Genomic DNA, 288,358 nt, shown 5'->3' with positions numbered 1-288,358 from the left:
ATGGTAGCATCAGGCTGGTTGACCCTCTGAGCCAGGGCCTGGACCTGTAGGGAGAGACCCTGCATTTGCTGAGCCAGGGTCTCAAGGGGGTCCATAGTAGTGTCAGGGACCAGGGTAGACTAGGTATATGGGCTTGTGAATATGTAATGATGGGGGTAGGGAAAGAGACAAGTGAGCCCTAATCTACCCGCCACTCAGTCCCTGCCTACTTGCAACGACCCTCCCTAGGCGACGGGGTACAACTGGGCGACGGTCCCTACACTCAATAAGTGAACGACAGACAAACAGACAAGGGAACACAGAACCTAAGGGAAACGGGGCAGTTGCTCACGGCAACACCGTGAGCAACAAGAGTAGTAAACGAGCCGAGTCAAACCAGGAGAGTACGAGGTGCCAAACGCAGAGCAGGAGAGTAGTGAACAAGCCGAGTAAAACCAGGAGAGCACGAGGTACCAAACGCAGAGCAGGAGAGTAGTTAACAAGCCAGGGTCAATACGAAGCAGGGACAAATAGTACAAGAAGCTGCAGCAGGGCCAGGAAACCAAAAGAGAAGATTCACAAGCAAGGAGGATCAGGAAAGGCAGGTATAAATAGACAGAGGGCGGGAGCTAGCTCCGTCTGGCCAGGCTGCGATAGGCTCTCCCACTCCTAAGCCTGCCATCCTGAGTGGTGGAAGATGGAGTCAGTCTCACAGACCTAGAAGCAGGTGGAGATAGATTACCTATGGGCGTTGATAAAGAAGCTGTGCCTGGCAGATCCTTTACAGCTATATGATAAATTTAGCACATCATGCTAGACAGTTTAGACACTTTTCTTACACCACCTCTTGGTTTGCTTAGTTCATGGTACTTTGGCAAACTGTAAGCCACACCCCTATTTCAATAAGCCACACCTTTTTTTGAGACACTTTTGAAAAGTGTCTAGAGAAACGCAAACACCTGTTCTACTTGGCGTATTTACTTCAATAATAGGTCTAAAACTTGATGTGACATTATGCGTCAGGAATGCCCCACATTTTGCTGCATTTTACAACAAAATCTAGGCCTGATCACATTACTAAATCTGTCCCATTGCTATTTAATCAGTGTGTATATTTCAGTGATCCCCTGATGATTTAGCAGTACATAATACTACCACTAATTAGTACATAATATGGCCAGGAGATGACCTGGTGAGATTTACTATTTCTAATTGTTGGTAGACTAATCAGGGCCGCCATCAGGGGGGTATTAGGGGTACTGGTGTGAGGGGCCTGCCAAACCTAATTGAAAGGGGGGCCCGGCAACTGCCGCGACTTGCCTTTGGTAGAAAAAAACGGGCCCCTACAATGGGGACTGTTTTTTTCACCACAGAATGTCGTGAGCTGCGGGCCCACCCTCTCGTCATGGGGGTCGTCGAACCGCACGCGACCGATCGTGCACACAAGGAAACTCCCGCGCGTGCGCACTCGCGAGCGCGCACCCACGAACGCCCGCACTCGAGACCGCCCGCGGGCGCACCCGCGAAAGCCCGGAAGCGCGCACCCGCGAAAGCGCGGAAGCGCGCACCCGCGACATCCCGGGCGCTCCCAGATGCGACAGCCCGGGCGCTCCCAGATGCGACAGCCCGGGCGCTTGCAGCCGCGACTGCACGCGCGAACGAAGCGCGCGCAGCCGCGGACACACATGGACAGAACTTACCTGGAGCCTGGCTGGAGGTAAAGGACTGGACGTCTGGACCGAAGACATCGCCTGGAAGACATCGCCTGAAGAGGACTGGAGTGGGAGCCAGCAGCTCTTGTGACACAGTGAGTAAAATGTTTTAAAGTGCTGTTTAAGTATGGCCCTGTTCACACTGAGTATTTTGCAGGCAGAAAAAAAATCTGCCTCAAAATTCCTTAAAGAATTTTGAGGCTGATTTTGACCTGCCCACACTATCTTGCCGCGTTTTTTTGCTGCGTTTTTTGCCCGCGGCGATTGAGGACAGCAGACAAAAAACGCAGGGAAAAATGCATTTTCTGCCTCCCATTGATTTCGATGGGAGGTCAGAGGCAGAGCCGCGGCAAGAAAGGACATGCTGCTTTTTCTTTTTTCCGCGACTGGCTCCCATTGATTTCAGATTAAATCAATGGGAGGCGGTTTTGGAAGTTTTTTGGTGCTGATTCTGACGCAGTGTCCGAGTCAATATCAAAGCCCAAAAACTCTGTGAACTGGGCCTTATTGTTAGGGCTTATTCAGACGAACGTGTAATACGTCCGTGCAACGTGCGTGATTTTCACGCGCCTCGCACGGACCTATGTTACTCTATGGGGCCGTGCAGACTGTCCGTGAGTTTCATGCAGCGTGTGTCCGCTGCGTAAAACTCACGACATGTCCTATATTTGTGCATTGTTCGCGCATCACGCACCCATTGAAGTCAATGGGTACATGAAAATCACGCCCAGCACTTCTGCAGCAGTATAAACTATGAATGAAAACAGAAAAGCACCACGTGCTACAAACATACAAACAGTGTGATAATGATGGCGGCTGCGCGAAAATAACGAAGCCGCGCATCATACGCTGCTGACACACAGAGCTGTTATGGACCTTTTGCATGCGCAAAACGCCACGTTTTTTGCGCGCACAAAAAGCACACGCTCGTGTGAATCCGGCCTTAGGGTAGGAACACACTAGGCATGAACACTGCGGATTTTATGCAACACATTTTATTGTGGAAAATCCGCAGCGTATCACAGTCGTGGCAGAGTGGATGAGATTTGAACAAATCTCATTCACACGCTGCAAAAAAAATTGACCTGCAGTGTGGCTTTTTAAGCCGCAGCAGGTCAATGTATTCTGTGGAATCGCTGCTCCTCTGTTGCGGAAATGCTGCGGTTCTGCCGCAAAAATCACAAATGAGAAAAAAAAAAGGTACTTTTTTAAATTTATAAAAAAGTTTAGACTTGCGCCAGCCGTAGTCCTGGTGACGCGATCCTCTATTCTTAGCGCAGCCCGGCCTCCTGTCATGACGTTTCATCCCATGTGACTGCTGCAGCGGTCACATGGTCTACAGCGTCATCCCAGGAGGCGGGGCTACGTTCAGAAGAGAGAGATGCGTCACCTAAACTACGGCCAGGGCAAGTCTAAACTTTTTTTTCCCTGCATGATTCCCGCAGCGGACATGCCTCACGAAACCTGCGCCACTATTTGGTGCGGTTTTGCTGGCAGAATTCCCTGCGGCTACCGGGGCGGATAAGCTGTGTAGTTTTACTCAGCATATCCGCCTAGTGTGTCCCTTATGATGTCGCTCCTGGAGCTGCTGCCTGTCTCTAAATAGGCAGTTGGTCCAGTAGAATTTGGAATTATTTTTTTTGTGAACCAGCTTAAAAAAATACAAAACTTTTGTGTTAGGGCCTGTTCACATCACCGTTCGCTTCCGTTCCGGGGTTCCGTCTGAGGTTTCCGTCGGGTGAACCCTGCAACGGAAAGTGAAAGTGACAACACAGCTTCCGTGACTGCGCTAATGGTGACAGAAACGGAAGCTGTGCTGTCACTTTCACTTTCCATTGCGGGGTTCACCCGACGGAAACCTCAGACGGAACCCCGGAACGGAAGCAAACGGTGATGTGAACAGGCCCTAACACAAAAGTTTTGTATTTTTTTAAGCTGGTTCACAAAAAAAATAATTCCAAATTCTGCCTATTTAGAGACAGGCAGCAGCTCCAGGAGCGACATCATAAGGAACACACTAGGCGGATATGCTGAGTAAAACTACACAGCTTATCCGCCCCGGTAGCCGCAGGGAATTCTGCCAGCAAAACCGCACCAAATAGTGGTGCAGGTTTCGTGAGGCATGTCCGCTGCGGGAATCATGCAGGGAAAAAAAAGTTTAGACATGCCCTGGCCGTAGTTTAGGTGACGCATCTCTCTCTTCTGAACGTAGCCCCGCCTCCTGGGATGACGCTGTAGACCATGTGACCGCTGCAGCAGTCACATGGGATGAAACGTCATGACAGGAGGCCGAGCTGCGCTAAGAATAGAGGATCGCGTCACCAGGACTACGGCCGGGGTAAGTCTAAACATTTTTATAAATTTAAAAAGGTGCCTTTTTGGTTTTTTTCTCATGTGTGATTTTTGCGTCAGAACCGCAGCATTTCCGCAACAGAGGAGCAGCGATTCCACAGAATACATTGACCTGCTGCGGCTTAAAAAGCCACACTGCAGGTCAATTTTTTTTGCAGCGTGTGAATGAGATTTGTTCAAATCTCATCCACTCTGCTGCGACTGTGATACGCTGCGGATTTTCCACAATAAAATGTGTTGCATAAAATCCGCAGTGTTCATGCCTAGTGTGTTCCTACCCTAAGGCCGGATTTACACGAGCGTGTGCTTTTTGCGCGCGCAAAAACGTGGCATTTTGCGCATGCAAAAGGTCCATAACAGCTCCGTGTGTCAGCAGCGTATGATGCGTGGCTGAGTGATTTTCGCGCAGCCGCCATCATTATGACACTCTGTATGTTTGTAGCACTTGGTGCTTTTCTGTTTTCATTCATAGTTTATACTGCTGCAGAAGTGCTGGGCGTGATTTTAACGCACCCATTGAATTCAATGGGTGCGTGATGCGCGAACAATGCACAAATATAGGACATGTCGTGAGTTTTACGCAGCGGACACACGCTGCATGAAACTCACGGATAGTCTGCACGGCCCCATAGAGTAACATAAGTCTGTGCAAGGGGCGTGAAAATCACGCACGTTGCACGGATGTATTACACGTTCGTCTGAAAAAGCCCTAACAATAAGGCCCAGTTCACAGAGTTTTTGGGCCTTGATATTGACTCGGACACTGCGTCAGAATCAGCACCAAAAAACTTCCAAAACTGCCTCCCATTGATTTAATCTGAAATCAATGGGAGCCAGTCGCAGAAAAAAGAAAAAGCAGCACGTCCTTTCTTGCCGCGGTTCTGCCTCTGACCTCCCATCGAAATCAATGGGAGGCAGAAAATGCATTTTTCCCTGCGTTTTTTGTCTGCTGTCCTCAATCGGCGCGGGCAAAAAACGCGGCAAGATAGTGTGGGCAGGTCAAAATCAGCCTCAAAATTCGGTGAGCGGTTCCAGGCGGTCGCGGGTGCGCATGCGCGGGAGTTTGCGGGTGCGCGCGATCGGTCGCACGGGCGGCGGTGTTTGACGGCCCCCTTGACGACCCCCATGCTACCCAGGGCCGCCATCAGGGGGGTATTAGGGGTACTGATGTGAGAGGCCCGGCCAAACCTAATTGAAAGGGGGGCCCGCAGCTCACAACATTCTATTGGTGGAAAAAACGGGCCCCATTGCAGGGGCCTGTTATTTTTTCTACCAAAGGCAAGTCGCGGCAGTTTGCCAAGCCCCCCTTTCAATAAGGTTTGGCCGGGCCTCTCACATTAGTACCCCTAATACCCCCCTGATGGCGGCCCTGGGTACCATAATATAGTGCTGGACGGAGTACCGTTAACAGGCGGTGCGTGCCACGGTAGGGGGGCCCAGAAAATTTAGCTGTAGGGGGCCCTGAAATTCCTGATGGCGGCCCTGTATACCATTATATGTGTGTGTGTGTGTGTATATATATATATATATATATATATATATACATACACACACATATAAATATATATATATATATATATATATATATATATATATATATATATATATATATAATATATAATAACAATAATACTAATCTACTGTATATTTAGCACTTTACAATTCAGAGGGAACATGTACAGACAAAATCAGACATTACATAGTGACAAAACTACTTTACAATTCAAACAAGAAAAGTGAGGACCCTGATCGCAAGAGCTTACAATCTATGAGGAATTAGGGGGGACACAAAATGTAAATAGTGCTTGTTTAGTACAATGGTCCAGCCATCTTTTATACATATGGTTGTACACATAAAGCTGCATGAGCTAGTCAACCAGAGGGTATCTTGGTATGACAGATATGAAGTGCATTAGGGTGCAAGAAGCATGGGGGATATTGTTGACTGAAGGCATCAGGTTTTGATGACTAATGTAATGGGGGGGTAAAGGAAAGGAGTTACATTAGGGAATGTGTTTTCAGGGCACGCTTAAAACTGTGGATGTTGGGAACGAATCTGATTGTACGGGGTATCAAATTCCAAAAGACTGCTGCAGCATGACAAAAGTCTTGGAGACAGAAATGGAAGGTTCAGATTATGAAGGACATTAATTTTAGATCGTTGGCAGAACATAGAGCGCAGGTAGGTTAATAGACAGAGGTGAGGGAGGAGATGTAAGAAGGTGCAGCACTGTGGAGAGCATTGTGGGTTAGACATAAGTTTAAGATTTATTCTAAAGTGTATGGGCAACGAGTGCAGTAACTGGCACAGGGTAGAGGCGTTGGGGTAGCAGTTGGTCAGAAAGATAAGCCTTGCTGCTGCATTAGGGATAGATTGGAGAGGGGAGAGTTTAGTGAGGGGGAGTTAATGTAGTCAAGATGAGAATGAATCAGAGCAACAATAGGAATTTTGGCTTTTTCCACTGTAAGAAAAGGGTGAATTATGAGGTGCAGGAGACATGAGCGTGCAAATGATTAAAGCGTACCTATCTTTTCAGATTAAGCTGTTATATGTGTGTACATGAGAAATAACACTATTGCTGGCCATTATATGACTTGTATTCAGAATTTTTAGCCGTTTTCCCCTCTGCAGCCTCTATACCTTATTCTCAGTTCTCTCTGAGCTAGTGGGACGAGCCTAATGGCTATCATGTCTTCTGTACACTGCCCACAGAGAAGAGGAGAACCCTGCTCTCCTATCCCTATCTATCAGATATATAGAAGTTGCAACAGCATGGAGGACATTATACAGCAGTACTGAGTAGTGTAGCTGAGAATCCAGCATTGGGTGACATAGAAATCATACCAGGACCTCTGTGTCTTTCTCACTCTGCTCCTGCTTCCTTCTCCTACTCCCCCTGTTCTCTTCATAGACTGCTGGCGCACGCGCTTGCTCGGCCTTAAAGGGCCAGTACGCGCACATGCAGAATATCTGCAAATTAGCACAGAATGCCTCTAGGACTATAAAAAGGGCTATGCCCTTCAATTCATTGCATGAGCGTTGTTGTGTTACCCTAAGTCTGTCTTTGCAAATGGTCCCTTTGTGTTTCCCAGTTCCCAGTGTTCCGTTCCTGCTTCCAGTACCCCATATCCGGTGCTACCGTGCCCCTGTGCCTTAAAGTGTTGGAGTCGTGTTGTGCTCTCTGCTGCATCTGCTGTGTTGCACCCCGTCTGGTGCCTGCCTACTGCTGGAGCCTCATCTCAGCCTGAAACCACCAGTACTGTCTACATTTCCTCAGGTACCCTTTCCAGAACTATATCATTGCCTATACCTGTTTGGCCAGCTGCTATCCCGCTACGCGTTACGGCCCAGTAGGTCCACACCCCGCGTCGTGACACTAATAGATTAGCATAAATTTTTTGAAAATGTAACGTCCATTTAAATGTAAGAAGTACAGGAAAGATGCGAGTCCAACATTACCCCAGGACTGCTGTCATGCTGCCTAGGAGTTATGGTAGTACCACACACTGAATTGGAAACATCAGGTTTAGGTAGTTGGCTTCGTGGACTCACTGGGCCGTACTGCCTTGGCGGTATGGCAGCTTGCCAACAGGGCGAAGGTTACAGTCTATAGTTCTTATAGGGTACCTGTGGCAGCTCGGACAGTAGCAAGGCAGGCTCGGCTAGGACTAGGCAACAGGTAGACATCAGGCGTGGTGTAGCAGGACAGGTGGGGTATACAGCACAGCACAACTTCAGCTCAGCACGGCACTTGACCTGGATAGCACGGGATACAGGATACAGAATCAGGGAACACTGGGAACTGGGAAACACTAGGAGACCCTTTGCATAGACAAACTAGGGTACGACAACAACGCTCAGGCGTGAGAGGAAGGGGCTGGGCCCTTCTTATAGTCCAGGGTGCTATGGGCTAATTAAACATGAAAGTCACCCTATGGGACCCGGCCGAGGTGAGCAGAAGTGAGCGCTGGCGTCTCCTGAGGAGGAGACTGGGACCAGCGCTCGCAGATCCATGGCTGCGGGCGTCAGGAGGTGAGTGAGCCTGATGGCCCGCGGCAATGGGCATGACAGTCAGCAGATGGTGAAAACACAAGGAGCTCAATTTTTTAAAGACTTTGTTTCTGAGAGAGGGAGGATATGCTGTTAGAGACAGCTGACAGACAAGGACTGGTGTTTTATATCAGAGTCGGGGTGATGTCACAGGAAGAGATATACAATTGGGTGTCATCAGCATAAAGATGGTATTGGAAGTCACAACTGCTGATAGTTTGTCCAATAGGGCTGTGCAGAGAGAAAAGGGCAAAGGACCTCGGACTGATCCCAGAGGGACCCAGACATCAAAGGGAGGAGGAGAAGTTGTAGAGCCAGCAACTGATACAGTGAACGAGCAGTCAGAGAGGTAGGAAGAAAATCAAGAGAGAGCAGTGTTCTTAAAGGGATTTTCCCACAATAGACATTTATTACCTACTCACAGAATAGGTGATAAATGTATTACTAGGACCCCCACCGTTCACTAGAACAAGGGTCCCAACCTCATACCTCCTCATTGCATGATCGAGGTAAGCAGGATTGTGAATGGAGTTGCGGTCACGAAGGTGCGCTGCCGCTCCATTCATTATCTAAGTACATTGCTCGGCTGTTTCCATCGGCCCCTTAGACACTAGTGACTGGCTCTCATTGGTCCCTATACTAAAATATTTAATTTCTTTCTTCTGGGATCTTTCCATTCTCTTTTAAACATGTTGTCATACCCCATTACTGATAAAAACAAAATCTCTTGATCTGTCTTGGCATCCTAGGTGGCATCCTATTACAGTACCATGTCTGATTTCAGTGAGCTCTTTAGAAAATGTCAATCTTTGGATAGATCTATTAACCTTGCCAACTGTTTTTACTCTAAAGTAGTATCCCTAATGTGATGATTGCATATTGAGGTGGTAATGGGTGTTCCTTATGTTTTTTGAGTGATTCTGTAAGTGTCTTTTGACGATCTAGACGCTTGGCTATCGAGATTAAACCATGGGCTAGTAATTTCATCATATATTAATATAGGGTCTTTATGACAATAATAGGGTGTAATGTGACCTTATCTACTATAGGAGTTACGCAGGGTAGATTTATCGTTTTGATGGGTTGAGTAACTTGTCAATTCTGATGTATACCCTGTATGTCAACTGAGCACTCCTTTTGATTGAGCATTGTAGGTGATGCATTTGTTTGTTGTGGTTAAAGACGCAGGTTGCCATGACGATCGAGACGCATTTATATTTAGAGTTAACGAGGGGTTAATGCTAACCAACTTAGTAATTTCATATAATATCATCTAATATTGTCATATACTGTACGAGGTTTTAAGAGCAGTATTAGTCCATCTGTGGATTGCTGAAAATGCACAAGTATTGTATCCCCGAGATGTTGATGTATCCGCTTCGTGGATCTCTAAAGTTACTAGGGACGCATCGCGTCCTAACGATACCTGATTGGCTGCCGTGATAAGGAGGCTCGCCGCAGTCCTGACAGGTCATGAGTGACTTGTTGTATCTGGATTGGCGGTGGGCCGGGGGCATGTCATCGAAGGAGGAGGGCTTAGGTATGTTAAAAGACCGGCACCTCTCTGGCTCGTGCGCGACCATTGTATCTCAGTCGTGCACGGGCTGAGAGGCTTATGAAGCACAGAATCGTGCAAGCCGGCAACAATTTACAATTTAACACAATCTAACAAATAAATAATCCCTGATGATGCACCATAGATATCGGTGGTGCAGAAACGCGTTGGATTAGCGCGGTTTAGCGCAAGACTGATTCAGCTAGGTGGGATCAGCGAGTATTGAAAATTATAGGAGAGACGAGTCTAGGGGTGAATGCTATCTATCACTATAGTAGCTCTGTCTCTGCTGCTGACCACCTGACTGAGCCTGTTGTATTTGGCTTTGGATTAGCGCAGTGTAGCGCAAGACTTATTCAGCTAGTTGGGATCAGCTAATATATAATAAGAGGAGAGACGAGTTGAGTGGTTAAGGCTATCTATCACTATAATAGCTCTGTCTCTGCTGCTGACCACGTGACTGAGCCTGTTGTATTTGGCTATAAGAGCCCATTTTTAATGAATATTTATTAAAATTTATTTTAATCGTTCTATCCAGGCAGTAAACCCCTATTACTAGGACCCCCACCGTTCACTAGAACAAGGGTCCCAACCTCATACCTCCTCATTGCATGATCGAGGTAAGCAGGATTGTGAATGGAGCTGCGGTCACGAAGGTGCGCTGCCGCTCCATTCATCATCTAAGTGCATTGCTCGGCTGTTTCCATCGGCCCCTTAGACACTAGTGACTGGCTCTCATTGGTCCCTATACTAAAATATTTAATTACTTTCTTCTGGGATCTTTCCATTCTCTTTTAAACATGTTGTCATACCCCATTACTGATAAAAACAAAATCTCTTGATCTGTCTTGGCATCCTAGGTGGCATCCTATTACAGTACCATGTCTGATTTCAGTGAGCTCTTTAGAAAATGTCAATCTTTGGATAGATCTATTAACCTTGCCAACTGTTTGTACTCTAAAGTAGTATCCCTAATGTGATGATTGCATATTGAGGTGGTAATGGGTGTTCCTTATGTTTTTTGAGTGATTCTGTAAGTGTCTTTTGACGATCTAGACGCTTGGCTATCGAGATTAAACCATGGGCTAGTAATTTCATCATATATTAATATAGGGTCTTTATGACAATAATAGGGTGTAATGTGACCTTATCTACTATAGGAGTTACGCAGGGTAGATTTATCGTTTTGATGGGTTGAGTAACTTGTCAATTCTGATGTATACCCTGTATGTCAACTGAGCACTCCTTTTGATTGAGCATTGTAGGTGATGCATTTGTTTATTGTGGTTAAAGACGCAGGTTGCCATGACGATCGAGACGCATTTATATTTAGAGTTAACGAGGGGTTAATGCTAACCAACTTAGTAATTTCATATAATATCATCTAATATTGTCATATACTGTACGAGGTTTTAAGAGCAGTATTAGTCCATCTGTGGATTGCTGAAAATGCACAAGTATTGTATCCCCGAGATGTTGATGTATCCGCTTCGTGGATCTCTAAAGTTACTAGGGACGCATCGCGTCCTAACGATACCTGATTGGCTGCCGTGATAAGGAGGCTCGCCGCAGTCCTGACAGGTCATGAGTGACGTGTTGTATCTGGATTGGCGGTGGGCCGGGGGCATGTCATCGAAGGAGGAGGGCTTTGGTATGTTAAAAGACCGGCACCTCTCTGGCTCGTGCGCGACCATTGTATCTCAGTCGTGCACGGGCTGAGAGGCTTATGAAGCACAGAATCGTGCAAGCCGGCAACAATTTACAATTTAACACAATCTAACAAATAAATAATCCCTGATGATGCACCATAGATATCGGTGGTGCAGAAACGCGTTGGATTAGCGCGGTTTAGCGCAAGACTGATTCAGCTAGGTGGGATCACCGAGTATTGAAAATTATAGGAGAGACGAGTCTAGGGGTGAATGCTATCTATCACTATAGTAGCTCTGTCTCTGCTGCTGACCACCTGACTGAGCCTGTTGTATTTGGCTTTGGATTAGCGCAGTGTAGCGCAAGACTTATTCAGCTAGTTGGGATCAGCTAATATATAATAAGAGGAGAGACGAGTTGAGTGGTTAAGGCTATCTATCACTATAATAGCTCTGTCTCTGCTGCTGACCACGTGACTGAGCCTGTTGTATTTGGCTATAAGAGCCCATTTTTAATGAATATTTATAAAAATTTATTTTAATCGTTCTATCCAGGCAGTAAACCCCTATTACTAGGACCCCCACCGTTCACTAGAACAAGGGTCCCAACCTCATACCTCCTCATTGGATGATCGAGGTAAGCAGGATTGTGAATGGAGTTGCGGTCACGAAGATGCGCTGCCGCTCCATTCATCATCTAAGTACATTGCTCTGCTGTTTCCATCGGCTCCTTAGACACTAGTGACTGGCTCTCATTGGTCCCTATACTAAAATATTTAATTTCTTTCTTCTGGGATCTTTCCATTCTCTTTTAAACATGTTGTTATACCCCATTACTGATAAAAACAAAATCTCTTGATCTGTCTTGGCATCCTAGGTGGCATCCTATTACAGTACCATGTCTGATTTCAGTGAGCTCTTTAGAACAACCCATTATTTCACAAATGTTTGTACGGGTAGACTGCATGGCTAGATGCTGGATTTTATACAACTGTGGCAATGGGACTGAATGAAACACCTGAATTCAATGATAAAGAGGTGTGTGTCAATACTTTTGTCCATATAGTGTATAACTGCTGGGACACTTTGACAATATGACAATTAGACAAAGATTACTTCTGCCCTAGTGCCACCCCTATAATATATTATATACCATTGAATATTATATGCTCATTAATTTTTGACTTGTTTGCATATATTGTGATCATTTCATTATGTTTAACTGGATAATGCAATAATCCTTCATGTTTTTACAGTGAAAAAAATGCTATTCAAAAAGTCCCCTGGGTATTTGATTTGCAGATTGCAATAATGTTCTCAGAGAAGACTATGTCCTCTGTAGTATAAAGTTATATCACTCTGAGAAATAAAGATGCTATCAATATATACAAGTTCAGCCTTTTATATGGGCTTCATGTGCTTCCATTATTGTCTGCAACAAGTTAGTTTAATTGCATGAACTGAAAAGCCGCCTTCCAAAAGTGACAAAAGAAGGCACTTCTTGGTTCTGTGGAGTCCCATGATCCCTCTCCGCTTATCAGCAGATCTAAAAATAATCACATGACATACACTCCCTGAGGCCCCATGCACACGACCGTAGTTTTCATCCATAATTACGGATCAGGTAATCACGGATGAAATTGCGGACCCTTTCATTTCTATAGGTCACGGACACCTTTCCGTATATGTTTACGGATGTGTGTCCGGGCCGTATAAATGATCCACAAAATATAGAACATGTCCTATTCTTGTCCGCAATTGTGGCACGGACTCGCCTATAGAAGTCTGTGGGCGCTTCCGCAATTTGCGGACGTCTACGGATGTGTATCCATATTTGTGTACAGTAAGAACCCTTACGGCCGTGTGTATGAGGCCTGACTCCTCAGAAATAGGAATTACGGACTATATCACATGATCCTTTTCAGAGTTGCTGAATGGTTGAGAGGAATCATGTGATACACCAACTAACTATATAGAACCTGGAGGTGGTTTATCTTGAGCCCTTCTAGTAGGCACTTTTTGGTGTAATTGTACACCCTAGTTTAACTCTATTAGGGTATCATATTGATTTCCTTTTTTTTAGGTCTGTCATAGTGACCGATTCTCTTGAAGTACTTCATGGATAATGTTTGTTAATCTGGGTCTTCAATAAGTTATCTACTGCCTATTGTTTGATAGTCTTAAAAATCTTAAAGTGAATGTCCACCCTTGCACAACATTTTTTTTTTCATCTAAATAGGTACAACATTCTTTGTTGATTAATTTCATAACACATATAGTGGCCATGGGCAAAATGCTCTGGTAGAAAGCTCCTAATTCCCTACATAGTAATAGCATTGAAATATGAAACACTGACTCTCTGTACTCACTTCTAGAGGGAGATGTAGCGATCTTTTAACTTTAAATACACAGCGACAAGAAATTTTGATTGCTATATAGATACTTTTTTTGTTGCAACTTTTGTCACTTTTTATGTAAAAATTATAGTAAAAAATTAAAAAAAAATGCAAAAAAAAGGAATTTGCAAAATAGGTTGTGAACAAAGCCTTTAAAAAAAAAAAAAAGTGTATCAGATTAGTATTAAATAAAAATTGGTCTAGTACAGCCACTTCCTGGTTTGAAAAATACACCTCTTTGGGTACTGAATTTCGTAAAGCGAATTAATTTCTGTATGCCGCGGTAAATTGTCAGGATCCTAGAATCCTGTTTCTCTCACCCTTTAAGTAGGAGGAATGTTTCACTGGAATGTCAGTTTTATCTCATGTTGTCTTTCAATGTCTGTAATTAATGACACTTCTGTGTATGGTAAAGTAACATAATACTAATTTTTGACCCAATTGTTTTGCGGTCTATTAAAAACATATTGCAGAACAAATAGTTTAAGAAGTCATCAATAAAAATCTGGTTAATACGTACAAATGGGAACCAGCTCAGTGCACTTTTATTTGCAGATCTGTTTCCCTTTCTTCATTACTAAGATTTTTCTGAGACAGTTGTGACATTATGACATGCAAGCCTTTCTCACTGTTCTAAAGGTCTGGTATTTGCAGGTATTCATTTCTTTCTGGCTTGGCTCTCTGCCTACTTCTCAAAGTTGTCAAGCAGCCGGGAGCAAGACAAAGGCTGCCTAGTTGTGTATGAGAAAGAGCCTGTGAGAGCACTGATTAAAAACAAATCTAATTTTCTCATTATTCTCCAAGATCTTAGGTTACTTATATTCTCCCTGCACTTTCCTCCCAACCTCCAGAGATTCTCCAGTGGTTCCGTATTTCCATATTCGCACTGTGATTGAGTCTTTGTCTCAAATGCCATTCTCCCACACCTCCTCTCTTTATGTAACAAGAAGAGAAGCCGAGCGTATTTTTTCTGCTCTATGAGAACTAAGAAAACTTTTGAACAATACTATTTGTATTATGAGTAGAAGTATGTAAGGAATTCGAAAGGTGTGCTAATGCGGTGTGAATGAGAATGCAGCTTTTCATGGAGAACAAATCGAAAACAAGAGCATTGAAGTTTACACTTAGAATAATTCTGAAATTCCATTCGTGACTGTTCAAAAAAATTCCATGCTTGTGTCTACATATTACTGGAAAACATACTTAGAGACAATTGTCCTAATCCAAAAATAATCTTATGTATATTTCTCCTTTTACAAGGAGTGAGCACCTGTACCCTTCTATAGGACTTAAATATGGTATAAGTCATATTGGTAATACTTTATAAATATTTTTTATCCAGGACATTCCCACTTTTAAAGGGCACAGCACTCCTGCGTCCAGGCTTAGCCACCTTGGTCTGGTCCACATCCCTCCACAGGCACAGCACCACAGAAACAGAGACCACGACAGCACCGAAACCATGTGGAAAGCTCAAAAAGCTCACCTCCCAATGTGGTCTCAGTGGACAAACTAAGAGCAAATAGGTAGAAACCCTTAGGCAGTCTATTGCTAATTAAAAACACCTGATGCTGTGGTTATGTGCCTGTGGGTAATGTGGCCCAGAGCCAAAGTGGCTTAGCCTGGCAGCAGGGGTGAAGTTGGGCTTCTGGGCTGCAGGTGCTATGTTGCGGCAGTCGCCATGCAGTGCTGCACCTAATAGAGTAAAGATCCACTTAAAAGAGGTCGCTGTGAAATAGCAAGCGGTCTTATAAAATGTAATCAAAATGTTATCAATTTCGCTTAGCAACAATATATCAATGAATACAAAGTGGATGTACGGTCCATGTCTTTTTCTTCCTTGCTGGATATTTGTAAAAACAAAAATATTAAAGGGTTGTGATTTGTTTTTTCTTTTTCCATGACCCATAACAATATTTAAAAAAGCATTACATTGACCACTGAGCCTTGTTTGGTCCGTGATATATGGTCCATATGTCGGACGCATTTCCCGGACCAAACACACTGCAGGGAGCCGGGCTCCTAGCATCATAGTTATCTATGACACTAGGTGTCACTGCCTCGCTGCGGGAAAACTGTCCTGTACTGTAATCATGTTTTCAGTATGGGACAGTAGTTCCGCGAAGAGGCTGGGACACCTAGGATCGTACATAACTATGATGCTAGGAGCCCGGCTCTCTGCAGTGTGTTCGGTCCGGGAAATGCGGCCAACATACGGACCGTATATCATGGACCGAATACGCTCGTGTGAATCCAGCCTTACAATAGAATGACCCTTCCTATTCTGTAGAGATCACATCTCAGCAGACATCTCATTATCATCACAGTCAGGATTACAATGAAAGGTAACACGTCTATATAGATAACATCGGATCCACCATTCGTAATAGACTGACCCTTCCTGTTCTGTAGAGATCACTTCTCAGTATCATCTCATTGTCATCACAGTCAGGATTACACTAAAAGGTAACACCCCTATATGGATAACATCGGATTCACCTTTCATAATAGACTGACCCTTCCTGTTCTGTAGAGATCACTTCTCAGCAGTCATCCCATTATCATCACAGGCCGGATTACACTGAAATGCTGGAGGCAGATAACACAGGATCATACCATGAGCTTTCCTATGTCTAAGTGCTTTCTGTAAAGCCAGGATCACATATACAGTTTTGATGCAGGTTTTGGCACTGTTTTGGATCCAAAAGGATCCAAAGCCAGAAGTGGATCCAAAAGGAAGGAAACGTAGAAAGAAAAGACTCATGTATCTGATTTTGTGTCTACTTCTGAGATTGGCTAAAAAGACAGACAAAAACTGCCACTAAAAGTGCATCCAAACTTTGTGTGATTCTGGCCTAAAGCAAATTCCTGCACTTCTGTTGACAGCTCAGAACAGCAGCTGATGCAAGATGTCTCTCCCATATTCATTTAAATTGAAAAAAAAAATTACAATAAGAAAATAAACAGATTTTCACTTTTCTGTATTGATTTTTAATTAGTGAAAAAAATAAGCTTACACATTGCCTTTAACCAATGAAAAAACTCTGCACTCTTTTGTGTAGAATCAGGAATGATGACGCGCCAAAATAACTATTAACCATTCCTATTAATGTTACCCTTATTCTCTACAAAACTGATGATCACACTGGCAAACTTCCCAGAAGCCTCTTCTTTCTGTATCCACATATGGTGGCAATGTTTAAAAATCCATATATATCCCTTGACCAATTCAGTTACTCATATTACATTTGCATTGTGCCCCAGCCCATACACTCTTGCACAATCCTACTCAACATATGTGCATGGAGATAAACAGATTAAAGCTCTATACAGTACTATGGAGTTAGGGTCTGCTTACACAGCCTGACAAAGGCCATGTAAGTCAGTGCCGATCAATGAGACAGCTCGATGATCTGCGCTCGTTTGCTCCTTTCACAAGGAGCTATGTTTGGGGACGAGCAACCGTTACTGCGATCACTCGTCCCCATACATTTCTATCGTGTCGGCAGCACATCTCCGTTTACACAGGGAGATGTGCTGCCGACAACGATAATATTTCTTGCAGCATAAACGATACAATCAGCCAATGAATGAGCGTTTGCTTGTTCATCGGCTGACTGTTGCCCTGTTTACACAGGGCAATGATCGGGAACGAGCATTCACGTGAACGCTTGTTTGCATAATTGGCCCATGTAAAAGTCAACCTACCCTGGATAATTATCAATGATAAATTGACTAATATTCCCAGTGACAAGAAAGTTCAATCTACAATCATCGGTTCACACCCCTTGTGCTTATACGATTATTCATTTAGGCTTATGCTAGGGAAAAGTAAGCTTTTTCACATGCAGGATTGAAAATGGATGGTCCTATTGTCCTCTCTACAGCCTTGGGTTGTTCAATTATTAATAAAATCCAGGATAATGGCATCATTAGGCTTACCATTATAATGTTAAAGGGAGAAGAGTTGACGGTCAATAGACCACGATGTTAACAGTAAAGATCACAACTTCTGTTGATCTCTGCTGTTAGATGGCTGTATATAACAGCTGAACTTCTTGTATGGGCATGAGTAGTGTCCATGCCAACACAGAGATTACCTGTGTGTCCTGTTGCAGTACCAACTTTCAAATCGGGTATTACACGTATGCTCATTTTCTGAAGTATTTCAGTATAGGGCTTTTTGGTTGCATTCCTTATACTACACCATATTTTTACTGGTTACACTGTCTAGTTGCTCCCCAAACCATACTCCATATTGTCACGGTCTTCAGTTCTTGCACTGATCAGGATTAAAAAGTAAAAAAAAAAACAATAACAACCTATAGATGTATGCAAGTTGGAATACATGGCTTCAGAATTCTAGAATGCCAAGTTATATTTGTGCTGTTCACCAATATTTCTGAATGTCTAGTTAATCACAGGGGCAAACTGAAAGATTTGAATGGTGCGGCCACAAGCTGGCTTAAATTTCCACTATAATTTATGCCAATTTTTGACGTATACTATAGTCAATTTGCAAGGCTGTGGGTGTCCCTGCACCTTCCCCTAAGCCCCATCCACTTTAAGTCCAAGAGCGGCATAAAACAGTAAAAAGCCGCCAAATGTTGTGCTAAACAGGCGTTAGCCTCTTGTTTCAGTATGGTAAAAAAGTGTCTGCTTGGCATACATTTGGCCAGTATAGCAATTTGTGGCCATACGCGTGGGGCAGACAGTCCCCTTTTCTCCTCTTCATATATTATGGTAACATGTTGGATTGATGCAATATTTGCATGCGTTTACATTGGGATTGCATATTTAGGGGACTAGGAGGTATTGTGGGGGCTTGCATTCTTTTGCTACTTATCAGGGTGGCTAATTCCCCCCCCCCCCAGAGATTTCTTGTAGCATGTTTATGCTTGTGGTGTAATTAGTTCTAATAAAAACTTATATTTATAATATACACAGTTATTCCATGGTATATTCTTTCTTGCCATACATACATACCCGTTTGTGTCTTGTGTTCAGATTGTGTTTTTCAGGGTATGTGGCAATATTTATGCGGTGCCCGCCGGTGATTTAAATGGTATAACTTTGTTTTAACTGTATTGAAAGCATAGGCAAATAATTATTTGATGAAGCCAGTCTGCTTGGTGAAACGCGCGTCGAGGCGCTATTCATCCTTCCGTTCTGGGTTGTTGGCTCCGCTCTCCATTATGTCTCAGGGTATGTGCTGGCATCGGGTTTCTGAATGATACATTTATTTTTGTCTTTTTTATCTGTCACTTCAGTCTTACCTTGCCAGACCAGTCTTGCCCAGGTATTTTGTTGGGATTCTCCCTAGCCTGTTCGTACATATTATATGTGTAGATAGGCTGTATTTCTATACACATCCGGGCATAGTGAGTGCTATTTAGCATTCCTTATGCACTCCTCTTTCCCTGTGGGTTACCTGAGCGGTTCCTGACTTCCCTTGGTTGGCTGACTCTGCATGTTAATGGTCTTTTACATCTGACCGCACTGTTTCTATCTCCATATGTGGTTCATTCGTTTTTATATTCCGTGTTACCTGTTGTATCATTTCTAATAAAGATTGTGTACTTTTGTATATTTCATAGTTTATTATTATTATTATCTTCAGGGCTATGTCCCTTTTTTGTTCGCTTTAGGTTGTCTACTTGTATTAAGTGACCCCTTTCTATGCCATTGTTTTGGTCAGAGGTTTTGTAGGTTGTTCAAATAATTATTTCAGTACAACTGTATGGAAAAAAAAACATATATTTACAATGGTAGTCAATGGTAAACGTACATTTGTAAAAGTGTGAACCTAGCCTAATATATACGCTATGTCTTCAAGATTAATGATGTCCAATTTGTATTTATCATAGCTTTATTGGTTAAAGATAAATAGAATATCAGATTGAAAGGCCCTTCTTGAATGAACCAAATGATGAAACACAAATTTATAATTAAAAATGGTAAATTAAAAAAACAACAGCACATAAAACATTAGATTTAACTTGTAAATGCAGTAATTTCTACTTAATTTGGCAAAAACAATGAATGAACGTACATTATAAAATGCAGAATATAGAGCGGATACATTGTAAAAGAGAAGGAACGAGAAGCTCAAAGTGAAAATACAAACGGCAATCCATGTCATAAGACAGTATATAGAACATATTTTCTGTTGCATTCATTTATGTCTAAGGCTGGGTTCACACGACCTATTTTCAGGCGTAAACGAGGCGTATTATGCCTCGATTTACGCCTGAAAATAGGGCTACAATACGTCGGCAAACACCTGCCCATTCATTTGAATGGGTTTGCTAACGTACTGTGCAGACGACCTGTCAAACGACGACGCATAAATTGACTGCCTCGGCAAAGAAGTGCAGGACACTTCTTTGCAAAGTAATTTGAGCCGTTCTTCATTGAACTCAATGAAGAGCAGCTCAAGATTTACGAGCATTACAGACGCCTCGCATAATACGAGGAGGAGCTTTTACGTCTGAAACGAGGCAGCTGTTTTCTCCTGAAAACAGTCTGTCTTTTCAGACGTAAAAGCCTCTCATCGTGTGCACATACCCTAAAAGTGATAGACAAACAACGGATAGCGGAGGAAAGTAGTGATGAGGGGTAAGAGGAAGAATTCTCATCCTAGTAAACCCATTTTTGGCAATAATCCAGCATAATGTGATTTAGAGAGATTGGCTTTGATCGCTTTGAGCACCATGGCCAGCCTAAGCGATGTGAGATTAATGAGGTCTCACAGGGCGCTGGCCGCCAGATTGTAGTTAGGGACTTCAGCACCTGCTACTTACCATGTGCACCCTCAGCTCAGCCCTGCGGCCACTGCTCACCACGGCTTCACAAAGGAATAGGAGGCCTTTCACGCAGCTCTCAGTCTTGGGTCTTATTTCCTCACTAGACACAGATTGGTGCAATTGCAACATCACAACAGATTGTTTTAGCATTTAGGAGTCCGAACATAAGACTGAGCACAGAGGCGTAACTAGGTTCTCCAGCACCCGGGACAAAGATTCAGTTTGGCGCCCCCCAACCTCTTTCCCGACAGCTCCTTCCCCCTTGCCATGTTTGTTTTCTCTACCAATCAATGATGTGTAATTTATTTTCCACATTTTTTTATGTCACTCGAGCATAAAAACATCTGTACATTTTACAAGCAATATAGTTATATACACAACTCCAAAACCAAGGTCATTACATATATGGAGCACCAGAACCAAGCTCAATACACATATACAGCGCCAAAACCAAGCTCAGTACATATATACAGCACCAGAACCAACCTCATTACATATATACAGCACCAGAACACAGCTCAGTACATGAATACAACACCAGAACAAAGCTCAGTACAAATACATTTCAGTACAGAGATCATTTGCAAAGTCAGGTTAGCAGCTTCCAGTATGACCTGAATAATGGTAATCATATACTGGGAGTTGCTTATACCCCAAAAAATAGTACCCTCCACCATCTGTAAAGATCACACAGTAATAATTAGGCTTCGTTCTCAACTGCGTCGTGGTTCCATTCATAGGTTCCATAAGACTTTTCCGTCAGGGGAGCCCACAAACGAAACCAAACGGAAACCATAGCTTTCCGTTACCATTTCAATGGTAACGCTTCCGTTGCTAATGGTTTCTGTTTGTCTCCGTTTCACAAGGTTTCCGTTTTATTGGCGGTATCAATAGAGTAGTCGACTGTATCCACCTGTAATCTATCACATCTAACGTAGATGTGATGTATTACAGGTGGACCCAGCGTGTCAGAGAAACACAGGACCCGCTGAGGGTATGTTCACACGGCCTATTTACGGACGTAATTCGGCCGTTTTTGCCCCGAATTACGTCTGAAAATAGCGCCTCAATAGCGCTGACAAACATCTGCCCATTGAAAGCAATGGGCAGACGTTTGTCTGTTCACACGAGGCGTAATTTACGCGCCGCTGTCAAAAGACGGCGCGTAAATAGACGCCCGCGTCAAAGAAGTGACCTGTCACTTCTTTGGCCGTAATTGGAGCCGTTATTCATTGACTCCAATGAATAGCAGCGCTAATTACGGCCGTAATGGACGCGGCGTTCAAGCGCCTGCACATGCCGTTACGGCTGAAATTACGGGGATGTTTTCAGGCTGAAACATCCCCGTAATTTCATCCGTTACGGACGCCCTCGTGTGAACATACCCTGACACTGAACCGATCAGTCCCACAGACCTGACAAGTTCAGGATTCAGCTGCTCTGTATACAGGATACAGAGCAGCTGTATCTCAAAAAGTAAAGATTTTTTAATAAAAACTACTTATAAAGTTGCACAAAACACACTGACTAACATTTAAAAAAAAATCCCTTCAAAGGTGTACATAACCTTTAATGCAAACAATCAGATCGTAACAACCATTGTCCAGTAAAACACGCAGCACGTGCAGTTTTACCAAAAGTCGGTGCAGTTTTTAAATGATTGTTAATGTCTGCAAAAAACTCCATGGACATTAACAATCTTGAAAACTGCGCTGACTCGTGGGAATGCAGCATGTTGACGTGGTTTGCAGCTGTATCATTGTAAGACAGCAGCTACTATATGTATATACTGTATGGGTATGTCCACCCAGGGCAGATATGCTGTGTAAATCACTGCCCTATGATGCAGTTTTTCGGTCAGGAATGGCCGCTGCGGAAAACGGAGCAGAAAAATATGGATACTTACCATGGCGACGCTTCCCTTCTACATCCTGCAGCCCTGGGATGATGTTTCATCCCATGTGACCGCTGCAGCCTGCGATTGTAGCAGTGACATGGGATGAAACGTCGCCCCAGGAGGCTGGCCCGGAAAGAGAAACAGAATTCTAGGTAAGTATAAGATTAAAATTTTTCCTGAGTTGCGTTTTTTGCAGCGGAATCACTGCATTTCCGCCGCAAAAAAACACATCTGCTATTTGTTGCGAGTTTTACTTCCCCATTGAATTAAATGGGGGAAAACCCAAAACAAATAAGCAGCATTTACGCAAATACAATTAACATGCTGCGTATTAAAAAAACGGACCGCAGGTCAATTACTGAGCCTTTTTCCCGCTCATCCTGTGGGTGAGATTTGTTCAAATCTCATCCACTCTGTTGCTACTGCATTTGGGCTTGTCCACACGTAATGGAATTGCTGCGTATTTAAATACGCAGCAAAATAGAGTAACAGCAAAGTGGGTGATACTTATCAAATCCCATCCACATGCTGCGTAAAATTTCTGACCAGAAATTGACCTGGGATACGTATTTTTCGTACCGCAGCATGTCAATTCCTGCAGAGGAAAGTGGACTGAATTGCCGCATTTTTCAGAGATGCCACCATCCCCCAACATTGTGAAAAACGTAGCAAAATCCACACAATTTTATGCAACAAAAAATGCAAGAAATTGTGCTGTTTTTCCACAGCAGAATTTCTGCTAGTTGCTGCAGAAATTTTCTGTAGCAATTCCAATACGTGTGGAGAAGACCTTATACTGCGGATTTAGGGTTTGTCCACACACACAACAGAATTGCTGCAGAAAATTTCTGCAGCAATTCCGTTGAAAGTCATAGGCACATATGAACACGTACACATCACACACTGTATATACACACACACATGAACACATCACACACTATATATACACACATGAACACATCACACACTATATAAACACATATACACATCACATACACTATATATACACACACATGAACACATCACACACTATATATACACATCACACACTATACATACACATGTACACATCACATACACTATATATACACATGTACACATCACATACACTATATATACACACATGAACACATCACACACTATATATACACACATGTACACATCACACACTATATATACATACATATTATATATATATATATATATATATATATATATATATACACACACACACACACACACACACACACACACATGAACACATCACATACACTATATATACACATGTACACATCACATACACTATATATACAGACATAAACACATCACACACTATATATACACATGTACACATCACATACACTATATATACACATGTACACATCACATACACTATATATACAGACATGAACACATCACACACTATATATACACATGTACACATCACACACTATATATACACACATGAACACATCACACACTATATAAACACATATACACATCACATACACTATATATACACACACATGAACACATCACACACTATATATACACATCACACACTATACATACACATGTACACATCACATACACTATATATACACATGTACACATCACATACACTATATATACACACATGAACACATCACACACTATATATACACACATGAACACATCACACACTATATATACACACATGTACACATCACACACTATATATACATACATATTATATATATATATATATATATATATATATACACACACACACACACACACACACACACATGAACACATCACATACACTATATATACACATGTACACATCACATACACTATATATACACATGTACACATCACATACACTATATATACAGACATGAACACATCACACACTATATATACACATGTACACATCACACACTATATATACACATGTACACATCACATACACTATATATATATATATATATATATATATATACACACACACACATGAACACAGTATATACACACATGAACACATCACACACTATATATACACATGTACACATCACACACTATATATACACATGTACACATCACATACACAATATATACAGACCTGAACACATCACATACACTATATATATATACACACACACACACACACACGTACGTACACATCACAAATATGCACATTACATGCACACATTATACATATATAAAGTATACATTGTAAACACACATGCACTTACCTGTTATGTAGGATAATTGTGAAGGGAGTTCTGCAGCTTGATGGCCCGACACAGTGACGCAGACTGTCTCCCCTCCCCCAAGTCCCGAATGATAATATAAGCAGGCCCAGGAGAGGTGTAAAGAGTAGGGAGGGGGCTGGAGGGGGAGATTTGTTAGCAGCACAGACTACAGCTGCTGTTTCAGTCGGGCGGCAGTTCTTAGCTGCTGTGCCCTGCGCCTGAGGCAAGAAGCTCACCTAGAAGGCAGGCTGCCGACACTGATCGTTGGCGCCCCCCCTCTAAGTTGCGCCCGGGGCACATGCCCTGCCTGCCCCCCTAGCTACGCCCCTGCGGAGCACAGCGCAAAAGGCCCTCTCCTCCTCTGTGATTCCTCGATAAATAGAAGCTGCAAGGAAAAGAGGCCACACAGGTCATTGTGGGCTTTAGGTGCTTAAAGATAGACACCCAGGCACTGAACGAAACTAAAGGGGGCAAAAAATAGCAGAACTAAAGGGGCAATAATTGGCGAATGGGCAATGAATGTAGTGCCTAATTGCCATTTATTGCCTCTTTAGTGCCTTTGTGTCACAGAAGGGTACTAAAGGGGCAATTTAGGTCAGAGGTACCAAGAGGGCACTGAACAGAAGGCTACTAAAGGGGCAATGAATGAAAATTTGGCAGAAAGGGGGCACTGAACAGAAGGACATTAAAGGAGCAATTAATGGCAAATGGGCACAGCATTCAGTACCCTCGTAGTGTTCTTTTGCAATTTATTGCCCCTCTAGTTTCCTTCTGTTCAGTGTTAATACATTTTCCTAGAATATGCAAGACAGCCTCTTGTCCACACATCTGTCCTGGGGAAACGGTGTAAAAAAAAGCAACATTTGAAATAACATATAAATAAAAGTACCAAATAGCAACAATACATAACGAAGATAAATGAGATGGTAGATATACTGTAGATCCGGAAGCAGCTGCATTTTGGACACTCCCACCAGGTGTGGAATATGGTTCCCTGTACACTGAAGTTGTTGCAGGGTAGATTTAGCATTTACTTTTAATTTAAACATGATTTAATCAATGCTAAGAATATTGTGCGTATTTGGAACAAGAGTTAGGAAAAACCGAGAGGGGAAATTATTAGGACTGGCATTTCATATGCCAGTCTTAATCCTATTAATCCATGCGCTGGAGTAAGATGCACTTTATTAGGAGGCCCATGGCTCTTAATAAATGCAGCACATCTTTGGCCATCCGTTTGCCAGAAAGGAAGATCTAAGCCAGCTATGAGCTGGCGTAGATTTGAACTATAATTCATGCATATTTCTGGTGTCAATTATAGAAAAATTATCATGCTGCTTGTGCCCTGCCCACTATTTGACATCTGATTTGAGTGGCTTAATAAAGAAAGTCACATTTTTTTTCCACAAAATATGAGCTTTTGTGCAAATTTTGCATTTTTACTCTAAAGTCAGATTCAAAAGATTCTACTATTGCACAATTATATACAGTATGACCCCCCGTTTGCATTTCATTGGTAACATTGACTTGTGATGCTCTAAAAGCCCTTTTACACAGGCCAATGATCGGGCAAACGAGAATTCATATGAACGCTCGCTCCTGATCATTGCCCTATGTAAACACTCGTTCATCAGCTGATCATATAGTTTATGCAGCACAAAATATAATCATTGTCGGCAGATGTGCTGCCAACATGATGGAAATGCATGGGGACGAGAGATTGAAGTAACGATCCCTCATCCCCATTTATTACTGATTGTAGCTCCTTGTCAAAGGAGCAAACGAGCGCCGATTAACGAGCTGTCTCGTTGATCAGCGCTCGTTGTTACGGCTAAAATTTGCTGCTGTAAAAGGACCCTTAGGCCCAATTCACACGACAGGGATTCTCGGCCACACATTAAACCAGGCCGTTAGAGGATAATCCGAGTGACGGCCGTGCTTTTTGCCGCTCGCTCTCTTCTCCTCCTCCTCGCAGTGCGAAGTGCATGTGAGGAGGAGATTTTTTTGCTCCATGTAGGAGCGGAATCCCTAATCCCCGGCCACAGCGTTGCCGAAGCTGTGGCCAGGAATTCCACTCTAGGAGAAGTCCCTGACTTCACTGTCAAAATATGGACAGTAATGTCAGGGACGTGAAGCGGAATCCCTGGTCACAGCGGGCGACGCTATGTCCGGTGATTCCGCTCCAGGAGAAGTCCCTGACTTCACTGTCCATATATGAACAGTGATGTCAGGGACTTCTCCTGAAGCAGAATCCCCGGTCACAGTCGTCCCTGACACAGCTGTGGCTGGTGATTCCGCTCCAGGAGAAGTCATTGTCCATATATGGACAGCGAAGTCAAGGACTTCTCCTGGAGCTTAATCACCGGCCGACGGGCTGCTGTGGCCGGGGATTCCACTTCAGAAGCAGGGGACCGCTCTAGAAGAAGTCCATGACCTCACGGTCCATATATGGACAGCAAAGTCAGGGACTTCTCCTGTAGCAGTCCCCTACAGTGGCGCTATCTACAAGGAGGGGGGGTGTGCCATCTATTGGCAGGGCATCGCTATGTACAAGGGGGTTGTGTGGTACCTAGAGGGGGGCTGTGTGGCACTACCTACAGGGGGGCTGTGTGGCAGTATCTACAGGGGGCTGTGTGGCATTATCTACAAGGGGGGCTGTGGCAGTATCTACAGGGGGGTATGTGGCATTATCTACAGAGGGCAGTGTGTGGCATTATCTACAGAGGGCAGTGTGTGGCATTATCTACAGAGGGCAGTGTGTGGCATTATCTACAGGGGGTCTGTGGCAATAAATTGACAAATTAAATCCATCCTCTTTTAAAACGGACAGGGAAAAAAACTGATGCAAAACGGGTCAAAATCGGCCGTCAAAAACTGAAACACGGCCCGGAACGGTAACGGAATGGATGCAAAACAGATGCAGAACGGCCGAGAAAAACGGACCAAAACTGAAGTTTTTATCAGCCGACACTCGGACCTTGTCGTGTGAATAGAGCCCTAGCCCTTATGCACATGACAGGGTTTCCCGGCCGTGTGATGGCCGTTCAAAAAACGTCCGTCACACGGCTGCAGTAGGAACAATAGACCCCTAATGGGGCTATTCCCACGACCGATTTTTTGACGGCCCGGGAAACCCGGCCGTCAAAAAATGGGACTTGCCCTATTTTCGGCCATTCTCCCGGCCGCCCGGCTCCCATAGAATTCTATGGGGCCAGGTAATACACGGCCATCACTTGAATGTGCTCCAAGTGACGGCCGTGTCTTCCGACGCTTGCGCTCTCTCCTTCTCCTCCCCACAGTACGAATTGCATGTGAGGAGGAGGAGGAGGAAGGCATGTTTTTTGCTCCCTGTAGGAGCTTCGGCAACGCTGTGGCCGGGGATTGGGGATTTCGCTCCAGCAGAAGTCCCTGACTTCACTGTGTCCATATATGGACACAGTAAAGTCAGGGACTTCTGAAGTGGAATCCCCGGCGATGTGGCCGGGGATTCCGCTCCAGGAGAAGTCCCTGGCTTCACTGTCTATATATGGACACAGTGACGTCAGCGACTTCTGAAGCAGAATCCCCGGCGATGTGGCCGGGGATTCTGCTCCAGGAGAAGTCCCTGACTTCACTGTCCATATATGGACATTGAAGTCAGGGACTTCTCCTGGAATGGTGGCGCTATCTACAGACAGGTAGGGGGGTGCCATCTATGGGAGGGGTTGCTGTTTAGAACTACCTGCAGGGGGCTGTGTGGGATTACCTATGGGGGGGCTGTGTGGCATTACCTACAAGGGGCTGTGTAGCATTACCTACAGAGGGCTGTGTGGCATTACTTACAGGGGGCTGTGTGGCATTACCTACAAGGGGCTGTGTGCCTCTACCTACAGGGGGCTGTGTGCCTCTACCTACAGGGGGCTGTGTGCCACTACCTACAGGGGGCTGTGTGGCATTACCTACAGGGGGCTGTGTGGCATTACCTACAGGGGGCTGTGTGGCACTACCTACTGGGAGCTGTGTGGCACTACCTACAGGGAGCTGTGTGGCACTACCTACAGGGGCTGTGTGGCACTACCTAGAGGGGAACTGTGGCAGTATCTACAGAGGGCAGTGTGTGGCATTATCTACAGAGGGAAGTGTGTGGCAAAAATGTACAAATGAAATTCATCCGATTTTAAAACGGACAGGGAAAAAAACGGATGCAAAATGGGTAAAAATTGGCCGTTAAAAATGGCAACACGGCCTGGAACGGAATCGGAACGGATGCAAACCGGCCTGGAAAAATGGCTCAAAACGGCTGATTTTTTTTGTCCGACACTCGGACCCTGTCGTGTGAATAAGGCCTTAGTCATCTACGATAGTTGCAACTTGTGGTTTTTAGGTTGTAACATGCATACATAGTATTATGTCTCATGCACTCGACCGTTGTGCCACTCGGGCCGTTTTTTGACGGCATCCGATAGTCTTCACGGACCCATTCACTTAAGCGGGTGAATCGGGTCCATGAAAAATTGTCCGAGTCTCCGATCCGAGGAAAGATAGAACATGTCCTATCTTTCCTCGGATCGCTGACGGGACTCGGACGGCACACTCGGTCGTGTGCATGAGGCGTTAGTTCTTTAAAGGGGTTATCTCAAACACAGCCCTTTTTTAAATAAAGCTAGCCTGGTGTTTAGTTGATCGCTGGAGTTCCAGCTTCTGAAGATGGATTAGGAACAACACCGAAAAGAAAATATACTTCTGACTAGTAAGATGAAATAGCAATTGATTTTTACGAAATTTGTGGTGGAAAGACAAAGGATTGAGTAGTGCAGACCAGCACTAGACCTTGACAACAATGTATTTTGTGTTGCAGTAACCACACATAGTAGAGGTGGCTGTGCATGTGGCTGGCCTTCTTTACTGGAGTCTATTGGAGTTACGGAGACAGCTGAGCCAGCAACTCTGTAAGGCTGCATTCACACACAGAGTTTACCAGCATTTTCGGTGGTGTTTTTTGCCAATTTTTTTTTGTTTTGTTTTTTAAAAATGATGCAGCCAAACGGCGCTTTAAAGTCTAAAGTAAAATATTGTAAAGTCTACATACACAGCATTTAAATTTTTTAGTGTTTTTGTAGCAAATTTTAGGTCAGTGGAGCTTTTAGCAAAATGCAGCATTATATAGACATGGCATTTAAAACAATGTCACCATAAAAAAAAACTTGAAATGCATGGCGTTCTTTACATGCGTTTTAAAACGCTGAAAGATAAGTGTGTGAATGAGGCCTTCAATGGAGAATGCCACACGCATGCCTGGCCGCTCCTCCACCTCTTCTTAGCTGTATAGGATCATTGGGGCCCATCAGGGGACCCCGGTTTTATAGAGAGGTGGGGGTCCCAGAGATGAGCAGTGAATTCACTAAGATGAATGATCAGTCTGAGTGGAAAGAGGATGCTTGGTCGTCTGCAAGCTAGAATTAGCCCGCAGACTACGTGTATGGCAAGACAGAGAGCCAACGACATCGTTCTCTTGATCCAGCTGGTATTTTAATAAATGGTTAGCAAAAACTGGTCTGGGCAGGGAAGGTGGGTGGTGAAGGATGCCACAATGCCCAAGGTGGTCGAGGCCCTGGGGCACATGCCCCTTGTGCACTCCCGATAATCCAGTCCTGCTTAGCATGCATAGAATTGTAGAATACGGTTAGGTCTAGTCTGAATAGTTTTTTAGGTGGTGCATTGAAATTTAAACAATGAAAGTGCCCACTCACTCACAACACCGATTTTGCAAATGGTGAGAAACTGAAAAAACAAAGTATATTAGGCTCTGTTCACACCTCGGTTCTGCTGTTCCATTGTTCTTCTCCGGCAGGGGAGCAGAACAAGAGAATAATGGAACCAATGGTTCCGTTGCATAACAGAGACCGCCGGTTGCCGATGGAACCCATTGACTTTGATAGGTACCATTCGGCTTTCCGTCGGGGTGTCCGTGATTTTACCAGACACAATAGCGCAGCAGGCTGCGCTATTGTGTCTGGTAAACCCTGCCGGATCTCCGATGGAGGCCCCTAACGGAGCCTCCGACGCAGATTTAAACTTAGCCTTAGAAAGTTGTAAAATTGGAATGATTTAGTCAATTTTGTAAGGACAGTATAACAGTTCATGAAGTTTTACTATAAAAAATTAGGAAAAAGTCTAGAAATATGTCACTCTCTGTAAAGATGAATGATGATGAAAGGTAAAGTCCACCATACAGACTTAATATATATATAAAAAGAAAAGTAGATTCTGAGTTTTGTATATAAAATATAACTTTTACTTGTTTTTCTTAAAAAGTTGCTCTAGAAAAGACATACATGTACAGACAATATATATATATATATATATATATATATATATATATATGTATATATATATATATAAAGTAGCAAGTGCACTGAATTTTTGGTGCTCATTCATAGCCTATATCCAGTATCGTGAGGTAATACGACATTAACAGCAGTTCATGCATGTGTATAATGAATAGAGAGTGTTCATCAATTTATATGTCTAGAGATCCTTTCTTGTAGGTAACCAACAGGTGCTTGTAAATGACCAACAGGTACAAGAGTACGGGGCTCAATGCCCCCCTACCCGTATGGATGTCATCCGTTTTCTCTGACAACCTTTAAGACTTGCTGTCCAGTGGATCAGGAAAACCTCTCTTGGTATATATAAAGGATCTCCTCTGTGAACTCTCATAATATAGATCAAGTCTCCCCAAGAGAGGTTTTCCTGATCCACTGGACAGCAAGTCTTAAAGGTTGTCAGAGAAAACGGATGACATCCATACGGGTAGGGGGGCATTGAGCCCCGTACTCTTGCACCTGTTGGTTACCTACAAGAAAGGATCTCTAGACATATAAATTGATGAACACTCTCCATTCATTATACACATGCATGAACTGCTGTTAATGTCGTATTACCTCACGATACTGGATATAGGCTATGAATGAGCACCAAAAATTCAGTGCACTTGCTACTTATATATATATATATATTGTCTGTACATGTATGTTTTTTTCTAGAGCAACTTTTTAAGAGAAACAAGTAAAAGTTATATTTTATATACAAAACTCCAGATCTACTTTGCTTTTCTTCCTCTTTTCACTCTCTGTAAAGGCGAAGTATAAAGAAAACAGATAATAGTGCAGTGTTTATAATTTATTATAAAATTCACATTTTAGACAAGTAGCAAAATGCGAAGATGACTTTTATTATTATGTTGCATTTATTTCACTTGGGAGAATATCTCAAATAGTTCAAATGTCTAATATTAAAAGATAATTGGGTGGTTTCTGGATATTTTCAGTTTTACACTCGGTCAGCAGGTATACATTACCCAGTGTCACCAAATCTGTTCATCTGTCTGTCAGCTAGTGGAATCACATCTGTAGCTAATGCTTAACTGGTTTTAAAACCTTTTAAGAACAAGTTATTTTAAATCCTGGAGCTCCATCTTGTGGCCTTGACATTTTTCTCATCCATTTTCATAGATTTTGCTAAGGATCACTCTGCATGTGGTTCACAACAGACTTTCACAATGTTCTGGTTTATCTTGCTTTCTGGTAGGAACAATCTATAGAAAATTATGGTAATTGCAGCTAATAGTTGGCTGGTTTAGAAATGCAAATTTTCAAATACCCGAATAGGGAATTCTGAATTATAGTGGGGGTCCCCTGTTTAGGACCCCTCTCTATTAACCATAGTTGAGAGTGCCTATAAAAGAGCATCTCTCACTTTAGAAGAACCTGCACCGACAGCCAATTGATTTAAGTCGGAACTGTGTATTTCTTAATTTTAATTAAATGTTTGTTTGGGCTTCTCCGCAGATTATAGCTGATTGCTTAAGGGTTTCAGCAGTGTAGCACCCTATAATCAGCTTATTTTCGGGAGACCCTTATAAAAAAAAAGGATTTTACAAAGTGGACAACCCTTTAAATATAAAATATTTTAAAAACCATATAAAAATAACAAACACAATCTATCAAAAACCAAAAGAGATGGAGGTAAAAAAAAATTGCTTGCTTAAAGCGTAAATCATTCTGCACAGCTGAATAGAGCCTTTCACTACAATTCCGACGATACCTATATTGTGGAGATAGCTTCTTCCTTGACCGAGATTCAGGCGTTATACACAGGGCTGCCATCAGGAATTTCTGGGCCCCATAAAGCCAAGGAGTCTGGGCCCCCCTCCATTACCGAGGGTTGGGCAACAGAAAGTGATGCGCTCACGTTTGTACGTTATATGCGTTTACTGTAATTGACATCCGTACCAAAATCAGTTAACGAAACCATGGGTCAGGCACATGACCGGTTAATGCCCTGGATTTTGTTAAATTCAGCCAAAACGTATTCCACTATATGGCATACAGTGAGATACGTCGCCCGGGGAATGGCCCTGGGGAAACTCCTGAAGTCACTGTCCATAAACGGATACTGATGTTAGTAGCTTTCCCAGGGCTGGTGTCCCCGGAGCTTCTACTCTGCCCAGTTACTCCGGCGCTGTTCCTGATGTCCATATTTGGACAGTGTTGTCAGGAACTTCCCCAGGGCCAAAGTCCAAGGGCAGAGCGATTGCGATGCTCTGCCTGGGGACTCCGGCATTGGGAAGCACCGGACATTACTGTATATAAAATGTTGTCAAGTGCGGTATACGTTTTTATTGCGGGATCTCTCAGGAAGAGCATAGTCTACTACAGGGGCGTTGCTAGGGTCTTAAAAGATCAGGGGCACCAGCCCCGAGCCATATGTTTACCCCTTTCCAAAAAAAAAAAAAAAAAAGATATATATCTCTGAGATATCTAAGACTATGGCCCCTATAGTTACCCCACCCCTGTATAAAGTGCTATGCACACACATACACCCTGTATATAGTGCTACACACTGCCCCTGTAGATGGTGCCACACAATTCCCCCTTTGTAGATGGTGCCACACGCCGAGACAGGACCCTTGCGTAGGCCGGCGTGATCCAGTGACGTCATCATGCCTGCGCAGGGATCCCGTCCCAGCGTCTTATAGGCAGGGGCCGACTGGCAAATTTTTGGCAGATGTGCAAGCATACTGCACTGGCCCATAAGTAGCGGCCTATCGTTAATCTGTTTACCTCCACCTGCCGTATAAAAGTGGCAGGGGTAACTGGGCTTTGAGTACAGTTGTCATCAAAAGATGAAGGCGGCTAGTGGTCTAAAATCACACGTTTTATTTTTTAAAGAACATATTAACAGAACATGAAAACATAAGACACACTATGTCATATAATTGCGTTGCTGTTTCTTGGCTGTTCCACCACTGTTTCTGTGTTCTCTGATGCTTCTTTTCTTTTATAACCTAGTGCCATTGAGTATCATCCATAACAACCTCACATTACCACAGCGTGATGCGACATTGTTATAGATAACAGACATGACCCCAGTTTATAAATAAAGGTGCATCAGCGGACCCAGAAAACCATCAGTGGTGGAACAGCCAAGAAACAGCAATCTAGGTGTATTATATGACAAGATTTATAAAAAAAAAAATACAGAATCTCCTTCAACTATTGCATTTCTCTAGGGTCCTTTTACACGGCCACGAAACAGCTCGTCGATTGCGCCTTTTTGCTCCTATCACAAGGGGCTATGATTGGTTATGTATGGGGACGAGCGCTCGTTACTACGATCGCTCGCCCCCATACATTATCATCATGTCTGCAGCACATCTCCCTGTGTACACAGGGAGATGTGCTGCCGACTAGCAACCATTTTATTGGCTGCGTAATCAAGTCGATTAGCCAATGAACGAGCGCTTGCTCATTCATCGGCTGATCGTTGCCCTGATTACACAGGTAAATGATTGGAAAGAATGATGTTATTATCGATCACATCTAAGTTCATGAACTTAGATGTGATCGATATTAGCTGGATCCTGCATATCAGAGACACAGAGGACCAGCGTTCGTATAAAGGGGTTTTCCAGCCAGTAAAAATGTATGGCCTATTCTCAGAATAGGCCATATATAGCTGAAGGGTCGGTGTCCCCCGCCGATCAGCTGTTTTGAAAGGGTGCAGCACTCATACGAGTGCTGTTTCCCCTTAATTTCTTCTTGTTCACTGTGAATCGTCGACACGCAGCAGTGATTCACAGGTATTGCAGCCTTTTCTACGATTCACTTCAATTGGAATCAATTATTACAGTCAAGTCCCCTTTCCCCAAAACAAATTAATGTCCAAGCCCAACCTCCACCACAAAAACGTTTTACACAGAATCCCCTCCCTACACACATATTTACAGTAAAGTCCCCCCTCCCTCACAAAAGCTTTTACACAGAATCCCCTCCCCCACACATATTACAGTTCCCTCTTACCTGTCCTGAGCTGGGTGGAGGAATCTTGATCAGCTACCTGGTACAAGTTGCAGGCAGGAGGGAAGGAGAGCTGTGTGTCAATGCTCCTCTCCAACCCTTTCTTCTTCCTCTGTCCTCCCTGCTTGGGCACTAGATAGGGCTGTGCAGTCCAGCAACTTGCAGGGCCCCATATTTTATTGCAGCCTGGTCCGGACCTGTGATCCTCCTGTACAGTGTGTGACCCGGGGCAGCTGCATTATACATCAGAAGTGACATTATATAATGCAGCCACCCAGGCGGAGGTCTCATGTTCTGTGCAGGAGAATCACAGAGATTCTGTCCACTGCTCCCCTGCGCTACTCTTATCTCCCCGAGGCCCTAAACTACTACAGAACCGGCTCGGGGGCACATGCCTCTCTGCTTCTAGTGAATCGCAGAGCAGGCCGCTCAGCTGATAGCTCCCTGCTCTGCCATAGAAATTAATTGTATCTGCGTCCTGAGGAAACATATACAATTACGTGTGGCAGTCCCCGGGGATGCGGGGCACTGGGCCAAAAATTCGGGGCTTGGGCCACAGAACCAGTGATAGCGACGCCACTGGTCTACTACTCTATTCCATCCTTCAAAAAAAGGTAAACCCATTCACATGAGTTATATTGTAACTGGTAGTGAATTTTGAGTGCGCAATCCGCACCGAATAGAGGAGAGTTTTAGCCATGTGCCAATTTAAAAGCAAATTGTTGTTCCATTACTCTTCCAACCTACATGTATTTGGTCTTGTTTTTTTTGGTCTCTATCTATCTACAATATCTATCTATCAGTCCACCATCCAGCAGCACCAGTGTTTTAAAATATGGGAGTGTGCACGCCTCAGGGATCTGACTAAAGTTCCCTATCCAATATACAAAAATATACAAAAGTAGGCAGCACTCCAAGTAATGGTGAAAAAAGTGTGTTTATTAGGCACCAGGGTGAATAAAGAAACTCACTTTTTTTCAACATTACTTGGAGTGTTGCCTACTTTTGTATATTTTTGGATATCTATCTATCTATCTATCTCATATATATTGATATATAGTATAGTTCTAGGCTGGGGCTACACGACGACTTTGGCCACGACAGGTCCCATGGCCAAAAATCGCTTTGTCCAGTAGCCTACATGGAAAGTAATGACAGTGAATGTGGTATGAACGGAGGTCAGAGCAGTTCCCTTATTTCCCATGATGCTGAACTTTCATCTCATGAACTAGCACAGCAGTTTAACCAATCAGGTCACAGAATCTCCTGCTGCAATCTCTCCCCAGAATATAGTATCTCTACAGACATCTTCTGCAAGGCAATGGTGAAGACAGACAAGTGCTAAGAGCTACCATCAATGCATACACACACATACATTTATCAGAGTTGCAAAAAGGGATGATTATTGGCTTTCGGGCCAAGGGTGGCAGTATTTCTCAAACAGCGCAGTTTGTGGACTGTTCGCGTGCAGCTATGGTGAAAGTGTATCGTGAGTGGACAAATGGCACCATTGGGAATAACCGACATGGAAACTGCGGAGCACCACGTGGCATTCATGTGAGAGGTGAACGTCGGTTAAGAAGGTGCGCGAGGACAACAGTGGAGCAGCTCACCGTGAAAATTAACCGGGGGGCTACCAGACGTGTGTCTAAAGCAACAGTTCAGAGAACCCTACTGCGTATGGCGCAACGAAGCAGACGGATGGTCACTGCTACCAGCGCCTTATTGAGTCACTCTCAGCCTGTCTAGCTGCTGTCCGTGCTGCACATGGCGGGTACTCTGGATATTAGCTGGTGGTCATAATAATGTGACTTGACTGTGCGTATATACACACACATGTACATATATAGATGTACATGCATATACATACACCTGTACATATATTTAACTATATGACCTGACTGACTAGCGGACAGGTGGCGCTATAAACATCATCACGCCGCCTGCGTCGTTCGGTTGGAACAGCACTGGTCAGAAGAGACCAGGTCTGCATCACTAGATTAGAGGACAGCGCAAGAACGGCAACAAGATAAATGATCGCTAGTAACCGGGTTACTAGCGATAATTTACCTACTTTCGAAAGTAGGTGAATGACCACTAATAACTCCTAGTGCAGGGACTCCTTTGTATCTGAAGTAGTCCACGCAATAGGTTCATTTAGTGGCACATGCACCCGAGATGCTCCAAAATTCTGGCGCATCTCGGGTGATCCTGCACCACTTACAAGCCTCAGTAAACTAAGCAGTGACAGCTCTAAGTTGTCATTAAGGTGTTTGTATCACGTGATGCCCGGTTACCTCAGTTCATTGGCCTACTTTTAAGAGTAGGTCAATTACCCGGGGATAACCTGGGACCACGTGATGTAAACTAACCAATGACAGCTTAGAGCGGTGACTGCTTAGTTTGCTGTCGCTGACCCAGAGAAGGTAAGTATAATAATTGTTTTGTTTTTTTATGTGTTACTAATGTTTTGTTTTTTTGTGCTTGTGTTTTTTACAGGTTTGGTTGTTGAACTACTTCGGATGCGAGGACTACTTCGATTACTTTTTAAGAAAATGGTTAATGAGTGTTGTGGGGGGGGGGGTTTAGTTCAATTTAAAAAAAAAAATTCTGTGTCTGTGTTTTATTTATACCTTTATTACTACTGCCTTACTTCTGGCCGCTGTCTGATTGACAGTTTCCATTACTAAGGTGGGGCTTAGTCTCAGTCGGTGAAAAGGCTAGCACTAACCGCCCATTATTACTCCAATACCCACTGCCACCAGGGGTACAGGGAAGAGAAGGGTACGATCCAGTACTCGACCATCTGCAGTGATGGCCGGGCACTGGGGCAGCCGCAGGCTGGTATTATTAGGCCGGGAAAGCCCAAAAACCGTGAGCTTTCCCACCATAGTAATGCTACGCTGCTGTGCTGTATCTGGCTGGTTAGGAAAAATGGGGGGGGACGGGACTCCAAGTAGTTTTTTTAAAACAAATAAATTACAACATGGGGTCCCCCCAATTTTAAGGCCCCGTGCACATTATTAGCCTATGTTTATCGTGTATATTGGAAAAGCTCTGCTCCGGGACTCCGGCTCTGGGGAAGCCCCAGACATCACTGTCCATATATAGACCGTGATGTCAGGAGCAGAGCTGGAGTCCCAGGCAGAGCGCTAGCAGAGGCTCTGCTCCAGTACTCTGGCTCTGGGGAAGTCCCTGACATCACTGTCCATATATGTCAGGAGCAGAGCTTGAGTCCCAGGCAGAGCGCTAGCAGAGGCTCTGCTCCAGTACTCCGGCTGTGGGGAAGCCCCTGACATCACTATCCCTACATTTACATTGATGTCAGGGGCTTCCCCAGAGCCGGAGTCCCGGAGCAGAGCCTATACTAGCGCTTTCCCGGGACTCCAGCCCTGCTGCTGACATCACTATCCATATATGGCAGGGATATCAGGGGCTTCCCCAGAGACGGAATCCCCGGGCACAGCGCTAATCTAGGCTCTGCCCAGGACTCTGGTCCTGGTGTCACTGTCCATATATGGACAGTGAAGACAGAAGTTGTGCTGTGAATGGGGACTTAACCCCTATCCGCACAAGTCAGTAACTATACGTCGTCGCGGGAGGTTACTTCCACGAGGGGGTATAGTTACTGAGTTGTTTCCGGTGCACACTGTCTGTGACAGTGTGCACCGGGAGGTCAGCTGTCGCCGACAGCTGACACTCCACTCTTGCCGGCCAGCGGTCCTTTGCCGCTGATTTTGGCAATTAACCCCTTAAATGCGGCGATCAGTTGCGGTCGCCGCATTTTAGGGATTTCTAGAATATCGGCAGACCCCGGTGTGAAATCGCGGGGTTTGCCGATTGTTAGCATGGCAAACGGAAGCCAAACAATGGCCTCCGTGTCTGCCATGGATGGAAGCCCATCAGGACCAACATCTGGCTGGTCCTGATAGGCTTCCTGTCAGAGTGACAGGAAGTCACTGTGTCGTTCCCAATTCACACTGTCGGCGACAAGGTGTGCATCAGGAACTGGGAGGTCAGCTGTCCCCGACAGCTGACACTCCAGTGTTGCCGATCAGCGGATCATCGCCGCTGATTTTGGCAATTAACACCTTAAATGCGGCGATCGATTGCGATTGCCGCATTTAGGGGATTTGTAGCACATCGGCAGCACCCATGAAATTGTGGGGGTTGCTGATGCTTGTAATGGCATCCGGAGGCCAGACAACGGCCTCCGGGTTTGCAATGTATGGAAGCCTATGAGGACCACGTAAACTTACTGTCAGAGTGACTGACGTCACACTGACAGTTGGAATACATTACACTACTAGGTAGTGTAATGTCAATATGTGCACTCCAAAACGCATTAGTACTAAGGGCTAGGTCAAGGTCATAGGCCGACCTCCCATATATAATCAGATAGGCAACTCTATTTAAATATTGAAACCACAGAGAGAAAACAGCTTGTAGCCAGGAAATTATGTTAAACATTAAAGATTTTTATTAACATATACACAAGTACATTCATATAAAATATATATAGAATACAATATATAAAAAAGGACAAGTCTCTAGAAAAAGTTTCAAGGAGCACACATCGAAAATGTCAATATGCAAAAATAGGTTTGGCTATATTATCCATTAACACAGAATTTAGTGACTATCGTGGAAAGGTACCTCTTGTGGGGCAGGGTCACATTACAAACAACCCCATATAAACAGAGATATTGTATAGGGATCTAGATACCAAGTGTTGCATCAAGATAAGCTACCTTAACTTTGTTACTGAAAGATAAGAGGTGTTGGATAAGGCTTACGTATATTGAATAGCAGTAATAGTACGATGTGTGCTCCAGCACAAAAGCCCCAACGCGCATTTCGCTATGGTATTGCTTCCTCAGGGGGAGATGTGTAACTGTGTCCTGTGTCAAGGAACCCTTTTATACTATATAAAATAACAAGAAGTCTCCGATGATTATCGGCGCATGCCCAGAACAAAAGCCAGAAGCGAGGGCTGCCCCACTTCCGCCTCCACATGCTGGAGCGCACATCCGGATACCCGACGCGTAGCGGGATTTCCGGACATGCGCAGTGCATCTACAGAGACGGAGCAGGACAGCATCGCGAATCAGGCCGGATCCGAGCATGCGCACACATCGCAATATCAGAGTCAGCGTAAGTGAAGTGATGTAAGGTGTGTTGTGTCATTTGTGTATGTCAGTAACCCTTCCTTGTCCGTTATTGTAGATAGCGGAAAAAGTATCGTCATGTGTTGCATTGAAGGTAAAAATACGACAGAAAAGAGGAAAGATTGTGTAATAGTGATTGTGTGACAATATACTTCACAGGGATAGTGTATTGTTAAAAAGCAGTAATGAAGATGAAAAATATATAAATTACTCTACTCAGGAAATATGTGTAAAGTGAAAATGTGTATAAATGAAGTTTTTACTGTGTATATAATTAGTATGGGCAAGAAAAAAAGAGCCTTGTTGTATTTGATGCTTGATTTGCAAACAAAAGATATTGAATGCTACATTAACGGGCAAATCACTCAGATTAATAATAATATACAAACAGTACAGAACTGAAAACAGCACTAAAGAGTAAGTGTAAAAAAATAAAAAATAAAAAAATAACAAATAAAAATTAAAAAAATAAAGAAATAAAAAATTAAGACAATAGCGAAAACTATTGATGTAAAGGTGATCATATTACATAGTACCGTTATATAATATATAACAGATCAAAATAAATTCGGCGTAAGCCAGTGCATTAGTCCAAAGATACGTGTTCAGTGTTGACAAATATACATATATTAAAACAAATCCATACAAACATGGCAGATAGTACATATAAAAATGACAGTTTACGTCAATGTCAAACGGAATTATAATTGACAAGAGACCATTATATAGGGTTTAAGACATATATCAACCACTCCAAGTGATGAGAATTAAGCTGAAAGATATTAGGAGATCATCTAGATCCTCACATATAGGGGAGACCTATCAAGAGCAGTTGTAATCGTTACAAAACAAATATATAGGATTGAAGAAATATATCCACCACATATAGTGATAGAATTTGAATATGAAAAATATATACATTTATGCTACATCTTCATGTCATAGTCATACAAATAAGGTCAGACTAAACAATATACTGGATATAATCATCAAGATAAAGTGTCACTCTATTACGCCATCATATCATGCGATACAGTAAGTGGGCATTCTTGTTATTCAGGTCTTCTAGATAAAGAAAAAGGATTGAGGGCATCAATCAAAGTCTTCAGGCAAAAAGACACAGGAGCAATTTTAGAAACCTAGATTAAAAGCAAAGAGTTAGAAACTAGTACACAAACAAAATTAAAAGGATTTAAAAAAACTCAATAGAGGCAGAGACTACAGAAATGGGGCGAAGCTCAGATTTTCATTAAGGCCATGGGGTTTCATGGATCCGATCATTACGATCCATTTACATTCCCTTTGTGCCAGAATTTTCTTCACGTTGCCCCCTCTGATGCCACAGTGTATTTTGTCAATGCCGCGTATCGACAGAGATTTGGGGTTGCAATTATGGTACTTTTAAAGTGCCTAGGTAAAGTTTTTAGACTCAACAGATCATCGATTTCAGCTGCTTTCGCAATATCACGTATATTTTCTCTAGTCCGGGTTCTAAGTTCCCTGGATGTGAGTCCGATGTAAATTTTCCGACAGCCACATGTTGCGTAATACACCACGTGTGTGCTGCTGCACGAGATATATTCCCTGATCTCAAATTGCTTGAGTCCATCAGCTGACACAAAGTTGGTCGCTCGACAAATGTTACTGCAAGCCCTGCAGTCTCCACAGGGATAACAGCCCTTTTTGGGTCCACGGGAACCAAATGGGCATATCTGACGCGGTATGTAATGACTTGTGACCAAAAAATCCCTCAAATTCTTAGCCCTCTTTGCCGTCATCATTGGCCTTCTGGTAGGGTCCAGGCTAGTGCTGGCTCAGATCTTAAGATTGGCCAGTGTTTATCCAGTATTGCCCTCATCTGACTCCATTGTCTATTATATGTGGAGATAAATCTAATTTCGGGATCGCTGGGTTGGTAACATTTGGGTCTCAAGAGCTCATTTCATGGTGTTTTCCTTGCTCTTCCATATCCTGCTTTAATCACTCTATTACTGTACCCTCTTTCCCTAATAGAGTGACACTTTATCTTGATGATTATATCCAGTATATTGTTTAGTCTGACCTTATTTGTATGACTATGACATGAAGATGTAGCATAAATGTATATATTTTTCATATTCAAATTCTATCACAATATGTGGTGGATATATTTCTTCAATCCTATATATTTGTTTTGTAACGATTACAACTGCTCGATAGGTCTCCCCTATATGTGAGGATCTAGATGATCTCCAAATATCTTTCAGCTTAATTCTCATCACTTGGAGTGGTTGATATATGTCTTAAACCCTATATAATGGTCTCTTGTCAATTATAATTCCGTTTGACATTGACGTAAACTGTCATTTTTATATGTACTATCTGCCATGTTTGTATGGATTTGTTTTAATATATGTATATTTGTCAACACTGAACACGTATCTTTGGACTAATGCACTGGCTTACGCCGAATTTATTTTGATCTGTTATATATTATATAACGGTACTATGTAATAAGATCACCTTTACATCAATAGTTTTCGCTATTGTCTTAATTTTTTATTTCTTTATTTTTTTTATTTTTATTTGTTATTATTTTTTTATTTTTTATTTTTTTACACTTACTCTTTAGTGCTGTTTTCAGTTCTGTACTATGTTTGTATATTATTATTAATCTGAGTGATTTGCCCGTTAATGTAGCATTCAATATCTTTTGTTTGCAAATCAAGCATCAAATACAACAAGGCTCTTTTTTTCTTGCCCATACTAATTATATACACAGTAAAAACTTCATTTATACACATTTTCACTTTCCACATATTTTCTGAGTAGAGTAATTTATATATTTTTCATCTTCATTACTGCTTTTTAACAATACACTATCCCTGTGAAGTATATTGTCACGCAATCACCATTACACAATCTTTCCTCTTTTCTGTCGTATTTTTACCTTCAATGCAACACATGACGATACTTTTTCCGCTATCTACAATAACGGACAAGGAAGGGTTACTGACATACACATATGACACAACACACCTTACATCACTTCACTTACGCTGACTCTGATATTGCGATGTGTGCGCATGCTCGGATCCGGCCTGATTCGCGATGCTGTCCTGCTCCGTCTCTGTAGATGCACTGCGCATGTCCGGAAATCCCGCTACGCGTCGGGTATCCGGATGTGCGCTCCAGCATGTGGAGGCGGAAGTGGGGCAGCCCTCGCTTGCGGCTTTTGTTCTGGGCATGCGCCGATAATCATCGGCGACTTCTTTTTATTTTATGTAGTATAAAAGGGTTCCTTGACACAGGACACAGTTACACATCTCCCCCTGAGGAAGCAATACCATAGCGAAACGCGCATTGGGGCTTTTGTGCTGGAGCACACATCGTACTATTACTGCTATTCAATATACGTAAGCCTTATCCAACACCTCTTATCTTTCAGTAACAAAGTTAAGGTAGCTTATCTTGATGCAACACTTGGTATCTAGATCCCTATACAATATCTCTGTTTATATGGGGTTGTTTGTAATGTGACCCTGCCCCACAAGAGGTACCTTTCCACGATAGTCACTAAATTCTGTGTTAATGGATAATATAGCCAAACCTATTTTTGCATATTGACATTTTCGATGTGTGCTCCTTGAAACTTTTTCTAGAGTCTTGTCCTTTTTTATATATTGTATTCTATATATATTTTATATGAATGTACTTGTGTATATGTTAATAAAAATCTTTCATGTTTAACATAATTTCCTGGCTACAAGCTCTTTTCTCTCTGTGGTTTCAATAGGTAGTGTAATGTGTTCTAGGTAGCGATCAGAGCTGCAGGTCAAAACAAAGTGTAAAAAGTAAAAAAAAAGTTAATAAAAATGTTTTATAAAAGTGTAAAAATAAAAGTTGGTTTTTTTCCTATGATAAGTCATTTATTAAAGGAAAAAAATGAAAACGACCCAAACTATAAAACTATAATGTTATTTTTCCCGCACGGTGAACGCCACAAACAAAATAAATGAAAAACTATGCCAGCATCACTATTTTTTGGTCACCACGCCTCCCAAGATACAGAATAAAGTGATCAAAAAGTCGCATGCACCCTAAAATAGTACCAATAAAAACTACAAACCGTCCCGCAAAAAAACATGACCTCCCACAGCTTTTTTGACTAAAAAATAAAAAAAGTTATGGCTCTCAGAATATGGTGACACAGAAAATAAATTATTTTCTAGAAAAGTAATTTTATTGTGCAAACGCTGCAAAACATAAAAAAGAAACTATATACATATGGTATCGCCGTAATCGTACCGACCCGCAGAATAAAGTAAAACTTAATTTATTGCGTACGGTGAAAGCCGTAAGAAATAAAGAATTGAAAACGTCAAAATCGCTGTTTTTTGGTCACCTTAGCTCTAAAAAATGGAAGAAAAAGTGATCAAGAAGTTGTATGTACCATAAAATAGTACCCAGAAAAGCTACAGCTCGTACCGCCAAAAATAAGCCCCCAGACAGCTCAATTGGCCAAAAAAAACAAAAACTTATGCCTCTCAGAATGTGATGATTAAATTTTTTTATTTTTTTTAACAAATAGTATTTTCTTTGTAAAAGTAGTAAAATATAAAAAACCTATATAAATTTGGTATCACTGTAATCGTATTGAGACACAGAATAAAACTAATGTCGTTTTTACCGCACGGTGAAAGACTTAAAACCAAAACCCCAAAAACAATGGAGAAATCAGTTTTTTCCAATTTCAGCCCGCAAATAATTTTTGTTCAGTTTCCTAGTACATTATGTAGTACTTTAAACAGTGTCATTAGAAACTACAACTCCTCCCGCAAAAAATAAATGTTGATATTCATTTTCACAGCATAACTCCACTAAATTGTACAAAAAAATATGTGGGGTCAAAATGCTAACTATATCCCTAGGAAAATTCCCTGAGGGGTGTTTCCAAAATGGGATCACTTTTGGGGAGTTTCCACTGTTTTGGTCCCTCCAGGGCGTTGTAAACGCGATATGGCACTGAAAACCAATCCAGCAAAATCTGCGCTCCAAAATCCAAAAGGCGTTCCTTCCCTTCTGAGCCCTGCAGTGGGACCAAACAGCAGTTTATTACCACATATGGTGTATTGCCGTAATCGGGAGAAACTGCTTTACAAATCTTGGGGTGCCTTTTCTCCTTTATTCCTTGTAAAAATGAAAAATTCTAGGTTTTCACAGAAAAAAAGGTGATTTTCATCTTCACGGACTAATTCCACTAAACTGTACAAAAAATGTGGGGTCAAAATGCTAACTATACCACTAGAAAAACGCCTTGAGGGGTGTAGTTTCCAAAATAGGGTCACTTTTGGGGGGGTTTCGACAGTTTAGGCACCACAAGATCTCTTCAAACCTGACATGGTGCCTAAAATATATTCCTAATAAAAAGGAGGCCCCAAAATCCACTAGGTGCTCCTTTGCTTCTTACCTGTGCTTGAGTCTACTAGGACACTAGGGCCATAAGTTGGATATTTCTAAAAACTGCAGAATCTGGGCAATAAATATTGACTTGCGTTTCTCTGGTAAAATCTTCTGTGTTACAGAAAATAATGTATTATAAATGAATTTCAGCAAAAAAAAATTAATTTGTAAATTTCACCTCTACTTTGCTTTAATTTCTGTGAAAAGCCTAAAGGGGTTCAAATACTTTCTGAATGCTGTTTTGAATACTTTGAGGGGTGCAGTTTTCAAAATGGGGTGATTTATGGGGACTTTCTAATATATAAGACCCAGAAAGCCACTTCAGAGGTAAACTGGTCCCTGAAAAAATAGATTTTTTAAACTTTCTTGAAAATATGAGAAAATGCTGCTAAAGTTCTAAGCCTTGTAACGTCCTAGAAAAATAAAAGGACGTTCAAAAAACTATGCAAACATAAAGTAGACATATGGGAAATGTTAACTGGTAACTATTTTGTGTGGTATTACTATCTGTTTTACAAGTAGATACATTTAAATTTAGAAAAATGCTAATTTTTGCACATTTTCGCTAAAATGTAACGTTTTTCACAATCAAATATTGAATTTATCGACCAAATTTTTTCGCTAACATAAAGTAGAATATGTCACGAGAAAAAAATCTCATTCACTCTCAAAACAGGCTATGTCTTGAAGGGGTTAAGAGTGAGGAGTGACAACGTGGTGCCTCCCTCTCACCAACCATTCTTCATACAATCTGTAGCCGATGTTGCTGGCTATGGATTCCAACTGACAATGACCTGGGACTGCCGAAATAAGAGAAACAGAGGAGCAGGAAGAGAGGGAAGAAGACTACAGAATAGCAGGCTAACGCTTGCAGTAAGGTAAGTATTATATATTTAAAAGTTTTTTATTGTGTTAAAAGGAACTCATAAAAAAGTTTTTATCTTTACAGGTACACCTTAAAAATATACAGTAGCATATAAGTAAAATTCATACAGAGGGCATAGCACTATTACAAATACAATTAATGTACAACATCTTTATCTAACATGATTTTAGATTGTTTTTTTCATATACATGTTTTCTTTCCTTTCTATGGCATACAAAAGTATATATTTCCAAGTAACCTCTCTAAAACCACATAAAAGGTGGAAATAAAAACTTTTAAGGGTGTGTTCACACGCTGCGTAAGGACCGTGGATTTTCCACAACGGATTTCATTGCGGAAAATCTGCAGAGTAATACAGTAGCAGCAGAGTGGATGAGATTTAAACATATCCCCTCCACAAGCTGAATAAAAAAAATCAGCTGAAAAGTTGTTAACAAATTGACCTGAAGTGCCTTTTTTTTTCAAAATCCGCAGCATGTCAATTTATGCTTCGGAATCGCTGCTTTTCTGTTGCCGGTTTTTCCCATTGAATTCAATGGGGAGGTAAAACCCGCAACAAACAGCAAATGTTGCTATTTTTGCGGCCTGAAAGCGGCGAAAAGGTTTATACTTACCATCTGGGCATTGTCATAGCGATGGGTTCTTCTGTTGTTCGTCCAGGCCGGCCTCCCGGGATGACGTTTCATCCCATGTGACTGCTGCAGCCAATCCCAGATTGCAGCAGTCACATGGGCTACAGCGTCATCTCAGGAGGTTGGACTGCAAGAACAACAGAGGGACACATCACCATGACTACGGAGAACGGGGAAAGTATAAGCTTTTTCTATTTTCAACCGCTGTTTTGTGCAGCGGACATTCCACAAAAAAAACTACACCAGAATTTGGAGAGGTTTTTTTTGGGCCATAATTACCTGCGGACACGCTGTGTAGTTTTACGTAGCGTATCCGCCCTACGTAAACATGGCCTAACAGTTTTACTGTTTAAACTAATAGACCCTCATTTTACTTGTATACAGTAAGTGAAAAAATATTGCAAATTTGTAGTTTGTAGTACCAGATTTGCATTATTTTTTAGATCAAGGCTAATACTTCTGACATTTTTTAGACAGGCCTATCACATTCCCTAAACCGACTCCTTTCCTTTGCCCCACTTTTACATTAGTCATAAGAACTTAACCCCCTCATTCATTAGTATCCCACACACTCCTTGCACTCTAGTGCACTTTATATCTGTCATGCACAGATACTGGCTGGTGACTGGCTCATGCAGCTTTATGTGTACTACCCCATGTGTATAAAAGAAGGCCGGACCATTGTCCTTTTTCAAGCACTTTTTACATTTAGTCTCCCCTATTTCCTCATAGACTGTAAGCTCTTCGAGCAGGGTCCTCACTCCTCTTATTTGAATTACTAATTAGGATTTGTCACTATGTAATGTCTGATATTGTCTGTTCATGTTCCTTCTAAATTGTAAAGTGCTTCGGAATATGTTGGCGCTATAATAAATAAAGATTATAATTATCATCAACTTTATTTGAAATGAATGTCTATCTACTGCGCTAAAGCAGTAGTACTGTATGTCCTGTACCATCAGTCCTACATGTGCATGGCATACGTGTTGTGTATGGTATCTGTGTTGGATGCACATTAAACTTTAGGTATGCATTGTTCGGACTACACTATTGAATCAAGAAAACACGCCGAATAAAAAAAGGCGATGAGAGCAGACCCTTGATAATTGTTCTCTTTTACACAGTATGGGTGGAAGCACACTGAAGATGCAGATACCTACCCAAATCTGCACTGTTCAGTCTCAGTGATTCAATACTTTGCAATAAAAAAAAAATAATAAATAAATAAAAAAAAGAGATCTGGTTTAAATTTTCTTATATTCAATTACTGATTGAGATATCTGCTTTCTCTTTAGTGAAAATACTAGCTTAATATATTCCTATACCAGCTCTTCTTAAACCAAGCCTATGTTGTTGACAAGGTGCAGGTAGAGTGATGATCAATGCCTGATTTACATGTCATGAGCCTAGAGGAACCGAATGCTTGGCGGCTTAAGCCACGGCCCATATTCTTAAAGGGGAAAAAAACATTTACACTACCGTTCAAAAGTTTGGGGTCACCCAGACAATTTTGTGTTTTCCATGAAAACTCACACTTATATTTATCAAATGAGTTGCAAAATGACTAGAAAATATAGTCAAGACATTGACAAGGTTAGAAATAATGATTTTTATTTGAAATAATAATTTTCTCCTTCAAACTTTGCTTTCGTCAAAGAATGCTCCATTTGCAGCAATTACAGAATTGCAGACCTTTGGCATTCTAGCTGTTATTTGCGGAGGTAAATCGGGAGAAATTTCACCCCATGATTCTAGAAGCCCCTCCCACAAGTTGGATTGGCTTGATGGACACTTCTTGCGTACCATACGGTCAAGCTGCTCCCACAACAGCTCTATGGGGTTGAGATCTGGTGACTGCGCTGGCCACTCCATTACAGATAGAATACCAGCTGTCTGCTTCTTCCCTAAATAGTTCTTGCATCTTTTGGAGGTGTGCTTTGGGTCACTGTCCTGTTGTAGGATGAAATTGGCTCCAATCAAGCGCTGTCCACAGGGTATGGCATGGCGTTGCAAAATGGAGTGATAGCCTTCCTTATTCAAAATCCCTTTTACCTTGTACAAATCTCCCACTTTACCAGCACCAAAGCAACCCCAGACCATCACATTACCTCCACCATGCTTGACAGATGGCGTCAGGCACTCTTCCAGCATCTTTTCAGTTGTTCTGCGTCTCACAAATGTTCTTCTGTGTGATAACTTCGATTCGTCTGTCCATAACACTTTTTTTCCAATCTTCCTCTTTCCAATGTCTGTGTGCTTTTGCCCATATTAATCTTTTCCTTTTATTAGCCAGTCTCAGATATGGCTTTTTCTTTGCCATTCTGCCCTGAAGGCCAGCATCCCGGAGTCGCCTCTTCACTGTAGACATTGACACTGGCGTTTTGCGGGTACTATTTAATGAAGCTGCCAGTTGAGGACCTGTGAGGCGTCTATTTCTCAAACTAGAGACTCTAATGTACTTGTCTTGTTGCTCAGTTGTGCAGCGGGGCCTCCCACTTCTCTTTCTACTCTGGTTAGAGCCTGTTTGTGCTGTCCTCTGAAGGGAGTAGTACACACCGTTGTAGGAAATCTTCAGTTTCTTGGCAATTTCTCGCATGGAATAGCCTTCATTTCTAAGAACAAGAATAGACTGTCGAGTTTCACATGAAAGCTCTCTTTTTCTAGCCATTTGGAGAGTTTAATCGAACCCACAAATGTAATGCTCCAGATTCTAAACTAGCTCAAAGGTAGGTCAGTTTTATAGCTCCTCTAAACAGCAAAACTGTTTACAGCGGTGCAAACATAATTGCACAAGGGTTTTCAAGTGTTTTCTAATCATCCATTAGCCTTCTAACACAGTTAGCAAACACAATGTACCATTAGAACACTGGAGTGATGGTTGCTGGAAATGGGCCTCTATACACCTATGTAGATATTGCATCAAAAACCAGACGTTTGCAGCTAGAATAGTCATTTAGCACATTAACAATGTATAGAGTGTATTTCTGATTAATTTAATGTTATCTTCATTGAAAAAAACTGTGCTTTTCTTTCAAAAATAAGGAAATTTCTAAGTGACCCTAAACTTTTGAACGGTAGTGTATTTTTAGTATAAACTTTAAAAAAAAAGTTTACTCCCTGCAATTGCTTAAAAAATGCACCATGACCAGATTTGTAAGTATGGTATTTCGCATCACTTGCAGTCCACCCCAGAATGTAGACACAGCACAGCCGTGCTCACCCTTAACACTTGGTGCAGCTGTACCCCATTATTAGTAATTAAAGCTGTGTCTACCCGGTTCTCCAAGCTGTACAGCAAAATTCCCCTATCTCCCCTCCAGCAGTCATAGCAGTGTTCCCCCCCTAATTTCCAGTATTCACAGTTCTCCCAAAAGCAGTCAATGTAGTGTCCGCCTAACTATAAAACCACAATTCCCCCATATCCCTACGGTAATTACAGCAGTGTCTCCTCTCTCTCCCCAGTACCCAATGCCCTCCTTTCAACTAGTGGACCCAACAGGGCCTCACCCCTCTTTCCCATGAGCCAAAGTAGGGCCTCCCCCTTTCCCCCAGTTGTCAGATCTATATCTTTCGTCCTTTCCACAGTAGTCACAGCTGTGCTTCCCTTTACCCATCCCTCACTGGTCACACATGTGTTTCTGCACTCTTTCTCCCAGTAGTCATAGCAGTGCCAACCTTCCCAAAAGTAGTCACAGCAGAACTCCACTCCCCTTTTCCTCGGTAGCCACTGCAGGGCAACCTTCCCTCAGTAGCCACAGCAGAGACCTTCTAATTCCCCTAGTCATCACAGACATGCCTGCCTTTCCCCAGTACTAATGCGTGGCTCCCAAACCTTCTTTCCCCAGAGGTCTCAGCAGGACCTCCCCCCTCCCCTCACTTACCTGCCACATAATCCCATGGTACACCCTCTGCTGGCAGCAAGCTTCATGTGAGCAGCCTCCGCCTGGCTTATACATGAAGCATCCGACTCCTGCATTGATCTCTGCTAACAGAGACCAATCACTAACAGCCTTTGTCTGTGCCTTTAGTCACAGCAGGACTTACCCACTTCCCCCAGTGTTCACAGCAGGGCCCTCACTTTTCCCAGCAATAACAGCAGAATACACGCTCTTCCTTTCCCCCTTGGTCAAAGCAGAGTTCTACCCCTTCCTTTCCCCAGTGGTCACAGCAGAGCTTTCTATACATTTTCTCCATTGGCCACAGCAGGACCCCCTTTATTTCAGTAGAGATTTCCTTTCCCCAGGATCTCCCTTTTCCTCATAATAACCTCCAATATGCACCCTCTGCAGGCAGGAAGCTTAATATAGGCATCCTATCTCCAGCTACTGCATCAAGCTCTTCCTTCAGAGATTGGAGAAGGACTAGAACACAGCAGCTGTCATTATTTTATAGTCACGGTGTACTCGCTCTGCAGAAGAAGTTACAGACCGCCTCTGCCGGGGCCCTATTTGCAAGCCCACCCATAGGCATAAGTCTTAGGCTAAGTTCACACATAAATCCGCAACAAAATCCGCAATTTATTGACACGTGTAACTTGTATAATTAGAAAAGCCATAAAACTGTATCCAAAAGCCATAAAACTGTATCAAATGGGTAACAGTCTGCTCAACTGTTTGTGCTTCTCTCATTCCGCTCTATGAGAATGGACTTTGTATGTGAAAAGACAGTACAAAAAAAAAAAAAAAAAGATTCAAAACACACCAAAACCAACATATTTAGAAGAAAAAAAATGAAAACTTTATTGGGCATACGTCTCTATTATAAAAATAAAGCCACAAGGAGATAGATTTAGGGTATGTTCATACACGGAGTCAAAAACTGCTGAAAATTACGGAGCTGTTTTCAGAGAAAACAGCCTCTGATTTTCAGCGATTTTTGAAGCTGAAAACTTTTTTCCAGCCGTTTTTTTGAGCCGTTTTTCTTTTGACACAATGAAAAACAGCTCCAAAAACGGTCCTCCACACTCTGACACAGTCCAATAAGTGATGACTGTGTAGTGACACACCATATTGACAGGGGGGATGATATAGTTCTAAGAAAAGATACTCCTGCATTATTTTATAGGGTTTACAAGTATTTACTAAAAAAGACATGTCAGGAGAGCTTACAGGCCCTCTTTATGAGGCTACTGAAACTTGACTGATGTTGATTGCTAAATGACTACAAATAGTGAGTCACTATGCTTTTTTTTAATTCAAATATGAATTGACTAAGTTTGTGCGTATCTAAATGTTGAAAATGTTTTATTTTGGCATTGACGTCAACCTCTAGTAAGGCCCAGATTTCATCATAGTTTAGTTAGTGAAACCCAAACAGAAACACCAACAAAATCCACAGAACTCATGTATTATAAATCTGTGTTCATGTTGATCCATAAAACAGCACGTTTCGTACGGGTTACACAGAGGATTTTTTTCTTACAGATCCATATAAAATCTGCTGGGGAAAAAAATACTGGAATGTTTCATTACTTGCCGTATTACACCAGTATTGTCCCCTGAAGGCATTGCTTCTGGAGGAGTATACGGTGCTCTACAGAGCTATGGCCCATAATACGGAACCACAGGGACTGTGTCACTGTACAGGTCATGTGCACATAGCTTTGCCGTGTACACAAGGCCTTATTTTAACATATTAGACATGCCTAGCGGAAAGGGAATAGATTGCCACTGGGCAATAAAAACAAAAACATGTGAAGAAGGGGAGATTAGAATTACCCCTGATCAACATCTTTTAGTTTACGTCCTTGTAGCATTTCACATGTATGTATAACTACATATGCACACACGAATACATACCTTGCCTCAAGTCTCTAGCTGCATCCAACATAAATAACACATACAACTTTGTTTTAGCACAGTTTATTGTTCAATGTTAATGCTTTCTATGATATACTTTTTTTTTTTTTTTACACATGAAGCATTAAGCTTTGCCTTCATGTTACTCAATCCTGTACTGTACTGGCACATCCGAAGCAGCACAAAAATTTTCCAAAAAAGAACAATCTGTACACTTTAGATAAATAGACCTCTGGATAACCCAACTAAAAGACTGTGACATTGTTTTACAAAATAATAATGCTAGGTACAGTACTTTACACACAGAATGAAGGTGAAGAAAACAACCAAACCAAAGGAATTGTATATACAGTCACAAGTCTTAATTGCCCAGCTTACCTATCAAATATAATTATAGTCCTCATTGAGGGCAGAAAGCATGCACCAAAAATATATGTTTAAGGCTGTGTTCACATCTGCGTTGGAGGCTCTGCTCAGAGCATTTGTCGCAGATTCCGTCACATTTGACAGAAGAGATAGCACAACATGCATAGCTATTTTTTCTGGCAAAATGACGGAACCCGATAGACCCCATTATTAGGCAATGGGATCTGTCGGGCGCCATCGGGATCCATCCTGTAACGGACCGGTCACAGCTTGAATTCACGAAGATGTGCACTCAGCCTTATATAAGCTACTTTTGTGGTTCTTGTGTGAGTATTGGGAGTGTGTAATGACTGAATCACAATTGGGATCTTATGGTTAAAAAAAAAAACCCTCAAAAGCTTACTTACTTAAGTGATCTCAGCCGCAAAAGTGCTTATTCCATTAAAGTGGAGTGATCTTGAACCCCCACAATTTGTATTTTGACAAGTTTTCTCAGATCTGCTGTTTTGAGGAATTGGCAGGCTGGGAACACCAAACTAGAGGGAAAAAAATTGGCTATATGTAAGCTCTGGTTTGATTTTGCACATAAGACCCCTTTATCAGCTACTGCAAAGCCACAAGGATAGATAGATTTAGGGTATGTTCACACACGGAGTCAAAAACGTTTGAAAATTACGGATCTGTTTTCAGAGAAAACAGCCTCTGATTTTCAGCCATTTTTGAAGCTGAAAACTTTTTTCCAGCCTTTTTTTGAGCCGTTTTTGGAGCTGTTTTTCTATTGACACAATGAAAAACAGCTAAAAAAACGTCCCTAGATGTGACATGCTACTTCTTTTTACGGGGCGTTTTTTATGCCCGGTTTTTTAAAAGTTCAATGGGCAGATGTTTGTAGGCATTCGCTACCATTTTTTTGGGCGTATTTCGGGGTGTTTATGCCCCGAAATACGCCTGAAAACACAGCGTGTGAACTTATTCTGACTATTCAGCATATTATTCTTTAAAAGATAGGATGGGATGACCATTTGATTTCTGGTATTGTTATTACGTTTGACAAATTGTCATGACTCTTTTGCAGTCTGTGCGTCACGGATTCTGCATTATCACTTGTAATGATTTTTTGGTATTTGAAAGTGTCCTTCATTGTGGACCTGTGAGTCCTACTCAAATGCTTTACCACTTTCATTTGTTTGACACAGTAATATGCAGACTTTTAAATAACAAGAGATTTGACAAAAAACTAAATTATTAAAAAAATACAATAAACACTTACACGTGCAAGGGCAAATGGTGTATATCACATTTGAATAAATGCATCTAAGGCCACTTGCACGTCACGTTTCCTCTCTCTTGTATGTATTTATGTGCCGAGATCGGATTCTTCTTTGGAGCAAAAAAGAAAGTACGGGAGAGATGTCTCAAAAATTAAACTCAATATTTCATTGTCTCCTAAACAAAGAGTCTATAGGGTGTTAGCATCCCCGTTTTCCCACAAAACAAAATAGCAGATCTTTAAGGTAAAAAAAAAATTATATTTGATATATGATTGATTAATTCTTCAGAAGTCAAGAAATATATTCACTGGTGACCACAAGTTGTTTTTTTTCCTTCATAAATGGAGCTTCCTTCCAAAAATGGAAAGCATTTATTGTTAAAAATAAGTTTTGAAGTTGACTTATTAAAAAAATAATGCAGTGTCACTTCTGCACCTCCTATATATCACAGTGGATCACACTTTGACTTGATCAGAACGAAGTTTAGTAAATCACTCAGGAGCACACAGGAGCCGCTGTCAGCCGAGCAGTTAGTGCAGCTCACTGGCAGATTCCACTCAGAAAGGCTTTCTGCAGCTTCTATGTACTGTGATACATACAAGCTGCAGACGTGAAACTGCAATTTATTTTAAATATAACTCAAATACAAAAATAGTTTTTATCACTAAATAAATGCTTTACAATAAATAAATAAAAATACCCCAAAATAGCTTTTAAAGGGTTTCAATCAAGGACTAAATAAATAAAGGTATATTTTCTTTACATCCCCTACAGAAGTACAACACATAGGTTTCTACCTGATAGGACAGATGGCCTCTAATTCAGCTGTATTACATCTTATTCTGGGAGAACCCCTTTATCATTTATTGACTATTGGCCCCTAAAATATCTGTTTACATTCCAAATCTTTTATAAAACAGAATTCTAAGGAGCTACTAAAATTAAAATGTTACCACAGACTGACACCACAAGTCAGAAACAGATAATAAGCAGACTTATACAGTCAGTTTGTTTTATGGATAAATTATTTTCAGCCCTCTTCTGCAGCATGCTATATTTTATTTTAGTAGATGGCTTAACAGATTTAAAATAATGTGGCCATCCGATTTCATAAGTACAGAAAAAATGGATGCCTTTTTTTAATGGGTAGGGTTACTTTTAGGAATGTCGACATGTGACATTTTGAAAGCATTTTGTCATTTTTATGCGTTATTACAAAATCCACTAGAGAAGAAGAAAATTAATGTGAAAATCACTGAGGAAATTACATGAAATTGCACTTGCGAACCGCAAGTAATGTCCAATTTGGGTGGAGATGGCTATCCTAATTGGTTTACTGATCATATTTGCTGGACTTGTGGGAATAGTTGGACAGACATGCAACAGTGGGTTTGTGTTAAAACACAGCAGCCAATCTGCAAAAGCAGAGCTGCGTTTTGAAGCATTGGACGGACAAAAGAAAGGAGTGCTCCTGAGACAAATTACTCACCTGATAAAATCCCCATAATTTCAGAGCAGTTCTGTGTGCTGCTCTTAGTTTACAGTGCTACAGCTGCAGCGATGACATGCCCGTATACCCATGATATCACTACAGCCAATCACTGGCCTCAGCGGTTTTGTGCCATATACCAATGAGGCCAGTGATTGGCTGCAGTGATCACGTGGGTAAATGGGAATGTCATCGATGCAGCACTGTAAATAAATAGTGGCAGTTGCCAGATTTTTTACAATCTCAAAAAAACCTTTTAAAACTTTCATCTTAAATTACATGGTTTACTAAATCTCCATCCTATTTGGATTCGTAAAAAACATTCTTGCAGAATACCAGCGATGATTGGGCTTGAAAATGTATAACGGAAATGTTTAACTGCCTTAATTTTTTTTATTTTATTTAGATCACATGATCATCTTTTCTAACTGCCATATTTACCCTCAGAAGAACTTATGCGCACCTTACATAGATAGTCAAAGTGTAGAGACTGACACAGATTTACTGGTGTTTGCAATTGTGTCATGGGATAATAGCCACAAGCTGATATAATTTAGGAACCATACTGTAACATAAAATACAGGGAGCACAAATAAACAATTTAAGAACATATACAAACACTGTGATTATGGAAATCGCAAATAAAAATTCTAATAATTCAGGTTCAGATTGTGCATTATTACAGAGTAGGCCTTTTCCCAATCCCATCAAAGTCTAAGAAAAAAAAAAAAAAAAAACGTTTGTTCTGCAACATTTAATTAACAAAATAAATAAATTGGACCAATTAATTTATTCACAGAAAATAATGTAATTAAGAAAATTTGAAAAAAAAATTACATAAAAGCTAGGCATTCCTAACAAGTTCTTGATACTATAGGTCACAACCTGTGCACCAACAGCCATATACAGGCTCCAAGAATTATTATTTGTCCTCGACATCCATAAAACCTCTTTTATGCCAATTCTATGACAGTTTTTTCTATTATTTTGCCACCATTACACCACTGACATAAATACGAAAAAAAACATTTGTAGAATTACTTGGACAGCACTTGTAACAGGCTCAGGCCCTATCTAATAGGACTGCTATTGCCGAGAGTACTGGTTCTAGAATATAATGGAAAAACTTGCCATGGCAATAGGAGAAAGGCAGGAATGTAACTTTGTGTGTTTGTCATCTAAAGCTGGATGACAACCACCATGGGTTAAAACTGTAATGGATGCTATTAGTGACGGTCATCTTTGGAAATCCAGCATCCATATAGAACACAGAAAAACTGAATAAAATATTAACTTTGTAGAAGAGGACAACTGAGGGACTATTTCTAGACATTATTTTTAAGATGAAAGGCTCTTTATTTGACACACTTTATTATGGCTCTACTCAAAAAAAGAACAATTAGTTTGTTGTATTTTTTATTTAAGTATATAACATATATAGTATACATAATGGATTGTGGAAATGTAAAAATTTAGTGAAGTTAGGGGGCAAATCCTCTTCCATTTATAAAAAAAAAAAAAAATACTACATTTTACATTGACATAATTTATAACACTCAAAAAAATAAAAAAATTGGTTTCCGTGTGGCTCATGTCCTGTCTTTCTTATACCATGATTGATTGACAATACAAGAGAATAAAATTTGCTATAATACATTTCATTAAACCTAAGCAAAAGCCATTTCGGCTAAAATCCCCGCACAGTTATATCTCTGTAAACATTTATTTCTGGAAACATACAGTAAGCAAAGCTGGCATAAAAATAACACTATATCGCATGGGCATGTTAAGACTATTGTGCACTGTATCGTGGAAGTAAGGATGCCACAACAAGTACTTTTTATTCCTGCATTCATTATAGAGAACACTAAGACTGAAAAAAGAATCCAATAACAGAATACCATAGTAGAAGAAAGAACACATATAAACAAATAAAATAAAGACAAATTAAATTGAAATGACCATGGAATGTAACAGATTGAACACCACTGCACTTGTACTTGTCATCTGGAGTAAGCAGCATTTAAAAGCAGTGGTACAAACTGGATTATTGTTTATATCAGACATCTTAGTGTGGCAGTGGGACCAGAATATCAACATAATTGATTGGGAAGAAGCCTGACTGGCCATGCAGCATCCCTTCATACCAATTTTCATCAATCTGGTTGGTGAGAGTAATGATGTCACCCTCTTTGAAGCCAAGTTCTCCTTCATTCTCTGGATCAAAGTCATATAGGGATCGACAGCATGGCTGATCCATGGGAGCACCTGCATCACACAAAGTAAATACACAGTTGTAATTAATTTTTAGTTTATTTTAATTTTTTTAGGCTATAAAACAAGTAGGGCCTTATATTTTATCTTTGGTTTGTGCTGTGGTTTTACAGCAAACATGCAGAAATGGTAAACCAAAGCTTCTACCCACTCTACTGGGTGTCCAGCTATCTTCAACAGCCGCAAAACTGGTGCTATGGTTTGACAAAAAGATGGCTCAAATAACAGTATTCCTTTGCATCAACTGTGCTAAAATTGAGTTTGAGGCGCTGATATTAGAAGGTGGGGCACACTTTTGCTTTTTTACACACATCTGTACAGCTTAGCTCTATTGGCAGGATAACATCCATTGCGTTCTTTGGAGGTATCCTACATACTGTGTCCTTTAAGAGTGCCTCTATGGATGACTGTATATAGTTAATCCACCTTTAATTACTTATGAGCATTTGCCTAGCACAGATGCCAGTATACAGGTACTGCTCCCTCTAGGTATAACCTTTGAAGTACAAAAAAAATCTATGTATGAAAAATAAAACATTGTGTGACATTATTTTTGACAGAAGAGCATTATTTTCATAGTAGTAAATCCAAAAATACACACTTTAAGGCCCCATGCACACGAACGTAAAAACGCCCGTAATCACGGGCCGGAATTACGGGCCCATAGACTTCTATTGGCCACGGGTACCTCCCCGTATGCTTACGTTGAAAAATATAGAACATGTCCTATTTCAGGCCGTAATTACGGCACGGGCAGGCCCATAGAAGTCTATGGGGCTCCCGTAATTACGGGTGACTACGTGTGTGCACTCGTAATTACGGGAGCGTTGCTAGGCGACGTCAGTAAATAGTCACTGTCCAGGGTGCTGAAATAGTTAAATGATCGGCAGTAACCCTATCCGCACCAGGGACAGTGGCTATCGATCACAATATAAATAAAGCTGTGAAAAAAAAGACGACGTTCATACTTACCCAGAACTCCCTGATTCTTCCTCCAGTCCGGCCTCCTGGGATGACGTTACAGCCCATGTGACCGCTGCAGCCAATCACAGGCCAATCACTGGCTGCAGCGGTCACAAGGACTGCGCGTCATCCAGGGAGGTCGGACTGGATGTCAATAGAGGGACGCGTCACCAAGACAACGGCCGGGTAAGTATGAATTTCTTTTACTTTTATTACGGAAAGGGCTGTCCCTTCTCTCTATCCTGCACTGATAGAGAGAAGGGCTGCCGATTACTGCAGTGTAATTTTGCAGCGAAAACGTGCCCGTAAATACGTGTCGAATACGTGTGACTAAGGACCCGTATTTATGCCAGTATTTACGGGTGGACAAAAATACGGTCGTCGTGTGCATGGGGACAACTTTTTAGATAGAAAAATAAGTGGTCACCTATCCCCTGTGGGTCCCAGCAGCAGGACAGCACTCTGCCTTTTGGTACTTTAAGCAATTCACAGTTTACACTTTACATTTTGGTGTAATTTATTCTTTAAAGGGGTTTTCCCGAGTTAAACTTTTATCTCTGGTCTATATCTAGCTTCCCCACCACAATAAATTAGTACTTTACTTACATTTTCCAAAGTGCCTCGTTCCTCCGCTCCTGCCGTTTGTCACGTGACCTCTGACGTCACAATTCCTGCTCCCTCTAGTGACGTGCCGTATACCGATCACATAGGCTAGGAGTCGACAGTCCTACCCTAGTATACGGCAATTCACTAGTGACATTGAGTTTCTGGGAAATGTGTTTTTTCACATCGGGGGAACGCACATGCGCAGTCCCCTTGGACTCTCAATGTACGCATGCATGGTTTATGCACTAATGCTTACCCTGCTGTCTAACACCGATTGCTCAGCGCTTGCGCTGATCTGTTTAGTCATTGCAAGAGGCCGACAGCCAAATGCAAAGATTGCTTACATGTTTTCTTAAAGATCAAAAAACATAACAAAAAAAGGAAAAAAGTCTAAAGATTTCGATCATACTTTTCTGCCATCTAATCTCCACTCCTGGTTTTGACTAAAACTATTCATAGAGAAATTGCATAATTGGCGAAAGATAACAAACAAATTCCCTACGGTCCCCTTTTAAAAGTACATCTACCTAAACAAAGCATAAATGTGGCAATATCCATAAGCATACCTGATGGTTTCGGAGTGGAAGCAAGAGAAATACCTCCATTATGCTGATTGTTTTCACTGGGTAATGTAAGTTCCAAGCTCATACGAGGTTTTGGCTGGTATTCTCGCCGTGGCTGTACTGCAGCATCTCTAACTCTGCAAAATGAAAAGTATTTTGTTTGGTTATCTCTATGTTCTGTAACTGTAACTTTTTTTTCCTAATATTTGGGTTTTACAGTTTGTGAGAAATTGATCTGTGGGTTGAAGGACATCTTTTATGAGTTGTGACCAAAATTATAGATGAGATTCTATTTTTCTCATATAACACAATTTCCTTTGGACTAAGCTGAAACAGACCAAAATATTTGGTATCCACTATTCTTTATTTCACATGAAGTAGAAAAAAAACATTGAAAAAAATTAAAACAAAAAAATAGCATCGACAAAAATATTGGAACCTTTAAGGTCTAGCTCACATCGAAATTTTGCTCTACATTTAGCGGGTACGTCTGGAAAGTTCCCACCATACACGCTAAACGTGTCTATAAGGCATTAGCTCAACGGAGGCCAAAAGTGTCCTTTTGGCCTCTGTCGGGCTAGTTTACATCAGTATACTTTTTTTTATGCAATAGCGTAAAAAAGGCGAGCGGTATACATTTTTTTCAACATAGGGGCCTATGGGTGACGGATGCTTCTGTATGCATCCATCACAGGCCTCTGTTAAATGTATGTATCCGAAAGCTCCGGTTACGTTACTGTCCATATATGGAAAGTTATCGCTGGATCTTCCCTAAACAGCAGAGGCTGTGCTGCCCACTGGCGATATCCCCCGACTGCAAGACCTTGACAACCAGTCCCTGGTTGCTTTGAAATCTTGAGATTGCCCCAGTAACATAACTGGTTAGTTACATCACTGGGGCTATCCCAGGGAAGCTCCAGTGACGTAGCTTCCCTGGGCAGAGATAGCACCTTGGGACACCGGCTGCTTTAAAGTTCTTGTGGTCGCAGGGGATATGGGGCTGCCATGCGGGTGATGCTTGAAGTCCCCGGCCAGAGAGCTGCCGTTGCTTTAGCTCGGAACCTGGGATTATGATGCTCCAGACGTCAGGGACTTCTCCAGGGCCGGAGTCCCTGGCCAGAGCGCTTCTGACTCTCTGGCTGGGTACTCAGGCATCGCAAAGATCCAGACATCACTGTCCATATATGGACAGGTTGCACTCTGCCTGTGGGTTCAGGCGATGTATGCCACTGAATACCTATACAATGGGATACATTGCAGCCTTCTGTTGGAGTCCTCCCGACATATACCTTTGATGAAAGAAAAAAAAAAGCAGGATGTGAACTAGGCCTTATCTAACATTTCATAGCCCAGCCTTTTAAGACAATGCCTCTATTTTGAATGAGATTACTCCATTTTTTGACTGCCAGTTTATCTGACTTTTCCTGGTCTTCTCTGAGGTTTCTTCTCTGAAATGTGAGTAAAATAAAAGACCAAGAGCAAGACACTTCAGGATAGTCTAACATTTTTTTCTTCAATTTTTGGGTGCCTTTTGAAGTATATTTTGGGTCATTATCCTGCTGGAGGCTCTTTGACCAACAAAAGTTTATGATATTGGGCAGTACTAGGAAGATTTTAATGACATTAACTGACAAATTTTCACATGCCAAATTAGAGTAATTTTTGTAAAAAATTGGGCCAAAAACTGATCATGTAAGCAGGACTGGTATTGTAGAAAATGGTCAACAAGCAAACGAACATTTTAAGAGACAGTTGTTCTTGTAATCTCAAAATGCATATATAACGGACAGATACATATGCACATTTTGCCAAATGTTCATACCAGAATACGGCCATAAAATGCCAAATAATACTTCCACAGAATATCTACACAAAACTTCCGAAAAAAATACTGCCAAATAATGCCTGAATAATAATACATACAGTATCCAAATAAAACTACCATAAAGTGCCCACCTAAAGGCTCTGTTCACATAGTGTTATTACCTTCCGTCTGAGGTATATGTCGGTAAGATTTTCCCCGATGTAAGGCTGGAACATATGCCACGGTATAGACATACAGCAATATACACTATATAGACTAAAGTATTTTAGACGCACCTCTTATTCATTGAATTCATGTATTTCATTCAGTCCCATTGCCACAGGTGTATAAAATCAAGCACCTAGCCATGCAGTCTACCTGTATAAACATTTGTGAAAGAATGGGTTGTTTTAAAGAGTTTACTGAATTCCACAGTGGCTTGCTGCATTATATTACAGTACCAGTTTGTGAAATTTCTTCCCTCTTAGATATTTATGATCAACTTAGTGACATTATTGTAAAGTGAAAGAATTTAGGAACCACAGCAACTCAGCCATGATGTGGCAGACCACATAAAGTTACAAGACGGGGGCGCTGTGTGCCGAGGCACATTGTGCATAAGAGTTGCCAACGCGCTGTTGACTCAATAGCTGCAGAGACCTCCCCTGGCATTATCAGCACAAAAACTGTGCCCCGGGAGCTTCATGACATGTCTTTCCATTGATGAGCAGCTGCACACAAGCCTTACATCACCAAGAATAATGCCAAGCATCAGATAGAGTGGTGTAAAGTGTGGTACCACTGGACTCTGGAGAGGTGGAAACGAGTTTTGCAGAGTGACAAATCACCCTTCTCTATCTGGCAGTCTGGTGGATGAGTCTGAGTTTGTCGGGTGCCAGGGGAACGTTCCCTGCCTGACTGCATTGTGCCAACTGTAAAGTTGGTAGAGGAGAGATAATGCTATGGGGTCATTTTTCAGTGGTAGGCCTAGGCCACTTAGTATGCTGAAGCATTAAGATATCCCTTCATTGAAACTAACACAATTTGGACAATTGTATGCTTCCAACTGGGAACAGTTTGGGGGAAGGCCTTTTCTGTTCCAGCATGTCTGTGCCGAGTGCACAAACAAGGTCCATAAAGAAATGGTTGAGTGAGTTTGTTGTGGAAGAACTTGACTGGCCCGCACAGAGCCCTAGTTCACCCCATTGAACACCTTTGGGATGAACTAGAACAGAAAATGTGAACCAGGCACTCTCGTCCATCAGTGTCTGACCTCACAAATGCTCAAAATCTTGTAGAAAGCCTTTCCAGAACAGTTAAAAGCTGTTTTAGCTGCAATGGGGGAGGGACACCAACTCCATATTAATGACTATGGATTTACAATGGGATGTCATAAAGTCTTCTGTAGATGTCCCAATACTTTTGTCCATATATTGTACGTCGCTAATAGGCTGTCGTAGTAAAAGAAAAAAAAAAAAAGCAAATACCTCATGGTATACACTTTTTACAGTATCACTCTGTATAGAATAGCGTAGTCTACTGTGTTAATCTTCACAGAAAAAAAAGTATGCCAACATATACCGTCCCCACGTATGCTAAAAGGACACTCTTTTGGCATAGGCCGGGTGAATGGGGGCCCTAACGTTATGTGAACAGAGCCTACACTACCATATATTTCCTACAATACTGCCAATCCATGCCCAAATAAAACTGCTTTTAGTGTTCAAATAATACCACCATATAATCCCCAAATAGTCAAGGGTTTAATGATAGTCCATGGTCGTCTCAGGCAGTAAAGGTTTACATGCCCAAGTCTCATGGTGCTCATGGGAATCCAGTCCTTTGAGCTACCTATGAAACGGTGGCCATGTACAATTTCCTTGTTTGCCAACCCCTAAAATTGGCAACCCCTGTTCTGGAGATAGGTGTGGGTCCCAGAGCTGAGACATGCATCTGTCACACCTATTGCACACGACCGAGATCTGGCCATGAAAAATGGTCCGAGTATCGGCTGGATTTCCTGGCCCGACCACGGTACAGGTGAACGGGACTCTTGTCATCATAGACATTTTATGATGCTAAGAGTCCCTGCCTTCCCGCGGAATTGCTGTTCCGTACTGTATCATTTTGTTCAGTACGAAACAGCAGTTCCATGAGGAGGCAGGGACTCCTAGCATCATAAAATGTCTATGATGCCAGAAGTCATCTTCACCTGTACAGCGGTCAAGCGGGGGAAATCCGTCCGACACACGGATCATTTTTCACGGCCCGAACTCGGTCATGTGCAAGAGGTGTCAGACATTTGAGGCATATCCCCTAGATTTGGCATACATGTCTAAGATGGGAGTAACCCTTTAACTATGAGTAAAAGTTAGCCAGTAAGTGTGTATAATGAAAACAATTTTTTCACATTTTGCATCTATAATGTGGATTACCTTGTGGTCCAAAGCATCTTAAAAATCAAACAATGTCATCAGAGTTGTTTAAGGGACCATGAAAATAGTAGTTGATGAATCTAAAAAATTATAATATGTACACATAAGAAGAAAAATAAATTAGGGATTCTCTGTATAAGGATCAAGTAGAAATTAAATTCTCATGGAAATGTATGGTTTAAGCATAAAGGATAATGTCAGTCCTTTCCGGATTGTGGCAAAAAACTGGGCAGCGATATTAGTAGCAGATCTGCTTGACTGCCCAGGGCAAATAGATATCAGTCAAGGGTCCAGGTTCTGCCCAATTTAACATCAATACTTTTAGCATAACAAAGTCAAGGTTTTCAATTAAATAGGCAAGTTCATCTGTTGTTAGATATGAAAATGATCAATATTTAGTGTCAAATAGTAAGTGCTCTGGGCAAATGACTCCTGTACCACCCGTGGTGGCTTCCAATTCTAGGTGACACCTGTTCTAGGGATCTACACCGTTTAGTGAAGTAGAAAGCTGAAGTTATGCCAACAGTCATTTTAAATTATAGGCCATTATTGATTTGTACAGAATGTAACATGGCATGACAACACAGCGTGATAAACCTTCACCAGCTTAAGTTGTCAAAGCATTTTTATCAGGCTTTACGATTACAAAGCTCTTATTAATGTGACATTTCACCAAGTGTGCACTATCTCAACATTCTATCAATTTCTGATGCTGTACGATTCCATGTTAACATTACGCTGAGTTGTTTTAACGAGTTCCAATCATACGGAGCTACCGCCGCTGCGCCATTTTATCAAGCCGCATTATCCAAGCATTTTATCAGGCTGAATTATGAGCCAGGTAATTCATAACAATATATCAGATTGATTCTAAATGTTTCAGTCATGCTACTGAAACATTCACTAGGCTGCTATATAATAAAATAACCTTGAAGACCTGCAAGTAAAGTAAGCGGATTTAAGAATTATCCAGGTTTGTAACAATACTGCATGAGAAATGAATTCATAGAAATTGTTTTACTCTATTATAGCTCATCATTTGACGATAACACAGATTGAGACGCATTTCTACTACTGTAGTTATGCTAGAACAGCTGTCTTTCTACCCCTACGCTTACACTCCCACACACATATGCACTGTTGCTTCTTGGAGAAAAGATGGCCCAAAGTCAAAATGGTATGATGCCACAAAGATAAGGACAAAGTCTTGTACAGCACATTAAGAGATAGACTATTAAATGTTAGACAGCTCAGAATTGCAGAAGCATTCTCCATTGTAGATTGAAAAGACATTAACCCATTGCCACCGCCATTTTTTGTTTTATCAATTTAGTTTTTTTCTCTGCCTGTCATTATCCTTAAACATTTTTATTTTCTGTCAACATAGCCATATGAGAGCTTCATTTTTAAAGGACAAGTATTAGGCTTTAAAAACCCCTACCCACACCATGACATAATAGCACATCCTGGTGCGGGGATTGATGTATGGAGCGGGCTCACTCGCTGAGCCCGCTCCATGTGCTGCGGGTGTCAGCTGTGTATTACATCTGACACCCGGGACTAACGGCCAGGATCAGCAATCGCGCTTGTTCCTGGCTGTTTAACCCCTTAAATGCTGCGGTCAACCACAGCATCTAAGGTTCATAGGCCCCCCTGTGAGGCGATTGTTTGTTGTGCCGATGATTGTCATGGCAGCCCAGGGACCTAATGAAGGCCCCCAGGTCTGCCTTCTCCCTGCCTCTGTTAAGCAATGCCTCTGGCAGGGCTTAACAGAATTCTGTAAAAATGACAATATACTGCAATACAATAGTATTGCAGTGTTATGGTACCATCGATCTAACTATTGCTGGTTCAAGTTCCCTAGGAGGACTAATAAAATATGTAAAAACAAGTTTTTAGTAGTGTAAAAAAATGTAAAAAAGCTTTAAAAACTCCCCTTTTCCCTCTAAAGTAATGTAAAAAATAAAACGCTTATACAAAATTGGTATCGCAGCTTACTATCAAACTATAACATTATTTAGGCTGCACGATGAACGCCGTAAAAAAAAAAAAAATAATGAAAACAATGTTTTTTTGGTCACATCATCCCCTCACAAAAAAAACGAAAAGAAAAATGATAAAAAAGTCTCATGTACCCCAAAATAATACCAATAGAAACTACAGCTCACCCCACAAAAAATAAGCCCTCATACCACTCAATCACCAGAAAAAAAACAAAAAGATATGACTCTCAAATGTGGCGACAAAACTCAAATTTTATTTTTAACAATTAGTTTCTTCCTTGTTAAAGTAGTAAAACATAAAAAAAACTATATAAATTTGTTATCGCCGTAATCATATTGACCCGCAGAATAAACTTAACATGCTGTTTTTACCGTAGGGTGAATGACGTGAAATTGAAACCCCCTAAAATTTAGTGGAATCGCTGTTTTTATCCTGTTTTTTCCAGTTTTCTAATACATTATATGGTACAATAGATGGTGCCGTAAAAAAACAAGTCCTCATATGGCTTTATCGACAAAAAAATTAAAAAAGTTAGGGCTTTTGGAAGGTGGGGAGGAAAAAGTAAAAATGAAAACCCAAAAATGGCTGGGGAAGGAAAGGGTTAATGGCACAATTAAATATACCTTATAAAGTACTGGGAAATGGAAAAAAATATCTTTGTGGGGTGGAATGGGAAAACAAAAGCCTGTGATTCCTACATTGTTTTTTGGGTTTTGTTTCTATGGCGTTCACTGTACGGTACATACCTGTTAACTTTAATCTGTGGGTCAATATGATTATGCCGAAACAAAATGTATATATTTTTTTTTATGTTGAAAAAAATATATTTTTTTGAGATGCTATATTCTGAAAGCCATAACTTTTGATTTTTCTGTTGATGAAGCAGTGTGAGTGCTTGTTTTTTGCGGGTCAAGATGTAGATTTTTATTGGTAGATAAAAAAAAAACAGCAACTCTATTCTATTTCTAGTATTATATTAGAATAGTTTGGACTTTTATGTAATAGCAAATATTTTTTTTTTTTTTTACTTTTTACATTACTTTAGGACGGAGAATGGGAAAAGGTATTTTTTTTAACGTTTAATAATCTTTTGTAGTTTGCTAAAACCTTTAAATGTTTTTAAAAAAATTTAGTGTGATCGCTGGTAAAATACATTACAATATTTATGTTTTGCAGTGTATAGTAATTTTTACCGGCTCCTATAAATTTTTTCTTTCTACTTAGAGGATCTGTCAGTAGTTTATTAATTAGACAACCTAAAGGCAAACCATAAGAGAATATAGCACCCAAAGAGAAATATACAAAAAATGGACCATACAAGAAGATAGAAACAGTGAGGTCAGATGTTGAAAACCTGGTGGCCTACAGAAAGAACCAACCATCAGTAGCCAAGAACCACTCAAATAACCCACAACAATCGGACCATACTCAATGAACAATAGCGATAAACGTGCCAACATATGAAAATTTATATATATAGTAATGCTGACTGGGGGTTTAGCAAGTATTGGATCAAACTAAATGTGTAGCATAAAAATTTATTATGAGCTCCAAATAATGATGAAATGACACACCAGAAATACAAGCTGAGGAGCCACAATGATGTAGTGCAAAAATGTAGCATAGCAGAAATTTAACACATATCCTGAGACATGGTGGGGAGTGGGACAGGCAACGTCAGGTGCTGGCAAAAAAATAATAAACGCCTCGACGCGCGTTTCGCCCTAGAGACCGGCTTCGCTGACGAAGCTACTGATGGTTGGTTGTGTCATGCCCATGGCCGTGGGCCGTCAGGCTCACTCACCTCCTGACGCCCGTAGCCATGGAACTGTGAGCGCTGGTCATCGGCTCCTCCTCAGGAGACGCCAGCGCTCACTTCCGCATCATCCCTGCCAACCCTCTGCAAGTTAGAGACATTCCCCCGGGGAGGACTTTTGTGCGTCTGGCTGACAGAAGAAGAATCCTCCGCTGGGGACACAATTCCAAATTGGCAGGTCACGCGGGTGTCCTTAAGACCCGACGACAGATTGCCAATAGGCAAGAAACCCTATTTCCCAACTAGCATAATAGTAAAATAAATTATTTATTGTGCTATATATAGCAAAGAGACAGATCACACATAGAGATTAAAATTGTCACTGCTTGGTACCGGACAAAAGTGTAAAGAGTTACTGCATATGAAGCAGTGTAAGACACCTAACGGCCGGTATAGGGACCACTATTTCTGACAGTTAATTGGTTAATTTTGTCCAACAGCAGGTCCGGCATGAAGCAGGAATTAAAATATAAGAAGCCCCCCCCCCCCCCCCCCCCGACATGTTTCGCTAATGCTGTAGCATCCTCAGGGGTAAATGGGGCTTAGTATAGCACAATAAAGAATTTATTTTACTATTATGGTAGTTGGGAAATAGGGCTTCTTGCCTATTGGCAATCTGTCGTTAGTTGCTTATAATGCCCGCCAACTACCCAGGGTCTCTAATATTTTTTCGTTAGTATCCTTAAGACCCGAGACCTAATTGCCGTCAGTTCTGGTGACCCACACTGCCCAAAGACGTCATGGACTTTGTCTCCTCCTGTACGGTGTGCGCAGCAAATAAAGTTGAAACTGTGTCCCCAGCGGAGGATTCTTCTTCTGTCAGCCAGACGCACAAAAGTCCTCCCTGGGGGAATGTCTCTAACAGAGGGTTGACAGGGATTATGCAGGACGGGCTAATGATACTCTGTAGAGACTCCATAGTATCCTCTGTCTCGAATGACCTGGACAAGGCATCGGCCCTCACATTCTTGTCGACAGGATGGTAGTGGAGCTCAAACTAGAACCGGGAAAAGAACAGCGACCACCTGGCCTGATGGGGATTCAGTCGTTGGGCCATCTGGAGATAAGTGAGGTTCTTGTGGTCCGTGAAGACCATGATTGGATGAACTGCACCTTCTAGTAGGTGTCTCCGCTCCTGCAGGGCCAGCTTGATGGCCAGTAACTCCCGATCTCCAATCGAGTAGTTGTGCTCTGCGGGAGAAAAAAGCTTCGCGTAGTAGCCACATACCACAGTCTTGCCTTTGGAACCTCTCTGGAACAAAGTGCGCCAGCACCAACAGAGGAGGCATCCACCTCCAACGAAAACTGTAGGGACACATCAGGATGATGAAGAATTGAGGCTGACGTCAAGGCCTTCTTTAAGCTCTTGAACGCGGCCTCTGCTTCTGGAGTCCACACCTTGGTATTCATGCCCTTTTTGGTGAGGGTAGAGATGGGAGCTGTCAATGAGGAGAAGTTGGGAATGAACAGCGGGTAGAAGTTGGTGAATCCCAGGCAGCGCTGTATGACCCTTAAGCCTTGAGGGCGTGGGCATTCCAGGACAGCCTTTACCTTCTCAGGATCCATTTTGAGGCCCTGATCGGAGATGATATAGCCCAGGAAGGGTAGAGACTTTCTTTCGAACATGAACTTCTCCAGCTTGACATATAGGTTATTCTCCCTTAATCTAAGCAAAACTTGGCGGACATGTCTCTGATGAGTTACTGGATCTGGGAAAAAAAATCAAAATGTCATCGAGATACACCACAATACAGACATAGAGGAGGTCACGGAAAAGGTCATTGACGAGTTCTTGAAAAACGGCGGGGGCGTTACACAGGCCGAATGGCGTAACCAGGAATTCGTAGTGCCCATCACGTGAATTAAATGCAGTCTTCCACTCGTCACCCTGACGAATCCGGATTAGATTGTAGGCCCCCCGCAGGTCTAGTTTAGAAATAAAAATTGCCCCCCGTATGCGATCAAACAGTTCAGAGATTTAAGGCAATGGGTATCTGTTCTTTACCGTGATCTGGTTGAGGCCCCGGTAGTCAATGCAGGGTCGGAGGGATCTGTCTTTTTTTTTTACAAAGAATGGGGGTGAGGATTTGCGTATGAAGCCCCTCTCTAGATTCTACGTAATATAGGCAGACATTGACTGGGTTTCGGGTACGGAAAGAGGGTATACGCTACCGCGAGGAGGGGACGAATCAGGAACCAAGTCAATAGGACAATCATACGCTCGATGTGGTGGCAATGTCTTTGCCTCCTTCTTGTCGAAGACATCCGAGAACTGAGAGTAGCAAGAGGGCAGCCCTGCCAATGACTGATGCGGAGGAGGCTGAAGCGGATGGATATGCCCCAAACAGCAGTTGAGGCATTTGGGACCCCACTGGAGAACCCCTCCGGAGTTCCAATCCAGGACTGGGGCGTGTAGACGGAGCCAAGGCAAACCCAGCAGCACGGGGTTGACGGCCTTGGGCAGGACAAACAGGGAGATGAGCTCAGAATGAAGGGCTCCCAATTGAAGCCTCAGCGGCTTGGTCACAGACAATATTGTGTCGGGCAGCGGAAGTCCATCTACTGAGGCAACGATCAACGGCTTCTCCAAAAGGGTAGTATGCAAGTGAAGAAGAGCCACAAGGTCTTTGCGTATAAAAATGGCTGCAGAGCCAGAGTCCAGATAGGCAGAGACTAGATGGGGCCTCTCGCCAGCGACAATGGTCACAAGGATGAACAGCTTGGAGGAGAGTTCTCTATCAAATGATGTGTCGCCCTGGGTTGTCTCTCCAACCAATCCTAGGCGTTGGAGTTTTTTGGCTTCTGGGGATAAAGACGCACGACATGGCCAGTGAGGCCGCAATACAGACAGAGTCCAGAAGTGTGCCTGCGCGGTTTCTCCTTAACCTATAGCTTGAGCCGATCCACTTGCATCAGGATTTCGGGTGGGGCAGCAGATGAAGACAAGAGGGGTTGCTGGAAGTTGGGGGCCAACCTCGAAAGTCTTCACTCTTGACGAACTTCTTGGGATCTTTCTCTGAGCCTCATGTCCACTCGGGTGGCGAGTAAAATGAGGTCGTCCAAGGTAGGTGGTAGATCGCGAGCAGCTAGTTAGTCTTTAATCTCGGATGACAGACCGTGCCAGAAGGAAGCTACTAACGCCCCGTTGTTCCAGGACAGTTCTCCTGCCAGGGTCCGATACTGGATGGTGTACTCGCCCACGGAGGTGTCCTCCTGGCAAAGGTTTAGCATAGAAGTGACTGCTGACAAGACTCGTCCAGGCTCCTCGAACACAGTGCGAAATAACCACCCGAACCCTTGGAAGTCTCGGGTCCCTGTCGTTCCCAGATTGGGTTCGCCCACTCCAGGGCCTTGCCGACAAGTAAAGAAATAATGAAGGCAATCCTGGCTCCGTCTGAAGGAAATGCTCTGGCGTGTAGGGTGAAGTGGATATGACACTGGTTAAGAAATCCCCTGCACGCGCTTGCGTCTCCATGGAAACGAGGTGGCAGTGAGAAACGAGGATCAGAACCGGTGCTGCCAGGAGATGTAGCAGGAGGATCAGTCGAAGAAGCTGGAATAGGAGCAGAGAAGGAAGCAGCTAGCGTCCCTAGCTGCTGTGCCATGTAGTCTACTGCCACAAGAAGTTGATCCTGTCGTGCTCGTAGGTCCTGCAGGTCCGCCTGCATGGCTTGGGAGGGTGACAGGCCCTTGGAGCGACCAGCGGAGTAAATGGCCTGAGCGTACTGTCACGGCGCGAGGTGTGGACCCATTGGGCCGTACCGCGTAGCGGGATAGCAGCTGGCCAAACAGGTACAATGCAAAGTCTATAGTCCAGAAAGGGTACCTGAGGCAATGTAGACAGTAGCGGTGGATTCAGGCTAAGATAAGTCTCCGACAGTAGACAGACACCCGGCGGGATGCGACACAGTACATGCAGCGGAGGACACAACATGACTAACTCTTGAAGGCACAGAGGCATGGTAGCACGGGATACAGGGTACATTCAGCAGGAACTGGTAACACTGGGAACTGGAAAACACTAGGAGAGCATTTGCAATGACAAACTTAGGTAACACAACAACGCTCAGGCAAAGATCAAGAGGGCAGAGCCCTTTTTATAGTCCAGCAGCATTCTGGGCTAATTGCAGATATTCTGCAACTGTGCGCGCACTGGCCCTTTAAGGCCGTGCGCGCGCCCTGCGGGAGACAGTGTCCGGACCAGGAAGTGAGTGCCGGCGTTTCTAAGGAGGGAGATGCCGCCGGGAACTCACTCGTTCATGGCCGCGGCTGTTAGAAGGTAAGTAACGACGACGTTCCGCGGTCATAGACGTTACAGCTTGCCTCTACATATTGTGTCGGATCAGGGGGTTCAGTTCACCTCAAAGTTCTGGAGAGCCCTCTGCGTACTCCACGGTGTGAAGTTGGACTTTTCCTCTGCCTACCATCCCCTGTCCAATGGTCATGTCGAGAGAATAAACCAGATTATGGAGAACTATCTACGACACTTTATCTCCAGGCAGCATGATGACTGGGTGCAGCGGCTTCCTTGGGCTGAGTTCTCCTACAACAACCACACTAGTGACTCCACCGCTAAGAGTCCATTCTTCATTGTCTATGGCTAACACCCTCGAATACCTCTGCCTGTTTCCACTACGTCCCAGGTGCCTGCAGCGGACTCTGAATTAAGGGACTTTCTACAGATCTAGCAGCAGACTCGATCTTCTATTCTGCTGGCGGTCGACCGCATGAAGAGAAAGGCAAACACAAGAAGATGAGAGCCTCCCCAGTTCCTTCCAGGCACTAAGGTCTGGCTGTCCTCTTGGAATATCCCCATCTCCTCCTCAGGAGACGCCAGTGCTCACTTCCGCTTCTCCCGGCCAGGTCCCGTAGACACCCTGAACTATAAGAGGGGCCCAGCCCCTTCCTGCCTTGCCTAAGCCTTGTTGTTGTTACCCTAGCCTGTCTATGCAAATGGTCTCCTAAGTGAATTCCAGTTCCTAGTGTTTCCCGTTCCTGCTACCTGTAACCTGTATCCCGTGCTATCCTGGTCAAGTGCCGTGTTGAGCTAAAGTCGTGCTGTGCGGTTTACCATGCCTGTCCTGCTACACCATGCCTGACGCCTACCAGCTGCGTAGTCCCAGCCGAGCCTGCCTTGCTACTGTCTGAGCTACCACAGGTACACTATACGAACTATAGACGGTGACCTGTGTCCTGTTGGCCAGCTGCCATACCGTCAAGGCGGTATGGTCCAGTGGGTCCACGTACCCAACGTGACAATAGGTTTCCATGGCTGAGCATCTGCATGCAAGCCTTACATCACCAAGCACTATGCCAAACATCGGATGGGGTTTTGTAAAACCACTGGACTCTGGAGCAGTGGAAACATGTTCTGTGAAGAGACAAATCCCCCTTCTCTATCTGGCAGTTTGAGGGACGAGTCTGGGATTGGCAAATGCTAGGAGAATGCTACCTGCCTGACTGCATTGAGCCAACTGTAGTTGAAGTTTGGTGAAGTAGGGATAATGGGGTAGTCTTATGCCCCTTAGTTCCAGTAAAGTAAAATCTTAAAGTGGTTATCTGGATTTTTAAAAAACTATTCGAATTATAGACTGTGACCCGTGTCCTGTTGGCCAGCTGCCATACCGTCAAGGCGGTATGGCCCAGTGGGTCCACGTACCCAACGTGACAGGTTGTTTCTGTAGGCCACCAGGTTTTTGACATCTGACCTCACTGTTTCTATCTACTTGTATGGTCCATCCTTTTCCTCTGTATTATGCCATTGTATATTGTATTTAATAAAGATTTTCCATTTTTTGCATATTTCTCTTTGAGTGCTATGTTCCCTTATGGTTCGCGTTTAGGTTGTCTACTTGCATTTTAGGGACCCCCTCTTTATGCCTTTGGTCTGATTTGAGGTCTTTGTAGGTTATTCAGTAGTTTATTAATTCCCTATGTCCTAACTAATCTAATAGGCGAATTACTGCTGATAACTACAGTGTGATTTGTTTTCAAAAACATTTATTATTTGTAAAGTTATGAGCATTTTTAGAAATATGCTAATTTGGTTCTAATAGCCAAATGGGAGGTGACACTTTCTTTTCAGTCTGGGCAGTGTAATCATTTTTTGTATGACGCTGTCCAATCATCATACAGCTTCTCCCCCTTCCCTGCCCAGCAACACAGCCATATAGTATACAGCTTCCATTCCCGACTGTTTTAAACTGGTGATATATCCGGTTGTTTCACAGCTTGATCCTGGTGCCATATAAAAGATTAGAATCTCATCTTTCACATGCCACCAGAACCGCTGTGCTAGATGGTCCACAGCCGGAGATATGGCTGTTTCAAGTGATCCCTCTTCCCTCCAGTCTCAGTCTCCCACACTGTGGGAAGCAGCTTCCTGCTGATAGGACAGAGGCTGTGAGGTAGCTCCACCTCAGGTCAGAGGCTGTGAGGTAGCTCCACCTAAGTAGAACCGCTGGTGTTGACACCCATTTGTCAAGTATAGTTCCATTTGCATACTTAGAAAAAGCTCATAACTTTTAAAACAATAAACGTTTTGGGACACAATTTTCACTAGCATTATCACGGAACTTATTAGATTAGCTAGGGGATTGGGCATTACTAAACTAGTGACAGAGCCTCTTTAACAGGAGGACAAAGATGGTAGACTTCAAGGTCTTCATTAGGCTGCTATGACAACCACCGACAACCCAGAATCATGTCGTGCAGGAGTCAATGGGATGATGGAGGCCCCCTCCTCTTTCTAATGGCTTAGATGCTGCGGTCGCTATTGACCGCGGCATCTAAGTGGTTAAACGGCTGGGAATGAAGTTATCTACATACAGCCAACAAACACTGGGTATAGAGTGGGCCCAGCCCGTGAGTCTGCTCCATACTACCCCTTTCCGCTCATGATGTACAGTTACGTCAAATGTCGGGAATGGGTTAAAGAGGATTTTCACTCACAGCGTAAAGAAATGGCCATATATTAGTAAATATTGAGGTAGAACAGTGATCCCCAACCAGTGGCTCGGGAGTCACGTGTCTCGCAACCCGCTGCTGTGTGGCTCAAGGAAGCTTGAGTTATAACCATATGCTCTTGCTACAATATGGTATCCACATTAACAATATTACAGATATATCCCATCCTTTCTGGGTATTCCACCACCCAGAAAGTGCCAATCTGGGTGGTGGAATACCAGTGTGCTAAATTTGAAACTGAAATATTCACCTGCAAATTGAAATTTCATGATTATGTTTTTCTCTACGTTTAAGATGTTACATTTTTTTATTTAACTGGGCTCCCGGCCATTACTCAAAATTGCATGTGGCTCACAAGTATAAAAGGTTGGGACCACTGAGGTAGAGAGTAGAGGGTTAAGGCAAAACTTGGTAATTCAGTTTTTTTTTTCATTTACACAGATACTGCCGTCTTTTTACTCAGTTGCGACAGCAATATTAGACTGCAGGTGCATCCATGTTGCTCTAGCTTTTGAGTAACTTTGAAGATTAAATAGTAACTCCTTAGAAATAACCTTATCAGAAATTTTCCCTTTCGAAAAACCGTCAGTCAATTTCAAATTCTCACTTTTAACCTGCAAATTTATCAACATCAAAAAGAAGGGAAGCTCTAGTTTGTCAACGGACTAGTAGGACAGTAAGTAACCATTTCGACAAGCTTACAATTTAGTCATGAAAAATAACAAAGATCTGACAAGGTTCTGAAACTGTACAGTCTTTCAGATACACATTACCAAGAAGGCATCTTAAAATCTAATCCAAGGATTCAAACAAAAACATTTAGAGTAGATGTTAATACAATAAGGGCATGGCCCCACGTGGCTGTTTTCTTCCGCAACTGTCAACATCAATGCCGCACAGAATCTGCGTTGCAGATTCTGTGGCGGATCTGCCCAAAATGTGCAGTAAATTGATGCGGACTAGCTGCTGCGTATTGCGGTGAAAGTACTTCCCTTCTCTCTATCAGTGCAGGATAGAGAGAAGGGACAGCACTTTCCCTAGTGAAAGTAAAAGAATTTCATACTTACCGGCCGTTGTCTTGGTGACGCGTTCCTCTTTCGGCATCCAGCCCGACCTCCCTGGATGACGCGGCAGTCCATGTGACCGCTGCAGCCTGTGATTGGCTGCAGCCGTCACTTAGACTGAAACGTCATCCTGGGAAGCCGGACTGGAGAAAGAAGCAGGGAGTTCTGGGTAAGTATGAACTTCTATTTTTTTTACATGTTGCTGTATATTGGGATCGGTAGTCACTGTCCAGGGTGCTGAAACAGTTACTGCCGATCGCTTAACTCTTTCAGCACCCTGGACAGTGACTATTTACTGACGTCGCCTAGCAGCGCTCCCGTAATTACGGGTGCACACACATAGTCACCCGTAATTACGGGAGCCCCATTGACTTCCTCAGTCTGGCTGTAGACCTAGAAATACATAGGTCCAGCCAGAATGAAGAAATGTCATGTTAAAAAAGCAATACGTATCCGCAGCACACATAACATGTACATGACATCTGCGGACTTCATTGCGGAATTTAGAATCTCCATTGAAGTCAATGGAGAACTTCCGCAATGAGTCCGCAACCAGTCCGCCACTGGTCCGCAACATCCATTGTATGCTGCGGACACCAAATTCGGCTCCGCAGCCTATGCTCCGCAGCAGAATTTTCCACCTCGTCTAAACGAAGCCTACTAAAAAGAAGTGGAAGGCAATGGAGAAACGGGTCCGCTGCGGATTAACGCTGCGAAGTGTCCGCAGCGGAATTCCAGAGCAATTCCGGCACGTGTGGCTTTGCCCTAAGGTAGAGCCAGAGACACTTCTCGGAGACATGTATTCATCTATATATGATGATCAAAGCAAAATAAGGACAAAGGTCTAGAACCTAGGAATGGCTTCTATATCCAGATTCTATCAGGAATCATGCGCAGATCCTGAATAACAAAGTTAATTTTTCCTGGTAGCAATCAGAAATAAAACTGTCTGCACGGACATATCTTCTCTGGCACATATTCAGATGGGACATCTTAAATTATATCTAAATGCTCCATAGACAAGATGCATTTGGCTGCAGCCACCGATCATAGCTTCATCCCAAAGTAGCAGAGCCATAATATGTAAGTATTAGACGAAGGTCTGGTTCACACCACATTTGGGCTCTCTGTTCAGTGTATACTCTAGGAAAATTTCCTTATGGTATATGCCAGTCCAGTATACATCTCAACTGTATTGAAAAGAATAGTGGACTACATTTTTTCATATAAGTGTATAAAAGAAAGCATATACAGTATAAACCTAGCCTGATATATAAACCTTTGGATGACATCATGTACAAAATTCAAGCTACAATAATCTTTTTAGTTTGGCATCAAAAAGACACAACAAGCGACAGAGTATAAATTATTATTAAGTAAAATAAAACAGCTGTTATGGTAAAAATACCTCAGGAAGACACACACCCAATTAAAATAGGTGTGCAGCTAAACAGTGTGTTGTCTTTTAACCCCTTAAGGACACGGCCAATTTTAGCCTTGAGGACAGAGCAATTTTTTACATTTCCCTCTTTGCATCCCGACGCTCATAACGCTTTTATTTTTTGTACGACGTAGTTGTATGAGACTTTGTTTTTTGCGGGACGAGTTGTACTTTATGTACGTACCATTTTTTGGTACAAATACATTATCGTTTAATTTCTATAAATTTTTAATTAGATTAAAATGCAGAAAAAAAGCAGTTGTGCAGCAGTTTTAATATTTTTTTTTTTACACCATACACCGATCATCATAAATAATGTTATACATTTGTTGTACAGGTTGTTACAGTCGTGGCGATACCAAATATGTCTATATTATTTCATGTTTTGGGACTTATATTTTAAAAAGTTGATTTATTATAAAAAATGTGTGTTTCTGTGTATTTTATTTATTTACCATTATTTTTTTTTTACATTCATTTAACTTTTTTTTTTAATCCCATAAAGGGATTTATCATTTTGATTTTTATTTTGTAACTGTAACACACTGGCATATATCTATATGCCAGTACATTAGCCTGTTACTGATTGTACACAGGCAGTTGTTAGGGAATACCTCAGTATGCCCTAACAACAGGAAATATGTTCAGACAGCCCTGGGGTCCTTCACTGGACCCTGGGCTGTCTGGCCATACGAGTTGTTGGCTTTGATCGCTTCACAGTTATTTTCTGTGACGCGATCAATGTGCAGTCCCCTCTCCTTGAACGCCGCGATCAGCTGTCATCGCGGCGTTCAAAGGGTTAACAGCGGAGAGAAGATGTTTCTCTCCTCTCCGCTGTCAGAGCGGGGCCGTGGCTGTGTATTACAGCCGTTGCCCCGCTCTCGATCGCGCACACAGACGCGCGCAGGGACGGCTGTCACACAGGACGAGTATGCTCGTCCTAATTCGCGAAGTGCTCGCTGCTCAGGACGAGCATACTCGTCCTGTGTCGGCAACCAGTTAAGTCTTTAGTATATTTTTTAATGTACAGGCAAAAGTATCGGACCCCTGTCCAACCGCTCTGATTTGTAGTAAAAATGCATGTCGTTGCAGCTTTTGCCCGCATTGCTGCTGCACCTCGGCCAGTCAGCGGTTGTTATGTGTGTATATACTTTAAGGGTGCAGTCACCCGTTCCATTCTGTTCATCTGAATGAAACTTGTAGAAATCCATGCACCTGTTACAAAAACAACCATTTTCAAATGAATGAAACGGATTTTCAGTGCAAGAAATTTCTGCAACAAAATCTGCCACGTGTGACTGCACCCTAATGGTTAGAGTCTAATTGCTAAATGTTTACTACTTCTATAGAGTCTTCCACTTCCATTAAAGAAATGTAATATATACTGTACATGTATAATCTATCTATATGGAGCTTACCTTTGTTCCATTTTCACAGAAACTACTTGTAAAATCTGTACTGCCTGCTTGTGATACTCCAGTTGTGCTTGTACGAGAGCAGAGAGTTGGCTCACTTGTTCAATCTAAGAAAAAACAGATCAGTAAGTTATTGATCAGACAAGGTATGAAATGCAAATACAATCTAATTTCCCGTGGAGGCCCATCTTGTGAAATTTATCTCCAAACGTAAAACAAAACAGAAAACAAAATATAGATTTGTTGACTAAAGCACTGTATCCCTTCCAATAAATAGCCAAAAAAAAACACTAATCGAAATCTACGGTTGAATCTATGTCCTCCTGCCCATTCACTGTGACACAAAAAGCCACTTCTATTTTATAATGAAAATTGTTACTATGCAGTGTCAATAAGTTTAGCAGTATGTGACACCACATTTATTTATATAGCTGTACGATAACTTGTAAAATAAAAATTCCAGCTGAACTGTATACCTAAGCTTATCGGGAGAAATGTTGTGTCAGTGACAACAGGTAGCTTCTTTTATTCTCTAAAGGGCCTCTGAAAAATGGGAGGTGAAATCTGATTGGTGCCATGAGTAACTATAGTACTCCACATATCCTCTGCATCATATACATATCCCCCTCTGAATAACATACAGACAAATAAGGATTTCTTGTCTAGTTGGTCAACACCAATACCATGGAACAAATCCTGAAAACCAGTAATAGTTTTCCACTATGGTACAAACAGATTTGGAGAAGTCTAACCATAAAGAGGTGACAATTTTCCTTCTACTTTAATTTACACACACATTATTGAATTTTAAACTTGTTCTATTAGAAAAATACTATTAGACCAGGTTCACACAGGATTATTATTTTTTTCTTGCCTATAAACCGCATCCAGAAACACTGACATAAAAACATCCGATTTTTTGTATGGCCTTTTTTAATGGTGTTTTAAAGCATTTTTAAGGCATTTTATAAAAGCCTATTGAAGTCTATGTAGAAAATTGCCATGAGATACGCCACACCTAGAGCATCAGTAAATGCCACTGGCCACACAAACGCCAAAAAAGGGCCATATACCAAAACAATTTAGGGGGGGATGTATTAAGACTGGCATATGAAATGCCAGTCTTAATATGAAGAGGGCTGGAGTAAAAAGCACCGAATTTATTAAGAGGCACATACCTCTTAATAAATTAGGTGCATTTCTGGCTTGCTGTCCGTGCACCAAAAAGTCATATCTACTCCAAATACAAGCTGGTGTAGATTTGCGCTATAATTTACACCAGTTTCTAGTCTAAATTATACCAAATGTGTCGGGCCATGGGTAGCCCTACCCCTTCTGCTAAGCCTAACCCGATTTAAAAAAAAGTAGCGGAGGCAGTGTAAAAATGCAAAAGTCGAAACATTTTTGTGGAGCGATATTCATATATTCCTATAGACCAGGACTTCTTAAGAGTCGTTCACATCAGCATTCGCTTTCCGTTGACGGGTTCTGTTGGACCTTCCCGTCGGTATACTGACCAACACAGTGACAAAATGAGGGGTTAAACTTAGACTAATACAGTAAATGCCCATAGAGTGCTCCGTTGGTAAATCCAGGTCTAGTACTACATGACGGTTGTGAAAACACCTATCATTTAGCAGCCCAGAAATTCTAATCCTGAACATTGGATTAACAAACAATTTTCATATTATGGAGCTGTATTTCCCACAAACAGTTCCATAGTTCAACCTCAGTCTTATTTGGGGAAATACGCCCCTATAATAGGAAATATGTTCAGGGTAAATCTGATCTCATCTCTATTCAGAATCTCTCAAGATTTAGAAGTAGATTTCTTAGCTAATAAAAAAAAAAAAACATTTACAAGACTATTGCTCATTTTTATGTGATCAACAGGGGGTTTCTCATGCTACCTAATATCTGTACCGAATACATAGCCAACATGATTTAGTACAATACTATAAATTCAGCCTTCTATACTTTAACAGGTTCCCGACCGCTGGCTGTATTTATACGGCCAGCGGTCAGGGTCTCTGAAGTCCGCCGTATAGACCAATTACGGCGGCACTTCAGAGACTGTGCATGCGCGATCGCTTGCACAGAGCTCTATGCCCTGGCTGTTGCTAACAGCCATGGGCACTGGGCAGAATGTCAGGGGCCAATCTTTTGGCCCCTGAACATGTGATCGCTGTGACAACCAATCACAGCGATCACATGCATTTGTACGTATAAAACAGTGTGCACGCGATCGCGTGCACACAGCCCTGTGCCCACGCTGTTACCAACAGCTCTGGGCACTGGGCAGAGTATCAGGGACCAATCTGATGGTCCCTGAACATGTGGTCGCTGTGAAAACCTATCACAGCGACCACATTTGTTTTATTTTGACTTTTCTGGCAGCAAATCTCCTGCCTCTTTTCTTCTCCTCAAACATTGTTTCAGTGTGAGGAGAAGAAGAGACTCGAGAGAATTGCTGCCAGAAGATTACAGTGAAAAAAAATACAGTTACACTCAAACATTCTCTGTATAGATAGATAGATTTCTATCTATCTATACAATCTATCTATCCATCTATCTTTTTTTCTATCTATCTACCTTTCTTTCTTTTATTCTATTAGAATAGGCAGGTAGGGAGTATATAATTATATATATATCCACATATATATAATATATATAGCAATAGCGGTTTATTTTTTTGTTAGCGGTAGTGTAGATATATATACCAGTTAGTTTGTGTGTTTTATAAAAAAAAAAAAAATTTGTTTAGTTAGTGTTAGTGACGTTATGGTGAGGAAGTTGTTAAGCGCCGTGGAGGCATACGCCATGCTGTGGTCTGAGTCGGAGACCGCATCAGAGATGGCGTCAGAGATGGAACCTGTTTTGGGCAGTGACGATGATAGCGTCACTTCAGGTTCATCTTCAGGGGACGTTGTCCCTGATGCAGTTGAAACTGCAGAACATGAAAGCGCAGGGCCAAGTAGCGCTGTAGCACGGGACAGCCTGGTCCCTCCAGTCCAGGCTCTTGTATGGGCACCTGCCCCATCTTTTAGGCCTAGAATCCACGGATTTACTGCCACTCCTGGCATAACCGGGGACAATACAAATTTTGTCCAAATGGATTACTTCCATTTATTTATAACGGATGACATCCTAAATCAGATTGTCCACGAAACAAATTTATATGCCACTCAATATATAAGGCAGAAACCTTCATCCACCCATGCCAGAGATTGGACGCCCACCAATTTGCAGGAATTAAAAAAAAAATTGGGGCTCACCCAAAATATGGGTATTGTCAAAAAGCCCTCCATTAGGTCTTACTGGTCAACAAGACCCACCCAAGCCACCCCAGTATATTCTGCAGTAATGCCCAGGTCTCGTTATGAGACAATAATGAGGTTCCTCCACTTCAACGACAACGCACAGGCCCCCCCAAGTACCGATGCAAACCGGGATCGGTTGTTCAAAATTAGACCACTGATAAATTCCCTGAATAATTTATTTCTGCAACTCTACACCCCCTGAGCAGAATGTAAGCGTGGACGAATCCCTCCTCAACTTTCATGGAAGACTTAGCTTTCGCCAATATCTACCTTCCAAAAGGGCAAGATATGGCGTTAAGCTTTATAAACTGTGCGAAAGCGGGTCAGGATATGCCACCGTTTTCAGGATTTATGAAGGGCGGTACCGCTCAATAAATGTTCCTGGATGCCCCCTGATCTTTCCACCAGCAGCAAAATTGTGTGGGAGATAATGCAGCCTCTGCTTCACAAGGGGTACCACCTGTACTGCGACAATTTTTATTCCAGTGTGCCCCTGTTTAGGCATTTGCATGCTGCAAGGACTGGGGCATGTGGTACCATGCGCAAAAACCGAATTGGTTTTCCACAGCAATTAGTGGGGAAGCGCATGGTAAAGGGGGACTCCTGCGCTTATGCATCCGAAGAATTGCTGGCGGTCAAGACGTGTATGTGCTAAGCACGATTCATACCGCAGGAACAGTGGCAGTGAGGGAAATAGGGGCAACATCGGACAAGCACAAACCAGTGAGCGTGTCCGAATATAACAAGTACATGGGGGGGGGGGGGGTGGATTTAAGCGACCAGGTTTTACAGCCCTATTTATTAAAGCGAAAAACAAAAACCTGGTACAAAGAAGTGGCCATTTATTTGTTACAGGTGGCCATCCACAATTCATTTGTGCTCTACAAAAAAAACAGAGGCAGAGACACATACCTGGATTTCCAGGTGAAAATTATTGAAGGCCTCATATTTGATGTTCAGGACACCCGAGAATGCCCCCAGTCTGAGGATGTCACGCAACTGACTGAAAGACACTTCATCAGTCGGATTCCCCCAACACCAACCAGAAGCAACCCCCAGAAAAAGTGCCGCATCTGCAGAAAAGACGGGCACCGCAAAGATTCCCGATATTTCTGTCCATCATGTCCCTCGCAACCAGGCCTGTGCATTGAGCCATGTTTTAAAAAATACCACACTGTTCTGCATTATTAGATTTTAGTTAATTCGTTGAAAATATATTTGCCCTACATTACTTTTTTATTTTTCCCCTGATTTTACTCCAAGGGCGAGGGAGGGAATGGGTGGGGGGTGGATGTCATGTTTGCATATTTTCTTAAGTTCATCTGCTGGAGAGCTCCATTTGCATAAACCTGCAATTTCATATTTTAGAAAACCCCAAAAAATAAATTCCCATTATACCCCTAGATGAATATTTTGGGATTTCTGCTTCAAGAGCAGATATTTTGGAAGTGTTATAGAAACTCTGTTGAGTTTTGTAAAACCAGCTTTGAAAAAAAGCGATTTGTGAAATAAGCTTCTTCTATCGTCCGCCCTCCTACATCTCTATGTGATAATAAGGCCCACATATTTGGTATCCCCATGCTCAGGAGATGTGGAAGAATGTGAAAGGAGATTAATTTTGTCCGTGGTCCATAATGTGTGAAAAATGCAAGCATAAACTGACGCATTTGCCAAAAAAATGCTAATTTTATTTTGTTCCATTTTCAAGAAACTTTCAGAAGAAAACTGGACTGTCTAAAAATATGATAAACCCCTTGAAGAAAACCTTGTGGGGTCTACTTGTGTGAATGAAGTCATTAATGGGGTGTTTCTAATGTTTCAGCAGCATTACACCCCCCAGAAAACAGTATGTGGCTATAAAATCAAGTGCAGAATTCCTGGACCGAAAAAGCCTCCTTTTATGCCAAGCCCTGGCACATGCCCGTGAATAAAGCACACATATTTGGTATCCCCATGCACGGGAAAAGTGGAAGAATGTGAAAGGAGATTAATTTTGTCCGTGGTCCATACTGTGTGTGAAAAATGCTAGCCTAAACTGACGCAATTGCAAAATTCTTGCATTTTTTTCCAATTTTGCCCACTTTAGAGAAAAAAATAAAAAAGATATATACTGACAAATGCAGCTAAAACAAAGCCCTATCTGTCCTTTAAAAAGAGTGTAAAATTCAAAGATGAACTTTATTCACCTGCAGAGTTATAGTCATCTAAAGAAGCGCATAGCTCTGGTCATTTAGCTGTAAAACAGCCTAGTCCTTAACTGGTTAAAATAAAGCAATGTATACGCCCAGCATTTTTCCTAGGAAGGCTAAACCTATTTCCAATATAATAAATTTGCAAAATTGGTACTCTAAATTTATTAATAAAGCAAACTATAGACTTTAATAAACAACAGCACTTGTGTTTTCCCTACAGATATTTTTCCCTTGATCGATCATATTCTTGACAGGGATGAAGTGAGCTAAGGAAAATTAGCTGCTAAGTAAAATAAACAAAGCTGTAGTAAGAACCATGAAAATGCAATATTCTATTAATAAAAACGTAAAATGAATTTAAAATTTCTCTAACCCTTTCATATTTTATGAACAAAAGCTTTTAGAGTAACTTATAAAGTTACAAAATAATATAAACTACCTAAACATAAATCTTTCAGTTACTAAAAAAAAAAGTAAAGAGTAGCCTCCATAGATGAGGTTCTAAAATTTTAAGCAGGGCTGGATTTATCTATAGACACAGTAGGCATGTGCCTATAGGTACTGTAAATATCAGCTTTTGTGTGCTGTCATTTTCCAACTACAATCCCAAATCTTAACTGGTTCCGACCACCTAGAAAAGTTTATACGGTATCATATATGGCTTTAAATAGCTCACATAGGATTTAAGGAGCCTGTTGAAATCCATCTTCAATTTGCTTCCCTATGTGGAGAACAGCAAGCTCGGATGTTTCCGTAACAACCAAAGAACTGAACTGAATGGAGAGAGCCACACGCATCCACGGCCCCATCTCTGTTCATTCTCCTCCTTGATGCAGCTACCAACCGACGGGTCACGGGGTAGGTCTGGGAACCCATGTTTCTACATAAGTGCAGGACCCACACCTATCACTCATTTTTGGTATATCCTGTGGATATGCCAAAAAATGTGCGAGATGTGAATAACCCCGAAAACTCTTACGGGAATCATGTAGGGGACCCTATTTAAAGTGCATCTATCTAATGAGTAAATTGTATAACACTCATCCAGTAACATATCTTTTCAGTACACCCTGCTCTTCACAGGAAATATTGCAAAAAGGCAAGAGTTGTCAACTATCCTTAAAGAGTACCAAGCCTTTCAAGGTGACTTTTCAGAATAAGCTCTCATATGTGTGGACATGAGAAATAACACTATTTCTGGCCATCATATGACTTGTATTTGGAATTTTTTAGATGTTTTTCCCTCTGCGGGCTCTCTCTCTAATTCTCAGTTTTCCCTGAACTAATGGGTGGAGCCTTACTGCCATCGTGTCTTCCATATATTGCACGCAGAGGAGACGAATTCTGCTCTCCTATCTTTATCTATCACATATATAATGAGCAGTGTAGCTGTGTATCCAGCACTGGGGTGAGATAAAACACTTACTAGAAAGCTGTTGCCGAGTCTCTGCATCTCTCTCTCTGCCTCTTTCTCACTCTGCTCCTGTTTCCTTCTCTCCATCCCCATAGACTGCTTTTAAATGTTGTAGCAATTGTTTAGGCTTGTTTCACATCGCTTAAATGGGACTCTAAAAATCTCCTGGTATATGAACCGTATGTAAAGCTCTAACGTGTGCCACTGTATGGTATAGGTCGAAGTCAAGTGCATAGGATCTAGGAGATCTTTTATTGAGAAGACGACGCGTTTCTGGACCGGACTGGTGCAACTATTGTATACTGACCTGACGAAGGGACCAGTCCGGTCCAGAAACGCGTCGTCTTCTCAATAAAAGATCTCCTAGATCCTATGCACTTGACTCCGTTCCTGATCCTCTTCAGCCTGGCATCGATACCCGTAATTACACTGCATTTTTTTCTCTTCACCTTCTGACTCTCACCTTGTCCCAGGTACTAAGGATTTAGCACCAAGGGACTGCAGTGGGTGGCAGCCGGCTATCTACACTTCACCACCTCATAAGAGTCTCGGAGGAGCGCCACCATCCCCTCACCTTTTTGCTGTACTAACTCACTGTATGGTATAGACCCCATTAAAAAAATAAAAAAACGGTATACCCAAACAGGATTTATAAAAATATATAGGGTTCTGCAGGAGTATCTCTCAGTGCATACACTGAACCGATTCACCAAACAAGGTGTGAAAATAGCCTTATTTTTAAAAGCTTCCTTGGTGGCAGCTATAATAGAGGCACACACGTCCTTCCTGTATTGCCTATAAAGACCATACAGCAGGATGTGTGTACTTTATGGCAGCTGAATTGTATGGGAGAAATGTCAGATTATTACATGCTCTAGGCAGTGATAGAGTACACCACCTCAGAGACCAGGCAGTAGCAGGGAAGCTGAAGACAGAGCTTTGTCTGTGTGTATAGTGCAGTCCTGCCTTATTTAGGCCTTCAGACATAAAATAGAGAGCTCATTCAAGGGTAACGGTCATTTAATTTTTAGGAACGGACTGAAACAGCAGGCAGCATTAAGTGTTCCCCACACAGAGTAGGTGTACTTAGTGTGTACGGCCATGAATATGGATTTTCCTAGCAACGGCCAGTAGCGGAGGATAGGGGCAGAAGTTCAGCAACAGTTTTACAATGAAAGGAGGCTGAATTGGTTGATAAAGTATAATGCAATATTTCTTGGAATCGCCTGTACTATACATTATTAAAAAAAATATCCTCCAGTGGTAACACAACTTTCCATGCCTGCATTCCCCACCTGATTGTATATAACATTCTGCACTTTTATAATGTATACTGTACTTACTTTATGAACTGCTGCCTTCTTTGTCCATAGAAAAAGCCTCCATCTTGATTCTTGGATTTCCCCAGCTTTCTCTTCCTCTCTGCTTTGCTATCAAACCCATGATGCTTCAGCACAGTATCACATGACCAGCTAGGGGGACTGCATGCTGGGGGACACTGATTATTATTTTCTCTATATTCTGCTAAATAAGCGGAGTATAAACCTGAAGTATACAGCCAGGGAGGCTGCACTATATTGTTCTACATTATACCTGTGTGATAGGAACCTGTCTAAGTATCAGTGGTAGCTGATGATAGAAGTTTCTGCCCCCCCCCCCCCTGTGCAAAACTAGCGTGGTGCAGGAACTGCTGAAGCCTATGATGGGTGACACATAGATCTGCATAGACTCAAGTAGAGAAAGCGTGTCACCTAAGCAACCATCCCAGTCTGATATATAGAGATAGAAGCAGCAAGAAAAATAACAGGTGAGATACTGACATATGGAATACCATAATGGTACACATAAGAAAGTTTGGGTTTGGCCAGAGTGTCCCTTTAACTCGCTTACCCTCTAATGATAATGAGACGACTGCGCATCCTCTCTCAATTTGTGCAGCAACGCGGACAAGTGAGTTACAGAAAACAGGAAGGGACAACTTTTTGCGTCTGCTCTAGTTGCCAGTGTGAAAACAGGACTATTTTATGATTTTTTTTTGTAGATACGTAGTAACAAAACAAAAAAAAGCACCAAAAAAGGAAAATAAAAGCCTAAACTTATTGATGATAAAACATTCCCTTTAAAATGAGTGGAAAGCAAACAAATAATTCTTACATCCATTTCCAGAAGGTTAAACATGCTGGATTCGGCAATTTCTTTGGACTCATCAAACTTCTCAAGTGCCTGACGAATCTCATCATCTGTAATCTTGCCTTGCCTTTTCTTCTTGTAATCAAAGTCCAGGCGTCTGCCCTCCAGCTTTTTTAAGTGATGCTGAAAAATATACAGTATGCATGTAACAAAGTTCTGGCAATACACAAACCCAAACTTTTTTTTACATACTGAAATAATATAACTTATTGAAAATAGAATTTTATATATATATATATATATATATATATATATATAAAATAGAAATAGGCAGCGCTCCATAGTATTCAGTTGCAAAAATCAAGGGTACTTTATTGCCCTTTGTGCAACGATTCAGCTCTGTCCCCTAGAGCCTTTCTCAGGCCCTGTACAGTGTTTCAATTTTGCCTGGAGTGTTCCTTTAACCCCTTAACGCTCAGTGATGTACTATTCCGTCATGGAAACCGCCCCGTTCGCGCTCCATGACGGAATAGTACGTCACGGGAGTAACGGCCATTTCGGCCGTCCTCCCGACACATACAGGAGCTGTGACAGCTGCTGTCTCGTACAGCAGTTGCAGCAGCTCCTACAGCGGGGACCGATCGCTGTGTACCCGCTGATTAACCCCTTAAAAGTCGCGTTCAATAATGATCGCAGATTTTTAGGGGTTAAGCTACCATCGCCGGCCTGCTACACGATAGTGGCCGGCGATGGTGACTATGGCAACCGGACACCTAAAAATGGCGTCCGGCTATGCCATCGACGGAAGCCTAGTGGGTCCTAACAGGACCCACTATGCTTGCTGTCAGTGAGTAGCTGACAGATCTAAGACACTGCACTACGCATGTAGTGCAGTGTATTAGAATAGTGATCAGGGCCTTCTGCCCTCAAGTCCCCTAGTGGGACAAAGTAATAAAGTAAAAAAAAAGTAAAAAAAAGATGTGTAAAAATAAGAAAATAAAAGTTTTAAAAGTATTAAAAGTAAAAATCCCCCCTTTTCCCTTATCAGTCCTTTATTATTAATAAAAATATATAAACAAACAAATAAACTATACATAATTGGTATCGCCACGTCCGTAACGGCCTGAACTACAAAATTATTTCATTATTTATCCCGCGCAGTGAATGCCGTAAAAGAAAATAATAATAAACTGTACCAGAATCACAATTGTTTGGTCACTTCAACTCCCAAAAAATGGAATAAAATGAGATCAAAATGTCGCATGTACCTAAAAATGGTCCTGATCGAAACTAAAGTTCGTTACGCAAAAAATAAGTCCTCGCACGGCTTTATTGATGGAAAAAATAAATAAGTTATGGCTCTTAGAATAAGGTAACACAAAAAGTAAATAATTTTTTACAAAATGTATTTTATTGTGCAAACGCCATAAGACACAAAAAAAATGTAAACATCTGGTATCGCCGTAATCGTATCGCCCCGCAGAATAAAGTGAATGTGTCATTTATAGCGCACGGTGAACGCTGTAAAAAAAATAGAATAAAAAAACAATAGTAGAATTGCTGTTTTTTAGTCACCACGCGACTTAAAAATAAAATGAAAACTGATCAAAAAGTCGCATGCACCCCATGAAAACGGCAATGAATTTCTCAAGGGGTCTAGTTTCCAAACTGGGGTCACTTTTTTGGCACCACAAGACCTCTTCAAACCGGACATGGTGCCTAATAAAAAGGAGGTCTCATAATCCTCTAGGTGCTCCTTTGCTTCGGAGGCCGGTGCTTCAGTCCATTACCGCACTAGGGCCACATGTGGGATATTTCTCAAAACTGCAGAACCTGGGCAATAAATATTGAGTTGCATTTCTCTGGTAAAACCTTTTGTGTTATAGAAAAAAATTGCATAAAAAGGATTTTCTGACAAAAAATAAATAAAAATGTAAATTTCACCTCTACTTTGCTCTAAATTCCTGTGAAACACCTAAAGGGTTAATAAACTTTCTAAATGCTGTTGTGAATACTTTGAGGGGTCTAGTTTCTAAAATGGGGTGTTTCATAGGGGTGTCTAATATATAGGCCCCTCAAAGCAACTTCAGAACTGAACTGGAACCTAAAAAGCATAAATTAGGCAATACTTCGCTTCTTACATTATACTGATAATGAGCAGCGCCCACCTTGAGATGGCCCCAGTTTTGACCGTTTGTATAAACGGAGACCCCTATCAGACCGTTTCAGTGCCCGGTTTTCCCAAGCATACACCCCAAGAAGTGTTTTTCTATTGATGAGTCCTTGGTAGATTTTAAAGGGAGGATTCAATTCCGCCAGTACCTGCCGAGTAAGAGGGCAAGGTATGGCGTGAAGATGTATAAGCTGTGCGAGAGTGCATCAGGGTATACCTACAAATTTAGGATATATGAAGGGAAGGACAGCAGTATTCAGCCCCCTAAATGCCCCCCCTTACTGGGAGTTTATGCAAAAATTGTGTGGGATTTGGTGCACCCACTGCTGGACCAGGGTTACCACCTCTACCTGGATAATTTTTATACCAGCATCCCACTCTTCAAGTGCCTCGCTTCCAGAAGTACTGTGGCATGCGGCACTGCTAGAAGAAATCTGAGAGGCCTCCCTAAGACTCTGCTTGGGCAAACACTCAGAAGGGGTGAGAGCAGGGCACAATCTAGCAACAACATATTGTGTGTCAAGTACAAGGACAAGAGAGATGTTCTTGTATTGACAATACATGGCCACACATGTACCTGTACGAGGTACCAGTACAGAGACCCCCAAACCAGACTGCATCCTCGACTACAATAGGTACATGGGAGGGGTGGACTTGTCAGATCAAGTCCTGAAGCCCTACAGCGCCATGCTGGGTGGTATAAGATGCTGGCCGTGCACATCCTTATCAAGAACCTAATCTTTAGGGACCAAGAAGGGGGCACCCAGTACTTCTGGAAGCGAGGCCACACACATTGTACCAGGGCAACACTTTCCAGAAGAAGGGAAAAAGTCAAAAGAGGTGCAAAGTCTGCTATAATAGGGGGATAAGGGAGGACACAATATATCAATGTGACACATGTCCTGAAAAACCAGGGCTCTGTATGAAAGTGTTTTAAAATTTATCATAGATCCCTTAGATTTTTCATCTACCCTGACACACTCCGCACAGCTTATCCCCTCATCTTTCCCTTCTGAGCCCTGCTGTGTGCCCAGGCAGCTGATAACAGCCACATGTAGGGTATTGCCGTACCCGGGAGAATCCACATTACAGTTTATGGGGTGTATATCTCCGGTGGCATATGCTGGGCACACTATATCGGACACTGAAATGGCATAGATATATAGTAAATTGCAAATCTCACACTGCACTATCTGCTGCGCATTATCTTTTACACAATACCTGTAGGGTCAAAATGCTCACTACACCTCTAGATGAATGTCTTAAGGGGTGTAGTTTTTAAAATGGGGTCACTTCTCGGGAGTTTCAACTGTACTGGTACCTCAGGGGCTTCTGCAATACATGACTTAGCACCAGAAAAGCTCCAGTAGACCAAATGGTGGTTCTTTCCTTCTGAGCCCTCCCATGGGCCCAAACTGCAGTTTATCACCACAAATGGGATATTGCTGCACTCAGGAGAAATTGGGCAACAAAATGGGGTATTTTGTTCCCTGTGAAAATAAGAAATTTTTGATCAAAAATGACATTTTATTGGAAAAAATGAATTTTTTTTAATTTCACAGCCCAAGTAAAATACGTGCTATGAAAAAACTGTGCGGTCAAAATGGTCACAGCAAACATAAATCAATTCCTTGAGGGGTGTAGTTTCCAAAATGGGGTCACTATTGGGGAATTCCTACTGTTTTGCCACCACAACACCTCTTCAAACCTGGCATGCTGCCTAAAATATATTCTAATAAAAAAGAGGCCTCAAAATGCACTAGGTACTTCTTTGCTTCTAGGGCTTGTGTTTTAGTCCACGAGCAGACTAGAGCCACATGTGGGACATTTCTAAAAACTGCAGAATCTGGACAATACATATTTAGTAGTGTTTATCTGGTAAAACCTTCTGTGTTACAGAAAAAAATGGAATAAAATTGAAATTCAGCAAGAAAAATGAAATTTGCAAATTTCACCTCCACTCTACTAAAATATAATACACTGAAGACATCATAAAACATCTTGCAATGCATTTGAAGCCTTTTGGGGTCTCTATTTTCTGAATTGCTATTACACTTTGCAGTACCTGGATTTCCTTCAAATCTTTGTCGTGCAGATTTTGTAGCGGATCTATGAAGTTTTGCTTCACATCAATGTCTAACGAGTCTTTTATGTCAGAAAGTTCTCTCATAGATTCTCCTAGATCAACAAGAGCTGGACCTGGTAATAATGAATAATAAAGTTATATGAGGTATATACCATACATTGTAACCCGAAGTATAATGAATATTCTCCTTACAATAGCCTCAAAGGCAGTTTGAGACTGTCAAAACTTTCATGTAATAACATACGAGACATCACTGCTTCAAAATGTTAGGTATGTCTACCTTAAAAAAATAACAAAAAGCATTAGTTTGTTGTCAAAAAGCTGCATACAACTAGAGAGTTATTAGGAACAATCTTTCCTTATAGCAGCAAATATGAAATAGAGCTGTATGAGGGTAAAGCAATAGGAGAAGTATACATTATATTTTTGACTTAAGTGGTTGGCTGGCCTGCATGTAAACAGTTATTGTAGATAAAACATGGACAAGTTTTAATGTCAGGTCTATTGGATAAACCTTCTTGGTCGAGATGCCCCTGCTTATTCATATACTTACAGCTACTAGCACAAATAAGTAAATGTGCTGTGGTTTTTGCAGGACGTGTCTCGTGTGAGTTTTATTCAAGAGCATCTTAACCTCGAGCATCTTAGAGAAATAAGTTAACGGTTGTTACTGCCTCCACTGATCAGTGTCCCAAACTCCCGTTCAAGTCATTAGTAGTGGCTGAACGATATATGCAAAATAGAAGTCCCCCAAGCCTGAATGGCCAAAAACAAACCACATGGATTACTCTTGGCCAATCATGCCAATAGCGGGCTATATATTGCATAGTTGTGGAACCACAAACAATTGCTTGAATAGGCGTTTGTGGCGCTGATCAGTGGGTGGAGTTGAGAACATACACGTACAGCGTACATATTTTGCGAAGAGCATCTTATGGATGGTCTTAAAGGAACACTCTAGGCAAAATGGATACACAGTGTTATGCCTAGTACAGAGTGGTAGATGACACAGTCATTTTTACTTTGGTTAAATACTTTGAATCAAGCACCACCCTAAGGCATAGGCATAACACAATGTACCACTTTTGCCCTTTATGCCCTGTATTTAAAAGGGTATGACCTAGTGTCAGATTTAATTTAACCTCTCAAATATATAGTAGGGAGTAAAAAAAAAAAAAAAAAAAAAACTTAGACAAATACTACCAACTTCTCTCTAAAGGCATATTCTACTGTTCATGTTATATAGTCGACTATTTATTCTCTAAATTTCCTTTTCCTCATATTGTCATAATGAATTTTAATATGAGTTCACAATGTTCTTCTGGTATAATAACACAATGTGAAGAGACAGGAAAAGAAAATGTATGTTTTTAGACAAATTAAAGTACTATTAGAACTATATTAATGGAACCAACTCTTAAAACCACCTGCTGTTTAAAACAAGGTGAAAGCATATCTGTAAATAAGAACACCGCATTTCAATACCAGTTGAATAGCCTTGGTGAGCCTAGTGGGGCTCACAGATTTATTTCTTATATCTACTACAGAACATATCACTTTAATAGTACATTATTAGAGGTTTTGACTCAGGAACCTACTATGAAATAATGAAAATTAAAAATAAAAAGCGCCACTATTGTCCATAAGCTGTGTTACTTGAAAGGGGCTAAGCTGCAATATTAGACAGCCCATGTACAAGAGTGACGCGGTTTCTGAAAGAAAGTAGCCGGGTTTTTCCTATCTCATACAATCCCTTTAAAAGCATTTTCCAACCCTAGTAGAAGTGAAGTCAGCCACAAATTTATAAGATATATACATAGGTTTAACTCGTATTCTTTTTATTAAAAAAAAATAATGGCTGGGAAAACCCATTAAATTAAATTTCTAGTTTTGACTATACAGTGAATCAATAATTTATTATAAAAAGGCAACATATATGATGCCAGAGCAAGTGACAGTACTATGTAACATGAAAACAAAAATAACTTACCAAAATTGGAATCATCTCCAATTTCTCTCCCATACTTCATCATTGCTTCCGCTAGCAAAGCTTCAGCTTGAGGGTACCCAGGTCCCTTTTCCTGACCCCGAATCTTTGACATTGTATTAATCATATTGAGTTTAGCTCGAGAAGCTGTATATCAAGAAATAAAGGAAGAAAACCATCCAAAGTTGATTAATTTTAAAATTAACCCATCAAAAACAGTTCTCAGAGAAGGTATTAGGTAAGTATTTTCTTTATACCTTTAGTGAACATGAATTTTCAGGAATAACCCATGAACAGTCCTTTAGTTGATAATTTTGAAACATCTTAATAGCATGGTTAGAACAGATTTACCTGGATTAGGCTGAAGATACTCTACTGACTTGGTCATTATTTCCATGACCGCTCTACTGGTCACGTCAACTTTCTAGAATAAAAACAGGAAAGAAGATGATTTTTACTTTTTTGAAAAAAGGGCAACTAACATATACATTATATGGCCAAAAGTATGGGGACACGAACATCACACCTATATGAGCTTGTTTAATATCCCATTTTAAAACCATAGGCGTTAATATTGAGTTGGCCCCTATTTTGCCTATAGCAGCCTCCACTCTTCTGGGAAAACCTTCCACAAGATTTTGGAGCGTGTCTGTAGAAAGTGGACTCATTCAGATAAAGGAGCATTTGTGAGGTCAGGCACTGATGTTAGACGAGAAGGTTTGGCTCGCAATCGGTGTTCCAATTCAACTTAAGAAGTTTGATGAGGTTGAGGTCAAAGCTCTGTGTAGGCCACTTAAGTTCTACCTCACAAAACGTCACACCATGTCTTTATGGACCTTGCTTTGTAAACAGGGTGACAGTCATGCTGGAACAGGCAAGGGCCTTCCCCAAACTGTTGCCACAAAGTTGTAAGCATACAATTGTCTAAAATGTCTTTGTATGCTGTAGAGAACCCAGAAAAACAGCCCCAGACCATTATTCCTGCTGCACCAAATTTTACAGTAGGAAATGTGGGTTTGGTGGATGCCAGGAAAAGGCTATAAATGCAGATTCATCCATTAGACTGCCAGAAAGTGAAACTTGATTCAAAACTGCAGAGAACACGTCTCCACTGCTCCATAGTCCAGTGGCGACATGTTTTTCACCGTTCCAGACGACTCTTGGCATTGTGCATGGTGATCTTCGGCATGTGTGCAGCTCCTCGACCATGGAAACTCATATCATGAAGCTCCCAATGCAGAGATTTTGTGCCAATGCCGCTTCCAGGGTCAGGTTGAAACTCTATAGTGGAGATAAGCACTCTGAGTTTATGAGGTCTACTGCTTAGTGGTTGAGCGGTTAGTCCTAGACGCTTCCACTTTACAATAATAGCAGTTACAATTGACCAAGGCAGATCAAGAATTTCACAAATTGACTTATGGTAAAGGTGGCATCCTATGACAGTGCCACGTTTAATGTCACAGAGTTCTTCAGTACGGCACACACTACAACCATAGTTTGTCTATGTAGATTATATGGCTGTGTGCTTTATTTTATGCACCTGTTTGCAAAAAGTGTGGCTGAAACACATGAACTCAAAAATTAGGAGGGTATCCACTTTCTTTCGAATTTTACATACATTTATATGATTATTACAAAATCCAGCATATTTGGTAATGAGACACCTATGAGGCTCCATTGGCAGAGCAAACAAATTTTACTGTACAAGTTTTATGTTTTAACCCCTTAATGACCGCCGATTAGCCTTTTCACGGCGGTCATTAATGGGCTTTATTCTACAGCGCCGCTATTCCATGGCGCTGCTGTAGAATAAAGTAAACAGAGCAGGGAGCCGTCAAATCTCCGTGCTCTCAGCTGCCAGAGGCAGCTGAGGGCTGGGGGCGTCCCTGCTCTGCCGGGTGAGATCAATATTAGTATCGATCTCACCCGTTTAACCCTTCAGATGCGGTGCACAATAGCGTGCACCGCATCTGAGTGGTTTTGGAGAGAGGGAGGGAGCTCCCTCTCATCCCATCGACACCCGGCGATAAAATCGCTGAGTGTCTGTGTCTTCTATTGCAGCAGCCGGGGGTCTAATAAAGGCCCCCAGGTCTGCCTGGAGCGAATGCCTGCTAGATCATGCCGCAGGATTGCAGTGTATTATAATAGCGATCGGAGGATAGTTAAGTCCCCTAGTGGGACTAGTATAAAAGTAAATTTTTTTTAATAAAGTTAATAAAAAAAAAGTGAAAAAAAAAAATGAAAAACCCACTTTTTCCCCTTACAAAATGCTTTACTATTAAAAAAAACTACAATAAAGCAAAAAATGTACACATATTTGGTATTGCCGCGTCCGTAACGACCCCGACTATAAAGCTGTTACATTATTTAACCCGCACTGTGAACGCCGTAAAAAATAAAATAAAAAACAATGAAAAAATTGCTGTTTTCTGTTAATCCTGACTTAAAAAAAATGTGATAAAAAGTGATCAAAAAGTCGCATCTACTCTCAAATGGTACCAATAAAAACTGCAAGTCGTCCCGCAAAAAACAGAAGGGGGAAGGGGGCAGGGGTTAAACATAGTGACAAAATTCTAAAGTAAACAAAATACTTCTACTTTACATACAGAATTATCTAAATGCATTTTTGTTTTGTAAATAATTATTAATAATAATAATACTCTTTTTAGGAAGCAAATTACCTATAGCCTATGGGATGGAATGGTTGCTTATAAAAGACACCATGAGCATCATAAGTATCTGTGGTTAAAAAGGTGCACATGAACAATATGTGAAAAGCCAAAGTGTATGTAAAATGTATGTGAACTGTTTTTATTAGCTTATAGGTATCCGTATTCCACGGTCTGTTTTGATTTATGTTAAGTTAAAGATAAATTGAAGCAAACTTAAAATAAACAACAATTCATTTTTGTGTCTAATTTGCATCTGTGAAATAGAGTCAATATTTTATCGCAGTAGAAATTGAAATTACCATGAGTTTTTTAACTTGTTAAAAGGCAACTGTCTGTAGTCCAGGGTACAGACTGAAAATCAGTCTGTGGCTTATTTAGGCCGGGTTTACATTGGTCGGATATGTTGCGTAAAAGTACGCAGCGTATCCGACCAAGCAGTACATTCCGTCCGAAAAACCGCACCAAAAAAAAAAAAAAGGTTCCTTACCCTGGCCGTAAGCATGGTGAAACATCCCTCTGACATACTGCGGGCCGGCCTCCCGGGATGATGTTTCATCCCTTGTGACCGCTGTAGCCCTGGAGGCTGTGATGGACGCAGGAGCAGAGAGATCTGGGTAAGTATGACTTTTGAGTTGGGATTTTTGCAGCAGAATCACAGCTTTTTCACTTTAAAAATCGCAACATCTGCTATTTGTTGCGGGTTTTACCGCCCCATTGAATTCAATGGGGAAAACCCGTGAAAGAAAAGCAGCGATTCCGCAGCATAAATTGAAATTAAACAACACAGATCAATTTATGAACGTTTTTTAGGCTGGTTTTTTACACAACGCGTGGATGAGATTTGTTCAAAAACAGTGTCAGGAAAAACATAGGGAATTCATTACAAATTGAAGCCAACAGAGTATCTGGTTATTTATTCACCTCCTAGGGCCTTATTCACATCCCATATTATGGCTCTCACACACGTTTAGCACCAAATATTAGAATAAGGGTATGTTCACATGCTTAGCAAAATACGTCTGAAAATCCGGAGCTGTTTTCAAGCGAAAACAGCTCCTGATTTTCAGACGTTTTTGTAACAACTCACGTTTTTCGCAGCATATTTTACGGCCGTTATTGGAGCTGTTTTTCAATGGAGTCAATGGAAAAACGCCTCCAAAAACGTTCCAAGTAGTGACATGCACTTCTTTTTCGCGGACGTCTTTTTACGAGCCGTATTTTGACAGCGACGCATAAAATTAAGCCTCGTGGGAACAGAAGACCGTAAATCCCATTACAAGCAATGGGCAGATGTTTGGAGGCGTAATGGTGCCGTGTTTTAAGGCGTAATTCGAGGCGTAAACGGCCCGAATTACGTCTGAAACCACTGCACGTGAACATACCCTAAATCCCATTAGAGAAATGCAGAAATAACATTCCCAAAACATTTTCACATCGTGGTCAATTTGAGTTTTTTATGGCGAATTTGACTGATGTGTGAACAAGATCTTAGGCTTTATGCATGTGGTGGAGCTCTGTGCACGAAGCTTGTACGGCACTGGAGGTTTTTTAGAGACATGCAATACAGCCTGCCACAATTTTTTCATACTCGAAGGGTATGTGCACACGATAACTGCATTTACGTCTGAAATTACGGAGCTGTTTTTAGGAGAAAACAGCTCCTGAATTTCAGACGTAATTGCATGTACTGGCGTTTTTCGCCGCGTCTTTTACGGACGTAATTTGGAGCTGTTCTTCATTGGAGTCAATGAAAAACGGCTCCAATTACGTCCCAAAAAGTGTTCTGCGCTTATACATAGTTACATAGTTACATAGTTAGTACGGCTGAAAAAAAGACACGTCCATCAAGTTCAACCAAGGGACGGGAAAAGGGAAGGAAAAATTTCTACACATAGCAGTTAATATTTTTTTGCTCTAGGAAATTATCTAAGCCTTTTTTAAAGCCATCTACTGTCCCTGCTGTGACCAGCTCCTGCGGTAGACTATTCCATAGATTCACAGTTCTCACGGTAAAGAAGCCTTGTCGCCTCTGCAGATTGAACCTTTTTTTCTCCAGACGGAGGGAGTGCCCCCTTGTTTTTTGAGGGTGTTTTACAAGGAACAGGATTTCACCATATTTTTTGTATGTGCCAGTAATATATTTATATAAGTTAATCATGTCCCCCCTTAGTCGTCTTTTTTCAAGGCTAAATAGGTTTAATTCTTTCAATCTTTCCTCATAACTTAAATTCTCCATGCCCCTAATTAGTTTCGTTGCTCTTCTTTGTATTTTTTCCAACTCCAGGGCATCCTTTCTATGAACTGGAGCTCAGAACTGAACTGCATATTCTAGATGAGGGCTCACTAATGCTTTGTAAAGTGGCAATATTACATCCCTGTCCCGTGAGTCCATGCCTCTTTTAATACACGACAATATCCTGCTGGCCTTTGAAGCAGCTGATTGACACTGCATGCTGTTATTGAGTTTATGATTTACAAGTACACCCAGATCCTTCTCAACAAGTGACTCCCCCAGTGTAGCTCCCCCTAGGACATATGATGCATGCAAGTTGTTGGTACCCAGATGCATAACTTTACATTTATCTACATTAAACTTCATCTGCCAAGTGGACGCCCAAACACTTAGTTTGTTTAAATCTGCCTGCAATTCATGAACATCTTCCATTGACTGAACTATATTACATAGCTTGGTGTCATCTGCAAAAATAGAAATAGTGCTATTAATCCCATCCTCTATATCATTAATAAATAAGTTGAATAATAGTGGTCCCAGCACTGAACCCTGGGGTACACCACTTATTACCGGGGACCATTCAGAGTAGGTCTTTGACGAAGCTGTTATTTTACGCACCGTCTTTTGACAGCGACGCGAAAAATGACAGGTCATCAGCACAGTACATGGTAAGACCCATTGAAAGTAATGGGCAGATGTTTGCCGACGTATTGGAGGCGTTTTTCAGACGTAATTCAAGGCGTAAATAAGGTTGTGTGCGTATAGCCTTAGCTTTGTGGGATCTGATCCTGTTGCTTAATATATGGCTCCCTCACCCAGCTGAAATACTATTAGGGCTATATCCATATGTAGCTGCAGAAATTTAGCAGAAGATGAAATCATTGAAATGTGGGACCATTAAATATAGCAATTTGATCGATTGAAGTTCCAGTAGCCTGGATACAACATACTGAATGTAGTGTAGCGTTAAAGAGCTGCTAACAATGTATAAATACAGATCCCCAGTGCAGCAAGATAACAACCTATATCTTCTCATAACAATATGATCCATTTAAATGTCAGTGCAGACATCAAGCTATACATCATATTGAAGATAAGAAGAAATTCACTGTTATTGTGCCTGCGGCACATTGTGTTTCTCCTCAAGGCTTATACGTGAAAGATGTGAGGGAAAGTCAGCGAGAGTTTTGAAGACCCACTACAGGGCAGAATTACAGTGGAAACGTAGAGAAGTAAAAAAGGTGTTAATTAAGATGAACCCGCATTGTGTATGTCACAGCAATGGGAATAGGTGCAATAGGGGACTGTAGAAGCCGCTTTGTGGTGGGGATAATTATATTCCTGGGTTATGAAATAAAGAATTACACATCTCAGGAATCCTCACATCCCGCTGTTAATGCGCTGTTCCCCACATTTCCTCTCCGCTGCCTGTTTGTGATCGTCATTTCGCTCCATAATTAAGTCGCACATTAGATCGCTAACTCTATAGCAAACCTTTGTTGTTTCCTTATTACGTTTAAAGCCGTAATAGCTGTAATTTTCTTCCTTAGCTTTCTTTCAGCCGTGTTTTGCAAGTGTTCACATATGAAATGGAGAAATTGGCTGCTACAGAATCCCGCTCATAAGAAAGCATCATGATATATCTGTGCTAACAAAATCACAACTTTATTAAGACAGAGGACAAGATAATGGAAAAGCTTCAAACAGATTACATTTTTTGTCTTAAAATGTTGCCTTATGAGTTCTGTGCTATGAATAGTAAAATACTGGACCTTTCTTCAAGAATAAAATTCCTCATTCATATAAGGAAAGGAATACTGTAGGTGGAAATCTACTTTGCATTGTGGGTTAAACACTCACAAAGTATTTTGCGTTACTTAGTCATGAAAGCTCTTTTTTCTGAATTCCGAGATAAATAGTAAGAACTAAAAATTCCTATATACAAAAAAATCATAGCGTTTAGAAGCCTTATCTTCTTGGACTATGGAAGCCTCCAGTAGGAAACTGGTAACATCAGAGAGGGCACCTGATCACGTGAAATGGCCCCATATTCACTAGCAAGGATACTTTGGGACCATGAAAAACAAAAAATAGTCATCATCCAATTTAACAGTTAACATTGTGGGTTAGGGCCCTTTTACACAGAAAGATAAACAATACAGCATGTCAATATGCGCTCGTATGCTCCATTTAGACACAGCAATGATCGGACTGCAATGGAACAAATGATCGCTAATACGATTGTTCGTCCCCATATATTTGCATCTTATCAGCAGCACACGCTACCCTTTTTTTGGTCGAACAAAAGATCAGATCAGCCAACAGACAACGGCTTTTTTGTTTGCCGGCTGATTTCTGCCCTGTTTACACAGGACAATGATAGGGAATAAGCGTTTCTTTGTCCAATCATTGGCCTGCGTAAAAGGGCCTTAAGAAGAAGGCTAGTTCACACTTTTTGCAGTACTTCTGGTTAAAAAAAAACTAATGATGATAGATCAGTTGCGAGATCTTGGGCTCTGCTCACACAAGCGTTATGGCTTCCATTTATAATAGAAGCCATGACATTGTGACGGATCAATTATACAATGGATCCAAATGGTGACTGACAGCCCATTAACTTTAATGGGGTCTGTCATGGTTCTGAGTTTATATTATTCTGATGCCAAGAATATCATCTTTATGCTGCGCTACTCTTGGCGTCAAAAAGTTTTTACCGCCAAAAGTGAACAGAGCATTATTCATTTCTATGAGACTGAAACTCATGCCAAAGTGCATCAATTTATACCAGCCCTCATCACTTCTAGGAATGCACGATGCATCGAAACTTCGATACTGTGCACCCTCAAACAGTTTGATACCGTTATTTCATGTATTTCGATACTAAGCTGTGCGGGCGCACAGCTTAGCATTGTAACACATGAATGTATGAGTGCGGGGCTGCGGCTGTGTAATACAGCCATTGCCCCGGTCCTGAGTCCTGACAAGTGTGCGTGTGTGGTCAGTGTGCGTGTGTGGTCAGTATGATGTGATGTGGCCAGCGCTGCAGACAGAACATGGCGGGCACACCGCAAAACACCCTCATGTTCTGTCTTCAGTGCCTCATTAGTGCAGCACCCGTCCGCATAACATCATGCTGACCGCGCACGCACTTCTTGTCAGGAGCGGGGCAATGGCTGTATTAAACAGCCACAGCCCCGCTCGAACGGCGGAGATGAGAGAAACCTCTGACCTCCGCCGCTATTCCCCTAAATGCTGCAATCAAAGCTGACCGCAGCATTCAGGGCAAAATGAGAATGGGGGATGCCCCTTGGATCGCATTTTACAGGAATCCGTGATGCGATTGAGGGACATACCATATATGGGCAGACAGCCCAGGATCCATTGAAGGACCCCAGGGTGGTCTTACCATATTTCCTGTTGTTAGGGCATACTGAGGTATGTCCTAACAACTGCCTGTGTACTATCCGTACACAGGCTAATATACTGGCATATAGATGTATGCCAGTACATTAAAGTTTAAAAATAAAGTAAAAACATAAAAGTAATGTTAAATTTACCTAATGTACCTCACACATTAACCCATTATGACTGAGAAACATGATGGGGTTAATTACTATTAATGTGAGCCAGATTCAAAATTCATCACACCTCGTGCCTCACATCAGAAAATGGAAGAACTTTTTTTATTATTATTACTGTTGGCAAAGTATCGTTTTGGTATCGAAATTGCAATACTACACAATGCATCGGTATCGAAGTCCAAATTATGATATCGTGACATCCCTAATCACTTCTGTCAAAATAATTTTTTTTATTATCGAGGTCTATGGATTGCAAATTGAAAAACAGATGCACACTTACAAGAACTAGAGGCGTTCGGAATAGCAGCCACTGGGATTCCACCTTTCATTTTTTCAAAGTAGGTCTCAAAATTAAATCAGTGATCTGCTTGACTGTTATGGGTTACAATACTTCTTCTTGCCTGCACTACTTTTTTGCCCCACTTACAAGCAGTTTCCGATTACCAGTCCATTTCCTTCAGGTTTGCAATATGTACTAATCTTTTTTATTAATTACCATCGGCTGATTTATTGCAGAAATTGCTGTGACTGTTCCATACATCTGAATGGCACTTGCAGAAATCCATGCATATGCTGCAGAAACAACTCTATTCACATGTATGGAATAGATTTTCGATTTTTCAGTTGCGATGAATCTGCCACGTGTAAACATACCTTTACTGGACCGATTAAACTGATCTGTTATTGGACTTTATTTTAAAAGTGTTACATGAAGAATCTAGATTTGTTCTAAATATGCCCCTTATAAATTGCAGGTAATATGTGCAGTCAAGTTGGAATAATAAATCACACATAAAAAGCAATCTCAAACTTCACATACAGGTTGTAAATCCTAATAGGAGCATTTATTACACCACTTTGCAAACATAAGAAAAATTATTTATGTAACGTTACATTAAAAGAGAAATTAATGATAAAAAAGGGAAATGGAGTGGATGGACAAAGACAGATGGGCATGGGACATTAACCTATACACTTACCCTTTCCATTTCTTTAAAGTCCTCATCTAGCTTGGTGCCTTCAGCTCCTCCAACCTTCTCACTTACTTTCTGTAAGAAAAATCGAATAAATTAATAAAACTCGCTAAAACCAAATAGTTTGCGTTAAAATTAAATATTTATACGGGATAATGGACTTTGCAACATTAAATACATTAACATAGCATCTGATCACGTAGGCTATCGGGTTCACTTCCTGTGAGGTCCTAGATGGAGAGGACCACCTCACATTCTAAGGCGGAGTATACTTTGTCTATTTTGTCAGACTATAAGCCAAATACACAGTTAGCTTTCTGCTCCACTGGAGAAGATGGGAAAGGTTTGTTAAGAGGCGGATGCCTCTTAAAAATTCTGTTGCATCTACCTGCTGGCCGTGCGACACAATTGTGGCGTAATGACCGCGGCTGTGCTCCGTCCCCCAACGGACATAAAATAAAAAGAATTGTATACTCACCTCACCAGTCCTCTTTGCTTCTCCCCACCGGGTCCCTTCAGGCTCTCACTACAGTCCGCGGCTCCAGAGTGCTGGGTCATATACAACGTCCTGACACCAGGACCTTATATGATCATCCTGACGGAGTCTGAGGGGACACCGTGCAGAAAAGCAGAGTGGTGAAGTGAGTATACAAGTCGTTCTACCAAAGAATGGTTAAAGAAGAATAAAGTTAAAGTTTTGGAATGGCCAAGTCAAAGTCCTGAGCAGTTCATAAGGCTGGGTTCACACGACCTATTTTCAGGCGTAAACGAGGCGTATTATGCCTCGTTTTACGCCTGAAAATAGGGCTACAATACGTCAGCAAACATCTGCCCATTCATTTGAATGGGTTTGCCGACGTACTGTGGAGACAACCTGTAATTTACGCGTCGTCGTTTGACAGCTGTAAATTGACTGCCTCGGCAAAGAAGTGCAGGGCACTTCTTTGCCACGTAGTTTGAGCCGTTCATTGTGAATTCAAGCTCAAGCACAGCTCAAGATTTACGAGCGTCTCAGACGGCTCGCAAAATGCGAGGAGGAGCATTTACGTGTGAAACGAGGCAGCTGTTAACAGTCTGTCTGTTGACACATAAATGCCTCTCATCGTGTGAACATACCCTAAGAGGAAACCCACCAACATAACAGAGTTGAAGCCATTTTGTACAGAGGAATGGGCTAAAATTCACCCAAGTCGATGTGCAGGACAAATTAACAATTACCGGAAACAACTAGATGAAGTTATTGCTGCACAAGGGTCACACCAGATACTGAAAGAAAAGGTTCACATACTTTTACCACTCACTGTTATGTGATACTGGATCATTTTCCTCAATAAATAAATGACAAAGTCTAATAGTTTTACTCATTTGTTTGATTTAGTTCTCTTTATCTACTTTTAGGACTTGTGTGAAAATCTGATGTAGTTTTAGATCAAATTTATGCAGAAATATAGAAAATTCTGGAGGGTTCACAAGTACCACTGTAATTGTAGATAAAATGTGTTTTGCATTGTATTTCATTGTGATCGAGTAAGGGTGGCTTCACATGAAGTGTTTTTAGAAAAAATGTCACTTTTCTGTAGCATTTTTCTGCCGCGTTTAGTGCTGCAAAAAACTCTGCAGCTAGATGTTAGCTGGAAGTCCATGGGGAAATACGCACTACAAACATTGCAGTTTTTTTAGGCGGCATTTCTTCTTTTGTTTTGAGTGTTTTTTGGCTCAGTGGCGTTTTTACAAAATAGCTGCAAGGCTGGCTTTGGTATTTTTTCTAGCATTTAGTGTCGTTTTATCCCATATACCTACATTGTTGTTTTTTTTGCCACTTCAAAAAAACCAAAAACAGTGGCAATGTGTGTTGCGTTTTTTTGTGGCGCTTCTCAGTATATATCAGGTGTTGCAAGAGGAATCTTTGCATCACATAATCATTGAATCACATAATTAACAATGTGAAAAACGCTAGTTAGAAAAAAAAAAAAAACAGCAGTACAACTATTAGCAAATAACACACCACCAGAAAAGCCTTAAAAACACATGTAGCATCTGATCACTCAGGCGAAGATTTCCCCAAAAACTTTTTAATGTATGTGTTTTTTGGCCAAAAAAAGCCACACAAAGTGTATGTGAAGGATGCCTAAGACCCTGTTCCCACAGTGTTTTTTACGCTAATTTTGATGCGGAAACCTCGTTGCAATCAGCACCAAAAACACCCCAAATCTCCCTCCATTAAATTATTAATTTTTTTGGCATTTGCTAGAAAATGCTTAAAAAAAAAAAAAAAGAAAAGTGTACAGACAAGCCTAAACATTTTTAGATTTTAAATCCGCCGCATTTTAATTTATTGCGATTTTCCCCATTGAATTTAATGGGGGTGTAAAACCCACAACAGATAGCCAAGCGTTGCGACTTTTGTGGGGGAATCACAGAGAATCTTATGCTTACAACCCGGGCGTAGTCATATCGACGCTTTCTTCTGTTCTTCCAGGACGCTTTCTTCGGTTTTATCCCATATGACTGCTGCAACCAATCACAGGTCACATGGACTGGAGCGTCATCCCGCGAGGCCAGACTACACGTCAGTGGAGGGACGTGTTGCCGTAACTATGGCCGGGGTAAGTATGAACTTTTTTTTTTTTATAGCGCTGCTTTCCACAGCGGAAATTCCGCCTTGGAAAACTGCACCACAATGTGGTCCGGTTTTTCCGGCAGAATGTGCTGTGGGATCTAGGTTGGATAGTTGGATACGTTACGGAGTTTTACGCAGCGTATCCGACCTGTGGGAACCCGGCCTAAGGAGATTTTCTCTGCTTGGAAAAAAACACCATGTGCATATACCCTACTTTAATATTTTGTATGCCAGTGTTGTAGGTTATTCCTGGTGATATCAAAGGATAGCTATATTGTGAGGCTGGATTCAAACGAGCATTTTCCGTCCGTAATGGATGGAATGTATTTCGTCCGCAAGTCCCGGACCGAACACACTGCAGGGAGCCGGGCATCATAGTTATGTACGGCGCTAGGAGTCCCTGCCTCTCCGTGGAACTACTGTCCCGTACTGAAAACATGATTACAGTACGGGACAGTTGTCCCGCAGCGAGGCAGGGACTCCTAGCGTCGTACATAACTATGATGCCGGCTCCCTGCAGTGTGTTCGGTCCGGGACTTGCGGCCGAAATACGTTCCGTCCTTTACGGACGTAACATGCTCGTGTGAATCCAGCCTGACCGGTGCAAAGATCGATCTATGAGCAAGGGAATATAAACCATTATTATTTACTAGTCCTTCTCAAGGAATTAGAATATCATCAAAAAGTTAATTTATTTCAGTAATTCAATTTAAAAAGTGAAACTCATATATTATACAGATTCATTACACACAGAGTGATCTATTTCCAGCATTTTTTTCTTTTAATGTTGATTATTATGGCGAACAGTTAATGAAAACCCAAAATTTAGTCTCTCAGAAAATGAGACTATAAATAAGCCCAATTTCAAAAATTATTTTTAATACTGAAATGTTGGCCTACTGAAAAGTATGTACAGTATATGCCCTCAATACTTGGTCGGGGCTCCTTTTGCATGAATTACTGCATCAATGCGGCGTGGCATGGGGGCGATCAGCCTGTGGCACTGCTCTGGTGTTATGGAAGCCCAGGTTGCTTTGATAGCGGTCTTCAGCTCGTCTGCATTGTTGGGTCTGGTGTCTCTCATCTTCCTCTTGGCAATACCCCATAGATTCTGGGTTTAGTTTGCTGGCCAATCAAGCATAGTGATACTGTGGTTAATAAACCAGGTATTGGTACTTTTGGCAGTGTCGGCAGGAACCAAGTCCTGCTGAAAAATGAAATCATCATCTCCATAAAGCTTGTCAGCAGAGGGAAGCATGAAGTACTGAAAATTTCCTGGTAGATGGCTGCGTTGACTCTGGACTTGATATAACACAGTGGACCAACACCAGCAGATGACATGGCTCCCCAAACCATCACTGACAGACAATGTAAACTTCACACTGGACTGCAAGCAACTTGCATGGATGCCTCTCCACTCTTCCTCCAGACTCTGGGACCTTGATTTCCAAATTAAATGCCAAATTTACTTTCATCTGAAAACAGGACTTTGGACCACTAAGCAACAGACCAGTCCTTTTAGAGGCTTAGGAAACCTTTGCAGGTGTTTTGTGTTGATTCGCTGATTAGAGTGACATCATGAGTCTACAATCTGCAACTTTTACCCAATATTCAAATTTTCTGAGAGACTAAATATTGGGTTTTCATTAACTTTTAGCCATAATCATCAACATTAAAAGAAAAAAATGCTGGAAATAGATCACTAATGAATAATAATAATGTGTAATGAATCTATAGAATATATGAGTTTCACTTTTTGAATTGAATTACTGAAATAAATTAACTTTTTGATGATATTCTAATTCATTGAGAAGGACTAGTATATTATCACTATTATATCAAGATATTCTGCTATTTCACAAACCACCATTATAATCATAAAGTCACATGTGCTACTGCAAAAACTGTAACGATAACATGTGTAACGATCACGTGTTACATGCTAAAAATTATAACGATAAGTACGCTTTAAGTGTAAGGGCTTGTCCACACGCAACGGATTTGCTGCAGAAAATTTCTGCAGCATTTCCGCTGAAACTAGCATTCCACTGCGGAAAAACTGCACCATTTCCTGCGTTTTGTACTGCAAAAAATAGTGGGGATTTTGCTGCGATTTTTTCAAGTCTGTGAGATGGGGATGTCACCCCTGACAAACGCAGGAATTCAGTTCACTTTCTGCAGCAGAAATGGACATATGCGGAACAAAAAACGCACCGCAGGTGAATTTCTGAACTGAAATTTTAGCAGTGTGTGGATGACATTTGTTCATTCACATCCACTTTGCTGCTGCTGTATTCCGCTGCATATTTTCGTTGCGCAATTCCGGGACAGAAAATGCGCAGCAATTCCGTTACGTGTGGACAAACCCAGCTTATCCACACGTAACGTAATTGCTGCAGAAAATTTCTGCAGCAATTCCGTAGAGACTATTAGAAATTCCGCTGCGGAAAAACTTCACCATTTCCTGCAGTTTTTACTGCAGAAAATGGTGCATATTTTGCCGCGTTTTTCACAATGGTAGGAGATGGTGACATCTCCTCTGAAAAACGCAGCAATTCAGTTCACTTTCCGCAGCAGGAATTTCTGCATGGATACTTTAAGCAGCGTATGGATGAGATTTGGGAAATCTCAGCCACTTTGCTGCTACTGTATTCTGCTGTGTATTTTCCGTCCACAATTCTGGACGGAAAATACGCACCAATTCCGTTATGTGTGGACAAGCCCTAAGACTCTACTAAACAATTGATCTATGAGGGTTAATCATTTTCCCACTATATACAATTATAAAATACGCCATTGCCACATCATTCATTCTCTGAAAGTTTATAAAATAATGAAAGAGTTTTATATAAAATTTTAATTTAAATAGATTGGAGAGATAAACGCATATATCCAAAGAGAATAAAAAAAAACTGTTCAGAGTGTAAACGATACATTGATGTTAAAACATTCTATATCTTATATTCCCTTTCATGATGTTATGTCCCAGCTATATCAATCTCTATTGTAACTTCATGCAGGAGGAAAAGCTATTTACCTCCTCCCTGATGTATACCAGCACTGAACTACAGTTTCCAGCATGCCTTCCTTTTTATTTATTTTTATTTTAACAATGCCCTACAGGGTGAAAGTTCTGGACTGTCCGACTCATGACTCTTACAATAGAAACTCACAAGAGAAATCCAATGAATGGTTACTGTACATACAAATTTAGAAGAGCTGGGGTAGGGGTTACACTTTAATGTCTACTTGATTATTGTATCCATCAAGTCACATATTATTTTGATGCTTACCTATATATATTAAACATGGTTCTTGATCAAGCTCAGAATGAGTAAATAGTTCAGTGAGCTTAAAAGGGTAACTAAACGTTTGACAATCTTCTGACATGTCATAGTGACTTGTCAGAAGTTTTGATCGCTGGGGGTCTGAGCACAGAGACCCCCACCAATCGCTAAAACGAAGCAGCTGAAGTGGTTGTGTGAGCGCTCAACCGCTTTGTTTCTGTTCAGCTTTTTCCGGAAAGCCGATGTATCAGAGTACTGGCTTAAAGACATTCTATTGAGTCCGTACTCCGATACATTGATTTCTGGAAAGAGCCGAACAGAAACGAAGCGGCTGAGCGATCACACGAGTGCTTCTGCTGCTTTGTTTTAGCAATTGGTGGGGGTCTTCGTGCTCGGACCACCACCAATCAAAACTACTCACATATCACTAGGACATGTCAGAAGTTTGTTAAACGTTTAGTTAACCTTTAAAATTGTAAAAACATCAATCTTTATTATTTCTCGAGAAACATTATTTTTTTTTCCTCATAATTGCATTGGCAAGTCCTATCAACATGTTTTAGTCAAATGATCTACACAGGTTCTTTAGTAAATGTCTGAATTACATTCATTTCAGAATTATCATCTTATATGTGCATGACTAAAATCCTAGCTTATATTTATAATAGATCCTCCAAGCAAAATTTTAGAAGCATTGAGACTACTAAATGATTGTTCCGTGGTTAGCATATATTATATATTAGAACATTTAAATTGGTAGAAATACATTTTTGACATGATTTACTCTCTCCTTTAATAAAATACATATGGAATTTTATATTCAAGCGACAATGAAACAGCAGGAAAATAATACACAAAAAAATAAAAAAATGAGCAGCCATAGTTACCATAAAGGGTTTCGGTGGTTTTGTATGCCCAAAATTATGTGATAAATTCTGTTTTGACGGTTCCCATACTTGATCTGTATGGTAGTGATGATATGAAGTTATGGTGTAACACTAGAACTGGGATCCCCACTGATTACTAAAGTGGAGAGATCGAGGCGACTTTGATATTTTTACTGCACAGCGCAATTTCAGAGCAGAAGCTGTGCAGAGAACTAAAATGTAGCCCAATTTAAGGGGACCATATCACAAATTTTTTTATTTTTTTTTACAAATTAGAAACATATACTAAAACATATTTTTTACCTAATCTTTTGTATTTTCTGATTGTATATTTTTTATTCTATTTCCTGCAGAAGAATTTGATGGCAGCCATATTTTCTAAATTTTCAGAGATATGCTTTACCGCAGCCACATGGAAATAGGAAACAATAGTCTGGAAGATGACCCACTGACCTACTATGGGAGATTGTTCTAGGCATGCTCTGTGACTTAAAAAAAAAATGGAAACGGTAGACAGCACTCAGTTAATGTGTAGATGAATCACCAGTGGTTTATTCCAGTATTGCTACCTTTTTTCTGTACTATTGGGGATGCTAGGACCATGCCCCTGGTTTGGCGTGCACCACTAATCGACCAGGTTATATAAGGAGTTCTGTTCTCATCTCTGCTTCGAATACTCTGTGACCTGTGCAGATACCACTGTGCAGGGAGGGGGAGTGGTATCAGTCACCTATTGTCCATGGTGGATCCTGCGTTATCTGCCTTCAGCTTTATAATAGAGGTGATACTTTTCTTTGTAATACAGCCTCTGATGATAATTAGCGTATTTTTCAGACTATAAGACGTAGTTTTTAGCAAGAATAAATCTTGCTAAAAAGTCCCTGCGCCTTATAGTCCGCAGTCAAGGGACCCGGCAGCGCCGGGCGCCATGACTGCTTCATTACTTAACCCCTTCGCGACCCATGACGTGCCGGCACATCATGGAGCTGGAGGGGGATGATGTATGGAGCGGGCTCACGCGCTGAGCCCGCTCTATACACTGCAGGTGTCCGCTTCTGACACGCTGCTCTAACGGCCAGGGACAGCAATTTCGCTGTTCCTGGCAGTTTAAAGGGCTTGTGCCATAAAACACATGTATCCCCTATACACAGGATAGGGGATACATGTGTGATCGATAAGGAGCACAGGGACCGAAAGTTACCAGGAGCGCTGCATGAGAAGCTGTGACTTCCGCGTTCTGTGTCCGGCAGCTTCATAGAGATCAATGGATTCTTCTGCGCATGCGTGAGCGGCTCTCCATTGATCTCTATGGAGCTGCGGAACAGATAAGCCGGACACAGAACCCGGAAGTTCAGGCTTCTCATGTAGCGCTCTTGGTAATTTTCGGTCCCCTTTTCTCCTCATCGCTGGGGGTCCCAGCGGTCGGACCCCCAGCGATCTTACATGTAGCCCCCATCCTGTGGATAAGTGATAAGTGTTTTATGGCAAACCCCTTTAACTAGTTAAATGCTGCGGCCAATAGCAACCGCGGCATTTATAGGGGTTTTTCTATGAAGGACATTTATGACATATCCACAGGATATTTCAAAAGAAGTAGTAGGACAACAGCACATGTCTTCAAATCTTCAAAGTGGTTTTTATTGTCAAGACATCCACAATCGACAGGCAACGTTTCGACCCATAGTGAGTGAGGGGTCTTTGTCAAGCCTCACTCACTATGGGTCGAAACGTTGCCTGTCGATTGTGGATGTCTTGACAATAAAAACCACTTTGAAGATTTGAAGACGTGTGCTGTTGTCCTACTACTTCTTTTGAAATTTACATCATGCCGGAGTGGGTTTGCCTGGCTTGACAGCGTGCACCGCAACAGATTCGGGATTAGTGCTGCTTCAAAAAAAAATTTTCTCTTGATATCCACAGGATATGTCATAAATGTCAGGTAGATGCAGTTCCCACCTCTGGGACCCGCACCTATCTCTAGAACGGGGCCCCTCTAAACCCTGTTCTAGCTTTCTGTGCTCTCCCGGCCACTTTATTACATGTGGAGTTATTGAAACAGCGTAACTCGCGGAGCTGCGCTGTTTCCCTAACTCCCATAGAACTGAACAGTAGTTACGGAAACAGCGCAGCTCGCATGCTACACTGCTTCCGTAACGGTCATTCACTACTATGGGATTTAGAGAAACAGAGTAGAAACACTGTTTCAGTAACTCCACATGTAGCCAAGTGGCCGCTGGTTCAAGTCCCCTAGGGGAACTAATAAAATGTGTAAAAAAAAAAAAAAAAATGTTAGATACATTTTCAGGAGTGTAAAAAAAATAAATATTAAGAGTTAAAAAAAACAAAACCTTTTCCCATTTTTCCCCAAGCACATGTAAAAAAATACAATAATATGGTATCGCTGTGTCCCTAAAAGTCCGATCTATTACAATATACCATTATTTCACTCGCACGGTGAGTTTAAGAATGTAAAACATCAAAATAGTTTTTTGGTCACCTTAGTGCTTAAAATATGAAATAAAAAAAAAGTGATTAAAAAAATAGTATGTACCAAAAAATGGTGCCAATAAAACTACCAGCTTGTCCCGCAAAAAGTAAGCCCTCACACCGCTCAATCGATGAAAAAAATATAAAAAAAATGTGGTAAAACAGAATAAATTATTTTTTAACAAATAATTTTTTTCCTATTCTCGGTTGTCTAAAACCTGGGTGCGTCTTATGGTCAGGTGCATATTATAGTCCGAAAAATACGGTATAGGTCACTCCATTGTGAGGGTTGGTTGCCAATGTTACATTTCTTTAAAATCTTCCCGTTTTCAATTATAGATAGTGACATAGAAAATTAAGAAAATAAATGACCAAATATTTTGTAAAAAAAAGTTTTACATAAAATCTTGATTTAAACAATAGGTCATTTTCTATTGATACATTGCATGTGGTCAGAATTGGAGGTGTGCAGGGAGAAATCCAAGATCTATTTTACTAGCACTTACACCACTTTGTAGAAATAATCCTTTAGAGGTTCCAGCGGTTGGATCCCCACCAATTATGATGTAGTGATACCAGAGTACATTTCTGTTCTTGACTTTCCACAGGTTTTTTGTTCTTACGTTGACATAACTGTCTTGTTTTTCCAAAGATGAGTAATCGCTAACTTTGCCATACACGCTAGAATTTTATTTTATTAAGGAAAATGCAGAATAGAAAGAAGATTTTCCCATTTAGCCATCACCATAAATAATGTGATATTGTACAGATTGTTATAGTTATGGGAATACCAAATATGTCTATGTTATTTACTATTTTGTGATGAGTTTTAAAAAAGAAATTTTCTGGATTTAGTTTTTTTCACCTATATATTTTTTTTATTTACAAAACACTAACTTTACTGAAAACAACTTTTTTTTTTAGTCCTATTAGGGCAATTTTACATTCCATTTTTTTTTTTATCTATAATGTCCTGGCACCTATCAATATATCTCTATATACCAGTACAGTGTGTCTGAATAATAACACTAGGGCATTTAGGCAAAGAAAATCCTTATCAAATTGCATATTTGAATACATTGGGGAGATACTGTAGTATATACATATAGTATTGGGACACACCTCCTAATCATTGAATTTAGGCGTTTCATTCAGTCCCATTGCCACAGGTGTATAAAATAAAAGCACCTAGCCATGCAGTCTACCTTTAGAATGACCCATTCTTTCACTTATACTACCGTTCAAAAGTTTGGGGTCACCCAGACAATTTTGTGTTTTCCATGAAAACTCACACTTATCAAATGAGTTGCAAAATGACTAGAAAATATAGTCAAGACATTGACAAGGTTAGAAATAATGATTTTCTCCTTCAAACTTTGCTTTCGTCAAAGAATGCTCCATTTGCAGCAATTACAGCATTGCAGACCTTTGGCATTCTAGCTGTTAATTTGTTGAGGTAATCGGGAGAAATTTCACCCCATGCTTCCAGAAGGCCCTCTCACAAGTTGGATTGGCTTGATGGGCACTTCTTGTGTACCATACGGTCAAGCTGCTCCCACAACAGCTCTATGGGGTTGAGATCTGGTGACTGCGCTGGCCACTCCATTACAGATAGAATACCAGCTGCCTGCTTCTTCCCTAAATAGTTCTTGCATAATTTGGAGGTGTGCTTTGGGCCATTGTCCTGTTGTAGGATGAAATTGGCTCCAATCAAGTGCTGTCCACAGGGTATGGCATGGCGTTGCAAAATGGAGTGATAGCCTTCCTTATTCAAAATCCCTTTTACCTTGTACAAAGCTCCCACTTTACCAGCACCAAAGCAACCCCAGACCATCACATTACCTCCACCATGCTTGACAGATGGTGTCAGGCGCTCTTCCAGCATCTTTTCAGTTGTTCTGCGTCTCACAAATGTTCTTCTGTGTGATCCAAACACCTCAAACTTCGATTCGTCTGTCCATAACACTTTTTTCCAATCTTCCTCTGTCCAATGTCTGTGTGCTTTTGCCCATATTAATCTTTTCCTTTTATTAGCCAGTCTCAGATATGGCTTTTTCTTTGCCACTCTGCCCTGAAGGCCAGCATCCCGGAGTCGCCTCTTCACTGTAGACGTTGACACTGGCATTTTGCGGGTACTATTTAATGAAGCTGCCAGTTGAGGACCTGTGCGGCGTCTATTTCTCAAACTAGAGACTCTAATGTACTTGTCTTGTTGCTCAGTTGTGCAGCGGGGCCACCAACATGAAATTGCTTCCCTCCTAAATATTCCACGATCAACTGTTAGTGGTATTATTGCAAAGTGGAAGCGTTTAGGAACTACAGCAACTCAGCCACGAAGTGGCAGCCCACCTAGAGTTATAGAGCGGGGTCGCCAGTGCGGAGGCACACAGCGACCCGGAGTGCCTCAGCAAACGCTCTGCTGACTCAATAATTGCAGAGTTCCATAACTTCTCTGGCATTAACATCCACACAAAATCTGTGTGGCGGGAGCTTCATGACATAGGTGTCATGCCCATGGTCGCGAGCCGTCAGACTCACTCACCTCCTGACGCCCGCAGCCATGGAACTGTGAGCGCTGGTCCCCATCTCATCCTCAGGAGACACCAGCACTCACTTCCGCTTCTCCCAGCCGGGTCCCGTAGGTTGAGTGTGCACGCTCGTGCCCGCTCTTAAAGGGCCAGTGCGCGCACCTGAAATTAAGTACAGAATTAGCCCATGAGCCCTGGACTATAAGAGGGGTCCAGCCCCTTCCTGCCTTGCCTGAGCCTTTTTGTCGTTCTCCTAGTCTGTCTAAGCAAATGGTCTCCTAAGTGTTTTCCAGTTCCCAGTGTTTCCCGCTCCTGCTACCTGTATCCTGTGCTATCCTGGTCAAGTACCGTGTCGAGCTGTGCTGTATACCACGCCTGTCTTGCTACACCACGCCTGGCGCCTGCCTGCTGCCTAGTCCCAGCCGAGCCTGTTTTGCTACTGTCTGAGCTACCACAGGTACACTATACGAACTATAGACTGAGTCCTGTTGGCCAGCTGCCATACCGTCAAGGCGGTATGGTCCAGTGGGTCCACGTACCCAACGTGACAATAGGTTTCCATGGCTGAGCATCTGCATGCAAGCCTTACATCACCAAGCACTATGCCAAACATCGGATGGAGTTTTGTAAAACCACTTGACTCTGGAGAGGTGGAAACATGTTCTGTGAAGAGACAAATCACCCTTCTCTATCTGGCATTATGAGTGGTTATCTGGATTTTTAAAATTGATTGCCTATCCTTATGGGGGTCCGCATACCAAGACATTTTGGACAATTGTATGCTTCCAACCTTGTGAAAGTAGTTTCGGGAAGGCCCTTTTCTCTTTCAGCATGACTGTGCCCAAGTGCACAAAGCAAAGTCCATAAAGGCATGGTTGGGTGAATGTGGTGTGGAAGATCTTGAATGGTCCGTACAGAGCCCTGACCTCAACCCCATCAAATACCTTTGGGATGAAATAGAAAGGAGATTGCTTGTCAGGACCTCTCGTCCAACATCAGTGTCCGACCTCACAAATGCTCTTCTGGACAAATGGGTAAAAATTCCCACAGACACACTCTGAAATCTTGTAGACAGCCTTTCCAGAAGAGTGGAACCTATTCTACATGCAAAGAGGGTCATAAAAGCTCCTGTAGTTGTAATGTGTAGGTGTCCCAATTAGGGTTGTCACGATACCAGAATTTGGACTTCTATTCCGATACTTCGTGTAGTATTGCGATTCTCGATACCAAAACGATGCCTTGCCAACCATGAGAGGAAAAAAAACACAAAAATATAAACACCTTCAATTTTCTGAACATAAAATTTTTATTGGATTGAATCTAGTAGGGGATACGTGTGATTGCTGGGTGTCAGCCACTGGGACCCACAGCGATGACGAGAATGGAGACCGAAAGTCCCCCGAAGTGCTCCATGAGAATGAGTGTGTGAGCATGCTCGGCCAGCGCTCCATTTATTTTGATGGGTCTTCTTGGACCACTGTCTCCATCAATGGAGCTCTGGCTGAACATGCTCACAATCCTCCATTCTCATGGAGCACTTTGGGGGGACTTTCAGGTCTCGGTTCTCCTCATCGCTGAGGGTGCCAGTGGCCGACACCCAACAATCAAACGTATCCCCTACCTTGTGAAAAGGGGATTAATGTGATTTGTGGGAAAACCCCTTTAATAGTAATGGCAACATTAGAGTCAATGTGGGTCACATTAACCCCAATGTTCCTCAATGCTGGCTGAAACCAATACTAGTGCCTTTATTTTAGGCTTTTGTTCTGCTCAAATACCTGCCTGGGGCTTTCCTCTGTGACTACACTGCAGTGCAGTCCTGATTCAAAACTTAGGATGCGAGCGACACAGGCACATCAACAGGAATCCACTGCCTGTGCCGCTCGCGTCATTCTCCTCCCTCCCTGCCCCTACAAACAGAAGCAGATCATCATTGGTGGCAGTGGAAACAGGAGGGAGGACTCAGCACATCATTCGTGGCAATGGGAAAGAAGGGAGGAGAGTTCCTCGCTCCTACTGTGACGCGCTCAGGACTAATGATGAGCGGGTTGGTCACTGAAAGAAGAGAACATTGCTGGGGCCCTATACAGTGTGCGCACCCTGTTCTGTTCTCTTCATGCATTGCAATAGTAAGCTGTGCGGACGCACAGCTTAGTATCGAAATACGTAAATTGACGATATCGAACAGTTTCCCAGCCCACAGCATGGAAATGGTATCGAAATTTTGATGCATCGTGCATCCCTAGTCCCAATACATTTGTCCATATTTATATTATACACACACACACACACACACACACAGTTAAGAAGTTCAGATGAAGTGGAGCAGAAAAAAATAATAAGGTTACTTTAGCTCATTTGGAAGCAATCAATTCTAATCTAAACAGAATTTAATGTGTCTGTCATCTCTATTAATAAGGAATAAATAGCTGTCACATAGCTTTGCTAGACTGTAATTTCTATGAAAAATAATGGAGCACAGTCTGACTGATTCAGGGAAGCTTATCATTTTCTACATTACCACAAGATTTACTATTAGGGTATGTTTCCACGGCTTGGCAAAATACGTCTGAAAATACGGAGGTGGCGAAAACAGCTCCTGATTTTCAGACATTTTTGTAGCAACTCGCGTTTTTCATGGCGTATTTTACGGACATTATTCGAGCTGTTTTTCAATGGAGTCAATGAAACACGGCTCCAAAAACGTCCCAAGAATTGACATGATCTTTTTTGCGGGCGTCTTTTTACGCGCCATATTTTGACAGCGACGCGTAAAATAACACCTCGTGGTAACACAACACCGTAAAACCCATTGAAAGCAATGGGCAGATGTTTGTAGGCGTAATGGAGCCGTTTTTTTCAGGCATAATTCGAGTCGTAAAACGCCCGAATTACGTCTGAAAACAGTGCATGTGAACATACCCTTATTCTAGCAAAACCATTTTTTTCTTACTTTAAAAAAATACAATTTAAAAAAAAAGTGGTCTAGTGCGAAGTGGGGCTTTTCTATCTGGGACCAGAAAAGGAATATATTTAGGAATGTCAATGCAGGTATTAAAATGAGTTTTTTAATGCTATGGCCAGGCTCACAAAAACCATCTCTATAGAAAGATATTGTTACATGTTTGTGAATTTATAAATTCCTACGCACACACAGAAGGAATACACTATGGGGAACATTTAGGCCTCGTGCACACTTACATCACCGTTTTCACGGCCGCTGTTGACAGGTCCGTGAACCAGTTTTAGCGGCAGTCTTATTTCCGTGTGCACTCCGTGTTTCCGTTTCCGTGCGCCGAGAATGGTACTGTCCAGGGTGCTGAAAGAGTTAATGGGCTGCACTGATCGGCGGTAAATCTTTCAGCAACCTTGACAGTACCATGCTCGGCGCGCGGAAAATACAATTTTAACCCCTTAGTGTCTAAGCCTTTTTTTGGCCTTGTGGACACAGCCGATTTTTGCAAATCTGACGTGTCACTTTATGTGGTAACAACTCCAGAATGCTTTTGCCTATCCAAGCGATTCTGAGACTGTTTTCTCGTGACATGTTGTACTTTATGATACTGAAAAAATGTCGTCGTTAAATTCAATATTTATTTGTAAAAAACACCAAAATTTAGAGAAAATTTTCAAAAATCTAAATTTTTCTAAATTGTAATGTATCTGCTTGTAAAACAGATCGTAATACCACACAAAATATTTACTAGTTAACATTTCCTATATGTCTACTTTATGTTTGCATGTTTTTTGAACGTCCTTTTATTTTTCTAGGACGTTACAAGGCTTAGAACTTTAGCTGCAATTTCTCGCATTTTCAAGAAAATTTCAAAAGGCTATTTTTTCAGGGACCAGTTCAGTTCTGAAGTGGCTTTGAGGGCCATATATATATTAGAAAGTCCCCATAATTCACCCCATTTTAAAAACAGCTCACCTCAAAGTATTCAAAACAGCATTCAGAAATTATTTTAACCCTTTAGGCATTTCACAGGAAATAAAGCAAAGTAGAGGTGAAATTTACAAATGTAAATTTTTTTTTTACGAAATTCCTTTGTAATACAGTTTTTTCTGTAACACAGAAGGTTTTACGAGAGAAACACAATTGAATACTTATTGCCCAGATTCTGCAATTTTTAGAAATATCCCACATGTGGCCCTAGTACCTCTATTTTATTAGACTATATTTTAGCCACCATGTCAGGTTTGAAGAGGTCTTGTGGTGCCAAAACAGTGGAAACCCCCCAAAAGTGACCCCATTTTGGAAACTACACCCCTCAAGGAATTTTTTAAGAGGTATAGTTAGCATTTTGACCCACAGGTTTTTTGCTAAATTTATTGGAACTGGTCTGTGAAAATGAAAACTTTTTTTCTGAAAAAAACATACGATATTTTAGTTTTTACAAGGAATAAAGGAGAAAAAGCACCCCAACATTTGTAAAGCAATGTCTCCGGATTACGGCAATACCCCATATGTGGTAATAAACTACTGTTTGGAACCACGGCAGGGCTCAGAAGGGAACGAGGGCCATTTGGATTTTGGAGCGCAGATTTTGCTGGAATGGTTTTCGGTGCCATGTCGTGTTTGCAAAGCCGTGGAGGGACCATAACAGTGGAAACTCCCCAAAAGTGACATCCATTTTGGAAACTACACCCCTCAAGGAATTCTTCTAGGGGTAAAGTTAGCATTTTGACCCTACACGGTTTTTGCTGAATTTATGGGAAATATGCCGTAAAATGTAAAATAGTTTTAGCTCAGATTTTTTCATTTTTACAATAGATAAAGGAGAAAATACACCCCAATATTGGTAAATCAAACTCTTCCGAGCACAGCAATACCCCATATGTGGTAATAAACTGCTGTTTGGACACATGGCGGAAGTTAGAAAGGACGGAGCGCCATTTGACTTTGAGCTCAAGTTTTGCTGGAATGGTTTGCGGCCCCATGTCACATTTGCAAAGCCACTGAGGGGCCAAAATAGTGCAAACCCAGCATAAGTGACCCCATTTGGGAAACTATACCCCTCGTGGAATTTATCTAGCGGTACAGTGAGCATTTTGACCCCACAGTTTTTTTGCTGAATTATTGGGATTATGCAGTGAAAACGAAAATCTACATTCTTTACACTAAAATGTTGAATTGTTTTCATTTTCACAAGGAATAAAGGAGAAAAAGCGCCCCAACAATTGTAAAGCAATTTCTCCCGAGTACGGCAATACCCCATATGTGGTCATAAACTGCTGCTTGGATACACCGCAGGGCTCAGAATGGCAGGAGTGCTACATCTAGATTTTGGTTGATTGTTTTTTGGGCGCCATGTCGCATTTGCAGAGCCCCTGAGGTACCCATACAGCAGAAACCCCTGAGAAGTGACTCCATTTTGGAAACTTTACCCCTCAGGGTAATCATCTAGGGGTGTACTGAGCATTTTGATCCCACAGGTGTTTCATAGATTGTATTAGAATGAGGCAGTGAAAATGAAAAAAAAATTTTTTCCCAAAAATATGTCGTTTTGCACCGAATTTTTTTCCCCACAAGGGGTAATAGGAGAAAAAACAACACATAATTTCTTACCCAATTTCTCCAGAGTACGGCAATACCCCATGTGTGGCCGTAAACTGCTGTTTGGGCACATGGCAGAGCTCAAAATGGAAGGAGTGCCATGTGGCTTTTAGAGCGCAGATTTTGCTGGACTGGTGTACAGGCGCCATGTCGCATTTGCAGAGCTCCCTTAGGTACCAGAGTAGAGTACAAAATGGGGTCACTACTCATGGTTTTAAAAACTACACCCCTCAAGACATTTAACATTTATCATTTGCCTGGACATATGACAGGGCTTAGGAGTGAAAGGCGCATGTGAGACCTATTTTGGTGATTTTCGCAGCATTTAGCCCACAATGGCAGGGCTCCGGGGTCAAATAGTAAAACAAAGCCGCAAGTAGTGACCCCCATTTTGGAAACTGCACCCCTGAAGGCATTTTGACCACACAGGTTTTTTTTTTCTATTAGAAATGAATGCTCAGTGGATGGTGCAAAGTGAAAATTGCAAATTTCCACAGGTATGTGCCATTTTAGTGCACAATATTTCGTGCCCAGTTCGTGCCACTGAAGACCTAATACCTTAAACTGTTAAGCGGGTTCTCCCGGGTATAGTGATGCCATATATGTGGACGTACACTGCTGCTTGGGCACGCTGCAGGGCTCAGAAGGGAGGGAGCGCCATTTGGCTTTTGGAGCGTGGATTTTGCTCGCTAGTTGTTTTGTTTGGGGTTTTGCTGGTATTTCAGTTATGATGTGGGGGCATATGTAAACTGTGAGGAGTACAACAGGGTATAATAAGAGGGTATAATAATTGGGTAAATAAATAATTATCCACAGATGTGTGGCCAGTGTCGCACTGATAAATGGTGCCCAATCTTATCTGCTTTTGGACACTCTGCACATTTTGCATCGCCATATTCTGAGAGCCAAAACTTCTTTATTTTTTCTCCTCCGGAGCTGTGTGAGGGCTTATTTGTTGCGGGACAATCTGTAGATTTCATTGGTACCATTTTGCGGTACATGCGATTTTTTGATCACTTTGTATTTCATTTTTTTGGCAAGCAAGGTGACCAAAAACCTGCAATTCTGATGTTTTTTATTATTCTTTTTTTTTTTACGGCGTTCGCCATGCGCTATGAATGACAATTTTACTTTATTCTGTGGGTCGGTATGATTACGGCGATACCATATTTATATAGTTTTTCTTATGCTTTGCAGCGTCTGCACGATAAAATCACTTTTGTTTCAAATAATTTATTTTTTGTGTCACCATATTCTGGGAGCCATAACTTTTTTATTTTTCCGTCAAAAAAGCTGTGGGAGGGCTTGTTTTTTGCGGGACGGGCTGCAGTTTTTAGTGGTATGATTTTGGGGTACATGCAACTTTTATGCGTTTTGGTTTTTCCTATAATAAAAGTCTTATTATAGGAAAAAGGCTGTTATAGTGTTTAACATGAAACTTGTTTTTTTTTACTTTTTTACAACATTTTTATTAACTTGTTTTAACTTTTTTTTGTCACACTAGGGAACTTGAAGGCATGAAGCCCTGATCGCTATTCTAATACACTGCACTACCTACATAGTTCAGTGTATTAGAGCTGTCAGCTATTCACTGACAGCAAGCCTATTAGGCTTCGCCTCCCGGTGCGGCCTAATAGGCTTTCGTACTAGGAAGCGATTGTTAGGCTACGGTTGCCATAGCAACCATCGGAACACCCGTTGGTGCCGATGGTTGTCATTAGCAACCATAGGGTACGATCTAATCACTTAGATGCAGCGATAGCTGCATCTAAGGGGTTAATCGGCCGGATCGGAGCCTAGCTCCGGTCCTGGCCATTAGGGCACGATGTCAGCTGTGACAAACAGCTGAAACCCGCGCCCGTGGCAACCATCGTGGTTGCCGACAGGCTACAAGACACTTCGATCGCGTTGATCGATGCATCGAAGGAGTTAATCGGCCGGATCGGAGCCTAGCTCCGGTCCTGGCCGTTGCAGAGGGGTGTCGGACAACTGATACCAGCGTTGATAGCGCTGGCTCAGCTTCTGAGCCAGAGCCAACACATACATCACGTCATGGAGCTGTGATTGGTCAGTCTGCTTTGACTGACCAATCACAGCGATCGCCGGCAGGAGACCGCTGTGATCGGTCCCCTGCCGTCTTACTGTGCCGATCAACTGTCATAAACAGTTGACGGCACAGTTCTGTCACATTGTCCTTTTGACAGGGTGACAGTTTTTAGCCAGGACGCACCGGTACGCCCTGGTGCCTTGAAGCACTTCAATGCAGGACGTACCGGTGCGGTAAGGGGTTAATGTAATAAAAAATAAAATAAAAATAAGTTCATATTTACATTCCTCCTCTCCGGCCTCCAGCGATGACGTTTCATCCATGTCGCCGCTGCAGCCAATCACAGGCTGTAGTGGCGGTCACGCACGTCAGGATGACGTCAGAAGGCCGGCCTCCAGGGATGACGCTTCATCCCACGTGACCGCCTCTGCAGCCAACTCGTCACCAAGACAACGACCGGGAACGCATGTAATGCTTTTTATTTTATTTTTAATCAGCAGCCTCTTTTCTCTATCAGTGATTGATAGAGACAAGTGGCTGCCGATTAGTGTAATATTTTTCTGCCCACCCGGCGGTTGCTAGGCAACGGCTCCGTCACACACGGACATGCTCTACTTTGGGTCGGAACGGAGCAACGGACCGTCAAAAAAACTGAAGTGTGCATGGCCCCATTTAAATAAATTGGTCCAGGGTGCTATCCGTGACAAAAACGGATAGCACCCTGAAGGAAAAATCTGAAGTGGGCATGGGGCCTAATAAGGCTCTGTTCATTTTTACACTATGTTGGCATAAGCAGTTGCATATAAATCAGCCATTGACTCATATTGCAAAAAATGATACTGTGTGACATACTTTTTTATGTGGGGTCCCCTATTGAGAAGCGTAGCTGTATTGAGAAGCATAGTTGCAGAGGCATACAGCCTAAATGTATGCCGAAAGAACATTTTGTTATACGTGGGGTCTTTAAAGGCTATAGATAAATTCAGCAAGGGTAGATAGCAGGAAACATAGTGGCACAGCACTTTCCTAGCACCACTGCCACTGCATTCTGGCGATCAGCAGGGGCCACAGCAAGAGGACTCCACCGGTCGGACATTTATGGCATATCCTTGTGAAATACCATCAATGTCTGTCATAAGACAGACCTTTTTAAGGGGAAAATACCTAATATCCCTAGTGGTTGAGGTGGTGAAGAAATGAAAAGTAACATTCCTGATGGTGTAGACTGGTGAAAAGTTTATTTCTTCATACTCTATGTCAAGTTGGTCACCGATTCCTCCACGAGGACTGTGAGACTCTGTAGTCGACAGCACTGTTGCGTTGCATAACTGGGGAACAGGAGTAAGATATGAATGATATTTGTATGTTCTACCCATGTTAGCAGTTTCCTCCCACAATCCAAAAATATACTGATAGGTTAATTGACTTCTTATGTAATGGGCCCCAGTGTGTGTCTGAGATAGGAAATTAACATTATAACCCCCATTGGGGACAGGGACTTATGTGAATAGTGACATATTCCACAGGGTTGTACAAAGATTTAAGTATAGGAGAAATAATAAATTTATTGTGGCATCTTAACGAAGTCCAAAAGCTACTGCCGTTCAGTCCCTACTCTCATCATTGGCTGAACTGAAGTAAGTGTTGTATACAGTAACACGCCAATTGTTGATGTAGAAAATGTTCGTTGCTTTATTTCTTCTGAAAACATACATGTATTAATATTACAAAAGAAAATCCTTGTACTAACAGAGTTCACAAATTTTTGTTTAGCAATTTTGAAAAAAATTATATAAAAGATGTTTGACTTGAATTAGAATTGTGCTGCATAGAGAGAAAGGAGTAAGAGACAGGACTGCATTAGTGATGAAGAGAAAATAAAAGGAATAGCCACCTCTTTCAGCAGCAAAGGTTATATAACATGACATGTCCTAATCTAGCAGGGCCAGGATGTGTTATAAACCCGTCCATTAACATCAAAATGAAAACCAAATAGCTGTTGCCATGGACTGAGTGAACAGAAGAATAAAAAGCACAAACAAAGCAAATATATAATAAGAAAAATAATAAGTCTGATGGAGCTGTGAAGCAGACCCAGAATGCCCGCTAGGTTTTATGCTTTATGACTAATCCCAAATTAAGGAATTGCCAGAGGTTCTAAAAAGACGTGTGCTTAAGCATGCTGTCTCGGACAGGCTCAGGGATTTGTGTATTTTTAATATAAGATGTGCTATTGATTCCTGTGAAGAAAGTGGTTTGTTGGGTGGAGGATAAGGAGATAATAAGTTATTCTATTTTTGAAGTAAGGGCTCTTGCCAAATAAAGGATCTGTTTCCATAGAGTAGTCTGTTATGGACTCTTGGTCTTCTGATCAACAATAAAACTGACCAGCACTATGATAAACAATGTTCTTTACTGGTTCTGTAATGGCGGGGTAGGGAGACAGACAGGTGAGCCCTAATCTACCCGCCACTCAGTCCCTGCCTACTTGCAACGGCCCGTCCTAAGCGACGGCGTACAACTGGGCGACGGTCCCTACGCTCACTAAGTGCACGACAGACAAACAGACAAGGGTACACAGAAGCTAAGGGAAATGGGGCTGTTGCCCACGGCAACCCCGTGAGCAACAAGAATAGTGAACGAGCCGAGTCAAACCAGGAGTGGACGAGGTACAAAACACAGAGCAGGAGAATAGTCAGTCAAGCCAGGGTCAATATGAAGCAGAAGGTAAGTAGCAGAGCAGAGCCAGGAAACAGACTGAAAGAATCACAGGCAAAGGAGGAGCAGGAAGTGATGGTATAAATAGACTGAGGGCGGGAGCTAGCTCCGTCTGGCCAGGCTGTGATAGGCTCCCCCACTCCTCAGCCTCCCAGGCTGATTGGTGGAAGAAGGAGTCACTCGACCAGACTTAGGAGCAGGTGCAGAGTGAGTAACCACGGGCGTCGACACAGAAGCTATGTCACGCAGATCCTTTACAGGTTCATCATACTGTATCAAAAGCTGTATCTGCTGGAATGACATAACGATTTTCAAAAAAACAAAGTCGTTTTTAGATACATCCTCAGATAGTTCTCCAAGGTAGTGTGCACCTTCACATAACCTTAGTATTGAAAATGTAGTCCATTAAACACCATCTCCATGAAGGTGCAAAAAAAATTCCAAAACTGAGGGGTATTTACCATCAGTTGTTTCTTCCCATAGGAGTTTTATCAGTAAAGGAAAGACACTAAGCATTGGTACAAGCCAATGGCATCACAAACAGAAGGTAGCTGTTGTATGTGCACCTACTACACAGCTTCCCGTGAGGGTGGAGAGGGCCAAAACGTTTAGGAGACATATAAATAGCTAAGCTGAGTCTTTTCAAGCAGTCATATGCAGCAAAAAGCTCACTTAGGTCTACACAGGGTGAAGTAGCCGCCACCTGACATCTGATTTCCAGAGAAGGCTTAGGCTAACTAACTAGTGGAAGGTGACCGGATCAGTATATCCGTATATCAGTATATTTGCTACGACCCATTTTTCACATACAAGTTATGATAAAAATAAGGGCCTGTTCACATCAGCGTTCGGTTCCGTTGATGGGTTTAGTCAGACCTTTCCGTCAGAGCAACCCATCAACGGAAAGGCAAACGAAAACCATAGCTTTCCGTTAGCATTACCATTGATTTCAATGGTAATGCTTCCGTTCCGTAAGGTTTCCTTTTTCTTGGCGGAAACAATAGTGCAGTCGACTGCGCTATTGATTGCGGCAAAAAAAACGGAAACCTTACAGAACAGAGACAAAAGGAAACCATTTGCAACTGAAGCATTACCACTGAAATCAGTGGTAATGCAAAAGGAAGCTATGGTTTCCGTTTACATTTCTGTTGATGGGTTCCTCTGACGAAAAGGTCTGACGGAACCCATCAATGGAAACCAATGCTGATGTGAACACATAGAACTATTTCAATGATTGATAAATATAGTTGGTGAAAATTAATCTTTCATAAATCAACATTATTGTCAGCTTTTGTCTAATTGTGTTAGGTCGTCCTCCGACTTTCCTACCGAAGTACATTGCTAGTATGATTGAATATGCATTTCAAAATCGGTCCTACTACATGGTGGTCCTTTGTTCAAAACAATGATCACTGATCGGTGGTTTGGTCCTAAACATCACTGTATATGTATGATGATACAGCTATTTTAACCCCTTCCCGACATGGAAACATCATGGAAAGCTAGTGCTTCCCGAAATTTGCCGTATCCATACGCCAAATGCTTGACACCGGCTCAGAAGCTGAGCCGGCGCCATCATCGCTGGATGTCAGGGATATCTTACAGCTGAAATCCGGCTGTAATGACGGGGACCGAATTTAGCTTTGATCCCCGCCATTAACCCCTTAAATGCAGCGCTCAAACGCGATCGCTGCATTTAAGGTGTTTGCAGCTCATCGGAACCCCAGCAATAAAATTGCTGGGGTTCCGGTGGCTGCAACGGCCACCAAGGCATATTACTGGCCTCCCGCTCTGCCTAGCATGGAAGCCGTTCAGGACCTGCCCGGCTGTGGAGCCTGAACGGCTTCCGTAGCCGCCGGCAAGATGGCGCCGGCTTAGGAGCTGAGCCTGCGTCATCAGCGGTGGATGTCAGCTGTATGTTACAGCTGACATCTACCTGTAACGGCAGGAACCGGAGCTATTAACCCCTTCAATGCAGCGAAAAATTTTATTGAATTCTTAATGAAGAAAAAGTATTGTTTTTATTTTCACTGCCCAATTCTAATAAAATCTATGAAACACCTGTGGGGTCAAAATGCTCACTACATCCCTAGATGAATTCCTCAAGGGGTGTAGTTTCCTAAATGGAGTCACTTTTTGGGCGTTTTTATTGTTTTGTCCCCTCAGGTGATTTGTAAATGTGACATGGCAGATAGAACGAGGCTCCCATAGGAATGCATTGAGAGCCTGACTTCCGGTTTTCTGAAAAGCAGTGATTCCAGACCAGGTCAGAGTGAAGATCACGTGGGCAGCGCTAGACCCGAAAACTACACGATGTTGGGATCGGTAAGTATTTCTGCACACAGCACCCCACTGAAAACACCAATGTACAAATGGAGGGGGCAATAAAATAAAAAAGTGGAGTGCTTCTTTAACTACATACCGTACTTTTAGTAATCTGCTTACAGCAAAACACATTATTTCAGAACTAGATTTAAAATTTCAAAGCAAAAATGCATAGGTCCGAACTGGAGATGGTATCATTATACAAATTACAGCTAATGAAAGGCAGAGAAATGCAGAGGTTTATCCAGAAAACACATTCTTATATCAATCTCAGAGCTTTTACCGAACAAAGGAACCAGTCAGGATGATGGTGCAGTATATCAAAAAAGCAAACACTTCACAATCTCCAAGGAATAAAGTTCTTGTATAAATAAAAGCTTGAAAAATGTTTTCACTACAGAAGAAAGAGTAGGCAAAGAAACTGTGCAGTACCATGGATTTACTACAACCAGAATAGAAAATAAAGTGTCTTATGCATAATGCACACTATGGATCCCTGCTGTCACAACTTCACACATTTTATTGATAGTTTTAATACAGTATGCTTTGAAGATGTTCCAAATGAGGAAACCGAGGACTGGTAGGAATGGAGGATACATGGGGAGAGGTGAATTATGCTAGGGCTGAATTGATAGCAAAGTGTGAATTGAAAAGCACAACACGCAAAAAATAAATATTATATCTGTGGACCCTTTGGCAGACTGAAATAGATGTGCAAGTTGCTTTATAAATACACATAGCGCTGAGAATAATAAAAAGAAAATGCAAATATTCCTTCTTTGGGGAAAAAAGTTAACAAGACGTGTTTTTTACATGAGGGTTTAAAATGATAGTTCTGCCTTTTTTTTTGTTCTGGGGCACTGTGGCTGGTACTTCTAGTGGGGCCCTGTTAATTAATCTGTTAGGCCCCATGCACACGAACGTAAAAACGTCCGTAATTATGGGCCGTAAATTACGGCACGTTTTTAAGGGCCCATGGACTTCTATTGACCACGGGTACCTCCCCGTATGCTTACGGGAAGGTGCCCGTGCCGTTGAAAAATATAGAACATGTCCTATTTCAGGCCGTAATTACGACACGGCAGGCCCATAGAAGTCTATGGTGCTCCCGTAATTACAGGTGACTACGTGTGTGCACCCGTAATTACGAAAAGAACTAAGTGTACCAAGGCACACTGAAAGCCAATTTCCCAACTGCTGACTGGTATTATTTAAAAAGTAACTTTTATTGATTTTGCCACTAAGAATGTCCAGGTGGACATAAACAATAAATACAAACAGTTAAAAGTTATAGCCGATGTTGCTGCCAAGTAATTACGGGAGCGTTGCTAGGCGACTTCAGTAAATAGTCACTGTCCAGGGTGCTGAAAGAGTTAAACAATCGGCAGTAACTGTTTCAGCACCCTGGACAGTGACTTCCGATCACAATATATATCAACTTGTAAAAAAAAAGAAAACGTTCATACTTACCCAGAACTCCCTGCTTCTTCCTCCAGTCCAGCCTCCTGGGATGACGTTTCAGCCCATGTGACTGCTGCAGCCAATCACAGGCCAATCACAGGCTGCAGCGGTCACATGGACTGCCGCGTCATCCAGGGAGGTCAGACTGGATGTCAAGAGAGGGACGCGTCACCAAGACAACGGCCGGGTAAGTATGAATTTCTTTTACTTTTTCTGCAGAAAGGGCTGTCCCTTCCCTCTATCCTGCACTGATAGAGAGAAGGGCTGCCGATTACTGCAGTGTAATTTTGCAGCGAAAACGTGCCCGTAAATACGGGTGGAATACGGGTGATACCGGACTCGTAAATACTGGTGCAATACGGGTCGAATACGTGTGACCAAGGACCCGTATTTACGCCAGTATTTACGGGAGGACAAAAATACGTTCGTGTGCATGAGGCCTTAGGCTGGTTTCACACGACCTATTTTCAGACGTAAACGAGGCGTATTATGCCTCGTTTTACGTCTGAAAATAGGGCTACAATACGTCGGCAAACATCTGCCCATTCATTTGAATGGGTTTGCCGACGTACTGTGCAGACGACCTGTTATTTACGCGTCGTCGTTTGACAGCTGTCAAACGACGACGCGTAAAAATACAGCCTCGTCAAAAGAAGTGCAGGACACTTCTTTGGACGTTTTTGGAGCTGTTTTCTCATAGACTCCAATGAAAACAGCTCCAAAAACGGACATAAAAAACGCAGCGAAAACGGCGCGAAAAACGCAGCGAAAAATGCGAGTTGGTCAAAAAACGTCTGAAAAGCAGGGTCTGTTTTCCCTTGAAAACAGCTATGGATTTTCAGACGTTTTTGGTCACTACGTGTGCACATAATTAAGAGACAATTTTTCCACTTTACTCAAAGCTTCTATAAGGCCCCCTGGGGCACATGGCTGTGCCCGTAATCACGGCAGGCCGCGGACAATCACACGTATATTGGGAGCAGGGCCTGTAAAATAAAAAAACTGTCCTAATTTTTGTGGGTCATTTCTACGGCCGGACACCTTCCCGTAAATATACGGGAAGGTGTCCATGGATAATAATAATGAATGGGTCCTACGGTAGGGCAATTAATTGAAAAAAAAAAAGCGAGATTCAGCTGCTTCTGTAACTGCCATTCACTACTATGGGAGTAACGGAAACATCGTAGCTCAGCGAGTAATGCTGTTTCCGTAACTCATCCATGTTTTGCAGCATATTATACCAGCAATCTAATGATCGCTGGTTCAAGTCCCCTAGGGAAACTAATAAAATGTGTAAAAAAAAAAAAAAAAGTTAGATACATTTAAACGTTTAAAAAAACAAACCCCTTTTCCATATTTCCCCAAGCACAATGTAAAAATAAAAAAAAAATATTACAAAAATTGATATCGATGCGTCCGTAAAAGTAAAAAACTATTACAATGACGCACAGTGGACGGGGTAAAAAAAACTTAATTTACAACCCCAGAATCGTTGTCTTTTGGTCACCGTAGCGCTAAAAAGAATTAAATAAAAAAAGTGATACAAAAAAATTTGTATGTACCAAAAAATGGTGCTAAGAAAAACTACAGCTCGTCCCGCAAGAAATAAGCCCTTACACTGCTCAAACGATGGAAAAATATAAGTTATGGCTCTAAGAATGTGGTGAAACTGAACAAATTATTTTTTTTAACCAATAGTTTTTTCTTTGTAATTTTTTCCTATTTTCTGTTGTCTAAAACCTGGGTGTGTCTTATGTTCACACGACAGCGCAAAATACGTCTGAAATTACGGAGCGGATTTCAGGAGAAAACAGCTCCTGAATTTCAGACGTTTTTACATGTACTCGCGTTTTTTGCGGCGGTTTTTACGGACGTAATTGGAGCTGGTTTTCATTGGAGTCAATGAAAAACATCTCCAATTACGTCCCAAGGAGTGTCCTGCACTTTGACGCAGGCGTAATTTTACGCGCCGTCTTTTGACAGCGACGCGTAAAATTACACCTCGTCTGCACAGAACATCGTAAAACCCATTTCAGGCAATGGGCAGATGTTTGCAGACGTATTGGAGCCGTCTTTTCAGGCGTAATTCGAGGCGTAAAACGCCTCCATTACGTCTGAAAATAGGTCGTGTGCACATACCCTTATAGTGAGGTGCGTCGTATAGTCAGAAAAATACGGTATTTGCTTTTGCATCGCCGCTTTCCAAGAGCCGTAACTTTTTTAGTCGATGTAGCCTTAGGAGGACTTTTTTTTTGCAGAACGTGAGGTAGATTTAATTGGTACTATTTTGGAGTACATGGGACTTATTTATTAACTTATCTTATTTTTTTGGTGGGGGGGAATAGAAAACAAAAGAATTTTCAACCGTTGTTTTTGTGTGTTTTTTGTATGGCGTTCACCCAGCGGTTTAATGTGTTAACGTTATTGTTCGGGCCGTTACGATCTAGGCGATACCATATATGTGTTTTTTTGTTGTTTTTTTATACTTCTAGTAAATAAAAACACTTTTTATGGAAAAAAGTGGTTTATTTTTTAATAAACTTTATTTAACGGTTTTAATTTTTTTTATTTTTAGTCCCACCAGGGGACTTTGCAATGCGATCTTCTGATCGCAAATATAATGCTCTGGTATATTTAGTATACTTAGTATACCAAAGCATTATTAACTGTCAGTGTAAGGGTTTGTCCACGCGTAATGGAATTGCTGCGTATTTTCCGTCCGGAATTGCGGACGGAAAATACGCATCATAATACAGTAGCAGCAAAGTGGGTGAGATTCACCAAATCTCATCCACACGCTGCGTAAAATTTCCATCCAGAAAGTCACCTGCGGTGCGTATTTTTCGTACCGCAGCATATCAATTCCTGCTGCGAAAAGTGGACTGAATTGCTGCATTTCTTAGGAGGAGATGTCTCCATCTTCCAGCATTGAAAAAAAAAATGCTGAAAAATCCGCACCATTCTCTGCAGTAAAAAAAATTAAGTAAATGGTGCGGTTTTTCCGCAGCAGATTGTCTGCTAGTTTCAACGAAAATACTGCAGAAATTTTCTGCAGCAATTCCGTTACGTGTGGACAAGCCCTAAAACTGACAGGCAATTAGGCCATGCTTCCAGCAAGGCTTAATAGGCATATAGCCCGGGCAGGCCTGGGGGCCTTTATCAGGCCCCCGGCTGCCTTGGCAACCAGTCGGTGGTCGGCGATCGTGGGCCGCCAAATTGGTGACAGAGGGAGCCCCCTCCCTCTGCCAAACCACTTAAATGCCGAGGCCCACACGATCACAATCACGTACATGCACAGCGGAATGTGCAAATGGTTGCCTTTCCATGACATGCATGTACGTGATTATGTGCCCAGGTGTTAAACAATGCAAACCAAACAAACATCCACCTGAGTTTCCCTTTGGCCTCCTTCACACACACTATTTTTCAGCGCTTTTAAACGCTTGTAAAAAACATTTATATTTTTTAAAAAAACAACAATTTTCAACAGTTTTTTTGGGCGTTTTTCAAAGTCCTAAAAATAAGTTTGTGGCAAAACATAAGAAACTCCATAACCTGCTCTGTTTTGAAAACCACTGAACCCAAAAACGCAACCCAAAACACAACAAACCAGAATGCTGTGTATGTAGATTTTTCTACATTTCACAGACAGTAAAATCTGGCCAAAACATTTGGGAACTAAAGAAAAAACCACGATATAAAAAACGCAGCTAAACACTTTTTGTAAATTCAGCCCTAAGGCTGGGTTCACACGACCATGTTACGTCCGTAATGTACGGAACGTAATTCGGCCGGAAGACCCGGACCGAACACAGTGCAGGGAGCCGGGCTCCTAGCATCATAGTTATGTATGATGCTAGGAGTCCCTGCCTCTGCGTGGAACTACTGTCCCGTACTGAAATCATGATTACAGTACGGGACAGTTGTCCTGCAGCGAGGCAGGGACTCCTAGCATCGTACATCACTATGATGCTAGGAGCCCGGCTCCCAGCACTGTGTTCGGTCCGGGTCTTCCGGCCGAATTACGTTCCGTACATTACGGACGTAACATGGTCGTGTGAACCCAGCCTTAGGTCTTTTACTAAACACAAAACTCATCATCTATGCATACACACTGTGCACGCCAAGCTGAGAAACTAGATACAGAATGAGGACTTGCTACAGACGAACCCAATTTTTATTCAAATTAAGTCATAATTATGTATTTGTAATCTATAAAATACACTAAAAACAGCACATAAAAATACGGTCCATGGCAATATAGACAAAATACTTATTTATTACATTTAAAATAATGTGTTTGATGGATTTAACAAAAGTGTCTGATGCTTATGAATTCTTAAACAAGTGAAATGTACACTAAATTATTTAACGTGCAGACTGTTGGAATGTCATCTGCATTACAAAAATTGATATTTATTTCACCGACAGGTAAGGATACACTCCTTTAGCCCTATTTCACACTGTGCAGATTTGGTCAGTATTTTGCATCCATGTTTAAAACCAAAATCAAGAGTGGATCGCAAGCACTGAAAAATGTATAATGAAGATAAATACTTTTTTTTTTGCATACACTCCTGCACTTGTCTAAAAAACATAAAATGCAAAATATGGACCAACCCAAACCGTGTGAAATACATAATATTTTAGTCTTCTCAATCACAATATTTCAGATTACATTAACGGGTATGTCCACTTTTGCAAACATTTTATTACATATGAAACAACAAATTAAGCAAATTTGCAAACAGTCGTGATTGAACTATTCTACAATTTTTTGTCTACAGCTTCTATGCAGGTCTACGTGTCTACATGGTTATAGACTACAAATAAACCCTGTATAGTCTATACATTATATGGCCAAACGTATGTGGATACCCCTCTAAATTATTGCGTTCAGGTGTTTCAGCCACACCTATTACAAACAGGTGCATAAAATCAAGCACACAGCCATGTAACCTCCATAGACAAACATTGGTAGTAGTAGAGTGCTGAATAGTATACAAATCCGCTATCCTCCGTTACATCATTCACTACAGAATTCCAAATTACCTCTGGAAGTAACATCAGCACAAGAACTGTACATCAGGAGCTTCATGAAATGGGTTTCCATGGTCGAGTAGCTGCACACAAGTCTAAGCTCACCATACACTATGTCAAGCGTTGGCTGGCGAGGTGTAAAACTCGCCGGCATTGGACTCTGGAGTAGTGGAAATGTGTTCTCTGGAAAGATGGCTCATGTTTCATAATTGCAAGTCTGTGTGGTTTTCGACTGCTTTGCGGCCACACCTTGGTCGAACAGGGGTCACTACGTGCCAGGATCCGGACATAGATGGCCAGCTCTAACAATGCCTGACTGCTTACACATAAAGAAGACAAAATCGATTTCACTTATTACAGTAAAACTTCGCACCAATTTATTAACAATTAGTACTGATCACTTTCAGATGTTTCTAGAAAGTAAAAGACAATGAAAGTAAAGTGGTCAGTTTTACTAGGAAAGCCATGTATTTACTTAGAACTACAATCTCTTTCATAAGTAGCTTTACAAAAGTACAAAGCATACAGTAATAACACAGTGTTACCGGGCCATCTGTAAGCAAACTGGCTGTAGTAAAGAGACAATCGAAGGATTACATGGAATCATAGATTAATATTGCATCTCTGCTAGGTTGGATTCGCAAATGCGGTTTCTGGTGCAGTTTTCTTTGTCAAATATAGGAGTGAATCCAAAACAGAGAAGTAAGGGTCAGATTTATTAATACTGCAATCACGATCACTACACTACAATGGGGTATTTATCAGTATTTTGTAGGACAGCCTTTATTTTTTTTAAAACATCATTACAGCGATGTCTCATTGTGCCAAAAAGTGTCCTTCGTAATTACATAGTCAAAACCGTTAGACGATTGTGGGGTGCTGGTGGTTGTTATAGCAATCTGGGGGCCTAACAAAGGCCATCTTGGTGTTACTATTGAGCCCTTATTAGGAACAGGCAGAAAGTACAAAACACTGCAAAACAACAATCGCTTTCTCAAGTCCCCTAGTGGAACGCAAACAAATATAAATAATAAGTTAAATAGAGTATTATCTCAACTACAGGTACCAAATAGAAAAAAAAAATATTCATAAATTGATAATCATGTAAAATTACAGATAGCCTATGCATATCAGTGAAGATCCCAATTACTCAGGTAATTTGCCATTTGATGATAAATTATACATAATTAGGACTCATGTTTCTCTATTGGGGTAATGTTATCAGGCCTTATAATGGAATGGAATTGATTTAAAAACAGAATTTTTTTTTCTATCAGCACTCCGACGTGCCTGGTTTCCCTGAGGAGCTCTAGCCGTTGTACATGGGCATTAAATACACCAAATGCCAACCTGTGTCTAGTGTTAGCACACCCATCATCACAGTTGGGTGTATTACCAATGATCAGTGGATTTTGTTCTCCATTGATTGATTGATTGATTGATTGTTTTACAGACCAAGTACAGTATGCTATATTAAGAAAGCATATAAATCCAGAAAATAAAAGGTCTATGCTGACATACAGGTCTCATATAGTGGCATTTCCTTTGCTGTTAAACACTTTTATTGCCACAAAAAATGTCTAGCAAGAACTAGAGTCTTTGCTGCTGTTCACACCTATTATCTGAATTCATCCTAACAAAATGAATGCAGTGCATATTAGTCAAAGGTTTAATTTAAAGAAAATATAAACTTGTCTTGTAAGTAGAATACAGTACATTTCACAAATGTAATTTTGCCCCTATATAAAACCACAGTTAAAGCAGGTGTCAGGGCTCATTGGGGCCCATTTTTCAATATGGTGCCTTAAGACCCTTGTGCACGAACCAATGACTGGGCAAATGAGCGTTCATATGAACGCTTGCTCCTGATCATTGCCCTGTGTAAACAAGGCAACGATCAGCCAATGAATGAGCAAACACTCGTTCATCAGCTGATTGGATCGTTTATGCAGCACTCAATATTATCGTTGTCGGCAGCACATCTCCCAGTGTAAACAGGGAGATGTGCTGCAGAAAATGAAGCACAAAATGATGGAAATGCATGGGGACGAGCGATCGTAGTAAAAGAAGCAAACGAGCGCCGATTAACAAGCTGTCTCGTTGATCGGCACTCATTTTTATGGCCCATGTAAAAGGACCCTTAGAGCTGCACAGCGATTGCTGGAGAACCACCCACTGACTGGCTGAATGTTTACTTCAAATAAGTGTTCTGTTAACTTATAAAAAGAGTAAAACACAAAAATTGCGCACAACCCGACACAAACAAACAATTTTCTTTTTTTTGTTGAGCAGTTTATTTAGCAGCAGCTCGAAGTTACTTTGGTGCTGCAATTCCCTATGGGTATTAATACATGCCACCAGCACTTCATGTTCCCAGAGTCAGAATTTCTAGTTATGAAATTAATATTTCCATGGAGAAAATACACCTTAGGGGTGATCTTGTGAACATGTATATATATATGTGTGTGTGTGTGTGTGTGTGTGTGTGTGTGTGTGTGTGTGTGTGTGTGTGTGTGTGTCGGCAATACAGCACTTGCACATAATCTGTACCTTCCAAGGACTCTACAAAGGACATTCATCGCGTGTGGAGAAGACATTTCAGACTAGGAAATCAGTATAGGAAAGGGTTCTTTACAGTAAGGCTGTGTTCACACGACCTATTTTCAGGCGGAAACGAGGCGTATTATGCCTCGATTTACGCCTGAAAATATGGCTCCAATACGTCGGCAAACATCTGCCCATTCATTTGAATGGGTTTGCCGACGTACTGTGCCGACGACCTGTAATTTACGCGTCGTCGTTTGACAGCTGTCAAAAGACGACGCGTAAAATTACAGCCTCGTCAAAAGAAGTGCAGGACACTTCTTGGGACGTTTTTGGAGCCGTTTTCTCATGGACTCTATTGAAAACAGCTCCAAAAACGGCCGAAAAAACGGCGTGAAATCGCAGCGGAAAACGTGAGTTGCTCAAAAAACTTCTGAAAATCAGGTGCTGTTTTCCCTTGAAAACAGCTCCGTATTTTCAGACGTTTTTGGCTCAGCGTGTGAACATACCCTTAACCCCTTAAGGACGCAGCCTAGTTTGGGCCTTAAGGCTCAGAGCCCATTTTTCAAATCTGACATATTTCACTTTATATGGTAATAACGTCGGAATGCTTAAACCTATCCAAGCGATTCTGAGATTGTTTTCTCGTGACACTTTGGGCTTCATGTTTGTGGTAAAATTTGGTCGATATATTCAGTCTTTATTTGTGAAAAATTGCAAAATTTAGAGAAAATTTACAAAAAATAGCATTTTTCAGAATTTAAATGTATCTGCTTGAAAAACAGACGGTTATACCACCAAAAATAGTTACTAGTTCACATTTCCCATATGTCTACTTTAGATTGGCATCGTTTTTTGAACATTATTTTATTTTTCTTGGACGTTACAAGGCTTAGAACATAAACAGCAATTTCTCAAATTCTTAAGAAAATTTCAAAAGCCTTTTTTTGAAGGTGCCAGTTCAGTTCTGAAGTGGATTTGAGGGGCCTATGTATTAGAAACCCCCATAAAACACCCCATTTTAAAAACTAGACCCCTCAAAGTATTCAAAACAGCATATAGAAAGTTTTTTAACCCTTCAGGCATTTCACAGGAATTAAAGCAAAGTGGAAATGAAATTTGCAAATTTCATTTTTTCTGCTGAATTTCAATTTTATTCAATTTTTTTTTAGTAACAGAGAAGGTTTTACCAGAGAAATACTACTAAATATGTATTGTCCAGATTCTGCAGTTTTTAGAAATGTCCCACATGTGCCTCTAGTGCGCTCGTGGACTAAAACACAAGCCCTAGAAGCAAAGAAGCACCTAGTGCATTTTGAGGCCTCTTTTTTATTAGAATATATTTTAGGCAGCATGCCAGGTTTGAAGAGGTGTTGAGGTATCAAAACAATGGAAACCCACCAGAAGTGACCCCATTTTGGAAATTACACCCCTCAAGGAATTCATTTATGGTTTTTGTTATCATTTTGACCGCACAGTTTTTTCACAGCACCTATTTGAATTGGGCTGTGAAATGAAAAAAATGATATTTTTTCCAATAAGATGTCATTTTTGATCAAAATTTCTTATTTTCACAGGGAACAACATACCCCATTTTGTTGCCCAATTTGTCCTTAGTGCGGCAATACCCCATTTGTGGTGATAAACTGCCGTTTGGGCCCATGGGAGGGCTCAGACGGAAAGGAGCGCTATGTGTTTGTTGGAGTCCAGATTTTGCTGGATTGGTTTTCGGGTGCCATGTTGCATTTGCAGAGCCCCAGAGGTATCAAAGCAATGGAAACCCACCAGAAGTGACCCCATTTTGGAAACTACACCCCTCAAGGAATTCATTTATGGTTTTTGTTATCATTTTGACCGCACAGTTTTTTCACAGCACCTATTTGAATTGGGCTGTGAAATGAAAAAAATGATATTTTTTCCAATAAGATGTCATTTTTGATCAAAATTTCTTATTTTCACAAGGAACAACATACCCCATTTTGTTGCCCAATTTGTCCTTAGTGCGGCAATACCCCATTTGTGGTGATAAACTGCCGTTTGGGCCCATGGGAGGGCTCAGAAGAAAAGGACCACCATTTGGCCTACTGGAGCTTTTCTGGTGCTAAGTCATGTATGCAGAAGCCCCTGAGGTACCAGTACAGTTGAAACCCCCGAGAAGTGACCCCATTTTAAAAACTACACCCCTTAAGACATTCATCTAGAGGTGTAGTAAGCATTTTGACCCCACAGGTACTGTGTAAAAGATAATGCGCAGCAGATGGTGCAGTGTGAGATTTGCAATTTTATATATATATATGCCATTTCAGTGTCCAATATAGTGTGCCCAGCATGCGCCACCGGAGATATACACCCCTTAAATTGTAATGTGGGTTCTCCTGGGTACGGCAATACCCTACATGTGGCTGTTATCAGCTGCCTGGGCATACGGCAGGGCTCAGAAGGGAAAGATGAGGGGGGTAAGCTGTGCGGAGTGCATCAGGGTAAATTAAAAATCAAGGGATGTATGATACATTTTAAAACAATCTTTTATACAGAGCCCTGGTTTTTCGGGACACGTGTCACATTGGTATATTGTGTTCTTCCTTATCCCCCTCTTATAGCAGACTCTGCACCTCTTTTGACTCTTTCCCTTTCCACCGGTTTGGGGAACTTCTCCTGGAAAGTGTTGCCCTGGTACGATGCGTGTGGCCTCGCTTCCAGAAGTACTGGGTGCCCCCCCTTCCTGGTCCCTAAAGATTAGATCTTGAAATTCCAGGAAAGTTCCCCTCTGGCCTGAACATCGACGTAGCACGTACACATTGTACAAAGCCATCTGTATGATGTGCCCGGCCAGCTTCTTATACCACACCGCATGGCGCTGTAGGGCTTCAGGACTTGATTTGACAAGTCCATCCCTCCCATGTACCTATTGTAGTCCAGGATGCAGTCTGGTTTGCGGGTGGCCTTTCCTTCATATATCCTAAATCTGTAGGTATACCCTGATGCCCTCTCGCAGCTTATACATCTTCACGCCATACCTTGCCCTCTTACCCGGCAGGTACTGGCGGAATTGAACCCTCCCTTTAAAATGTACCAGGGACTCATCAATAGAAAAACACTTCTCGGGGGTGTATGCTTGGGAAAACCGGGCACTGGAACGGTCTAATAGGGGTCTCCGTTTATCCAAACGGTCAAAACTGGGGTCATCTCGGGGTGGGCACGGCTCATTATCAGTATAATGTAAGAAGCGAAGTATTGCCTCATTTATTTATTTTTTTAGGTTCCAGTTCATTTCTGAAGTTGCTTTGAGGGGCCCATATATTAGAAACCCCTATCAAACACCCCATTTTAGAAACTAGACCCCTCAAAGTTTTCACAACAGCATTTAGAAAGTTTATGAACCCTTTAGGTGTTTCACAGAAATTTAGAGCAAAGTAGAGGTGAAATTTACTCTTTTTATACCATTTTTTTTATAACACAAAAGGATTTATCAGAGAAACACAACTCAATACTTATTGCCCAGATTCTGCAGTTTTGAGAAATATCCCACATGTGGCCCTCGGGCGGTAATGGACTGAAGCACCGGCCTCAGAAGCAAAGGAGCACCTAGTGGATTTTGAGGCCTCTTTTTTATTAGGCACCATGTCCGGTTTGAAGAGGTCTTGTGGTGCCAAAACATTGGAAACCCCCCAAAAGTGACCCCAATTTGGAAACTAGACCCCTTGAGGAATCCATTGTAGTTTTCTTGGGGTGCATGCGGCTTTTTGATCAGTTTTTATTCCATTTTTAGGTGGCGTGGTGACTAATAAACAGCAATTCTACTATTGTTTTTTTATTCTTTTTTTTTTACAGCGTGCACCGTGCGCTATAAATGACATATTCACTTTATTCTGCGGGGCGATACGATTACGGCGATACCAGATGTTTATAGTTTTTTTTTATGTCTTATGGCGTTTGCACAATAAAATACGTTTTGTAAACAATCATTCACTTTTTGTGTTGCCTTATTCTAAGAGCCAGAACGTTTTTATTTTTCAATCAATAAAGCCGTGCGAGGACTTATTTTTTGCGTAACGAACTGTAGTTTCGATCAGGACCATTTTTCGGTACATGCGACTTTTTGATCTCTTTTTATTCCATTTTTTGGGAGGTGAAGTGACCAAACAATTGTGATTGTGGTACGGTTTATCAATATATTTTTTTACGGCGTTCACCGTGCGGGATAAATAACAAAATAATTTTGTAGTTCAGGCCGTTACGGACGCGGCGATACCAATTATGTATAGTTTATTTGTTTGTTTATATATTTAAATTAATTATAAATGACTGATAAGGGAAAAAGTGGGACTTTTACTTTTATTACTTTTAAAACTTTTATTTTCTTATTTTTACACATCTTTTTTTTACTTTTTTTTTACTTTATTACTTTGTCCCACTAGGGGACATGAGGGCAGGAGGCTCTGATCGCTATTCTAATACACTGCACTACATGCGTAGTGCAGTGTATTAGAGCTGTCAGCTACTCACTGACAGCAAGCATAGTGGGTCCTGACGTTGTCAGGACCCACTAGGCTTCCGTCTATGGCATAGCCGGACGCCATTGTTTGGTGTCCGGTTGCCATAGTCACCATCGCCGGCCGCTATCGTGTAGCAGGCCGGCGATGGCGGATTAACCCCTAAGAAGCCGCGATCGCTATTGAACGCGGCTTCTGAGGGGTTAATCGGCGGGGGAGCTCCGCGATCGGTCCCGGCACATTGAGCAGTGATAGTCTGCTGTCGGAAACAGCAGCTATCACAGCTCATGAACGCGCCCCGCGCGAACGGCGCCGTGTTTACTCCATGACCTACTATTAGGTCACTGAGCGCGAACGCTACAGTTAGCATGACCTAATAGTAGGTCATGGAGCGTTAAGGGGTTAAAGTAGTCAAACTATGGAATTCCCTAGCCCAGGATTCAAAAAAAGCTAGATGTTTATTCACTGCTGAATATTTTTTTCTGAAATAACATAGACATTTTTAATATTTACAAGGAATAAAGAAGAAAATTCACCCCAACATTTGTAAAGCATCTTCTCCCGATTACGGAAATACCCCATATGTGGTAATAAACTGCTGTTTGGACCCACGGCAGCGCTCAGAAAGGAGGAAGCGCCATTTGGATTTTGGAGCGCAGATTTTGCTGGATTGGTTTTTAGTGCCATGTCGCGATTTCAACGCCCTGGAGGGACCTAAACAGTGGAAACACCCCAAAGGTGACCCCATTTTGGAAACTAGACCCCTCAAGGAATATTTCTAGGGGTTTAGTAAGCATTTATACCACACAGGTCTTTTGCAGAATTTAGTAGAATTAGGCCGTGAAAATGAATATAAATATTTTTGTCCACTAAAATATTGAATTTTTTTCATTTTCACAAGGGATAAAGGAGAAAAAGTCGCCCTAAATTTGTAACGCAATCTCTCCCGAGTACGACAATACCCCACATGTGGTAATAATTTATTTTTTGAATAGAAATTAATTAACCTTTGCAGGACTGATCCTTTTTTGCTTTTCCATTTTAGTTTTTCACTCCCCGCCTTCCAAACGCCATAACTTTTTTTATTTTCCCATGAATAGAGCGGCGTGAGGGCTTATTTTTTGCAGGACGAGCTGTAGTTTTATTGGTACCATTTTTTGTTAGATGAACATTTTTGATCACTTTTTATTACATTTTATTTAGAGCTTTGGTGGCCAAAAACAGTGATTTTGGCGGTTTAAATGATGGCAAGTTGCATGATCGAGAACCCAACATTTGATTTTGCAGGCTTCAGAGCTAAAATCAAGCATTCCCTGCTTGTTTACTGTATATTTGTATTCGACTACGCTATTGCTTTCGGCAAAACTACGGGTCCGGTGCACAACAGACACAAAGAACCAAGGGCACCGGATCCGTCATCATTGAAATCAATGGTGATGGAAACAGAAACCTCTGGTTTCCGTCGGTATCAGTTTGTGTCTGCTCAGGGTCCCGTTCTGACGGAAACCTCCGACGGAACGTAATAACAGGACCTCAACGCAGATGTGAACGAAGCCTTAAAGCTACATAAAAACGGTAAAATGCTTCTCAAATGTGAACATACCCTTTAATGTAGCATGAATAAAAAATAGAATAGTAGTACTTATTGAATCTATACATTACTAGATGTGCCTATCATGAAGATATTGTTCTAATATACTATGAACTATGATATTTATGCGCTGGGACTTACGACTACAGATACACTCGAGTATGGCTTATGCCACTGCAGCAGAAATACAGCCCAGGAGCTGTAAGAGGTTAAAATGATTCACTCCCCAAAGCCCAGTGCCTTGTGCTCCGGTTACTATGGTAACAAGAGACACGGGAGGTTCACAAAATATTGATGGTGTTTAACAATTAAAACATTTTCATTTTGCTTGGACACTGAATGCCCTATATACAAGTTGAATTGCTGAATACAGGGGAACACTGTATGGACGGAAACACATTCATAATTTTGGATGCAGGTATCGAGAGATATTAAAATGCAATGAAAAGTAAATGGTTTTATGTAACCGGCCAACTATAACCAAGCGTTTGAAAAATGACACGAATACAAATGTCTTTAGAAAAAATACAACTCTTTACAGATTTTTTTTTACCAATACCTTTAACCCCTTCAGGACCAGCCCCATTTTCCAAATCTAACATGTGTCTCTTTATGTGGTAATAACTCTGGAATGGTTTTACTTATCCAAGTGATTCTGAGATTGTTTTTTTGTAACACATTGTACTTTATGTTAGTAGTAAATTTTGGTCGATGTGTTGACATTTATTTTTTTTATAAACAAAGAGTAAAGAAAATTTTGAAAAATTTGCATTTTCCTACATTTGAAATACTCAACTTCTAAAATGGATAATGATACCACACAAATTAGTAAATACATAAGGTTTACTATAGGTTTGTTTTATGTAGGCATCATTTTTTTAATTTAATTTATTTTAAAGAACATTATAAGGTTTAGAAGTTTACTAGCAGTTTTTCAAATATTCAACAAAAGTTGAAAAACATTTTTTTAGGCACCACTTAAATTTTGAACTGGCTATGAGGCGTCTATATATTAGAAACCCCTCAAGTCACCCCATTTTAAAAACTGCACCCCTCAACATATTCAAAACATCATTTAGGAAGTTTGTTAACCCTTTAGGTGTTTCACAGAAATTAAAGCAAAATTGAGGTAAAATTTACAAATTTCATTTTTTCTGGCACATTTTCAATTTAATCTATTTATTTCAGTAACACAGCAAGCGATAACAAAAAAAAACACAAATCAATATTTATTACACAGATTTTGCAGTTTTCAAAAATATATATCACATGTGGCCCTAGTGTGCTACTGGACTCAAACACAGGCCTCACAAATGAAAGAGTACTGTGTGGATTTTTCAAGGCACCATGTCAAGTTTGAAAAGGCACTGAGGTGCCAAAACATTAGCTACACCACAAAAGACACCCCATTTTGGAATCAACACCCCTAAAGAAATGTATCTAGTGGTGTAGTATGCATTCTGACCTCACAGGTTTTTCCATAGAATTTATTAGAATTGGGCTGTGAAAATTAAAAAACAATATTGTTTTTCAATAATATGTAGTTTTAAATTTCCACAAGGAGTTCAAAAGGAAAAAAGCACCCCAAAGATTGTTAGGCAATTTCTCACGAGCATGGCAATACCCCATAAGTGGTCAAACTGCAGTTTGGACACACGGTAGTGCTCAGAAGAAAAGGCGTGCCTTTTAGCTTTTGGAGCACAGATCTTGGTGTAATGGTTTTCTGATGCCATGTCCCATTTTCAAAGCCCCTGAGGTACCAGTACAGTCGAAGCCCCCACAAAGTGACTCCATTCAGGAAACTACCCTCCTTAAGGAATTAATCTGGGGTGTGGTGAGAATTTTGACCCACACAGGGGTTTCAGAGAGTTTATTAGGATTGGGCTGAAAAATAATAATTTTTTTTTGCCAATAATATGTAATTTTAGCTCAAATGTTTTCCTTTTCACAAGAACTATAGGAGAAAAAGCACCCCAATGATTGTAGAGCATTTTCTCCTGAGTACAGCAATTACCCATATGTAGTCAAACTGCTTTTTGGACACACGGCCGGGCTCAGAAGGGAAGGAGCGTCATTTGGCTTTTGAAGCGCAGATTATGCTGAATTGGTTTCTGGGGGCCATGTCAGATTTGCAGAGCCCCTGAAGTACCAGTACAGTAGAATTTCCCCAGGTGTGATCCCATTTTGGAGACTATACCCCTCAAAGAATTAAATTAGGGGTGTAGTGAGCATTATGATCCCTCCTCAGGTGTTTTATAGATTTTATCAGAATTGGGACGTGAAACTGAAATTCTTTTGTTTCCCCATATTATAAAGATTTAGCTCATAATTTTTCATTTCCACAAGGAATACAGGAGAAAAGACACCCCAAAATGTGTTGAACAATTTCACCTGAGTAAGGAAATACCCCATATGTAGTTGTAAACTGCTGTTGGCCGGCAAGGGTCTAAAAGGGAAAAAGCGCAATTTTGTTTTTGGAGTGAAGATTTTACAAAATTGTTTTTTGACACCATGTTGCATGGCGCTAAGGTACCAGTACAGTGAATCCCCCCGAGAAGTGACCCCATTTGGGAAACTACACCCCTTTAAGGAATTTATCATGAGGTGTAGTTAGCATTTTGACCCCACATATTTTGCAGAAATTAGTACACAATAGATGTTGCTGATTGCGGACTTCCACAGATATGCCATTTCACTGCCCAATATGTTGTGCTCAGCTTGTGCCACTGGAGACACCCAGCCCATAAATTGTTAAGCAGGTCCTCCGGAGTACAATAATACCCCATATGTGGTCATAAACTGCTGTTTGGGCAGAATGCCAGGCTCAGAAGGAGCGCCATTTGGCTTTTGGAGAGCAGATTTTGCTTGGTAGCAGCTTTGTTTAGTGTTTTACTGGTGTTGCAGTTTATAATGTGGGGGCATATGTAAGCTGTGCGGAGTACATCAGATTATAATAGGGTAGTGTAATAATGGGGTAAATTAATAATAAAATGAATTATCCATGGATAGTGACGTACGCTTTGAACCAATCCTTTATGCACAGGCCAGTTTTTTGGGGGGCAGGAGTCGCACTACCAGTTAGGTCCAGAATTATTTGGACAGTGAAACAATCCTCATGATTTGGGCTCTTCCTGCCTCCACATTGGATTTGAAATGAAACAACTGAGATGCAATTGAATTGTAGACTGTCAGGTTTAATTCAAGTGATTGAACAACAAGATCCTGTGAAGCGTTTGGGAATTGCAACCATTTTTCTACACAGCCTCCTCATTTCAGGGGCTCAAAAGTAATTGGACAAATTAACATTACCATAAATAAAAAATTTTTTTTTTAATACTTTGTAGAGAATCCTTTGCAGGAAATGACGGCCTGAAGTCTGAAACCCATGGACATCACCACGCGCTGGGTTTCCTCCTTTGTGATGCTGCCTTTACTGCAGCTGTCTTCAGTTGTTGCTTGTTTGTGGGTCTTTCTGCCTTAAGTTCTGTTTTAAGCAGGTGAAATGCATGCGCGATCGGGTTGAGATCTGGTGATCGTCTTGGCCATTGCAGAATATTCCACTTCTTTGCCATAAAAATTTCCTGGGTTGCTTTCGTAGTATGTTTTGGGTCATTGTCTATCTGTACTGTGAAGCGACGTCCAATCAACCTTGCTGCATTTGGTTGTATAGGAGCAGAAAGTCTATCCCTGAACACTAGTGACCCAGTGCCTTTGGCAGCCATGCATGCCCATGCCATCACACTGCCTCCCCCATGTTTCACAGAGGATGTGGTGTGCTTTGGATCATGAGCCATTCCAAGCCTTCCCTATACTTTCTTCCTCCCATCAATCTGGTACAGGTTGATCTTAGTTTCATGCTGTCCAAGAACTGGGCTGGCTTCTTTAGATGTTGTTTGGCAAAGTCTAATCTGTCCTTACTATTTTTGAGGCTGATTAATGGTTTGCACCTTGTGGTGAACCCTCTGTATTTGCTCTCATGAAGTCTTCTCTTTATGGTAGACTTAATACTGATACACCTACTTCTAGGAGAGTTTTCTTCACTTGGGTAGATGTTGTGAAGGGGTTTTTCTTCACCATGGATAGGATTCTGCTATTATCCACCACTGTTGTCTTCCGTGGACGCCCAGGCCTTTTGGAGTTCACGAGATCACCAGTGCGCTCTTTTCTTTCAAGAATGTACCAAACTGTTGATTTGGCCACTCCTAACATTTGTGCTATCTATGGATTTTTTCAGCCTAACGATGGTCTGTTTCACTTGCATTGAGAGCTTCTTTGACCTCATGTAGGTTTACAGCAACAGCTTCCAAATGCAAATGCCACACGTGGAAGAAAACTCCAGACCTTTTACCTGCTTAATTGATGATGGATTAACGAGGGAATAGCCCATGCAGCCCATTAAATAGCTTTTGAGAATTGTCCAATTACCTTTGGTCTCTTGAAGAAAAGGCAGCTGCATATTAAAGAGCTGTAATTCCTAAACCCTTCCTCAAGTTAGGATGTGAATACCCTCAAATTAAAGCTGAGAGTCTGAACTTTAAGCCCATATAGATTATATAAACTGTATATTCAATATGTTTTGGTAAACCGCTAAAATGCCGAAACTGGTCACTGTCCAAATAATTCTGGACCTAACTGTATAAATGGGGTCCGTGGTATTGTACAAAATATCCGCACTCCAGCATTGCCTAATCTTTGACTTCTTCACTAGCCCCAGATTTAGCACAGACCCCAAAATGTCATAGTTTCCGCTGCATTTACAGGGTCTACCAGTGGGGACTAGGAAATGATGACGTGGGGTTTTAGGTGAAGAACTGCTGCACATATAAATTATTCTGGGCCGTCGGTTTGCATTATTGCATTCCGAGAGTCATAACTTTTTATTTTTCCATTGACGAGCTGTGCGAGTGCTTGCTTTTCATGGGACGAGCTGTACTTTTTATTAGTATCATTTTGGGGTACATGCGATTTATTTTTTATTTTTTTCTATTTTTTTTTTGATCAGTTTTTATTTCATTTTATGTGAGGTGAGGAGACCAAAAAAAAGAAATTCTCAACTTTTTTTTTTATAAATTTTTACGGCGTTCTCTGTGCAGTATAAACAACATGTTTACTTTATTCTGCGGTTCAATACGATTTTGGCAATACCAAATTTATATTGTTTTTATATGTTTTACTACTGTTACACAATAAAAACACTTTTTTCTAAATAAAATGTTTTAGTGTCACCATATCCTGAGAGCCATAACTTTTTTATTTTTTTTGTGGACGGAGCTGTGTGAGGTATTCACAAATCATTGAGGACATAGTTTCTATCAATTTGGTCCAAGAGGGTAACACATGGCTGCCATTTGGATTTGAAATGACTACTGCTTGCTTGGGTAGTAAAATATGTTTTTTCATAAAGTATGGTCTTATATAACGGATTTTTTCGTACAAGAAAAAGCGGGGAATTACCTGAAATCCATTTTTAAAGAATTTCCAAACGTACTAAAAATAAGAACTGAAGAATGTCGATTCCAGTGGAATCACCCAACAGGATCAAAGTCACGTCATTATCTGTCCAAAGAGGTGTGATCCCTTTAATATAATCGAATACCCGAGTCCAATATCAGTTTCGTTTTGGACATCTCCAAAGTAAATGAGTCAGGTCAGCAGACGGAGAGCCACACTTTGGACAACAAACAGCGGATCTATAGCCCATTTTAACCAGTTTTTTAAGGGTATAGTGCAATTTATTGATCACCATAAAGTGAGAAAAATCTATGTGTCATATTAAGTGAAACATATTCCAAATGACTGTAAATCGACTCCCATTGAGGCTCATCAATTGGCCCCAAATCCCTTATCCACTTATTTATATTGGTAAATTCCGTATTATTTTTGAGGCCTAAACTCAATTGTTTATAACAAAGTGAAATTACCCCTTTACAGCATAGTTACATAGTTAGTACGGCTGAAAAAAGACACATGTCCATCAAGTTCAACCAAGGGAAGGGAAAAGGGAAGGAAACATTTCTACACATAGGAGATAATATTTTTTTGTTCTAGGAAATTATCTAACCCTTTTTTAAAGCCATCTACTGTCCCTGCTGTGACCAGCTCCTGCGGTAGGCTATTCCATAAATTCACCGTTCTTACTGTAAAGAAGCCTTGTCGCCTCTGCAGCTTGAACCTTTTTTTCTCCAGACGGAGGGAGTGCCCCCTTGTTTTTTGAGCGGGTTTTACAAGGAACAGGATATCACCATATTTTTTGTATGTGCCATTAATATATTTATATAAGTTAATCATGTCCCCCCTTAGTCGTCTTTTTTCAAGGCTAAATAGGTTTAATTCTTTCAATCTTTCCTCATAACTTAAATTCTCCATGCCCCTTATTAGCTTCGTTGCTCTTCTTTGTATTTTTTCCAACTCCATGGCATCCTTTCTATGAACTGGAGCCCAGAACTGAACTGCATATTCTAGATGAGGCCTCACTAATGCTTTGTAAAGTGGTAATATTACATCCCTGTCCCGCGAGTCCATGCCTCTTTTAATACACGACAATATCCTGCTGGCCTTTGAAGCAGCTGATTGACACTGCATGCTGTTATTGAGTTTATGATTTACAAGTACACCCAGATCCTTCTCAACAAGTGAATCCGCCAGTGTAGCGCCCCCTAGGACATATGATGCATGCAGGTTGTTGGTACCCAGATGCATAACTTTACATTTATCTACATTAAACTTCATTTGCCAAGTGGACGCCTAAACACTTAGTTTGTTTAAATCTGCCTGTAATTCATGAACATCTTCCATAGTCTGAACTATATTACATAGCTTGGTGTCATCTGCAAAAATAGAAATAGTGCTATTAATCCCTTCCTCTATATCATTAATAAATAAGTTGAATAATAGTGGTCCCAGCACTGAACCCTGGGGTACACCACTTATAACCGGTGACCATTCAGAGAAGGAATCATTGACCACAACTCTCTGGATACGGTCCTTGAGCCAATTCTCAATCCAATTACAAACTATATTTTCTAAACCTATAGTCCTTAATTTACCCATTAGGCGTCTATGGGGGACAGTGTCAAATGCCTTTGCAAAGTCCAAAAACACTAAATCCACAGCGGCCCCTCTGTCTAGACTTCTGCTCACCTCTTCATAAAAACAGATTAGGTTAGTTTGACAACTTCTGTCCTTAGTAAAACCGTGCTGGCTGTCACTTATAATGCTATTTATTGTCACATAATCCTGTATATAGTCCCTCAATAGCCCCTCAAACATTTTCCCCACGATGTATGTTAAGCTTACTGGTCTATAATTACCCGGGGAAGACCTAGAGCCCTTTTTGAAAATAGGCACCACATTTGCCCTGCGCCAGTCCCTTGGCACTATACCAGTCACTAGAGATTCTCTGAATATTATGAAAAGGGGGACAGAAATAACTGAACTAAGCTCTTTAAGAATTCTAGGGTGTAACCCATCTGGTCCCGGAGCCTTGTGCACATTTATTTTATTTAATTTAGCTTGGACCATCTCTACATTCATCCAATTCAGTATATCAACTGATATATTAACAGCACTGGCACCGGCTACATCAGCTGCTCTTTCTTCTGTTGTATATACAGAGCTAAAGAACCCATTTAGTAACTCTGCCTTCTCTTGATCCCCTGTGATCAACTCCCCATTACCATTATCTAGGGGTCCTACATGTTCAGACCTTGGCTTTTTTGCATTTATATGCTTGAAGAATTTTTTAGGATTTGTTTTACTATCCTTGGCCACCTGCCTTTCATTTTGTATTTTTGCTAATTTTATTACATTTTTACAGATTTTATTAAGCTCTTTATATTTTACAAAGGCTGCAGCTGTACCCTCAGATTTGTATTTTTTAAATGCCCTTTTTTTGTCATGTATTGCCCCTTTCACAGAAGGTGTAAGCCATGTGGGGTTTAATTTGAGTCGTTTATACTTATTACCTGTAGGAATAAATTTTGCACTATAATAACTCAAAGTAGATTTGAAAATCTCCCATTTATCATTTGTTCCATTATTTGACATTAGTTCTTCCCAGTCTATATCCTGAATTGCAGCCCTCATCCTGGGGAAATTGGCTTTCTTAAAATTAAATGTTTTTGCCCTCCCAGCCTGCGTTTGTTTTTTACAGTATAGGTAAAATGTAACTATATTGTGATCACTGTTACCGAGGTTTTCACGAACATTGACATTCCCAACAAGATCTGCATTATTAGAAATGACCAGATCCAACAGAGCTTCACCTCTAGTCGGGTCTTCCACAAACTGGCCCATAAAATTTTCCTGCAACAGGTTGAGGAAATGTCTCCCCTTTGCAGTTGAAGCCGAACCATGACACCAATTAATATCCCGGAAATTAAAATCTCCCATTATCACTACAGTACCCGCCTGTGCAGCCCGCTCCATCTGTTTATATAGCTGAACTTCCATCTCCTCAGTTATATTGGGGGGTCTATAGATTACACCAAAAGTAATTTTTTCAGTGTTTACCTCCCTTTCTAGTTCCACCCACAAGGTTTCAACCTCCTCACAGTCTTCACCCACTATTGTCTCTTTCACACTCGCCTTCATATCACTTCTCACATACAGACATACACCACCACCTTTCCTATTTGTCCTGTCTTTACGAAAAAGTGTAAAACCCTGTAGATTTACAGCCCAGTCATGTGAAGAGTCCAGCCATGTTTCAGCAACACCAACTAGATCTATATTTTCTTCCAGTATCAAGGCCTCCAGCTCCCCCATTTTCAGCGAATGTTTATTTAACAAAATATCATCAAAAGGAAATGCTTTCATTTTATATTTGTGCTCATCTTTAGTGAAGTTTCACACGTGACATAATTGAAGATAGGATAACCAACCAACACTTGGTAACTCAAATTCCAGCTGAGGAGCCTGGAAGGATTTTAGCCTACCATTTTCAAATAAGTAAGAAAGTAGAATTATCCCATGCTTAAAGTGTAGCTAATCGTTTGACAAACTACTGACATGTCATAGTGACATGTCAGAAGTTTGGATTGGTGGGGGTCCGAGCACTGCCACCAATCGCTAGAACGAAGCAGCTGAAGTGCTCATGTGAGCGCTCAGCCGCTTCGTGTCTGTTCGGCTATTTCCGGAAATAAATGTATCGGTGTACGGACTCAATAGAAAGTCTATGAGCCCGTACTCCGATACATCTGCTTTCCGGAAAAAGCAGAACAGACACGAAGCGGCTGAGCGCTCACATGAGCACTTCAGCCGCTTCGTTCTAGAGATTGGTGGGGGTCTCAGTGCTCGGACCCCCACCAATCCAAACTTCTGACATGTCTCTATGACATGTCAGAAGTTTGTCAACGTTTAGATACACTTTAACCCAAACCTGTGAATACTGGAATTTAACCCATTGGTGACCGCCAATACGCCTTTTCACGGCGGCCACTAATGGGCTTTATTCTGATGCCTAAGCCTTTTTACGGCGCTGCATCAGAATAAATAAACAGAGCTTCCTGCTCTCAGCTGCCAGAGGTAGCTGAGGGCTGGGGGCATCCTTGCTCGAACGTGTGAGATCGATATAAGTATCCATCTCACCCGTTTAACCCCTCAGATACGGTGCTCAATAGCGTGCACCGCATCGGAGTGGTTTTGGAGAGCGGGAGGGAGCGCCTTCTCATCCCGCCGGCACCCGGCGATAAAATCGCCGAGTGTCTGTGTCTCCGTTGGCAGCCGGGGGCCTGTAGTGAATGCCTGCTAGGTTATGCCGGAGGCATGTCCTAGCAGATGCCTGTCCGTTTTAAACGGACAGGCAGTAATACACTGCAAAACAAAATTATTGCAGTGTATTATAATAGCGATCGGATGATCTCATATTAAAGTCCCCTAGTAGGACTAGTAAAAAAGTTTACTAAAGTTAATAAAAAATAAGTGGAAAAAAAAAATGAAAAACCCACTTTTTCCCCTTACAAACTGATTTACTACTAAAAAAAACAAAATAAAGTAAATTTATGCATATTTGGTATCGCCACGTCCGTAACGACTCCAACTATAAAGCTATTACATTATTTAACCCGCATGGTGAACGCTGTAAAAAATCAAATGAAAAACTATGGAGAAATTGGTGTTTTCTGTGAATCCTGACTTTAAAAAAATGTGACAAAAAGTGATCAAAAAAAAAAAAAAAAAAAAAAAAAAAAAAAAAAATCGCATCTACTCCAAAATGGTACCAATAAAAACTACAAGTCTTCCCGCAAAAAAAAAAAAAAAGACCTCATACAACTGCATCGGCGGAACAATAAAAAAAGTTATGGCTCTTCAAATATGGAGACACAAAAACAAATAATTTTGAAAAAAAAGGGCATTTACTGCGCAAAAGTAGTAAAACGTAAAAAATCTATACAAATTTTAGTATAGTTTCAATTGTAACAACCCGCTGAATAAAGTTATTGTGTTATTTATACCACACGGTAAACGGCGTAGATTTAGGACACAGATGAGTGGCTAAATTTCTGTTTTTCTTCTATTCCCCCACAAAAAAAAAGTGAATAAAAGTTCATCAATAAATAATATGTACCTCAAAATGGGGCTATTAAAAAATACAACTTGTCCCGCAAAAAACAAGACCTTATACAGCTATGTCGACGCAAAAATAAAAAAGCTATAGCTCTTGGAATGCGACGATGGAAAAACGTAAAAAATACCTTGGTTATTAAGGTTTAAAATAGGCTGGTCATTAAGGGGTTAAAAAAACTTCATGTAGATGATAATTATTCCAAAGAGGGATGAATTCTAAATATCTGCCTTACAAAATCTTAGCCTCCCACCAGACTTAACCCTTTCCCGACATTTGTCGTATGGATGCATCATGAAAAGCTAGTCCTTCCCGTATTTTGCTGTATCCATACGACAAATGGATGGCACCGGCTCAGAAGCTGGCTGGGGATTCCACTCTAAGAGGGAGCCATCTATAATAGGGGGGGGGAGGAGGTGGCACTATCTACATGTGGGTTTGTGGCACTATATACAGAGGACTCAGTGCCACACACCTCTGTAGATAATGCCACAGTGGCCTCTGTAGATCGTGCCACACACCCCTGTAGATAATGCCACAATCTACAGAGGGCAATGTGGCACTATCTAAAAAGGGGCTGCCCAATCTTGACATTCTTGTGTCTGCCAAACGCTGCCACCGGAGCAGCCAGACTGCATTTAGCGACACAAACTGGATTGTTAAAATAAGCACGTGGAGAAAACTCGCAAATTTCCAGTTAGTTTAAACCTAGCGGTATTATTATAGTAATGTAATATTATTATAGTAATGTAGTATTATTATAGTAACATAGTATTTTTATAATAATGTAGTAGTATTATAGTAATGTAGTATTATTATAGTAATGTAGTGGTATTATAGTAATGTAGTAGTATTATAGTAATGTAGCATTGTTATAGTAATGTAGTATTATAGTAATGTAGTAGTATTATAGTAATGTAGTATTGTTATAGTAATGTAGTAGTATTATAGTAATGTAGTATTGTTATAGTAATGTAGTAGTATTATAGTAATGTAGTATTATAGTAATGTAGTATTGTTATAGTAATGTAGTATTATTATAGTAACGTAGTATTTTTATAATAATGTAGTAGTATTACAGTAATGTAATATTATTATAGTAATGTAGTAGTATTATAGTAATGTAATATTATTATAGTAATGTAGTATTGTTATAGTAACGTAGTATTTTTATAGTAATGTAGTATTATTATAGTAATGTAATATTATTATAGTAATGTAGTAGTATTATAGTAATGTGGTATTGTTATAGTAATGTAATATTATTATAGTAATGTAGTATTGTTATAGTAACGTAGTATTTTTATAATAATGTAGTAGTATTATAGTAGTTAAAATAACTAATTAATTAACAACAATTTTGTATTGTATCAAATTTGACAGTAATGCAGCCCGTCAACTTCAGTTTTTTTTCTATGTGCGGCCCATTTACCCGGCCGAGTGTGAGATCCCTGATCTACAGTTATATAGTAAGGTAGGTTCAGTGCGTCACAGTGTTATACTTCCTGTGACACTGTGACGCACTGAACCTACCTGCGTTGTATCCCTGTGCTTTTGGGTGAGTGACAGTGATTAACCATATGTATGCACTGTTTTCTATGTACCTGCAAACCTACAGCTGTTCCACATAAGTTTGTAATTATGTTTTGGAGGATAGTGATGGTATTCTTATGGATGTTTCATTGTTCCACTTATATTTTTAGATATATTCTTATATGCACATGTTGCTACACTCTCTTGACACGATGCACCGGTATGATCAGTCGATTATGCTTTTATTAAATTTGAATCTTTTTACTATATGCTAATTTGTGATGTCGACTCCTCCCAAAGTGGGTTGTATAAATGCACTGAAGTGTAAGGGTATGTTCACACACACTAATTACGGACATAATTCGGGCGTTTTTGCCCCGAATTACGTCCAAAAAATGCGCCTCAATAGCGTTGACAAACATCTGCCCATGAAAGCAATGGGCTGACGTTTGTCTGTTCACACGAGGCGTATATTTACGCGCCGCTGTCAAAAGACGGCGCGTAATTGGAGCCGTTATTCATTGACTCCAATGAAAAGCAGCGCCAATTACGTCCGTAATGGACGCGGCGTTCAAGCGCCTGCACAGCCGTTACAGACGCTGCCGTGTGAACATACCCTTAGTTGTATTATTGCTTGACAAAGGCTGCATGGAGCAGCTGAAACGGTTCTATTTTTTTCCACTGATGGGTGAATAAATACCTTTTCCATTTTGATACGAACTTTGGAGTGCTGCCTCTTCTTCCTATTTGTTCTACAGTGAAGGAAATAAGTATTTGATCCCTTGTTGATTTTGTAAGTTTGCCCACTGTCAAAGACATTGAGGGTATGTTCACACGGCCTATTTACGGACGTACATCGGGCGTTTTTGCCCCAAATTACGTCCGAAAATAGCGCCTCAATAGCGCTGACAAACATCTGCCCATTGAAAGCAATGGGCAGAAGTTTGTCTGTTCACACGAGGCGTAATTTACGCGCCGCTGTCAAATGACGGCACGTAAATAGACGCCCGCGTCAAAGAAGTGACCTGTCACTTCTTTGGCCGTAATTGGAGCCGTTATTCATTGACTCCAATGAAGAGCAGCGCCAATTACGTCCGTAATTGACGCGGCGTTCAAGCGCCTGCACATGCCGGTACGGCTGAAATTACGGGGATGTTTTCAGGCTGAAACATCCCCGTAATTTCAGCCGTAACGGACGCCCTCGTGTGAACATACCCTAACAGTCTAGAATTTTTAGGCTAGGTTAATTTTACCAGTGTTGGATAGATTATATTAAATAAAAAAAAACTGAAAATCACATCACAAATATTTCTCTGTGCACAATGCAAATAAATATATATAAGTATTTGATCCCTTTGGCAAACAAGACTTAATACTTGGTGGCAAAACCCTTGTTGGCAAGCACAGCAGTCAGACGTTTTTTGTAGTTGATGAGGAGGTTTGCACACATGTTAGATGGAATTTTGGCCCACTCCTCTTTGCAGATCATCTGTAAATCATTAAGATTTCGAGGCTGTCGCTTGGCAACTCGGATCTTCAGCTCCCTCCATAAGTTTTCGATGGGATTAAGGTCTGGAGACTGGCTAGGCCACTCCATGACCTTAATGTGCTTCTTTTTGAGCCACTCCTTTGTTGCCTTGGCTGTATGTTTCGGGTCATTGTCGTGCTGGAAGACCCAGCCACGAGCCATTTTTAATGTCCTGGTGGAGGGAAGGAGGTTGTCACTCAGGATTTGACGGTACATGGCTCCATCCATTCTCCCATTGATGCGGTGAAGTAGTCCTGTGCCCTTAGCAGAGAAACATCCCCAAAACATAATGTTTCCTCCTCCATGCTTGACAGTGGGGACGGTGTTCTTTGGGTCATAGGCAGCATTTCTCTTCCTCCAAACACGGCGAGTTGAGTTAATGCCAAAGAGCGCAATTTTAGTCTCATCTGACCACAGCACCTTCTCCCAATCACTCTCAGAATCATCCAGATGTTCATTTGCAAACTTCAGACGGGCCTGTACATGTGCCTTCTTGAGCAGGGGGACCTTGCTGGCACTGCAGGATTTTAATCCATTACGGCGTAATGTGTTACCAATGGTTTTCTTGGTGACTGTGGTCCCAGCTGTCTTGAGATCATTAACAAGTTCCCCCCCTTGTAGTTTTCGGCTGAGCTCTCACCTTCCTCAGGATCAAGGAAACCCCACGAGGTGAGATTTTGCATGGAGCCCCAGATCGATGTCGATTGACAGTCATTTTGTATGTCTTCCATTTTCTTACTATTGCACCAACAGTTGTCTCCTTCTCACCCAGCGTCTTACTTATGGTTTTGTAGCCCATTCCAGCCTTGTGCAGGTCTATGATCTTGTCCCTGACATCCTTAGAAAGCTCGTTGGTCTTGCCCATGTTGTAGAGGTTAGAGTCAGACTGATTAATTGAGTCTGTGGACAGGAGTCTTTTATACAGGTGACCATGTAAGACAGCTGTCTTTACTGCAGGCACCAAGTTGATTTGGAGCGTGTAACTGGTCTGGAGGAGGCTGAACTCTTAATGGTTGGTAGGGGATCAAATACTTATTTCTCTGTGCACAATGCAAATAAATATATATAATTTTGACTATGTGATTTTCTTTTTTTTTATATATATAATCTATCTCTCACTGGTAAAATTAACCTAGCCTAAAAATTCTAGACTGTTCATGTCTTTGACAGTGGGCAAACTTACAAAATCAGCAAGGGATCAAATACTTATTTCCTTCACTGTATGCTGAAATTGGCAGCAATCACTATTTACACATTTCTGTAATCTAGTTTTACACTTAATGCTTTACTGGCATTCATTTCTTGGCATGCTTCTTTTATGAACTGAATCATGTTATCAACCGTACAAGTTTTTTTTTAATATATTTTATCTTTGATAATACCCAAAAAGAAAAAGTCCATCGGGGTAAAGTCTTGTGATCGTGGCGGCCATTCAACCGGGCCTCCTCTACCTATCCACCTATTGGGCAATTTTTTATCAAGAAAATGACGCACCGCTAAAGAATAGTGAGGAGGGGCTCCATCTTGCTGGAAATAGAAGTCTTCATTTTCATGCTCCAACTGCAATTGTGGCATTACATTTTCTTGGAGCATGTTAACCCCTTCCCGACATTTGTCGTAAGTATATGTCACGAAAAGCCAGTGCTTCCCGCAAAATGTCGTATACTTACGACAAATGCATGGTACCGGCTCAGAAGCAAGTATCTTACAGCTGACATCCTACTGTAATGGCGGGGACCGAAGTTAGCTACGATCCACGCCATTAACCCCTTAAATGCAGCCGTCAAAAGCGATCGCTGCATTTAAGGTGTTTGCAGCTCATCGACACCCCAGCAATGAAATCGCTGGGGTGTCGGTGGCTGCAATGGCAACCAGAGGCCTAATACTGGCCTCCCGGTGTGCCTAGCATGGAAAACTTCCAGCTCCCACCCAGAAGCGGGCCTGAAAGGCTTCTGTAGCCGCCGGCAAGATGGCGCCGGCTCAGGAGATGAGCCGGCATCATCAGCGGTGGATATCAGCTGTATGTTACAGCTAACATCCACCTGTAACGGCAGGAACCGGAGCTAGCTCCGATCCCTGCCATTAACCCATCAGATGCAGTTGTGCCCTGCAATCGCACGACTGCCGACTGCTATTATGACACCAGCAGACTTAACAATGGCCTCCTGTTTGCCATTACGGAAGCCAATTAGGCCCCGCCTGGAGGCGAAGCCTAATCGGCTTGCTGTCCGTGCATGACTGACAGAGCGAATACATTGCACTATGTAGGTAGTGCAATGTATTAGAAAAACAAATCTGACAGTTGGACCTTCAAGTCCCCTAGTGGGACTAAAGTAAAGTTGTCAGGGATCATTACTATCTATATTGTCTGACAAAGTGTTAAAAAAAAAATGAAAAAACAAAAAGTGAAAAAAAAAAGTAGTGAAAAATATAATAAAAGTTTTAAGTAATAAAATAAAACACTATCGCCCTTTTTCCCTTATCAAGTCCTTTATTATTGAGAAAAAAATAAACCATAAATATTTGGTATCGCCGCGACCGTAACGTCGAAACTATAAAAATATTATGTTATTTATTCCACGCGGTGAACGACGTAAAAAAAAAAACATAAAAAATAAAGCCAGAATTTCTGGTTTTTGGTCACTTTGCCCTACAAAAATTTAAATAAAAAGTGATCAAAAAGTCGCATGTATCCAAAAATGGTGGCTATAAAAAATATAGCTCGTCTCGCAAAAAACAAGACCTCATACAGCTCCGTTGACGAAAAATTAAAAAGTTATGGTTCTCACAACATGGCGACAGAAAAAATACATTATTTTTACAAAAGTAATTTTATTGTGCAAAACGTTGTAAAACATAAAAAACTACTATAAATTAGGTATCGCCGGAATCGCACTGACCCGCAGAATAAAGTTAACATGTCATTTATAACGCATGGTGAACGCTGTATAAAAAAACCCGTAAAAACTATGCCAGAATTGCTGTTTTTTGGTCACCTAGCCTCTCAAAAAATAGGATAAAAATTGATCAAAAAGTCGCATGTATCCCAAAATGGTGCCAATAATAACTAAAGCTCATCCCGCAAAAATACAGCCCTCGTACCACTATGTCTTAAAAAAATAAAATGGAGTTAAGGCTTCCATAAGTGAGGAAATAAAAAATATGCAGTTGTACAGATCAGAGAGGAACATTTCATCTGTTTCAAGAGGCGATTTATCGTGGCCCTAAAATTATGGAACCAGGAAGGGGGGGCCCAAACATATCTGCTAGAAGCGAGGGCGCCCGTATTATACCAGGACAACACTTCCTAGTAAAATTCCCCAAACTGCAAAAGGTGCGGAGTGTGGACCAAAAGGGGGATAAGTAAAGACACCATTTATCAGTGCGACACCGGCCTGTGCAGAAAGACTTGCTTCACAGCGTTACACACATCTATGGATTATTTTATTGTTTACCCCATTATTATACCACCTGACTATGCCCCTGATATACTCTGCCCAGCTTACATATGCCCCACATTATAAACGGAAACACCAGCAATATTCAAAACAAAAACTACTACAAAGCAAAATCTACACTTCAAAAGCCAAATGGCGCTCCCACCCATCTGAGCCCTACAGTGTGCCCAAACAGTAGTTTAATTACACATATATGGCACCGCCATACCCGGGAGAACCCTTTTAACAATTTTTGGGGTGTGTGTCTACAGTGGCATAAGCTGGGCACGACATACTTGCCACTGAATTGGCATATCTGGGGAAAAATGTTAATTTTTACTTTGCACCATCCGCAACACATTCATTTATGGAAAAAACCTGTGGGGTGAAAATGCTCACTACACCCCTTAATAAATGCCTTGAGGGGTGTGGTTTCTAAAATGCGGTCACTTCTGGGGGGTTTCTTTTATTATTTCCCATCTGAGCCTCTGCAAATTAGGCCTCAATTTCGCATGGTACTCTCTCACTCCTGAGCCCTGTCAAATGTCCAGGCAAAAGATTAGGGCCCCATATAGGGTGATTCTAAAACCGGGAAACACAGCATAATAATTAGAGAGCTGTCTTGTTATGGTGGCACAAGCTGGGCACCACATATTGGCATATCTATAGAAAAATCCAATTTTCAGTCTGCAATACCGAGTGCACACTAATTTATTCAAAAAACCTGCGGGGTTAACATGCTCACTACACCCCTAGGTGAATACCTTGAGGGGTGTAGTTTCCAAAATGGGGTCACTTTTGGGGGGTTTCCACTGTTTTGGTCCCACAGGGGTTTTGAAAATGCTACATAGCGACCAGAAACCAATCCAGCAAAATCTGTACTCCGAAAGCCAAATGGCTCTCTTTCCCTTCTGAGCCCTGCCGTATGCCCAAAAATTAGTTTATATATCACATATGGGGTATTGCCATACTCAGGAGAAATTGCTTAACAAATGTTGGAGTTCTTTTTCTGCTTTCTTTTTTGAGAAAATGAAAAATTTTGTGCTAAAGCTAGGTCTTATTGAAGAAAAAGGATTGTTTTTATTTTCACTGCCCAATTCTAATAAATTCTATGAAACACCTGTGGGGTCAAAATGATCACTACACCCCTAGATGAATTCCTCAAGGGGTGTAGTTTCCTAAATGGAGTACATTTTTGTCCGTTTTCACTGTTTTGGTCCCTCAGGTGCTTTGCAAATGCGACCATTTCTGCTAAATTTGAGCACCAAAAGCCAAATGGCGCTCTTTCCCTTCTAAGCGCAGCCGTGTGTCCAAACAGCCGTTTATGACCACATGTGGGGTACTGTTTTACTCGGGAGAAATTGCTTTACAAATTTTGCAGTGCTTTTCCTCCTTTAGTCCTTGTAGAAAATAGAAAAAAAATTAGCTAAACCTACATTTTCTTTGAAAGAATGTCGATTTTCATTTTCACGGCCTACTTCCAATAATTTCTGCAAAAAACCTGCTGCGTCAAAATGCTAACTATACCCCTAGATAATTTCCTAAAGGGGTATAGTATCCAAAATGGGGCCACTTGTGGGGGTTTCCACTGTTTTGGCACTGCAAGAGCCCTTCAAACTTGACATGGTGCCTAAAATATATTCTAATAAAAATAAGGCCCCAAAATCCACTAGGTGGTCCTTTGCTTCGGAGGCCGGTGCTTCATTCCAGTAGCGCACTAGGGCTACATATGGGATATTTTCTAAAACTGCAGAACCTGGGCAATAAATATTGATTTACATTTCTCTGGTAAAACTTTGCGTTACAAATTTTTTTTATTAAAAATGAATTTCTGTAACAAAAAATTAAATTTGTAAATTTCACCTCTACTTTGGTTTAATTCCTGTGAAACGTCTAAAGGGTTAAGAAACTTTCTAAATGCGGTTTTGAATACTTTGAGGGGTGAAGTTTTTAAAATGGGGTGACTTTTTGGAGGTTTCTAATATATAAGGCCCTAAAAGCCACTTCACAACTGAACTTGCCCCTGTAAAAATAGCCTTTTGAAATTTTCTTGAAAATGTGATAAATTGCTGCAAAAGTTCTAAGCCTTGTAACGTCCTAGAAAAATAAAAGGATGTTCAAAAAACGATGTAAATCTAATGTAGACATATGGGGGATGTTAATTAGCGACTATTTTGTGTGGTATAACTATCTGTCTTACAAGCAGATACATTTAAATTTATAAAAATGCTCATTTTTGCAATATTTCGCTCCATTTTCTTGTTTTTCACATTTAACCCGTTAGTGACCGGCCCATCGTGTTTCTACGTCGGTCACTAACGGGCCTTATTCCGATGCCATAGACTTTTTACGTCGCGGCATCGGAATAAGTAAACAGAGCAGGGAACTGTCAGATCTCCCTGCTCTCAGCTGCTGAGGGCTGGGAGCGTCCCTGCTCTGCCGTGTGAGATCGATATTAGTATAGAACGCACACATTTAACCCCTCAGATGCGGTGCTCAATAGCGAGCACCGCATCTGAGTGGTTTTGGAGAGAGGGAGGGAGCTCCCTCTCTCCCCCACCGACACCCGGCGATACGATCGCCGAGTGTCTGTGTCTCTAATGGCAGCCGGGGGTCTAATAAAGGCCCCCAGGCTGCCTGGAGTGAATGCCTGCTAGATCATGCCGCAGGCATGACCTAGCAGATGCCTGTCAGTGTTAAACGGCCAGGCAGTAATACACTGCAATACAAAAGTATTGCAGTGTATTATAAATGCGATCGCAGAATCGCATATTATAGTCCCCTAATGGGACTAGTAAAAAAAAGTGAAAAAAAAGTTTAATAAAGTTAATTTAAAAAAAAAATGTGAGAAAAAAATGAAAAACCCAGCTTTTCCCCTTACAAAAACTGCTTTACTATTAAAAAAAAACAAAATAAAGTTAAAAAGTTACACATATTTGGTATCGCCGCGTCCGTAACGACCCCGACTATAAATCGATTACATTATTTAACCTGCACGGTGAACGCCGTAAAAAAAATAATAAAAAACTATGGAAAAATTGCTGTTTTCTGTGAATACTGGACTTTAAAAAAATGTAATAAAAAGTGATCAAAAAGTCGCCCCGTAAAAAAAAAGCCCTCATACAACCGCATCGGCGAAAAAATAAAAACGTTACGGCTCTTCAAATATGGAGACACAAAAACAAATAATTTTGAAAAAAAAGCGTTTTTACTGTGTAAAAGTAGTAAAACATACAAAAACTATACAAATTTGGTATCGTTGCAATCGTAACAACCCGCTGAATAAAGTTATTGTGTTATTCATACCACACGGTAAACGGCGTAGATTTGACGCAAACAAGAGTGGCGAAATTTCAGATTTTTTTCTATTCCCCCCCAAAAAAAAGTTAATAAAAGTTAATCAATCAATAAATAATATGTACCTAAAAATGGTGCTATTAAAAAATACAACTTGTCCCGCAAAAAACAAGACCTTATACAGCTATGTCGACGCAAAAATAAGAAGGTTATAGCTCTTGGAATGCGACGATTGAAAAACGTAAAAAATAGCTTGGTCATTAAGGTCCAAAATAGGCTGGTCATTAAGGGGTTAAATACTGAATGTATCAAGCAAATTTTGCCAGTAACATAAAGTCCAATGTGTCACGAGAAAACAATCTCCGAATCGCTTGGATAAGTTAAAGCATTCCGAAGTTATTTCCACATAAAGTGAAACATGTCAGATTTTAAAAATGAGGCTTTGTCAGGAAGGTCAAAAGTGGCTAAAGAGGGAAGGGGTTAAGGTACAAGTCTGAGGTAAATGTTGTATTGTAGAAGATAAGTCCAATTACCCCTTTACATGAAAGCTGTAACCCAGGTTGAGTCTACTGTTCCTCAATTGCAAGAGGTTTTCTGATGAGTAATAAACACAGTTGTGCCTATTAGCAGCACCTGAAAGGTTGTAGTTGGCTTCATTTTCTAATAATGCCAACTCCTTGTGTTTCTTCATTCAAAATTACCTCACAAAATTGTAATTAGACTCTGAAATATCTCCCCCTGTATACCTAGTTATGCACGCTCGTGTGTGTGTACATATATACACATACATATATACACACACACACGCACACACATATATATATATGACAGACGTACATAATTAGTCTTTAGTGGCTCATCCTTCACATATAACACAACACTGGGACCCTTTTGTGTTAAATAACACTTCCGAGCGAGCTTTAATAAGTTTCACAAGTAATGAGTGGGAAGTGAAAAGCTGGCATTCCATTTTATTTCACTTGAAAAGATGTATAATGAAAGGAGAAAACATTTTGAAAGAAATGAATAACGTTCATTGTTAAATTGCTGCTGCAGGGAAGTCTACAATAAGTAATATGTCTCCTTGACAAAATAAGATTCTGGCATTCACTATTCAGTACAATTATGTGTAAATGGTTTAATGCTCCAAGTTTATTCAAGTAGTTTATGGTAAAACAGGTGGGAGCACGTTTAGGGTATGTACACACGGTAGCAGGCTTTTACGTCTGAAAAGACAGACTGTTTTCAGGAGAAAACAGCTGCCTCGTTTCAGACGTAAATGCTCCTTCTCGCATTTTGCAAATGCGAGGCTTCTCTGACAGCTGTAAATTTTGAGCTGTGCTTCATTGAATTCAATGAAAAACGGCTCAAATTACGTCTGAAAGAAGTGTCCTGCACTTCTTTTGACGAGGCTGTATTTTTACGCGTCGTCGTTTGACAGCTGTCAAACAACGACGCGTAAAATGACAGGTTGTCTGCACAGTACGTCGGCAAACCCATTCAAATGAATGGGCAGATGTTTGCCGACGTATTGTAGCCCTATTTTCAGACGTAAAACGAGGCATAATACGCCTCGTTTACGTCTGAAAATAGGTTGTGTGAACCCAGCCTGACTCTCCAATGTTTGGACAAGGATTCTTGCAGCATTGGGGCACATTCAGACGTGGCGGAATTGCTGTTGAGTTCCGCTGAGGACAGTCCGCAGTGGAATTCTGCAGCAGCCATTTTTTACATTTGTTTCTATACATTTTTAGGAAAGTTAGTTCAGACGTTGCAGAAAATAACTGTGCGGAAATCAGGCTGCGGTGCATTATTTTCCCTCCACAGCATGCTCATTACATTGCGGAGAAGAAGCGGAATTTCACTGCGTATTTCAGGCTTTGCAATGCAAAAACTGAAATCTGTGGCAAGTCCGCTGTGATATCTGCAACGTCTGAATTAGCTGTAAAATATGCAAATGTTGCTGCAGATTCATTGCGTAATTGCCCCAAATCTGCACCAACATTTGCAGCGTAAAAATTCCGCCACGCCTGAACATGCCCTTAAGGGTATGTTCACACGCACAATCAAAAACGGCTGAAAATGACGGAGCTGTTTTCAGAGAAAACCGTCTCTGATTTTCAGCCGTTTTTGAAGCTGAAAATGTTTTCTAGACGTTTTTAAAGCTGTTTTTCTATTGGCACAATGAAAAACAGCTTAAAAAATGGCTAGTTTTTTTATGCGCCGATTTAAAAAAATGCCCCGTGTGAACGAAACGCCATTTTTTCCATTGAATTCAATGGCCAGATGTTTGTAGGCGTTCAGCTACCGTTATTTCAGGCGTATTTCGAGCCATTTACGCACAGAAATACACCTGAAAACACAGTGTGTGAACATACCCTAATTTTACATATTCTCAATGAATTATATTATAAATAATTTTTCCATGTATAGGACACAAAGAGAAATTCAGGTCTGGAAAAGGCACATTGCACCAGTGAAGATAAACCTGCAGTACATACAAGACAACAGACTACTAACTACTACTAGCAAAATTATTTAGATTTGATGTTATGAGATGTTGTAAAAAGCAACTCGCCCTGTGGTAGTACCGATGTGTCCATGTATGAAACATGTGGACTATTAATGTAAAGGCAAATGAAGACCCACCTGCAATAAAAGTTGATCAGTGTGGGTCGCTTGCAAGGAAACAGTGTGGGCTAATCTGATCCTGTCAAGCAAGAGGTAACAGACTGGGTTCATCTGCCGTGAGAAAAAGCACATTTTGACTGGGACGTGTGAACCCAGCCTGAGGGTTTGACTTTTTTCTCAGTTAATGGCCCTCATTCACCACACCCCGTAGATCACTAAGTTTTCTTTGCCAGCGCTTGTAAGGAAATTATAAAGGTGCACAACACATACCTGCACTTTTATCATGCTTGGAAATGCACACCTACTTGAAGCTGGATGCTGTCATATAATCACCCGCCACTACAACATGTCATTGGTAAAATGAAAAAACGGAATAATTCATTTAATTCTATTTCTATACACAGATCAGCCAGATCATTAAAACCACATGGCTTACACTATGTAGGCCCCCCTCACCACACCATAACAGCTCTGACCAATCAAGGCATGGACACAAGACCCCTGAAGATGTCCTGTGGTATCGGACACCAAGACGTTAGCAGCACATCCTATAAATTGTACCTATACTTTCATAGAACTTTTGACATGTCATAGTGACATGTCAGAAGTTTTGATCGGTGGGGATTCGAGCACCAAGACCCCCACTAGTCGCGAAAACGAAGCGGCGGAAGTGCTCAGGCGAGCGCTTTGCCGCTTTGTTTCTTATTGGCTCTGCGCAGCTTTCTTCGGAAAGCCGAGTGAGAGGTGTATGGACTCAGGACTTTCTTTTGAGCCTGTAAAGCCGAGCAGAGCCTATCAGAATGAAGCGGCACAGTGCTCACCTGAGCGCTTCTGCCGCTTCATTTTAGCAATTGGTGGGGGTCTCAGTTCTTGGACCCCCATCGAACAAAACTTCTGATATGTAGCTATGACACGTCAGAAGTTTTATGAATGTATAGGTACACTTTAAGTCCTGTAAATTGCCATGGATCAGATTTGTTTTTCCAGGGCATCCAATAGACGTTCGTTGGATTAAAATCTGGGGAATTTGGATGCCAAGTCAACACCTTCAACTCTTTGTCATGTTCCTCAAACCATACCTGAACAATTATTGCAGTGTGGTTGGGAGCATTATCCTGCTAAATGAGGCCACTGACATTAGGGAATACTGCTGCCATGAAGGGGTGTACTTCGTTTTGCAACAACGTTTAGGTAGGTGTAGGGCTGGGCAATTTTGGCAAAAAATTAAATCTAGATTATTTTCAACACTATGGCCGATTTTCAATTTGAATCTCGATTTTGTTAAACAAACTAAAAAAAACAAAAACACAAGTCTTGGTGGTGGGGAGGTGCTGCTAGTGACAGCGAGTCGCATGGCGGGTCAGGAAGATTCTGTTCGCTAGGGGGCACCGACAGATACAGTGAGGCACCTGGGGTGTAGAAATGTGCCATCAGGGGCATCAAGGCCCTATGTTGGCAGGGAGATGTCTGGCAGGTAGGGAGGCATTACCAGGGGTGCAAGACACATGGTGGGTGGAAAGGCACCTGGAGGGTGGGTGGAAAGGCACCTGTATGGTGGGTGAGCTACATCAGGGGCAGCGAGGTTACTATAGGGATGATGGGACATCAGCAAAGACACCTAGAGGTGAAGGATGAAAAAATATATATTTATTTTTAATAAAAAGGTCAGTGTGATTAGTGCAACTTTATAATTCGTTTTTATTAAAAATGTGTTTTACTTTTTGAGATACAGCTGTTCTGTATTCTCTATACAGAGCAGCTGTATCTAGCGCTAAATCCTGTTCCCGTCAGGACAGCGTTACTGACGGGTTCAGTGAAAGCAGGTTGACACGCAGGATCCTTCTGTAATCTGTCACATGTAAATTATGAACTTATACGTGATAGATTACAGGTGGATCCTGCAAGCCAGAGACACGTAGGACCCGCTTTCACTGAACCCGTCAGGTCCGCGAGACTGACAGATTCAGGTCTTAGCGAACGATACAGCGGCTCTGTATAGAGACTATAGAGCAGCTGTATCTCAAAGCAAAACACATTTTTAATGAAAACAAATTATAAAGTTGCATTAAACACAGTGACTGGACTTTTTATTAAAATAAAAATCCCTTTCAAAAGGTGTAGACAGCCTTTAACCACTTCCGGACCGCCCATAGACTATAAACATCCGGCCGGTCCGCAATTAACTCTTCCGGGGGCGTTCCAGAACATCCTGCAGAGTTAGCATGTTTGCCGCTCCCCGGCGGTGTTTAGCTCCATGATGCAGCTGTCTCTAGACAGCTGTATCATGGAACTTTAACCGGAGACCACTCAGCGTGGTCTCCGGTCGTGTGATCGTTGTGACAACCTGTCACAACGATCACATGGCTCCTAACAGCAGCGCTTACGCGCCGACTGTGAGGAGCTCCGTTATACAGCTGCCTAGAGACAGCTGATATCACGGAGCTTTCACCCGGAGACCACTCAGCGTGATCACATTGCTCCTCCCAGCAGCGCTTACGCGCCAATGGAAAGGGGCTCAGCTATGTGAACGCTGTGACAGCTTGTCACAGCGATCACATGCGTGCCGACGGTAAGGGTATGTTCACTCGCAGTGTTTTCAGACATAATTCGGGCGTTTTACGGCTCTAATTACGCCTGAAAAAACGCCCCTAATACGCCTACAAACATCTGCCCATTGCTTTCAATGCGTTTTACGGTGTTCTGTTCCCACGAGCCTTAATTTTACGCGTCGCTGTCAATATGGCGCGTAAAAAGACGCACGCTAAAAAGAAGTGCATGTCACTTCTTGGGACGTTTTTGGAGGCATTTTTCATTGACTCCATTGAAAAACAGCTCCAATAACGGCCGTAAAATACGCCGCTATAAAAACGTCTGAAAATTAGGAGCTGTTTTCGCCTGAAAACAGCTCCGTATTTTCAGACGTTTTTTGTCACTGCGTGTGAACATACCCTAAGGAGCTCCATGATACAGCTTTCTAGAGACAGCTGCATCACCGAGCTTCGGATTGGTCTCTGGTCAGGTGATCGCTGTGACCGCCTGTCACAGCGATTACCAGTTGAATCTTCTCCCTCTCTGGCAGACTGGCAGAGAGGAAGAAGAATAATGTAAAAAACAAAAAACACACATTTTATTTTTCAATAACATTTTTCTCTATAAATAAATTTGTCTATCTGCTACACGGCGACTTTGGCCACGCACGACACAGGTCGACCAGCCAAAGATCGCTAGGTCCTGTAGTCTACACTGCATGTCATAAAAGTCAATGTGGTTGTGTCGCGACGCGCAAGTTGCCACAACATGACAGTTGCAAGAAATCCAAACTGTCGTGTCGCAGTTACTTGCAGGTCGCAACACGACCACATTGACTTTCATTACTTGCGGTGTAGGCCATTGGACATAGCTATCTTTGGTTGGACTACATGTACACAGAGTATTTTGCAGGCAGAAAAAAATCTGCCGCAAGATTCCTGAAGGAATTTTGAGCCAGATTTTGACCTGCCTGCCCTTTTTTGCCGTGTTTTTCGCCTGAGGCCATTGAGGAACGGGGGCGTAAAACGCTTTTTCTGCCTCCCAGCCGTCTGGGAAAAAACAACAATTTCGGCTGTATATTGGTGCGGATTCTGACGTGGTTTCCACATCAAAATCAGCACCAAAAAACTCTGTGTGAATTGGGCCTTAGGGTGACGTTAGATGTGGCGGATTCACTGCAAATTTTACCTGTGGATTTGCGCAGGCAAAGTCTGCAGCGGATTACAGTACAAGGCAAGTAGATGAGATTTTACAAAACTCGTCTGCATGCTGCAGACATTTTACACAGCAGATTTTCATATCTTTGATATGTCGTTAAATTAATACCCTGTGGTCTACTTTCTATAAAATAATCATTTTTGGGGTGTCAAAGGGGTTTTTCAGTCCACAAAAATTGATGGCCTATCCTCAGGATAAGGCCCTATTGACACGACAGGATTTCCTGGCAGTGTGATGGCCGTTCAAAAAATGTCCGTCACACGGCCGCAGTAGGAACAATAGACGCCAAATGGGGCTATTCACACGACCGATTTTTTAGGCCGTTCTCCCGGCCCCCATAGAGGTCTATGGGGTCAGGTAATACACGGCCATAATTTAAAAGCGTTCCGAGTGACGGGCGTGTCTTCCATCGCTCGCTCTCTCTCCTCCTCACAGTGCGAAGTGCATGTGGGGAGAAGGAGGAGGGTATTTGGTTGCTCCCTGTAGGAGCGGAATCCCCAATCCCCGGCCACAGCTTCTGCAACACTGTGGCCGGGGATTGGGGATTCCGCTCCAGGAGTAGTCCCTGACTTCACTGTCCATATATGGACACAGTGACGTCAAGGACTTCTGAAGCGGAATCCCCACCGTTGTGGCCGGAGATTCTGATCCAGGAGAAGCCCCTGCCTTCACTGTCCATATATGGACACAGTGACATCAGGGACTACTACAGGAAGGTAGGGGGTGCCATCTATGTGGGGTGACTATGTAAGGGGGCTGTGTAGCACTACCTACAGGGGGGCTGTGTGGCACTACCTACAGGGGGGGGCTGTGTGGCATTACCTACAGGGGGGGGCTGTGTGGCATTACCTACAGGGGGGGGCTGTGTGGCATTACCTACAGGGGGGGCTGTGTGGCATTACCTACAGGGGGGGGCTGTGTGGCACTACCTACAGGGGGGGCTGTGTGGCACTACCTACAGGGGGGGCTGTGTGGCACTACCTACAGGGGGGGCTGTGTGGCACTACCTACAGGGGGGGGCTGTGTGGCACTACCTACAGGGGGGCTGTGTGGCACTACCTACAGGGGGGCTGTGTGGCATTACCTACAGGGGGGGCTGTGTGGCACTACCTACAGCGGGGCTGTGGCATTATCTACAGAGGGAAGTGTGTGGCAAAAAATGTACAAATTAAATTCATCCGATTTTAAAACGGACAGGGAAAAAAACGGATGCAAAACGGGTCAAAAACGGCCGTTGAAAACGGAAACACAGCCCGGAACGGAGGCAAAATGGGCGTTTTTAACGGCCGACACTCGGACCCTGTCGTGTGAATAGAGCCTTAGCCATCAATATCTGATTGGTGGTGGCCCGTCTCCCTGCAGCCCCGCCAATCGGCTGTTTTGAAGGGGCCGCGATGCTCGTACCATCGTCGCTTCCCCTTCATTTCCTTTACTGCTCACACTGTGAATCGCGGACACACTTGTAGCGGCGGTTCACATTATTACAGTATACACTTGAATGGGAGAAGTAATACTGTGAACCGCCGCTACAAGTGTGTCTGCGATTCCCAGTGTGAGCATTAAAAGAAATGGAGGGGAAGCAGCGCTCGTACAAGCACTGTGGCACCTTCAAAACAGCCGATCGATGGGGGTGCCGGGTGTCGGTCCCTGACCGATCAGATATTGATGGCCTATCTGGAGGATAGGCCATCCGTTTTTGTGGACTGGAAACGCCACAACATCTGTAATGTTCGTATGGTGTCAGCGAACCAGCTTTGGAAATTTTTTCTCTAGAAGCCAGTTTTCGCACCATTCTTTCTAAGCGCCACCTTGCGCCCAGCGTGTAAGAAATGCACACATATTTGGTATAGTTGAAGTCAGTAAAAGTTGCCAAATATGTATTCAGGTGTGTTTACCCAGTGGCATGCACAAGAGATGTAAAAAATAAAAAAAAAACACCTAAAATCACACATTGACATTTTTTTCAACTTTATTTCCCATTACTCCTTCCATATTTTTTTAAAAAAAGTGAAATATATCTATTATTTTTTTTACACAATATGGAAGCCCAATATGTTCTGAAAAAAACAAGACCAAATACATGTATGTTGGAAAAATAATAGAACAACAATTTGCTTTTAAATTGGCACATGGCTAAAACTTAAAAATGGGCCTGGTGAGGAAGAGGGGTAAAGCTCCTGGTCAGGAAGTGGTTAAGCTAACCTGAGGCTAACATATGCCGGTAACAGGAACAGTCAATTATTAGGTGGTGGGGTGTAACTGGGATACAGTGAGGGTACGGATTTATGTGTGTGTTGGTGCACAAACAAATGCTAAAAATAGGCCGCCATTTTAGCTAACCTGGGGCTCTAAAGAACAACTCATATAACCACTCAAAGCCTGTAAAAAGGCTGAAAGAATTAGCCCTGCCTCCCATTCCCTTATATACAAATAGCCAGCCTGCCCTCTCCAACCCTGCCCACCAATCTCAGTTTACATTCCCACCATGCCCTCGGCTGGCAGCCTATGATTTCATCATAAGCTGTCGGACAATAGAAGACTATTAGATGCCGTACTGACATGCCGTGCCAATACTGAGCATTACGTTAGGCAGCCACAGGAGGTGGGAGGAAATAGCACTATTACATACTGTACGCTGTCTCCTCTCTCACAAGTAAACGTCGGAAGAGAGCGATGAGGCAGCAGGGCGGTGATGAGGCAGAGATTCGTGCTGTAGCTCAGCCCGATGGTGCCATTATTAAACCGATTCAATGATGCTGTCTAAACACAGAATCGTAGGAGGCCTCAAAGACAAATTAATCAAATTAATTTGATTAAAATCGCCCAGCCCTAGGTAGGTGTTATGTGTCAAAGTAATATCCACAGAATGGCAGGACCCAAAGTTTCCCAGGAGAACATTGCTTAGAGCAGCATACTGCCTCCGACAGCTTGCATTCTTCTGATTTCAGCAGTAGACAGGGGTCAATATGGGCACTCTGATAGTTCTGTGGCTATTCAGCCCCATATACAGCAAGCTGAGATGCACGGTGTGTTCTTTTCCATCAAACCATTAACCTTTTCCGCAATTTGTGTTACAGTAGCTCTTTTGTGGGATCGGGCCAGACGGGCAAGCATTCGCTCCCCAAGCACATCAGTGAGCCTTGGGTGCACATAATCCGGTCACAGTTTCACCAGTTGTCCTCCCTTGAACCACTTTTGGTAGGTACTAACCATTGCATAGCTGGAACACCCCACTGCTGTTTTGGAGATGCTCTGACCCAGATGTCTAGCCATCACAATTTGGCTACTGTCAAAGTCCATCAGATCCTTACGCTTGCCCATTTTTCCTGCTTCCAACTTATCAACCAAGAATTTAAATGTTCAATTGCTGCCTCATATATTCCACCCCTTGACAGGTGCCATTGTAACAAGATAATCAATATTGTTCACTTCCCCTGTAGGTGGCTTTATTGTTATGGCTGATCTGTGTGTGGATGGATAGTGTCACGATCTGTGGGTATGTGGCCCCACTGGGCCATACCGGGATAGCAATTGGCCAACAGAGTACCAAGTCAATATATATATATATATATATATATATATATATAAAAATAGTCCAAGCACAAGAGTACCTGTAGTGGTTCAGCTAGTAGTAACGGCTATGCACAGATGGGACCTTGACAGCAGACTTGGTGTAACACAGCAGGCGGAACCGGTGGCACAACACGACTCCAACAGGTTTAAGGCACAGGAACAAATAGCACGCGATACAGGGTACACGTAGCAGGGCACGGGACCAGGAGAACACTAAGGGACCATTTGCAAGACTAACATAGGAAAACACAACAACGATCAGGCAATTAGCAAAGGGGCAGGGCCCTTCTTATAGTCCAGGGTGATCATGGGCTAATTAATGATAATTCCCACGTGTGCGCACTAGCCCTTTAAGGCTGGGCATGTGCGTGCACGCGCACCCTACGGGACACAGCGGACCGGAGCGGACAGATCCATGGCTGCGGCCGTCCGGGGGTGAGTAATCCCGACGGTCCGCGGCCATGGACGCTACAGATAGATAGCGAGATAGATAGATACTCCATTTACATAATGTTATCCTGTATTATGGGCTATCAAATAAAACAAGAAGGACAATGATATATCCAGCAGGCCAGCTAATACTTTCTATAGAAATCCATTCACACAAAATTACTGTTAACCGCAATTAGCAAAAGGGCATCATGTTCCATCCACGTCTAATAACAAAGGGTCCTACCACTTTCCTTACAATCTGTTAGACTGACTTGGTAAGTATAGAGCAGCATGCTTGTTTTTGTTCACTTTAATTGTGTGGAATAGCTTTCAAATTAAAGTAATTGACAGTGACATGTGAAAAGCTGGTGAGTCACAATATACTGAACCATGTAATGTGGTCTTCATAAGAGAGGTAGAAAGGTGACAGCGTGGGGCAGTAGCTGTGGTATCCCGTCTCCGGGGACTACATATAACGTGCTGCTAAAACTGTCACTTTTGTGAAACTGTTTTACTTCCTCGCAGTAACACAAAATGACCATTCTCCTGGAAGGTCATATAAATCTGTACAACGCATTGCTTTACTACTGATAAATAGAAACAAAAAATACAGTTTGAATCTACCTTCTTTGTTTACCTATGTAAAACATCATGCGAATAATGCTTGGGGTATGTGCACACGACCATTTTTCAGGCGTAATGGAGGCGTTTTACGCCTCGAATTACGCCTGAAAAGACGGCTCCAATGCGTCGGCAAACATCTGCCCATTGCTTGCAATGCAATGGGTCTTACGATGTTCTGTGCAGACGAGCTGTCATTTTACGCGTCACTGTCAAAATACGGCGCGTAAAATGATGGCTCATCAAAAGAAGTGCAGGACACTTCTTGGAATATTTTCATAGACTCCAATGAAAACAGCTCCAAAAACGGGTGTAAAAAAACGCTGCGAAATACGCAAGTTGCTCAAAAAACTTCTGAAAATCAGGGGCTGTTTTCCCTTGAAAACAGCTCCGTATTTTGAGACGTTTTTGACTCTGCATGTGAACATACCCTCACAGGGGTTTCCTACCTGGAGTTTTTATAACATATTAATAGGATTGGCGATAAATGTTAGATCAATGTGGGTCCCAGCAATCATGAGAATGGGGGCTCCATTGTCCCGTGATCTCAATAATCAGGGAATGATGAGATGATTGGAGCGAAGGTCATTACTGTGATATCTGTAAACCATCTAAGGAATCATGCACACAGACATGCCTTGTGCATGGAGCCTGTACAACGGCACATGGAATCATTAAAGGCCTCTATAATACCACCTTAATACCAGATGCAGTGGAGAATAGAATTATATGGGCACCATATTACGGATCTGAACTGTATGGCCATATGCATGAGCTCTTACGTTTAATGCATATTCTATACGGTTCTCCACCTTTAATTTTCTAAATTGTGTTCAGTCTAATATAGAGATACTATTACAGAATGCCACATTAATTTCATACGTTCAACTATTTATTTGACCATATTGAAAACACAAAATAATACCCTTCTTCAAGCTTGGAATTATTTTTTTTAAAACAAAATAAGAGACGTGTTGATATATGACCATGCATTGATGCAGTAAAAATAAAACATCCAAGGGTTCCATCTAAATTGCAACATTTAATTTTTCTTTAACGGAGATTCTCAGGAGGATTAAAAACCGTTCTACAAATACTATCATTATGATATAGAACAAAAAATAATCTTTCCTGATTTCTTTCAGATTTAAATAAACTGCATTGTGCGGAGACCGGGCTCATCGTAGGGGGATCTCTGACATGGCCCAATTTAGGATTTATGTCTAATCAAAACAAGGAAATTTACTGTGCACGGTGTGACGCTCTAGAATATATGTAAAAAAATAAAATTAAAAAAAAAACACAACAATTTCTGTTATTTGTAAAATACAGAAAGAGGAAGTGCCAAGTGAAAGGCTGAGTTCACACTGAGTTTTTTGCAGGCAGAAAATTCTGCCTCAAAATTCCGTTTGGAATTTTGAGGCCTGCACGCCGTTTGCTGCGTTTTTCACAGAGATTGTAGCTCGCGACCATTGTGCCACGGGCAAAAACACCGCAAAATACGCTTTCTCTGGCTCCCATTGAGGTCAATGGGAGGTCAGAGGCATAAACGCCTGAAGATAGGGCTTGTCGCTTCTTTTTACCGCGAGCGTTTTTTACCATTGAAATCAATGGGAGGCATTTTCGGCTGTTTTTTGGCGCGTTTGCCGACGCGGTTTCTGCGTCAAAGAACTCTGTGTGAACAGGGCTAAAAGGTTCAGTTCTCTTGAAAATGTGTGGGATGAGGTAGGACTAGGGCTGGGTGATTAATCAAATCAATTAGATTAAAAATTGCCCTTTCATTGCAGCAAGATTCTGATGTTAATCAGAATCGTGAAATTGATAGTAGCCCCGACCCTATGGCAGCGACTTCTCATTATGGCGGGAGGGGGCACTGGAGGAAAAAGCCGCTAGAGCAGCAATGAGTCCAGCACCAGCAGGCTCTGTTTAGCATCAGCTTCCCCTGACGTCTTCACACTCATCTGCAAACCTGCCGGGCCACCTCAATACGCAACATGACCATTGCTTCCTGGCCCTGCCCCCCATGTACTGAATGTACTGAGGGAAAGACGAGAGGATAAGGAACATGAGGACACTCACTGGATCCTGCAGCCTCTCAAGGGAGAAGGAGAGAACCAGGGAGGCGGAGAACGGCGGAGGAGACACTTCAGCCAGGTAAGTATGAAGGACAAGAAGGAAAACCCCACACCCTGGAGACGGAGACAGTCTAATGTAAATAGAGGATAGAGAGAAACACTGAAATAGTCTCTCTCTAGACACTCTCTCTCCTGACTTTGTGTGTGTGTATATATATATATATATATATATATATATATATATATATATACACACATATACACACACACACACACACACACACACACACAGTGAGGAGAGAGACTGTGATATACAAAGAGCCAATACTTTTTTTTAGCCTGTTTAGTAGTAGAAGTAATTAAGGAATTACTGTGCATGCAATTCTGTAAAAAAAAATAAAAAATACAGAGACAGAATTTTTTTACATGGCACACCTAATTCATCATATATACTAATTATCAGGATTGTTCCTTTTATAAGTGAGCGTGATCACACATAACATCTAAGGGACAATTCTGATAATCGATATGTGCCTGCAATTCCCTTATGTAAAAGAATTGTGTCTTGATATTTTTTTAGATAAGGGAAATGCATGCACAGTAATTCCTTAAAGGGGTTTTCCACCTTCTGACAACTGATGTCCTATACACTGGATAGGTCATCAGTACATGATCTGTGGGGGTCCGACACCAGTTCTGCAGCACGGCCGCTATGCTATGTACGGAGCCAACTGCTTCCGGCTTCATACATAGCATTATGCGCCATAACATCCAGTGCCCGCAGGCCACCGGAGTGACTGATCGGTGCAGGGTCCGGGTGTCGGACCCGAACCGATGATACACTGATGACCTATCTGGTGGATAGGTCATCAATTATCAGAAGGTGGAAAAACCCTTTAATTACTCCTAAAAATGAAAAAAAATTGTGATTCAAATCGAAAATCATACATTAGGGTTGACAAAAATCTAGATTTTACTTTTTGGAAAAATCGCCCAGCCCTCGGTAGTTATGAGCTTTTTTCTAAATATGCAAATGAGGCTATACTAGAAAAATTAGGTGTAGCCACCACAGTCTCGGACGCTGTCCTATGAGCAAGAAACCACTTCACAGAGTGTGAGAGACTGATGCTGGAGGGATGGGGGATCACTTCAAATAGCCATATCTCTGGCTGTGAACCACCTAGAACAGTGGATCTAATCTTTCATGCCACTGGAATCGCAGTTCTAGCTGTGAAACAACCGGCGGTATTACCAGTTGAAAACACAGTCAGGAATGGAAGTTGTATTGTAATGGATCTGCCAGACACAGCTTCTGTGTCGACGCCCGTGGTTAGTCAGTCTGCACCTGCTCCTAAGTCTGATAGAGTGACTCCTTCTTCTACCACTCAGGCTGGGAGGCTTAGGAGTGGGAGAGCCTATCACAGCCTGGCCTGACGGAGCTAGCTCCCGCCCTCTGTCTATTTATACCTTCATTTCCTGCTCCTCCTTTGCCTGTGATTCTGCTTGTTTCCTGGCTCTGCAGCTTGTACTTTTTGTCCTCTGCTTCATATTGACCCTGGCTTCACTGACTACTCTCCTGCTCTTCGTTTGGTACCTCGTACACTCCTGGTTTGACTCGGCTTGTTCACTACTCTTGTAGCTCACAGTGTTGCCGTGGGCATCTGCCCCATTTTCCCTTTGCTTCTATGTACCCTTGTCTGTTGTGCACATAGTGAGAGTAAGGACCGTCGCCCAGTTGTACGCCGTCACCTAGGACGGGCCGTTGCAAGTAGGCAGGGACTGAGTGGCAGGTAGATTAGGGCTCACCTGTCTGTCTCCCTACCCAGTCTTTACATGTATACTATAAGATCACGCTGGGCTGGGAAGAGGAGAACTGTATGAGGCTGATTGGACAGCGTCATACAGAAAACATTACACCGCCCAGAGTGAAAAGGGTAACCTCCCATTTGGCAAATATAGCCAATTTGGCATATGTAGAAAAATGCTCATAACTTTGCAAAAAAGAAAAAGTTTTTGAAAAAAAAATTACACTGTAGTTATCAACATCATAGTGCGTATTAGTTAGGAGATAGGGCATTAATAAACTAGTGACAGTGTAAATTTTAAGTAGGCCGTAAATGACATGTTCAATGTCAGGTGAAATCTCCTTGACTGTTTTAAATCTGCCTGAATAAGAATGCTAAAATTCTAGAATTAAAAAGTGGGCTAGTATAGCCAAAAATATATCTTTACAGGTAACAGGCTAACCAAGCAGGGAAGGACTAAAAAGGAATGATGCAAAAGGAAAAAAACCGCTATAGCGCTATAAAATGACATGTCCAAGAGTATCAATACCAGTATCCCTTAGTCAATCAGAGCAAATAACTGAACCCTACCTTGACAAGTTATTCTGAGTCTAACATCTTTTCCATAGTATTGGTAAAACACCTAATGTGTTTCCACATCCCTTTATTGTTTGGATGTATCATCAGAGGTGTAAAGAATAAATTCACAACAGGGGCAGCTAGCACACAATTTCGTGTATCACACAAGCCCCCCTGTTATGCAGTGTCAATGACGGCACTGATGTTTGACTGTGCTATCTATGCTTTTAACCCCGCCTATCAAGGGCGAAAACCGGCCCTAACAACAGACCAATCAGACAACACCACGTCACAGTGATGCATCACCACTGTTGTGGGCAGGTCTTAGTGCCACCCTCGTAGGTCAGCAGAACGTCAGGTTGTCATGGGAACCCCAAGCGGCCATATCGTAGCAGCGAACTACAAGAAAAGGATTATATTATAGAACGGATATTATAAGATGAAATAAATAGTAAGTCCAATCAGACATTAGAAGAACAAGAGCCATAAGGGAGCCGCATAAATTTCTACAATTAACGGAATGACGACAGAACAAAGATGAAGAGGAGTATAGCTTAAATATAAGTAAAAAGATGAAGCAATACCCGTAAATATTAAAGGGGTAGATATCATAATAATAAGATATAGGGTCTTAGTGACTATAATTTGAACAGGTCAAAGAAAACCGGTATATGACACATTCAACCCACCGGGTTTCACCGTATCGATAACAAAGATCCAGCGTGCCTCTCTTTACAGGATGCGTTTATCCCAGTTCCGATCCTCGCGGATGGGGATTAACTCTCTCAATCCCCTGAAAACTAAGGTGGTCCAGGTTTCCCTGGTGTTTTTCCCAGGTAAGACGAGAAATCGTAGTCTCCACTTTCTATGTAACGTCATTAACATGATCTCTAATACGTCTGCAGAATTCCCTAATGGTTTTACCCACATACTGGGCCCCACAGCTACATGTCATCATATAAATGACGCCTTGAGTCTTGCAGTTAATAAAGTCATAGTTCTTAAAATTCAGACCTGAGACTGTGTTAGAAAAAGTCTTGCTAACCCTGATTGATTTACATGCTTTACATGTCCCATAGCAGTATGTCCCTGCTGGGGCTCTTGGTAACCACGTGTTCAATCACAGATTGCATATGATTATGTACCACTTTGTCCTTTAGGTTTCGTCCTGTGCGATATGTGATCGCCGGATTCACCTCCAGTAGTTCCCTTATATCTGGGTCAGCTTTTAAAATCCCCCAAAATGTGTTCAGTACCTCACGGACTTGCTGATGTTGGGAATCATAGGTCCCTATGATTCTTAGACCCATATCTTGGGTCTCACGTATCCTCGGGTTCAACAAATCATTCCTATTTGCAGAAAGTGCATTTTGAGGAGCGTCTTTGAGGACCCAATCTGGGTATACCCTATTGCTAAACCTCTTTCTTAGTGGTCGCTGATCTTTAATAGTCAGTGAAGTCAGAACAATTCCTTCTAATGCGCAAGTACTGTCCTTTCGGAATTCCTTTACGCAGGGATTTAGGATGCCAACTATCCCATCTAAACCTGCATAATTAATCTGCCGGAATCCGATTTGTTTATCAAAAAAAATATTTCTCTTCCTGAACCTCTAATGTAAAAAACAGGCCCAAATCATTAATTTTGTTTATTCACAAATTCTCCATACTCCGTTTTGGAGCCCTTCCAGAAGATCAGCACATCATCTATAAATCTTACCCAAAGTATGATTTTAGAGGTAAACTGTTCCATAGAGTCCTGGAACACAACCGCCTCTTTGATGACTGTGCTGTTTGTTTATGGTCTGTATTATTTGTGTTTGTCCCCACTTTAACTTTTGTTTTAATTTGTGTTTTTCATTTTGTGGTTCCTTAACAGATACTATTGTGGTGTATCCCTGGTAATCAATAATATGTATTTATACTATATGGGTGTTGTCTGTATTTTTAATACATAATAAAGCCACTCCAGGAAAATAACTGGAGAATCAGCCATTGGATAGCAGTGTATTTGATTGTTCTGTGAATTAAGATTAGGTAGGGAGGTGCGAACAGGTAACATTGTTCACGGTGTAGTGTTATGTTAAACTGTGAACCTAGACCTTGAAGTTCAGTCTGGCTCGCCATTGAAAAAGGAGACTTTTGACTACGGATTTTCCCCCTTTACTCAGTTCCTAATCCGTTACCTCCGTTTCCTATACAGTCTGCTTACTTTGTATTGTTTACAATGTACTCACACGCCAGTCCTTTACACACCACAGGAGTAACATACAACCCTCGCAGATACTTAAATATATAAGAATACTTTACTTATAACATATAAGTGACAAAGCAATATACATTACATCAAGATACAATAAACTACATAGACAACACAACCACACACAGCCGCCACGTTTTCCTACCTTTCTTGGGCAAAATTCCCTAGGTAATGAGATAAGAGTAAGCTCCAGCCGGCGGCATTGCCTTGTTTACAATCTGGGAGGAGCAGAAGATTTCCTTTGATCCTCTGGTCTCCTACCCCCCAGGGGGAAGACATATACCTCTTTCTTCAACAGGCAAAGGCATAAAACGCGTTAAAAAAAAACTAGTCAAATAACGCTGCGGCCTTTCATGGCTTTTTTTTCATTTCCCATTGAATTCAATGGGATTTTTGGGGTGGAAAACGCCTCAAGATAGGGCGTCACCTCTTTATCCCGCAAGCGTTTTTTTCCGCCCGCGGGAAAAAAAACGCCTCCACCTCCTATTGAACTCAATGGGAGGCAATCTTGGACGTTTTTTTCCACGCTTACCACGGCAAAAAAACGTGTAATAAAGCTCCGTGTCAATACGGCCTAACCCTTCCCTAACTACTCAAGCTGGTATATTACTCTCCAGCAATAGCTTAACCACTGCAGCTCCTTCTCACTGCATTTAACACTATCCTATGCTTCCACAACCCTGCACTACAGCAACCCTTTATTAACCCCTTTACTGCATCCTATAACCCTAGCCCTCAGTCTACTTCCATATTCCACAAACCTTGTGGGGGAGGGTCACAGAAGTAAGTGTATTGTATTTTATTCTTTATGTTGGTACGTCAGTGGGTATTAGGATAGCATTGTATGGGTACTATTAATGTGTTGTTGATTTATTGTACCACGTATAGTATTAGTATACTTGATACATATTAATAGTTATTACATGTATTGAAGTATACTGATACTATACTGTGATTATATGTATTTTTTTGTGATTTTGTGTGGGTAGTAAACCTTTATTTACTATACACTTGTGTCGTGAATCAGCGTGCACACACACTTAGTTAATAAAGCGAACAGAAAAGCATAATACAAGGGAATAGGTAGGGGAGCTAGCTTTAGCCCTAGTGACCCTAATAAAAGGAGGAAGTAATCGTGGATGACACTAGCCAGTGAACCCCACTAAATACAAGTCTTTTTACCTCTTTAATTAACGAGAAAAGGTGTCTAGACATAGAAATAACAATGGATGACCTACCCCATCTCGAGACATTACAGTCCCTATTAGAGGACGAAGTGAGGGCCCTTTATCAACATGTCGTTTAAAAAGTACAAAAATGCCCCCTATCTCGGATTGGGACAGTATCGATAGGTTTCTCAAATTAGTCAACTGGAGAAAATAGTTTCCCTAGTAGTACAGTTCCACTCCAACCTTACTAAAATCCCACCCTATCATATCAGGGGTTGATAACTTGACTCACAATCTAGGAATCTACCTAGATCAGATTCTATTCCCACTTGTACAATCGCTTCCCTCGTACATTAGGAACACTATGGACCTTCTTAAAAAAACTAGAGGCATAATTCTTGAGAAAGATACTTGGCTTTGCAGTATTAATGTGGAGGCACTGTACAGCTCTATACCACATAATTATGGGGGTGAGGCCGTACTACTAGAAAAAATAAAAGCTCCCCTCACCCTTATTATTTTTTTGCATCATTATTTGAGGGATAATAATTTTCTCTTTTTTATCCCAATGTATTAAAGGTTATGTATTACTATGTCCTTTTTTTTTTTTAATCAGCTGATTTTTTTTTCTGTGATTTCTTCGCAGTTGTTTAGTGGCCATAATTAGCCTCCACAGGCGCTAGCGGGCATCTCATAGATGCCTTATCCAATAATAATTTCCACCATACAAACCAGTAGCAATCCGCAGTTTTCCAAAAGATCTTTGAACAACCTATATAGTTCTCTTAAAAGGGTTTTCCCCACAATTAAGGCCTCATGCACATTTTCATTGGCCGTCGTACGGCAGTTAATGACGGATCCGTGAAACACGGACCACACACGGATGGATTCCGTGTGCAGTCCGTTGTTTCACAAACCAAATCAATAAAAAGGCCGAGACTATTTCGTCAAAAATGGACAGGAGTAGGGCCTGTCCTATTTTTGACGGAACGGCCACACGGTTCCGTTAAAACAACGGAAGTGCTCATGGCCCCGTTGAAATTAATGTGTCAGGGTGCTATCAGTTAAAAAAAAACGAATAGCACCCTGAAGAAAAAAAAAACTGAACTGAGCAAGAGGCCTAAGCTAGATTCACACGAACGTTGCGAACCTCGGATGTGAAAACGGCCGTTTTTCACGCTTGAGGTTCATCTGGGCTTTTCCCTGCGGGACACGTTGTGACGCATCCCGCATAGACTAGAGTCTATGGAGGGATCTGTGAAACGCAAAAAAATAGGACATGTCCTATTTTTTAATGGACCCTTCACACGGTCCGTCGAAATGGCCGCGTGAACGGCCCCATTGAAATTACATAAGTCCGTGTAACATTTATCACTTATCAACTGGATAGGTGATAAATGTTTGATCGCTAGGAGTCCCACCACTGAGACCCCCACCGACCCCGTTCCTCCTCTCTGAACGATAGCTCTAATCTGCGGTTTCCGTCTGCCCCATAGACATTGAGGGTAGGGACACACACACAGAGCATAAACACTGCAGATTTTCTGCAATGGATTAAATTGTGGGAAATTCACAGCGCAGCACAGTTGCAGCAGAGTGGATGAGATTTGAACAAATCTCATCCACACACAGTGGAAAAAAAATCAGCCGAGAAACCGTTCATAAATTGGCCTGTGGTCCGTTTTTCTTTTAATCATGTCAATTTATGTTGCGGACTTGCTGCTCTTCTGTTGATGGTTTTCCCCATTTAATTCAATGGGAGGTAAAACCCGCAATAAGTAGGCAAATGTTGCGATTTTTGTGTTGGAAAAGAGCTTTATCATGGATATTTTTTCAGGATGTAGCCAGGCTTGTAATGTTGTGGGGGAATAATTTGTCAGTACTTAGTGTGGTACACTTAGAAGGTGCTGGGCAGCTTGTCTGATCTAATAGTATGGGCGTAGCTAATAGTATGGGCTGTAAGCCAGCACGGTGCACTACACGTAGCCATGTGACTGGCACACTTATAGAAGCTATACCTGTGTGTGCAATGATAATACTAATCAGCCACCCCCCTCATGAATAGTAGGCGTGAGAGTGGATAGCATCAGTATTTTGCATCTGAGCACTCTTCCTCTATGTAGCATGGTGGTCTGTCTGCATCCTGCTGGGAACTGGTGTTAGTACATGCCCATGTATCAGTAAGTATGGCCTTTTTCAGTGATTTTAAGTAAATATAATTATTTTGCAGTGATGTGTTTGAGGGTATGTTCACACGGCAGCGTCCGTAACGGCTGAAATTACGGGGATGTTTCCGCCTGAAAACATCCCCGTAATTTCAGCCGTAACGGCATGTGCAGGCGCTTGAACGCCGCATCCATTACGGACGTAATTGGCGCTGCTATTCATTGGAGTCAATGAATAACGGCTCCAATTACGGCCAAAGAAGTGATAGGTCACTTCTTTGACGCGGGCGTCCATTTACGCGCCGTCATTTGACAGCGGCGCGTAAATATACGCCTCGTGTGAACAGACAAACGTCTGCCCATTGCTTTTAATAGGCAAATGTTTGTCAGCGCTATTGAGGCGCTATTTTCGGACGTAATTCGGGGCAAAAACGCCCGAATTACGTCCGTAATTAGTGCGTGTGAACATACCCTAAAACTTGCAAATCAGAAAAAATAAATAAGCATAAAAAGGTTTATACTTACCCACGGCCATTGTCAGTGACACAATCCTCTGTTCTGAGCACAGCCCGGCCTCCCGGGATGACGTTTCATCCCTTGTGATTGCTGCAGCCAATCACAGGCTGCAACGGTTACACGGACTACAGCGTCATCCCAGGAGGCCGGCCTGTACTCATAGCACAGGGATGCCTCGTTCTGACAACAGAGAACAGGGTAAGTATAAACTTTTTTTTCTACTAGTATTTCCGCAGCAGAGATTCCGCTCTAAAAACTGCACCACAATTTGGTGCGGTTTTTTTTTCCGGGCGAATTTCTCTGTGGCTTTCAAGACAGATACGCTCTGTACTTTTACGCAGCATATCTGTCCTGTGTGCACTTACATTGAATAAAGCGGAAGCTCACATATGCGAGCGCAGCACCATTCAAAATCCTCCTCACTGCGATTGTGCAGGGAGGAGAAACGGGTTTGGGACCCCTGTTCTAAAGATCGGTAGGGGCCCCAGTGGTGGTACCCCTCAGCCAGGACCGGTTTTATCAAAGTGTGGCCCTGGGCAAAGTTAAAAGTGGGGTGCCAAATGTTGTATTACTGTATCAATAACGTAGTCAATTTAGAAGGCGGTGTGCAGATAACTGCATCGCTGATTTCCAGCGCGTCCAGGAGTGTTGCAAGCCCCAAAGCATATGTTCCCCCTCTCACGCGAAAACATGATCTATATACAGTTATTATACCATACCACTATACCAGATTAAATATTACCTGCATACTGTTACTGAATAATACCGCCACACCATAGCCATAGTGACTGAATAATACCCCCATACTGTTACTGAATAATACCGCCGCACCATAACCACATAGTGACTGAATAATACCCCCATACTATTACTGAATAATACCGCCAAACCATAACCACAGTGACTGAATAATACCCCCATACTGTTACTGAATAAAACTGCTGCACCATAACCACATAGTGACTGAATAATACTTCCATACTGTTACTGAATGCCACTATACAAAGACCAATATTACCACCATGTAGTGACTATATAGTGGTAGATGCCAGGTATACACATGAGCTCTGCAGACCATATAAGTGATTACAGCACATTTATATTCCCTGACTAGAGTCATTCACTTTCCCTTTTTTTCTCCATCCGGCCCAGACCACTGTGATTACTTATTCCAGCCACGACTCGTCTCTGCAGAATTTGACAGTCACGTTGGCTTTTTGCATTTCCAACATCCTCCCCACCTATACCCCATCCGCTAAACAAACTTGTAATCCACAGTGCCCGAGATGGTAATAATAATCCCTCAGTGCTTGATACAATAAAAGTGCCCCATCAGTAACCGTGCCCCCACAGTAATAATGCCCCCTTTGTGCCCCCTGTGGATAGTGCCACACAGCCCTTCCCCCTTGTATATAGTGCCACACAGCCCCCCTCCCCTTGTATATAGTGCCCGACAGCCCCCCTCCCCTTGTATATAGTGCCAAACAGCTCACCCTCCCTTGTATATAGTGCCACTCAGCCCCCCCTTGTATGTAGTGCCACACAGCTCCTCCCTTCTGTTTAGTGCCACACAGCTCCTCCCTCACCTTGTATATAGTGTAACACCGCACCCCTCAAAAAAAAAATTGTGCTTACCTAGCCCCCTTTCAGTGACAAACGGAGCGCTTCACAGCCTCCGGGCGGGACCCTTTTGCAGGCCAGCTTCCCAGCGCCTTATATGCTGCAGGCCTAACGTGGCCTGTAGCCTATAGTATTCAATTGTGTCTGCGCAGATACAATTGAATGTGGCTGTCGCTAGCACCAGCCCCCCCCCCCCCGTAATAGCGACACCGCCGGGCACGAGGGGGCATGTGCCGCCCGGCCGATAAACTTTGTGGCGCAGGCCCCCTCGTGCTTCGGGCCCCGTAGCGACCGCTATAGTGGGCAGGGTGTCCGAATAGCATGGGGGCCCTGGGCAATTGCCCGGTTTGCCCCCCCCCCCAACGCCGACCCTGCCCTCAGCGACCATACATTTATAATTATCCACAGGATAGGCGATTAATGTTAAAATTGTGGGAATACCACTTTAAGGGTATGTTCACATGTACAAAAATAAATGGCTGAAAACTACGAGGCTGTTTAAGGAAAAACAGCCCCTGATTTCAAGACCCTGTTCACACAGTTTTTTGCAGGCAGATTGTGACCTACTTGCCTACTTTGCCACGTTTTATGTGGCGTTTTTTGGCCGCGGCCATTGAGCACCGTGGGCAAAACCCGCCGCAAAAAAACTGTTTCTCTGCCTCCCATTGATGTCAATGGGAGGTCAGAGACGGAAACGCCTGAAGAAAGGGCATGACGCCTCTTTTTCCCACGAGAGTTTAGTTCCACTCGCAGGGAAGAAAAAAAACACCTCCCATTGAAATCAAGGCGTTTTTGGAAGTTTTTTGGAGCGGTTTCCGTGTCAAAAACAGCGCCAATAAATTCTGTGTAAACTAGGCCCAGGGTTGTTTTTGAAGCTGAAAAATCAAGCTTTTTTTTTTTTATTTGAAGCAATTTTGGAGGGGTTTTTTGTAGTGTCAATGGAAAAATCCGCTCCAAAAACCCCTCAAGAAGTGGGATGCTACTTCTTTTTACGAACAGCAGTGTATTTCCCACTGAAATCAATGGGAAGCTTTTTCCAGGCTTATTTTTAAGTGTATTTTGGAGTGTAATACGAGGCTTGTACACTTCAAAAGAAGCCGTGTGAACAGACCCTAAGGGTATGTGCACACAGAAAATGAAAAAAAGTCTGAAAATACGGAGCTGTTTTCAAGGGAAAACGGCTCCTAATTTTCAGCCGTTTTTTTAGCAACTCACGTTTTTCGTGGCGTTTTTTTACGCCCGTTTTTGGAGCTCTTTTTCTAGAATGAAAAACAGCTCCAAAAACCGCTGAAGAAGTGACATGCACTTCTTTTTTGCGGGCGTTTTGAAAAACGGCCGCGTGAAAAATGCCCCATCGGAACAGAACGCCGTATTTCCCATTGAAATCAATGGGCAGATGTTTGGAGGCGTTCCGTTTCCGATTTTTTCGTCCGTTTACGGCCCGAAAAACGGCCGAAAATAAACAGTGTGAACACACCCTTATGGTAGAGAGAAAAAAAAAACGCAGCTAAATAATGTTTACAGATGTTGCAGCTAGTCAAGTTGTAACGCTAAGTAGTATTTAGAAAAATACCAGAAATACTAGCCACAAAATGTGTTAGCTCGGGGATATGTATATTTGTTAAGGTTTTATTTGGGCAGCAAATATACACTGAACATTAAAGTCCAGGAATCCACAATCTCACCAGAGCAGGATCAGCAGGTTTAATGTGTAGAGGTCTGATACACACACACATCAACCATCTGATACTAATTTGAAAATGGTTTTCAGACTTCTTATTTAAAAGGTACAGTAATGTACAGTGCTTGAATAATACAGACCAAGCTGTTTGAAAAGAGAATGCTATAAAAATAAAAAAAAACTATCTATACCCCAATATTTTTAGGATATTTGATATCTTCGGGCATCTATCTTGGCCTCCAATTTAATGGCCTCCAAGTAAAAAAAAAATCTGAGGCCCTGAAAATAAATATTCCTGCTTACTTAAACTTAATTTCAATTTCAAGTGGGCCACTACGTCTCTCTCTTATATATAGGGATCTGTATTCCACCCTCTGTGGATAAAGTATACATGGTCAACTACCCACTAGTAACAAAAAAGCTTGTGGAGGATCTCCAGCTATGGCATTCATATCAAATATCTTGGTTGGGCAGGATATAAGCCATTAAGATGACATTACTACCACGTATTCTGTTTATTTATTCTTTTTCGTACGCTCCCAATTGTAGTACTTAACCGTTATTTAATTACTTTGAAAATCCCTTTGTTTTGTTTTTTATATGGGTGAATACAGTTTTTTCATATATGGTGTTATGTCTTTTTTTTTTACATGTATTCTATTACATATTTTTTTTTTTTTACAAATGCTTTCAACTCTTACATTCATTTAAAAATTACTGTACAACCCCAATGGAATCAATGGGGTTAACACACAAGGTTATTTAGAGAATTTAATCATCACTGTTTATCCCCTCTGGAGCAGGGAACAGCCTAGCCAGCAAGAATTAGGTCAGTGAATCACTCACGCCTTGGAAATACACCGTTACTATTAATGTTTCCAAGGTTTTTACTAAAAGGTACATAAAAAAAAAAAAAGGAGGGGATTCACGATGACACAAAGTGAAACTTTTGTTAACTAAATAAGTTTATTTTAGGACGTGCACTTTTATTGCAGCATCATATACATGCCCTAGTTTAGACCAGATCTTTTGGGTGTATGTGTACCCACTAAATGGTGTCATGGCATGCCGCTTGAGCTATAAAAGCCAGCGTGTACTACATGTAATTCGAACAAATAATGTAGCAGAGAGGCCTTTGGCATTTGGAACGTATTATCATTGGTTTGACATAGGACTGTAGGTAACCTTACTGAGTTATATTATCCCGGTAAGTTATTAGGGTATGTTCACACGGCAACGCGAATTACGTCTGAAATTACGGAGCTGTTTTCAGGCGAAAACAGCTCCTGAATTTCAGACGTTTTGACAAGTGCACCCGTTTTTCGCTGCGTCTTTTTACGGACGTAATTGGAGCTGGTTTTCATTGGAGTCAATGAAAAATGGCTCCAATTACATCCCAAGAAGTGACATGCACTTCTTTGAGGCAGGCGTCTTTTTACGCGCCGTCTTTTGACAGCGGCGCGTAAAATCACGCCTCGTGGGAACAGAACACCGTAAATCCCATTGCAAGCAATGGGCAGATGTTTGGAGGCGTATTGGTACCGTTTTTTCAGGCATAATTCGAGGCGTAAACGGCCCGAATTAAGTCTGAAACCACTGCGTGTGAACATACCCTTTGTTAGTTACTGTAAACTGAAGGTTGTGTAACCATATGACGGCTTTATCTGCATTTTGGAGATGTGAGAACTAATAATGAAAGTTAATAATGCCACAATAGTTCATATCAGAATTGAATATAGTCCTCAGAAAAGCCTGTCTGCACAGAACACCGTAAGACCCATTGAATTCAATGGGCAGATCTTTGGAGCCATTTATCGGCCGTAATTCGAGGCGTAAAACGCCTGAATTACGTCTGTAAATAGGGCGTGTGAACATACCCTTATTGTCACGATCTGTGGGTATGTGGACCCACTGGGCGGTACCGCCGTAGCGGGATAGCGGCTGGCCAACAAAGTACCAAGTCAATATAAAAATAGTTCAAGCACAAGGGTACCTGTAGTGGTTCAGACAGTAGCAACGGCTAGGCACAGATGGGACCTTGACAGCAGACACCGGACGTGGTGTAACACAGCAGACGGAACCAGTGTTCACAACACCACTCCAACAGGTTTAAGGCACTGGACACAGCGGACTGGAGCGGAAGTGAACGCTGGGGAGGAGATGCAGGCAAGCGCTCACAGATGCTTGGCTGCGGCCACCGGGGGGTGAGTAATCCCGTCAGTCCGCGGCCATGGACGCTACAATTACGGTGCACAAAATAAACCGTTAGGCTATGTTCACACGCCTAAAAAAATACATCTGAAAATATGGAGCTATTTTCAAGGGAAAACAGCTCCTGATTTTCAGACGTTTTTTTTTAAGCAAACTCGCGGTTTTTACGGCCGTTTTTGGAGATGTTTTTGTATAGAGTCAATGAAAAACGGCTCAAGAAGTGACATGCACTTTTCACGAGGCGTTTTTTTACGCGGCCGTTTAAAAAAAACGCCCTGTGGGAACGGAACGCCGTTTTTCCCATTGAAATCAATGTACAGATGTTTGGAGGCGTTCAGCCCCTGCATTTTTTGTCATTTTTCGGGGCGTTTACGGCCCCAAAAACGGCTGAAAATAGGTCGTGTGAACATACCCTTAAAGAGGCTCTGTCACCAGATTTTGCAACCCCCATCTGCTATTGCAGCAGATAGGCGCTGCAATGTAGATTTCAGTAACGTTTTTATTTTTTAAAAACGAGCATTTTTGGCCAAGTTATGACCATTTTTGTATTTATGCAAATGAGGCTTGCAAAAGTCCAAGTGGGCGTGTATTATGTGCGTACATCGGGGCGTTTTTACTACTTTTACTAGCTGGGCGTTGTGAATGGGAGTATCATCCACTTCTCTTCAGAACGCCCAGCTTCTGGCAGTGCAGACACAGCTGTGTTCTCGAGAGATCACGCTGTGACGTCACTCACTTCCTGCCCCAGGTCCTGCATCGTGTCGGCCACATCGGCACCAGAGGCTACAGTTGATTCTGCAGCAGCATCAGCGTTTGCAGGTAAGTAGCTACATCGACTTACCTGCAAACGCCGATGCTGCTGCAGAATCAACTGTAGCCCCTGGTGCCGATGTGTCCTCGCTCGTCCGACATGATGCAGGACCTGTGAGTGACGACACAGCGTGATCTCTCGAGAACACGGCTGTGTCTGCACTGCCAGAAGCTGGGCGTTCTGAAGAGAAGTGGATGATACTTCTCGTCAGAACGCCCAGCTAGTAAAAACACCCCGATGTACGCACATAATACATGCCCACTTGGACTTTTACTTTAAACACGCCCACTTGGACTTTTGCAAGCCTCATTTGCATAAATACAAAAATGGTCATAACTTGGCCCAAAATGCTTGTTTTTTAAAAATAAAAACGTTACTGAAATCTACATTGCAGCGCCTATCTGCTGCAATAGCAGATGGGGGTTGCAAAATCTGGTGACAGAGCCTCTTTAAAGGCTATTGACCCTCAAAATAAAGGTGTGATTGCATTTAACTTCAATATCCTACTCTTCCATATCAAACATACGAGGGGATTCAGTAAGCGGGGATATGGACAGTTGTTTCAGTTTAACATAAATTAATCTTAAATAGTGTATGCTAGGTCATGTTCACATATCTGATCCACTCAAATAGGCCAGGGCCCCTTTGACACATACTAGGAGACTTAGTAAGTTAACTTACCCAGAACTCTTCTTCTTCTTCTTCCTCCTGTCCGGCCTCCCGGGATGACGTTTCATCCCATGTGATCGCTGCAGCCAGTCACAGGCTGAAGCGGTCAAATGGACTGCCACGTCATCCAGGGAGATTGGACTGGATGTCAAAAGAGGGACGCGTCACCAAGACAACGGCCGGGGTACGTATAAACTTTTTTTTTACTTTCAAACGCTGCAGAAACTCTGCCCAAAAGGGGCTGCCCCTTCTCTCTATCCTGACAGAAGGGTCTGCCGATTAGTGCATAGAAAACGGGTCCGTAAATACGGGTGGAATACTGGTGGTATTTACGGGCACGAGTCCGTAAATACTGGTGGAATACGGGTCGAATACGTGTGACAGTGGACCCGTATTTACGCCAGTATTTACGGGAGGAAAAAAATATGTTCGTGTGCATGGAGCCTTACCTGGCCTAAATAAGATTTTAAATAGTAGCCTGTAACATGTAGTAAAAAGGGTTCTGGCTTATCTGAATTGATTATCTATGGCAAATTACATGTGATTTGTTGGGAATATGGACAGGGTGAAGAACAAACTCCCAGTTTTTTAAAACAATATATCACTGAGAACTCTGTTGAACCCAAGGAAGATCCAAAGATTACTTTCTACCACACGTGTGACAACAAAAACAATGAATAATAAAACCCTTTTAGTTGAGCTGTGCCACATCTGTAAATGTTTAGTTGGAGAATAAACTACTTAGAAGTGATATGAGAACATCCTGTGTAGTAAGCATATCCCTGCCAGAACTGCTCACCCAACATAAAATATGCTGAATCAAAAACTGGATTTTAAAGACATTTTTATTTTTTATATTCAAGCATTCTCATAAAAAAAAAAAAAAAAAGCTTCAACATATTAGTCAAAAGACTTTATATTCAGACCATGGTACAATCTATGAGCAGCAACAATTGACATTTTCCCAGGGTTTGAAAATATTAAAACCATACCTTTGTATAAAGAGGATTTAACACAAGATTTCCAAATACAAACTAAAGCCATTATCAAATAGATCTCTCAGACCTCATGAGACTGATGTACTTACTCTGTGAATCCATGCCAGACGTTTTCTGTCTGATCTTAAAATGAGCATCATATTAGACAGAGTATTTGCATGAGACTAAGTATATGCATGATGTAATCTCAATGTCCTCCCCTGCACAATGCAGCTTGCACTGAGCAGGTGCGAGATTTCAGCAGTCTCCCTGGTTCTCGCACATACTCAGTACAAGCTGCAGTCTCCCTGATTCTCGACCATGCCTAGTACAAGCTGCAGTCTCCCTGATTCTCGACCATGCTCAGTACAAGCTGCAGTCTCCCTGATTCTCGACCATGCTCAGTACAAGCTGCAGTCTCCCTCGTTCTCACACATGCTCAGTACAAGCTCCAGTCGCCACGGCTTTGCAGTGAGAGCTTGTCTTCCAGCAGCAGTTTTAGTGTGGAATTACAGCTTCCAACTCCATCTGGTGCTTTCTTTAGCTGCAGAATCAGGGAGATTGCAGCTTGCTCATTTAATTAGGCAGGAAAACTCGAAGGGTATGTTCACACGCAGTGTTTTCAGACGTAAGTCGGGCGTTTTACGCCTCGAATTACGCATGAATAAACGCCCCTAATACGCCTACAAACATCTGCCCATTGCTTTCAATGGGTTTTACGGTGTTCTGTTCCCGCGAGGTGTAATTTTACGCTTCGCTGTCAAAATACGGCGCGTAAAAAGAAGTGCATGTCACTTCTTTGGGACGTTTTTGGAGCAGTTTTTCATTGAAAAACAGCTCCAATAACGGCCGTAAAATACGCTGCGAAAAACGAGAGTTGCTACAAAAACGTCTGAAAATCAGGAGCTGTTTTCGCCTGAAAACAGCTCCGTATTTTCAGACGTTTTTGGTCACTGCGTGTGAACATACCCTTAGAAAGGATTATACAGCCAGCCATTCTTACACAGATTTTCAAACTATGTGGCTTCATCAGGTCGAAGAGATCTATTTAATGTATGCAGATTGTATTGTAAAGCTTGTGACAAATCCTCTTTAAAGGGGTTGTCCACTACCGGACAACTGATGACCTACCCGCCGGATAGGTCATCAGTATATCATCGGTGCAGGTCAGACAACCGGACCCGCACCGATCAGCTGCTCCAGCTGCCTGCGGGCGCCGGATGTTTTTTCACACTATGCAATGTAAGGAGCCGAAAGCAGTTGGCTCCGTACATTGCATAGCGGCTGTGCTGCAGAACTGCAGCTCTGCTCCTATTCACATGAATAGGAGCAGAGCTGCAGCTCGGCCGCTATCCTGTGAGCAGAGCCATCTGCTTCCGGCATGGACATCCGGTGTCCGGAGGCAGTCGTAGCAGCTGATCATTGTGGGGTCTGGGTGTCCCATCGATTGTATACGGACTACCTCTCTGGTAGATAGGTCATCAGTTGTCCGGTAGTGGACAACCCCTTTAAGTGATTTTGAAATGGCGTCTATTCCCCACTGCAAAAACATTTACTGTTCTATTTAAAGTTCCCTTTTCATGCATTAGTTAGGAGAACTTCAACTTCTAGAACAATATCGGACTTAAACTAGCCAAGCCAACAAGAACATTATACCTACATTTTTATAGATAGAGAAATTGAGAACCGATTCGATCGATAAATATGTAGATTTTAGTGGTTTTTAATTTTTATATTAACCATTTGGCTTTTTTGAATGTATAGGTTTACTTTTGGAATATTTTTCACATATAGCAATTGCCCAACTATAATTTATATTATTCATATTTCCCTCCCTTTAGTTGCACCAGTATTCCAATATTAGAACAGAGCAGCAGTGAGGGAAGTCAGATTCTTCAAAGCTTTCATATTAGCTCATCAGTAGACCGCCTGTATCCTGCTGATGGAGTTGCTATGTTTCGGTATTTTGTATTCCCTTTTGCTCTGTTATTGAAACATTGCTGCAGCTAAAGGGAATTTTTCCAACAGGTATATTTAGGGTATTGCATGGCCCTACATGATCAAATCATGGTGAAAAGTCATGGCCCCCTGCAACTGCATCAGGAAGCCAAGACTGTGCGCGGTTACTAAAATTAGCAGTTTTCTAAGACAATCAGAAAATGCAGAGATCGTTCACAGCTCCTTTTATCTGCATATGCTCATTCACTTTCGGGCTGTTTAGTGGGTGTATTTAGTCACGTGTAGATCAATATTATTGGGCGGGTAATGCCCCACTCAATGAGGACACCATAAAAGAAGTTGGATAATGCCAACAAGACAAGGATCAAAAGCACACCTCAAATTCAACCACTGCAAGAAATAAAAGGGGATTTCTGAGGACTATCTTCAATTCTGATATGAACTATTGTGGCATTATTAACTTTCATTATTAGTTCTCCCATCTCCAAAATGCAGATAAAGCCGTCATATGGTTACACAACCTTCAGTGTACAGTAACAAACTTAGGGTATGTTCACACGCATTGGTTTCAGATGTAATTCGGGTCATTTACACCTCGAATTATGCCTGAAAAAACGGCACCATTACGCCTCCAAACATCTGCCCATTGCTTGCAATGGGATTTACGGTGTTCTGTTCCCACGAGGCGTGATTTTACGTGTGGTTGTCAAAATATGGAGCGTAAAACGACGCCGCATCAAAAGAAGTGCAGGTCATTTCTTGGGAGGTTTTTGGAGGCGTTTCTCATTGACTCCATTGAAAAACAGCTCCAAAAAACGTCCGTAAAATACGCTGCGAAAAACGCGAGTTGCTGCAAAAATGTCTGAAAATCAGGAGCTGTTTTCGCTTGAAAACAGCTCTGTATTTTCAGATGTTTTTTGATATGCGTGTGAACATATCCTTGGGCTTCGTTCACATCTGCGTCAGGGCTCCTTTCCGTCGGAACGGAGCCCTGACTGCCAAACGGAAACCATAGGCTTTTGAGCCCCCTTAGGCACAAGGGCCCGGGTGCAACTGCTACATCTGCAATCCCCGCCCCTAGCTGGTAGTCCCTGGTAGTGCTGTAATTAGTCACGTGCTACTGAGACACAGCCCTTAACTATTTTCTGCTCATCAGTTTTCTCCATCGGCAAGGAGAGAGGGAGAGCAGGGAGCATTGGAGATAAGAGACATGTACAGAGTGTCATATTGTACCCTATAGGGAAAGAGGGAAGGGAGAGGTGATAATCACGTGTTCAGTGTACTGGATTTCGATAAAAACTAAGAGCATGGTCATGTGAGACTGGCATACAGAGACATTTCAGCTACAGACATTACATTAGTAGGTGACTAAAAATGTTGTGCAAATGGTTATAGTGCAGTAAGATTAAAGATCAGAAACACCTTTAAATATTTAAAATCCACTGCTGTGAATGAAAGACAATCAAAAAATATTTCTGTACTTGAAGTATTCTGCAAGAAAGAGTGGGAAAAAAAATGAAAGCAAAAATACAAAGACTGTTGGCTCCCTACAAGAACTCTGTTTGGAGGCTCTAAGTATTGACTCACAGGATGAACTTTTGCATTTTTCCAAATTTTATGATTCACTAATGATAAATTCCGTAAATAAAACAGAAATTGTGCATTAAAATTTGTACAATTGAAAATTCACAAAACATCTAAAATTGGCCAGGTTCAGTTTGAAAAAGGGCTTACCAATAATGTCATACCCCGAAATATTGCAATACTTATCATGGTACACTTATGGCTCTAATAAAATATTCAACAAGCAGATCTGGAGTGCTGACTTCTTGGAGTATTGGAATGTACAAACTTTTCTTAATTTGTCACCCAACAAAACACAATCGCCCACATTTATCAATAACAGCGGATTTTGGCACCAACAAAATTAGAAAGAGCAGTTGGTGAGAGTTGAACCTAATATACTAAAAGGTGAAATGCTCTTAATAAATCTGATGTATTTGGAGTTGTCGGATTACATTTCTTTGCTATGAACGTTACATTTGCGCCACAAATGTGTACCTTTTGCCTTTGATAAATTAGGCTAGGTCCCTCTCACACTTTGTTTTAGCTACACGTTTGACTTGTGCGTTGGAAAAGCTTCTTGCGCATACGTCAAACTTACCCATAGGCTCCCATTGTACCGACGGAGACCAAAAGAGTGTTACATCATGTATATCGTATTTTTGCTGGATAAAATAGTGTAGCAGACTACGCTATTTTTCCCATAGGCATCAAGTAAAAAAGTATAATTATTTTTTTTACATGGGAGCCTATGGGTAACTATGCCACTGTATGGTATCCATCACAGACATCTGTTTTTCAAGACATATCCGTTAAATGGATACCATTATAGCCTATGGTTGATGGATCCGCTAAACGAATGCTCAGTGGCATCTGTCATCCATAGTCTATAATAGTGTCCATTTAATTAATACAAAATGAAAAGGGTCATGAAAGTTCAAGATGTAGGCTATAAAACAAATAGGGTCGACTACGCTATTGATTCCGTCAAAACAGAAACCTTACAGAACGGTGCCAAAACGGAAACTATTTGCAACAGATGCGTTACCATTGAAATCAATGGTAATGCAAATGAAAAGCTATGGTTTCAGTTTGGTTTCCGTTCATGGGTTCCCCTGACGGAAAAGTCAGACGGAACCCATGAATGGAGTCCCGACGCAGATGTGAACAAAGCCTTAGAGGGAACAGTGGTGTGAAGACAAATGTCAAAAACTTTTGAAATTTGGAGCAATTTTGAATGTAACTTTTTAACCTTTCCAATTTTGCCCAAATCAGGCCCAAACGGAATAATAAATGTAGACTAATGCATTTTAAATCCCATCATAAAACAATGTTTTAAATAGAATCTCAATATTTGGATGCGTGTATTTCCTTCCACAGCTTGCCTACAATCCCCTATCATTGTACAGGTTTGAAATATTGAAACAAATATACACGGAAGGAATATTATTATTTCTTATGTTCTATTTCTGGTTTGATCTCTCCCACACAACATGTGCACAAATTACCGACACCGTAATTCCAAGCACTAGATTTCAGTTGTCATAGCGATGCTTAAAGGGACAGGAGATTTACAACATACATGTAAAACATTTAGCACTCACCGTTTAATATCTTATTCATTCTGCATTTCATACAAAGTTGCTAAAATATTTAGTTTAGGCAAATTTTACAAATAATCACATAAGAAAAGTGAAATAAGGACACAAAACAATGACTTTGTAACTTGTAAACAAACATTCTAACCAATATAACAACCTTAGAAAGCAACAATTTCACACGTCAGAATTACGTGTATGCTCGAGTTTATGAATCTATATGGATGTCCTCCAATATTTTAAGAAAAACTTCAAACAGAAATGTAATCGGCTTTCATATAATGTTTGAAGTTTTCATCGCTCACTGTAAGGCCCCATGCACACGAACGTGCTTTTGCGGCCGCAATTCCCCCGAGAATCCACAGGAGAATTGCGGCTCCATTCATTCCTATGGGGCCATGCACACGACCGTGGTTTTCACGGTCCGTGCATGGCCCAGGAGCCTGAACCGCAGAAAGAACGGACATGTCTTATTATGGTCGTGTTCTGCAGTCCAGGCTCATAGGAAATAATGGACGCGGCCATGTGCACGGCCCGCGATTTGCAAGCGGCTTGCGGGTGACACTCCGCGGCCGGCCGACCCGAGAATCACAGCCATGCACATGGCTACGGTCGTGTGTATGAGGCCTAAGGGCTTATCCACACACAACAGAATTGCGGCAGAAAATTTCTGCAGCAATTCCGTTGAAAGTCAAAGTCTTTCCACTGCAGCAAAAACGCACCATTTCCTGCGTTTTTCCATATGTTAGGAGATGGAGACATCACCTCTGAAAAACGCAGCAATTCTGCACACTTTCCGTAGCAGGAATTGACATACGGTCTGAAAAATACGCACCGCAGGTCAATTTCGGCTCTGAGATTTTACGCAGAATGTGGATGAGATTTGTTAAATCTCATCCACTATGCTGCTACTGTTTTCTGCTGCGTTTTTACCGTCCGGAAAAAACACTGCAATTCTGCAGCGTGTGGACGAGCCCTAAACGTTTTAGACTCCCTTTATACAGTATGGTTTCTACATTGTAACAGCATGTGGCTGTTAACTCCATGACACACATTTAACTACAGCCAGGAAATGTGTGTCAAACTTAGGCTCTGTTCACATCATGTTTGAGCCCTACATTTGATGTATATGCTGGGAAAAGCTCTCAGTCTATAAACTAAACATATCCATAGGGCTCCCTTCACATGACAGTGGGCAAAAGAGTGTCCCTTTTGGCCTGTGTCGGGCTGGTATACCTTTATTTTTTGCTGTAAAGAAAAGCTTAGTCTACTACGCTTTTCTATACTGGGGCATTCCGCCCAAAAATGTATACTGTGCGCCAAACTTTTTTTTTTTCCTTTAGCAATGGGAGCCTATGGGGGATCTATGCCACTGTATGCCTATACAATGGCACACATCAGAGCCTTCTGTCAGAGGTATATGTCAGGCAACACTCTAGATGTCTTCGTCTGACCGAAGGATCAAATGTGATCTGAACAAATCCTAACCAATATATCCCTAACCTTACACAGTAAGGAAGATTTAAAAATGTTTGCAGTAATCTATCATGTTAAAGCACTAGATAATAGATGAGATTTATACTTTTCCATTCTACATTTTGCAAGCCTAATCATCTCTGATATCCTATTTGCCTGTAACATCCAACCAAATGTGCCCCCTTCAGGTGGCAGCTGTACATATTGCGGTGTACCAACGACACCAAGATGGTCATAGCAATACTGAATATTTAGTTAAAGATTAGGGGTCTCCACTATAGTAGTTTTATCAATGTAAAATAATGTGATAACTTAAATTTCTCCTCTTGACATAGAAGAACAGGCAGCTCGAAGATTCTTTTACAAACTCACTAACCAACTAATGTTCCATAAACCATGTAGTACAAAGTTATAAACCATACAAGCAAGTTACTTTAGCACAATGTGTGCACTTGCATGTCGTAGTTTCCTGTGAATGGGTGGGTGAAAGTGATGCCAGCTTGGCTAATAAGAGCAAACATTTACTCAGTGGTTGTTTACCTATTCTGTTAGTTGGACTAATCACGAACAATTTTTATTAACACAAATACAATAATGAACAATAAAGACATAGTAGCATTATAGAATTAATTCACACATATTCAGGTAATTCTTAATGGGGTATCCCTACGATTGATAGTATGGCCACTCCTGTGACCAGTACCTATCTGAAAAAAAACGGGATCCCCTTAACCCCAGTTATGATGCAGAAAAGTGAGTTTTCTGCAGCACAATGGGGTCAAGGGACCACCATTCTCCTGAAAAGTAGGTGTTCCAGAGGTTAGATCCCCACCTATCAGAAATATATGGCATCACAGATATGCCACAAATGTCTATAGTCAGAATACCCCTTTAAAACAAAGCTTATGATTTTATAGATGAACACAATATTTGAAAAAGTGCCTGGAATGCTCTTAGTAGACTTGACGTAGTAATTCTTGTACTACACTTGGTATCCACTTGTACTACACTTGATACCAGAATGGGGTTCTCCTACACTTGTATTTTCAGTGAATCTATTATGTAAATCAAATGATCCATGATATATAAACACACTATTTAGAAGAAGTATAAATCTATAAGGGCTGGTCGTACCTATATGCATTCAGCACCCACTGTGGGATGTCTGCATTGGTTCTGCAGAGACGGTATTTTTTTATTTTTTTTATCCCAGCAGAGGCTGCTACACTGAGGCGTAATATGGGCATGTATCTTACAATAAAATTGCTACATCTGTTTGTGGACATCCATCCTTCCTTACCTTTACTGAACTACACTTCCCAGAATTACTTGTTATTTCAATTTAAAGGGTTACTCCAGCCAAAAACATTTATCATCTGGTGATAAGAGTTAAATTGGTGGGGTCCAAGCACTGGAATCCCCATAGATCACCAGAATGGGGGTCTCCTACACTTGTATTTTCAGTGAATCTATTATGTAAATCAAATGATCCATGATATATAAACACACTATTTAGAAGAAGTATAAATCTATAAGGGCTGGTCGTACCTATATGCATTCAGCACCCACTGTGGGATGTCTGCATTGGTTCTGCAGAGACGGTATTTTTATTTTTTTTTTATCCCAGCAGAGGCTGCTACACTGAGGCGGTCAAATGAGAACACTGGGGCAGTTTGATCAATAGTCATATGGTGCATGCATTTACAGGTCAGAGGAAATGGCACACTTGGCATGATCGATTTAATATAATTCGCTGGTGATGCTCGACACATTTTTCCTTATGCCACCTATTGACTGGTGTACATATACCCAATATTTAGCGCAAAAAAAGTGTGGTTCTAATACATTTTCTGCATATTGGGACTCCTCTTAACCACGCCTATTTCCTAGAGACTTTTCTAAAGTCCACGTAGGAGTAAAAATCATCTAACACAAACTTTGAGGCAAAATATTAGAGTACAAGAAGTGTACCAAATGTATTGACAGAATTCTGGTAGATTTGCTTAGTAAATCGTAATATGGGCATGTATCTTACAATAAAATTGCTACATCTGTTTGTGGACAGCCATCCTTCCTTACCTTTACTGAACTACACTTCCCAGAATTACTTGTTATTTCAATTTAAAGGGTTACTCCAGCCAAAAACATTTATCATCTGGTGATAAGAGTTAAATTGGTGGGGTCCAACCACTGGAATCCCCATAGATCACCAGAATGGGGGTCTCCTATCCCCCCCCCTCCCCCAGCCGCACAAGCACATCAAGGATGTTTTTTAATGGATACCAAAGGTTACTCTACTAAATATAGACTGATTAATTTGTCATACATTTAATTCTGTTCTTATGGTGCAAGTATGTCGGCGTGCGGTATGGCGTTGTGAAAGTGGTCTAATGGTGCTAAAGAATAGCGGGAAGTTTTTCTTTATAGGTTTAGGAGTAAACTTAGGCTGAATTAACACGTCACAGATTTGCAATGCAGTTTAGCTTTCGATCTGAATATACCAGCCTCGATGAACAGCAATCTGAGAACGTGTTTACGCCACATGTTTAAGGAGGGGAAATAAGGAAAAAGCCAAAAGACAGGCAGGCAATACATTTTCTAGCAACAAAAAAGATTTTAAAATAGACCTGGAAGGAGCTAAGTGTGAGTCAAGAAGGAGGAATTACCCAGAATACTAAGCCGTGGGGCTTTTAAACTAGATATAGGATAAATATTAAAGAGAAACCCAATGTTCTCTTCCCAATACTTATAGAACTTTGGACAGTGCCACATGGGGTGGGTCCAGTCGGCCTGGGAGCCCGAACACTTGGGACATTTATCAGTGCTTCTATAACCAATACAGTACAAACATTTGGGTGAGTAATTCAGCCTGTAAATCACAAACTGCATAAATTTGGGAGATGTATTCCCTAAAACTCTAGTAGTAGAAGAATGGTAAATCTGTGACCATTCTTCTCGAAGAATCACACCCCATTCCAATGCCTGTTTCTCCTGTGAAGCAAAAACAAAATCTTTGGACCATTCTTTCAATAAGGTATTATAAACACTAGAAATAAACCTCTGACATGTCATAATGACACGTCAGGTTTGGATTGGTGGGGGTCCGAGCACTGAGACCCCCACCAATCGCTAGAACGAAGCAGCTGAAGTGCTCTATTCTGCTTTTTCCGGAAATAAATGTATCGGTGTAAGGACTCAATAGAAAGTCTAGGAGCCCGTACTCCGATACATCGGCTTTCCGGAAAAAGCCGAACAGACACGAAGCAGCTGAGCGCTCACACGAGTGCTTCAGTTGCTTCGTTCTAGCGATGGGTGGGGGTCTCCGTGCTCGGACCCCCACCAATCCAAACTTCTGACATGTCACTATGACATGTCAGAAGTTTGTCAAACGTTTAGCTACAATTTAAAGAGGGACCTCTCCTGAGATGTCTGCTTTAGTAAATACTTGTATTCCCCATGAAATTATTATGGAGCATCTTTTCTCAGAGCTCTACGTTGTGCCGTTCTTCTGTCATTCCTTCTAGAAGTTTATGAATAAACTGACAACTGGGTGTTACCATTCCCCTTGTCATAGGGGGCGTGTCCCTACACAGTCTCACTGTGTTAACACTGATTGAACAGTCTCAGACCACTGTAGGGACACCCCCCCCCCCCAACCAGTAACACCCAATTGACAATTTATTCATAAATTTGACGATGGATTAGCAAAAGAATGGTGCGACACAGAGTACTAAGAAAAGATGCTCCAGAATTGTTATTTTATGGGGAATGCAATTGTTTACTAAAACAGACATGTCGGGAGCGGTAACAGGTTCTCTTTAAGTAGGTGTTACTACGAAATCTATCAGAATATTAAAAAAAAATCTTTTAACTGCTCATAAGCCTAATGGGGCAGATTTACTACTGTGTCTGTCTAGAACGTGTCGAAAAATGTGCCAAATTCTGGTTTAAGCTGGCGCAGTTTGTAGTGAGGTGCAAACATCAAAATTGCACCAGTCTTTTTAAAAGTGGTCCGAAAAGGAGAAGAAGTGGTTTAGCGGGGAAATAAGTGTGTGTGTTTGGTCAGAAAGGGGGCAGAGCTTAAGATGCACCAAACAAGCCAAATCAAAAAGGTGATATAAGGAAGATTTAAAAAAAAATAAAAAAAAGTCTAAAAAGGTCATGCAAGATGTTGCAAAAATATCATACAGCATGCATAACTGATACATTTGGCTAATTTTTTGCCTGCCTTCTGTGAGTTTACACTGTCTAACTATTAGACCGCATTAGTAAATGTGGGCCATTGAAATTGGATATAATAAAGAATTGGACCTGGTGAGTGCGAATAGTAGAGCAAATAGTATAAAATTACAGAAGGATATTTTTTTTCTATAATATGCGCTACACGTGTTTGAGAATTCACCTAAAAGACAGTTTTTAGAGAGGTGTAAATCTAAAAGGAACCTCATACCGGACGTAAGAGAACATAACTTCCGCTTATAATATGAAAATTTGCTAAACTGACTGGAGTCTAATATCTGAAAATACTTATTTATTTCTAAATCCTTCCAATGTTTTAGGCATTTAACCTGAGAAGCAGTAAAATAAAGTTTCATGTTAAGGACTGACGATCCTCCATGTCACAACAATCATTGGCTTATCCTAACAGGTTTAACCCTTCAAATGAGATCATTAAAGATACCCTCTATAGAGAAAAAAAAATATCACCGATCCATATTGGGGTGTTGGACATAACATACAGGAGCTGAGGAAGAACCATCAATGCTACACTATCAGCCATATCCAATGGTAGTGGTTTCCAAATTTGAACCTATTTCATTTTTGAGAGTAATAGGAGTATGTCTAATAAAATATATTGATTTTTATCATTAGAAATATATAGGCACGAAAACGTAAATATGCCACGGAAGGGATCGTCATCAGATCACTATCGGACACCAAAAGGACATCATGACCAAATGGTATTATAACGGACTTTTGCCAAATAATTTAAAAAAATAAAGAGTTCCAGGACATAATTGAATGATTTTAAGGGGTTATTTACATACAGTATAATATTATATATGAGGTTTTTCTTTATGTATGCCATATATAAATTCCTCTATTCTGTCATTACTCTGCCCAGAATTGCCAAAAGTTCTGGCATGACCTAAAATACCAAGAATTCTTAATGCGTACCTAAATTTTTAGATGAGTTTTTAGAATAAACTGTTATGTGTGTACATCAGGAATAACACTATTTCTGGCCATCATTTGACTTATATATGGCATTTTTCACCCGTTTTCCTCGCTGCAGTCTCTATCGTCTGCATTCGTCAAAGATATAGGCCTAAAAGAGTGAGGGATCTGGGGATTAAGGTGATGGTCGCCTCATCCCAAGATAGGGGAGATTTATTTTGTCTGAACACTTCCATCAACATCACATGGTAAAACTTAAAAAGGAAGCCCTGATGAATTTTAAATGATATACCACCAGCCCCTGGAGCCTCGTTGTTAGGGGATTGAGTCATGACTGATTTTGTGTTTTTTTTATATCTATAGAAGCTTCAAAAATTCAGATCTTCTGACCTCATTACCAGGAATTTAATATTCTCCAAATAGAAGTCTAATGTGGCCTCACTTGAACTCATCTGAAATTTATTAAGATTTTGGTAGAATTTTTTAAAAGATATTATTAATCTTTATGGGATTGTTAATCACCGTGCACTTTCTGTCCAAAACAGAACCAATAAAACAGTTTGGGGCTTGCAATTTAACCAAAGAGTAAGGATATTTCCAAGACTTTCCGTAGTGCATAAATCAATTTAAGCTCAGAAAAGAGGCCCTTTCCCTAAGGCTGGATTCACACGAGGCTGTGCGTTTTTCGTGTGCAAAAAAACGTGGCCCTTTGCGAGTGCTAAAGGTACATAACAGCTCCGTGTGTCAGCACCGTATCATGCGTGGCTGCGTGATTTTCGCGCAGCCGCCATCATTATGACACTCTGTATGTTTGTAAACAGAAAAGCACGTGGTGCTTTTCTGTTTACATTCATAGTTCTTACTGCTGTTGTGCGAATCACGCGCGTCACACGGAAGTGCTTCCGTGTGCTGCGCGTGATTTTCACGCACCCATTGACTTCAATGGGTGCGTGATGTGCGAGAAACGCACAAATATAGGACATGTCGTGAGTTTTACGCAGCGGACACACGCTGCGTGAAACTCACGGACAGTCTGCACTGCCGCATAGACTAACACAGGTCCGTGCGAGGCGCGTGAAAATCACGCGCGTTGCACGGATGTATATCATGTTCGTCTGAATAAGCCCTGAGTCTAGTTCCACTTTTCTCCACAATTCCCTAGCTACAGGCAGGATAGTTTGTACAAGTGCACTACTTATATTTTGACAGTACAGGCCCAATATAAAGGCATTCAAGGCTTCCCAGACTACTATGGTAGATGCTGAGCCCATATTGTCCCTAAGAAACTCCAATATATTTTGACCAAAAGAAGGGGTTTCTATCAAACTCAAAAAGTGAGGGTTAACCTTAAAAAGGACACCCTCACTTATTTTACAGCAATCTATTTAAAGACGTAAGAAAATGGTCGACATGTTTTGTGCTACATATACACATTATTTTTGAAAGCATAGAAACACTGCTCAGGAATGACAAGCATAAACCATTTTTCCTTGGTTCTTAATTCACCATATGTCTAACCAAGCGGATATCAATGGTGATGCAAACGGAAGCTAAGGTTTCCGTTTGACTTTCCATTGCGGGGTTCCACGACGGAAAGCTCAGACGAAACCCCTCAAAGGAAAGCCAACGCTGATGTGAACAGGCCCAAGACGCACAGGCGGAAAAACCGGTTCCAAAATGTGATTGTTGGCCTATAAGGTTAGTGGATATAACATCGCAGCATTACAGCCTTCAACCCTTATCTATGTCTTATTGTTCTCCTAACTCCTCATACTTGAGTTTACAGAATATATGTCAGCTTGTATATATTACGTTATATTAAAAAAATCAGATAATTTGAGCAGCACAGTAGCAGGAAACCAAAATGGTGGTTGTGAAGATGAAGAAGCAGAACTTCCAGATGAAAAAGCAATACATTTATTCACCAAAAGTTCACAGCAGCATTTCACCTTGTGTGGTGGTATAATATATATATATATATATACACACACACACACACACACACACACACACACACACACACACACACACACACACAGTGTATTATTGTTTGTATGCTTTGTAATGCTCATACACGGCTGCACAAATGCCAGAGTCTGGTAGCCAACTTGACCAAAACAAAAGTTTCTTGAACCTGTTTGGCCTATTTTTTTATTGACGTCCATCTTCTTGCAGGCTCTAAAAGAGTTGGCTTATAGAGTGGTATAATTGGTATCAAACATCTATTGTCTATTTTGTCCACTCCTGACAAAACACCTGTCACGGTCACGCTGCGAGACAGAAGTATGTACCCGCTGTGTCACTGGCGAAGGAAAGGTGTAGCAGTTTTGAGCAAGTTTATATAATCAGAGGTGATCAGCCACAGTGAGCACTGACCAGCAGACAAAGGCCTGTCCCTTTAAGATGGAGCAGAGCTTGCATGTGCGGCATTATGGCAGCAGCAGTGGCAGTATGAAAAAGAGTGGGACTTTGGTCGCACAGTAGGCGCAGTGGCCTGTGTCCTGTTTTAACACCATTAAGTCCCAATTCACCCCGATTTTTTTTTTTTTTTTACGCTGATTTTGACACGGAAACCGCTTTGGAATTAGCAGCAAAAAAGTTCGAAACCGCCTCCCATTGATTTCACACATTTTTTTTCTGCAGCGGTTTTTAGCTGCTCACGGTAAAAAAAAGCGGTATGCTCTTTCTTGCCGCGGTCTCGCCTCTGACCTCCCTTTGAAATCAACGGGAGGCAGAGAAAGCATTTGTTGCGGCATTTTTTGCAAAACAAAACAACTCTGTGTGAACAGAGCCTAAAGAGAGCCTGTCAAGTATCCTGTTTTAAGTAAATATTTTAAATCATACAATTCCCTAAGAAATGATACCATGAATGGCACCATGCAGAGCTTTTACAAAAGACGCTCCAGAATTGTTAATTCATCGTGAATGCAAGTATTTACTGAAACAGTCAAACTAAAACAATACAAACTCATGGAATATTCTAAGCCCTTATTCACACGACAGGGTTTCCCGGCCAGGTGACGGCCGTCCATAAAACCGCTGTCACCCGGCCGCAGTAGGAACAATATACCCCTAATGGGGCTATTCACACGACCGATTTTTTGAAGGGCCGGGAAAACCGGCCGTCAAAAAAAAGGAACATGTCCTATTTTCGGCCGTTCACCCGTAAAACACGGTCATCACTGGAATGTGTCCCGAGTGACAGCCGTGTCTACCGTCGATCACTCTCTCCTCAGCGCAGAGTGCATGTGAGGAGGAGGAGTTTATGCCATTCGAACGAATCGCTGTATGCTGGAGGTAAGATTCTACAATGTGGGGGTGCTGTATACAGGGGTACTGTGTGGCAGGGCCCGGGTGTACAGCAGGTGGAAGGGGGCGTTGCGCTGGCACCCTTCCCCTGCTTGTTTTAAAAGCGCCCTGGCCCGGCGACACCTCCCATGGCCGATGGCGCCGCTAGCAGCTGCTGTGGCTGCTACTGCTGTAGCGACGCCACTATAGCAGAGAAGGGAGGTATCTCCATGCTCTGCTATGTGCTAGCCCCACTTTAGCTCTCTGAAGGAGCGGAATCCCAGTGTATTCGGGGATTCCGCTCCTGGACAGAGCGCTTGATGTCTCTGTCCATATATGGACAGTGACAACAGGGGAAACTCCTGAGGCGGAATACCCAAATACTCTGACTGGGGATTCCACACCAGGAGAAGCCAGTAACGTTCAGTGTCCATAAATGGACACAGACGACAGGGGCTTTTCCTGAAGTGGAATCACCGGCCACATGGGGATTCAACTTCAGGAGTTGCCCCTGATGTCACTGTCCAGATATGCTTGGCCCGGAACGGATGCAAACAGGCCGGGAAAAACTGCCGATTTTATCGGCCGACAATCGGACCCCGTCGTGTGAATAAGGCCTAACAATCACTGCCGCAATGTAAATATAGACTAATAAGGCAACGCAGGTCCGGTGGGGCGAGAGATTTAAAAGGCTAGTATGCATTTTTTGTTATGTTCTCTTATAAAAAACCTGGCAAAAAAAAAAAATACATACTACATATATATCTATATATATATATATATATACACACACACACACACACTCTATTGGAGTACACATATTTGAAACAGAAGCAATTCTGTCGGCCCTTTTTATTCGTTTTTTGTGCATTCATTCCATGTTAAAAAACAGAAGACTGACAGAACAGCAAGATATGTACTGACCTACCATTTTAAATCTATTTAATAGCACATTTGGACTCTCTTCAGAGATCAGGACTAGGCAGAGAGCAGAGGATCTGCAGCGAAATGTGAAGCTTTAAATAAAAAAACGTTTGTTTATTGGAAACAGCAGGAACTGTCAAACCACTGGCACATCAAATACCGGTACTCAAGGCAAGCAAAGAGTCAACCATGTGTAGCCGGTTATCAACATTTCATTTATTTAAAATGAATTCCTTTAAATAAGAACATTGCTTAGCAAGCAATTTATGAACTCAATACACAAAGTCTGAAAAACAGACCTTCTCCAAGAATTTATTACAATTTATATTGCAGATTACCTATGGAGATGATTTCAATAAGAAAAAAAAAAGGGTGAAAATGGTCTGTAAATAATCATTTACAAACTCAGGCCTCATATCAAATACAGAATAAAAACACTGTTCTATACAGAAGGTAAAACATGAAAAAAAATTGTGTTTGGGAGAGTTAGGCCTGTGAAAACAATGCGAAAATATTCAGGAGGTTACACACGGGTAGTAGTTTTGGCACTAGATCTATATCCAGTAAACCACATACAAACCTCATCCCTATTCTCAGCATATTTTTCTGGGAATTTGATAAAGTGTAAGCTAAAAAGTAATAAACAGCAATTTTACTTGCAAGCATCATCATCATTTCATACACTGTATGGTCTTTAATGAATAAATCTATTTGATGCACCTTTAGCTCATAAACTGAATAGATAAAAAAGGTAAACAGGTCATCCCAAAAAAATTATTCATATTCCTTAGGCATTTCACATAATAGCCATCTGTTTATACTAAATATCAGGCTCCATGCACACGACCGTATTTTCATCTATCTCTAAATGCTGTCCTATAATACGGATCCGTAGGCATACGGAAGGGTGTTCATAAATACAGTCCGTATTGTATCCGTATTTATGGATACGCAAAAAAAGGGGGAGGGTGCAAATGATGTCATCAGCATGTTGCATAGCAACGCTTCAGTAAATACGGACGGTTTAAGGATGCACATCCGTAGCCGTCCGTATTTACGGAAGCTCCCATAGATTTCTATGGGAGTGTCTGTGCCATAATTACTGACAAGAATAGGACAGGTTCTACGATTTTTTCAGCACGGACACCCACCAGTAAAAATACTGAAAGGTGTCCGTGGCCAATAGAAATGAATGGGTCCGTAATTACTGTGAGTAATTACTGATGAAAAATACTGTCGTGAGAATGGGGCCTAAAACAGCAACTCACAGGTAACAAGCATGAAGAAGAAAATTACAAATTTATGACTAAATTTGCAAGGGTACAATGGCCAACTCTATGTGGGCGCCCATATTTCACATCAATATGTGATTGCTGAACATCTCAACCCAAACCATGGGTGTTAATATTGAGTTCACGTCTCCTTTAAATGCTTTAAGAATCTCCCGGTAGATTTTGGTTCGTGGCAACAGAAATCGTCCTTCATTAAGCCATAAGTGGTGTCAGGCACGAATGTTGGGTGACTCATTGCTCCAGAGAACACATTTCTACTGCTCTGGAGTTCAATGTATGTCTCCTTTACACCAGTCTGACCAGCTCTTGGCATTGCACGTGGCAATATCAAGATTTTTTTTTTTTTAAAGGGCTAAAACTCATGGACACGGAGGCTGTACAAGTCCTTAGTATAGAGCTGGACAGCCTCTGTGTGTTGCAGAACAAGCTCCTTTCGGGCGCAGCATATATGGAGATATTCTTCCCTAGTAGCCATGGTCCCTAAAGCTGCTTGGCCAGGGAAACCTAAACCTCGAATCTCCCAATAAGTACGCTGACCAACACGGTTTCCGTAACTTCCATAGTGAAGCGAGCTCAGCTGTTTTCGTATTCCCCAACAGCGAGAGCAAGAGAAGAAGAAGGTTAAAGAGGCCCTAGTTAGAGAGAGAATATAACATAAATGAACTTTCAAAATTGAAGTGGTGATCTGCTTTGGATAAAGACTTTAAAAAGCTTTTGAAGAAAAAATAATCATAACAATTGTGGCGACTCTGCTGCAAATATTTCATCAGGGGGCTCGGAGCTGTGGGAGATAGACCAATAACATGTATCTAGATATATACACATTTTATTAAAAGATGTCCAAAAGTATGTAAGTAAAGCAAAAGTAAGCAATTTGGTCATTTATTTTGAAGAATTAAAAGTATGATCCATTGATTTAAATCGAAACGGTTACATTGAAAATGCAGTCTGACCTGTGGGCAGCATGTTAAAGAGCAGTAGGTGCGCAGTTTGATGTATATTTTTGTACCAAAAGATTCAGTAGAACCTGTAATTTATTAGTTTACACCTCTGCTCATTCTGGGCTTAGGAGTCCAGTGGGCGCTCTCAATGATTGACAGCCTTCCCAGTATGAGAATGTATGCAATGATAACTGTAAATCCAGCCTTAGGCCCCATGCACACAACCGTATTTTTTCCCTCCGTAAATACTGGCGATAAATACGGGTCCGTTGTCATCTGTATTTACGGACCCGTAATAAAAGGGGGGCTGGAAACGATGTCACGGTCACGTCCAAACCCCTTAAAAGGGTCACATGATCGCTCAGACGCCATTTTCTCTGCTTCTCTTTATTCAAAAATTGAAATCCCTGACGTCTCCTAGCAACGCTCCCGTAATTACGGGTGCACACACACGTAGTCACCCGTAATTACGGGAGCCCCATAGACTTCTATGGGCCTGCCCGTGCCGTAATTACGGCCTGAAATAGGACATGTTCTATATTTTTCACACAGCCCGGCACCTTCCCGTACGCAAACAGGATGTTACCCGTGGCCAATAGAAGAATATGGGCCTGTAATTACGGGCCGTATTTATGGGGGTTTTTACGGTCGTGTGTATGGGACCTTAGGCTACATACACACATTGAAGAATTTGATAAAAATTGCAGACAAACACAGGTAATTACACAGATAAAATCCGCACATAGGCGAAATTCACACGAACGTCTGCGTTTTGCACACATTGCAGTTCCGTGTGGCATCAGTGTTTGGTGTGTGGCTACGTGATTTACACGCATATAGCATCCTTATAACACGCAGTTTCGATGCTTAGAAACTGCAATGAATGTGGTGCTATCTTTTTCCCTTCATTTATTTAACAACTGTAGCGCGAAGTGCTTCCGTGTGCTATGCGCGATTTTCACGCACCCATTGACTTCAACGGGTGCGTGATGCGCGAAAAACGCTCAAGTATAGGACATGTCGTGAGTTTTACGCAGCGGACACACGCTGCGTGAAACTCACAGACAGTCTGCACTGCCCCATAGACTAATCACGGAATGTCTGAACGGCCCCACTGACTTACATAGGTCCGTGCGACGCGCGTGATTTTCACGCGCGTATCACGGACGTTAAATACGCTCGTGTAAATAAGGCCTTAGGCTCGCTGAAATTTCTGTGACTGAAAGGGCATGACCACACATGGCGGAATTCCTCCGCAACTGTCCGCATCAATGCCGCACAGAATCTGCGTTGCAGATTCTGCAGCGGATCTGCACAAAATGTGCAGAAAATTGATGCGGACTGGCCGCTGCGGACTGCAGGAAAAGTGCTTCTCTTCTCCCTATTCAGTGCAGGATAGAGAGAAGGGACAGCACTTTCCCTAGTGAAAGTCAAAGAAATTCATACTTACCGCCCGTTGTCTTGGTGACGCGTCCCTCTTTCGGCATCCGGCCCGACCTCCCTGGATGACGCTCCAGTCCATGTGACCGCTGCAGCCTGTGCTTGGCCTGTGATTGGCTGCAGCCGTCACTTACACTGAAACGTCATCCTGGGAGGCCGGACTGGAGACAGACGCAGGGAGTTCTCGGTAAGTATGAACTTATATGTTTTTTTACAGATACATGTATATTGAGATCGGTAGTCACTGTCCCGGGTGCAGAAACAGTTACTGCCGATCGCGTAACTCTTTCAGCACCCTGGACAGTGACTATTTACAGACGTCTCCTAGCAACGCTCCCGTCATTACGGGAGCCCCATTGACTTCCTCAGTCTGGCTGTAGACCTAGAAATACATGGGTCCAGCCAGAATGAAGAAATGTCATGGTAGTAAAAACAATACGCTCCGCAGCACACATAAGATCTGCGGACTTCATTGCGGAATTTTGACTCTCCATTGAAGTCAATGGAGAAATTCCGCCATGAGTCCGCAACCAGTCCGCCACTGCTCCGCAACAGACAGAGCATGCTGCGGACACCAAATTCCGCTCCGCAGCCTATGCTCCGCAGCGGAATTGTACGCATCGTGTAAACGAACACTGCTAAATTAAAGTGAAAGTCAATGGAGAAACGGCTCCGCTGCGGATTAACGCTGCGGAGTGTCCGCAGCGGAATTTAAGTGAAATTCCGCTATGTGTGAACCCGCCCAAAATCAGTTTCATTCATCTGAATGGGGTGGTTTCTTCAGAAAGAACAAAAATTGCAACAAAATCTGCTGAGTGTGCAGTCAGCCTGAGCCCTTAGGGTATGTTCACACACAGTAGCTAAATAAGTCTAAAATTGCGGAGCAGTTTTCACGTGAAAACTGCTCCTGATTTTGTCGTTTTTGTAGCAACTCGCGTTTTTCGCTGCATATTTTATGGACGTTATTGGAGTGGTTTTTCAATGAGGTCAATGAAAGAAGGCTCCAAAAACTTTCCAAAAAGTGACATGCACTTCTTTGACACGGGCATCTTTTTACGCACCGTCTTTTGACAGCGACGCCCAAATTACGTCTGAAAAAAGTGCGCGTGAACATACCCTTATTCACACGAACGGGTCAGTTCTGCGCACGTAAAAAACGCAGCGTTTTTCTTGCATTGCAGTTCCGTATGACATCCGTGTACAGTGTGTCTGCCGTATTTACGCGCGTATGTCATCCGTATGTCACGCATTTTTTATGTCCGCAAAATAAACTGAAGGTGTTTTTCTTTTTCTCATCATTTCTTTAGTAACTGTTGCGTGAATTACGCACATGACGTCCGTGTGCTGTCCATGATTTTCACGCACCCATTGAATTGCATAGGTCCGTGTGACGTCCGTTGTTTTAAAGCGCGTAACACAGACGTGAAATACGCTCGTGTGAATAAGGTATTTGGGTATGTTCACACATAAAAGCACACCGCGTTATCCGCCCAAGGCACCGCAGGGAATTCTGGACAAAAAAAAAACGCAACAAATTGTGTTGCAGTTTTTCTGCCGGAATATCCGCTGTGGAAAACTGCACATTAAAAAGATAAAAAATAATAATTCACACTTACGTAGCTATAGCAAAACATCCCTCTGCCGTCCTTCAGCCCTGCCTTCTGGGGTGATGTTTCATCCCATGTGATCGCTGCAGCCTATGATTGGCTGGTGCCACTTGCTGTGTTTTTTCCTCTTCTCATTTACGCAGCGTGTGGATGAGGTTTGTTCAAATCTCATCCACTTTGCTGCTGCTGTATAAGGGTATGTTCACACGGGGTATTTTCGGCCGCATAAAATCTGAAGCAGAACGCCTCCAAACATCTGCCTATTGATTTCAATAGGAAAAACGGTGTTCTGTTCCGATGGGCCATTTTAAAAACGGCCATACAAGTAAACGGTTGTGAAAAAGAAGTGCATGTCACTTCTTGAGCCGTTTTTGGAGCGGTTTTTCATTGATTCATCTGAATAGAGTTGTTTCTGCAGCAAATACATAGATTTCTGCAAGTGCCATCCAAATGAATGGGGCAGTCGCAGAAATTTCTGCAACAAAATCTGCCACATGTGAATCTACCCTTAGGCCTTATTCACATGAACGTCTCAGTTTTGCGCGCGTAAAAAATGCTGCATTTTTCTTGCGTTGCAGTTCCGTGTGACATCCGTGTACAGTGCCTGTCTGCGTTTTTGACGTGCGTATGTCATCCGTATGTCACGTGTTTTTAACGTCAGCAAAATAAACTGAAGGAGGTTTTTTTTCCCTCATTTCTTTAGCAACTGTTGCGTGAAAAACGCATGGCACACGGATGACTTCAATGGGTGCGTGATGTGCAACAAAACGCACAAGTATAGGTCATGCAGTGAGTTTCACGCAGCGGACACACGCTGCGTGAAAAACACTATGTCTGAATGGCCCCATTGAATTGCATAGGTCCGTGTGACATCCGTTGTTTTAACGCGCGTAACACGGATGTGAAATGCGCTCGTGTGAATAAGACCATAGTCAGTACCACCCGCAGCACTCTCTAAAACCAAACAATTAAAAATGAAATATTTGCAGAGTAATTCACAGTTCAATGCTGGGTCCTGGCCACTATTATCTTCTCTCTGGCAGCTAGGACCGGAAATATAAATATACGAGGATGAGTCAAAAATTATCCGCACTCCGGTTATATTAAAACTTCTGTTGGCCGCACTGTTTTATCAGCGGTTTCCATACGAGGCTGCTATCTCCGCAGTCACTGTTACATCTGTTTATTTTTGACTGGCGTGCGAGAAACAATGGCTGCACCACTTGTGATTTGAACGAAAGAAGAGCAGCGTGCAGTGATTCTTTTTTTGTGGTCTGAGGGTGTCTGGTGCCAATATTTATCGAAGACTTTGTGCACAGTACGGAGAAAGTGTGTATGACTGGATAGAGACGTTCAAAAAAGGTCACACAAGTATCAGCCATGAAGATGGAGCCGGGCGACCGTCCACGACTGCTGACAACATTGCGTGTGCACGTGAACTGATTCTATTGGATAGACTATCACCTGTTTGGTCCCCTGAAAGAAGCCCCACGAGGACGAAGATTCACGTCTGATGAAGGTGAACACAGCAGTGCATTCGTGGCTCGCAGCTCAACCTAAGGCCTCATTTACACGAGCGTGTGCGTTTTGCGCAGGCCAAAAAACGCCGCGTTTGGCGTGCGCAAAAGGCACTTGACAGCTCCGTGTGTCATCAGTGTATGATGCGCGGCTGCGTGTTTTTCGCGCAGCCGCCATCATAGAGATGAGGCTAGTCGACGTCAGTCACTGTCCAGGGTGCTGAAAGAGTTAACTGATCGTCAGTAACTCTTTCAACACCCTCGACAGTGAATTCCGATCACAATATACAGCAACCTGTGAATAAAAAAAAGACGTTCATACTTACCAAGAACTTCCTGCTTCCTCCAGTCCGGTCTCCCGGCCGTTGCCTTGGTGACGCGTCCCTCTCTTGTCATCCGGCCCCACCTCCATGGATGACGCGGCAGTCCATGTGACCGCTGCAGCCTGTGATTGGCTGCAGCCTGTGCTTGGCCTGTGATTGGCTGCAGCTGTCACTTGGACTGAATTGTCATCGCGGGAGGTCAGACTGGAGGAAGAAGCCGGGAGTTATCGGTAAGTCAGAACGTCTTTTTTTTTTTACACGTTCATGTATATTGTGATCGGAAGTCACTGTCCAGGGTGCTGAACCAGTTTAACTCTTTCAGCACCGTGGACAGTGACTGTCTCCTGACGTCGCGTACCGGAAAATTTTTTGCCGGGTTCGGTCAAAACGAGTTCGGCCGAACCCGGTGAAGTTCGGTTCGCTCATCTCTTAGACACTCCGTTTGGATGTTTGTAAACAGAAAAGCACGTGGTGCTTTTCTGTTTACATTCATCCTTTTGACAGCTCTTGCGCGAATCACGCAGTTCGCACGGAAGTGCTTCCGTGCGGCATGCGTGGTTTTCACGCACCCATTGACTTCAATGGGTGCGTGATGCGCGAAAAACGCACGATTATAGAACATGTCGTGAGTTTTACGCAACGCACTCGCGCTGCGCAAAATTCACGCATTGTCTGCACTGCCCCATAGAGTAATATAGGTGCGTACGACACGCGTGAAAAGCACGCGCGTTATTACGCTCGTGTAAATGAGGCCTAAAACATGTTTTTATGTGGGAATACGAAAGCTTGTGGACAGACGGACAAAGTGTATTAAAAATATATTCAGACCACTGCATAGGAAAAAATATTTATTAGAAATTCCCTAATGAAAAATGACAGTTATGATTTTTAGAGCTTTGCTTGTCGTAATTGAATCGCTGAAAACAATGTATAGTACATTTCAACAAGGAAGCTAGAAGATATTGTGTAACTTTAAAGTCTTCTTTTTAAGCCCCTATGTTTGAAGCGTATTCATTTAACATACGAAGGTCACACAAAACGCTGTATTGAGCCTACTGCTTTCTGTCACTGGAATTATTGCAGTGTTTGATATGATGGACTGTAGAAATAATTGGCTATGAAACATAAGTACTTATATTACACTACTTCAGAGCATAGAACATCACCTCTGCGACCCTATGCAGACATCAATATAGGAACTTGGCCCTAGCAACTGCAATAGTAAATCAATCAATAGACAGCTCAGAAATGGAGCGATTGCTGCTAGTGGTAAGGGTCACAGCGGAAAGACGGTCAGATTTTACATATAATCATGTCACCTGCATATTATATGAATAGGCTGTGAATCGCAAATACTCTTTCTGGTTCATTTGAGTAGATCAGTCCCAGATTTCGGAAAGGTAAACCAGAATGTTTGTAAATATGAGCTGAAAATGTACATAGGATTGTCAATGTTTATCCTTTACGTTTCATGCTTGAAAAATACAACCGTAAAAGAGGAGCTGTCACCGGGCACGACCTCTTGTATGCGTCCGTGACTCACAAGCTCCCGCTCCAGACACTCATTCTGGTTCTGGCCAGGGTTTCCCACCTCAATACCATTTTATAGTCCATTTGTGCATGGATAATCCATTTTAACTGAGACATACATCATCATTATAGAAAGAATGGAATACTTTATTATGCCACCTCTCATCACCCTCTGAAACCGTGGCGTAGCGATGGGTAATGCAGGAGTTACAGTCTACTCCTGGAGGAGAAAACAGCAGCACTACAAATGTGGCAGGACAATAACATATGAGTTATAGGACTCACTATACAAACCAATACTTCACTTCCATCATTTACAGTAATCCTATAAGGCATGATCATATACAAGGGAAGCGGAAACCATTGATGCTGGGCCCAGGTCGAGGCTTTACACCTGGGCACAAGACATACAAGCTACAGCTTTGTCTCTTTGCAAGAACATACACTAAAATTAAATCCAGCTACTATATACACTTATTACTGCACAAGGTATAGATCAAACTACACAAGTAAGTCAAGGGGAAAGTAGAACAGTCAAAAACAATATTAAACATTAAAGTTTTTTCCCACGTACGTTGCAGCCGATACCTCTAGCTTGCTTTCCTGACACCATATGGCATATTTAAGCAGGTTTTGGTCACTTCTCTGGGTTGCTAGGAGAGACAGTTTTCTATTTTTGTCCCCAAAAGTGTCATCCACATAGAGACTGGCTTACTAATGTCAAAAGTAATTAACATGTTAAATACAATAGAGGGGGGGGGGACGTTACGAGCGCAGTTTCAGCACCACAAGCCGCAAAGGAAATCTTCTTTCCACCATGGTGTGAAATTAATATATTTGTATTTATGGCATCTGGATGGGACGAAGGCAGCAAACCTGTGTCCTTTTCTGCAGAAGAGTACTCAGCAACCTGTTTAATAATGCAGTTGTTATCAGATAGCTCTGCATGAAGTCCTGGCAAACGGGAAGCAGCTGAGGAGGTCACCTCTATAGGCGAGCGATGAGCGACTGCGGATTCACTGCAGCCTCCAAAACAAATTCCAAATGTACTCCCAGCAGCAATCTAACATCACGGCTTTACAGCCTCCGGTAATCCTCCGGTGCAGCGCTTCTTACTATGGCTTAATCTCCATTCTATCAACATTGGTGACGGAGTATACAGGATAGGTGAAGCCACATACTGGTTGGGTTTTATAGATTGCCAAAGCGTTATATGTAGGTGGTATTTTATCTATATATCACACCGTTATTATAATGAAATACCAGATGTATGTAATAAGATCTTCATGGGGATTCCTTACGGTGTAATAACCCAATCTTAACTAAACAACAATTGTTGCATCTTATTACGCCATGCCTTGAGTCGCAATCTGCTACAACTAAGCTCAAGCCCATGGGGTCATTGTGCCACCAGATTGATCACCGAATTAAAAATATAGCCAAAATCTCAGCTCTGGTGTACTCAGAGGAATAATTCCACATATTGGGCTGAATATCAAAAAACATCAACTAAAATATCCACATTTTATCTCATTTATCTGGGATGATAATTATTCATCATTGATCTTATTGGACCGATAGTCGCTCTGCGTAAATGTACAGATAATGATCAAACATGAGAATTGGTCAACAACACAAGACTAGAAAAAAAGACCATATAGATTTATAGATTTGTCTATTGTTCTGCTCATCTACTACCAAGGCCGCCAAGAAATTATAGGCAATATATATATATATAATGTATAGAAATGGAGCAAACAACAATACAAGCTGATCCTATGATAAAAATAGCCTGGTGATTTCCGATGGAGTTAACCCTGTCCTTTCAGGAGTAATGCATTCTGTGGAGATGAGCCTGCATGGGGAATGGGAATATTACATAATGCGATGAGACATGCCTGGTATGTATGTATATATATATATATATATATATATATATAGATATATTAATATTATACATAGACACATGATCAAATGCATTCCCTGCTAGATCCCACTCAGGATCAGATGACATTCAGTGCACATTGAATGACAAGCAGCACCACCCCCAGTCCAGGCATGGAGATCTGGTGATGTAGCCTCATCTGCTAGTCCTTACCTGGGTGGCTTTGTGGAACTGCTTCTTCAGCCCCGCTACAGACATGGTGGAGGATGAGCAGACAGCCGGGGGCGCACACAATATTGGGGTGCAGTGCTGTATGATCACTTGTAGCTGATGATGATGATGATGATGATGATGACGGCGGCTGCTGCTATGCAGGACTGCGGGGGAATTCTAGTCTCCAGCCGTCGCTTCACTGTAATCCTGTGATGCTGTTATCAGATGCATGCCTTAATGCAGGGACACCCTGACGTCACGGTCCGCTAACCCCGCCCTATTTAAGGGGGCAAGCGCTCATTTCCTGCACTCCCCGCTGTCTGTCCGTCCTATGGTAGTGGCCAGCTGCAGTGTGGAGGTGTGACGTGGGCTTCTGTCAGGACAATGTGGCCGTTACCAATAATACTACTGCTGCCTGGAAGATTATACTATACAACCCGTGTATACAAGAGGATTCAGCAAGAAGTAACGGCGCACGCGCAGTCCGTTCTAGTCTTTCTGGGTGAAAACGTGAAATGGGATATAAGTACAAGCGTTGTGATGGGTTACATGGGACTTCCGGTGTGGCAGGAGAGCTCTGTTACTGCCCCCCTTCAGTCAGAGAATTGCGCCACCTGAGGTGAAGTGCCCACCTCATAGACAGGGCATGGAGGGGACACTAAATGAGTGTTCATACACAGGACAATGTGCTGTCCATGGACCCTGTATGGCGGTCCATGGAGTCCCTATGGCTCTGTCCTAGTGTGTTCTGCTTCTCGTTGTCTCTGTGACAACCTTAATAGAACACCTTCACACAAGAAAGATACAATGCAGGGTTTCCATCATGGAAAATCTGCAACATATCTGCTGAAAAAAAAACAATATTAATCTGCACCAAATTATGCTGTCAATTAGCTTGGTTGTGGAATTAATTGAATTTGGGTAGAATGTGCATCTGAGGAAGTTCAGCAGTAAAATCGTGCGGTCCATAAAGTGTAGCTAAACGTTCGACAAACTTCTGACATGTCAGAAGTTTGGATTGCTGGGGGTCCGAGCACTGAGACCCCCACCAATTGCTAGAACGAAGCAGCTGAAGCATTCGTGTGAGCGCTCATCTGCTTCGTGTCTGTTCAGCTTTTTCCGGAACTAAATGTATCAGTGTACGGACTCAATAGAAAGTTTATCAGCCCGTACTCCGATACATCGGCTTTCCCGGAAAAAGCTAAACAGACTGAGCGCTCAGCTGCTTCGTGTCTGTTCGGCTTTTTCCGGAAATAAATGTATCGGTGTACGGACTCAATAGAAAGTCTATGAGTCGTACTCCGATACATCGGCTTTCCGGAAAAAGACAAACAGACACGAAGCGGCTGAGCGCTCACATGAGCACTTCAGCTGCTTTGTTCTAGTGACTGGTGGGGGTCTCAGTGCTCGGACCCCCACCAATCCAAACTTCTGACATGTCACTATGATATGTCAGAAGTTTGTCAAACGTTTAGCTACACTTTAACTAAGGGCCTGTTCACATCAGCGTTGGTTTCTGTTCAAGGGTTCCGCTGCAGCTTTCCGTCGGAGGAACCCATGAACGGAATGGCAAACGAAAACCATAGCTTCCGATTGCATTACTATTGATTTCAATGCTAATCATACCTCCCAACTTTCAAGTATCACAAAGAGGGACAACCGCAGCAAATTTTTTTCTTTTAAGCCACGCCTCCAATCTCTATCCATACACACCCGGTTCAGCCCACACAGTATAATGCCAAATAGCTGCCCCCCCCCCCCCCCCACTGTATAATACCCTCTAGCTGCCACTATACAGTATGACCCTATAGATGCACCCATACAGTATGAAACCAACACAGATGCCCCCACACAATATAATGCCCACACAGATGCCCCCATGCAGTATAATGCCCACACAGATGCCCCCATGCAGTATAATGCCCAAACAAATTCCCCCATACAGCATAATGCCCCACAGCTGCCCCCATGCAACATAATGCCCCCATTGCTGCCCCATACAGTATAATGCCCACACAAATGCCCCCATACAGTATAATGCCCCATAGCTGCCCCATACAGTATAATGCCCCGTAGCTGCCCTTATACAGTATAATGCCTTCAAAGCTGCCCCTAGTGCCAATGCCCACATATAAAGTGCCAGAGCCCTTGTAGATAGTGCCACAGTGCCCATGTAGATAGTGCCACAGTGTCCATGTTGATAGTGCCACACCCCCTTAAAGATAGCGCCACCCCCCCTGTAGATAGCGCTACCCCCATGTAGATAGTACCATTGGGACTCCCTTTAGAGCATAGGCCGGGGATTCCGCTCCTAGAGCGAAGCCCTAATGTCACTGCCAATATATGGAACGTAACGTCAGTGGCTACTCCTTGAGCGGAATCCCCGTTGTCAACTGGCCGGGGATTCTGCTCCAGGAAGAGCCCCTGATGTCAATTTCCATATATGGACAGTAACCTCAGGGGTTTCCTCTAGGAGCGGAATCCCCTGCCAGATCATCAGCAACAGAGATTCCGCTCAATCAGTAGCCACTGACTGACGTCACTGTCCATATATGGACAGTGACGTCATAGGCTTCCCCGAGCACATCGCTTAAAGTAGCGATGTGCCTGGTGAGTCCTCCATTAGTGGAGGAGCTCCCTCTACTCCTCCGCTCTGAACTAATTCTGGAGTAGGGAGCTGATGGTTCCCTGCTTCAGTATCGGGTTAAACTGTATCCTCGACGCAGATACAGTTGACAGCGGGACATCGCCTGGAATCTGGGACTGTTCCTCTCAATCCGGGACGGTTGGGAGGTATGATGTTAATGCTTTCATTGCAAATGGTTTTACGTTTGTCTCCCTTCCGTAAGGTTTCTGTTTTTTTAGCGGAAATAATAGCGCAGTCGACTACGCTATTGTTTCCGCAAAAAAAAGGAAACTTTATGGAACGTAGACAAGCCATTTGCAACGGAAGCATTACCATTGAAATCAATGGTAATGCAAACGAAAGCTTTCGTTTCCGTTTGGCTTTCCGTTCATGGGTTCCTCCAACGAAAAGCTGCAACAGAACCCATGAACGGAAACCAACACTGATGTGAACACAGCCTAACACACCCTTTATGGCCGCATGATTTTGCAGGTAAATAGCTATTAACAGGCTAGTTGACAGCCGCGCCGAACATAATGCCAGCACGGTTGTTGGCCGCTTCGTGGCCAGGTCAGTGCCGCTCCGTGTGGCCTTACCCTAACACAGCAAGTGTTAACAGAGAAACACATCCCAGTATTTATTTACCATATTCTGCAGTTTTTAGAAATATCCCACATGTGGCCGTAGTGTGCTACTGGACTCAAACACAGGCCTCAGAAGCAAGATAGATTTTATTAGAAATGGGCCGCGAAAATGAGAAATTCAATTTTTTCCAATAAGATGTCGTTTTAACTTAAAAATGTTAATCTCCACAGGGCATAAACGAGAAAAAGCACCCCAACATTTGTAAAGCAATTTCGGAAATTCAGAGTACGGAAATACCCCATATGTGGTCAAAAACTGCTATTTGGGCACACAGTAGAGCTCAGAAGGGAAGGAGCACCATTTGACTTTTTGATTGCAGATTTTGCTGGATTGGTTTCTCAGCACCATGTCGCATTTGCAGAGCCCCTAAGGTACCAGTACAGTAGCACTCTGGTATAAGAAATTAAAGATATTTTACTTGCAAACCTACTCCTATTGGTGTGCGTAATACTTACCACAGTCAACAGTGGGTTGGGCCCCTATCTATGCACCCACCTTCAAGATAACCTGGTGCTATCTAAACCTACCTCACAGTACAGTGGAAACTCCTAAAAGTGACTATATTTGGGAAACTACACCCTTGAGGAATTCATCTAGGGGTGTAGTGAGCATTTTGACCACACAGGTGTTTCATAGATTTGATTTGGGCAGTAAAAATATGAAGAAGAAAAAAAAAATTCGAAGATGTAGTTGGGGCATTTTGCTGGGAAAGTGTCGCTTGGGCCTTGATAATCGCCTCTAGAAGAAATTCTCCCCTCGGGCTTGCACATTTGCACATTTTTTTCTTTCATGACTTATGTGAGCCATAACTTTTTTTTTATTATTTCATAGACGTAGTGGTATGAGGGCTGGGAGGCAAAGTGATAAAAATAATCAATTCCTGCATAGTTTTTTAGTTTTTTTTAATGCGCCGTCCACCGTGCTGTATAAATTACATGTTATCTTTATTCTGCGGGTCAGTACGATTATGGCTATACCGATAAATTTACATAGTTTTTATATATTTTACTACTTTTATACGATAACATTTTTCTTTACAAAACTAATCATGTTTCTGGGTCGCCATATTCTGAGAGCTATAACTTTTTTGCTTTTCCATCTACGGAGCTGTGAGAGGGTTTTGATTCCAGCGATACCAAAGAGAGTTTTTTTTATGTTTTACAACGTTTTGCACAATAAAATTACTTTTTTTTAAAAATAAAAGAATGTATTTTTGTGTTACCATTTTCTGAGAACCATAATGTAATGACGGGGTAGGGAGACAGATAGGTGAGCCCTAATCTACCCGCCACTCAGTCCCTGCCTACTTGCAACGACCCGTCCTAGGCGACGGGGTACAACTGGGCGACGGTCCCTACGCTCAGTAAGTGCAAGACAGACAAACAGACAAGGGTACACAGAAGCAAGGGAAACTGGGCAGCTGCCCACGGAGACACGGTGAGCAACAAGAGTAGTGAACGAGAAGAGTCAAACCAGGAGTGAACGAGGTACAAAACGCTGAGCAGGAGAGTGGTCAGAAAGCCAAGGTCAATAACAAGCAGAGGATGAGTAGTACAAGCAGCAGCAGCAGCAGCAAGGCCAGGAAACAAGCAGAGCAGAATCACAGGCAAAGAAGGAACAGGAAAGGCAGGTATAAATAGACAGTGGGCGGGAGCTAGCTCCATCTGGCCAGGCTGTGATAGGCTCTCCCACTCCTAAGCCTGCCATCCTGAGTGGTGGAAAATGGAGTCAGTCTCACAGACATAAGAGCAGGTGCAGACTGATTGCCCACGGGCGTCGAAATAGAAGCTGTGTCTGGCAAATCCTTTACAGTACCCCCCATTTTATAAGGGGCCACCGGACCCTTTCTAGGTGGACCTGGTTTATTGGGGAAACGAAGGTGGAACCTCCTGAGCAATACCCCAGCGTGAACATCCCGGGCGGGTACCCAAGTCCTCTCCTCAGGCCCGTATCCTCTCCAATGGACCAGGTACTGGAGGGAGCCTTGGACCATCCTGCTGTCCACAATCTTGGCCACCTCGAATTCTACCCCCTCAGGAGTGAGAAGAGGGACCGTAGGTTTCCTCGAGGGAGCCAAGGACGGGGAGCAGCGTTTAAGGAGGGAGGCATGAAAGACGTTGTGCACTCGAAAAGACGGGGGCAACTCCAGTCGGAAGGAGACAGGGTTAAGGACTTCAATGACCTTGTACGGCCCTATAAACCGGGGAGCAAACTTCTTGGACGGGACTTTAAGGCGCAAATTTTTAGAAGATAGCCACACCAGATCCCCGACCACAAACAAGGGGTTAGCAGAACGTCTTCTATCTGCCTGAGTCTTTTGTATGCTCTGGGACGCCTCTAGGTTCTTCTGAACCTGGGCCCAGACTGTGCACAGTTCCTGATGAACGACATCTACCTCGGGATTGTTGGAACTACCAGGTGAAACGGAGGAGAACCGTGGATTAAACCCAAAATTACAGAAAAAGGGGGAGACCCCCGACGAGTTAGTGACCCGGTTATTAAGGGAAAATTCGGCGAGGGGAATGAATGAGACCAAATCATGTTGACAGTCAGAGATAAAACAACTTAAATATTGTTCTAGAGACTGATTAGTCCTCTCCGTTTGGCCATTAGTTTCAGGATGGAAAGCCAAGGAGAAGGACAGATCAATCTCCAACTTTTTACAGAAGGCTCTCCAAAACAATGAAACATATTGCACCCTTCTGTCAGAAACAATATTGACAGGAACCCCATGGAGACGCAGGATGTGTTTGACAAACAAGGTAGCTAACGTCTTAGCATTGGGTAGTTTCTTGAGGGGCACAAAGTGGCACATCTTACTGAAGCGGTCTACTACAACCCACACCACTGACTTGCCTTGAGATGGAGGCAAATCGGTGATAAAATCCATGGAGATATGGGTCCAAGGTCTCTGGGAAATGGGCAAAGAACATAGTAAGCCCGCTGGTCGGGACCTGGGAGTCTTGGACCTAGCACAAACCTCACAAGCGGCGACGTAGGCCTTAACGTCTTTAAGCAACCCAGGCCACCAGTAGTTTCTGGCAATGAGGTGCTTGGTACCCAGGATGCCTGGATGGCCAGATAGTGCAGAGTCATGATTTTCCCTGAGTACCCTTAGCCGGAATTGCAGGGGAACAAACAGCTTGTTCTCAGGAAGGTTCCTGGGAGCTGAACCTTGATCAGCCGCAATTTCGGAGACTAAATCAGAATCAATAGTGGAAATTATTATACCTGGAGGCAAAATACAAGCAGGATCTTCCTCCGAAGGAGGGCTGGCCATGAAGCTACGCGACAGTGCGTCAGCCTTAATATTTTTAGACCCAGCCCTATAGGTGACCAAAAAGTTAAATCTGGTAAAAAATAACGCCCATCGAGCTTGTCTTGGGTTTAGCCTCCGGGCAGATTCTAAGAAAACCAGATTCTTGTGGTTGGTAAGGACCGTTACCTGGTGCCTAGCCCCCTCCAGGAAGTGGCGCCACTCTTCAAATGCCCATTTTATGGCTAAGAGTTCGCGGTTGCCAATATCATAGTTACTCTCAGAGGGCGAAAACTTCCTGGAGAAGTAGGCACAGGGACGGAGATGGATGAGGGACCTGGTACCCTGGGACAAGACAGCACCCACTCCCACCTCAGAGGCGTCAATCTCCACGATGAATGGCTCCATTTGGTTGGGCTGAACCAGCACTGGGGCCGAGATAAAGCACTTCTTAAGGACCTCAAAAGCATGGACAGCCTCAGGAGGCCAGTGGAGGAGATCAGCACCTTTGCGAGTGAGATCCGTAAGAGGCTTAGCGATGACCGAGAAGTTAGCAATAAATCTCCTGTAATAATTAGCGAATCCCAGGAAGCACTGTAACGCCTTCAGGGAGGCAGGTTGGACCCATTCCGCCACAGCCTGGACCTTGGCGGGGTCCATGCGGAATTCATGAGGAGTGAGGATTTGACCCAAAAATGGTATCTCTTGCACCCCAAACACATATTTTTCGGTCTTAGCAAACAGTTTGTTTTCCCGAAGGGCCTGGAGCACCTTCCTGACATGCTCAATGTGGGAGGACCAGTCCTTGGAAAACACAAGTATGTCATCAAGGTACACTACAAGAAATACCCCCAGGTAGTCTCTTAAAATCTCATTTATGAAATTCTGGAAGACCGCGGGAGCATTTCACAACCCAAAGGACATGACGAGGTATTCGAAATGACCATCGGGCGTGTTAAACGCAGTCTTCCACTCATCCCCCTCTTTGATGCGGATAAGGTTATAAGCCCCCCGTAGATCAAACTTAGAGAAACATTGGGCCCCCTGAACCTGATTGAAGAGATCAGGAATCAAAGGAAGGGAGTACTGGTTCCTTACAGTGACCTTATTCAAGTTCCGGTAGTCGATGCACGGCCTAAGACCACCATCCTTCTTCCCTACGAAGAAGAAGCCAGCACCTACCGGAGAAGTAGAGGGGCGAATGTAACCCTTGGCCAGGCATTCCTGGATATACTCTCTCATGGCTTCACGTTCGGGACAAGAGAGATTAAATATCCTACCCTTAGGGAGCTTAGTTCCTGGTACCAAATCGATTGCGCAATCGTATTCTCTATGAGGAGGTAACACTTCGGAGGCCTCTTTAGAGAAAACATCAGCGAAGTCCTGAACAAACTCAGGTAGAGTGTTCACCTCCTCAGGGAGAGAAATAGAATAAACAGAAAAACATGACATCATGCATTCATTACCCCATTTGGTAAGATCCCCAGTATTCCAGTTAAACGTGGGATTATGCAACTGCAACCAGGGAAGGCCTAAAACCAAATCGGACGATAATCCCTGCATCACCAGTACAGAGCACTGCTCCAAATGCATGGAGCCAACAAGGAGTTCAAAAACAGGGGAGTTCAAACATGGAGCCAACAAGGAGCCATGCATGGAGCCAACAAGGAGTTAAAAAATTTACAATGCTGTGTAAAATAACCATTAGCAAGAGGAGTGGAGTCGATACCCACTACCGGGGCAGGTTTAGGCAAATCAATCAATGGCATAGCTAGAGACATAGCAAATTCCACAGACATAATATTAGCAGAAGACCCTGAATCCACGAAGGCACTGCGGTAGCAGACCTACCACCAAAAGAGACCTGAAAGGGAAGCAAGATTTTATTACGTTTCATCTTTCCGGGAAATACCTGTGCGCCCAAGTGACCTCCCCGATGATCACTTAGGCGCGGAAGTTTTCCGGCTGCTTATTCTTACGCCTAGGACAGTTGTTCACTTGATGCTTGTCATCCCCACAGTAGAAGCAGAGACCATTCTTCCTGCGTAACGCTCTACGTTGTTGGGGGGACACGGAAGCCCCGAGTTGCATAGGTACATCCGAGTCTTCCGTGGAAGAACGAAGCAACGGAACCTCAGGAGGCATCATGGGGGAGTCAGAGGAGAAGGCACAAAAACGTTCAAGTCGTCGTTCCCTGAGACGTCGGTCAAGTCGTACCGCTAAAGCCATAACCTGATCTAGGGAGTCAGAAGAGGGATAGCTAACTAGCAGGTCTGTCAGGGCATTCGACAGACCCAATCTAAACTGGCAATCAAGGCAGGGTCATTTCACCGAGAAGCTACACACCACTTCCTAAAGTCAGAACAATACTCCTCTACAGGTCTCTTACCCTGACGTAAGGTCACCAGCTGACTCTCGGCAAAGGCAGTCTTGTCAGTCTCGTCATAAATGAGCCCGAGAGCAGAAAAGATCAACGGAGGAAAGTTCAGGGACGTCAGGAGCCAAGGAGAAGGCCCATTCTTGGGGCCCGTCCTGGAGCCGGGACATAATTATACCCACCCGCTGGCTCTCAGAACCTGAGGAGTGGGGCTTTAAGCGAAAATAGAGCCTACAACTCTCCGGAAAGGAGAAAAAAGTCTTCCAGTCCCCTGAGAACCGGTCAGGCAACTTGAGGTGGGGTTCAAGAGGTGAGGTGGGGGGCACTACCAGGGTAGCATCATGCAGGTTGTCCCTCTGAGCCAGGGCCTGGACCTGTAGGGAGAGGCCCTGCATCTGCTGAGCCAGGGTCTCAAGGGGGTCCATAGATGTGTCAGGGACCAGGGTAGACTAGGTATATGGTCCTGTGATTATGTAATGACGGGGTAGGGAGACAGATAGGTGAGCCCTAATCTACCCGCCACTCAGTCCCTGCCTACTTGCAACGACCCGTCCTAGGCGATGGGGTACAACTGAGCGACGGTCCCTATGCTCAGTAAGTGCAAGACAGACAAACAGACAAGGGTACACAGAAGCAAGGGAAACGGGGCATCTGCCCACGGAGACACCGTGAGCAACAAGAGTAGTGAACGAGCCGAGTCAAACCAGGAGTGAACGAGGTACAAAACGCTGAGCAGGAGAGTGGTCAGAAAGCCAAGGTCAATAACAAGCAGAGGAAGAGTAGTACAAGCAGCAGTAGCAAGGCCAGGAAACAAGCAGAGCAGAATCACAGGCAAAGGAGGAACAGGAAAGGCAGTTATAAATAGACAGTGGGCGGGAGCTAGCTCCGTCTGGCCAGGCTGTGATAGGCTCTCCCACTCCTAAGCCTGCCATCCTGAGTGGTGGAAAATGGAGTCAGTCTCACAGACATAAGAGCAGGTGCAGACTGATTGCCCACGGGCGTCGAAATAGAAGCTGTGTCTGGCAAATCCTTTACAGTACCCCCCATTTTATAAGGGGCCACCGGACCCTTTCTAGGTGGACCTGGTTTATTGGGGAAACGAAGGTGGAACCTCCTGAGCAATACCCCAGCGTGAACATCCCGGGCGGGTACCCAAGTCCTCTCCTCAGGCCCGTATCCTCTCCAATGGACCAGGTACTGGAGGGAGCCTTGGACCATCCTGCTGTCCACAATCTTGGCCACCTCGAATTCTACCCCCTCAGGAGTGAGAAGAGGGACCGTAGGTTTCCTCGAGGGAGCCAAGGACGGGGAGCAGCGTTTAAGGAGGGAGGCATGAAAGACGTTGTGCACTCGAAAAGACGGGGGCAACTCCAGTCGGAAGGAGACAGGGTTAAGGACTTCAATGACCTTGTACGGCCCTATAAACCGGGGAGCAAACTTCTTGGACGGGACTTTAAGGCGCAAATTTTTAGAAGATAGCCACACCAGATCCCCGACCACAAACAAGGGGTTAGCAGAACGTCTTCTATCTGCCTGAGTCTTTTGTATGCTCTGGGACGCCTCTAGGTTCTTCTGAACCTGGGCCCAGACTGTGCACAGTTCCTGATGAACGACATCTACCTCGGGATTGTTGGAACTACCAGGTGAAACGGAGGAGAACCGTGGATTAAACCCAAAATTACAGAAAAAGGGGGAGACCCCCGACGAGTTAGTGACCCGGTTATTAAGGGAAAATTCGGCGAGGGGAATGAATGAGACCAAATCATGTTGACAGTCAGAGATAAAACAACTTAAATATTGTTCTAGAGACTGATTAGTCCTCTCCGTTTGGCCATTAGTTTCAGGATGGAAAGCCAAGGAGAAGGACAGATCAATCTCCAACTTTTTACAGAAGGCTCTCCAAAACAATGAAACATATTGCACCCTTCTGTCAGAAACAATATTGACAGGAACCCCATGGAGACGCAGGATGTGTTTGACAAACAAGGTAGCTAACGTCTTAGCATTGGGTAGTTTCTTGAGGGGCACAAAGTGGCACATCTTACTGAAGCGGTCTACTACAACCCACACCACTGACTTGCCTTGAGATGGAGGCAAATCGGTGATAAAATCCATGGAGATATGGGTCCAAGGTCTCTGGGAAATGGGCAAAGAACATAGTAAGCCCGCTGGTCGGGACCTGGGAGTCTTGGACCTAGCACAAACCTCACAAGCGGCGACGTAGGCCTTAACGTCTTTAAGCAACCCAGGCCACCAGTAGTTTCTGGCAATGAGGTGCTTGGTACCCAGGATGCCTGGATGGCCAGATAGTGCAGAGTCATGATTTTCCCTGAGTACCCTTAGCCGGAATTGCAGGGGAACAAACAGCTTGTTCTCAGGAAGGTTCCTGGGAGCTGAACCTTGATCAGCCGCAATTTCGGAGACTAAATCAGAATCAATAGTGGAAATTATTATACATGGAGGCAAAATACAAGCAGGATCTTCCTCCGAAGGAGGGCTGGCCATGAAGCTACGCGACAGTGCGTCAGCCTTAATATTTTTAGACCCAGCCCTATAGGTGACCAAAAAGTTGAATCTGGTAAAAAATAACGCCCATCGAGCTTGTCTTGGGTTTAGCCTCCAGGCAGATTCTAAGAAAACCAGATTCTTGTGGTTGGTAAGGACCGTTACCTGGTGCCTAGCCCCCTCCAGGAAGTGGCGCCACTCTTCAAATGCCCATTTTATGGCTAAGAGTTCGCGGTTGCCAATATCATAGTTACTCTCAGAGGGCGAAAACTTCCTGGAGAAGTAGGCACAGGGACGGAGATGGATGAGGGACCTGGTACCCTGGGACAAGACAGCACCCACTCCCACCTCAGAGGCGTCAACCTCCACGATGAATGGCTCCATTTGGTTGGGCTGAACCAGCACTGGGGCCGAGATAAAGCACTTCTTAAGGACCTCAAAAGCATGGACAGCCTCAGGAGGCCAGTGGAGGAGATCAGCACCTTTGCGAGTGAGATCCGTAAGAGGCTTAGCGATGACCGAGAAGTTAGCAATACATCTCCTGTAATAATTAGCGAATCCCAGGAAGCACTGTAACGCCTTCAGGGAGGCAGGTTGGACCCATTCCGCCACAGCCTGGACCTTGGCGGGGTCCATGCGGAATTCATGAGGAGTGAGGATTTGACCCAAAAATGGTATCTCTTGCACCCCAAACACATATTTTTCGGTCTTAGCAAACAGTTTGTTTTCCCGAAGGGCCTGGAGCACCTTCCTGACATGCTCAATGTGGGAGGACCAGTCCTTGGAAAACACAAGTATGTCATCAAGGTACACTACAAGAAATACCCCCAGGTAGTCTCTTAAAATCTCATTTATGAAATTCTGGAAGACCGCGGGAGCATTTCACAACCCAAAGGACATGACGAGGTATTCGAAATGACCATCGGGCGTGTTAAACGCAGTCTTCCACTCATCCCCCTCTTTGATGCGGATAAGGTTATAAGCCCCCCGTAGATCAAACTTAGAGAAACATTGGGCCCCCTGAACCTGATTGAAGAGATCAGGAATCAAAGGAAGGGAGTACTGGTTCCTTACAGTGACCTTATTCAAGTTCCGGTAGTCGATGCACGGCCTAAGACCACCATCCTTCTTCCCTACGAAGAAGAAGCCAGCACCTACCGGAGAAGTAGAGGGGTGAATGTAACCCTTGGCCAGGCATTCCTGGATATACTCTCTCATGGCTTCACGTTCGGGACAAGAGAGATTAAATATCCTACCCTTAGCGAGCTTAGTTCCTGGTACCAAATCGATTGCGCAATCGTATTCTCTATGAGGAGGTAACACTTCGGAGGCCTCTTTAGAGAAAACATCAGCGAAGTCCTGAACAAACTCAGGTAGAGTGTTCACCTCCTCAGGGAGAGAAATAGAATAAACAGAAAAACATGACATCATGCATTCATTACCCCATTTGGTAAGATCCCCAGTATTCCAGTTAAACGTGGGATTATGCAACTGCAACCAGGGAAGGCCTAAAACCAAATCGGACGATAATCCCTGCATCACCAGTACAGAGCACTGCTCCAAATGCATGGAGCCAACAAGGAGTTCAAAAACAGGGGAGTTCAAACATGGAGCCAACAAGGAGCCATGCATGGAGCCAACAAGGAGTTAAAAAATTTACAATGCTGTGTAAAATAACCATTAGCAAGAGGAGTGGAGTCGATACCCACTACCGGGGCAGGTTTAGGCAAATCAATCAATGGCATAGCTAGAGACATAGCAAATTCCACAGACATAATATTAGCAGAAGACCCTGAATCCACGAAGGCACTGCGGTAGCAGACCTACCACCAAAAGAGACCTGAAAGGGAAGCAAGATTTTATTACGTTTCATCTTTCCGGGAAATACCTGTGCGCCCAAGTGACCTCCCCGATGATCACTTAGGCGCGGAAGTTTTCCGGCTGCTTATTCTTACGCCTAGGACAGTTGTTCACTTGATGCTTGTCATCCCCACAGTAGAAGCAGAGACCATTCTTCCTGCGTAACGCTCTACGTTGTTGGGGGGACACGGAAGCCCCGAGTTGCATAGGTACATCCGAGTCTTCCGTGGAAGAACGAAGCAACGGAACCTCAGGAGGCATCATGGGGGAGTCAGAGGAGAAGGCACAAAAACGTTCAAGTCGTCGTTCCCTGAGACGTCGGTCAAGTCGTACCGCTAAAGCCATAACCTGATCTAGGGAGTCAGAAGAGGGATAGCTAACTAGCAGGTCTTTCAGGGCATTCGACAGACCCAATCTAAACTGGCAATCAAGGCAGGGTCATTTCACCGAGAAGCTACACACCACTTCCTAAAGTCAGAACAATACTCCTCTACAGGTCTCTTACCCTGACGTAAGGTCACCAGCTGACTCTCGGCAAAGGCAGTCTTGTCAGTCTCGTCATAAATGAGCCCGAGAGCAGAAAAGATCAACGGAGGAAAGTTCAGGGACGTCAGGAGCCAAGGAGAAGGCCCATTCTTGGGGCCCGTCCTGGAGCCGGGACATAATTATACCCACCCGCTGGCTCTCAGAACCTGAGGAGTGGGGCTTTAAGCGAAAATAGAGCCTACAACTCTCCGGAAAGGAGAAAAAAGTCTTCCAGTCCCCTGAGAACCGGTCAGGCAACTTGAGGTGGGGTTCAAGAGGTGAGGTGGGGGGCACTACCAGGGTAGCATCATGCAGGTTGTCCCTCTGAGCCAGGGCCTGGACCTGTAGGGAGAGGCCCTGCATCTGCTGAGCCAGGGTCTCAAGGGGGTCCATAGATGTGTCAGGGACCAGGGTAGACTAGGTATATGGTCCTGTGATTATGTAATGACGGGGTAGGGAGACAGATAGGTGAGCCCTAATCTACCCGCCACTCAGTCCCTGCCTACTTGCAACGACCCGTCCTAGGCGATGGGGTACAACTGAGCGACGGTCCCTATGCTCAGTAAGTGCAAGACAGACAAACAGACAAGGGTACACAGAAGCAAGGGAAACGGGGCATCTGCCCACGGAGACACCGTGAGCAACAAGAGTAGTGAACGAGCCGAGTCAAACCAGGAGTGAACGAGGTACAAAACGCTGAGCAGGAGAGTGGTCAGAAAGCCAAGGTCAATAACAAGCAGAGGAAGAGTAGTACAAGCAGCAGTAGCAAGGCCAGGAAACAAGCAGAGCAGAATCACAGGCAAAGGAGGAACAGGAAAGGCAGTTATAAATAGACAGTGGGCGGGAGCTAGCTCCGTCTGGCCAGGCTGTGATAGGCTCTCCCACTCCTAAGCCTGCCATCCTGAGTGGTGGAAAATGGAGTCAGTCTCACAGACATAAGAGCAGGTGCAGACTGATTGCCCACGGGCGTCGAAATAGAAGCTGTGTCTGGCAAATCCTTTACAGTACCCCCCATTTTATAAGGGGCCACCGGACCCTTTCTAGGTGGACCTGGTTTATTGGGGAAACGAAGGTGGAACCTCCTGAGCAATACCCCAGCGTGAACATCCCGGGCGGGTACCCAAGTCCTCTCCTCAGGCCCGTATCCTCTCCAATGGACCAGGTACTGGAGGGAGCCTTGGACCATCCTGCTGTCCACAATCTTGGCCACCTCGAATTCTACCCCCTCAGGAGTGAGAAGAGGGACCGTAGGTTTCCTCGAGGGAGCCAAGGACGGGGAGCAGCGTTTAAGGAGGGAGGCATGAAAGACGTTGTGCACTCGAAAAGACGGGGGCAACTCCAGTCGGAAGGAGACAGGGTTAAGGACTTCAATGACCTTGTACGGCCCTATAAACCGGGGAGCAAACTTCTTGGACGGGACTTTAAGGCGCAAATTTTTAGAAGATAGCCACACCAGATCCCCGACCACAAACAAGGGGTTAGCAGAACGTCTTCTATCTGCCTGAGTCTTTTGTATGCTCTGGGACGCCTCTAGGTTCTTCTGAACCTGGGCCCAGACTGTGCACAGTTCCTGATGAACGACATCTACCTCGGGATTGTTGGAACTACCAGGTGAAACGGAGGAGAACCGTGGATTAAACCCAAAATTACAGAAAAAGGGGGAGACCCCCGACGAGTTAGTGACCCGGTTATTAAGGGAAAATTCGGCGAGGGGAATGAATGAGACCAAATCATGTTGACAGTCAGAGATAAAACAACTTAAATATTGTTCTAGAGACTGATTAGTCCTCTCCGTTTGGCCATTAGTTTCAGGATGGAAAGCCAAGGAGAAGGACAGATCAATCTCCAACTTTTTACAGAAGGCTCTCCAAAACAATGAAACATATTGCACCCTTCTGTCAGAAACAATATTGACAGGAACCCCATGGAGACGCAGGATGTGTTTGACAAACAAGGTAGCTAACGTCTTAGCATTGGGTAGTTTCTTGAGGGGCACAAAGTGGCACATCTTACTGAAGCGGTCTACTACAACCCACACCACTGACTTGCCTTGAGATGGAGGCAAATCGGTGATAAAATCCATGGAGATATGGGTCCAAGGTCTCTGGGAAATGGGCAAAGAACATAGTAAGCCCGCTGGTCGGGACCTGGGAGTCTTGGACCTAGCACAAACCTCACAAGCGGCGACGTAGGCCTTAACGTCTTTAAGCAACCCAGGCCACCAGTAGTTTCTGGCAATGAGGTGCTTGGTACCCAGGATGCCTGGATGGCCAGATAGTGCAGAGTCATGATTTTCCCTGAGTACCCTTAGCCGGAATTGCAGGGGAACAAACAGCTTGTTCTCAGGAAGGTTCCTGGGAGCTGAACCTTGATCAGCCGCAATTTCGGAGACTAAATCAGAATCAATAGTGGAAATTATTATACCTGGAGGCAAAATACAAGCAGGATCTTCCTCCGAAGGAGGGCTGGCCATGAAGCTACGCGACAGTGCGTCAGCCTTAATATTTTTAGACCCAGCCCTATAGGTGACCAAAAAGTTGAATCTGGTAAAAAATAACGCCCATCGAGCTTGTCTTGGGTTTAGCCTCCAGGCAGATTCTAAGAAAACCAGATTCTTGTGGTTGGTAAGGACCGTTACCTGGTGCCTAGCCCCCTCCAGGAAGTGGCGCCACTCTTCAAATGCCCATTTTATGGCTAAGAGTTCGCGGTTGCCAATATCATAGTTACTCTCAGAGGGCGAAAACTTCCTGGAGAAGTAGGCACAGGGACGGAGATGGATGAGGGACCTGGTACCCTGGGACAAGACAGCACCCACTCCCACCTCAGAGGCGTCAACCTCCACGATGAATGGCTCCATTTGGTTGGGCTGAACCAGCACTGGGGCCGAGATAAAGCACTTCTTAAGGACCTCAAAAGCATGGACAGCCTCAGGAGGCCAGTGGAGGAGATCAGCACCTTTGCGAGTGAGATCCGTAAGAGGCTTAGCGATGACCGAGAAGTTAGCAATACATCTCCTGTAATAATTAGCGAATCCCAGGAAGCACTGTAACGCCTTCAGGGAGGCAGGTTGGACCCATTCCGCCACAGCCTGGACCTTGGCGGGGTCCATGCGGAATTCATGAGGAGTGAGGATTTGACCCAAAAATGGTATCTCTTGCACCCCAAACACATATTTTTCGGTCTTAGCAAACAGTTTGTTTTCCCGAAGGGCCTGGAGCACCTTCCTGACATGCTCAATGTGGGAGGACCAGTCCTTGGAAAACACAAGTATGTCATCAAGGTACACTACAAGAAATACCCCCAGGTAGTCTCTTAAAATCTCATTTATGAAATTCTGGAAGACCGCGGGAGCATTTCACAACCCAAAGGACATGACGAGGTATTCGAAATGACCATCGGGCGTGTTAAACGCAGTCTTCCACTCATCCCCCTCTTTGATGCGGATAAGGTTATAAGCCCCCCGTAGATCAAACTTAGAGAAACATTGGGCCCCCTGAACCTGATTGAAGAGATCAGGAATCAAAGGAAGGGAGTACTGGTTCCTTACAGTGACCTTATTCAAGTTCCGGTAGTCGATGCACGGCCTAAGACCACCATCCTTCTTCCCTACGAAGAAGAAGCCAGCACCTACCGGAGAAGTAGAGGGGTGAATGTAACCCTTGGCCAGGCATTCCTGGATATACTCTCTCATGGCTTCACGTTCGGGACAAGAGAGATTAAATATCCTACCCTTAGCGAGCTTAGTTCCTGGTACCAAATCGATTGCGCAATCGTATTCTCTATGAGGAGGTAACACTTCGGAGGCCTCTTTAGAGAAAACATCAGCGAAGTCCTGAACAAACTCAGGTAGAGTGTTCACCTCCTCAGGGAGAGAAATAGAATAAACAGAAAAACATGACATCATGCATTCATTACCCCATTTGGTAAGATCCCCAGTATTCCAGTTAAACGTGGGATTATGCAACTGCAACCAGGGAAGGCCTAAAACCAAATCGGACGATAATCCCTGCATCACCAGTACAGAGCACTGCTCCAAATGCATGGAGCCAACAAGGAGTTCAAAAACAGGGGAGTTCAAACATGGAGCCAACAAGGAGCCATGCATGGAGCCAACAAGGAGTTAAAAAATTTACAATGCTGTGTAAAATAACCATTAGCAAGAGGAGTGGAGTCGATACCCACTACCGGGGCAGGTTTAGGCAAATCAATCAATGGCATAGCTAGAGACATAGCAAATTCCACAGACATAATATTAGCAGAAGACCCTGAATCCACGAAGGCACTGCGGTAGCAGACCTACCACCAAAAGAGACCTGAAAGGGAAGCAAGATTTTATTACGTTTCATCTTTCCGGGAAATACCTGTGCGCCCAAGTGACCTCCCCGATGATCACTTAGGCGCGGAAGTTTTCCGGCTGCTTATTCTTACGCCTAGGACAGTTGTTCACTTGATGCTTGTCATCCCCACAGTAGAAGCAGAGACCATTCTTCCTGCGTAACGCTCTACGTTGTTGGGGGGACACGGAAGCCCCGAGTTGCATAGGTACATCCGAGTCTTCCGTGGAAGAACGAAGCAACGGAACCTCAGGAGGCATCATGGGGGAGTCAGAGGAGAAGGCACAAAAACGTTCAAGTCGTCGTTCCCTGAGACGTCGGTCAAGTCGTACCGCTAAAGCCATAACCTGATCTAGGGAGTCAGAAGAGGGATAGCTAACTAGCAGGTCTTTCAGGGCATTCGACAGACCCAATCTAAACTGGCAATCAAGGCAGGGTCATTTCACCGAGAAGCTACACACCACTTCCTAAAGTCAGAACAATACTCCTCTACAGGTCTCTTACCCTGACGTAAGGTCACCAGCTGACTCTCGGCAAAGGCAGTCTTGTCAGTCTCGTCATAAATGAGCCCGAGAGCAGAAAAGATCAACGGAGGAAAGTTCAGGGACGTCAGGAGCCAAGGAGAAGGCCCATTCTTGGGGCCCGTCCTGGAGCCGGGACATAATTATACCCACCCGCTGGCTCTCAGAACCTGAGGAGTGGGGCTTTAAGCGAAAATAGAGCCTACAACTCTCCGGAAAGGAGAAAAAAGTCTTCCAGTCCCCTGAGAACCGGTCAGGCAACTTGAGGTGGGGTTCAAGAGGTGAGGTGGGGGGCACTACCAGGGTAGCATCATGCAGGTTGTCCCTCTGAGCCAGGGCCTGGACCTGTAGGGAGAGGCCCTGCATCTGCTGAGCCAGGGTCTCAAGGGGGTCCATAGATGTGTCAGGGACCAGGGTAGACTAGGTATATGGTCCTGTGATTATGTAATGACGGGGTAGGGAGACAGATAGGTGAGCCCTAATCTACCCGCCACTCAGTCCCTGCCTACTTGCAACGACCAGTCCTAGGCGATGGGGTACAACTGAGCGACGGTCCCTACGCTCAGTAAGTGCAAGACAGACAAACAGACAAGGGTACACAGAAGCAAGGGAAACGGGGCATCTGCCCACGGAGACACCGTGAGCAACAAGAGTAGTGAACGAGCCGAGTCAAACCAGGAGTGAACGAGGTACAAAACGCTGAGCAGGAGAGTGGTCAGAAAGCCAAGGTCAATAACAAGCAGAGGAAGAGTAGTACAAGCAGCAGTAGCAAGGCCAGGAAACAAGCAGAGCAGAATCACAGGCAAAGGAGGAACAGGAAAGGCAGTTATAAATAGACAGTGGGCGGGAGCTAGCTCCGTCTGGCCAGGCTGTGATAGGCTCTCCCACTCCTAAGCCTGCCATCCTGAGTGGTGGAAAATGGAGTCAGTCTCACAGACATAAGAGCAGGTGCAGACTGATTGCCCACGGGCGTCGAAATAGAAGCTGTGTCTGGCAAATCCTTTACAGTACCCCCCATTTTATAAGGGGCCACCGGACCCTTTCTAGGTGGACCTGGTTTATTGGGGAAACGAAGGTGGAACCTCCTGAGCAATACCCCAGCGTGAACATCCCGGGCGGGTACCCAAGTCCTCTCCTCAGGCCCGTATCCTCTCCAATGGACCAGGTACTGGAGGGAGCCTTGGACCATCCTGCTGTCCACAATCTTGGCCACCTCGAATTCTACCCCCTCAGGAGTGAGAAGAGGGACCGTAGGTTTCCTCGAGGGAGCCAAGGACGGGGAGCAGCGTTTAAGGAGGGAGGCATGAAAGACGTTGTGCACTCGAAAAGACGGGGGCAACTCCAGTCGGAAGGAGACAGGGTTAAGGACTTCAATGACCTTGTACGGCCCTATAAACCGGGGAGCAAACTTCTTGGACGGGACTTTAAGGCGCAAATTTTTAGAAGATAGCCACACCAGATCCCCGACCACAAACAAGGGGTTAGCAGAACGTCTTCTATCTGCCTGAGTCTTTTGTATGCTCTGGGACGCCTCTAGGTTCTTCTGAACCTGGGCCCAGACTGTGCACAGTTCCTGATGAACGACATCTACCTCGGGATTGTTGGAACTACCAGGTGAAACGGAGGAGAACCGTGGATTAAACCCAAAATTACAGAAAAAGGGGGAGACCCCCGACGAGTTAGTGACCCGGTTATTAAGGGAAAATTCGGCGAGGGGAATGAATGAGACCAAATCATGTTGACAGTCAGAGATAAAACAACTTAAATATTGTTCTAGAGCAGGGGTCAGGAACCTTTTTGGCTAAGAGAGCCGTAAACGCCACATATTTTGAAATATAATTCCGCGAGAGCCGTACAATATGTTTAAAGGGCCATTGACAGATCAATCGCTCCAATGTTCACTTAGTACAGCAAGGAATGCTCCTCCCTGCTGTATAAAGCCACAACTGGACTGAAACAATGGTAATTAGCAGTAAAAAAATTAAATAAATAACTTACATTGTGAGCTTGCGATGCATGACATCAGTCCAGCAGTCTGGCTTCTTCTTTTTCCTGCGCATGACTGGAAGCTGGCATTCTTCCCACCTGATGTTGAGAGAATGCCAGCTTTGAGGCATTCGCAGAAGAAAGAATGCCGCTTCACTAGGGGACGCAGGTGCGTGCTTGCAGACGGCGCGGCTATGCAGGGAGTTATGGGAAATGTAGTCCATGCTCCCTGCCGCTCACCACTGCCGCCAATGCTTATCAGGCCATCAAAGAACTACCAATATCAGCGTGCACCGCGGCCTGATGGAGCGCGGTGCACGGGCTGATGGAGCGCGGTGCATGCATCCTTCCCATAGACAGGTAGGAGCAGTGGCGGATTAAGTAGACCATGGGCCCTGGGCTGTTACCCAAACTTGGGCCCCCCTTCCTCACCGTAACTATTTTTAACACTACCTTTTTGGGCAAGCATTAACAGTGTTACGATTCCCCTTGTCACAGCGCGGTGTCCCTACATACTGACAGGATCACACTGTGCAGGGACACAACCTCCTGACAAGGGGAATTGTCTATCAGTCCTGGACCGCAGAAAGACTTTTTGTGAAATACAAGGATTTCCTATAATAAACATGCCAGGAGAGGTGACAGATTCTCTATAAATCTAGTGACTCACAGGTGACGACGTCTCAGATTCTAGTAGTTTTTTTCCTCTTTTCTTCTCCATCCGGTCCAGCGCTCATGACGACTTCTCCCGGCCATGACTCATTTCTGCAGAATTTGCCACTTAGACGTCTCCTCACTTTTCCAACATTTCCACACCTATAAACGAAAATAAAGTTATCATGGTGCCACATAGTGTACCCCTAAATATAATAGCACCAAACACTGCGCGCCTGAATATAATACCACACACTGTAAAACACCATACACACAGCCCCCTGTACATAGTGCCACACACAGCCCCTGTAGATATTACACACCCCCATAGATATCGCCATACACAGCCCCCTCTATATATCACACATCCCCCTCGTAGAGAGCGTTACACACAGCCCCCTATAGATAGTGCCATACAGCCCCCCTGTAGAGAGCGCCACACAGCCCTCCCCCTCTTGTAAATAGCACCAAAAAGCCCCCCCTATAAAGAGCGCCACACACATACCACGGTGGATAGCACTACACAGCCCCCCCTTGCCTCACAGCGCTCCCCCTTGTATATAGTGCCTCACAGCGCTCCCCCTTGTATATAGTGCCTCACAGCGCTCCCCCTTGTATATAGTGCCTCACAGCGCTCCCCCTTGTATATAGTGCCTCACAGCGCTCCCCCTTGTATATAGTGCCACACAGAGCTCCCCCTTGTATATAGTGCCACACAGCGCTCCCCCTTGTATTTTTTTTTGGTAATAACATTGTTTTACCCTAAAATAGACCTTTTATTTGTGATCGTCATTGTCTACCGTAAATTTTAATATATTACATGTCTATATTAGGGTAATTGGGTCAGCGCTAGCGTTACAACAATGATTGGCGGGGGGAACGTTTTTTTTGGGGTGGGTATTTTATGTGTATTTATTATTATATTTTTTTTTTGCACTTTACTATTTTTTATTACTATGTTCTGATCCTCAAAGGTCAAAAAAGACCTTTGGGGAACTTTATATCTACTTTCTCTTTGTTTTACACCATGTTTTTCCACTGTAACTGGAGCTGCACAGCAGCCCCAGTTACAGGGGAAATCAGCCCTCTCACAGTGACGATTGTCACTAATAGGGCTGTGCTGGGTCTAGTAAGACCCAGCAACAGTCTGCCACTAACGGCACCCGGCGATCATGTGACCTGTCACATGATCACCGGGAGGAATAGAGACAGCGCCGCTGCTGCTGTCTCTATTCCTGTACACAGCGTTCATTGAACGCTGTGTAAGAAGACATCGGAGAAGAAAGAAGCAGCGAAAGCTGCTTCTGTCTTCTCCTCAGGGTCCCCGGCAGTCACTGACAGCCGGAGACCCGACATTCAGCTGCCCGATCGCGCGGGCAGCAAGTTAAAACCCGAGCCGTAGAAAGTCTATGGCTCGGGTTTTAAGCACCCGTCCCTGACCGCTGGCCGTAAAAATACAGCCAGCGGTCGGGAACCAGTTGGGCAGGAGGATAATCCTGTACTGACCTCAGCGCCGGTGACCGCCCGCCGGCTCTTCTCTTGCTGCTTTGGAGTAACAGAACAGCCGTCCGTCGCTGTTCTGTTACTCAATGGCGGCGGCCCGCACTGTCAGGGAGGCGTGTCCTACCCCTGGATACCGGCGAATTCCCTGCTCCTCCCCATCTTCGGCCGTTAGCAGCGCTAGCGCGCTGAATAGATTTAGGAGATAATGTGCGTTTCGGGCTGCCATGGGCCCCCTGGGAGCCTCGGGCGGCCGCCCGAAACGCCCATATGATAATCCGCCACTGGGTAGGAGCCCTGTCTGCGAGCCAGATACGGCCATCAAAAGAGCCATATCTGGCTCGCGAGCCATAGGTTCCCGACCCCTGTTCTAGAGACTGATTAGTCCTCTCCGTTTGGCCATTAGTTTCAGGATGGAAAGCCAAGGAGAAGGACAGATCAATCTCCAACTTTTTACAGAAGGCTCTCCAAAACAATGAAACATATTGCACCCTTCTGTCAGAAACAATATTGACAGGAACCCCATGGAGACGCAGGATGTGTTTGACAAACAAGGTAGCTAACGTCTTAGCATTGGGTAGTTTCTTGAGGGGCACAAAGTGGCACATCTTACTGAAGCGGTCTACTACAACCCACACCACTGACTTGCCTTGAGATGGAGGCAAATCGGTGATAAAATCCATGGAGATATGGGTCCAAGGTCTCTGGGAAATGGGCAAAGAACATAGTAAGCCCGCTGGTCGGGACCTGGGAGTCTTGGACCTAGCACAAACCTCACAAGCGGCGACGTAGGCCTTAACGTCTTTAAGCAACCCAGGCCACCAGTAGTTTCTGGCAATGAGGTGCTTGGTACCCAGGATGCCTGGATGGCCAGATAGTGCAGAGTCATGATTTTCCCTGAGTACCCTTAGCCGGAATTGCAGGGGAACAAACAGCTTGTTCTCAGGAAGGTTCCTGGGAGCTGAACCTTGATCAGCCGCAATTTCGGAGACTAAATCAGAATCAATAGTGGAAATTATTATACCTGGAGGCAAAATACAAGCAGGATCTTCCTCCGAAGGAGGGCTGGCCATGAAGCTACGCGACAGTGCGTCAGCCTTAATATTTTTAGACCCAGCCCTATAGGTGACCAAAAAGTTGAATCTGGTAAAAAATAACGCCCATCGAGCTTGTCTTGGGTTTAGCCTCCAGGCAGATTCTAAGAAAACCAGATTCTTGTGGTTGGTAAGGACCGTTACCTGGTGCCTAGCCCCCTCCAGGAAGTGGCGCCACTCTTCAAATGCCCATTTTATGGCTAAGAGTTCGCGGTTGCCAATATCATAGTTACTCTCAGAGGGCGAAAACTTCCTGGAGAAGTAGGCACAGGGACGGAGATGGATGAGGGACCTGGTACCCTGGGACAAGACAGCACCCACTCCCACCTCAGAGGCGTCAACCTCCACGATGAATGGCTCCATTTGGTTGGGCTGAACCAGCACTGGGGCCGAGATAAAGCACTTCTTAAGGACCTCAAAAGCATGGACAGCCTCAGGAGGCCAGTGGAGGAGATCAGCACCTTTGCGAGTGAGATCCGTAAGAGGCTTAGCGATGACCGAGAAGTTAGCAATACATCTCCTGTAATAATTAGCGAATCCCAGGAAGCACTGTAACGCCTTCAGGGAGGCAGGTTGGACCCATTCCGCCACAGCCTGGACCTTGGCGGGGTCCATGCGGAATTCATGAGGAGTGAGGATTTGACCCAAAAATGGTATCTCTTGCACCCCAAACACATATTTTTCGGTCTTAGCAAACAGTTTGTTTTCCCGAAGGGCCTGGAGCACCTTCCTGACATGCTCAATGTGGGAGGACCAGTCCTTGGAAAACACAAGTATGTCATCAAGGTACACTACAAGAAATACCCCCAGGTAGTCTCTTAAAATCTCATTTATGAAATTCTGGAAGACCGCGGGAGCATTTCACAACCCAAAGGACATGACGAGGTATTCGAAATGACCATCGGGCGTGTTAAACGCAGTCTTCCACTCATCCCCCTCTTTGATGCGGATAAGGTTATAAGCCCCCCGTAGATCAAACTTAGAGAAACATTGGGCCCCCTGAACCTGATTGAAGAGATCAGGAATCAAAGGAAGGGAGTACTGGTTCCTTACAGTGACCTTATTCAAGTTCCGGTAGTCGATGCACGGCCTAAGACCACCATCCTTCTTCCCTACGAAGAAGAAGCCAGCACCTACCGGAGAAGTAGAGGGGCGAATGTAACCCTTGGCCAGGCATTCCTGGATATACTCTCTCATGGCTTCACGTTCGGGACAAGAGAGATTAAATATCCTACCCTTAGCGAGCTTAGTTCCTGGTACCAAATCGATTGCGCAATCGTATTCTCTATGAGGAGGTAACACTTCGGAGGCCTCTTTAGAGAAAACATCAGCGAAGTCCTGAACAAACTCAGGTAGAGTGTTCACCTCCTCAGGGAGAGAAATAGAATAAACAGAAAAACATGACATCATGCATTCATTACCCCATTTGGTAAGATCCCCAGTATTCCAGTTAAACGTGGGATTATGCAACTGCAACCAGGGAAGGCCTAAAACCAAATCGGACGATAATCCCTGCATCACCAGTACAGAGCACTGCTCCAAATGCATGGAGCCAACAAGGAGTTCAAAAACAGGGGAGTTCAAACATGGAGCCAACAAGGAGCCATGCATGGAGCCAACAAGGAGTTAAAAAATTTACAATGCTGTGTAAAATAACCATTAGCAAGAGGAGTGGAGTCGATACCCACTACCGGGGCAGGTTTAGGCAAATCAATCAATGGCATAGCTAGAGACATAGCAAATTCCACAGACATAATATTAGCAGAAGACCCTGAATCCACGAAGGCACTGCGGTAGCAGACCTACCACCAAAAGAGACCTGAAAGGGAAGCAAGATTTTATTACGTTTCATCTTTCCGGGAAATACCTGTGCGCCCAAGTGACCTCCCCGATGATCACTTAGGCGCGGAAGTTTTCCGGCTGCTTATTCTTACGCCTAGGACAGTTGTTCACTTGATGCTTGTCATCCCCACAGTAGAAGCAGAGACCATTCTTCCTGCGTAACGCTCTACGTTGTTGGGGGGACACGGAAGCCCCGAGTTGCATAGGTACATCCGAGTCTTCCGTGGAAGAACGAAGCAACGGAACCTCAGGAGGCATCATGGGGGAGTCAGAGGAGAAGGCACAAAAACGTTCAAGTCGTCGTTCCCTGAGACGTCGGTCAAGTCGTACCGCTAAAGCCATAACCTGATCTAGGGAGTCAGAAGAGGGATAGCTAACTAGCAGGTCTTTCAGGGCATTCGACAGACCCAATCTAAACTGGCAATCAAGGCAGGGTCATTTCACCGAGAAGCTACACACCACTTCCTAAAGTCAGAACAATACTCCTCTACAGGTCTCTTACCCTGACGTAAGGTCACCAGCTGACTCTCGGCAAAGGCAGTCTTGTCAGTCTCGTCATAAATGAGCCCGAGAGCAGAAAAGATCAACGGAGGAAAGTTCAGGGACGTCAGGAGCCAAGGAGAAGGCCCATTCTTGGGGCCCGTCCTGGAGCCGGGACATAATTATACCCACCCGCTGGCTCTCAGAACCTGAGGAGTGGGGCTTTAAGCGAAAATAGAGCCTACAACTCTCCGGAAAGGAGAAAAAAGTCTTCCAGTCCCCTGAGAACCGGTCAGGCAACTTGAGGTGGGGTTCAAGAGGTGAGGTGGGGGGCACTACCAGGGTAGCATCATGCAGGTTGTCCCTCTGAGCCAGGGCCTGGACCTGTAGGGAGAGGCCCTGCATCTGCTGAGCCAGGGTCTCAAGGGGGTCCATAGATGTGTCAGGGACCAGGGTAGACTAGGTATATGGTCCTGTGATTATGTAATGACGGGGTAGGGAGACAGATAGGTGAGCCCTAATCTACCCGCCACTCAGTCCCTGCCTACTTGCAACGACCCGTCCTAGGCGATGGGGTACAACTGAGCGACGGTCCCTACGCTCAGTAAGTGCAAGACAGACAAACAGACAAGGGTACACAGAAGCAAGGGAAACGGGGCATCTGCCCATGGAGACACCGTGAGCAACAAGAGTAGTGAACGAGCCGAGTCAAACCAGGAGTGAACGAGGTACAAAACGCTGAGCAGGAGAGTGGTCAGAAAGCCAAGGTCAATAACAAGCAGAGGAAGAGTAGTACAAGCAGCAGTAGCAAGGCCAGGAAACAAGCAGAGCAGAATCACAGGCAAATGAGGAACAGGAAAGGCAGGTATAAATAGACAGTGGGCGGGAGCTAGCTCCGTCTGGCCAGGCTGTGATAGGCTCTCCCACTCCTAAGCCTGCCATCCTGAGTGGTGGAAGATGGAGTCAGTCTCACAGACATAGGAGCAGGTGCAGACTGATTGCCCACGGGCGTCGACACAGAAGCTGTGTCTGGCAAATCCTTTACACATAACTCTTTCATTTTTTCGTCGATGGAGCTGTATGAGGACTTGTTTTTTGTGTGTTGTTGGATACATGCGACATTTGATCACTTTTTATTCCCATTTTTTGAAGGCAAGGTGACCAAATTAATTTTGGCATTGTTTTTCATTACATTTTTTTAACAGCATTCACAGTGGGGATAAATAACAATGTTTTTATAGTTCAGACCGTTATGGATACCAATTATGTCTCGTTTATTTATTTTTTTCCAATAATAAAGGACTTGAGGGCGAAAAGGGCTAATTTTGATTTTATTACAATATTTTTTTTAACTTTATTTTTTAGTCCCACTTGAAGGTCCAACTGTCTGATCCCTATTCTAATATATTGCACTACCTATGTAGTACAATGCATTGGAATGGTCAGTCTTATTGACAGTACTTGAATGGGAGAAGGCTGTTAGGGTATGTTCACACATACACGTCCGTAACGGCTGAAATCACGGAGCTGTTTTCAGGAGAAAACAGCTCCGCAATTTCAGACGTAATGGCAAGTGCAGGCGCTTTTCGCTGCGTCCATTACGGACGTAATTGGAGCTGTTTTCCCGTGGAGTCAAGGGAAAACGGCTCCAATTACGTCTCAAGAAGTGACAGGCACTTCTTTGACGCGGGTGTCTTTTTTACGTAAAAAAAATGACCGTCGGCACAGAACATCGTAAAGCCCATTCAAATGAATGGGCAGATGTGTGCCGACACTTTGGAGCCGTATTTTCGGACGTAATTCTGGGTTTAAACGCCCGAATTACGTCCGTAAATAGGGTGTGTGAACATACACTAATACAGTGAACCGCTGCTACAAGTGCTTTGGCTATTCACTGTACGAGCAGGTAAGGAATAAAGGGAAAGCAGCGCTCGTACGAGTGCCGCAGCCCCTTCAAAAAAGCTGATCGGCGGGGGTGCCGATAGTCGGACCACCACTGATCAGATATTGATGGCCTATACTGAGGATAAGCTATCAATTTCTTATGACTGGATTAACCCTTTAGGTCCAGTTCACATTGAGGTTTTTTTACATGGAAAAAACAGCTAAAATGGGAGGCAGAGGTGTTGTGTTCCCATGGCGGCTTTCAGACACTCGTAGTAAAAACAAAAAGGACATGCCGCGGTTCCGCCTCTGACCTGCGTTTTTTGCCCATGGCGCTCAATGGCCATGGGCGAAAAACGCAGCAAAAAAGTGCAAGCAAAATTTTTCAGCCTGCAAAAAAACAATGTGTGTAAAGGGCATTAACCCATTGTCACGGGAGGTTACTTCCTTCATGAAGACGTATAGTTACTGAGTCGATCCCGGTGCACATTGTCGGCGACAGAGTGCCCCGGGAACTGGGAGGTCAGCTGTCGCCGAGAGCTGACACTCCACTCTTGCCGGCCAGCGGTCCTTTGCCGCTGATGTTGTAAATTAACCCCTTAATGTGGCGATCGCCGCATTTTAGGGGTTTCTAGCATATCGGCAGACCCCGCTCTGAAATTGCGGGGTTTGCCAATAGTTAGCATGGCAAACGAAGGCCAAACAATGGCCTCCGTGTCTACAATCGACGGAAGCCTATCAGGACCAACCTCCGGCTGGTCCTGATAGGCTTCCTGTCAGAGTGACAGGAAGTCACTGTGTCGTTCCCGATGCACACTGTCGGCGACTGTGCATCGGAAACCAGGAGGTCAGCTGCCCCCGACAGCTGACACTCCAGTGTTGCTGATCAGCAGCTCATCGCCGCTGATTTTGGCAATTAACCCCTTAAATGTGGAGATCGCCGCATTTAGGGGGTTTGTAGCACTTCGGCAGCCCCCATACAATTGTGGAGGTTGCTGATGCTTCTGATGGCAACCAGATGCCAGACAACGACCTCCGCGTCTGCCATGTATGAAAGCCTATGAGGACCAGTCTCTGGCTGGTCCTCGTAGACTTAGGGTATGTGCACACGCTGAGTCAAAAACGTCTCAAAATACGGAGCTGTTTTCAAGGGAAAACAGCCCCTTATTTTCAGAAGTTTTTTAACCTCTTCCCGCGCTGCTCCGCAATAGTACGTCCTGCAGAGGAGTTAGTTCCCACATCCAGACGTACTATTGCGGAGTAGTTCCCGGCGCACACTGTCCTAACGGACAGTGATCGGGAAGCGGGAGGTCAGCTGTCCCTGACGACTGACACTCCAGCCTTGCCGGTCAGCGGACCATCGCCGCTGATATCGGCAATTAACCCCATAAATGCGGCGACGGATTGCCGTCGCCGCATTTAAGTGGTTTGAAGCACATCGGCAGCCCCCACGAAGTGATCATGGGGGCTATCGATGCTTGTTGTGGCAATCGGAGGTCAGACAATGACCTCCGGGTTGCCATATACGGAAGCCTCGGAGGAGCAGCCTCCTGCCGCTCCTCCGAGACTTCCTGTCAGTGTGACTGTCACGTCACAATGACAGTTGGAGTGCATTACACTACGTGTGTAGTGTAATGCATTCCAGCAGCGATCAGAGCTGCAAGTCTAAGTGTCCCCTAGTGGGAAAAGTGAAAAAGTAAAAAAAAAAGATAATAAAAATGTTTTAAAAAAGTGTAAAAATAAAAGTTATAAGTTATATAAACAAACACTTCATTTTTTTCCTATAATAAGTCTTTCATTATAGGAAAAAAATAAACACGTTAAAAAAAGTACACATATCTGGTATCACCGCGTTCGTAACGACCCCAACTATAAAACTATAATGTTATTTTTCCCGCACGATGAACACCCCAAAAAAAACAATAAAAAACTACACCAGAATCGCTATTTTTTTGGTCACCACCCCTCCCAATATAGAGAATAAAAAGTGATCAAAAAGTCGCATGTACCCGAAAATAATACCGATAAAAACTACAACCCGTCCCGCAAAAAACAAGCCCTTACACCGCTTTTTTGACTGAAAAATTAAAAAGTTACGGCTTTTAACCCCTTAGTGACCACTAATACGCCTTTTTACGTCGGTCACTAATGGGCTTTAGGCTAGGCTGACGCCTTTTCACGATCGCGGCCGTTTAACCCGTTAAATGCCGCCGTCAATAGTGACCGCGGCATTTAACTTTGTTTACAAAGGGAGTGAGCTCCCTCTGTCACCCATCGGCGGCCCGCGAATGCAATCGCGGGTCTCCGATGGGGTGTCATGGCAGCCGGGGGCTTGATAAAAGCCTCCAGGTCTGCCCTGGACATATGCCTGTTAGGACGCGCCGGAGTCACGTCCTAACAGATTGCCTGTCAGATTTACACTGACAGGCAATAATGCTCTGGTATACGAAGTATACCAAAGCATTATAGCAGCGATCGGAAGATAGCACAGTAAAGTCCCCTAGTGGGACTAATAAAATAAGTCATCAAAGTGAAATAAAGATTATTAATAAAAAGTACAGTAAAAAAATAAATCCATTTTTCTCCATAAAAAGTGGTTTTATTTAGTAAAAGTGTAAAAAAAAAAAAAAAGTACACATATGTGGTATCGCCACGACCATAATGACTCCATTAATAAAGTTAATATGTAATTTAAACCGCAAAGTGAACACCGTAAAAAAAAAACGCAATAAACCATGGCGAAATTGCAATTTTTTTCCATTGCCCCCCAAAAAAGTCATAATAAAAATGAATCAATAAGTCCCATGCACCCCAAAACAGTACCATTCAAAACTACGTCTTGTCCCGCAGAAAACAAGCCCAATAAATCACTACATTGATGGAAAAATAAAAAAATTACAGCTCTTGGAACGCGACGATGCAAAAACAAATAATTTTAGTTCAAAAGTGTTTTTATTGTGCAAAAGTCGTAAAACATAAAAAAACCTCTACATATGTGGTATCGCCGTAATCGTACCGACCCAGAGAATAAAGGTAACATGTTATTTAAGTTGCACAGTGAACGGCGTCAATTTAAAAACGCATAGAACAATGGCGGAATTTCAGTTTTTTTCTATAATCCCCCCCAAAAAGGTTAATAAAAGTTAGTATAAAAATTATATGTACCCAAAAATGGTGCTATTAAAAAGCACAACTAATCCCGCAAAAAACAAGTCCTCATACAGCTATGTAGACGAAAAAATAAAAAGGTTATAGCTCTTTGAATGCGACTATAGAAAAACGAATAAAATAGCTTGGTCATTAGGGCCTAAAATGGGCTGGTCACTAAGGGGTTAAAATTATTTTATAAAAAAGAGATTTTATTGCGCAAACGCTGCAAAACTTAAAAAAAAACTATATACATATGGTATCGCCGTAATCGTACTGACCCACAGAATCAAATATAATGGTCATTTATAGTGCACGGTGAACGCCGCAAAAAATAAACTAAAAAACATTGTCAGAATTTCTTGTTTTTGGTCACCTGGCTTGCAAAAAACGTTAATAGAAAGTGATCAAAAAAATCGCATGTATCCCAAAATGGTACCAATGAAAAGTACAGATTGTCCCGCAACAAATAAGCCCTCACGCAGCTCCGGTGGTGAAAAAATGAAGAAGTTCTGGCTCTCAGAATATGGCGATGCAAAATGTGCAGTGTTTTCTAAAGGCGGGTAACATCCGACACCATTTATCAGTGCGACACCGGCCACACATCTATGAATTATTATTTATTTACCGCATTTTTATACCCTCTTATTATGCCCTGATGTTCTCCGCACAGATTACATATACCCCCACATTATAAACTGAAATACCAGCGAAACCCAAAACAGAAAAACTACCAAGCAAAATCTGCGCTCCAAAAACAAAATGGCGCTCCCTCCATTCTGAGCCTTGCAGCGTCCCCAAACATCAGTTTGCTCCCACATATATGGCATAGCCATAAACGGGAGAACCCGCTTAACGTTTTATGAGGTATTTGTCTTCAGTGGCACAAACTGGGCACAACATATTATGCACTAAAATGGCACATCAGTGCAAAATTGCAATATTCACACCATCCGCTGTGCATTAACCCCTTTGAGCACTATGACTTAATAGCACGTCATGGTGCGGGGTTGATGTATGGAGCGGGCTCACGTGCTGAGCCCGCTCCATACGCTGCGGGCGTCGGCTGAGTATTACAGCTGACACCCAGGACTAACGGACAGGAACAGCGATCGTGCGGTTACAGAAGCCTGTAAGAATAACAATATACTGCAATACATTAGTATCGCAGCATATTGTACCCGTGATCCAATGATCGCTGGTACAAGTCCCCTAAAGGGACTAATAAAATGTGTAGAAGAATTAAAGTTAGGCTGGGTTCACACGACCTATTTTCAGACGTAAACGAGGCGTATTATGCCTCGTTTTACGTCTGAAAATAGGGCTACAATACATCGGCAAACATCTGCCCATTCATTTGAATGGGTTTGCCGACGTACTGTGCAGACGACCTGTCATTTACGCGTCGTCGTTTGACAGCTGTCAAACGACGCGTAAAAATACAGCCTCGTCAAAAGAAGTGCAGGACACTTCTTTGGACGTTTTTGGAGCTATTTTCTCATAGACTCCAATGAAAACAGCTCCAAAAACGGATGTAAAAAACGCAGCGAAAACGGCGCGAAAATCGCCGCGAAAAACGCGAGTAGGGTTATGTTCACACGCACTAATTACGGACGTAATTCGGGCATTTTTGCCCCGAATTACGTCCGAAAATAGCGCTGACCAACATCTGCCCATTGAAAGCAATGGGCAGACGTTTGTCTGTTCACACGAGGCGTAATTTACGCGCCGCTGTCAAATGACGGCGCGTAAATAGACGCCCGCGTCAAAGAAGTGACCTGTCACTTCTTTGGCCGTAATTGGAGCCGTTATTCATTGACTCCAATGAATAGCAGCGCCAATTACGTCCGTAATGGACGCAGCTTTCAAGCGCCTTCACATGCCGTTACGGCTGAAATTACGGGGATGTTTTCAGGCTGAAACATCCCCGTAATTTCAGCCGTAATGGACGCCCTCGTGTGAACATACCCTTAGGGTATGTGCACACGTAGTGACCAAAAACGTCTGAATATACGGAGACGTTTTCTGAGCAACTCACGTTTTTCGCAGCGTTTTTTGCGGCGTTTTCGCAGCGTTTTTTAGGTCCGTTTTTGGAGCTGTTTTCATTGGAGTCTATGAGAAAACGGCTCCAAAAACGTCCAAAGAAGTGTCCTGCACTTCTTTTGACCAGGCTGTATTTTTACGCGTCGTCGTTTGACAGCTGTCAAACGACGACGCGTAAATGACAGGTTGTCTGCACAGTACGTCGGCAAACCCATTCAAATGAATGGGCAGATGTTTGCCGACGTATTGTAGCCCTATTTTCAGACGTAAAACAAGGCATAATACGCCTCGTTTACGTCTGAAAATAGGTCGTGTGAACCCAGCCTTGCTCAAAAAACGTCTGAAAATCAGGGGCTGTTTCAGGGGCTGTATTTTCAGAAGTTTTTGGTCGCTACGTGTGCACATACCCTTATTAGTAGTGAGAAAGAAAAAAAAAGTAAAAAAAAAAACCTTTTCCCAGTTTTCTTCAAAAGTAATGTAAAAAAATAAACAAACAGAATTGATATCGCTAAGTCCGTAAAAGGCCGAACTATTACAATATACCATTATTTAACTCGCACGGTGAACACCGTAAAAAACTTAAATAATTTAAACCGCCAAAATCACTGTAGTTTTCGTTTTTACCGCACGGCGAAAGCTGTAAAAACGAAAACCCCCAAAAATGGAATCAGATTTTTTTCCTATATTACTATATTTTCCTATTTTTTTTTCAGTTTCCCAGTACTTTTTATGGCACTTTAAATGGTATCAATAGAAACTACAATTCCTCACCCAAGAAATAAGCTCTCACATCACTCTACTGACGGAAAAAGAAAAAAGTTATGGCTCTTGGAAGGCGGGTAGTGAAAAACGAAAATAAGAAAGCAAAAAATGGATCAGTCCTGAAAGGGTTAATTCATTCCTAATGAAAAAAATGTATGACCCCATGTGGGGTATTTCCGTACCCGGGAGAAATTGCTTTATAAAAATTGGTTGTTTATTTCTCCTTTATCCCTTGTGAAAATGAGAAAATGCACCATTTTAGTGGAAAAAAATTGTGATATTAATTTTCTCCGTCTAATTCTAATAAATTCTGCAAAAGACCCGTGGAGTCCAAATGCTCACTATACCCCTAGAAAAATTCCTTGAGGGGGGTTTCCAAAATGGGGTAAATTGGGGGGCTTCCACTATTTTGGTCTCTCCAGGGCGTTGCAAAGGCGGCATGGCACCGAAAAACAATCCATCAAAATCTGTGCTCCAAAATCCAAATGGCGCTACTTCCCTTCTGAGCGCTGCCATGGGTCCAATCAGCAGTTTATTACCACATATGGGGTATTGCCGTAATCAGGAGAAAATGCTTTACAAATGTTATGGTTCTTTTTTTCCTTTATTCCTTGTAAAAATTTAAAATTTCTATGCTTTTTCAGAAAAAAAGTAGATTTTAATTTTTACAGACTAATTCCAATATATTTAGCGAAAAACCTGTGTGGTCAAAATGCTAACTATACACCTAGATAAATTCCTTGAGGGGTGTAGTTTCCAAAATGGGGTAACTTTTGGGGTGTTTCCACAGTTTTGGCACCACAAGACCTGACAAGGTGCCTAAAATATATTCTAAAAAAAAAAGGAGGCCCAAAATCCACTAGGTGCTCCTTTGCTTCTGAGGCCGGTGCTTCAGTCCATTATCACACTAGGGCCACATGTGGGATATTTCTAAAAACTGCAGATCTGGGCAATAAATATTGCGTTGCATTTCTCTGGTATTACAAAAAAAAAATGTATTAGAAATTAATTTCTGCAAAAAAAATACAATTTGTAAATTTCACCTCTACTTTGCTCTAATTCATGTGAAACGCCTAATGGGTTAAAACACTTTGTGAATGCTGATTCGAATACCTTGAGGGGTGCAGTTTTCAAAATGGGGTGACTTCTGGGGATTTTCTAATATATAAGGCCCTCAAAGCCACCTCAGACTGAACTGGTCCCTGAAAAAATAGCCTTTTGAAATTTTCTTTAAAATAAGAGAAATTGCTGCTAAAGTTCTAAGCCTTGTAACGTCCTAGAAAAATAAAAGGACGTTCAAAAAATGATGCAAACATAAAGTAGACATATAGGAAATGTTAACTAGTAACTATTTTGTGTGGTATTACTATCTGTTTTACAAGCAGATACGTTTAAATTTAGAAAAATGCTAATTTTTGCTAATTTTTTCTAAATTGTGGTGTTTTTCAGAAATACATTTTCAGAAATAAATACCAAAATTATCGACCAAGTTTTTTCACTAACATAAAGTACAACATGTCACGAGAAAACAATCTCAGAATCGCTTGGATAGGTAAAAGCATTCCGGAGTTATTACCACATAAAGTAACACATGTCAGATTTGAAAAAATCAGCTGGGTCCTGAAGGCCAAAACAGGCTGGGTCCTGAAGGGGTTAAGCAACTTGCGTATTTCGCAGCGTTACGGTCGTTTTTGGAGCTGTTTTCATTGGAGTCTATGAGAAAACGGCTCCAAAAAGTCCCAAGAAGTGTCCTGCACTTCTTTTGACGAGCCGTCATTTTCCGTGCCGTATTTTGACAGCGACGCGTAAAATGACAGCTCGTCTGCACAGAACATCGTAAGACCCATTGCAAGCAATGGGCAGATGTTTGCCGACGTATTGGAGCCGTCTTTTCAGGTAGTGTAATGTATTCTAGCAGCGATCAGAGCTGCAGGTAAAAAAAAAAGTTAATAACATTTTTTTTTAAAAGTGTAAAAATAAAAGGTCTTTTTTCCCTATAAGTCATTTATTATAGGAAGAAAATGAAACCTTTAAAAAAAAAGTACACATATTTGGTATCACCGCGTTCATAACAACCCAAACTATTAAACTATTATGTTATTTATCCCGCACGGTGAACAGTGCAAACAAAATAAATGTAAAACTATGCCATCATCACTATTTTTTGGTCACCACCCCTCCCAAGATATAGAATAAAAAGTGATCAAAAAGTCGCATATACCCTAAAATAGTATCAATAAAAACTAACACCCGTCCCGCAAAAAAACAAGCCCTTACATAGCTTTTTTGACTAAAAAATAAAAAAGCAAACGCTGCAAAACATAAAAAGAACTATATACATATGGTATCGCCGTAATCGTACCGACCCACAGAATAAAGTAATTTATTGCGCACGGTGAACGCCGTAAGAAATAAAGAATTTAAAACGCCAAAATCTCTGTTTTATGGTCACCTTAGCTCTAAATTTTTTTAATAAAAAGTGATCAAGAAGTATTGGTATAAAATGGTACCAATAAAAGCTATAGCTCGTCCTGCCAATAATAAGCCCCCAGACCGCTAAATCGACCAAAAAATGAAAAAGTTATGCCTCTTAGAATGTGATGATACAAAACTATTTTTTTTTTTTTTTACAAATAGTCTTTTCTTTGTAAAAGTAGTAAAATATAAAAAACCTATATAAATTTGGTATCACCGTAATCGTAATGAGACGCAGAATAAAACTAAGTTGTCGTTTTTAGCGCATGGTGAAAGACGTAAAAACAAAACCCCAAAAACAATGGAGTAATCACAGTTTCTTCTCATTTCAGCCTGCAAATATTTTTTTGTTGAGTACATTATATGGTACTTTAAATGGTGTAAATAAAAACTACAACTCCTCCCGCAAAATATAAGACCTCGCACCACTCTATTGTGGGAAAAATGTAAAAGTTATGGCTCTTGGAAGGCGGGGTGTTAAAAACGAAAATGAAAAAGCAAAATAGGATCAGTCCTGAAAGGGTTAATTAATTTCTAATAAAAAAACATTTATCACCACATATGGGGTATTGCCGTACTCGGGAGAAATTGCTTTACAAATGTTGGGGCGCTTTTTCTACTTTATTCCTTGTAAAAATTAAAAAATCTATGTTTTATCCGAAAAAAAGGTGATTTTCATCTTCAGACTAATTCCACTAAATTCTGCAAAAAAAAACTGTGGGGTCAAAATGCTAACTATACCCCTGCAAAAATTCCTTGAGGGGTCTAGTTTCCAAAATGGGGTCACTTTTGGGGGTTTTCGACTGTTTAGGCACCACAAGACCACTTCAAACCTGACATGGTGCCTAAAATATATTCGTAAAAATAGGAGGTCCCAAAATCCTCTAGTTACACTTCTTAGGCAGGTGCTTCAGTCCATTAGGACACTAGGGCCACATGTTGGATATTTCTAAAAACTGCAAAATTTGGGCAATAAATATTGAGTTGCGTTTTTCTGATAAAACATTTTGTGTTACAGAAAAAAATGTATTACAAATGAATTTCAGCAAAAAAAAATTAATTTGTAAATTTCACCTCCACTTTGCTTTAATTCCTGTGAAACGCCTAAAGGGTTAAAATACTTTCTGAATGTTGTTTTCAATACTATGAGAGGTGTTGTTTTCAAAATGGGGTGATGTATGGGGACTTTCTAATATATAAGACCCTCAAAACCACTTTAGAACTGAACTGGTCCCTGAAAAAAGAGCCTTTTGAAATTTTCTTGAAAATATGAGAAATTGCTGCTAAAGTTGTAAGCCTTGTAACGTCCAAGAAAAATAATAGAACGTGAAAAAAACTATGCAAACATAAAGTAGACTTATGGGAAATGTTAACTAGTATCTATTTTGTGTGGTATTACTATCTGTTTTACAAGTAGATACATTTAAATTTAGAAAATTGCAAATTTTTTCAAATTTTCTCTATAATTTGAAGTTTTTTACAAATAAATATTGAATTTATCGACCAAATTTTTTCACTAACATAAAGTACAATATGTCACGAGAAAACAATCTCAGAATCGCTTGGATAGGTTAAAGCATTCCAAAGTTATTACCACATAAAGCGAGACATGTCAGATTTGAAAAAAATCATCTGTGTCCACAAGGCCAAAACAGGCTGCGTCCTAAAGGGGTTAAAGGGTTTTCCCAATCTAGGCCTTTATAGCATATCCACAGGCAGATCCAGCTCTGGGACTCAAACCTATATCGAGAACGGGAGTCACCCGAATCCAGGCAGGGACTAGTGGAGAGAGGGTCGCGTGTGCACGCTGCTCTCTCTATTCTGTTTAATGAGTGTTACGGAAACAGCCTAGCAGCGCTTGCTCGGTTGTTTTCGTAACGCCCATTGGGCAGAGTGGTTGCTATGGAAACAGTTGAGCAGCGCTTGCTTGTCTGTTGCTGGAATTCCCAATGAACAGAATGGAGAGAGACGCGCACACGCGACCCTTACTCCACTAGTCCCCGTCTGGATCCTGCGGCCAGCGGCCTGCCGTACCAGGTGAAACGGATCAGGAGACCCCCGTTCTCCATATAGGTGCGGGTCTCAGAGCTGGGACCCACATCTATCAGACATTTATGGCAAATCCTATGGATAAGCCAGAAATATCTAAGTTTGGAATACCTCTTTAAGGGCTAATGAGTTTAAAAATGGACACACACTCGGCTGTCAGCTGACCGCTACCTCTGCATGGGACTCATACAGTTACACTTATACTAAATATATGGATCCCATTTAATGGGCAATAACATGCAATCATGGGTGCCATTCACAGCCCCTGATTTGACTTCTGCCCCTTTCCCTCTGCGTTTCCCCCCCATTGGGAACCAAAGTTTACAAAATCTTTATGCTTCATCATGATCATGTTATTCCCCTCCCTAAAACATCCTTCTTCAGTTACTTACCAAATTTACAGAATGAATTACGAGATGGAGAATGGAAGATAGCATAGGGCCCTGACAATTTTACTGTTTAGAGCCCAGGTATTTCAGCTCTGGTAAACACAGTATCTTGCCTGTTGCATTGCAGCTATGTACAATAAGCTGATATGCCTTGAGAAACCAGAAAAACAAGTAGAATCAGGATGTAGTTAGTGAGCCGTGCTGCTGAAAGACATGTACACCTTTCTGCTAAAGAGGTGTTAGGAACTAAATGAACTATAAAAATTCTCAGCAAGGGAGAGGAATATTACGTTTACATTTTGTGTTGTAAATTTGTCAGTTCCAGCAATACTGTATAGGCCAAATGATCACATAGTGAAGTCCCCTAGTTGGACTAAATAATAAATAAAAAATAGAAGTAAAAAAAATTAAAACCCACTTTTTCCACAAAATGCTTTATTAAGAAAAAAAAAAAAAAAGTTAGACATATTTGGTATCGCCGCATCTGTAACGACCCCAACTATAGAACTATTTCATTATTTAACCTGCACGGTGAACACCGTAAAAAATAAATAAAAAATCAATGCCAGAATTGCTGTTTTCTGTTCATCCTGCCTTCAAAAAAATTTGATAAAGTGATCAAAAAGTCGTATGTACTACAAGATGGTACTAATAAAAATTACAAGTCGTCCCGCAAAAAAAAAAGCCCTCATACAGCTATGTCAGCAAAAAAATAAAAAAGTTATAGCTCTTTTTTTTTTTTATTTATTTTTTATTTATGTTTATTCAATACAATATAATGTTCCATACAAGTAAGGAATAAAGAAAATACAACTATACACATATTTTTACATTTTTCTCCTACTCCCACCCTCTCAAGACCGATCTTGGTTAAAGAGAAAAATAAAAAGAACAAAAATTCTACTCCCCCCAATAGGTTTTACAGTGTTTGCCTTGGTTATAGATTTTCTCATATTTCATTATTATTTTCACATTATTTACCCAAGCATTAACCTCCGGTGGGGTGCTAGATATCCACTTTCTAACTATTAGTAATTTTGCAATAAATAATAGTTTTATTAACCCCTTCCCGACCACCCCACGTAGATTAACGGGCTGCAGAGCTGTCCTTGTGCCTGCAGCCCGTTAATCTACGTGTGCTCCTAACAGAGCACACAGACGCTGCCCGCAGCATGGTATCTCCCAGTACGGGCTGCTACTAGCAGCCTTAGTACTGGGGGGAAAACATCGGGTCGGATCACAGCCCTTAATTGCGGCAGTCAATAGTGCCCGCAGCATTTAAGTTGTTATAGCAACATCGGCACCCCGCTACGCGATTGCGGGGGCCGATTGTTGCGGGGGGAGGGCGATTGCTATGGCAACCGGAAGCCTAACAAAGGCTTCGGGTCTGCCATCTATTGCTGGCGATTACGTCCTGCCAGAGGCAGGACCTAATATGCCTCCTGTCAGTGTGAAACTGACAGGTATAATACCCTGCAATACATAAGTATTGCAGGGTATTATAACAATGATCCAACAATTGGATCTTCAAGTCCCTAGAAGGACTAAAAAAAAAAAGTTACAAAAGTTACAAAAAATGTACAAAAGTAAAATGTCAAAATAATAACATTTAAAAATTGCCCTTTTTCCCTTATAAAGTCCTTATTATTATAAAAAAATGAAAAAAAGAAATAAACTATGCATAATTGGTATCGCTGCGTCTGTAACGGCTTGAACTATAAACATATAATGTAATTTATCCCGCACCGTGACCGCCATACAAAAAATAATTTAAAAACTATACCGGAATCACTATTTTTAGTCACTTCAGCTCCCAAATAATTTTCATAAATAGGGATCAAAAAGTCGCATGTACCCAAAAATTGTACCGATAAAAACTACAGTTTGTTCCGCAAAAAACTAGCCCTCACATAGCTTTCCTGATAGAAAAATAAAAAAGTTGTGGCTCTTAGAATATGGCGACACAAAAACTATTTTTTTTTTTTTTTTTTAAACCGTGATTTTATTGTGCAAACACCATAAAACATAAAAAACCTATATACATATGGTATCGCCGTAATCGCATCGACCCACAGAATAAATGAAATATGTCATTTATAGCGCACGGTGAACGCCATAAAAAAAAAGAATAACAAACAAAAGAAGATTTGACGGCCTAATTCCACTAAATTCAGCAAAAAAACTATGGGATCAAAATGCTCACTATACCCCTAGACAAATTCTTTTTAGGGCTGTAGTTTCCCAAATTGGGTCACTTCTGGGGGTTGTCCACTGTTTTGGTCCCTCAGGGGCTTTGCAAATGCGACATGACACCAGAGAACCAATTGAGTAAACTTGATCTCCAAAAGCCAAACAGCGCTCCTTCGCTTCTGAGCTCTGCTGTGCGTCCAAACAACCGCTTATTACCACATATGGGGTATTGCCGTAATCAGGATTTGCTTTACAAATCTTGGGGTGCTTTTTCTTTATTGCTTGTAAAAATGTATAATTTCTAAGTTTTATTGGATGAATTCCACAAAATTCAGCAAAAAACCTGTGGGGTTAAAATGCTCACTACACCCCTTGATGAATTCCTTGAGGTGTGTAGTTTGCCAAATGGTGTCTTTTTGGAGGTGTTTCCACTGTTTTGGCACTACAAAACCTCTTCAAACCTGACATGGTGCCTAAAATATATTCTAATAAAAAGGAGGCCCCAAAATCCTCTAGGTGCTCCTTTGGTTCTGAGGCCTGTGGTTCAGTCCATTAGCGCACTAGAGCCACATGTGGGATATTTCTAAAAACTGCACAATCCGGGTAATATATATTGAGTTGCTTTTCTCTGGTAAATCCTTTTGTGTTACAGAATTTTTTTTATTAAAATTGATTTTCCGACAAAAAAAAGAGATTTGTAAATTTCCCCTCTACTTTGCTTTAATTCCTGTGAAATACCTAAAGGGTTAAGAAACTTTCTAAATGCTGTATTGAATACTTTGAGGGGTGTAGTTTTTAAAATTGGGTGACTTATGGGGGTTTCTATATATAAGGCCCTCAAAGCCACTTCAGAACTGAAGTGGTACCTATAAAAATAGGTTTTGGAAATTTTCTTGAAAATGTGAGAAATTGCTGCTAAAGTTCTAAGCCTTGTAACGTCATAGAAAAATAAAATAATGTTAAAAAAACAATGCAAATATAAAGTAGACATATGGAGTATGTGAAATAGTAACCATTTTGTGCGGTATTACTGTCTGTCTTACAAGTAGATAAATTTAAAATGAGAAAAATCATAATTTTTGCAATTTTTTTTTACAAATTTTGGTGTTTTTCACAAATAAGCAATCAATTTATTGACCAAATTTTTCCACTAGCATAAAATACAATATATCATGAGAAAACAATCTCAGAATCACTTGGATAGGTAAAAGCATTCCAGAGTTATTACCACATAAAGTGATACATGTCAGATTTGAAAAAATGGGGCTGGTCCTGAAGGCCAAAATTAGCTCGGTCCTGAAAGGGTTAATCCATTTTTATTTATTTTTTTCCTTCGAAATATTTAATTCGGAATCATCCCCCAGCAATACCAGTTGGGGTTGAAACAATATATCTGGATCTATTTTTTCCCAAAAATGTTTCAAGATTCTATCCCAGTAATCAGCAATCTTAATACAATTCCATAGCATGTGCAAATAGTTTGCTTCCGCTGCACCACATCTGGGGCAGTTAGAAGCTTTATTAATAGAGAACTTACTCAAAATGGCTGGCGTATAGTAAAGCCTATGTATCAAATTGAACTTAATAAGCAGATGGTTCACGCTTATCGATACTTTACAAATATTTTTAAATATTATGCTCCAATCAAGAACACAATCGTTATTCAATTCCTTCTCCCCTTTTATAACACAATTACATTTTATTTTCCTTGACTTTATTTCCATCATGGATTTATATAACCTGGAGAGAGGTTTTTTTTCACATTTGTATTTTCTCAGTTTTTTGTAAAAGTCATCCATATGGTCTTTATTGAGAGGATTGCTATCTTTAAATTTATCAAATGCGTGCTTTAATTGGATATAGAAAAATCTTTCTTTCTCTGTCAAGTCAAAATCAACTGATAATTTTTCCCATGTTTTGATTTTTCCTCCTTCCATTATATCTAGTACATATCTAATCCCTCTAAATTTTAGCAGTGGTAACTGTGAGATAGCCTTACATTCTTCTATATTAAGATTATGCCATAATGGGGAAGAGGATAAAAAACTATTTCGACCAGTCATATTTCTTAAACTGTTCCAGCATTCATGCAGGAGTTGTGCCGTCAACACGTTTTCCATGACAAAGTTATGGCTCTATAAACATGCAGACACAAAACAAATAATTTTGAAAAAAAGTGTTTTTACTGTGTAAAAGCAGTAAAACATAAAAAAAAACCGATATAAAATTGGTATCGCCGTAATCATAACGACCGGATGAATAAAGTTATTATGTTATTTATACTATACTGTAAATAACGTAAATTTAAGACGCAAAAAAAGTATGGCGAAATTGGTTTTTTTCTACCCCCCCACAAAAAAAGTTAGCATTAATACCTTAGTGAGCTGTGGCGCAACAGCCTGCTCCAAACTTAGCAGGTGTCGGCTGCATGTTACAGCCGATATCTCACTGCAACCGCTGAGATCGGAGATAACTCATAACTTCGATCCTGGCCTTTTAACCACTTAGAATCCGCGATCAAAAGCGACCTTAGCATCTAAGCTGTTTGAAAGAGGGGTTGGCACGGATCTATCTTTTTTGTCCTATTATCTATTTTATTTTTTTTACGGCGTGCCCTTTGCAAGTTAAATTAGATTATATTAGTATAGTTCAGACTTTTACGGACGCATTGATACCAATTATGTTAATATTTTAGATATTATTTTTAACATTACTTTAGGGGAAAAATGGGAAAATATTGCCATCATGTCACACCTACCAAAAGTCCTTACACCGCCCAAACGACAGAAAAATAAAAAAAGTTATGGCTCTCAGAATATGAGTGTCACAGAGCGGGTTAGTGGACCCACTAGGCCGTACCGCCGTAGCGGGGAGGCAGCTGGCCAAACAACAGGACACCCCAGAAATACAATGTCCCGCACAAGGGTACCTGAATAGTCCAGATGGTGGCCGCAGCTCTGGCACAGATGAGATGGGTGCAGCAGATGGCGCCAAACGTGGCGGATGACACAGGAGCCGCAAGTTGCACCAGACGTGGCGGACTCCTGCGGACGTGGCAGAAGACACAGGATGTGGCGGATTCCTCCAGACGTGGCAGATGACACAGGACGTGGCAGATTCCTCCGGACGTGGCAGATGACACAGGATGTGGCGGATTCCTCCGGACGTGGCAGATGACACAGGACGTGGTACGACTCGATACTAAGGCACAGCACGGGAAACAGGAACGGGGAACAAGGCACGGGTAACAATTGGAACGGGGAACACTAAGGGACCATTTGCAAGACAGACTGGGAAAGCTAACAACGCTCAGGCAAGGATTAGAAGGCCTGGGGCCTTCTTATAGACCAGGAAATCGTGGCAGTTGATGATGATGACGACTTCCTATTTGTTCGCGCTGGCCCTTTAAGGCCAGGCGCGAGCGTGTGCGCGCACCCTACGGGACACTGCCGAATGGAGCGGAAGTGAGCGCTGGCATCTCCTAGGAGGGAGACGGGGACCAGCGCTCACGGATCCATGGCCGCGGGCGTCAGGAGGTGAGTGAACCCGACGGCCCGTGGCCATGGACGCTACAATGAGGACACAAAGCTAATTTTAATAAATTGTTTTTTGTTTGTAAAAGTAGTAAAACATAAAAAAGTATATAAACTTGGTATCGCTGTAATCATAGACCCGGAGAATAAAGTTAACATTTCGATTTTACCACATGGTGAACGGCATAAAAACGAGACCAGAAAAACAATGTAGACAATGTTTTTTTTCCCATTCTACCCCACAAAGAATTTTTTGCAGTGTCCCAGTACATTATATAGTACATTAAATAGTGCCACTAAAAAATACAACCCTTGGGGTCGTGGCCTGAAGGGAGAAGACGTGTGATACAGGAGCTCCAGTTAACCAATGTTTAATCCACCATCATCCTCAATGATTTGGGACTGAAACCCAACTAATCAAGTATCTGCCTTCCCTCCTCTGATACCTGTTACTCTAGGCTTAATTCCTGCAGTCTGCCCTGCACTGGACCAGCTGCGTGGTGTGGCCTACGCTACCATCTGGACTGTGGCCTACCTATTGATTGCAGCCCATCCGTTGACTTCATAAACAGCATTGCCCTGTGAAGCGGGCACAATCCCCAATAACTGTACCTTTCTACTGCTGAATTGGGGTTGTTGGAAACTTACTCATAAACCTTGCAAGGATTGCAGTGCATGTATACATAAAGGCTGGAGCAGTTCTGTGTCTCTGGGGCCTGCCAATAAAGCGTACCTAACTTTTCATGTGTGCCATAAAATGCCTTACAGAGACGTCTACATCATAACAGCCATATGGTCACTTGAGGAACTTATTCTGGCACCAAGGATTTGAATCAAGCAACATTGAGCATTTTATGTGTTTATAATTCCATATTCACTATCTGCCATTCTATATGATGGCAAGAGGGAGGAAATCGCAAAAGCAGCTGGATAAACTGTAATACTATTGCGACAGTGGCAAAAGCGAATAGACCCATAGCCCAAATTCACGATCTTCTAAGTCAGACTCTAGTTTGGCTCACTTATCCAAAAACAACTCATTACAGGAGTAGTTCAAATATCCATCTTCGCTCTCAATACGGAGCCCAGAAAAGCAAAAGTCAAGACTCCACCCTTTCCTACCGCCAGGAGAGCCAGAGGGTCAGACTCATGACTTCCTAAATATTCATACAAATTATAAACCTGCTTCGACTAACATGCTCAAGGATATGCTATCAGCCATACGCCACTCACTCATAAGGACGTTACTCAACTGCTACTACCTCTACATTTTTCCTTATCCAAGATGGAAAACCGGATACAGCATGTGAAAGAAAAATTTTAGATTTTGCTTCTTCGCACAAGCAACTGATTGACGTCCAAAACGAGATGGCAGAGGATTCGGAGCTGATGAAAGACTAAATTAATTATCTGGAGAATTGCTCCTGAAGGAATAATGTCAAGTTCACAAGCATTCCTGAAGAAGTTACTCACTCGGAACTGACAGAATATCTCCTGACGTTCATTAAGTTCCTCTTGTAGTCCACAAGACATGGTGGCTCACAGAGTACCCAAACCTAAGCACTTCGACTTCTGCCTGCAGCAACAAAAAACTGAGAATTCCCCACACCATATAAACACCTTAAATTGTATGCAGATCTCTCGGCAGCTACTTTTCATCAAAGAGGGCTATTTGCCCGAAAAACTACTACTCTGATGAACTTCAAAATCCAATACCGGTGGGGCTTTCCAGTTAAAATTATTATCACAAGAAATGGTACCACGTATGCTGTCTCTTCTATGGAAGAAATGAAGGCACTACTGAGAAGTTGGAACATTCCGATCACCTCTTTACCACCTGCTAATCAACACCCTCCGAGACATTTGAACGCAGAATGGCAGAAAGTTCCCCTGAAAAAAGGATCCCATTGTTGAAGGCAGATGGCCTTGGTAACTAACCATGACTTTTTGCTCCACATTATATGCTCAGCTTATTCAGCTGTGTCACGCCTGTGGGGTATGTGGACCCACTAGGCCGCTCCGCTGTAGCGGAGTAGCAGCTGGCCAAACAACAGTCAATAACAGTCTCTAGGGTAAGATTACCTGGGAAGATGATCTGGCAGATACTCAGAGAAACAGGCATGTGGTGTAGCAGACACTTGGCACAGATGATGCTTGGGGTGGTGGATGACAACGGACGTGGCAGATGACACCGGACATGGCAATTGACACTGGATGTGGCAGATGACACGGGGCTCAGGAACAAACACAGTTACGGTATACAGGAAGCAGGATACCGGAACACTAGGAGCAGGATACAACTAAAGGACCATTTGCTAGACTAACATGGGAATACAACAACGCTCAGGCAAGGAGTGGAAGGGCAGAGCCATTTATATAGTCCAGGATGTAAGGGGATATGTTAGGAAACACTTTGTTGGTGCACGTGCTGGCCCTTTAAGGCGGGGGACAAGCACGCACACCTTAGAGACAGAGTGTAGCCACGTGTGTTGGTGTCTCCTGGGAGTGAGACACAGACAAGCCTTCAATGTCCAGCGGTCAGTGCTGCCGGTGAGTACAGCGCAACGGCAGTCAGCGATCGTGGACACAACAAGCTGATTGTTTTTCTTGTTTGTTGTGACTGCTTCCATTCTGTAAAGAGATTTGGATTTGTCCTGTACTTTATAGAGAACATGCTTAAATTGGAATGTAAAAAAAAACGGCCACAAATGCTCTATTGCGCCATAAAAGCTATCATCCTAATCATACAAAAAGATCACTGCAATTTATGAGGTTTCGCCAAATTAATAGTGACTATAGTAGCTTTTTGCTGCTCAACAGGAGTTGATGATGAGACTGAGGGGGAGAGGGTATCTAGAGGAAATAGTTGCTGAAGCCTTTTTACAGCATTATAAGCTGAAAGAAGAGATTTAATCTTTGGAAACAAGGTAAAAAGAAAGAAGAATAGATTTATTTTCTGTTTCGAATATAATCCAATGGCAGAAAAGATAAAGGAGGCTATCCACTGTAATTGGCACCTCTTGGCAACAGATGAAGCGTTAGGGGATCGAGCAAAAGCACTCCCATTGTTTCATTTGGGAGGTCTAAGAACATAAAAGATGCAATAGTAAGGAGTAAATTTGATGAGACTAAGGCCCTGTTCACACGGAGTTTTTTGACGAGTTTTTTGGGGCAGAAACCACACCAAAAAACTCCTCAAAAACCGCCCGAAAATGCCTCCCATTGATTTCAATGGGAGGCAGACGAGTTTTTTTTCCTCGAGTAAAAAAAACTCGTCGTGGTAAAAAGAAGCAACATGACCCATCTTGAGGCGGTTTCCTCCTCCAAAACCCCATTTCAATGAGTCAGAAAGAGGAAAAAAAACCCTCGACGAGTGTTTTGACGAGTTTTTGTCAAACCACTGTGCAAAAACCTACTGGAGCAGTTTTTGCAGGAGGAATTTTCCTCCTGCAAAAAACTCCGTGTGAACACAGCCTTAGAAGAATGATCACAACTGGTTAAACAGGGAACTTCTACAAGGGAACCATAGATGTGGCACTTGTACATTCTGTCTCCAAATGGTTAATAAAGCATATGTTCAAGTAGGAGGAAAAGCATACAATGTAACTGACTTCATAACCTGTGGGTCCACATATGTATTATATGTGGTATTCTGCCCATGTAAAAGATATTATGTGGGAAAAACAATTAGGCCACTATTTGTTCGATTTAGGGAACATTGCCGTTCTATCCTAACTGGAAAGGGGTGTTCGCGTCTGATTGAGCATGTACGCGAGGCACACAATGCAGATCCAAAAATATTTACTTTTACAAGCATCACGCGAGCAATGACAGGTGCAGATAAACATAGAACTCCGCTACAATTGGAAACAATGTGCATTGTTGATTGTTGGGCCATGGGCAATGCGGGTTTAAATGATAAAAATGATTTTAGTCCTTTTTTTGTGAGATTTGTTCTATTATGGGGTGATGTGGTTTTTAATAGGTTGTGCAGTTTGTTAAACTGTTTTTGCTAAAACTTGTATGTTTGCAAATATTGTGGATAAAATAGTAACTATTATATAAAGGGGAGGAAGATGTATCCCTTGAGGCCCCGTGGAAGCGTGACATCACGTGAAATGCCGTAGGCCAAGGAATCATTGTCCTCTTGTGAATGTCAACATGTAGAAAAATAGACAGCACGGCACTCACCACTTGCTAAAAAGGTTTCTTTTTATTCTATGTTGAGGCAGGCAACACGGGATTAGAAGACAATAGAGCCTACGATCGTTTCATATCCTCCAGACGCTTTGTCCTCTTGTGTTGTACGCTCGTATGAATTGAATAAGGCCATTTTAAAAGGATTGGTGAGTGCTGCTTATATTCAATTCATCTTTACATTCAAGTTTTGTGGGACTATATTTAATTGGCGTGGACCACCAAAAAGAGCTGTATGGTTATCTGAGATAACCCTGTGTTGTGAGTGGAAAGCTGCCAGAGTGGAGTGGTGCCGGTGCAGTGTTTCTTTGGAGCCCCTATCGCGGGGAACCATATGGGGTACAGAGGTAGACCTCTCCCTCTGTCAACCCCTTAGTTGCTGCGGTCGAGGTCAGTGGTTAGTGACAAGCTTTGAGAGATTGTACCCTATTCACAAGCAAGGGTATCCAGGCTGATTTTCTCCTTTTAAAGCAGCCATGCGTGACATTATCAGAGTGGGCCAGTCGTCAAGGAACCTAGCTGCGGCTGTGTGCAGAGAACCTAGCAAAAATCATCTTTAATTATCTGTGGCACTCTGTGTAGTTTTCTGGGTGTTGTAAGTAGGGTTCCCATACCATAAATATTTATGAGATAGACTTAAGCACTCCGTATTGATATGCACAAAAATATTTATTAATATAGTGGCAAGATAAGCGTGTGTAACAATTCGGCCTACAAATACAGCATTTTGAAAACACTGCAAAATAATGCAGATGATACATAAGTGATACATGAAATAAATCATACATAAAATATTTAAACAAAAATGACAAAGTATAACAAAATGTGACAACAAAATACCTTTCCATAGCGCCACTACAAGCAGCAGCGTACACCCATACCTAGCGGCAATCAGTGAGTACACAAGATTGGCTACTACTCATACATGGCTATATTGTTTTATCCATAGGCTTTATCAATATGTTGGATACGTTTTTTTGCCTTTTTTTTAATCTTATCTGCATCTATTTTGTATACTTTGTCCTTTACTGCCACATTAAATATGGACTCCACTGGTCAACACTTCGGATTACCTTGGCAACATACGCTATCTTCTGACCTTATACCCTATCTGGCATGTCCTGCCTAATACAATATTGCTAGTATCTGTTTTTGGATTCCTTTGATATATTCTGGCATCCATTGCTTAATTTTATATCTACTATAGGACTATATGGGGTCCATTTTCTGATTTATATGTATTATCGGGACATCAACATACCACTATTTTGTGTTAGATTTAGTTATACTTTGTAACTTTTTGTAAAATAGCTTATGTATGATTTATTGCATGTATCACTTATGTATGCTATGCATTGTTTTGCAGCGTTTGAGTAAGGCCGTATTTGTATGCCCGAAACATTACACACGCTTATCTTGTTACTATATGAATAAATCTTTTTCTGTAGTCTATATCACCAGCATCAGGAAAACTACACAGAGTGCCACAGATAATATCTTTGCTAAGAATCCCTTTCAGTTGTGCACCTATGAAAACGATGCCCAGCCTCACTTTCTCCTACAATCAAGATGAGGCAGTTTCCACTATATCCCAGGTGAATTTATCAAGCGCATTCCTTCAAACTCAGCCCTCAGAGGTAAAACCATGTTCTACTATCGCCGATTATCTAGGAGTCCAGAGGGTATCACGTGGACTACGGATGTCCACCCATTCGACCATTTTCCGGGAAGAAATTTAGCAGAATATAGCCAGCAGTTTGAACAAATATTGGACAAGTGCTCTTTCGATCTAATGTGTAGCGTCCATGGCCGCGGGCCGTCGGGTTTACTCACCTCCCGACGCCCGCAGACATGGATCCATGAGCGCTGGTCCCCATCTCCTTCCTAGGAGACGCCAGCGCTCACTTGCGCTCCGTTCTGCTGTGTCCTGTAGGGTGTGCGCGCACGCTCGTGCCCGGCCTTAAAGGGCCAGCGTGCACACAAAGGAAATCGTCATCATCATCAACTGCCATGATTTCCTGGTCTATAAGAAGGCCCCAGGCCTTCTCATCCTTCTGTTACCTGTGCCCTGTTACCTGTTCCTGTATCCCGTATTGTTCCTGTGCCTACCAGTGTTGGAGTCGTGTCTACTGCACCTGCTGTCGTGTGCCACGTCCAGTGTCGTTTGCCACGTCCAGTGTCTTCTGCCACGTCCAGTGTCTTCTGCCACGTCCAGTGTCTTCTGCTACATCGGATACTGCCCACCACGTCTGGCGCTACCTGCTGCACCGGCCTCCATCCGTGCTGAAGCCACAGCCACCGTCTGGACTAGTTCAGGTACCCAAGCAAGCATTGCTATCTGCTATTGACTTTCGTGTAGACTGTGACCTGGTCAGCTGCCTCCCCGCTACGGCGGAGCGGCCTAGTGGGTCCACATACCCTGTGACCGTGACATAATGAAACTGACTGTGAGACTTGCATAGAGCAATATCAGAAACCAAGGAACAGATCAAAATGACAGAACAATTACAAGATACCCTACTCACTGAGGCATTCACACAACTGAAAGAACACATCACATTTCAAATGACCCAGCTTAGAAAGGAAAATGTTAAATGCAAGGAATTCCTGTAGGACACCAAAGATTATAAATACAACCGTGTTTACAGATGACAAGATTCCTACTCTACACAGCACAACAGAAACCGTTCCTTTTCTCTGGATTCTTCAAGATCAGAATCAGGCAACGAGGGCCCAAACTCATACCTGGCTTGTTTTTTAGGCCAACAACAGCGGAGGGGCACAAGAGGATGAGGAGGGGCGGCCATTGCAACAGGCTCAAATCGTCAGACAATAACATCATCTCAGGTGGGCAAAATTCACTGGCCATTAACATCTCTTCAAAAATATTAAACCCAGCACAAACATCAGTGTTTTAAAAAGGTTTATCATATTGTCCAACTTATAAATATGATACCTTTGGGATTGACATGGATTTGCAAAGATTCTACAAAAACATTAGATTTCAAGTCCATTTTGTGGACTCTAAACAGGACCTTACTGGAGTTGTCAGACCTACCAACTCCGTGGTGGATCTGAAAAACTTGGGTCTACGTAACAGTACTTTTTTACCACCTAGAAATACTCCCGCTGTGGAGTCTTTTGTCAAACTAGTTGTAAAGGATATAGGACATTTTCAGGGCAAGTCACTCTAACAGACCTAGGCACAGATGCAGGCTGATTAATCACGGGCTTCGACAAAGAAGCTGTGTCAGGCAAATCCATTACAGTACGCCCCCTTTTATGAGGGGCCACTGGACCCTTCCTAGGTGGACCTGGCTTGTTGGGGAACCAAAGATGGAACTTCCTGAGCAATGACCCGGCGTGAACATCCCGGGCAGGTACCAAAGTCCTCTCCTCAGGCTCGTAGCCTCTCCAATGGACAGGTACTGGCGGGAGTCCTGTACCATCCTGCTGTCCACAATCTTGGCCACCTCTAATTCTACCTCTTCAGGAGTGAGAACAGGGACCGGAGGTTTCCTCGAGGTAGCCAAGGACGGGGAGCATCTTTTCAGGAGAGAGGCATGGAACACGTTGTGTATCTGAAAGGACGGGGGTAACTCCAGCCGGAATGAGACAGGGTTAAGGACCTCAATGATCTTGTACGGCCCTATATATCGGGGAGCAAATTTTTTGGACGGGACTTTAAGGCGCAAATTTTTTCAGGACAGCCACACCAGATCCCCGACCACAAACAAGGGGTTAGCAGAACGTCTCTTATCTGCCTAAGTATTTTGGATGCTCTGGGACGCCTCAAGGTTCTTCTAAACCTGGGTCCAGACTGTGCACAGTTCCCGATGAACGACATCTACCTCGGGATTGTTGGAACCACCAGGTGAAATGGAGGAGAACCGTGGATTAAACCCAAAATTACAGAAAAAGGGGGAGACCCCCGACGAGTTACTGACCCAGTTTTAAAGGGAAAATTCGGCGAGGGGAATGAAGGAGACCCAATCATATTGACAGTCAGAGATAAATCACCTTAAATATTGTTCTAGAGACTGATCAGTCCTCTCAATTTGGCCATTAGTTTCAGGATGGAAGGCCGAGGAGAAGGACAGATCAATCTCCAACTTCTTACAGAAGGCTCTCCAAAACAATTAAACAAATTGTACCCCTCTGTCAGAAACAATATTGACCGGAACCCCATGGAGACGCAGGATGTGTTTGACAAACAAGGTAGCTAACATCTTGGCATTGGGTAGTTTCTTGAGGGGTACAAAGTGGGACATCTTGCTGAAGCGGTCTACTACAACCCACACCGTCGACTTGCCTTGGGATGGAGGCAGATCGGTGATAAAATCCATGGAGATATGGGTCCAAGTTCTCTGGGGAATGGGCAAAGAACATAGTAAGCCCGCTGGTCGGGACCTGGGAGTCTTGGACCTAGCACAAGTTTCACAATCGGCGACGTAGGCCTTAACGTCTTTAAGCAACCCAGGCCACCAATAGGTTCTAGAAATGAGGTGTTTGGTACCCAGGATGCCTGGATGGCCAGATAGTGCAGAGTCATGATTCTCCCTGAGTACCCTTAGCTGGAATTGCAGGGGAACAAACAGCTTGTTCTCAGGAAGGTTCTCGGGACCTGAACCTTGATCAGCCGCTATTTCGGAGACTAAGTCAGAATCAACGGAGGATATGATTATACCTGGGGGCAAAACACAAGCAGGATCCTCCTCAGGATGAGGGCTGGCCATGAAGCTACGCGACAGTGCATCAGCTTTAATATTTTTAGACCCAGCCCTATAGGTGACCACAAAGTTGAATCTAGTAAAAAACAACGCCCGTCGAGCTTGTCTCGGGTTTAGCCTCCGGGCAGATTCTAGGAAAACCAGATTCTTGTGGTCGGTAAGGACCGTTACCTGGTGCCTAGCCCAATCCATGAAGTGGCGCCACTCTTCAAATGCCTATTTAATGGCTAAGAGTTTGCGATTGCCAATGTCATAGTTACTCTCAGTGGGGGAGAACTTCCTGGGGAAGTAGGCACAGGGACGGAGATGGGTAAGACCCCTGGTACCCTGGGACAAGACAGCACCCACTCCCACCTCGGAGGCGTCAACCTCCACGATGAATGGCTCCATTTGGTTAGGCTGAATCAGCACTGGGGCAGAGACAAAGCACCTCTTAAGGACCTCAAAAGCCTGAACGCCTCCGGAGGCCAGTGGAGGAGATCAGCACCGTTGCGAGTAAGGTCCGTAAGAGGCTTAGCGATGACCGAGAAGTTAGCAATAAATCTCCTGTAATAATTAGCGAACCCCAGGAAGCACTGTAAAGCCTTCAGGGAGGCAGGTTGGACCCATTCCGCCACAGCCTGAACCTTGGCAGGGTCCATGCGGAATTCGTTAGGAGTGAGGATTTGACCCAAAAATGGTATCTCCTGCACCCCAAACACACATTTTTCCGTTTTAGCAAAGAGTTTGTTCGCCCTAAGGGCCTGGAGTACCTTCCTGACATGCTCAATGTGGGAGGACCAGTCCTTGGAAAACACAAGTATATCATCAATGTACACTACAAGAAATACCCCCAGGTAGTCTCTTAAAACCTCATTTATGAAATTCTGGAAGACCGCGAGAGCATTACACAACCCAAAGGGCATGACGAGGTATTCTAAATGACCTTCGGGCGTGTTAAACGCAGTCTTCCACTCATCCCCTTCCCTGATTCGGATAAGGTTATAAGCCCACCGAAGATCAAACTTAGAGAACCATTGGGCCCCCTGAACCTGATTGAAGAGATCAGGAATCAAAGGAAGGGGCTATTGGTTCCTTACAGTGACCATATTCAAGTTCCGGTAATCGATGCATGGCCTAAGACCACCATCCTTCTTCCCTACGAAGGAGAAGCCAGCACCTACCGGAGAAGTAGAGGGACGGATGTAACCCTTGGCCAGGCTTTCCTGGATATATTCTCTCATGGCTTCACGTTCAGGACAAGAGAGATTAAATATCCTACCTTTAGGGAGCTTAGCTCCTGGTACCAAATCGATTGCGCAATCGTACTCTCTATGAGGAGGTAACACTTCGGAGGTTTTTTTTAGAAAAAAACATCAGCTAAGTCCTGAATAAACTCAGGTAGAGTGTTCACCTCCTCAGCGAGAGAAACCAAATTAATAGAAAAACAGGAAGTCATGCATTCATTACCCCATTTAGTAAGATCCCCAGTATTCCAGTTAAACGTGGGATTATGCATCTGAAACCAAGGAAGGCCTAAAACCAAATCGGACGATAATCCCTGCATCACCAACACAGAACACTGCTCCAAATGCATGGAGCCAACCATGAGTTCAAATACAGGGGTATGCTGTGTAAAATAACCATTAGCGAGTGGAGTCGATACCCACTACCGGGGCAGGTTTAGGCAAATCAATTAAAGGCATAGCTAGAGACATAGCAAATTCCACAGACATAATATTAGCAGAAGACGCTGAGTCCACGAAGGCACTGCCGGAGGCAGACCTACCACCAAAAGAGACCTGAAAGGGAAGCAAGATTTTGTTAGGCTTCATATTTACGGGAAATACCTGTGCGCCCAAGCGACCTCCCCGATGGTCACTTAGGCGCGGAAGTTTTCCGGCTGCTTGATGCTGGTCATCCCCACAGTAGACCATTCTTCCTGCGGAACTCTCTACGTTGTTGGGGAGACACGGAGGCCCCGAGTTCCATAGGTTCATCCGAGTTTTCCGTGGAAGAACGAAGCAACGGAACCTCTGGAGCCATCATAGGGGAGTCAGAGGAAAAGGCACAAAAACGTTTGAGTCGTCGTTCCCTGAGACGTCGGTCAAGACGTACTGCTAAAGCCATAACCTGATCTAGAGAGTCCGAAGCACCTCAGGGCAGGGTCATTCCACCGAGAAGCTACACACCACTTCCTAAAGTCAGAACAGTACTCCTCAACGGGTCACTTACCCTGACGTAAGGTCACCAGCTGACTCTCGGCAAAGGCAGTCTTCTCAGTCTCGTCATAGATGAGCCCGAGAGCGGGGAAAAAAAATCAACAGACGAAAGTTCAGGGGCATCAGGAGCCAAAGAGAAGGCCCATTCCTGGGGACCGTCGTGGAGCCGGGACATAATTATACCCACTCGCTGGTTCTCAGAACCTGAGTAGTGGGGCCTTAAACGGAAATACAGCCTACAACTCTCCCGGAAGAAGAAAAAAGTCTTCCGGTCCCCTGAGAACCGGTCAGGCAACTTGAGGTGGGGTTCTAGAGGTGAGGTGGGGGGCACTACCAGGGTAGCATCACGCTGGTTGCACCTGTGTGCCAGGTCTTGGACCTGTAGGGAAAGTCCCTGCATTTGCTGAGCCAGGGCCTCAAGGGGGTCCATAGTGTGTCAGGGACCAGGGTAGAAAAGGTATTTGGGCCTGTGATTATGTAATGACGGGGTAGGGAGACAGACAGGTGAGCCCTAATCTACCCGCCACTCAGTCCCTGCCTACTTGCACGGCCCGTCCTAGGCGACGGCGTACAACTGGGCGACGGTCCCTACGCTCAATAAGTGCACGACAGACCAACAGACAAGGGTACACAGAAGCTAAGGGAAATGGGGCCGTTGCCCACGGCATCACCGTGAGCAACAAGAGTAGTGAACGAGCCGAGTCAAACCAGGAGTGTACGAGGTACCAAACGCAGAGCAGGAGAGTAGTCAGTAAGCCAGGGTCAATGTAAAGCAGAGGACAATAGAACAAGCAGGAGCAGCAGAGCCAGGAAACAGGACAGAATCACAGGCCAAGGAGGAGCAGGAAATGAAGGTATAAATAGACAGAGGGCGGGAGCTAGCTCCGTCTGACCAGGCTGTGATAGGTTCTCCCACTCCTCAGCCTCCCAGCCTGAGTGGTAGCAGATCGAGTCACTCTAACAGACCTAGGCACAGATGCAGGCTGATTAATCACGGGCGTCGACAAAGAAGCTGTGTCAGGCAAATCCATTACAACGACGCTCCGTTCTAGTCCACCGTGAGATCGCGTGATTTGTACTCTGACAACCCAAATCCTACAGCGTCTACTGTAGAAACCGGAGTTCAGTCTCTCAATACAAGTCTATGAGACTCACATCAAGACTCTCATAGACTTGCATTGGGAGCCTGACCTCCAGTCCCTACAGCAAATGCTGTAGGATATGGGGAGTCAGAATGAAGATCACATGAGCCTACGACAACCCGAATCGGAGCAGCATCCCCGGGAAATACAGCACCAGGTAAGTGAATACACATGTCTACGTTACACTACTTAACACTTGCAAACAGGTGGGATATTCGGAAAAAGAAAAAACCGGAGTGCTTCTTCAAGAATTGGTGACTTGGTGGAGTTCACTTTGTAATATGAAACACTTCCAATATGGTTCAGTGCCAGAGAATGTACAGGGTCTTTTAAGGCACAAATTACGTAATCGACTAATAAGCCTAAAACATTTTTATGATCACCCATCAGTATACGTTTAATATCTAACAGACTCAGCCATAGGCTTCATTATAAATTTAAGTAAAGAATGTGGGGCACCTCTGTAATGTTCCATTAGTTACAGAGAGCGTCGCAGAGGTGTATACCCTAGCAGGAGGAGAGAAATATAGTGTGAGAATTTACAATTTAATCCAGCTCGTAAACCCAAATTTATAAAGGATTGCTCCCAGTTAACCCCAGTGAACACGATCAAATGCCTTCTCTGCATCTAAAGCCAGAAGCAGAGAATTTGTTTGCGCAAGCTCAGAGTGTGTGCTTCAATTTAGAAACCTAGTACCGTCTAGCACTTGTCTGTCTTATACGAACCCAACCTAGTCTGGATTAATCAGGCTAGGGAGAACTTTCACTAGTCTTTGAGGCACAAGTAGACACAGTGGCGTAACTATAGGGGTCGCAGCGGTCGCAATTGCGACCGGGCTCCGACCCCCCGCACCACATCAATGAAAAGTAACGGGGGGCCTATGTAATAAACTACACGGGCCTCCGTTACTATAGTAACTGACAGTACTAACGTCCTAACGTCACAGCGCTGTGCGCAGCGCATGACGTCACAACCCTATGCGCTGTGCACATCATCCCGACCCTGGATGGAGTGAGGACCTCCGCTGCGGCCAAAGAGGAGGGTAAGATTAATATCACTGTTTGGAGCTGATGGGTCTGGGTCAGACTCCAGGGACCCCCGCCAATCAGCTGTTTTGAAAGGGGTGCAGCGCTCGTACGAGCACTACTTCCCCTTCATTGCGGTACCTTTCTCACACTGTGAATCGCCGACACGAACATGTCAGTGATTCACAGTGTGAGCAAGTAAGGGAAATGAAGGGGAAGCAGTGCTCGTACGAGTGTGAGCAAGTAAGGGAAATGAAGGAGAAGCAGTGCTCGTACGAGCTCTGCACCCCCTTCAAAACAGCTGATTGGCGGGGGTCCCGGGAGTCAGACCCCGACCCATCAGCTATTGATGGCCTATCCTGAGGATAGTCCATCAATGGTTAGGGACTGGACAACCCCCTTTAAGCCTACCATGTGTTAGGCTTAGATACAGGGCCGCAGCAGACAGTAATCTTATACTGTATAAGATTACTGTCTGTCGGACCCTGTATCTAAGCCTACCTTAGGCTTAGATACAGGGTCCAACAAACAGTATCACACATGCACTTGGGCCCTGTATCTAAGTCTACCATATGTGTTAGGCTGTGTTCACATCAGCGTTTTCCTTCCGTTGAGGGGTTCCGTCTGAGGTTCTTGTCGGGTAACCCCTCAACGGAACGGCAAACTGAAACCTCAGCTTCCGTTTCCCTCACCATTGATCTCCTTGGTGACGGAAACGTTGCTAAAGGTTTCCGTTTGTCATCGTTGTGACAGGGTCCCGTTGTTCTTGACACAACCAATAGCATAGTCGACTGCGCTATTGATTCCGGCTGCTGCTGCTATGTTGCATCTGGCTGGTTATGAAAAATGGGGGGGACCGCACGTCATTTAAAAAAATAAAATAAAATAAAATTGGAAAGAAGGGGTTCCCCAACACAGCAGCAGCAAGCTAGCATTACCAGGGTGGGAAGGGCCACTGTTTTTGGCCTTTCACAGCCTAATAAAACCAGCCTGCGGCCGCGCCGGTGCCTAGCCATCACTACAGATGGTCAGGTACTGGATCGTACCCGGCTCTTCCCGGTACCCCTGGTGGCGGTAGGTACCAGGGTAATAATGGGGTTTGTGTTTGCCTCTTCATGTCTAACATTAAGTCTCGCCTTAGTAATAGATGTTGTCAATCAGCCAGCGGCCATTACTAAGGTGGTAGTCAGGGGCGTAGCTACTGGCTCATGGGCCAACAGCACCAGACCCCTGTGCACGCCTATGCCCAGCCGCCTTGCCCGACAGAGCCCATGAATGCATCCACAGTATAATGCTCCCCATAGCTGACCCCACAATATAATGCCACATAGCTGCCCCCACACAGTATAATGCCCCCATAGCTGCTCACACACAGTATAATGCCTCCTATAGCTGCCCACACAGTATAATGCTCCCATAGATGCCCCCACACAGTATAATCCCCCCATAGCTGCCCCATACAGTATAATGCATTTCATACAATATAATGCCCCCATACAGTATAATGCCCCCATAGCTGTCCCATACAGTACAATGCCTGCCATACAGTATAATGCCCCCATTGCTGCCCCATACAGTATAATGCCCCGTATAGCTGCCCCATACAGTGTAATGCCCTCCATAGCTGCCACATACAGGATAATGCCCCCCATAGCTGCCACATACAGTATAACGCCCCTCATAGCTGCCACATACAGTATAACACCCCCATACAGTATTATGCCCCCATAGCTGTCCCATACAGTATAATGCCCCACACAGTATAATGCCCACCATAGCTGTCCCATACAGTATAATGCCCCCTCAGCAGTTACCATATAAGCCCCCCTCCCATATCCAGTATAATGACCCCATATGAGCGCCCCTCCCATACCCAGTATAATGCCCCCATACAGTATAATGCCACCATAGCTGCCACATACAGTATAATGCCCTCCATAGCTGCCACATACAGTATAATGCCCCCATTGCTGCCCCATACAGTATAATGCCCCTATAACTGTCCCATACAGTGTAATGCCCTCCATACAGTACAATGCCCCCTATAGCTGTCCCATACAGTATAATGCCCACTATAGCTGCCCCATACAGTATAATGCCCTCCATAGCTGCCAAATACAGTGTAATTCCCCATACAGTATAATGACCCCCAAAGCTGCCACATACAGTATAACACCCCCAATAAAGTACTATGCCCCCATAGCTGTCCCGTACAGTATAATGCCCCACACAGTATAATGCCCTCCATAGCTGTCCCATACTGTATAATGCCCCACACAGTATAATGCCCCCATAGCTGCCACATACAGTATAAAGCCCTCCATAGCTGTCCCATACAGTATAAACCCCCCATACAGTATAATGCCCTCCTCAGCTGTCCTATACAGCATAACCCCCATATAGTATAATGCCCCCTCAGCAGCTACCATATGAGCCCCCCTCCCATATCCAGTATAATGCCCCCATATGAGCCCCCCTCCCATACCCAGTATAACGCCCCAATATGAGCCCCCCCATACCCAGTATAATGCCCCCATATGAGCCCCCATACAGTATAATGCCCCCATAGCTGCTGCATACAGTAGAATGCCCTCCATAGCTGCCACATACAGTATAATGGCCTCCATAGCTGCCACATACCGTATAATGCCCCCTATAGCTGCCCCATACAGTATATTGCACTCCATAGCTGCCACATGCAGTGTAACACCCCCAATGAAGTATTTTTCCCCCATAGCTGTCCCGTACAGTATAATGCCCCATACAGTATAATGCCCTCCATAGCTGCCGCATACAGTATAATGCCCCCATATAGTATAAAGCCCCCCATAGCGGTCCCATACAGTATAAACCCCACATACAGTGTAATGCCCTCCATAGATGTCCCATACAGTATAATGCCCACATACAGTATAATTCCCCCCATACAGTATAATGCCCTCCTCAGCTGTCCTATACAGTATAATGCCCCCATATAGTATAATGCCCCCTCAGCAGCTACCATATGAGCCCCCCTCCCATACCCAGTATAACGCCCCAATATGAGCCCCCCTCCCATACCCAGTGTAATGCCCCTATATGTACGTACCGAATAGAAAAACAACATAATTACTTACCTATCGCGCCTGCTTGTGCCGAGCCGCTCGTGGCACAGTGAATACTGGAGCAAGAGAAAGCTGGAGTAAAAGAAAGCTTCACCTGGGCCTGGGACCTGTTACTCCGCCATGTAGAAACATTTTTCCCTCTGGCGAATTACTTTTCAGTTGAAAGGTAGCAGTGTTACATGAAGAGGAATTATTTTTCTTTGACCTCTAGTTTCTAGTGTGTTGCAGGGGAGAAGGAAAGTGTATATTTTTTTTATTTTTCATACTTTTTTTTTTTTTCCCCGGTTGAATCCAATGGACCGTTTGGACTACGCCGTAGATTTATTGGACTGCTTTGATGATCTATGTTTTTTTTTTTTTTTATAAAATTGTGAAAGCGGGTTGTGTGAAGGAGTTTTTATTTCAATTTAAAATCGTTTCTTACAGAGTGTTCTAATATGCACATTGGATTTAAGTGTCATAAACATTTAATTATTACTTTTTCAATTAAACTCATGGATGGTATTGTGTCTTAGGGCTCTTTGGATCATTGTAATCAATCTCAGACACCTGTGATAATTAGATTGCCATATGTGCCCAATCAAAAGAAAACTACTTAAGAAGGATGTTCCACATTATTAAGCAAGCCACAGGTTTCAAACAATATGGGAAAGAAAAAGGAGCTCTCTGCTGCCGAAAAGCGAGAAATGGTGCAATACCTTGGACAAGGTATGAAAACATTGGATATTTCAAGAAAACTTAAGCGTGATCATCGTACTGTGAAAAGATTTGTGGCTGATTCAGAGGGCAGACGGGTTCGTTCAGATAAAGGCATAATGAGGAAGGTTTCTGCCAGACAAATTAATAGGATTAGGAGAGCAGCTGCTAAAATGCCATTGCAAAGCAGCAAACAGGAATTTGAAGCCGCTGGTGCCTCTGGAGTCCCGCGAACCTCAAGGTGTAGGATCCTCGAGAGGTTTGCAAGTGTGCATAAAGCTATTATTCGGCCACCCCTAAACAATGCTCACAAGCAGAAACGGTTGCAGTGGGCTCAGAAATACATGAAGACTAACTTACAAACCGTGTTGTTTACTGATGAGTGCCGTGCACACCTGGATGGTCCAGATGGATGGAGTAGTGGATGGTTGGTGCATGGCCACCATGTCCCAACAAGGCTGCGACGTCAGCAAGGAGGTGGCGGAGTCATGTTTTGGGCTGGAATCATGGGGAGAGAGCTGGTAGGCCCCTTTAGGGTCCCTGACGGTGTGAAAATGACCTCTGCAAAGTACGTAGAGTTTATGACTGACCACTTTCTTCTGTGGTACAAAAAGAAGAACCGTGCCTTCCGTAGCAAAATTATCTTCATGCATGACAATGCACCATCTCATGCTGCAAAGAATACCTCTGTGTCATTGGTTGCTATGGGCAAAAAAGGAGAGAAACTCATGGTGTGGCCCCCATGTTCCCCTGACCTCAACCCTATTGAGAACCTTTGGAGCATCCTCAAGCAAAATATCTATGAGGGTGGGAGGCAGTTCACATCAAAACAGAAGCTCTGGGAGGTTATTCTGGCATCCTGCAAAGATATTCAAGCAGAAACTGTCCAAATACTCACAAATTCAATGGATGCAAGAATTGTGAAGGTGATATTAAAGAAGGGGTCCAATGTTAACATGTAACTTGGCCTGTTAAGTTTTTTTTAATTGTAAGAGCTTTTGATTTCTGTAAATATGACCTCCTGATGCTGCAAATTCAACAAATTACCATTTTAGTTCTCTTTTACAACCTTTAAAATGTTTTGATCTCTGTTGTGCATAATAATTTGAAACAGTGCATTTAGAGTTTTTTACTTCTAAAAAAAAATCTGTTATCATTAGGAGATTTGTTCAATAAAATTTGCATTATACTCCAATGGTTGATGGCTTGAAGATTGCACTGACTGTCATTTGCATCGACTATTTAGGAAAATCAGCGAAAAATAACATTTGCATAATAATTTGGAATGCGGTGTATGTCCATGTGTTTTTTTAATACATTATTACCGCCAGTGTAATGGCCGCTATCTGATTGACAGCATCCATTACTAAGGCTGGGGCTTACTGTTAACCAGTAAAATGGGTAGCACCAACCTCCCATTATTACCCCGGTACCCAACACCGCCAGGGGTAACGGGAAGAGCCGGGTACGATCCAATACCTGAACACCTGAAGCGACGGCCTGGCACCGTCATCCCTTCCGATGGTCAGGTCCTGGATCGTACCCAGCTCTTCCTGGTACCCCAGATAGCAGTGGGTACTGGGGTAATAATGGGAGGTTGGTGCTAACCTTTTTACTGGCTAACACTAAGCCCTGCCTTAGTAATGGACGCTGTCAGACAGCGGCTATTACGAAGACGGTAATAAAGTATAAAAAAAAAGACATAAAAAACTGTTTTTTTTATTAAAATAAAAACTCCCTCACATGACCCGCTGACCATTAAGATCATCGAAGTAATCCAATGAATCTACGACGTTGTCTAAATGGTCCAGCAAAACCTGCAAAACAAAACATAACCAGTATGAAAAATAAAAATACTTATACTCACCTACTGCAGTCTTCTTTCTTCTCCCCTGCGCTGCAATAGAAACTAGAGGTCAATGAACTGTAGTTCCTATTGTCGCACACAGGAACTAGAGATCCGGTGGAAATATTAACCGTTATGAATAATTCTGATGCATCTGGGAGGCCCTGTGCACCAGAAAATGCTAATGCATGGACTCCTAAAGTGAGAGAAGAGTACCTGTATTAGCTATGTGACCGGGGTTACTAGCAGTCAAATTGAAGTGTTGGGTAAGGGTGTGGGGCAGGAGGAGGTGGCAATTCAAATGAATTGATGGGCGGTCCTGCATTCACAGCAGGCAGGGCCTGGCAATTCATTTTAATTGACAGACAACTCCTGCGATGACTGCAGTGGCTGTCGCTCTTAGATAAAATGGCGCCAGTCTTCCCCCTAGAATCGAGGGTCGCTGTAGGTCCCTGTGGATGCTAATAAAGATGGCTGTCCCCATCTTTATTAGTACAAATATATGAATAAATACAGTAACATTAGGGAACATATTAAAATAGTTAGAAAAAATAGGCCCTTAACTTAAAACACATAAAATAAAATAAAAAATTTCCTTTAAAGTGTAATTAAACTTTAAAAAACAACCTTTGACATGCCATAGTAAAATGTCAGAAGTTTTAATCATTGGGGGTCTGAGCACTTAGCACCCCCTCGATCGCTAAAACGAAACAGCAGAAGTGCTCGGGTGAGTGCTGTGCCACTTCATCTCGTATCGGCTTTCGCGTGCGTGTGTGTGTGTATATATATATATATATATATATATATATATATATACACATACACACACACACACACACACACACACACAGGAAAGCCAATAAGAAATGAAGTGGCACAGCGCTCACCCGAGCACTTCTGCTCTTTCGTTTTAGCGATGGGGGTGCTACACACACACGCATACATACATCACACGCACACACGCATACATACATCACACACACTATGGCCTCATGCACATGACCGCACTGGTTAGATGTGCATTCGTGTATCATTAGGATTTACGGATCCACAACAATTCACCATTATTGGTAAATCTGGAAATCCGGAATGTAAAATTACTTGTCTTGAGTTTTTGCGGTCCGTATTTGCGTCCCCCACACAGATCTGTGTAAACCACAGTCGTGTGCATAGGGCCATAGAAATGAATGGATCCGCAATTTATCCGCAAATATGCGGATAAATTACGGCCGCGGAAAAACAGTCATGTGCGTGAGGCCATACTTTACATACATAACACACACACACAGATACATACACGTGTATATATATATATATATATATATATACACACTACCGTTCAAAAGTTTGCGGTCACCCAGACAATTTTGTGTTTTCCATGAAAACTCACACTTATATTTATCAAATGAGTTGCAAAATGACTAGAAAATATAGTCAAGACATTGACAAGGTTAGAAATAATGATTTTTATTTGAAATAATAATTTTCTCCTTCAAACTTTGCTTTCGTCAAAGAATGCTCCATTTGCAGCAATTACAGCATTGCAGACCTTTGGCATTCCAGCTGTTAATTTGCTGAGGTAATCGGGAGAGATTTCACCCCAGGCTTCCAGAAACCCCTCCCACAAGTTGGATTGGATTGATGGGCACTTCTTGCGTACCATACGGTCAAGCTGCTCCCACAACAGCTCTATGGGGTTGAGATCTGGTGACTGCGCTGGTCACTCCATTACAGATAGAATACCAGCTGCCTGCTTCTTCCCTAAATAGTTCTTGCATAATTTGGAGGTGCGCTTTGGGTCATTGTCCTGTTGTAGGATGAAATTGGCTCCAATCAAGCGCTGTCCACAGGGTATGGCATGGCGTTGCAAAATGGAGTGATAGCCTTCCTTATTCAAAATCCCTTTTACCTTGTACAAATCTCCCACTTTACCAGCACCAAAGCAACCCCAGACCATCACATTACCTCCACCATGCTTGACAGATGGCGTCAGGCACCCTTCCAGCATCTTTTCAGTTGTTCTGCGTCTTATAAATGTTCTTCTGTGTGATCCAAACACCTCAAACTTCGATTCGTCTGTCCATAACACTTTTTTCCAATCTTCCTCTGTCCAATGTCTGTGTGCTTTTGCCCATATTAATCTTTTCCTTTTATTAGCCAGTCTCAGATATGGCTTTTTCTTTTCCACTCTGCCCTGAAGGCCAGCATCCCGGAGTCGCTTCTTCACTATAGATGTTGACACTGGCGTTTTGCGGGTACTATTTAATGAAGCTGCCAGTTGAGGACCTGTGAGGCGTCTATTTCTCAAACTAGATACTCTAATGTACTTGTCTTGTTGCTCAGTTGTGCAGCGGGGCCTCCCACTTCTTTTTCTACTCTGGTTAGAGCAGGGGTATCAAGCACGCATGCGGCCCCTGAGGCTGTCATCTGCGGCCCGCGGGACACAGAGCCGCTAGTATCGGCTCTGCTCCGAGACTCTGGAATTCCCTGACATCGCTGTCCACATATGAACAGCGATGTCTGGGGCTTCCCCAGAGCCGGAGTCCCGAGCAGAGGGCTGGTGTCGGCTCTGCTCCGGGACTCTGTGGAATTCCCTGACATCGCTGCCCATATATGGACAGTGTGTCAGGGTCTTGCCCAGAGCGGAGCAGAGCGCTGGTGTCGGCTCTGCTCCTGGACTCTGTGGAATTCCCTGACATCGCTGTCCACATATGAACAGCAATGTCTGGGGCTTCCCCAGAGCCGGAGTCCCGAGCAGAGCGCTGGTGTCGGCTCTGCTCCGGGACTCTGTGGAATTCCCTGACATCGCTGCCCATATGTGGACAGTGTGTCAGGGTCTTCCCCATAGCGGAATCCCGGGCAGAGCGCTAGTATCGGCTCTGCTCCGGGACTCTGTGGAATTCCCTGACATCGCTGCCCATATATGGACAGTGTGTCATGGTCTTCCCCAGAGTGGAGTCCCGGGCAGAGCGCTATTATCGGCTCTGCTCCGGGACTCTGGGGAAGCCTCTGACATCGCTGTCCATACATCGACAATGATGTCAGGGGCTTCCCCAGAGAAGGAGTCCCAGTGATGTCAGGAGCACAGCTGGAGTCCCAGGAAGAGCCTACTAGCGCTCTGCCTGGGACTCCAGCTCTGGGCAAGCCCCTGACATCACTGGGGCAGCCTCTACAGAGGGCATTGGGGCAGCCTCTACAGAGGGCACTGGGGCAGCTTCTACAGAGGGCACTGGGGCAGCCTCTACAGAGGGCACTGGGGCAGCCTCTACAGAGAGCACTTTGGCAGCCTCTACAGAGGGCACTGTGGCAGCCTCTATAGAGGGCACTGTGGCAGCCTCTACAGAGGGCACTGTGGCGTTATCTACAAGTGGGTGTGTGGCAGTATCTGAAGAGGACACTGGCATTATCTAGGGGTGTGTTGCATTATCTACAGAGGGCACTGTAGCCTTATCTACAGAGGGCACTGTGGCCTTATCTAGGGGTGTGTTGCATTATCTACAGAGGGCACTGTGGCCTTATCTACAGAGGGCACTGTGGCCTTACCTAGGGGTGTGTTGCATTATCCACAGAGGGCACTGCGGCAGCATCCACATAGGGCACTGCGACAGCATCCACAGAGGGCACTGCGGCAGCATCCACAGAGGGCACTGCGGCACTATTTAAAAAGAGGCTGCCCAATCTTGACATGTGTGCTAACTGAGCCGCCGGACTGCATTTAGCGACACTTAAACTGGAAAGCTGGATTGTTGAAATAAGCACGTGGAGAAATATCTCAAATTTTAAACCTAGCGCTATTATTATAGTAATATAGTGTTATAGTAGTTCAAATAACTAATTGATTAACAATAATTTTGTATTGTATCAAATTTGAAAGTAATGCGGCCCGTCATCTTCCCATTTTTTCTATATGCGGCCCACTTACCCGGCCGAGTTTGAGACCCCTGGGTTAGAGCCTGTGTGTGCTGTCCTCTGAAGGGAGTAGTACACACCGTTGTAGGAAATCTTCAGTTTCTTGGCAATTTCTCGCATGGAATAGCCTTCATTTCTAAGAACAAGAATAGACTGTCGAGTTTCACATGAAAGCTCTCTTTTTCTAGCCATTTTGATAGTTTAATCGAACCCACAAATGTAATGCTCCAGATTCTCAACTAGCTCAAAGGAAGGTCAGTTTTATAGCTCCTTTAAACAGCAAAACTTTTTACAGCGGTGATAACATAATTGCACAAGGGTTTTCAAGTGTTTTCTAATCATCCATTAGACTTCTAACACAGTTAGCAAACACAATGTACCATTAGAACACTGGAGTGATGGTTGCTGGAAATGGGCCTCTATACACCTATGTAGATATTGCATTAAAAACCAGACGTTTGCAGCTAGAATAGTCATTTAGCACATTAACAATGT

General features: G+C 42.7%; 1 protein-coding gene across 1 annotated transcript; it reads right to left on the bottom strand.

Annotated features, from left to right (window-relative positions):
• Positions 1-56,870: 56,870 nt before the first annotated feature.
• SH3GL2 (SH3 domain containing GRB2 like 2, endophilin A1) lies at positions 56,871-220,770 on the bottom strand. Its single transcript, XM_075851688.1, has 9 exons — positions 220,336-220,770; positions 104,146-104,214; positions 95,031-95,103; positions 94,683-94,826; positions 92,672-92,805; positions 88,458-88,616; positions 79,381-79,484; positions 60,436-60,569; positions 56,871-58,294 (listed from the first exon to the last, which is right to left on the bottom strand). The coding sequence occupies exons 1-9, from the start codon at positions 220,378-220,380 to the stop codon at positions 58,095-58,097; spliced, it is 1,062 nt and encodes a 353-aa protein (XP_075707803.1). The 5' UTR covers positions 220,381-220,770; the 3' UTR covers positions 56,871-58,094.
• Positions 220,771-288,358: the final 67,588 nt, after the last annotated feature.

This window comes from Rhinoderma darwinii, chromosome 1 (genome assembly GCF_050947455.1).
Source record: "Rhinoderma darwinii isolate aRhiDar2 chromosome 1, aRhiDar2.hap1, whole genome shotgun sequence".
NCBI lineage: Eukaryota > Metazoa > Chordata > Amphibia > Anura > Rhinodermatidae > Rhinoderma > Rhinoderma darwinii.
This window is presented reverse-complemented; position numbering and strand designations above follow the sequence as displayed.

Bases quoted from the DNA above. Each gene is read 5' to 3' on its own strand.
- SH3GL2 (XM_075851688.1), bottom strand. From the start codon at position 220,380: ATGTCTGTAGCGGGGCTGAAGAAGCAGTTCCACAAAGCCACCCAG. The intron at 94,827-95,030 runs GTAAATCTGTTC...CTTGATATACAG, and splicing joins GTATCTTCAGCCTAATCCAG to CTTCTCGAGCTAAACTCAAT. The intron at 92,806-94,682 runs GTAAGTTATTTT...CATTATTACCAG, and splicing joins TGGAGATGATTCCAATTTTG to GTCCAGCTCTTGTTGATCTA.